The sequence below is a fragment of the Anoplopoma fimbria genome, chromosome 19 (assembly GCF_027596085.1).
Source record: "Anoplopoma fimbria isolate UVic2021 breed Golden Eagle Sablefish chromosome 19, Afim_UVic_2022, whole genome shotgun sequence".
Lineage (NCBI taxonomy): Eukaryota > Metazoa > Chordata > Actinopteri > Perciformes > Anoplopomatidae > Anoplopoma > Anoplopoma fimbria.
The window spans coordinates 8,906,008-9,138,093 of record NC_072467.1 but is presented as its reverse complement, the minus strand read 5'-3'; the positions used below and the strand labels follow the sequence as shown (position 1 = coordinate 9,138,093).

The following is a 232,086-nucleotide window of genomic DNA, read 5'->3' as shown; positions in this document are numbered from 1 at the left end:
AGACATGTTGTCTCCCTGCTACCATCAATCGTGTTATTGGAAGCGGCTAGAGACCTTCCCTTCTATATTTTTGAGATCCCATTCATTTTCTCTGCGCGCCTCACTCTTCCTCTCTCTGTCTGTCAGCTCCGTCCTCTCTCCATTTTTTTTTTTTAAGCCCAATTTTCTTACCACATGTCAGAAAGCAATGAGCTTTATGGTCCATACGTACCCACAATAGCTGACATTCCTGCTCATCACACAGTTACTCTGCTTTGCAACTTCAGATAATCTACGTAAGCTTCCTTTTTTGCAGCAACAGTGGAGGTGGCGGGAGTGTAGGAAGATCAAAGCTGAGACAGATAGGTATGGCAACAAACCCTATAGGACATGTCTGTTTACCGCTGATTTGCTAAAGAGTATGTGCTTGCCATCTTAAGACTGAAAATACACTATATCTTGGGGGGCGTCTTAAAGAAAATGCCCTCCAGTGTGTCTGCTCTCGCCTTCAAAATTTCTGTGACCATGTGGGAAACGGTGGTGTGAAAGACCAGCTTATTGTTAAATAATTATTTCAGTACAGGCCGTCATTTGGTTGTGATTGGTCATCATCTGTGACAGTGAACTCAAGTAAATGCAATACAACATTTCAACAACGAGGCAAGAAACAACCAGTCGGATGATCAAACAGGTTGTGAACAGGCCAATAGTTTAACCACATTAGCTACCATCTTTTTCAGAAAACAGAGATAACCCGGAAAGTCCGTCTGTAAACTCTGATGGATGTTATCAACAGATAGTTTGAATTATAATTTCACTGTTTACCTTTGTTTTCTCTCCAAATAAATTTGGCTAATCAATTTTTTTTTGATCATCTGACTGCTCATGCTCCTTAGGCTGATAATCAGATAACCTATAGGCCATTTTCAAAGAAGACATTTTGACTTGTCATAGTTGGAAACAGCACAGGTGTAAAACATCAAATAAATGATTCCATTTTTTCTGCTCTGATATCAGGTTCCTTGTACTGCTCATGATTGCTCACTGCGACACTTGAATAGAACAGAGCCATCATTAGTGGTGTTTTTTCTCCTACTATGAAAAGTCAAAATGTCTCCTGTGTGAAAGGCCTTTTGCCACGTTGCTTTACCATTTCAATAGTCATCATGACATCATGTTCATATTAGCCGTTCTCTGTATTGAAGGGAGAGATGACTTGCCTATCTGATGTGACAATGTCATTTCCACACAAACGCGGTTGCGAGGAGCTGTTGCCGTCTTTCGCCATGGTCGTCATATGCTGATAAAAAAACAAAACTGCACAGCCACACAGGTGTTTTTCAATTACCTTGGCTGATTAGATCCATCTATTGCGGAAAATTGGAGGGCATTGTGTGGAGCATAACTTCCACACTCAGAATTCGGTTACTGAAATTGTGGGACTGTAAAAAAAAGAATGCACTGTATAGTTTGGGGAGTGATTTCGGACACAGACTGTTTTTCTCACTCCGGCACAGGAAGACGTACCCGTTGCTCTCATTGGCTCATTTGTTCCTCTAACTACCAAAAAACACCCGTCATTAAGTAAAATACTTATTTTTCCCAATTGTTCGAAAAAGTCTGAAATATGGACGGCAATCCAAGAGGCCAGACTTTATGTTTCTTTCCCCATCCGACTTCTTTTTAGAGGCCACATTTCTAGATCTCTGCAAAGAACTTACAGTGCCATTACTGATAGGAATGATGGCCAAATCGACCACAATAAGACCTAGGTCGTATTAAAACTAGAATTATCAGGAGAGGACAGGTGATCGTTGGCTGTTGGAAACCGAGGACAGAAATCCTTGCGACCAGAAGTGTCTGTGCTCTAAATTGCATCCAAGGTCATTTTTGACAGGAGAGTTTTTTGCTTTGGACTAAGCCTTGGAACTTGTTACACCGGCTAAGAAGTGGTACAGCATTACCCACCTAGATTCACTCATAGGACCCTCTTCCAGTCTGTAAGCCTGTATTCCTCCAAGTATCACCTGAAGTAATTCTTTTTTTTTTTACTGGTTTGATAATGACTTTATCTGAGTGACACAGTTTTAGGAAGAGGTCCGTGCTTCAGGAAATAACAGATTTGGGCTGTTATGTGCAGCGACCCTGCTGGCTGTGATTCACTGCCTGCCCCCATATGCTCCAACTCTTCTTGTTGTGTCCACGGGGGAACATGACAGCTGCTGATGTACAGCGCAGGCACGAGTGGTCACATCTCCTCTGCTTGGCTGCCTCCACAAACTCTCCACACATCTCTTATTTACTGCCTGGCTCTGCAGACACCCAGCGCTACATATACAGTAGCTGGCAGCACTGACACTGTGGAAATACAGCTGTGCTCTTAAGACCCCTCGAAGCAGCTGTGAGGTATCCTGCACCCGGGAATGGTTATAGGAGTAATAGCTGCATGTAGTTCTGTAAATCAGACTGCATTGTTACCCTAACCGCAGGCAAGTTAAGAACAAAAAAAACAAGATCAATATTTTGTTGTGGTGCTTCGTCTTGGATTGGGTGGAGAAGTGTTTAAACTCGGATGTCACAGAAAATGTGAGACTGGAGTGAAATAAAGCAAAATCTGACGTAATGCTTCAGAGTGCAAGCTTGCAAACTCTTTGCCCCCAACTGATCCGACTGCTGACATTCTGACATTTTCTCCTCCATGTGAACTCCCCTTCAGCTCTGCCACTGTCACCTAGATTTCATGGTTTCGTCAGAGAAAATGTTCCTTTCGTATTTGTAGAATGCAAGGATGAACGGCGTTTTAACAAAAGCAGATTAATTAGGTTATTTTTGTACATTGGGTGTCGCTGTTTTAATGTTTGTTTTTATACGATATACTGTTGTTTTTTCTTGTTGTAGGCTGTTTTGAATGGATTTTTTTTTTTTTTTCATTCATGACAGAGGCTCCTAGTCTCTCATTGTGAGAACATCGCACCATTAAGCATTTGTTTCTTAGAGGATTAGTCTTTGCGATGTTCCTCCACAAGGTGCAAAAACGCCTTTCTGTCTTAACACTTCTACAGGCAGTTAAAGCAATTAAGTCAGAATTGATAGAGAGGGAAAATTTGGCATATAGTATCGGGTGAAGCCCACAAGAGACATACTGCACGCTTGTCTCCGTTCTCTGTATTAAGACCTAGTAAAATTAAATTAGGACATGCTGGCACAATCTGCAGTATGTCTTTTAAAAACTGCCAGTGTAAGACCCATTATGTATTTCTAGAGCATGATCTATTAGATGACACTGTACAACACAGAGCTCATGTCACTACAGTATATCAGCCCTGTATGTTAGCCCCCGGATGTAAATATGCTAATTTTACAACTGATGTAACTTACTGTTATACTTTACCTCTTGTAATCACATTGACAGTTTAATTGCCATGTGAACTGCCTAACAACCCATAATATTTTGTGCTCATTTACAGACATACCTTCCAGCCATATGATGTTCGTCCTCTCATGTTTGATAGTTTTTCTGCCTCTGTGAAGTGAAGGAGCAGTGTCAATTTGATGTAAATTTGTGTTTTTGTCAGTATGGTTTTCATATTTTATTTGCATCTTGTAGTAAAACACATTTTTCCGTGCGAGCTTTTTATTTTTTTGATTGGAAGGAGTATAAAGTATTCCCTCTTATCCATGGAAGCACTCCCAGTAAGCCACAGCGCTGGTAAAGGAAGAATGCACATGCAGTAATTGGGTTTTGTCTGCTGTGAAGAATTTTGAGACCTAGAAGCTATTTTATTTTTATTTTTATTTTTATTTGCCACCTCCGACATATTATTTCTGTAATCTCTGCCTAATCCTTCTCCTGTGCTACAGCTGAATATTTGAGCTGTGGAAATGTATGCTCTGGAAATGGTGTGTTTGATGTTGTGTTCTGCTGGGTGGCACTATCTGATACCTGCCAGCCTTGTCCTGTGGAGTTTTCTGCTACATGTGAAAGCACTCTGAATATCTATACTAGGTGGTGCACTACCTTCTCTTTATTCTCTAAATCAACTATTTTTTAAATAAAGGAAAGAGTGTCACAAAATCCCACGATACCGTACGCTCATTGCCTTTCATGTTTAATGACTCGATGCTCCTGATGTATTCCCTTTTTATGTCACTGTCAATTATTCAGGCAGCATTTAAACAGTGTTTGATGCTGATTTTGGTGGGGGTTGGAAGACAGGACTTGGCTTGAAGAGCAAAGTGAAGTGGTGTCACAGCAGATCCCATGGTGTATTAAATGAAAGCGAGTGGCATTGCCGCCTTAAAATGGCCTCTTTTTAAAAAAAAGAATGACATAACCTGAGGGACTGTTGTCCTAAAGACACTGAGATGAGCTAATGGTAGTCAGCCAGTTGAGCAGAGTTTTTTTTTTGTCAAGAACAAAAGGGAGATGATGAAAGTGGGAACCCTAGCCAATTTGTCTCTCGCTTCTACAGCACGGAGTGAGCAGCAGAGTATTTTTGTACGGAGCTCTATCCCTTTTTTAACCTAATTGTTATCTGGCCCATGTGTGCTAGTGGAATTTATTGTGCCATTCCATCCTGGCTTTCTGTTTTACATCACTGTTCCTTCTATGCAAAAATATGACCTATTTTAGCCTTTGTACAGATTATTTTGTATGAGTAACATGTACTGAAATAAAGTAAACAGAATCAACCATGGATTTGTTATTACAGCATTTCACTTTTTTTTTTCCCTCACCCTCAGCAGAACTCATTACATTAACCTGAATTGGGAAGGCTTTTGTTTTGATATGACAGTTTAGTCTGTCCCCGCACAGCATTATTCAGGTTGTTAACCTGTAGCGGACCCGATTTCTGCAGGTTGTTTCTGCTGCTATCTGTTCTCAATCTGTCGTGTTTCCCAGAGTGAACATGCTATCTCTTTTAACTGCATGGCAGAAGGCTTTCAGCTTTGACACGACTCCACATGCAAAAACATCATGACTAATGCTGCTGTAGGCTTACTGTAGCTTCAAACTGATTGTTCTTCTTTGAAACTTTAGCTAGCTGAAAATATATAATTGAATGTCCTGTCTGAAGTACAATTTTCCAATATTGTAATAAATGTAATTAAGTTAAATTAATTTTGGAATTAAGGGAAAAAGCTGTGGGTAAATATGTTTATTTGCTTCCTTGTTGAGAGTTTAATAAGAATATTGATTCCACTCCCATGTCTGTAGGGTAAACATGAAGCTACAGCTATCATTCGGTAAGGTTAGCTAAACTTAATATAAAAATATGTTATATTCATTATATTTTTGTGTAACGTTTTGGTTTTACAGGGACGGGGTGTACCAGACTTTCCTTAGCTTGGTGAAGTTAGCCCCCTTTAAAATCCCAATCTGTTATTTTGAGACCTTGACTTCCCATTGTATTTATGCTAAGCTAAGCCAAACAGCTGCTAGCAGTAGCTTAATAGTGTACAAGCATGAGCTTGTAAAAAGCTGTTGTTTTTTTAAAGGTATCATTCAACATTTAGGTAAATAGGCATGTTTGCTTTCTTGCTAAGACGTAAATGTAAAGATTGATACCACTCATATTTTTACGGTAAATATTAAGTTATAGTTTTGCAGGTGGTTAGCTTAGCCCAAAAACTTAAAACAGCTAGCCTGGCTCTGTCCAAAGATTTTAAAAATAATTCTGCCTACTTGCACCTCTGAAGCTCACCAATTAACAGGTTGTATTTATTTTGTTTAATTCATGCAAACATGGTTCTATAATAGAGGCATTCTGTGCTGTCATGTTAACCCTGTAAAACTACAATATGACATTTTTTTACACTTTGCTTTCCACTCAAGATCCTGTCTTTAAGCTGAGCTAAACCAACCAGGTGCTGGCAGTAGCTCCATGTACAGACATGACAGCGGTATCATTCCTAACATCTAACTCTTGGCAAGAAACACTGGAAATGAAGTTGATTAATTCTGTTTAAAAATACAAAAGGTAAAGCAAAATGTAGCATAAGTAAGGGCAAACTTGTGTCTGTGGGACTAAAAACTGAGTTGTATCCAGTCTGAAAAAGAGAGATCAATGTAATTTAGACTTCACGTAGTTCCAGCAATTTACTGAGCTACCTGAGGGACCTCATGTCCTTCAGTCAGTCCACAGGAGACATCTGATGTAATGATTATAAAAAAACGTGATTAGGTATTCACATATTGTATTCCTATTTCCAAGGACAGTTCAGATTACATTTATGAGTTTTGAGCTGTAGTTAGAAGAGAGCCAGTAGCCAGTAGTGTCTCCTTCATACTTTCACATAAACTTTTTATATCTCTGTCCTCAGATAATCTCTCCTCAGTCCGACAGATGATCCATGCCGGTCGATTATCAATTTACTTTTAACATCTAAATCTCATTACAGATGGTGGCATGACATCTTTGCTCATTGATTCATTTGAGTGAGGTTTGGCTGAAATTCAACAGACTCACTCTCAAGCACAAACCGACAAAGCACAGCGGAAACATCAGAACAATCTGCCTAATGTAATTTAACTACATGAGATGTTATTGTCCAGCCTTTGTCAACTCTGATTCTACTCTAGTCTTTGCATAAGAGCATCTGTCTTTGAGGCTGTCATTTCGGAACTAGAACACAAGCCTTTCTGGGGCAGTAAGCAATAATATTGAAACAAGTGGGCATTATGCTTGTAGGCCTTTTATACAGGATCTAAGAACTTTGAATTAACAAAGAAAACAAGACAGATAGAGTGCATGGAGGTGAAAGAAGGTCTAAAATCTAGCAGCAGGCTGGCAATACTCCAACGCTCCTAAACCATTCAGCTGCAGTCAGCCAGAGATATTTTTTGTGTAATCTGATCTTCCTGTCTACATAGACAGTTCTGGGCCCTACCAGCATGGCAGGGCAGCGTCACAACCCCATGCCCCCTTTTTTAGCCAGCATGACACCCCATCAGTCGGCAAACCACCCCTCCCCACAGATTCACATGGTGGCTGAGTCTCTGCAGGGTGGGGCTCGATCTGAGTACAGTTTTGAAGTTAATCTCAATGTAGTGGCTGTAGAAACACCAACAAACAATGGACAGGAAACATAATCTGAACCGAGCCGAGACGTTCTCCTTCGTAAACCCCTGGATTAGATATTTTCTCTTCTTCTTCAGCTTCTTATTTTGGGTGAGTAGAGTTGTGCCGTTGAAGGATTAGTACTGACAAAAACACAGCTGTTATGGGGTCCCGGAACGCCATATATTCTCAATATTTGTGAGCACGCAAATCACCAGCTATCAGGGAGTTGTAGCTTTCCAAAAGAGTCTGTTAGAAAAGGAGGCCAAATTAAAACAGGCAAATGAAAAAGAGTTTGTAAATAATACATGACCTAATGTAATTCAGAAAGTACCCGTAGCTGCAAACAGCAGGAGCACCCAGCCACCCCGCTGCTACCTATTTTAAGTTTACTCCAGTTATATATGGACACTGAGATTGCTCATACATCAGTGTGGCAAATGTTGAGTGGTGTATTCTTGTCAAATCAGATGAGCATTGACTCAAACTGAACTACAAAATATTTGGCAGCTGTGTAAGCCTGGTAGTCTGTATCTGAGTGTTTCTATATAATTGTATTTTCTGTCACATGCTGTTACTTGAAAGCCATTGTTGAATGTAGTGTAGGTTGCATGTCTCGCAACATTACTGCCCACAATTGGAGTCCATTTTATTCAGCATATATACACAACCAAAGGCTCTTGTACCCCAGGGGGTACTTCTGCAGTTGCCAGAGAGTATGTGGAGAGAATGTGGAGTTACTAAAATATATATTTAGCAAGCAAGTGGAATTAAGCTATAAACAGTTAGCTAAAATGAATGGATAACAGGTTGAAATAGATAAATATTTATTTTAAGCATTTTTCCAATACATATTAATACACTGCTTGAAATAAACATAATCCATAATTGCATAAATAGTTGAAATTTAGCCAAAAGTAATGAATCAATTCTAAGAATAGTAAGTTAAAAGCAATGTATACATTATTGAAAAAGAAAGTATAGGACAAATGTTTGAAAAGACTAACGGTAACAGATAAAAAGTAAAAAAATTTAAATGGTTTTCCATTCCTTTTATCTAACAATCAAACTCAAGAGTCGATTAATACAGATGCAGCCAAACAAACCTAATCATTGACGTTTTGAAACATTTTGTGTCCACACAATATCCACTTTCCTGTACTAGACAGTGTTTAATAACTTCCATCTTAAAATAAACTCAAATGAGCACCTTTGGTTCATGTGACAGGGCTTCAGGGTACATCAGATATACAATACAAGTACAAAGTCTCAAGTTATACAAACTCCACTGCTGGTTGTTAGTGTAACTGAGAGGCCAGGAGCCAACTGGGATTGTTAAAAAAAGAGAAATGATTAGAAGACGTTTTGCTGCAGCCATTAAACCTCCCATCAGACCCTTTGCCTCTCAACAGAAGCTGCGTTCCCATAAACAGACACACACTTTAGACTCTATCTGACTCCCTCACTTTCCTACCACATTACTACTTCAAGCGCCCGGATCACATCTGTAGCTCTACGGAGTCCCTACACCTCCGTTATATCCCCATCCAATCCTACACAAACACAGCGAGGGGCTAAACACTGTAGCGCACTCTGACTGTGTTTAGAGCAAATCAGCAGTAACTGCAGCCACACAGCCCGGCCCGCGTTGACTTTGTTTATCAGACACGGGCTCAGAAGTGAACACTGCAGCCCTAATCCATCAGGTCTTTGTCCCCGCATCCTCACGACTCAGTTCAGCTGGCTTTCACCTCCGCACACAATCCACCGGGAGAAGCCTGATTCATCCCTTTGAAAAGCCTAAAAACAGAGCTGGAATACATTCACTGTGTGTGTGTGTGTGTGTGTGTGTGTGTGTGTGTGTGTGTGTGTGTGTGTGTGTGTGTGTGTGTGTGTGTGTGTGTGTGTGTGTGTGTGTGTGTGTGTGTGTGTGTGTGTGTGTGTGTGTGATGTTGCAAATGCATGCTGCCACCCGTATTCACATAAACACACACAGTGGCAAACTGACAAACGAAGCTGCAGGTGCAAACACTCCCACACAAAAGAGGATATACTTTAAAAAAACAAACAGACAAACTGTGCTTTCAAAAATCTTGAAAATACTGCTGAAATGAAAATGTGCATCATCGATGTCTTGTGTTTTGTCAGCTATTGTCTTGTCAAGTCGGATTATTGTTTCAAAAAATTGTGAGGGAGATAAAACAATTTCAAAATAACAATTTACTTCCCCAGAGCACAGAAAAAATAAATAGGACTGGACGTGAAAGGCTGCCAAATAAAGATTGCGCCTCTTTCATAGCAAAAAAAGACGAAAAAAATATGGCATGGCCCATGGATACTCATGACCTCCAGAGATCCAATTCAGGCTTTTCATACAGACACATAACAATCCATGTTTTAACAGGCAGTGTACAAACACTCACGCTGACACATAGACAATCAGTGATCAGGTGACTGTGAATCTGGAGGCTAGAAATAAAAGCCATGCAGATTGTTATTCAAGGTGAGAAAAACAATCAAGGAACAGAAGGAAATAAGTGTTGACAATGCCATCAACCGGAATCTCTAATTCCACCTACTGTCCTTTTTGCTGTTTTATTGTATAGCGTCTGTTCTGGTAAGTCCTCAGCAGCTTTACATCATTCCCTCAAGCAACAACATTACTTACAGGACACTAAAACACACACACGCACACGCACACACAGACACAGACACACAAGGCGGTCTGTGCCTGTATGCTTTCACGGTTGTGAGCCCTCATTAAAAGGCCGTATTCTTCCCCTCATCCAATGCATGCACGTTGTGGACAGCCAAAGTCTCTTTTGTGTTCAATATTTTATAGAGTAGGATCGTTTTAGCTATTTTAATGTTTTCTTCTGTCTTTTTACAAGAGCACAGAGCAGGTCTCAGACGGCCTGGACTCTTTACACACACACAATCTCACGCTTTCTCACCCTATTTCGCCTTTTTTCTACTCTGATGTGTCTCTCTCATGACACTGAATAATGAAATAGTCTATTGTTCACCTACAATGGTTTAAACACTGCTCAGTAAAACGTGGAGGGTTTATAGAAAACATTTTTTAACACAAGTTAAATTCATGCAGAAAGTTTGTTTTTTAAATTCTGAAGGTGGACTGAGTTTGTCAGAAAAAAAATACTTCTCCACTTTGTTGTTCAACATTGTGGTTTTCCAAATTCAGATGATTAAAGCCAAGCTCCATATGTTTTGTTATTTTCCTTCACTGCTGACTTCCATCTGTCTGTCTATGGTAAAGACATAAACTGACGCTGTTGCCATGACTACAGCACTGCACACTCAGCACCTGAGGAAAAGTCTTATCGTTGCTAATCTGATCACACCTGTTCCGGTTCGAAGTGCAAATAAAGTCTGTTCAAAACAAAGACCACTCAATGGAGGCACTATATTTTCCTCGCAAGTTTTCACACGTCAAAATAACCCAGAAGAATTACACGTCAATAACTGGTGCATTTTTCTAGATTTTTCAATGGAAAATTCAGTGAATGATTGATGTGGTTAACTTTTATGTAATAGTGTGAGTTTTAGGGAATTATGTTGATCCCTTTAGTTTTTTCAGAGTTAGCTGAAAAGATTGATTCCACTGTTACGTTTACGTTAAATTTGAATTAAAGCCAGGAGACTGTTAGCTTAGGTTAACATGAAGTCGTAGGGGGAAAGAGAAATTAGAGAAATAGCTTTAGAGGAGTTGGCAAGTATTCGTTGTGACAGAGCCACATAAATTGATAGAGATGAGGGTGGATCTATCTTTTATAATAAGAAGCGTGAATCCAAAGAATGGCCAGGTTAGGTTCTCCAGTAATTGCAGAATTTGGCAGCAAATTTAGAATGACCAGATATTGCAAAATGTGAAGCACAAACAGATCTGGGGAAGATATAAGAGAAAAGAGAAAACAAGTAATCTGCTCAATGTGCAATTTTAAAGTCCTAGTGTGGTTTACATTTTATCTCCTTTTCCCAGGTTTTCTCCTTGCTGATTGTTGCCATAGGGGTCTATGCTCAAGTCCAGAAAGCTACAGGTACATACATGACATACTATTTACATATTAAGGGGCATACAGTAGCATTTCTCCCATTCTACAGAAATAGTCTATTATCATATGTTTCAGCTAAAGAACATTATTTTTAATAAATATTTACTTTATGTCCATTTATTCCTGTGATAAACTGTTCCTTCTCCGTTCATTGCAGTCTCTTGAGCTGTGCTGGTGTGAGATGGTGGCCTCTTTTAGCTGAACTCCTGTTGAGCCAACCTCGACAAAGCAATCGCTTGATAGGCGTAGTGGGTTGCCAAATTTGAGCTTTATCCTCATTTTACCTTGTGTCATTATTTTCCCATTTTAATTGACAATATTCATTAGATGGACAACAAAGAAGGATTTACCTGGGCTCACCCGCGTGATTATGTCTGCATAATCCACAACAGAGCATTAATATTTTAAAAAAATGAAGGCAGCCGCTGTAGGAAGGGAGGATGGGAAAGCTAAAAGGGAGAGGGGAAGGGAATTAATTAGCTAGATTGAATAAAGGTTTGAAAAATAGAAATAAAAACAGTGAGGAAAATAAGTAAATGTTCTAACAGAGTAGGGCAGACTATTAAACAGTGGCTGTTCCTGTCTTTCTGCCAGACACGGTACGGGACACGTTCCTGATCGACCCGGCTGTCATCCTAATTGTGGTGGGGGTGGTCATGTTCTTCATCACTTTCTGTGGTTGCATCGGAGCCCTCCGAGAGAACATTCGCCTCCTCAAGACAGTAATAGACACATTATTAATACTGGCGTTGTGATTTGCTTCCGATATGGTAGCTCAAATTAAATTTAATCCAGAGCCAAGTTTTACATATCATGTGTAACAACAAATCTGACAGTTATGAGTCTGTCCTAGTCAAACTGTGTTTTAATATTTATATGTTTTTTTATCTTACTCTAGTTCTCCTTCAGCCTGTCACTGGTCTTCCTCACTCAGCTGGCCATAGCAGTTCTGGGCTTCTTCTACTCCGATCAGGTACTCATCTGACCACTCTGCACTAGATTAGTGATTCTTATATATTAAGTCTCTATAAGGTCACATCTGGTCTGGAGTTCTCTTCCACAGTGACACCACTATAGACCATGAATACCCCTGAGCCCCAGTGATTTAGTGTACTCTACCCAATGCTTAAGGACATTCTGTGCATTTGTAAACGACAATGTATTAAACTTAACAACGCATAAAATCTGAGCCCACAGATTGGTCCACTGTGGCCACAGGGGGGATGCCTTGTCCATGTCAGAGCCACACAGCATACGGAGAAAGAAAAACACAAAGGCGCTAGTACTACAGTGGAAAAAGTGTGTGTCAGGTTTGTTTTGTAGACAGCCAGAAAGGAGAGGAAAGCATCCCAAGTCTCTCAGAATGCACTCGCTTAAATAAGTATAAAGTATATTCTAAATTCAAAATTGGGCCTTATTTTCATATTTTTGACCATCACTCCTATTTGTAACAAGAAGAGTGACCTTAAGACGAGTCAAGAAACAAAATCAGCCACATAATCAGACAGGAATGGTAGCCTACAATTACTATCTATACTGTCAGTGTTCAACATCATTAACATTTTTGACCTACTGCACTTGCGATAGCTGTGCATGCACATGCATGCTCTGATATTAAGGATTAGCCCATCACAGACTTTTTGGATGCGTTCACTTTTGATTTAACATGTTAAAAGCAATGTCCCGGTAATGTCCAGGCGAGGGGTGCTTTTCTGGATTACATAGAAATAGTGTTTGGGATAGGGGGGCCCCTCTCTCCCAGCAGGGAGGGAGGGGGCCCCTATCCCTTTATTTTAACACGTTGAATGTTAGACATTAGGTAGACATTCTACACTGTGTTCAGACTTAGAGGTGATAAAACAGCTGCGCTGATGCTGAGAGCTGTTGTAAACCTACTTTTTTTTCCATCAAAAAGGGAATGGATAAACAATCTAACGAATAAGCAGAATCGATTATGACACTGGTATCAATAAGATCTTATCACTTCCTATCCCTAGCCCTAACAGCTTGTATATATATTAGTGTCTATATATTATCCATCATGGCCTAAAAACCGCGGCAGCCTCAATCCTGTGTGGTTATCGTTTCCCACTTGTGTATGATGTCAGCTGTACACATAAACAGTACACTGTAGAGATTTGTATACAGTGCATACAGCATGCAATTAGTATAGTAGAGCCTCAAGAGGAACAATTAAACATAATTTACCAAGGAAAAAATAGTTAACAGATAGTTAACAGATAACAAGTGTAACCCCTTGTTCTGATCATTGAATATTAATGCCTGTGCCTGTATGAGAACAGATAATCTACTTAATGACTGCATGAATGAATATGTTTGTGCATTCCTATGTATCCATCTGAGCACCACATTTGACCTGAGCGATTGATTTGGAGGCTACAGGGAAGAGAAGGATCCCCGCTCAACATCAACTTATCTCCTATACAGTAACATCCCATTAGGGCTCCACTCAAATCACAAGAGCCAGCGTTGGCATCGTTCTATGACATCAATGCGTGCCGAGGTGCCTCCTGCCTGATGATACCTCTCCTCTCCCTTGTGTTCCCTGTCAGTGCTCGGACTGCCTGCTGCTAAACAGAGCAGTTAAACAACCCTCCCAGCATCCTTCCTCGCTAAATGATTCAAATGCTTTGGCACTTCAAAGTGGAACCAAATGTTCCATTTCAACAGATCCCTTGAAGGAGACTTTGCCACTAATGACATGGGGAGGTGTGACGGTGGGAACCTAGGCCCACAAGCATTCTGCACCACGTGGTGAGACAGAAAGAGAGGAAGTGCAGGATGAGGGCGGGGGAACGCCATAAAAATACTAACACAATTTACTAAAACTACTTTAGGGTAAAGATTTTGGGCTATTTTGATAGAGCTCAGAGTATTTATCAACATAACCTGTTCTATAGCCGGCTATAACAAGAACAATTCACAGAGCCTTCAGCAAACTGCTTCCAGAAGTTCATTCCAGGCCTAATGAAATTTTAAAGTTCAGTGGCTCATTAGCATACAGTGCTCCTATTAGCATACATTACATCTGAACTCAAGTCTGTATAACAATGGCCCTCCTTTGAATTTTGAGAATTTTAAGGACTGAGATTTGCATTGAATACATTTTCTAACACTATTTATATGTAAGATTATAAAGCTAAATTAAATTTTAATAAAATCATGGGCAATTGAAAGCTAACAAAACAAAGTAACACACAATTTTAATGTCTGAATCAACCACATCTAGTTTGAAATCTCATTAAAGATTATTCAAACAAATCAATGGATTTCATTTATATTTCATCTGTCCTTTGTTTATTCAGCTCAAGTGGATCTGATGACAATTTCCTAACAAATGGGCAAATTCAACAAATTATCTACTGCAGCTGAAACAGTGTAAACCCCGCGTGTGTGCTCTGTATTGGTCTCAAAGGCATGAATGATTTTGATGCTACAATAACGTAAAACTAATCCATAGACTTGTTGCCCACAAGTATGTGGCGGTGTCTGTATCTACAGGGACCCTCCCCTCTGCCTGTATTTTGTCTTTTCTTATTATTTTGCTATGTTAGCGATGTTTCTGGGTGACAGAAAGACCATTTTTATATCCCCATGGGTGTGTAACCCCTAGCCTATAAGCAGGCTGAGCAGCCAGTGCTCATTCACAGGTCAAACACCGCCACTTTGTCACGCCCCATGGCGCACCGAGGCTCAAGGAATTGGGCACTCTTGAGTGGCGGAGAACGGGTTGTTTTTATGTGCCTCTTTGTGTATTTGTTTCCCCTGTCTGTGCTATGTGGTGCTTTATCAGACTGTATGTGACCGAGCAGATACACAGAGAGGCACACAGACAGGCAAAGAGAGAGCAGACAGGCCACAGCAGGAAAAAAAACATGCCTTGGGCTGCATTCATTCAAAATATGGCACTGTCCTGCAGGTTTTTGAGGAGGTCTGGATGTGTTTATTTGTGATTTAGAAAGTAACTGCCGTGAAACAATCAGGAAATAAAGTTTTATTCTTCTGATTCACAGCTTTGTTCTTACTACCGCCATCCCTTTTTTCCCCAGCTTGCTTGAACAACTGTATCCCTCTCTCGCTCGTAAAGCTGGAGAGGAGGGCTGAAGTTTGTACGCTGTGTTTACAAACAGCAAGGGACAAAATGACTTCATGTTGTACCTTTAAAGATTTAATTCTGTGTATTAACTCCCACATATCCCCTCTCTTAGACTCAGGATGCTTTGGGAAAGTTTGTGAAGAAAGCCATCGTGCACTACAGAGATGACCTGGATCTGCAGAACCTGATGGATTACATCCAGAAAGAGGTGCTCTGGTCAAGTCCTCTTACAGAGCCCAGAGTGGCTGTGCTTGTGTGTGTATAGCTAACCACTTCACACTAAAAGTCTTTAAATTGATCACATCTAGTGGTTTATTGAATATGTCTGAGCACTTAACCAGGAAACCACAACAAGAGACCACAGAGCTGTATGACTTATGTTTGTTAATATGGACTTGGTGTGGGATTTCCACATGAGAGGTTACATGTTACATACAGTTCCTGTACTCTACGGGTCTCCTCGTGTGATATTCTTGTTCCATCTGCACACACTGGCACACTTGCGAGCCTGGGTTTTCCCACGGGAGAAGCCCAGACTGGCAGGATGTACAGTTCACAGCAAGACCACAGTTCTAAATATAAACCTGCTGTGCTCTCCTCTCCCTCTTCGTCTCTCTTTTTTTACTCAGTTCAAGTGTTGTGGGTGGAACAACTACACAGACTGGTCTTGGAACCTGTACTTTAATTGTACACATGAGAACCCCAGCTCCGAGCGCTGTGCTGTGCCTTACTCCTGCTGCACTCCTGTTCCTGGAGAGGTCGGTGTTTTTTTCTGTTGCATCATGATATACAATGTGTTGACAAACTAATTAATAACTAAAAGCTTCATTGAAAACCGCTAAGAGTTAAGTAATTTAAACTTTAAAATGCTGACATAAAAAGACTCAGATTAGGTTGAATGCCTGTTAGAAGCATTTTTTTTAGCCGAGGTATCAGAGTAATGTGAAGCAAGGCGCTCTGTCTAAAAACTATATCAAATTATCAAAAGCATGGATGCGGTCGTTGACAGCATGATGAATTGCGCACCATTTGTAACCAAACAATGTTGCTCTAATGATATTACAGTCGATTACAACTGTTGGAATGTTTTTGCAATGAGGCTCATTTGCATAGAAAAGGGCCGATTCTGCACCAAATGTTGCCTATGCATGTTACCTAATTTCAATATAAGCAAATAGCAAAGGAGCAACTTTGCTTTTATTAACTTTGCATTGCCGTTAGGGGTGCATTCTGCCCTTTGGTGGTGCTTTGAGAATTACACGTTTTTTTCTCTTATTAATGCACGTTTAGCAGAAGCAAAAGCTGCTCAATCATTTTATGAATTTGCTCCACAGTGTGTAAGGCTGCACTTGGACCTTTGCCATTTACAGACAATAAAAGTAGGTTACTTTTCCAAATCTCACTTCTTTGAGATTTGGATGCTACTAAGATTTGCTCATGCGCGCCAACTAAAGGGAAGGGGAAGTAATACCTACCTGCAATTTTAACAGGCAAAGAACATTATCCTGCTCCCAGACCTCATATTTTATAATTAATAATAATTCAAATAAGTCTGGTGTAGTGCCCATTGACAGCTGTTAAAGACAGAAGTTGTCAGCAGAAATTATTTTGCAGGATTAAGACTGGGGACATCATCTTTATGCATGGCTACTACATTCATAAAAAATATAGATTGAAAAATGGTGAGAAGCATGGATGAGATCAAGGAAGCTAGACAAGTCGTTGTAAGTGGACTTAAAGAGACAACAACTCTTAAATCATCATATTTCTTTGATTCATGTGAAAAATACAAAACAGTGAATTGCTCCTTGCAGCCACTACCACAGCTTGTGTGAAATGAAAAATGACAAGGCCTGGCATGGGACAGATATGTCACTAACTACTGATTGTTTGTGGCAAAACAAAATAACCTTCCCTCCCAAGAGGTTTAACATGAACTCGAGGCTGAATGAATAAATGCAAAATGACTGCTATGCGTGATTACACCCAATGTTTCTGTATGTTATTAATAATAATTATCAGAATGTCAACGTTATGAATTAAGCTTCAGACTATTCTGTTTAGCCCTAATACTCACGCTTATACTTTTGCATAAACACTTTTAGGTCTTCTTACAGTCATCCAGCTTAATTTGCCTGAAGAAAAAAGATGTAATTTACTTGGGGTTGTTATTCTGTCTGGCACGTGGAGCCATGCCTTCTAGACAAAGTCAAGTGAAATTATTTGGGTCGTGTCCATGGAAACCGTCCCAGTCAACCACATGCAGTGCTCTAGTATCCATGTAGCATATAGCATGAGGCAGAAATAAACGCAATGTAACATTTCGAAAGAACGTGAGAAAAAGTCATAGCATATTATTTTGAACCAAGTCATAAAAAGGTCATAGTATAGCGTGTTGAAAAAAGTCATAATAACATCAATATATAATATGTACAAAAAGGTCATAAAAAAGTCATAGAATAGCATGTTGAAAAAAATCATAGTACAGTTAGTTGAAAAAAGTAATTATATAGTTTGTTGAAAAAGTCATTAAAATGTCATAGTATAGTATGTCGCAATTAGTCACAGTATAGTGTGTCCAAAAGTCATATTATAGTATGTTATGAAACAGTATAGTGTGTCCAAAAGTCATATTATAGTATGTTATGAAAAATGTCCTAAAAAAGTAATACAATAGTATGTCCTTACAATTCTTAAAGTTATTGTATTGTAGCTCATAAAAATTCATTGTATAATGACTCAAAAAATGACGTGAAAAGTTATAGTATGTTATAATATGTCATAGTATAGCATGTCATAAAAAGTCTTAGTATACCATCAAAAGTCATATTATAGTGTGACATTAAAATTTCCAATAAAAATCACTGTATAGCATGACACCATAAAAATATATATTATACATATTCAAAGTCATAATATAGTATTTCATTAAATAAAGGCTTTTAAAAAGTAATAGTATAGTTCAACAAACGATACCATTAGCTGTTTATGAATGTTCAAATGTATCCAGTTTCTTGACAATAAAAAACACACATGACAAGTGTCGATTTATTTCTTGGAGGCGACATCAACATGTGAACATCTTCAGGTCTAAACTACTGTTAGCGCCATTTTCCGTTTCTTTGGTTGAAGTAAGTCGGCACATGTAGAGCTGGTCTGATAATGACCGACCAGCTTCTTTCTTGTGAAGAATCTGCGACTTCATGAATGATTGGTGTTTGACTTTGAGTGATTTAAGATCCAGCTCCATGAGATGAATTGTAACAAAACAAAAGCTCTGAATAATGTAATAATCAGGGGTACATTCTCTAAAATCAAGCCCAAGCTGAAGCTAACCAACTGTTAAATAATGCTCATCTTCAAAATATAGAGTATTGATATGCCGTATGATATGCAGTCTACAGTATCATGACCAACCTTTAAAGCAGTGTCGATTTATTGATTTCAAAATGAAAGCCTATTTTCATAAAGGTTTAATGACATTTTGTCTGCACAGAACTCACGGCCCCCTGCACATGCATAACAGATTAAATGTGTGCAGATAAAGATGCATGCTGGCGCACAAGCAGTATATATGTAAATACTGTTCTCATGAATGCATGAATACATACATTTGCATTCACACAAAGACACGTTTAAAATGCTTGTCTAACCTCTGCAGACATACAGCAGCACAGCTTACAAGACACCAATGACAATTCCTTTTTATTTGAAATGATGATGGTAATAAAAAGAGTTCATGTAGTTCAATAACACAAATATTGATTATACATCATGCTACACGCAAAAGACATCGCAGCAACCTTTTTCTACATGGGTGAAAAATCAATTAATTAAACAGTAGAGGAGCTGATGCAGTGCTGCATCCTGCTGTTCATAGCCTGCAACTGCATGGCTTCTTCAGGGACTGATTAGTCTTTCTTGTCAGATCAAATGGACATGGTTGTATCGGTCTCTTCCTGTTTTGTTTCGCCTTCTTTATTCACAAGTCTCTACAGTCAACAGTCATCTGCAGAACTCTCCCTTGGCTGTCACAATAGTGAATATATTTGTCAATGCAAAGAGATGTGAAATAGCAGCCTATGAGAGTTTCTTCTGAACACTACGGTATTTAAAGTGTTTCAGGTTTAATAAACAAGACATAAAGAGTAAGACTGAAGACTGTCTCTCAAACTTTACGTTTTTCTGTCTCTCTGTCTTTGCCTTTGTCCATCCCGCATACAGACAGTGATCAACACTATGTGCGGTTTCGGGGTTCAAACCATGAGCCATCTGGAGGCCAGCAAGTCAATCTACCCTGTAGGCTGTGTGGACAAAGCAGTGACGTGGATCGAGTCTCATCTTTTGCTGCTGGGGGCTCTCGCCTTGGGCCTGGCCTTGCCTCAGGTAACCCCACATTTACTTGACTTAATTCAGGCTGCACACTAATTGGCAACAGTCATTTCCCATTGGTAACCTCAAACCTCAGACATTTCTGGCTGAGACATGGCCCTAGTCACATCTTAAATAAGCTCAGCCCACACACACACACACACACACACACACACACACACACACACACACACACACACACACACACAAGTCAATATGGGCATCTACTGGAGGCTCACTGGATTGAGCGTGTAGCAATCAACATATTGACGGGCCCTGCTCCCTCACAGGCAGACTTGCATGGTGTATTTGGACGGGGCTAAAAAGAAGTCCATGCAACACTTCATCAGTCAGGACCCTCAACCTTTCTTTAAGTAACACACACACACACACACACACACACACTGCACAAGTGCAGATAGTCTCACATTGAATAACCCTGTGGTTGCACAGAGGGGGAAGAAACACCTAATGATATTCTTATTCTAAAAGAAACCAACAGGGTGTAGGGTTAATGTGAGACCACTGGGATAGAACTGATTTAAAATGGGTTAAACCTAGACAGCAATAACTAGGCACAACGGGACAATGAATTTTTAACTGCACATTATTCATTTATTACACTGTTCTAGACCGAAAGCTCAGGTTAATGTGCAGCCGAGCTAAAAGTCTGTGTGTGATAATGTATGCTAATGTGCCTGAGACAGAAGCATACGGACTATTCCCTCCTACTCACTGAGCATCAGTGCACAGCACACCTCAAACACAACAACATTAAGTACTGTTATTAAGTCAAGTCAAAATGTTAGATTGGCCATGAAATCAAATTAGCGCTTATCAAAAGCTGCCTCGAAATAATTAGTACACTTACTTATCAAAATGATTCAGCTACTGTCACATTGCATTCTATCACAGCATTGCAGCTTTGCCACTGGATCTCTTGCCTGATCTGTGTCGCTTTCATATCCGGCTGATTGGGTCCCCAAAGATTCCGTTAAGAGGGAAGCATGTGAATTACCCATGAGTCCTGTCAAAACAATTGCACTAGTATTCCAGTTTGCTTTAATATTCAGGAAATCTTTATTACGAAGTTCTCCTTTTGGTCTTGAACATCTCAGCTACACACTATTAACTGTATTTGTCTTCATAACATAGCACAATTAAATCTGTTAATTATTGAGCTCTGTTAAAAGCTGTGTTTGCCCCTGAATGTGTGTGTTCTGGCTGTGAGAAACACTTTGTGATCAGCTCTATAGGAAGTGATACATATACAGTGTTATAATCCAGTTAATATGACTATACAGTAAATCCAAGTGACACAATCCAAACTGACTTATCTAATATGTTCCTCCTTGTGCCAAATGAGCAAGAAGGACCTTGAGATGCTCGGCATAGGCTGTACAGTAACAGAGAGTCTGTTCTGTAATCTAAAGTGGCTGCTACTGTCCTCTAGATTGCAGGCATCGTGCTGTCCCAGATCCTGATCTCTCAGATCCAAGATGAGATTACCTCAGTGTTGTGAGAGCGGCCCGCTGCAGGGGGAATAGACGGGAAGAAAAGAACTTACAGTACTCTGCTCAGCTCGTCTGACGTGTGCAAGGGCATCTTTTTTTTACCGCTACTGTATCACTGCGACATCAAATACATTTCTTATTTGCTGTTGCCTACAGGTATAAAAGTGTGGTGCACTTTAATGTGTTACTCAAAGTCATCACATACAAAAATCAAAAGTGTATATTTATTGGTTTTGAACATTGCTTTTTTTATTGATTTTATTCCACAGTATTTATATGTAAATGTGATGTTTGCTAATAAAATTGAAAAGTTACACTGCTCTTTATTGATTAGAAGTATTAATGTGTTCATTAACAAAGCTTCAAAGGTCTGTATCTAATAGAGCACTAAGCAATACATGGAAAAGAGCGCTGTATAAAGTTTTAGATGTCTTGACAACAGTGTCCCATTTCTGCTGGTTAGTAGCAGTTTATAGTCTTATAAAGCCAAACCCCGGCACATTAGCTTATGGTGTTGACGGTTTTTGCATGTCAGCTCCCCTGAGCAGCTTGCAATCAGTCTAGTTGTGAAGAGCCAGTGATCTCTTCATCAGACGACCCGTCAGAGGGGAGTTCGGCCTCAAGGCATCGCGCTCCAACAGAAGGCATCTGCAGGAATTCAGCACAAGACAGAGCAGTATAAAGTTTTAAACACAGATTTACAGAGACAAGCTGAGAGGCTAACCTGATCAATAATAAAAGTCTAACATGGTGTACAGGCCGGGGATGTGGGTTGCATAATGGGAGCATACAGCTTGTGTTCTGGAAAGACAGCAACAGAGGGAAACTTGTTTGGACGGCTTCAGCCCTAACAGAAACTATACTGAATCACGTTGAGATCCAGTGCTTCAAATAGTCCAAGGTCTTTCTTTCTTCAACCATAATCTCTTAGCAGACTCTCCCATAAAAACATGGTTGGGAAAAGATGCCCAGCACTGAAACAGGGGGAGATTGAAGCATTCTGTTTGGCTTGAAATCCCTGATGTGCATTACCTTCCCAGTTTCTGATGGTGCTTGTTCTCCGATTTCATGGCTGCATGGATAAGCAGTTGATTGAAGACATCCCTCTGAGAACAACAGTGGACAATACCATTAGTAAACATAACCCTGCTCCTACACTGTATGTATAGTCTTTCGACCCTTTTGTGTATTGTACTGTATGCAGTATGTACACTTTGGCACCTTGGGGAACAGTTCTTTGAACACAAATAACATAGAATGCATGAAGTCCATCAGCATCCATCTCATATTTATTATTCATATGTTAGTGCACTGTGCTCAGCATTCTCACACTATGTAGTATGTTCATGGACTGAAAGGCTTTGGCTCTTATGCAGAGTGTTCTTCACCTCAACCGCCTATTTCACAACAACAGGGATTTCTGTTTTTCAAGAAAACACAATACGGTTTGATCAATGTTATCTAAAGAGAAAAGAAAGGGAGGCCTCAAGGCTCTACGCTTTTCAACTGTGCATAAGAGAATCACAGTTTGGTTTGGACTTGATTTTGTTCTTGTTTGATTTGAGTTTCCTTGTGACCTTACCTGTGCATCACTGCCACCTATATTTACCACACGGAGGCGTAAAGGGTACAGTAATTCCATGGCTTGATTGTAGTTGCCCTGGTCGTACTCCATCATGGCCTGACACATTGGTACACCTATAGCCTGTGCCATCTGATGCTGTGCGTTTTCCCCTGGCTCTCTGTGGAGTAAAGGAGACAAGACATTTCTTGGTACAGCTGGAAGGTTTAGAAGCTAGTGTAGGGGAAGGAACACGTTTTGGGGGAAAGTTGGGGTGTAGTTCTTTCAAAGTATAATTATAATTTTTTCATCCTTAAATTTTAGAGATTGTAAACAAACTAGGAACTGCTAAAAGACTTTCACAAACTGCTTTTAAACAGGAACTCAGGAGAGAACAGTTAGAATGTGCAGGTAACTTCACACAACTAGGCTCCTGTCATTTTATAGAGGAAACTCTTAAGATTTTAATGAAGTGAAAGCCTTAAATGTTGCTTACCAATGCATGTAATCTCCTACATTGTTTCTTTTACAGACTGACAGGGGTATTAAAGCATTACTCTACTCAACTGTGGAAAAACTGTGAAACTCTGAGTAGGATTCACTTTCTGTAAGGCCAAAGAGTCCATACTGTTTAAGATAATGCTGGATACTGGATTAACTCATGCTTAGAGTCACTGCTTACTGTTTGTAAGAGGAAGGATGTGAAATTACATAATGGCAAAAATATGGATTAAGTTAACCCGGGCATTCCTTCCAAACCAAAGTAATAAGACACGGTATATACGCGAGTGGTGGTATTAAATAGATGCAAAGCTCAAACATCCTCATGTCCTGTCTGATAATTCAAAGGAGAGCTGTGTTGAAGAGAACATTTCTGTTTCTTACTTGGGAATTCACTTTCAAGAAGGTGCATCATTCCCTAACTCTTGTGGCTTCCATTATATTACATAACAGTGAAAAAGAGGACAATTTGAAGAACTGTTTTTTTAAGTGGTAGCTTTTTCTGTGTGCTGTACGCGGGACAAAATGGGGAGCACAGAATGTCCGTGGTCGGGATGCCAAAAACACATTGTAGCCACAACTCCACAGAGGCAGCAGCTGCTGGTACATCTGCTAAAGAGGGAAGACTCCGGTCTCCGAGATGGACCGCAGCTCTGTATTCCCTTTCTGACTGCACAGGCTCTCTATCTCGCCATCCTACGCTCAGCCTTGTTTCTGTCTCCGTTTTACACAAGGCCTGTGTGGCTCTTATGTAAGGCTGACAGAGCGTTGAGGTGTGCAGTGAAGAGAAGGAAATGATGCGGAACTTACTTAGCCAATTCCTGGAGGCCCTCCAGCAGACGCTGAGAAGTCCCGCTCTCCTTGGCTCCCAGCGACGCCATGAGGAAGTGGACGTCGTTAAACAGGGTCACGTGATCATCGGTGTGAGGGCGTGTTACCTGGAGCAGCTCTCGCCAACGGTCCCCAACGCACACACCTGACACAGGCACCAGCACAAACACACAGATATTGCTTAAAGGCTGCATAACATCCACTAAATTACAAGACAAGTTTTGAAATGTCTGCAGGTCATTTAGTATTTGTTTTCGTTTGAATAGATTAAGAAAATGTGGTCAGAGGTTCCGCTAATTACAGCAATTTCCAACACATCCGCCTCAAGTTTAAGATTAATGAAGTATGATAACTGAGATTATCTCACCTCATTAGCAGTTTCATTTAAGACCATTCAATCTTAAATTATCTAAAATTAGACTTGCAGTCGCCCTTAAGCCAATAAGCAACACATTAGCAAATGTTGCAACACCTTCATCAGGCCAATCAGGGCTATTTTGACTTTTTTAGTCATTTTGCAGAATTTTAATGACACCCTGATAAGTGGCGCCCAAGATATCGTATGTGTTAGATGGACAGTCAAATTTAAAACTACCTTTCCAATTTCCTTAATGCAGACAGCGTTTACATTGCCAACGATATCTTGTGAATTCCCACATCAGCCTGTGTCTTACCTTCCATTTCCAGTCTGCAGAGCATCGAACTGGCATCTACAGTGTCCAACATAGATCCTGTAGCTTTGCAACGTCTGAATACCTAATGCAGGACAAACATTTACTATTCACCTTGAACACTGAAGGATGTAACATGTAACTGCTTCTAACCAGAGACATTTTTCTGAGTGATGCATTTTTTAAAAAGTTCATGTCTTGTTGTATTCCCCTGATGTGAGCGGTTAAACATTCATGAAATTCATCTAACTTTATGTAAGAATTTTGGTTGCTTTCAAATTTATGGCAATGTTATTTAAGATTATGAAATGGTCTTTTTTTAAATCTTCAGGGCAGGACAGTAAAGGGCTTGACCTAAAAATGGTCTTCCCTATTTTTAGAGTGAATAAAAAAATAAACAGCTTCGGCAGTTGACACTGAAATGTGTCATCACATGGATTTGACTTCCATTTGCACATACTTAGCTTCTTGACTCACAACAAGCACAACACATTGCTTTTAGTCTGAATCCCTTGTGTGTTGGTACATGCATGGCTCTTGAGAGGACTCAGTGTGTATGCACTCAGACAGATGTACCATTTTGATGCAGGTTTTGATGCAAACTCTAAACACAAACCAACCTGAGAGTCGAATATCTGCAGAGCAGCTTCGTATTCCCCCTGTGGAGGAGGAAGAGGTGAGGAAGATGAATATGAATAACTCCAGACTTGAGCGATATGCAGGGTTGATAGATTGTGTGACACAGATGCAAACACAAAATTAATCCAGCAATATAATCAACTTCAGACTTCAAATTACCCAGGGGTAAGGATATCATAAATTCCACGAACGCAAATTATTCGCTTGGATGAGAAAACTCATTATGATATTTACCTTCTCGATGAAGTAGAGAGCCCAATGCCAATAGTTATGACTGGCCAGCACGTCAGATACCTGAAAATATACAATACAAATTTGAAATATTTATCCTTGGGCCATTTCAGTTTGTCATTTAATTCAGTAGTACAAGCTGTACAGAATTGTACAAGGTTGCTCAAATGATTTCTTCTTCAAAAAAACAGAACAGCACAAGTTGTACCTGCCAGTCTTTCTCTCTACTTTCCATGAATTTCAAGCCCTTGTCCACCTCTGCTTTCATCTCATAGACATGGGCTACAGAGTGAACAGACCAAGCATCATCCGGAGTCAGAGCGAGGCCCTGCAAAGAGTTTAACAGTTTAAAGGAGAATCGATAAAAAATGCAGACAAAATGCTACATTTCTTACATCAGTTGTAACATCAAAAATAATGGCAGGCTCAAGTCTAAATTACTATCTTACATTTTCTCTATGATGTTCCTCAATCTTTTTCTCAAGTGACTGTCATGTCACAGCTACTTTGTATGCATTACGCATCACTATTTATTCGTGTCTCCACAGCAAATTACTTTCCGACTTGAACTGACACAACCGGTGTAGGCACAGACAAGACTGGACCACCCAGCTACAATAATGACAACAGTGTTTAGAACAGACTATAATGGAAAATAAAATCTCACCTCCATGGCTACTTTTTCAGCCTGGTCATAGAAATTAGTCTCCAGGAGACCAAAGGAATACATTCCTTTCAGATAGCTAAGGGAACAAACACAACCAAATAACAATGACGACTAAGGGGCATAAATTGCAGTGAAATGACAACAGTTTGCTCTTTTTTTTAAAGTCATCATGACCATTACATCAGTTTCAATGTTTGATTATTCTGATAACTGCTATGTAGGAACTAGGTTGTTTTTTTAGCCGTTGTGGTAATGTTGTGACAGGATATTGAGGATTTGTCTTGGTAATACAGACATAGCTTGAAGATATAATTGTTGTGAGGCATCAATGGTACCCTTGAATGTTAAAATATGAATTGGATTTTTTCTGGTCCAACTCACCTACAGCCTATACTTCTACTATATGTTGTTCGAGGACAGATGCGGAAGAAAACAATAACTCACTTGCTTCAAGTTTTCACCCACAAAGGTCTGATTGCAGGGTGAAGACCGAGGCCACCCACAGTGTGAGAGATTACCCTCTGTAGGACGGTGTGGTTCAATCACCTCTACAGACTATTCTTGAAACATTCTCTACTTTCTCTGTAAAAAACACTTTTCCAACAAGTTACGGCACTACGCTAAACAGGTACATTAGTGTCCGAACTATCTGTATTTGCATGTGCTTGTTCGACTTTAATCTTTAGCGATCCGATAAAATGGCATATTTTCTTGCATACATCTTGTTTTTTTCTTTCATGCCTTTTTTAGCTCACCTGCGACTGCGTATATAGTTAAGTCATTAAAAAGTCATATTATAGTAAGTCACGACAAATGTCATTAAAATGTCGTTTGAAAAGACATAGTATAGTATGCAATAAAATGTTTTTTAAAAAAGTAATAGTATATACCATCAAGATGTAAAAGAATAGTACATCAACACATCCTATACCATTGATGTTGATATGGAAAACAGATATTTGTCAAAGACACCTTTTATTTGTTACTCCCCCTGCAGTTTTAATGCTACGAGATGATTGACATTACTGATAATTGATAAATATTATGATTTAAAACGACCCCATAGACATTTATCGTATTTATGCATTTTTCAGGTATTGTACATAGTATAAACTCCATTCTTTTTTCAGTCAGTTTATGAGTTAGCCCTGACTTTCATAACGCATTAAAGCCTATGGAGGCCCATTCACTCCAATTGTATTTTTAACTCAGCACCTGAATACAGGACAATCCCCTATGTTTGAAGTGTTGTAAAGCCCACTCTCACTCCCATTACATACATAACTAGGCCAATACTTCTAGTTTTTGTATGATTATAAAGTCATCCAAAATGCTTCTTATGTATGCTGTCATCTGTACCTGAACAAAGGCTGATGTGGTTTCCAGTAGGGCAGCACCCTGGCCACGGAATCCCTCATCTGGTTTTTGGCTCCGATGTAGAAGTAACCATCATGAGCAAACTTGAGAGCCAGCATATCAGTCGGGTGATCCACCATAATGTCTTCCCATATGTTGCAGGCCTTTGTAAACTGTCTGCAAGAAGCATGAGTCACTGTTAAAGACATGAATGGAGGACAAACGGAAAAGGTGTACGATGAGAGTCACTGAGATGTCGATACACTTTGTGCCGAACGGAGGATATTAGAGGCCCTTGAAAAACACAAGTATCCTCTAAGACAATATTGAGAAACAAAATGTCATTTTCAATATTACAGTTTATAATACTATACCATGGGGAAATAAGACACTGCAGATATAATCTGAATATTACTTGCTGCACTGACTGAAATTTACATAAGTCTTTGGCACACAATACAAACAGATGAATGCTGTGTATCTAAAGCAAGTGATTGTATCACAAGGGGACCGAAAAAGAGGAACTTAGGACATTGTTGTAGTCTAAAAAGACTTGTTTTTCCAAATGCAATTTCCTCTGGCGTGATAATAAACAAAACTGATCTCTTCTCAATTTGGACTCGATGTTGACTGAGTGCACTGTAGCCCTCACTTCCAAACAACATTAAATCAGTGAAAATGTCTCTTTTGGTAAGATTATTATACTGCCATTTGTTTGATATAAGGGGTAAAATATTGACTCAAAAGATCATATATTTTCCTAATAAACAATCTTGAAACAATTTCTTTAAACATATTACATATTCAAGCCACTATATCTAGAATTTCTATGTAACTATGATTTATGTTTCTAGAAAAAAAAGAAACATTCAGCCTTGATCAGGAATGAGAATAAGAAATTCAGAATCTGAAACTGTTTATTGCCAAGTATGCTACACATACAAGGAATATGGCTAGGTGATTGGTGCGTAACAGTAAGTAATATAAGACATAATATAAAATCAGAACAAAGAAAACATTTAAATAAAATATGGCAAGGTAAACAAACAACCCAAAAATTCTATCTTCTATCTTGCAAGGACATCAACTTCAGCAAATATGCTGAACTGCGTCAAGTATTACATTTATAAACAAGAGATGGAGAATTTTTTTGATTTAGTATTTATAGCTTTATGGGCCAAGGTGCAAACTGAACAGATGAGTTTTCAGTTTGCGACGTCCTGATGTCAATGGGATTTCTCTAAAATCCACAGAGGGAGGCACCTAGAAATAGCCGTTTGCAGCTGTCTCTCTCGTTCACTGTCTCTTCCAATCCCTGTTGTATAACTTCTGTCTGTGGATTGCTACAATGGGGGAGAAATAGAAATAGATATTTGGGCCAGGAAAAGCGAGCAGCCTAAGAAACCGTGTCTGTCGCTTTTCATTTCGGTAATTTACAAAGTCCACAACAAACAACGCAGTCTATTATTCTGAAACAACAGCTAGGCCAATAATTTAGTTGTTTTTACAATTTTTCTATAAATGTGATGTTACTTTCAATGCAATTAGACTTTATTTTAAGATTTAAACATATCTTATTTTGCAAGATGCTTGCACATCGGTTACATTTTTTGATAAACAATTTAAAATGATGGATAGTTTGCTTTGTTGTTTAAGGTATAATTAGTGATGAATATATAGTTTTAATTAATTTGTATACCATTAACCAATGACAGTTTGATACTTTATATCCAAACCTTTTGATTTTTAAAGATGGGTCATATACAGTATGTTTGTGTGCATTATTCCACATAATACTAAACATAAAATGTTGTCTCTTAGAGATAACTATTGCACTGCATGACTTTTTTTTTAAACATTTCATTAAAAGCCTTTATGTGGAAGACAGCAATGCATGTTGGGATATCCTATTGCAGAGCACTTGGGGTCTTGAGACCCTCTTTAGTAACCACTGGCCCTGGTATGACCAATTTCCTTTTCATCCCTCTGTTTGGAGGGTGGAAACCTGCCTCTGAATCTTACCCATGTGAAAAGTGCTCCATGGCCTGGACATGGAGCCTCTCTCTGGGAGAGATAACCTGGCTGTTGGCCAGCTCCACTGTTCGCCTCACAGCGCTGGCCAGGCGCTCATCCAGACGGGTGGAGCTCCCGGTGGACACCAGGTCCAGCCCCGTACAGATCACGTGGCCCATAACTACAGGGAAAACAGATAAAACTGGTCTTTCTTACTGCAATTTAACAGTTTACATAAAAAAATCTCATGCACTTGTAAACGATTTCCTGTTGACGCAAAGAAACCCCTCTTAAGCAAGATCACTCCATTTCTGTTAATGTTTAATGAGAAAAAGTTAACGTGAAAGGCCCTCAGACTGTTTTGACTAGAGATCGACCAATAGGGGATTTTTAAAGTTTGGAGCAGGAAACCCCTCGATACCCACTCAGCCGCAAAGACATGGAAAAAATAAAACCATAAATCTGAATGAACAATCTTTGACTCTATTAGACTATAAAAAACTGGATCATGAACTGTTGAACTACCTAAATAAATATTTCTGGATCACTGATTATCAAACTCAAAGTAATAAATAGACCTAAATAAAATAGCCTATGAAAATCTGCTAAATCTGGATCACTGAACATCAAACTGTACGTCCTCCTTGACTGTTGGTGGCCACATAGACATCGGCCCCCATCAGAGCCCAGTTCCAACAATAATTATTGTTTATAAAACATCCTATATGCACCGATTAATCGGTCGACATCTAATTTTGACTTGAAATTGGATGTTTTAGTAATGAATTACATGAGGCTGTCCAACATTTTAACAATTCTACAACAACAGCTACGGTAAAGATTTGTGTGTTAACAAAGCTACTAATAATTCCAAATATTGTTTGACAAATGCTTTGTTTTCAATCCAAAGACAACTGTTATTTAATCAGATCTATTGACTGTGATTCATGTTAACAATGTTTTTCAACTTGAACCAAATGACCTCAATTTGTTTTCATTATGCAACCGGAAAATTGGCAACATTTCAATGGTCTGACCCAGTATTTTCAGTTTCAGTCAAATGAGGCATTCAAGTTCACTGCAGCATCAATATTATTGAACCTTCACAACAACAGCCTGATTCATTTGCATGAACAACAATCCAACATTTAAAACACTTGATGAGAGCTCAAGCTCATGGTGATAAACAGCAGCATCTATAACGTTGATTACAAGTCACACGATTGCTTTGTTTGACGGACAGATACTGATCTACCCCTGCTTCTCAAGGTCAACAGCTTCATGCTTTTGCCAAATAAATGACAGCGCAGGAAGTCATTGCTAAATATCTAATGTGTCATAATATCAGAGAGGCATAGCAGATATTTTGACTTGTCATGGCAGTAAAGGCAAAGGTCTTGACTAATAACATTGATAATGCCTCAGTTCCCTTAATTGAGTCATTCCACCGAGCTTGCACGCAAAATACCAGGGTCATTAAACTGGTTCACTCTTAATGTTGACTGCAGTTGTTAGTATTGGTAATATTGCACCTGTGCTTTATGTGCACTATGTTTTATAACATATCCAAATGTCTATTTGGAAAGAGCTTGTTTAGCTGAGGGAATCTTTGCCTTTTACAGGTCATGGTCCCTTCTATTTATGCGCTTAGATTACTCAGTATGTTATGCCAAATGTTTAAAGACCCCAAAGTTTGATAGATGATAAGCTTTTATGATTCTTGCTCCCTCCCACTAGCGATAGGACTTTGAAGATCTGACCTTTTCAATGTTTATTTTAAGCATCTAAGGTCACAGTCGTAGATATATTTAGCACTATTTAGCATCCCTTCCGTGTTTTTTCTTATTCTGAACTTTTAACACTGATGTGCTGTTGTCTCTTTCAAATTTGTATTTTTTTTTAACTCTGCTGCTGTCTGAGTTCCTGTGTCTCATCAGGACTTACCGTGTTATGTAAAAGGTTAAATAAAAATGAATAAACAATGTTTGACCAAATATCTTTATACCAAAGTTAGGGTCAGCTGCCTGGATAGCAGACATGCATCCTTCAAATCCTCCCACGGTTTCATCATTCCGCCATTTCACATACTAACAGGGAAACAAACACAAAATGAGATAGTACAGTACAGTCATTTAGCAGACGCTTTTATCCAAAGCGACTTACAATCAGTAGTATATTACATATCATTCACCCATTCACACACTGATGACAGGCTACCATGCAAGGTGCCACCATCAGACTCTAACTAACATTCATGCAACATCCAGTCCACAACTTGGGGTTAAGTGTCTTGCCCAAGGACACATCGACTGCCGAAGCCGGGTATCGAACCACCGACCCTCTGATTGGAGAACTACCTTGCTCTCCACTACGCCACAGCCGCCCCATATGTTGTTTTTAATTGTAAATGTTGCTTTTACAAATACAGCCTAGTCTGCAGACAATAATAGTGTGTGTGTGTGTGTGTGTGTGTGTGTGTGTGTGTGTGTGTGTGTGTGTGTGTGTGTGTGTGTGTACTGTATGTGTATTACATTACATTACATTACATTACAGTCATTTAGCAGACGCTTTTATCCAAAGCGACTTACAAGAAGTGTATTCAACATGTATGTGTATGTTACCTGAGTGAGTATGGCGTCATATAGTTTACAAGCCTCATTACTGCTGGTGGACAGCGGGAGACCTTCTGCAATCCATGCCTGTAAGGGGAGAACAAGTCACAAGGATGTTAGTTTTGTAACAGTAACGTTTTAATGCAACGTAAGCCTTTTCTTTTTTCAAGTGGGCCTGAGAAAACTCCGCTCACGTCGCCAAAGTCCAATAAAAAAAGATGTAAATTGATTCAGCCCACTCAATAACAGACTGTTCTGACATTACATTTAACTTAATTGTCTGCTCAACCTATTTTTTTTTTTATATAATACTTTAGTTTACTGTAAACACTCCTTAACAGCGAGTTTCCTGCTTTTCCTATCTGACATGTGTAACTTTACCTTTTTATGATGAATTCATTCTTCCTAAAGTCACACCACTAACCTTGCAGTCCCTGTAACTCGAAGCCATCATTTTCTTGAGGTGCGTTGGGTCGTCCAAACTTTCGACAACTACTGTAACTCGAGCTGCTTCAAGCAACTAAAGAGCAATATGACCGGAAGTTAACTTTAGAAGGCTTGCTTTCAAAATAAGGGCATGGCCCAAACGTATAAAAAATGTATCGAGGTAATACAATATGCAACATCAATAATTTAACTTTTTAAAACGTGCGAATTTTATCAATAGTGGTTAGGAGAAGGGACAAAAATCCGCAGTGTTTAAGGGACGATTTCGATTGTCTTTAAGCTGCTATGTTGATGCTCTGGATGTCGTCTTTTGCTCCTTATTTTATTTAGTTAATTCCCTTCCCATTGATTACTACTAAATATATACATTTCCTTTCAAAATCCATGTTGACTCTGTGATTGCGTTAAATAATCGAACTATATATATATATATATATATATATATATATATATATGTGGGTTTACAGTTAATCTCATTGCTATAGTATCTCATGTTCTCTGCAGAAATAAATATAATGTATCCTAACCATAATCCATTAAAAAGTGAGACTCTAGTGGACCGACATTTAAAAGAACTGCATTGTTTTATTGCCGTTTTCAGCATACATCCAACACCCCTATGCATTTAGCTACATGAAGCACTTACATTACAAGTCATGAGTCAACAGAACAGTTTAAAAATTAGGATTCATTTTCTTTACATATAATACAGTTTGCACACATGTTAATAAATATCAATACAATCATGTCAAACTTGTCACACATCATCTAAAGCAACCACCCTTAAAATGACTTTTTAAGAGCCACTTCTTTTTATTCACAAGTCATACCAAGTCATAAATATAGCCACTAGTGTTTCTGTGCTGTAAAACAGTGACCACCTGGATTTTTTACAGTTGTCAAAAAGGCTATTAGATTTGACTGACCACCGGATAAACCATAATGTTCCTGTTTGATACCAGTTGCTCATAAAGCAATTTGCATTTCTTCAGCGGCCCCATTAAAAATCACCCATGTGTTTGTTTGGGGACCTGCTGTATAAAAGTATTTGAAAAAGAAAAGTAAAAATCTTGAGTTCCAGTGGGATACACATATGTGACTACCTCAAAGACAAGTCAACTCAGAAAAATAAAATATAACTTTACTATCGAGAATGAAAATCAAAAAGGCATCTTGTTCAAGGGTAAAGTATTAACACTGCCATATAAGGATGAGAGTGGTGTGTAGTGTGTAAGTCCTTGTGGTGTACTCTTCAGATATTGCAGCATATCTACCAACAGAGACAGTCCTGTGGCACAAAATGAGTAATGTAAGCTATGCTGATCTCCATTAACAGTGAAATCGGCTTTATTAATGATATCCCGATGTTGACACTAACGGTAGGAAACATATTTGAACTTGAGGACACAGTTCCTTCAAAAGGTAAATCCATTCAACAGTTGGTTTACATCGCTACTGTTTACCAGTGTAGGAATCATAAACATCCAATCTCGACTATGTAAACGTCAATTGTCATTGTGATATACAGTGAACAGCATGTCAAGGAGAGGCCCATCATTATCGAGTCATGTGAAATGCTTAAGTGTTCATATATAGTATATGTCTGTATTCTATGCCCTAGCTATAAAGGACAAGGTTAAAGTTCTTATATGTGCCTGCAACCTTCATTCCTGACATGCAATGGCTTATGGGTGCAGGATAATGAGATCATGGGAACTCTCCTGTGAATGCAAAACAAAACAAAAATATGTATCCGTTAAAAGCAAACAAATGTTATAAATACAAAAAAACCATGGCCATATTTTATAGATTTTTAGTGCTGACTCACTAAAAGAATCAGTGAGGGGGGAAAAAAAATAGCATTGTATGGAGTATTTATGGTTCATAAGGATGCAGATGTCCGTTCGTCACTGGACAGAAAGGCAGCTTCAGCAGAGGATGTTCGTCCTACGGTCAGACTGAAACAGGTAATCTGAGATTGAGACTGGTGACCTTACTCCAGCATTTAAACACACCTCTGTAGCAGTCCTGTTCGGAAAAGAGAGGGTCCTCATCCGCCGAAAAATGTGACTTGTTCTACACAACTATACACAAAAACACACATCTTTACAATTCCTTTACATCAGCAGGACCAAACTGCATTCTTCCCTTTAGATGATCGAGAATGGAACAAGTCTTTAAACATTCTCCCAAAGCTCCCACCCCCTCTCCGTTTGAAAGTATCCACTTCAAGGCTGGGATGATAAAGCTGTGAATGTACTCGCCTCTCCAGGGAGACGAAGCAAAACTGCAAAGTGATTAACTGGGACTGCTTTCGGGCAGAGGATACGTAAACGTTGCAGACTGCGTCAATGCCAGAGGCAGTCGTAGTGTTTGTGAGTGTGTGTGTGTGTGTGTGTGAGGGAATCTTTGCACATTCACTGCTGCAGGTGTTCAGCAGACTCTTCTGTCCATGTGAGGCCAAGAACGCCTCTCTCAAGTCTTTTTTTTCCCCAGGACTTGATGGGCAATTATTTCAATCCTCTTAAACCCAGTTGAAGTTGAAGCCTTTGGAGAGCATAACGCCCTCCAGGTCCTTGTCCTCCTCCTTCTCCCGAAGCCTCTGCTCATCCAAGAGGGCCACCAGGGCGTCGCGCTGCTCCACCACCTCCAACATTTCATTCAAGATCTGCTTCTCTTGACTGAGCTCCTTCTCCGTCTTCAGGTGGTCTGAGAGACACACGGGAAAAGGAAGAGTTAAAGAGAGGAAGCTGATTATACGGGTCTAATTATTCAGAGCTAAAGTGACTGGGCTGTTGGTTAATTAACACGCTATATTCACCTTCCACTGCCATGCGCTCCCTGAGTTCCTGCTGCAGTCGGCTCTGTCGGTCCTCCAGCTCCAACTCTCTAGCACTTGGCGACGGAAAGAAAAAAAAAAAAAGGAATGAGCTAAATGTTTCACCCGATGAATCATAGCTTTCAACATTTATGTTTTTGGTTGCATTTCAATTTATCTTGGCAGGATCTTTGTTAATCATTAGTTGTTGTAGAAAGATGAATAGTTAATCTAAAAGCTTTTAGTAACAGATCATGATATGACACTGGATGATTGAATGACTTGTCAGAGAGTAATAAAGTTGTTTCTCTAGTGGATTGCAAATATGATCACATATATTATGATTTTGAAAAATGATTATGACTTCATTAGGGCTAACAACCTTTTTAAACTCATGATGTAATAATAACAATAATAATAATAAAAGGAAGTCAGTATATTACCTTCTGTATAGTGTGTATTAGGTTATAATTGCCTTGTACTTAAATTATGGAATATTATAACATCATCATGCAATTTTCTATTGTTAAACTGGTAAGTTCATTGCTTTGCAGACAATCATGGTCCCAGTAATCAATCCTCATGACTTTGTTGATCTCTTAACATGGAAGGGATAATTGTTAATATCTGAGAAAGTACAGCTTAGTGAGACTTTAGAATGAACAAAATCATCAGTATATGATAAATGATATGAACTTATCATTATATGATAATGAGAATGCTTGGTATTTGGTTTTGATGGCAGAGGCAAAACACTACTTCCGTTGCCAAAATGTATTTTTGATGACTGTCGACTGTAACAAATATAGTTTTTATATTCTCATAAAACACACAAGACATTTCAAACTAGCTGCTTGGTTACTTCAACAGTTGGCATAGCAACCGATAACACACAGCTAAGTTTTGCTACCTGGCAATGAAAAGCCCCCTTTGACGAGTCAGTTCATCGATTCGTTTCTACATCTCCAATAATGTACTTACAATATCATGAGTTCTGACTCATAGCGGACCAGGGCATTTTTCTCCTGCACCAGTTTGAACCACTCTTGCATCAACTTGGGATCGTCCTTCTTGCCCATGCCTGGAGGGAAGGAGGAAGCACAGAGTGGGAGTAAGACACCAGATGGCTAGGAGATGACACTAATGTCACACAGACAAGGACTGACACAGACAACGCAATGACAGCCAAGCCAGGATGTCCTCGCTGAGGGGTGGTGAGGTGGAAGGATGGACTCGACACCATACTTAGAGATGGCGCACAGGAGATGGAGTGGAGCTACAGGTTTCAACTTTGGTAAATGCTTACATACATATAGGCACACACACACACACGCACACACACACACACACACGCACACACGCACAAACCGACAACACCTGTATTTGCAAGGTTGAGAGTTTGTGTCACCCAGTTTGGACTTTGTGTCAGACGTAGCTGCTATTTTTCTGGAGCAACTTCCTCCTCCTAAGAGTTTTTTTTTTTTTTTTTTTTTCTCAGAGTGGGTGGGTAATAAGAGAAAATGCAAACACACCAACAAGTAGCTAAGACATTACAGAGAAGGGAACCCAAGGACGCTATAGAAAATCTTTATCCTCCACTGCCCACATATTGACCCACCAGCAGAAAAAATGCATGAATTATGCTGTTGTCTTAACATATTCAATTATAACGTCAAATGTTCATGGGATGACTTATCATTGAGACCAATAGTGAAGTTCACACTCCTCTATTAACTCTGCCTCAGGGTAAAGCATGTTCAGCGCTGCTGGCATCATGCATTGCGCATTTTTCATAATTGGCACAATCATTCAGAGGGCAGAACAGCTGCAGTCCGGCTGTATGCAGAGGCGACCGTGCTAAGAAAGTTCTGCTGCCGGGAAGTCGCATCCTTTTTATTTATCAGACTGCAGCAGGCGGAGCCAAGCAGTTTCAAAGAAACACTGGAAGGCAAACCTCGATGCAGCGTGAATACTTAGCTAGGGAAGAGGAGGCTTTCGCAAAACGAAAAGGAAAATAATTGTACACACACACAACTCTGGTCCCGGGGGCTGGCTTTCGCTAATTAACAGACAAGGGACAGGGAGAGGTGAAGCTAGAGAAGAGCTGCTCACACTGGAGAGGAATACAACATGTGGGTTTCAGATCCTATTCTTCGAATGGATGTTATTCTTTGTCACTTGTAGTACTTCAACTTGTTCCACCGTTACCACCGCTCAGCCCAAGGCTCCGAACACAAAAGGAGAGCCATCCGGTACAAAGCAGAAACAACAAAAAAGGAACAAAACATCCGATCCCACACAAACACAAAAGCATGTTTCTTGACACGGATTAGAAGCTCGCACAACATTTGCATTGACAGGTGTTAGATACTGGAACAAACCAGATCATCCATTTTTATTTTAAGGACTTTTGTGTAAGACTTTAATATTAATAACAAATCATCACACCAAGCAGATTCTCACTCCTTGAATCACACACTTGCCCGCGAGCTAGCCGTGTCTCATGTGTTCACCGCCAGGGCTTTAGTATCGTTTTATGAGTACATGACACCCGTTAACTTTTATTCAAGGGATGACAATTGCAAAGATGGATACTGCAAAGGACTATGCAGCTTTACAATTAATTGTAGCTAAACAGAAAACAGACCACATGCTGTTGATTAGACACACTGCAGCAGAGTAATTTCCCCTTTGTGTGAATGCTGCCTCTAAGAAAATTGAGGTAGAGAAAATATATTTTTTTCTATTTTTCTGAGACACTATGCTTGTATGTTTAAATGAGAATACCATAACTGATTTACAACTACAACGTAAAGTTTAACAATCAGTCTGAATTGTTGCAAGGCTACAATTGACCCCTCTAAACCCTGCTCATGAACAACAATTGTCGCAAGATTTGACTGAACAAATACCCTAATCAAAGCATAGAGCCCCCAAATCGTCACAAAACTAGCCTCATCTTAATTTCTACTCTGGAGATATTATTTTTTGTTGTTAAAAGTTACAATAATGATACTTTTTTTTCAAACATTAAAATCCCTCAATTATATATGCATCTTTGTCTTTAATCACAGAGCTATGACACATGATGACTCAATTAATAAATATGTTTTCACCAATAAACTGAAATGGCATTTGGTTTTGATGATGATCAGTCATTGTGTGTGATTGCTATCCACCTAATTAAATAAAAAGGCAACATTTGTAATTAACTAGAATGTTTTGTTGGATTTCAGGTTACATAGCCCTAAAAAATAACCTGCTCCGGCCTTGAACATCTACCCTGTAGGAGCCAAGATGCTAGTACTGTAAATTAGAGTTGAAAGTAATGATATATGCTCTATCCTGCTCCGTATTTGGTTAGGGGAAGATGACAATCTACATTAAATAACTGTCATGGTAACCAAGAGTAAATAAACCAACTGGCCCTTAACAGCATACATTCTGAGGCAGTGTGCAAAATTGTGATGACAAATGAGCTTTTTTTCAAGATTTAAAATCAATTCCCTCATCATAAATGCCTCAATACTTCACTGAGTTTTGGGAACATTCTGGGGAAATCTACTGAGTTTGATCACACACAAACCGGGAGGACGGGAAGAGGAGGAGGAGCAGTTGGGGGGAATGATGGGGAGGGGCTCAAGGGGGTAGCCCGGTTCTGGAGATCCTTAAAGGTTGCCATGGTGACCTGCAACAACCGTCAGCAGGGGCGGCGGGGTAATGTTACCTTCATGGGAACAGCAGGGGCAGAAGGACAGAGGTCTTCGGCGTGGCATCCACACAAAGGGCTCAACTTTCACAAGACAGTGGGGAGGGCAAGAGGGAGTGACGTAGATGGGTGCATGGGTGGGTGAGAGATAGAGTGGTGGAAACAATGCAGGAGGGAGAGCAGAGACATTACAGAGAGAAAAAGAGCACACAGAGTGTAGGTGGAGGGGGAAGAAGAAGGGTGGCGAGGGAGAAAGAAAATTGAGGAGAAAATCAAAAGAGGGTAGGAGCACCGTGATAGAGAGAAGACAAATCACCTAGAGAGAGAATGTGGGAGGCATCAGCTGTGTGGTGTGAGGGATGAAAAAAGGGGTAAAAATAGGAAACAGAATAGAGAGAAAACAGAAAACTTGGTGCACAGAAAGGAAAAATAATCCCCCTGTATGATCTATCATCTGTAGTTCTTAATATATTCTTCAGTTTGGCAGAAGATTATAAAATGGGAAAAGCCTACACATATGGCCAGTGGACAGCACACAAAATGATTTAATACCCTTATTAAATCCATTACTATATCTCCTTCACAGACACAGATAATGGCTTCTTCTTTAAAGTAGTTTCAGCCGCTTCTTGTAAACACTACTTGAACATGTTTAGACCACTCGGACCAATGAGATGCTACTGTGGTGACTTTTGAAGTGGAGCTACTGTTGAAGTGCAAATCAGGACTTTTTCTAATATGCACCCGTTAAACTCATTTTCTTGCAAAAGTGTGATCAAAGATAAACCCCCAAAATAAAGTGTAACATGAAAAAGATTCAGGGAGAATGTGAAGTTAACAGGGGGAAGCAGATCTTTGATAGTCACACACATATACAAGGGCTTGTACCACTACGTGACACAAATAGGAGGTAAACATAATGCTCTCAAGCTGGTGGGTAAAGGAGCAAGGAGAGGGAAATGCCAGATGATTACTGAAAGGGACTATCACAGAGAAAATGTACAAATCTTTTGGGAAACCTGCAGTTTAGAAAATCTATTTTGGACAGATTGGAGTCCTAATAATTATTTATGGCTCCGCCAAATCACGCAATTATAACTATGAAATGCATTCTTGAAACTTGACGCTCAGTAAATGCATAATTATATTATCATTAAACTAGAAGATCAAAGTATAAGGTTATTTCAGATTCAGATTAAAGACATGTTGACTTTAGCTTTCGTGCCACCTGCAAGGCTAAAATACAACCAAGCTGATAAAACAACTATGCACCTTACAGCAAATTCAGTATTCAGTCAAAATTCTACAATACCCCAACCTCTGATAAAACACAGTAAGTGAAACTGCTCTTCTCATTACTCTATTTGTGCCTCCTTGCTTCCTCTGTCCTCCATCCTCTTGCATGTGACACGGAAAGGGAATCTCAGCGCATCATCTTGAAGGATGTCTAAATTCTTCAAAAGCAATCTTCAGTAGAGGGGAGCGGGGATGCACTGTTGAATCCTTTGAGGAAGTCTAAAAAAGGCGTTACAAAGCAATGGACAGCGGTGCCACACATCGTTTTTTAACTGACTAAAATTACAACTTGGAAGCACCAATGTCTCATTTTGTTTAACGCCTGTTGCCTTTACTCCTCACCTTACGTCTCTTCCTTGTCTCCTTTGCTCGCATATCAAGTCGGAGGGACTAAGTTGCGAAGAGAGGAGGCAAGGAAAGGAATCGAGGATGTACAAACTGAGAAATGAGAAGAGCCCAAAAGACGAATTGTCCTCCGTAACACATTTAGAAATACTACAAACACTCGTTTTCAGTTGCAAAGACTCAAAGTGAGACACAGCTCAGACACGTAAAGCCAGTTAGAATCCTGGACAACCAGTTAGGTTGGAAAACTCCTTTTGTTTTCCATTGTTCATCTTTGTGTCAAAACTCCTGTCTGATTAGGGAACAACAACCAGCAGGACAAAACCAACAGAGAAGCACAGGCCTTGCTCAAATATGTTGAAATGCAACTTTTTTCCCCCACTCCTGCTGAGTCACACCAACTGAATAACTATTAAACAAACAAAGCCTGCTGACTTTGCTGTACACATGTGGTGGAAAAATGCATTGTACTCATATTCAAACAAGGCATCTGTATAAACAAGAAAACAACAGATACCACAAGACGTCTCATCTAGATACAGTGAACACGGTGTTACTGGCCCATTGCAGCTAAGGGTCCAGGGTTGCAACATTGCCTATTAGCAGACACTACACGCGCACACGCACACACACACACACACACACACACACACACACACACACACACACACACACACACACACACACACACACACACACACACACACACTTGGGGAGTTATGCAACTGAGCAGGTATGAGAAAGTCAGGTGAGCCTTTTCTGGGACTACAGGACAGAAGTTCAGCAGCACTGAGCTCTTAGGGGAAGCAAAGAGCAGAGTCAGCAGATTAGTATGGGGCGGGTTATATAATACTTGTACTTTCACAGTGTGTGTGCGTGTATGTGTTTTGTTATGGGATTCACTGACAATAAGAAAAATATTGAATAGCAGCAGCTTTTAACTTTAAATCAGGTTCAAGCACTTGTCCACACTATTTCAACCCTTGCTCACGAATTTGTAAAAACACTATTTATTAATGAATATACAAAGGAGGTTATCTTTAAAGAGCATGTTCTGTATCTGGTTGGAAAGGCAATACTGATATTGCATTATTTATTTTTTCTGCTCTTATTTTATTTTGTCTGCTGGACTGGTCCCCAGCTCGTGCACAAGTGTTTCTTTGAATGCAAGACGAATCTATATCGCTGTTTGGATTTCTAACTCTGCAATATGTCCTTGTCTCTGCTGCAGCTTGCATTTTAAAGTGTGCGTGCTGAGGAGTCACAAATAAAAGTTACTTATTCATTCATCCATCATTTATGAGTTTAGAGAGATCAAAGACGATCTTAAGAGGACAGCATGAGGCCAAGTGTCTGATCTCTGTTTGATATAAAGAGTGTCTGAACTAGAAACTCATATCAGGTGGAGGAAGGAGGAAGGTGGGGAGTTATAGGAGCAATGAGGCTAAAAGCCTGCCAGTCAGCATATCAAGGTAGATATGAGGGGTTCAAAGCTCCAGTATTTAAAAAAAAAAGGAGGGGAGGAGGACAGATGGGTTAGCCATTTGGTTAGTTTAAAGCGACAGATTTGAAATACATACCGCCCAGATGCAAGTCCAGGATTTCACTGTAATTAGAATCTCCCCAATAGTCTACAATGACAGGGATATATTAGAGATAGGCGTTATTTCACACAGCCACAAACTGGGCACACAAACACACGCACAAAATTCTCCAACAACAGCAAGTCATGCATGTTCTTGCAAATAGTTCTTACACACACGGACACACACATACACATACAAGCTGCGGCAACACTCAGAACAGAGAGTCCATCAGTACTCACCACAGTGCATAATGCAGTCAGGCTGAGCAACACTAATATATGGCATTTAAAAAAATATATATATACTATCAGGCTGCAACATAGATTTGCTGTGTTGCTGTTCACTGGCTCAGTCTGCTTAATATCACACAAAGCCTCTTGTAATGTGTAGAGGAAATTATTATTTTTGTTCAGCGTGCATTTAATTTGACAAAGTTGTAGTTAGTGCAAACAGCGAGAAAAGCTATCATTTCTCAAGTTATGTACTATCTAATCCATGTGCACAAAATTTTGATTACAATAATTTTATGATTTAATACTTGGTCGTTTCAGACTGAAAGAGCAGTTAAGTGTGATCTTTGAGTGCAACAGACAAAGTCACAAACAACTCTGGATTGTTGTTACTCACCACAGTAAAAACTAATTATAATATATGAAATCTCAAAAAAGCATCTGTATCAAGTCACTCAGCCACATTAAACATTTGCTGAAAATATTGGAATAAAGAAGTTGTCGGCCTGAAAACCAATTCATATTTGATTTCTCGCATTCTGATTGCATTTATCAAGTGTAACGTGATCTGAGTGTTGATCAGAGTATAGAAACTGTCCTCATTGAGAGGCAGTGAAGGAGACAAAACACATCCAGAATGAGCAAACACAAATCTATGTCGGGACACACATTCTCCTGATCGCATGCAGCTCGGACTGACGATGGCGGACAAGTTATGAACGAACAACAGATCAACATGTTCAGAGATGGAGAAATGTTGCAGTGTGTCACCACAGATGGGGTCTACATAACAGTGTCACATGTCATTAATAATAATAATAATAAAAAAAGGAAACTACAGTAAATCTAATACCTGATCTTCTTTTGTGCTGTTTGGGTAATGTATAAGTACCTTTATACAATCCTTTAAGAGAGTAGAGTAGTAAACAAGTTAAAACATACTCAAACAACTGGCTGGAGACACAGCTGATGTGAAAAGTAAAGAGTCATTTGGTTGGTAGGAAAATTGGCCGAATTTAAAGAAATGTCCATCTATGTGCATGCATTTGTATGATAAAAGCTTATGTTACCATCATCATTAAGTAAATTAGGATGGAATACACTGTTGGCTCTATAAAGGACAACCTTAGTGCCTTACTCGCATATCAAAACTGACATCATGTAAATTATGTGTTATTACTACTGAGCACTATTCATGCTTCACACTCTTAGAAAACTCTACCAAATAATTAACTGTGCTGCCCTCTAAAACATAAAGCATTCTTCATCTCGGAAATATATTGTCTGTGATAGTCCCTTGTCCAGACCAATTTTGGCTTATTACTTTGGAGAAACTAATGTCTTTCTGCTCCGCACAAACCTACGTACTGGAATATCTGCCTCAGTACGGCCGCATGAATTGTAAATGCAGACTGTGATTTCAACACTGTGTAAATGATCGCAGAGGGACAGCTTTTCTGAGTAAATGCAGTCTATTGGTTACATCATCCTGATCATCAATATTATTATTATTCCCTTTAGAGCTCTAGAGAAGCATCTCGTATCATAAGATAAAACATGGTCTCACTGAGCCAGCGCTGACAGAAAAACAAGATTTTAATTGCGAAACATACAGTAAAAAATCTCTTGTAAAATTGAATATAAAAATTGTTCTATGCATGATGAAACTTAATACATCCTTTGGTTCCCTGAATGTGGGTAATGTTTTCTATCCACAGTCGCACTACTGATACACTACGCCACATGGGACGGCGAGATTGACGAGTGAAGGTATAAGAGGAAAGTTGCATTTCAATTCAATTCAAATTATTTAAATGGCATCAAATGCTACCAGAAACTATCTAGAGACACACTCCATATAGAGCAGGTGTAGACCATACTTTATAAATTGTTACCTGCTTCTCCTCTCAAAGCTTTCTCCACAGCTACGCCCCTCTCTTCCAGCTGCCTCTGCTTCTCCTCCACCTGCTCCAGCTGTCTCTGGATGATCTGAACGGACAGGAGAGTCACGTTATTAATGAAATGCATAAACACAGTACATTACAAACAATCTGAGCTATCTCACATGGCTGCACAGAATGGCTGACTAATTATAACTTAATTGTGCCACAGGTTCCTACGGGAGGCTGCTGCAGAGGTTACCTTTAATACTTTAATATTGCAACAGTTTACCCTCATTAAAAATAAAAGGAATAAAGCACATCGGGAGCACTGCTAATTAAAGTTTACGAGCACATGAGCCTGTTGGGATGGGCAAAATATTTCATGAATTTCACAAAAGAAATTGACATTTCATAGGTCTCCCACCACACTCTCTCGTTATTGGCAGTGAATGGGGGGGGCAATGATAAACGGGATGCAGCCTCTTTGAGAGCCACATTTGAGAGGGGCACGCAGCCTGGTTCCCCCTAACCTGGGACGCCCAATAGTTTTGACACGGACATTTAAATAGAAATTGAATAGAAGTCTCAAAATAGGTGGAGGACCTGAATGGATATCTCTTGTTAAGGGGCTCTGTTATTGGAGGCCAACGCCAGAGAGGCAGGTGAAGCAGCAGGTACAACAAGTCAAGATTCCACTTCCAACACTTCTACTTAAACCTACTTTTGAACTATTAATGCTATGAGAAAAAAGTGAACCAGTATCAATCTTAAGGACATATTTACATTTTCTCTGTATTAGCTTAGCCATTGTATAAAGAATCCTCTCATATTTTCATTATACTTCAGTAACTAAAATGTTGAATTCTTGCAGTAATTCTGTCAAACTCTTCAGATACTTTTGGCTGTTATCTGACAAAAAAAACCTTTGTGGGCTATAGGTGATGTCTTTGAGTGACCCATGTAAAACCAGTTCAGACTAGTTCAAATGGGTTTTGCATGTCCTTAAATACCCTATTGGTAAATTTAGCTCTACATGGGAATTTGTCCAATTGAATGATATTTTAGGTCAATATAATTGAGTATGACTTGATAAATGATTTATTGGTACGATGTGGGTAAAGCGGTGTAAGAGGTAGAATGAGAGATGCAGAAAATGGGCAGAAACAGCTTAATCCAAAAGTTTTCCCCCTCCCTCAGACTCTAACATCCCCTGTCACTGCTGAACTTTATCAGTGCCGTGCAGCAAGAGGAGCTAAACAAGAAGCGTGGTTTGGATTCTGCAAATAGCCACTAAAAGGAAGCAGAATTTAGGCCAGCTAACCACAGCTCCGGGAGCAGGGACTTTAGCTGTAGCTTAGTGCTGCGTCAGTGGACTGGAAGACTGACTGCAGAGTTTCAACATCAATCACAGTGAATTTCCTAACTAAAGTACGAATAGGGCAGCAATCCAAGTCAGGGTTGGAAATTAGCACCAACCATCAACCAAATGCTGGTAAAATATGCAAGTGGCTGCTAGATTTGCATCAGTCACCAACCAAAGAAACAATGGTAATCTAATGAGTGCCTGGTAGATTATGTGAATTCACCATCCACAGAGGAAGTTGAACAAAACAGTTTTCAACTTTCCAACCCTGGTCAAAGTTGTCACATAAGAGTGACCATATGGTACAGAAAAAAATAAATAAATGTGGCCTTTTTCTGGCATGCCACTAAAACTACATAATAAACTTAATCCACTCCATTTTTTGAATAGTTTGACACCAATTCCATGAATACCTGTTCTTCACAAAAGAATGCACTTAACCTACTTTCAACATGGCATCAGAACAAGACTGTAGCCAAGAGCTTACAGCCTTGCTAGTAGCTCAATGAGTACTTTATCACAGTGATGCTTGGAGCTGAGCTTACATCAGCATGCTAACACGCTCACCTGAATGTTAACGATGTTAACAATGATGTTAACTGTCTTCACCACCTTTTAAGCATTATAGCCAGCACTAAACACCCTTAAAACTAATGGGGATTTCAAGTATTTTGACCTGATGATGGTGCTAAATGAAAAGTCAGAGGATCACCAATCATATTATTCATGGAGAGGAGGACATGAATGTCAACCCATCCAATAGTTGCTGAGACATTTCACTCCCGAAAGTCCACCTCACTTTGGCAATAGAGGAAAAGTCACCAAAGGTCACTTACCTGGGCTCTGTGCAGCCTCTTCAGTTCCTCCTGCTTGGCTTGCCGTCGTGCAGCTTTCTGGACCCTTCGTGTCAGCTTGGCATTCAGCTCTTCCTCTGTGTAGGTTTTCTGGTGCAATAACAAAATACATTGGGTCAGAGGAGTCTCACTCACAAGCTGCTTATATGTGGAGTTGACTCCATGGGGCCCTGGCCCTTCAGACAAACTGAACACTGGAGGAGGGGGAAACTCTGATTACATCTTGTAGAAGGCGAGGTACAACATTGACTAGCACAATACAATCTAGCTTGGGATATTTAAACCTTCCCTACACCAAATATATCTACACAGTACACATTATCAGGATATACAGGATTTTCTACGCCTACAAATTGCAATTTTAAGGGAAAGATAAAATAGAACAATTGAGATAAAATGTGACACATAAAATATCAACTTCACTGCAGCTCTCACATTTATAAGCCTTCCCATTAGAAAATCTTCCGTAATAATAGGCAATACAGTATGTGAATAATCTGACTTGTGAGGACATAAAAAGCTGGCATGAATCAAGAGAAAAGAGAGAATAGCACTGGAGGAGAAAGGCCAATGTTATTCCAGTATCCAGACTGGAGTAAAAACAGTGCCGCAGTGACAGATAGGCAGGTTAATATCATACCAGTCAGAGAGGAACAGCCCCCGATATCAAGGGAAGCAGAGGTATCATTGTAACCAGAAAAGTGAGCGCGACTGGAAAAAGTCATGTTTAAACAGAGCGGGCGTCCAGCAGGGAGCGAGTGGGCGCTGCGGTCCGGCTGTCACATGCATCCAAAGAGGACGGTTAGTTTTAGGCCAGATGCACATGAGGGGTTATGACAGTAAACTGGCACATGCGCTGAGGGCTGAGGGTGGAGGTTATCAATGTGAATGTATGTAATACTACCTTTGTGGCGTACGATCTCTTGAACGCCAGTGCGTGAGGGACATAAACAGACTTGGGGAAGACAAAACAAAAAGGGAGGGAACGATGATGATTACATGAGGTTAATGATTATGTTAAATTGGTCAAAATAAAAACAAACAAAATAAAGTAAATAAATTAGCTGGTACCATCAAAACAGGCAATGTTAATATCCCACACCAACACAAATTTTCTATTATCAGCATTTTATACATCTATGTTAATCAAAAATTAGTCGATCAAAACATAATTTTACCATATAGCAGAAGGAAAGGTGTGATATTTTCAGTCTACAATAGTCTCTACGGCAATATATCCAACACACTCACTGACCTAGAGAACTATAAACACAACGACCACTAGAGACTAGTCTACTTGATTTCTGTGGGCTCTTTTTGAATTAACCATGGCCCAGCAGGCATGAGACAGCTTTAACCTCCTGGTACTAGGGCTGTATAAGGGCCAAATTCAGATCAATATTATTGAAAAATACAAAAATGTCAATTCTTCATGTGGGTAGTAAAAAAGGAAAACAAGTTGGAGCGTGTTCAAGTTTTTCAAAATGTGTTTACAATGGTTAATGAATTCATGCCTCTGGCCCTGAACTCAACTGTACCTATCTAAACCACCACACACAAACACATACACATACACAGACTGAGCAGCAGTGGGAACAATCATTTTGAATTTCAGTCCAACATAATAAATGCAAATGGATTCAAATAAAAAAACGTGGGTATTGTGTGCTGAATTTCTGCATAGTCCTAATTTGCCATCTGTATATTTAAAAAAATCCAGTCTTTCGAATAATTCCCTCATTTAGTAATTTTGTTAATGGATATCATTATGATGTTAACATGTCATATGGTGGTGCTGTCATGATTTGTTCTGAGATTACCGGGGGGGAAGGAGGTAAACACTCTTTATTCTAACACTACTTAGAAAAAAAGGATGTATAAACAACTGAAGGGTTATTTGAGGTCAGTATTAAAGTCAGATTCAAGCTTTGTGTAAAAACGTTAGTGAAATATAATACATATATTTGCCTCTTTACAAAATGATGTGTGGATGAAATTCTAAATCATTTAACCCCTTTCTGCACAATACCTCCTCATTGTCTTTCTCCTTTTCTCGATCAACCTCTTTTTCCCGCTTTCTTCTATTATGACTCTCTTTCACCCTCTTTCTTTCTTTTAACTCCCTCCTTCTCTCCTTCTCCAGTTTCTCCTCCTTAAACGCTTCCTTCTGTATGTCTGATACAAGGTCAAAGATGTCCAAGTGCTGCTGGGAGGGGAAGAAATTATATAAAGGAAAATGTTTTCAAATGAAGTAAAACAGGAAAGGATGCAATAGATGGGACGTCTGTCCTCACTATGCAACAAATGTTGTTTCATTCACTAAGGCCTAGATATCTACAACAACAGGACCCAAACTGCTGAAAAAAAATTCAGAATCTTCCAGAGGTGGTGGTGAGTCACGTCCTCCTTCAGACCGCTCCCTGGAGTTTGCTGACTCTGAGCAGCTGGTCTCCACTGATTGTCAGCAGATGTTTTGCAGACTAAAAAATGATTGGTGAGAATGATCTCACGCTGGCTTTGCGAGGCTTTACGTGTCTAAATACCTCATGCTGAAGATGCGACATATTTCTCTGCGTCTATTATTACTCACATCTGCCTTTGACTTCTGGGAGGACCTCTCTAGAACATCATCACAGGACAGGTCGGAGTCCTCAGAGAAACTCAAGTTTCTGCGTGATTTCAAGTCTGTAACAAGCAAACACAGTTGTTTTTTTTCTCCCAGAAAACACTACAAACAAGTATCACATTCAAATACTGCTCTGGATCACTTTTCTTACCTGAAGATTTCCCGGGTGGCGAAGTTTTCTTCTTCCCAGAGTCCTGAGTGGTGGAGCTCGAGGATGGCGTGCTCGGACAAGATTTATCGTCCTTCTTCTTTTTGTCCTTCTTGTACCCTGAAAAGACGGCCTTCCACAGTGACTTGTGTTTGGGCGGTGTCTCTTCTGTGCCGGAGAGCCTGCTGCTGTCGTTCTTGGATTTTTTCTCCTTCTTATTTTTGCGTGGCGAGAAGAGGGAGCTTCGTTTCTTGCTCTTACTCGATGAGGAGCCGTCTGACGAAGCCACCGAGCTGTCCAGACTCTTGTTGCTGCTGAAGAAACGCTCCGGTATAGTCTCTGCTTTCTTCGACTCCAGAGCTTTCATCGCTGATGTCTTCGGAGATCCGGCTGACTTTTTACTTTTCCCGGTAACGTCTGGTGTTACGCTCCAGGCCACTTTAGGTGAAGCACCCCTGTCTACGTCAGACTCTTTCATTTTATTTAGCTGCTTGGCCATGGCGTCTTTCAGAGCCTGGCTCTTGACTGACTTTTCTCTGGCCTTCATTCTCTCCTCTGCGATCTCCTTGGCCTCTGGTGAGAATTGAGTTGCCTTCTGGGTTTTAAGGGCTTGGTTGACAGGGATGTTGGGTTTACCGTTTTCCATTGCTAGAGCCAGATGCAGGGGAGGTCTGTCCCTGCTGGCCTTGCTGGTGGGTGGAGTATAGTACCTGTTCATGCTCTTTTCTGGCGTCCGCTCATCGGAGGAATCCTCCACGTCATCAGCAAACGGGATCTCCTCCACCGTCTCCACGAACGACTTCCTCACCTCCTGCGGCCGCGGCTTCTTCTTCTCCCTCATGACAACCACTGGAGTTGGTTCTGGATGGGCCTGAGGCGAGGACACCTTCCTGGGCGTGGGTTTGGGTGCGGCCACGGGGCTCATCTGGGTCCTCGGTGCAGGAATAGGACTCTTGATTTTCGCCGGCTCTTTGGCGAGCTCAGATGGAGGTTTTTCTGTTTGGTTGCTCCAGGACACCTGATGTCTCTGCTGCCTGAACACGGCTGGAGACTGATTAGCAGGCACAGGTGGTGGCGGGCTGGAGGGTGGGGTGAGCATGGTGGAGTCAGATGTGTTGTAGCCGTCACTGTTTGCTGTCTGGCTCGTGGCCATGCTCCCATTAAGCCCCAAACCGGAGCTGCTGCTGAGGTCCCTCCTATCAGAGCCATTACTCTTGGGCTCCGCGGGAGCAATGGGGGTAATGACCTGACCTTCAAGAGTGATGTTGAGTCTGCGAATGACAGCTCGGCCAGTAAAGGCAGGCTTCTGTTCCTCCGGCACATCTGGAGACTGTGTCTTGACGGGGGTAGAGTCCTGTGCTGGAGTAATAACAATACTCTTATCAAAGATTTTACTACTACGATCCAAAGGAGTGAGACCGAGGCTCTTTCTGATCTCAGCACTCTTCATCCAAAACTCCTCAATGATATCTGTCTTTTTAGATGGAGTTTCCTCTGTTGAAGAATCTATGGTAATTGAGGGTTCAGGCACGCCCTTGTCTGTTTTAGTCATGGGCGTCGATGTGACGCCGGGGACAGGCTGAGTTCTGACGGGAGAGTCGGAGGTGAGGGGTGACGAGGGTTCCTGGCAGGGCAAAGGCTGAGCACAGATTGGGGAGAGGGGGTTGCCCGTGAGAGGGCAAATAGAGCGGTGAGGGTAGACCGGAGATTTGGGTGTGCAAGTCTCTGGTAGGGGGGTGGGCTGAGAGCAGATCGGGGAGCCGACAGGTGAATTGACTGGAGATCTGACGGGTGATCTGACAGGTGACTCGATGGCTGGAGAGCTGATGGCTGATTTGGTGAGTGGACTCAGGGGAGATGAGGCAGGGAGGATGGGAGAGGAAGCAGCCGGAGCAGAAGAAGGAGCAGAGGAAGGATCCTGGACTGGAGCAGGTGAAGAAGGGCACAGTGGTGTCGTGGCGGCTGGAGAAGGAGATGGCGTTGACCTCTCAGCCTTCCTTTCCTCAGGTATGAACGGTTCTGGGAAAAAGCGTGTGCCAGGAGACTTAGCCAGCGTTATCTGGAAAAGAAACAGAGAAGATAAGGATTTAGTATTAACTGACATCACATACCTTCAACTCGATAGGCGTGGAATTATCTCACCTGTGATTCAGGCTCTGGAGACAGTTTGAGTGGGGAAAGAACAATATCTTCTTTCTGCAGAGGGCCGATGCTGGATGGCTCTGAATGGAATAATAACAAAAATGGTACTTACATTTTTTTTAAATAATAATAACAATATTTCTTAATATTCAATTTAGGTTCATTGTTAGGGAAATGTACCAATACTGGAGGCCATTTTCAGACTTTCTGATTTCCTCTCTTCCTCAGGAAGCACTTCAGCATGCTCTGACGGATGCAAACGAGCCTCAGCTTCTGCATCTGAAGGGATGTCATCTAGAATTTAAACATAACAGTATGAAATATTAAATTGTTACACAGCTTTATATTGCTAATCATTTAAATAATTTATCATAATGGTGTTCGTTGTGAACCAAAAATGTTGTGATTGAACATTATTTGTATCTCTGCTCACCCTGATCCATCTCTGTACCGGGCTCAATATCTGGACTGTCTGCCTCTGCTTCCAAATCTTCATCCTCACAGAGCTCTGACATGACAAAGAAATGGCAAAAGTCAGTTGGGTGACACATTATTTTCAGATAATAACACAGTAGGAACCTTTTTCAACTTCCTAACCGTCATTGAACTCTTTTCGGAAGTTTTCCCTTTAGGCAAAATGTTAGGAAAAAAAGAGCAGCAGAGTTCAAAGATTGCTTAATAAAAAGAAATTCCATCAAAACTGGTTTTGAAGAGCGGAGTTCAATTATAGGAAAAAAATGAAAGACTGGAAAAAGGATGAAAAGGCTTCAAAACCAAAGTCCTTTTTGCTCTGAAGGGAGCTTAAAGGAAAGTTCTCTGGCAGGAAAATCATACATTAGTTTTGCGTACAAATGAAATCCTATAAATCAATCAATAAGGATGAACAAAGGTTTTGGCTCAGGGCAGCATTAGTAATAGATACATGCAGTTATCCATTCTTAAATGAGCAGGTTGATGACATTCAAACCAAGCAAAAGCAAAACCAGAATGTTAATGACGAAGTGACGAGCTATAATCACTCATTTAAACAAAATTTGATGGGAAAGACTTTGTTTTTAACAAAAGCTGAAACCAATCTATTCAGTTTTAGAATAATATTTCAACATTATCCATCACAGGAGACAGGCCTTTGTACATGTGAGTCTAAAGGCAAATTCTTAACAAACATCTAATTCTAGCGGGTCTGAGCACAAGGACATCGTTACTTACTTACTAGGCTTTCAGAATTAAAGTGTTGCCTAAAAATCCAAATTTTTATGAAGGACTCTCATTTCATTTAGACAAGCTATTAAAAAGCTGATAAAATACTAGAAAAGCCTCAATATCTGAACTTTGAGCAAGTACAAGTGCCATTTATAAGTTACTCCAAAAAACGAAAAAAACGTAATATACAAAATACTTCACACATTACCCATCAGCACAAGAAACATTTTGGTGGTAAATGTTTTCAAGCCTTGATGGCTCATCTGTATCTAAGCACATTACATCACAGTACAATATACTATGTTACAACGGAGAAAATACATATTTTGTTGTGAGTTAAGTTGGAGGGGTAGGATAAGAGGTGGGGAAGTGAAATGAGACCCCAGGAGTGCAGAACTCTTGACAGCGACAGCCTTGCAGCATGCAAGCTTGTGAGTTTACTGGCATCCGAGCGTGTTTTTCTGCATGCTCCAGGAAAAAAAGGCCAGACAGATAAAGAACGAGTCTAAGATGGGATGTCGTGATCCCTTATAAGTCTGTGCTACCTCCAGACATGGACTCCAACCAGACTCTCACTGCATCGTGTCGGGCGGATGTGTGGGCAGGGGCTACGTTCAAACCAGATGATACAGAACGAAGATGGCAGGGAAATAACAGTAAAGTAATTACACACATGGGAAAGAACATAACAGAACAGAACACAAAAGAACAAAGCGGAACAAAATCAAAAGGAACTGACAAGGGGGTTATGTGGCGCACTGGGATGTGGTTGAACATGACGTTCACCCCAGCGACTATGAGCGACAAATTAATAGACTGAACACAAAATAAGACATTCCAAGAAAGAAATAAATGACAAAAATGTACAAAATCAAAGATGATTATAAACAACAGACGAGTTAGTTGGGGGAGGCGGCTCCTCCTGTCACAGACACAGACATACGAAACAGAACAGCAGCAGCCACACTTATGAAACGAGACACCCTGCACCTTAACCCTGTAAGGCCTAAAGCCTTGGACTCGCCCAGAAAAACCTTCCCAGGTTTTCAGCTCCTCTGGGTGGGTTACCTGTGGAGGAGGGCTGCGTGAGCTCAGAGGGATGGGAGAGTTGGGAGGCTGAGGACAGCTGGCCCTCCTTGTCTCCCTCAGAGTCCAGGTGTGTTCTCACCAAACCTGGAATGGTCTGGGGATCCACAGGCTGCAGGATTTGTTGGATCTGTAGGTTCCTTGCTAAATGTGGGTGTCAGCATACGGTGGAGTGTTGTGTTTATGGTGGTGTGGTAAAGTTGTGTTTGATCAGAGAAATCAGAGACAGATAAAGAGAGATGAAGGCAGTTGTGCCAGAAAGGTAGTGGTAGATGAAAAAAGAGAGGAGGATCAGGACAAAAAATGAAAGAGAAAAGGCAGAGAGACAGTTAGAACACAGTGGTACTATAATAAACCATCAGTGAAGTCAAGTAGAAGAAGGCTGCATGCACTACACTGCAAAAAAAATCAAACCATATACATGAGATTCAAAGATATAAGGTTAAAGAAAAAAATTATAATGCATGTTGAAAACAACAATTCTGCCACTCAATGCCAAAACATAGCTGCAGCGCCTAGGGGGGGAAAACACAAAAATCTCTCATATTAGTGTATTGAAACCATTAAAATAAAAAAGGAGGTATTAAACAGGTTAATGACGGGTTAAAATTGCTTACAGTAAGGCTTTAAAAGAAACCCACATTTGCACACAAAATCTTTTTTAAAACACAACTGCAAACAACAAACCAAAAAACAAAGACAACAAAAAAAAAAAAAAAAGGAAAAGCCACACACTTATTGTAGAAATCCTTTAAAGGAAACCCAAAACCAGCCAGGATTATATTTCACGCTCAAAGTAACTGCAAACGCATCCACAGGCCGATTTGCTGCTACCTTTAAATGTACCAACATCCTCTTCATCTGTGAGGTGCTTCTCCAGCCAAAAGCCTGACTGGAGCTCTCTATCCCAGGGGCAGTAGTCCCCCTCTGCCAGCAGGGGGAGACAGAGGCCCAACGAAAAGAACAAAAAAACACAGATACATACATTCACGCACGCACACAAACACAGTGGACATAGGGGGAAGTAATGAAGAGGAGGGGAATGGAAAGGGAGGAAAGAAGCAGAGAGGATGAGGACAAGAATGTTTGAGACAATGACACTTGACATGTAACAGATTTGGATAAAAGGCAAGTGGAGTTTTGAACATGTCAAATGGAGTTCGGACAGGGTATTAACATACACCAAAGGAAACAAACTACATTTCCAATCATTACAGGAACCATCTTGAAATCGCACCCAAAGAGTGAAAAATAAATATACCATCGCTTGACTCCTCCTCCTCTTCATCCTCCTCCTCCTCCTCGTACTCTTCATCGTCTTCGTCTACTTCTACGTCTCTGCTGACCGCATCGGCCAGAGCCTCCCCCTCGTCCTCTCCCTCGTCGCCTCTCAGTTTGGCGTGGAGCTCTACAGCCTCCCTCCAGGGGACACCGCCAAGGTCTGAAGGGCTGAGAGGATGCTGTTCCACCTCCTCCTGATCCTGATCCTGATCCTCCTGCTCGTCCTCCTCCTCCATGTCTGACTCTGAGCTACTGTTGGAATACAGAGGAGTCCCAGTAAAGTGTTAGAACAAGTGGGAGGGAAACAACAGACAATATGAAAAGGTCAAGTGAAGGAATAAACTTCAACTTATTGTAAAGTACCTGTACAGTATTTAGATCCCAAGCTAACCTTATATTTTCTATAGGATGTTAAGAATGTGTACATTTCCATAGGGTCATCTGCAACTAACAATTATTTCATTATTGATGTTTATTTTGATTTATTTATTAAACTCTTAATCTGACAAAGTCACAAATAGGCTAATGCGACATTTTTTCTTCTATTTGTATTACTTAATGCTTCACTGTCTGATGAAGCGTGCTTAACTGAAAAGTAGCTATCGAATATAAACAGTGTGTAGGAGCTGATTTTTTAATCAGAAATAACTTAACTTAACTTAATAATTTACTTTTATGATATAGTCCTAATGATTTATAGATTAATCAATATCATGATCAGTAGATTAATCAATATTGAAAATGTTTCTATGTTAAATTTTATTAGTTGGCCTACTGGAAGAAGTTATTTATGTCACTGAATGTTAGTTTGTCACTCAACTTGATACCTCGTCACACAGGAATAATTTGAATTTTTGTGACTTTTGCCATATCCATCAAAAGATCAGCTGCAACAATCATCAGAATTTCAGCATTTCAGAAAATCTGAAATCTAAAAAATAAGCATTCAACAAGAGTGCCATATCAAAAGTGCACATCCCAGTTGTTTTTATGCTCTTACCTGGAGCCAAGGTCGGCGTCTGTGGCCTTGTCCAGCACACTGCTGAGGTTGTGTTCTGCCAGCGTCTCCTCAGGCACCTCCTCCAGCTCCTCCTCCCTCTGCATGGACAGACGGTAGTTCTCCAACTCGATGCGCTCTGGAGTTCCCCGCAGACGCTTAGCTAGGCTGGGCTCCTGCAGTCCGTTGACCTCCGGTACTGATGTTGTAGACCGAGAGTAAGGTGGAGGTGAAATGGTGAAATCGGGGGTGGGCAGCAGGTTGGAGGGAAGAGGAAAGAGAGCACAAAAAAAGGCAACTGAGAATCATATGGGTGCAACAGTAGAGAGGAGAGGAGCGGAGGAGAACATAACCCTCTGCAGTGCAGGAGCAATGCAGGGCTGACTGAAGGGCCATGTTGAAGCCTTTTATCTGTCTGTGTAAATGAACTGGACCAAAACAGATCCACTACGACACTTAATGTGAAAAACTCCCGTGATTATGTGTCATGACAGCCTAGTTGCATCAAATCCATCACACTCCCAACAATGTAACTAGTAATTACTTTTTCCCCTTTATACCACTAAACCATAGCAACTTTATTTTAAGAACAAACTGACAAGGACACACCAATTGAAGATCTATAACTGAATTTATTGCAGCAAATATTATTAAAAAAAAACACACATAAGTGTAACATTCTAAAATAATTATGTCATACTAGAGTTATAAGTGCCAGGTTGGTGCATTGCCTTTTTCCCATCCTGAAAAGCAAATCTTAAAACTGTATTTTTATTTGTCTAAAGTTGTATTTTGAATTTATTGAAATTTGTCTTTTGAATTTACTTGGTTATTGGTTAATATTAATGAAATGGATCAAAATAATTATTTTTAATATATTATACTAAACTTTTCATCCCTCCACCTACTTAAACAGACATTAAATGCTCTTGAATTTGGACTAAATGTCAATGATCCCCAACTTGAAAAGGGATAGGTGTGACAATGAATGTTTTATATATGACACTGTAGCACATGTTATTCTGTGTAGCAAAAGGAATGTGTTCAAACAGCTGCAACGGTTTATCATTTTTTCCATCTAAATAAGGCAGCATGCAGGTAAGCGCAAGACAGCTGTGAAGAAAACTCACCAAAACCGAACCTTTCGATTAAAATTAAACCTGAAATAAAGTTTAAAGCGACCCATGACCTTACAAATGCTATATGCCCCTTTTTGGGCTTTCCAAAATATATATATACACACACAGGTGCATCTCAATAAATTAGAATATCATGGAAAAGTTCGTTTATTTCGATAATTCAATTCATAAAAGTGAAACTCATATTATATAGATTCATTACACACAGAGTGAAATATTTCAAGCTTTTATTTCTTTTAATTTTGATGATTATGGCTTACAGCTAATGAAAACCCAAAATTCAGTATCTCAGAAAATTAGAATATTACATAAGACCAATAATACAAAGGATTTTTAAAACAGAAATGTCAGCCTACTGAAAAGTATGTTCATATATATATGCACTCAATACTTGGTCGGGGTTCCTTTTGCATGAATTACTGCATCAATGCGGCGTGGCATGGAGGCGATCAGCCTGTGGCACTGCTGAGGTGTTATGGAAGCCCAGGTTGCTTTGATAGCGGCCTTCAGCTCGTCTGCATTGTTGGGTCTGGTGTCTCTCATCTTCCTCTTGACAATACCCAATAGATTCTCTATGGGGTTCAGGTCAAGCGAGTTTGCTGGCCAATCAAGCACAGTGATACCATGGTCATTAAACCAGGTATTGGTACTTTTGGCAGTGTGGGCAGGTGCCAAGTCCTGCTGGAAAATGAAATCAGCATCTCCATAAAGCTTGTCAGCGGAAGGAAGCATGAAGTGCTCTAAAATTTCCTGGTAGACGGCTGCGTTGACTTTGGACTTGATAAAACACAGTGGACCAACACCAGCAGATGACATGGCTCCCCAAATCATCACTGACTGTGGAAACTTCACACTGGACTTCAAGCAACTTGGATTATGTGCCTCTCCACTCTTCCTCCAGACTCTGGGACCTTGATTTCCAAATGAAATGCAAAATTTACTTTCATCTGAAAAGAGGACCACTTTGGACCACCGAGCAACAGTCCAGTCCTTTTTCTCCTTAGCCCAGGTAAGACGCTTCTGACGTTGTCTCTGGTTCAGGAGTGGCTTGACACGAGGAATGCGACAGTTGTAGCCCATGTCCTGGATACGTCTGTGCGTGGTGGCTCTTGATGCACTGACTCCAGCCTCAGTCCACTCCTTGTGAATCTCCCCCAAATTCTTGAATGGCCGTTGCTTCACAATCCTCTCAAGGCTGCAGTTATCCCTGTTGCTTGTGCACCTTTTTCTACCAAACTTTTTCCTTCCACTCAACTTTCTATGAATATGCTTGGATACAGCACTCTGTGAACAGCCAGCGTCTTTAGCAATGACCTTTTGTGGCTTACCCTCCTTGTGGAGGGTGTCAATGACTGTCAAGTCAGCAGTCTTCCCCATGATTGTGTAGCCTACTGAACCAGCCTTAGAGACCATTTAAAGGTTCAGGAAACCTTTGCAGGTGTTAATTAGCTGATTAGAGTGGGACATCGTGAGTCTACAATATTGAACTTTTTCACAATATTCTAATTTTCTGAGATACTGAATTTTGGGTTTTCATTAGCTGTAAGCCATAATCATCAAAATTAAAAGAAATAAACGCTTGAAATATTTCACTCTGTGTGTAATGAATCTATATAATATATGAGTTTCACTTTTTGAATTGAATTATCGAAATAAACGAACTTTTCCATGATATTCTAATTTATTGAGATGCACCTGTATATATATGTATATATATATATATATATATACCTTAAATATTTAAAATAATGAATATTATTAACCGTATTTAGGGAATTATTAAAAAATAAGGAATAATGGAAAATAATTGTTGCTTAATGCATATTACTATGTAGTCTAAACTTCATCCAAACAATATGCCATGATTTTACCTAAACACATATAATGTGTATTAATAAAGGATTATCTTATCTTGTCTTTTGGTTACCATAACACTTTTTTTTTTTCAATACGCCTATTGTTAATAATAAATGTAATTATTTAAACCTGTTATTATCTTAAATTAATGTAACATATCTTTATAGTATCAGTAAATGATTTCAATTTATAATACTACACTTGCCGCACGATGCAGCAGGCCTACACGTAACTTAGTTAAATTCATACAGTTCTTTTTCTGTTAATCTTACAAGCCTTTTCTGTTCAGCTCTTTCTAGTCTTGTTGATTATACTTAACAGTAATATGCAATCCAAATAATGTAGCAAAGATGCACTATATTAGGCAAACTCAAGAAGGTCTTAGCAGCAATTGGTCGAGGGGGAGAGGCTGAGGGATGCAGGAGGACAGGGCAGCCAGGAAGGTCGAACAGAGGAGGGAAAATCACAAGAGAACCAATCACAGGCACTAATTCAAGCACTTGTAGAGCTTTCAGTTTTAGGCTGCTCTGATAGGAGGGGGAAAGGTAAAGCTCACAAAATCACTAATACAGGCACTTCATCACAGTTTGGGGAGTTTCAGTAAAAGGGATACTTTAGGTGCAAAACAGCTTACAGAGAAAGAAACACATCACAAAGCAGGCTCTAAAAGAAACACATAACACAAGAGGAGGTAGAGCTTTAAGAAAGCAGTCACAGGCCACTAGAGGTTACAATCACAACAGAATAAAGCTTGGCTCTTCATTAAAACACCGGCAGGCAGAAATCATGTTTATGCTATTAACTTAGATTATATGAATATATTGCAATAAATAAGTTCTAACTGGTATTTTGGGTAAAACAGCTGGCACATTACTGCCACATCTGATGATAAAATCAGTACAGGAAGAGAGTTACAAAAAGCTAATATTGCTGCCTGGAGAGCTGACCAGAAGGAACTCTGTCAAGCTCTTTTTTAATCACGAAGCCAAGAAAAATAAATAAAAAGAAAAATTTAAGATGCACCATTCAATTCTGAAATGACGCTGCCATAGAGCTGCTTAACTGCCTCGACCAACTATAGGTCATAAAATGTCTGAGACAGAAAGAATGGTGCATCTTCAAGAGACAAAACAATCACTGTGATAAAGAATCACAAGATTTACATGAACAGGCTGCAGGCTCAGTGAGTCCATACAATCAGCTAAATCTATACAATCCCACTGACATTAGTTGGTAAAGGAAGTAAGGAAGGGAAAAAAAGGAGGGACAAGAGTCATGCTAGAGGAGGTTGAGCAGGACATTGATGGTGAAACAGCAGAAAAGGTAGATGCAGTAGGTACACAGAAAGGGAGAGCCTAAGGGGTTGTGTGCCACCTGGTGGCAGGTCCAGGAGAGCGCGCGGCGGAGGGAACGCAGCGGGACTCCCACACCCTTGACCAGGCGGTAGGGCGCAGCCACCACAGCAAGAGAGGAAAGTAGGGTACCTGAGGGCTGGAGCTCGGCCGAGGGCGTTGTCGCTGCCGTCGCCCTTCCTGGGGCATCCACTGTCGTCGTAGGGGTTTGGGGCGACTGGTTCTCCTGCAAAGACATAAAACGTCAACCATGGCAAAGTCCCCTACGCAATAGCTACTCTGCTTCCCATATGTTAGCTCTTTTGCACCTACACTTGAGCAGTGCTTTTCCTAAAATAAACAAAACAATTAATTTCTTGATTATTGTGCCAGTGAATCCTAATTTTCACCAGGATTTCAACTAGTAAACAGGAACAGGTACCTTAGCAGTGATGGGAGTAGGGGAGGGAGCAGGCCTCTTTCTCTGAGCGTAGCCAGACAGACGGTAGCAATAGTGGGGCTTGCAGTAGAATTTCCCTGCAGGATAGAGGAGACACATAGCACATAGGCAAACAAATTCAATACAAAAATAAATGTAAACCATGCATATTCTGCAAATTTCACCAGACAGACTCCGTAGGCTTCATCCTTTCTGCAGAAGTACACTGTGTGTGTTTGTCATTTAGAATAAAAAGATCTTCAATTCTGTCTCGTCTCAGACCATCAGTGGGTTTCAATTCCCACGGCTGACTCTGAAAAACAGTTTCTCTGTCTCAATAAACAATCTGTTGCCTGTCCTCGAGCACCTCCCCAAGAGGAAAAATGATTCCATAACTATGAGACTGGAGGTCAATGTAACGTAAGTTGAGAATTAAATGTTAAAAGCCAGAAGATGTTTAAATGTAATATGGTAAAGTGGTTTCAAATTGACTGGCAGCATACGTGTTTGTACAAAAATGAGACAAGCCTGGTAAAACTTGGTAAAAAGTCTATGTGTTGCTTTCAGCTCATTTTTCTTAGTGTCTCCGGTAAATATCCATGGGTGGGGTGGGAGATTGTGGTGTTCATTGTTCATTGCCAAAGTCTCTTATTGAACCACTGGAGAGCGCGAGAGTCCCACATTCTCAAATTGTACAGATAGTATCCTAGAATGAAATCAACTGAGCATCGATTTGTTTTTTTCCATATATTGTTTTGTTTTTATTCTGCTTCCGTGACAAGTTTGGTTAATTTTGACTGCAGGTGATCAATCACAAAGATAAGAAAGAGAAGTTATCTTAACAGAAATCTTACCGTCCTCCACATCGAAGGCGTAGGATGACAGTCGTAGTGTGGTGTTACAGTATTCACACTTGAAGCAGCTGCGATGGAAGAACTTCCCCTCTGCACTCAGCCTCTCCATCACGTACACACGCTTTCGGCAGAAGAAGCACACGTCACTGCCACCGATGTTGACGGGGAACTCTTTTCTCAGTGAGCCCTGTGGAAGGATAACGCATTGATCAGTTTTTAGGGAGAGGAGAGGAGAGGATACGCTTAAATACATCAAATATTTAGTGGACGTCACACACCAGCCCACTTTTGGATATATATTGGGTATTGAGCTACTTTACATCCCAAGGAAAAGACCACAACAGAGCAAGTCAATGGTTATTCGTCATTGGGAATAGGGATCTCTTATCATTATGAAAATGACCAACAAACACAACAGAATCCCATACAGCACTTACTTGTGGATCAAACACACACACACACACACACTACAGCTACAGAGGGATGGATTCATGTTAAACCTTGACAGAAAACTAACACATCAATGTACCAACAACATATCAGTGTCTGAAACAACACGCTGATCAACACTCGTGATCTACGCAGCCACATGCCCTCTACCACTGGGGCAGCATGCTTACCAAATCCCTCTTTTCAGGTAGAGGCTTAGTGTCTTCCTGAGATTGAAGCTGATTGGCTATCTGCTCAGCCAATGAGCTAACTCCGCCTGTGTACATCCTTACATAGCGCTATCAACAGCATTGAGGAGAGGAAAAAGAAAATGCAGGTGGACAAACATTAGACAATGATGGATGAAAAAGAAAGATAATGTTAGAGATGGTAGAAGTGGGAAGAGGAGAGCTTAAACACAGAAGGCGTTCACAAACAAAAGTGTCTGAAAGGATATTTAGACATGACAAAACAATGTTTCCATGCTTGATTGATCACTCGTTAAGATGTTCTTGCAGCCACGCCTAACCACAAAACCACACATAGCTCCAATATCTTAGAGTCACTGCATATTTACTTGCCAACACAGGGCATTATTGGATTTGGGACATCAGAAAAAAAGAGAGATCATTAATGCATTTTCGAAAGACGATGGTGCTACTAAGTGGACCTGAGCTTCTGTTACATCAGTGTTTATGAAGAACACTGTACGGGCTTGCACACTCACGTAAAGCAGTCCTGCGTTTTTTCATTCACATGCACACGCACACACGCACACGCACATGCACACACACACACACACACTACACACACACACTGCACTGTTGCATTATTAATTGAACAATAAATATGAACAGAAGAACATTTAGGAAGGGACTAATCAATCTGGTTTGTTATTACCCGTCATTTGTTTAAATCCAGAATCAAGCTATAGCAGGAATAAGATAAGATCTTTAAAATCTTAAATAAAAGCTATGGATCCCCTGTAGGGGAAGAATTGAGGTCACTTTGTAGTATGAGGCAATCCTAAACCATGCAAACTATTACTGTGGATTAGATTCTGGCACGCTTTGCAGTCCCACTGCATTGCAAAGTTGTTACCCTGCCACAATTGGAACTGTGCTTGTCATCATGGGAATTATATTAGATGAGATTTTTTGCAGCCAAGCTGCTCCTCCAAATCCAAAACAACTACTACAGACTCCCTTGGCAAAATAACTGTGGGAATTATAATTAAGTTCAAGCGCGTGCCAGCTGAGAACATTTGATATCTGTCCAGATAGTCACAGTCACAAGGACAGATTACTCACCCACATTCTAATCACAACAACAACAGAAAACAATTAACAGGTTGCAAATGAGTTTCCTAATATTTCACAACAAGCAGACAGCTTTCAAAGCAAGTCTCAAGTGAGCTCAAGTCATGTTAAGCAACATATGTAATTAAGTGAGATGATGCAGTTTCATGAAAGACCGAGTGCAGTGAATTAGTGTCACCACACATCATTCCTTGCAGACGTGAAGCGACTACCTGTCTCAAGGTGTCAGAGGTGGAGGGGGGAGAACCGGGGGGAGACTGGGCTCGGGCCAGGTGCCATTGTTCCATTAAAAAACGTGAGGGTTTTTTCTTAGGCTCCACAAACAGGAGGGAGAGAAGAGAGTAGTTTCAAAATAGTAATTAAACCATTTAGAAACTTAATATTAACTATTTTGCAGCATTTTCTGAATTCAAACTATCAAACCAAATTTTGTTTGGAGAGCACTCTGTTGGTCAGCTTTCTCACCTTGGGGGTTCAATGCTAACATGCTAGCAAACACGAGTTTAGATCGGTTGCTGAGTTTAGCTATCTCTAATCAATGTAACCTCCATGTTCTTTAAATGTATTCTTTTTAGTACTATTACTTTCTCAGCACAAATGACAGATGAAGTCACTTGAACTTAATTTAAACATCAAAATGTGTGTATTTTTACTGTTAGCTGGTAGGTCGTTCCTGCACGTGTTCAATGCTAATGCATTAGCATAACTAGGCTAGCACTGTTGAGATTTCTTAGTTTTCTTATGTTTTGACAAACTGTCCTTTCGTACAGTTCACATATAATATGTCACATTAACCCTACAGTTGTTAAGAGTTTATATTTAGGAAATACATAAACAGAGAAACGTATACCGTTTTGTATCAAATCTTATCCATCAGACATTTTTTCATGGTATTGCTATTATGAATTGTTATTAACATACTGACATTTTATAATCACTAGTTTAGCCAAATAATGACAGTTGACTACTGTAGCAGCACCAACAATCTACTGGGGATACATCAATGATTTTGGTGTCTACAAAAGTTGAGGTAAAGTTGACCAAAAGAGCAAGTCAAAAAAACTTGTTTTCCTTTATCAAATGTATGAATATTAATATCCATCATATTTCTGAGTTAATAGGGAAATTTCACCTGTGGTCCAACTGGCTTGCCCTCAAACTGAGAGGCAAGTAGCTCAGCCCTCTCCTGAATACTAAGCACATACAAGGGCATTTCATCGTCAGAGTGCAGAGGCCTTGCTGGCTCCTGCAGTGAAATAGATGATTCACAAATCACAAAAGGGATGTACAAAGCAGAAAATGTAACCCTTCTTTGCCTTTTTAGTAGCTTACTAAAACACACTCCTTTTCAAAAAGCTTGTCATTGCGGTAAAAAACACATCATGTAAGCCATTGTTTTCTTAATTCCAGTTGTCAGCCTTTAATTCAAGCAGTAATGTAAGCCGGTGTGGGTAACCGATTATAGCAAAAACAATGCATAAGTTAGGCTATCTAACAGAGATACCTCGCAAAACAACAGAGTACACTTGAGATAAATGAACCACACTGAACATGCTTTAGAGAGCCTTAAAGTAAGGTCATATTCTCAAAAGTAAAAACTTCCATGAGAGGTTATTTAGAGTGATGTGTTAGAGTATCAGTCCACGACACTAAAACCTAACCTTTCTAGAAGAGTCAGGAGAGGACAGTAGTGAACCAGGACTCTCAGTCAGGTCCCGGGACAATTGCCACCGCTCTAAAAAGAAACGGGACGGCTTTTTCTTAGGCTCCAGAGGGAAAAGAGGAATTGTTGAAAGACGGAATTAGACTTATGATGATGTTCATATGTGCATCAATAACATGTCCTTTACATACAGTGCAGGTTAAGAAATGTAACTAATAAAAAGTCTGAATATCGAAAACCATGCTCTCTTAAAGTGTCCATGCATGGTGTTCACCTTTGGTGGCTTGTCTGGTTTGCCCTTAAACCTTGAGATTAGGCGCTCAGCCCTCTCTTGTATACCAGGTATGTGAATGGGTCTTGGCTCTGTCAGGTGCGGCAGCTTCGAGTCCTGCCAAAGAAGCACTATTGTGACTTGATGGTGATTTGTGCGTAGCTAAAGAGCTCATGCTTTTAACAGCACATCTTTTACAATAAGAAAACCCTGATTTGTTCCATAAAGCAGTCTGTATACAGCTACTAAACCATTATATCATTTAAAAATGCCAACCACAAACAACAGCAGTGATATGATGAACACGTATCCATGCAATCACTCATTTACTCTACCCCGTAATTCAGAGGCATCTCGTAGTATTCAAGCTCCTCTTCCTCCGGACTTTTACGCAAATGCTTGAAGGCAGAAATGAGCAGACACACATTCTGTATGAACACGTTGGTTCGCATCGAGCATAAACAGATTGTTACAAAAGGAGGTATTTTGTTAGAGAACAGCTTGTTATGCTGAATATCTAACAGTGCCCGGCAATAAGTTAAAACTACACAAGATCCCCCGAGTCTTACATTTATTCACAAGCTGTCACATCCAAACAGCATTACCTTCAGCATGAAAACAAGCAGCTCCTCTGATAATGACACACACTACCCACTCACAGGGCACGGGGAAGTAAACATGACTGTTATCTCTCTAGGTAGTGCATTTGAAAATGCATCGTTTAGTTTTCTTATTTACGCCACACACTGCAGAGGCTGAATCTGAGGTACCGCAGACATAATTAGAGAGGATGCTTTTGGAGAACAACAAAGGGGAAGTAGGGCTAAGGGGCCACTAGATGGGTTTGCTATGGATTTGTGGTAGAGTTAGACACAGAGAGACAGACAGATACAGCAGACTGTGTGTCACCTCTGAGTGAAGAGAGAGCGAGGAAGTGGAGGAGGAAGAAGGGAGCAGAATGGTTTTCTTTGGGCAGCTCCGAGAGCCCGAGCTGGACAGATGGCCTGCACCACTTCTGGCCTTCAGAGATGAGGGACAGGAACAGCAGATTCAGCAGAAGATGATGAGAATGATGATGAAAAATGATATTGCTAAGAGTGAATAGGCTTCATACTCCTAATTGTTGAAATTCGCAGCCTGATCATGAATATTAATCCCTTGAAAACCTTGCAAAACATAGTTAAAATTATAGCTTAAGATATTTGCAACAGCATAAATTCAGTTATCCATTTGGTTAATAGAATTAGTGTGGGGTACCACTTCACTCACTTAGGTTCACTAACTCTACAAGCACTGTTATCCTGACACACACATTTCCATACACATAACCCTAAAAACAGACCCCCCACAAAGTGTATATGGCAAAAATAAAACAGTTTATAAATACAGTCCAATGGACGAAAAGGGGAAACAATTCACTGGTGCTGTAATCAACCTTGAAATATATCAAGGTCCCTTATAATGGTACCAAAACATAAATTAAAGCAAAGACAAATATATCAGTATGACTACTGAATGTAAGAGTGGCTTTAAAAACTATATCCTAAACGGCTTGTGTAGAGAAGTGCTGAGGATTATCAAGATAATTTCCAGTCTTTACAATAGACTTTAAGTTAATTAATTTTGCAGCTAGAGACTTACTGTGCAGTGAGAGGACATTTAAGAACAGCAGTGAATTAAATCCCTTTAACGAGGGGTGTTTGGAGTTTAAATCCATCTCTGTGAGGGGAATGTTTAATCAAGTGACAAGACAAAAAAAAAAAAAAAAAAAAAGACAGCTTTCTAAGCATCAGCAGGGGAAAACCGCTGCTGGCACTTCACTGTGCTGACTCTGATTATTTGCATGAGAGAACAGTAAAGCAGGACGACAACCAGGCAGGACAGCTGGCTACTGCAGGTTTTCTACTGAGGCCGGAGGAGTGGATGTAGCAACATTTGGACACACCTAAGAGTCGGGTTGGTGGCTAACAAAATAGTACCGGTAAGCTTAATTGTATCTACTTTCACATTGAGGGCAGAAGCTCAGCAGAGAAGCTTGAACTGGAGCTCTCAGGTCAAAGAAAGGTAGCTGACAGGGCAACAAGGAAAAGGGGGAAGGTATATATCATAGAAAGTGACTACCCATTCTGTCACTTTATCTGGTTTTAATACTTTTTTTTATACTTTTCCACTGATTGACAGGTGGCCCTAATATGCCAAGCAAAGTATCAATGCACCAGCAAAATGTAGGGCTGAAGACAACTCCAGGGATGCAAACATTGATGTAAACAATGCAGACTGCAAATTGAAAAGTAAACCCCCAAATTGCTTTGCCAATGTTTTATCTGAAAGAAAATGAATTCAAACAGCTTTGTTAGTGCTGAAGGATACACACAAAGCTTTTTGGTGGGGAAAACTGAGTGAACAGAGTTTTAAGAAACCTTTAACTCCTGCTAACAAAAGTTGACTGTGCGTTATAATGTTCATACAGAAGAGTTCAAAATGCAAACAAAATAATAGTAATAAAATAATAAATCTTCCCTCCTCTGATTTATGTTTCTCATGCCTAAACTCCAATACTAATCCATATGTTTATGTAAACTCAATTCTTCTAAGCTTTTCTTTTGTTTTAAACATCACAACTAAGTTACATTTCCTGTCCTGTTGGCATTATATGAGCATGCATTATATCATTTTTACCATGATTCCTTCCTACACCAAACCCACCATTCAATGCGCTGTCACTACTCTTTGTCTTCAAATTGGAACTGGTTTCAATGCATTTACATTTTCATTTTAGATTTGCAACACATACAGTCCATTGTATAACCATCTGAACATTGATGACATGATTGATCTGCTTGGAGCTTATTTAGCCCTCAGTGGAGATGTTGTCTGGCTTGGTGAGGCTACCTTCCCATCCCCTTGCTTCCTGATGGGATGGCTAATCCATTTCCATCTTTAGGAGGGGTGTATCTGGACTTAAAGGGATGTGAAAGGAGTTGGAAGACTACCAGGCCAGCGGAGCTAACCATACCTGCTCCCCTCTGTTGGGCAGTGTCTGACCCTTGATCATTTCTTTGTAGCGAATGCTCAGCTGCTCCTGCTGCTGTGTTCGTCTCTGAACCAGGACAGGAGAAGCAAGGAGGAGAGACCATGAAGGTGTTGCACTCTTATGTGTCTCACACTAACACACACACACACACAAGTACACACAAACACAGCTATTTGACCGAGGAGTTAAAAGCACTCACACTGTTTTGTTAACCACACAACAAGAGCTATTAAGTTAATTCCTCCAAATCTCAACACAACAGATCTGTGAATGGTCTACAAAGAAGGGGAGGCTCGGACTAGTACAGGTCAGCACAAAGCAGCTTTCCCCACTATGACACACCACGGGGACATAAGGTTAGAAGGTCAGCCTAGCTGTAAGTCTCTATGGGGATGAGGTGGGGCGGTTCCACTCTTTACCTTTCTCCATGCTGGGACAGGTGCCAGGCGCACTGGCTCTTTCACAGGGGTTTGAGGCGGGGGAAGGGAAAAAAGGCGATCCAGATTGGGCAGAGATTCCCCCTTTTGTGGTCAGACAAAGATGAGTGACAGCGAGCAAGGCCAGTGAGAGGGCCAGGTAACCATGCAAGGAGGTACCATGGAATAGTCCATGATGAGAGGTGGAAACAAGGAGAGAGAGGAAAAACAGGAAGAAGGAAGTGAATCATGGGAGGATGGAGTCACAGTGGATGGAAGAATCATGTGTTCAAAACTAATAAGGAAACAACATGAAGTCATACTCATAAAGAAGACATTGCTGAGAGTTGTGTTGTATTTGTAATAGCACTTAGAGGTATTTAAAAGGAAATGTCATGCTGATGGAACATCAACAATAGATGGAAAGAGAGAAAATACAAGAATGTGTGCATAAAGTATCTTTAGTCTAACAATTTCTCTGATATTCAGTCTTTATAAATCATCTAAGACTTCCCATAAACCTTAAAGTCAAGTTTTGTCTCAACATAAATCATATGATCAGCAATTTTCATTGACTTTAAAAGGACAAAGAAATACACCAGCAAACTCAAACATTAAAATCAGTAGCAGCTATCCCAAGACACACAATAACAAGACCTTTTCTCAGCAAAAGCAACAGTTGAGAGTTGTCTTTTCTCCGTCAACAATACTGTCTAGTGTTCCCAAAGCCCACTACTCCCTCCCACTCTCAGTGGCAAGCGAACCAGAGCTCTGCGAACCAATTCACCTCCAAGCTCGGTCCGCGCTGTGAGGCCGCCCACATGACCCAGGAACAATACCCAGCCTGACCAATATTAGCATTCTGGACCTCGGCTCATTAATACAGTGGCCTACAGCTCTACAACCATGAGACCAGAGGCCCTGTCACACAGCGTTAAATCTTAATGTTCATCAAATTATTCATCGAAGGGAAAAACAAACCACAATGAGTTTTTAAAAATAATCTGAACTCCATCAAAATACAGAAAGTCCGACCATCTTTTCCTTGTTGCTTAATCTTCCCTTAGTGGAAAGCCTTTTTTTCCCCCCCATCACCCCAGCTGTTATTCCAAAAAATGAAACATCTCGACTTCCTCCATACCTGTCGTTTGAGTCCCGTAGGCTGGGGAGCGTTCTCCTCAAACTTGGCAATCAGCTGGGTGGCCATGACTTTGACTTTGTTGTGGTTCCCCACAGCGCAGGAGTCCATTTTTCTCTCCGAGAGGATAGCTGGGACGGACGGCCTGTCGTCACGGCCGGTCCTGGATACCTCCTCCTGTGAGAAAGGAGAAAAAACAGTAAAAGCGGTTTTCCTGTTGCTGTCGGTCTAGTGGGATTAATCAGTCTGTTCTGGTAGGATAGGTTGCTCGAACAATAATCACAAACTCAACATCTGAGAGGCTTTGCTGTCAGAACTACTCACATCTTCAGACTGGCTGGTTTTCCTTCTCTTCCCCAAACCGTCCACATCCTTCTCCTTTTTGTCCTGTTGATGATACGTCATGAGATATTTTTACCCCCACTATAACAATGAAGTGATAAAGTACAACATTTGACATTTAAAAGCAAATAAGGAGGTGCTAACAGGCATTTCTCAAACACTGACCTTTGGATTTCGTTTCCTGGATATTGCTATGCTCTGACCAAGTTTGCTGAGGAAGGAGATGGGTGATTTGGTGCTGGATATCAGTGCCGCCTTCTCCTCAGGACTCAAATTGTGATTATCTGTATAGAAATAATCATAGAACAAAATTGATAAGTTAGAAGCAGAAAAAAACTGTTTAAATCTCAGTATGAAGGGTAATTATGTTTCAAAGCATCTGTGGCACTTTTTATAGCCACCTCCAAACACCAGATTACAGAAGCAGCAGCCCCACTGTATCACCCACTCTCACCTCCGGGTGGCACTGTGTCCTTAAACATCTCATAGAACTGGCTGAGGTACATGACCATGGAGAGTTTGTCTGGCTCTACCACAGAAGACATCTCCTTGCCAGTCATGCAGGGCGAGATGCCAAATTCCCTCTCTGCCACGTCGAAACCCAACTGGTTGTTCTTCTCCTGGTCTCGCTCATCCAGGGAATCAAAGTCACTGAGGGCAGTAGGAAGAAAGAATGAGATAGGACAGTAAAGGTGCAGTGAATGCCACGACCAAGATAAGGGACAAATAGACAAAGATAATCATAAAGCAATAAGCACTTAATAATCTTAAATCACGGCTGCTCCTGTCAATCTAACACAAATACACACATACATGTTACACAATCATTGACTACGAAAGTAAGCAGATTTTTTACAATAAATTAAGTTGTGATTCTTTAGTTCTATTAATGAAATCTTAATGACAGTCATATTATTATTGTCTGTGTACAAAATAATAGTGGATGAAAAAAATGTGACTTTGAATTTGAATTCTCCATCGACTGCCATACTGAAACCTGTCTCAAATTGTGTATTGTCATTGAGAGGTGATTATATTTAATTTAACCCCCGACCAGTATTACACCACAGCCATTAAGGTTTACTTTAGGTGTACTAAAGTGGGATTCTTTTTTCCGCCACTTGGGGGCAACAGAAACTAGCTGTGGACCTAATATTGACAGGGTGTAACCAAATTAATATTGCACATTTTTTAGCAAACAGCTGCTTATTTACAAATCCAACAAATACCGAGCAACACTATCATTCACTTTTCATTTGGAGTCATGTTTCTGACCACCTGACGAATGTAAGTCCAATATCAGTTGGCCTGTTATTCTCTCAACCACCTCCTGATGGAAATATCTGGATCTTTAACTGTTAAATGCTTCACTATGTTCACCAGTTAATTGCTATCACTGTCTGTCTGCTAGCATATGGTTGGTTTTTAGAGTTGTTTCTTTAAAAAACAGCGTTGTTTCCCTGGAAACAACACTATGAGAGAGAGAGGGAGAGTCAGTCAACAAAACAGATGCGGGCTGAAATACAAAAACAATGAGCCGACAGACTGCAGAGTCGGGATGGTAACTATGTGGGCTAGGCACTATGAGCGACCCCTTCACATTACACATTGTCATTTGATTTTTTTTTATTTAAAAGTATTATTGCAGCTTTTAAATTCTTTAATACAATCTAAATATTGTCTCCTAATGTACAACGTGATTTAAAAAGATTTGCACAACAAATATGATTATTCTTATCTTGCACACCGAATCAATAAAGAAGGTGCCGAATATAGGTCTAATTTTGTGATGAATCAGCAAAGAGAGAGAGTGTTAATCTATATTTTCCAAACAAAACTATCAAGCAGCTTTTGATATAATGGATAAGAACACTAATGAAGAAGCATTTCTGTACAGCAGGCTACTTTACATGTTGTGGAAAGCTTTACAGTGAATGCAATTATACTGCAGCTGAAAATACCATTAAGATGAGTCATCAATACATCGCAACTGCATTTAAAAGCATTACAACTAGAACATCACATCAGGCACAGAGTGAACTCTCCATTCGATCCCTCTTTACCGCCCGTCTTGTACATGAGTACACATGAACGCAGTTTCCCCAAGGTACCGCTACGCATCACTCCCCCCTCCCTTCCTCCCATCAACTGGCCTATCAAAGGCAGCGGAGCACAACTGCTGCACTACTTGGTAAAGGTCAGGCAGGACACAGACACTTATAGCTTATAATGCTGATTGCCACATTGCCTCCAGAGGGTAACAAAGTACATTAGGCAATGCGGCTGGAGACTGTGTTGTTTATAGTGCGTGTAAGGGTAAAGAGAGAGATTATGTGTGTGTGCGTGTGTGTTTTTTGTGTGTGTTTGGGAGGGAAAGCCAGGACATGAGGAGGGCTCCCTTAAGGGACCCAAGAGGCCATTATGCCTGGTAGCTGTCAACTCATTTACAGTGATGTACGATTCAATACCAAGGTCCCAACCAGACAATAAACATCATTTGCAACCAACAACACTCACATAAACACAGCGGGTCCGTCATTACAGGCACGGTAGGACTTTTAGCCCTTTTCACTCTGACCATAAAGGGATATGCTTGGCAGAGTTTGCAAATGTATTCTTGGAAAACAAAATCGGCCATCTATGTTAATTTGGGCTCCTTGTGATGCATGTTCTGCATGGGGAGGCACCGATCCGACTTTTTCAGTCCCGATAGCGATACCTCTGCTTTTGGTATCAACTGAAACGGAGTACCAATCCAATACCAGTGTTTAATTAATAAGCTGTATGCCTCACTGTGTGGAAGGGACTGGGATCTTTATTTTATGTGTAAGGCCACATCAGGCTTGACCTTAACATTGCTGTATTACTTTGTAAAATATACAAAATATTTAGATATAAATGTACTGAATTGTTATTTATTTCTAAAATAATCAATTGTACACCAGGAAATTTTGTAAAAAAAGATATATTCTAAATTAACAGGAATTACAATACAAGTGTATATAATTAGAAATGGTGCAACAAATTGTTCAAAACTTAAACCAGGAATTAAAATACCAGTAAGTAATTCACATAGTATATAAACTGAATTATTGAACTGAATATATTGGACCCATATATATGTCACCGAAAACTGATCAGGCTATATCGGTCATTACAGGCCCATCCTTAGTTCTGCATGTATGTCTTTTCTGATACTCACATGAGGTCGGGTCGGTATCGGTCAATGAGGGCGCACAGGGCCAGACCGCTCTTCCAAGACATCGTAAGGTCGGTTACATTTACATTCCTGTATCCCTCCGTTTGTCTCTGGCACCAGTTCAGCAGCTTACTGGATCGAGCTACGGATTCTGGAGAGGCAGAAAGAGAAAATTAAAGGCTTGACGGTATAGCAGCAGGATGAACAGAATCTGGATTAAACATAGAAAGAAATATACTGTTATACTGTTTCCGAGCAGCACTACGCATCTCTTGCTGGGCAATCCCATGGGCTTGGTCAGGGAAGGCTGAGCATAGTATCATTAAGTTTTGTCATCCATAGCGTCATCATCCATGTTAGTACTAGTTTTTAAACCAGCCATGAGGAAGTATTATGAACTGTGAGAACTTTTTAAAAGAGGAAAATGGTGCAAATGAGAGGTTAGGAGACGATGCAGAACCCACAGGAAACCTTAAAAACAGCTGGAACGGACATTAAATAAAAACGCTGAATAAAACAAGGGGGCTTGAATGAGGGTATCAATGACTGAGTTAGTACACGCAGAAATAAATTCAGAGGCAGGCCATCCACAAGTTCCATCATTCCACTACTCGTTTTGCATTATTCATTCATGGCAGGTAGACTTTCCGACTGTTAAAACTATTAGGAATCCCTGAAAAGCAACACCATGCATGTGGACTTTGTGTTACCTTGCAACTGCTTGTCTAGCAGACAATTGTCTAGAGTGAAAATAGTTCAATATTACATTTCAGCAACAGTGATTGCAGGAAAAGAGAATGTATTTTCCACTACTTCTTACTACTACTACTACTTTTCCAATACAGTTTATAGTCTTTTGAAGCATGTAAAATATACAAACCATTCCTGGCCAACTTCGGTGTTGACGAGTTGATCACATTCTCGATTTCAATGCGCATTTCCTTTGACTCCCCTGTGTCGCAGAGGTGCCTCACCTGCAACATACATATAATCATTACATATCTGAAATACTGTATTTCATGAACAAAACATGCGTTTCCTGACTATTAAAGATGGCAGCTGAGATGTGTTGGCTCTCACACTCACCTGGCTGGGCTTGAGGAAGTTAAGGCAAATGTTGGGGTAACGTGTGGTTGGATCCACGCTGTAATGACTGAAGTTCTTACTGACGTTTTCTGTCGTGGTTTGGGGCAGTAGGCGGTAAATGCTCTCCCTAAGGCACAGAGGAAAACATTAAATATATTCCAGTGTGATATATAAGTAGTCTTATTGTTATGAGGAAAATTATAGGGAGGTACTAAGGCAAGAGATTACGAAAACTCATTAACATTGTTTTTTAAAAAGCACAGAGAGTTATTGCAAAACAGAGGAGTCACATTCCATTCAGTCCTTATGTAATCTTATTTTCCCATTAGTACTAGCAGAGGTGGGACTGGTGCTTGATATCACATTCAGGCACATTTCCTAGTAAAGCACTTAGAGATAAACAGGTGTGTTTGAAGAGAGAGTACATGCATGTGTGTATGTGTCACTGTGTGTGTGTGTGTGTGTGTGAAGTACAAGAGTAGGGCGAGTCTTTGTGTTTCAGTGTTTCCACATCCTCACCTCTCAGCTAGAACCTCAAGAGAGGTTTTTCCCTGCGCCCAGCTCCTCACCATCCAGCCTGAGTCAATGGCTGCCAGGAAACCGCGGGCGATGCCAGTGCCCATGGGCCAGAAGGGCTGGAGATAACAGCGAACACCACATTCAACAACCAAATATGGCCTCAGAAGAACCAAGGATTTATGAAAACAAAAAGGGGAAGCAGCTATGACGCAAACTTGAACTTCCCAAGTGTAGAACGGTAAAACTGTCTCGTGGAAAGCTTTAAAAACCTTCGCCGTCTCTCTCTCACCTCCAACAGGCTGTCGCCCACGAGCGCCACCAGCAGATCGTGTCCGCTGCGTTGGCGCACCATGGCGGCGTTCTCCGAAGCGTACATGCAGGTGAAGTCGAACATGGCTACGTCGGGCTGGCCGTAGTGGTTGATGGCGAAGTCCAGTGTGGGCAGCTGGTGGTTGGTGGAGAAGTCCGCAGCCTCACAGGCGTAAGACAGCAGGGCAGCCTGGTCCACGTTAGCCCTGGACAGCAGCATCTCTGTGTCTGCATAGTCCTACAGCAGAGATAAGAGATGTGATTAGATGAAGTGACATTTAGATGATAACTAATGCTAGTGCTCCAGAGAAGTGTAATGAAACAGTTACAACTTGCACAATCAGCAGTTCAGGGAGTAAAAAAAGAGTCTTCAAACTAAAGATAGCCCTGATGCAAGACTTACTCAGCATATAAAGAAATTTGGTGGCAGCAACATCCCAAAATTACAGACAAGGTGCAGCCAAGTCTGTTACTGCACTATGGCCATTACTACATTGGTCATAAAAAGAACCCATTTAAACCTCGTAACAGCCAATCTGGATATAGATTTCTTATCTGGATAAGGAAAAACATGTTATTATAAGGTGTTAAAGCATTCAGTATATTTGTAATCGGATCGACCAGACCCCAACTGGAAATTTTCTGGCTCATAACTGCCAGGTGTATATTAGAAGTGACATTAAGAAAGGCAGAGCAATTTTTGTGACAGGGTTATAGGACATTAAGCAACAGTGACATTGTGTAAAGTTTACATTTCAAATTGTACCTTAATTATCAGTGTAAACTCAGCCTACACTGTAAACTAAGGAACATTTTGAAGTTTACAGCCCCTTTAAGACTTCACTGTGCTATTAGGCATGTGCAGTGGAATAAACCGAGTAGTTCACAAGTCTCTCCAACATGTAGCATCAAATCACTGCATTCTTTCAAAGTGACATGTTTTCACAGAGGGCATAAGAGGCACATTCTTCCATCTTTAAGCTCCTTGGTTGTCTAATGCCAGGTCGGTGGTGGTGGTGATGGTGGGTGAGGGGAAGGCCGGAGTAGTGGAAGATATGAATGCGTGTGGTTTTCTGAGTTGCTGCCTTGAACTGTGTGGACCCGCCGCCCCTCAGCCATTCCTTCCACCCTTCCTCTATCCCTTTCCAAGGGGCAGGCCAGAGTCAATTTCATTGCTATAAAAGGATCTGTCTTGGACTTTGAATCAAAAGGGAACTTCCAGGAGGTACTACACCAGAAAATTATGACATTTCATTTACACATGCCTGCATACTCTAAATCCACTCAGGGCTCAGACTTCAGTGTGCACCAAAACCTCATTAATGTCATCAGCTCACCATGAAAACACACAGACTTGCACGCTCGTCTAAAATTATCAGGAGAAAAACAATGGCTGTGACTAAGACTGCAAAAATGCTAATTCAAGAGACTTTTTGGGCAATTTAGAATCTAAAAACCACCGCTCAAACATATCACACAAACGTATCACACCTTCAGTTATGTTTGATCATAAAAAAAAATTACATAAAAAGGTCTTTCCTGTTTCCTGTGGAAAGTGGCCAGGGAAAGGAAGCTACCATGTAAAGTGAGGACACAAACACTCAGTAAGTGTGCTTGAGTCTGCAGTTTGTTCCTGAACACTGTTGGCTTGGTTAGACCATTAGGGACGATACTGGGCAAAAACAGAAAGAGAATAAAAGGCTGAAAGAATGGAACCGAGAGAGACAAAAAGGCAAGAGAGGAAAGACTTTGGATTTTGTCAGCCTGCGCGTGCATATAGCCTTTATGTCTACCACACACACACACACACACACACACACACACACACACACACACACACACACACACACACACACACACGATCTGGGCTTTGATCACTCACACGCAGAATGACCCCTTTCTCCAACAGGCTCTGTTTTTTGGCAGTCATCACAAAGTAGTGCGTGTCATCCTTGTAGTAGACGATGTTTTCCAGGTCAACACCTAAAAGGAACCAAGAGAGAGACGTACTGTTATACGCCAAACACAATCGTTTTCCTTATTGCCGATGCTGGCTGTCATGTCGTCATTAGAGGAGCAATTACCCGATTCAGAGCACATAACCAAGGCCCCGGGGACATTGTCGTGTCAGCAATAATCTGTGGCAGACTTGGCATCAGAATGACGAGCTGACAAATTCAGAACTGTGATCCAAGGACAGATTTTTTTTTTTATCCTGTTTACTTTTATTTTACCAAAAAACTGATACCAGGAACTAGTTTGAGATCTTACAATTGAAAAAAAATATTTCTTATGCTGTATCCTGAGTGGTTGCATCTTAGAGTTGCCTGAAGAAAACAACATAAAGTCCCTAAATCAATGCAGTAGAACACAGCTGTGACAGACCTGTTGCTTCTCTGAGGTCTTGAAAGAACTTCTGGTTGAAGATGAAGGCCACCCCGCTGATCTCCTCAACCTTTGCCTCCGCTGATGTGTGCCTGTTGATGAAGTTAGCGGTGATGGCAATGGCGAGCTTGCCCCTGAACTCCTTACGCCGAAACCCTGTGGGAGGAAATTACAAGAGGATGAGGAAGCAGACCTCAAGGTCAGGAATCAGTGGGCACAGACCTGAACTGTGATGCCATACATTCAAAAACAGAGAGTAATCTCAAACACTCAAGTGCTCAAGTTTGCTTGTATGTCACATCAAACCCTGCAAATGCACACTGTACACTATAAGTGAAACCAGATGTTCTGTATCATGACTACGTAAACAGTTTTTCTCTGTGTGATTGCAGTTCATGGTTATTCCAGAGGGAGCCTGCTGCTTCCCTTCACTGATGCCGCCGGTCAGTAGTACAGAGAGGGGTCATGGTACTCTACTCCACAGGGGTGTGGCTGTGTGTGTGTGTGTAAGGCCCCAACACTCATAGAGGAAACAGACAGCCAATTCAACAATTCCTATTCTGCTCTGCTCGGAAAGCCGTCAGAAATACTGTTTGGAAGTAGCAGCCAGACAAAAACAAACACACTCATACACAGATGTGCACAAATAAGGTTCATTCATACGTGAGGAACGGAGTGAGGTCAGGAACCCGACCACAGCTGTGCACAAGTGAGATCATAATCATTCTGATTGACGTCCATGTACGCTTAGAGAAAAAAAAGTAGTGGTGTTTGTGCTTTGTCTTGTTTAGTCAAGGAAAACAAACAGCATTGCTGATTCCTTTCACCCTGTCAGTACATAAAGGACTTGCCTGGTAGCGTGTTTCTCCTTCCATCTGCTCCAATGATGACATCAAACTCCAGCTCGTTGACAGGGTGTGTCCTGGGGTGGACCTCAGCCCTCCAGCCTATCCCTGAGAAAACACACAGCATGTGTAATCATTATATTCCTTTATTGATCCCCATGGGGGAAATTCGAGTGTAATCTGACAAAAAGTGCATCATCGCAGCCAGTATAATGCCTCTGACAGACAGATTTTTTTTCACTCGTCTTTCAGCAGTTTGACTCACTTACTTTCAGTTTCTTGATCTTCTGGGGGCTCAATAAGACCCTTGAACTCAACGTTGACATGGATCTCAATGCCCAGCAGGAGAGCCACTTTGAGCAGAATCAACTGAAGCTGACGAATACCTGCAACACAATACAGAGAAGGAAAGGAAATTTAAATGAACCTCAATCCCACAAATGCATCTTTGCTTCCAAACACATCAAATCTTGCCCTACAAGCAAATATGTCATAAAGCGTATATTAGCAGTGGAAGCTCAGGGGAGCAAAGACGTGTCGAGTACACTCACTGATATGATCGATAGCACCGGCACAGAACTTTCCATAGAACTTCTTGGCCCCGAGACCCCTGAGGTCCTGGATTGTGAAGGGCCAGAGGTGCAGCACATTGTTCCTAGAGAAGGCATCTCTCTTTTCCAGCAGCACCACTTTGGCCCCTAGGAAACCCAGCTCGATAGCTGTACGTAAGCCGCATGGTCCAGCACCAATTATCAGACACTAAATGGAGAGAGGCAGATGTAACAAGCTGAAAATCCATTTATTCAGAGTGCACCATGACACCCCAAGCTAGCACTATAATCTCACTTTTTAAAAAAAGAATTAACTAGCTTTTAGTTGTTAACTGCATTTGGGAGGGTTGCACTTCCAACCCTCGCTCTTTTGTAGGCAGTGTGCACTTAGTAACACTGATTGTAACAAAAGCCTATGAACAAAATAAGCGACAGTTGATAAGCATAGCTTACCTCAGAGACAAGTCAAGCTCAAATAGCTAACAAAGCTAATTATCTTGGCTGTGTTAGCGCATTTTAGCTCTACTTATCCAAGATATGACAAGACAACATAAGAAAACATAAGCTAAGATTACATAAACTAAGGTAAGATAAAATAGCATAGGTTGAGCTGACATAGGCTAAGCTAAGCTAAGCTAAGTCTATTATTTGGTTGACTTAAGTAAACTTTATCAGTAAACCACAGTTCAAAGCTGCACTAGTCTTTCACTTCATTAGCAGTCAATTCTTCTTTTCAACAGAAATAACACAGCCGGTTTATCAGCCTCAACCTCTATTTTGGGGTTGGAAACACTGGAAACCAGAGGTGACGAATCAAATTCCCCAGACTGAACTGAAGTTAATAGTCTCCTCAACTAAATGAAAAGGTGTCTCTGCAGAGTACTTTCAAATAAAGCCATCACACACACCGGTCTTGCTGGTAAATACCAGCATCACATTACATGATTCCTTAACATCGGGGATGAAATTTTAGCTCTCACTGAACTTAAGCCACCTAGAAGCAAAGCCGCCCTTAAATGAACCGTACAGTCCGTAAAGATCAAAGCTTACCTTTGAGTTGGCACAGACACGGCCCTTCTTGTACTCCTTCTGGCATGCCCGCTTATCTAACTTTGCCCAGAGCGCCTTGGCCTTCCAGTAGTTGAGTCTGGACTTGAGCTTGTGATAGAAGACCCTGTACTCGCAGGGTTTAAGTTCCAGGTGGTCACACAGCTCCTGGAAGGCCTTGAGCGTCCCCTTACATGTGGTCCCCTGGACGAATCTGTCGAACAGGACATGGGACTTGTTCACCCCATCTCCTCCAGTTGCACAGGCGCCTCCATCCCCCATAGTCCAGACTCACACGGGGCTGTGAGGGTCCTTCGCCCCCCAGGTAGGGGTCTCTGGGTCCAGCCCCAGTCTTGGTAAAGCTCTCTCTGGTAGAGGGCTCTAACTCCCGGCCTCAGGCATCTTCATTCTGTCCGCAAGAGGGATAGAAATAAAACTCAGTGAATCATGGAAGATAATGCAGAAAGGCAAACTTACAAGATGACAGCTTTCGAATGCTCTATTGATATCAATAGTTTCTGTTTCCTATCCAACAGAAACAGTTGAGATTGCCTGCGACTTTTGGCGCCTTCTTAATGAAATTCGCCCAAGGAAATCACATGTATGACAACTGGTCGGACAAGCAATTAAAGCAGCAATTGAGGATAAAGTACATATCATTTATGGTCCTTTCTTCTGCAGCAACATGACCTCAAACAACCCCTTATCCGTCTAGGAATGAGGCTGCCGGACACATGAAGTTGCACTGAACTCACAGAAAGCCAAACAGGAAAGCCTCGGGGTACAAGTGTGCAGATATGCCTGTGTGGCACAAATCACTCCAGACAGACTCCAGATGCTAGAAATAGCCAGTTCATCCAGAAAACACTATGAAAAAAACAAAATCCTAGTAATTCAAGAAAATTATTTGGCAACAGAACGATGTTTCAAGAAGCCATAAAGCTGCCTGTGAGACTTTTGCAGTTTTTTTTAACTGCTATGACTTGCAGCACTGCAACTTTATGTGTTGCATTGTTATGTGTGCATTTTCACCCGAAAAAGAACCTAGCTTGGTCAGCCAAGTAGTATCTCTGGTTTGCTTAAGCTCCCCAGGGCAACGGTGCAGAAACTCGCTTTACTTGTTAGAGGTTCAGAATGGCTCAGCAAATAGGAAACATAACTCTCTGCCATTCAACATATCACAAGAATTAGTGTCAAGTAGGAAACAAGACAATATATGAAATGTATAGTTCGACATTTTGGTTTAGATTCTTATATCGTAATACCCAGACTGTCAGTTTAGACTACCTTAAAGACTAAAAACAAGTAATCTGCCTATCAGCACCCCTTGAGCTCGATAATAAACATGTTATTATCTCAGTTTTTGTACGGACTACTCAAACAAGATATAACATGTTAATTTATGAGCTTTGTGAGCTCCTAGTACACAGATTGTATTACCTTTAGAGAAAGCCAGGCTAGCTGTTTCCCCGTTTCCAGTCTTTAAATTAAACTAAGCTAAGCTAACTGGCTGCTAGCTCTAGCTTTATGTTTACAGTACAGACATAAGAGCGATACTATTTGCATGAAAGGAAATGTGTCTATTTGCAGAAAAAGTCAAACGATTCCTTCAAGGCTATACATTATGTGTGTGAGGAAAAAAATGTATCCGCTAAGTCAGAGTCAAGACATATTTAACAGATCATTAATGGAGAGGTTCAAAATTCATGTTTTGAGTCACCAATCAGGTGAAGACAGGACTCAAGTTACTGAAATCCAGAGGAACACACATGAGCATGTACACAGCTTTGTCCTTCACTGTCCAGGATGTTGAGCTGGTTCATGTAGACCAATGTAGTCCCAGTTCCAGTGGAAACACATGAAAAGCGAGGCAGGTACAGAGGTCAGCTGGCCTCCCTTTCACACACTGCCAACTCCTCACTGCCGTGAAAACAGCAGGCTCTTGGTTTGGCTCTGCCTCAGTCAGCCAGAATTGCGGCTGAAGGGTGCAGTGCCAGCACAAATGGAACGGGCCTCCTCCAACACAAGCATTTAGATTACCTACTACATCATTTCCTCTATGAAACAGGCTGTGAGGTCCATCTGCACCTGTAGCGGTTGTGGTCTGTGGTTGTGTGTGTGTGCGTAGGATCATTTTAAAACCTATATGCAAAATACTGTCTAACACTGGGCACTCTGTTTGCCGTCAGGATCAGACTGCATCAACACTGATCACTAAACATAATAGGGTTTGATTTGGTGTCATGGAAACAGCCAATGTTTATTACAAATGACTGAATCTATGGCCCTTAATTCGCTAGTCAATAATAATGACTGGGTGAATATAGGCAGGGCAAATACATAACCGTCACTCAAACAGCTATCGGCTATCTTAAGCCTGTTTCTGTTCATCTCCACAAGGACTTGAGATGCTGCGGTTGATTGCAGTTCCGACTGAGATTCAGTCAGGCTTGCAGTTTCTTTAGTGTGCAGAGAGTGCTGGGGGGGCCGATGATAAAACGCTGCATACAAACGGAGATGAAAGACAGTTTCAGGGTTATTTTCGACACAAAAATAGGCCACTGTATTAGTGTCGCAGTAGCAATGTAAATCTGAATCTTATCAACCACAAAAAGCAAAACAAATCTGAAACACCTCCGCTGATTTCTTATACTCCGCTCTACGACTCCGCTGATGGTTTTAAACTTGCTGACAGAAAAAAAAGAGAGATCGCAATTCATCAGCATTGTGACTGTTTTGGGAGGCAGAGTAGAAGCATCTCAAACGCAAAGCCTCATGAAGCCATAGTTGAAAAAGAAGACACATCAAACAGAACAGGAACCTGGGAAGACAGTCTCAGAGGGGCAATAATTCACTTCATGGTGAAATTACATCTTTTTTGTGAGTCAGTCTCTTGCTATAATTCTCTCCACATTCATAGCAGGGGACCAAAGTGATTCCCTCTGTGGGCTTTCATTTTACTGCAAGGACACACAGTTTATGGCAGTGCATCAAAAGCCAAGCAGGGGAAATGAGTGAATACTGTCTACAACCTTTATGACACACACCTGAGAAAGCTAACAGTAAACATCTAACAGCTCTTTGAAGGAAAGGCAACTGCTGGCCGACATGCTGTGACAGTGTTTGTGTGTGACGACATTAGATAGTGCAGCTCAGGTAGGTCCGCTGTAACATGCTACACCCTGACCCAGCTTAATACCAACAATAAACCTGGCCTATGATTGAAATAATAGCAGCCTCCTGCAGAGACCCATACGGATTAGCATGTTGACATTGCTGGCCAGTAGCAACGTGACATTAAAAGTATCAAGTAAGGGGGGGTTATGAAATTAGAAATGACGTCCTGTGTTTTTCTACAATACTAGAATTCCAACAAAACCAAGTAGATAATAGAAAGAAGAAAAATCAAAGCCGCTTTGGCTCAGCACACTCTCAAAATCTCCTGACATCAGGATGAGCTGCAGGATTTCTCACATACGTAGGATTCACACAAGAATTTACACTCATGCATGCAGAGCTTTACACACACAGCATCCCCCCCAACGCCAGGAATGTGCGCACGCACACACACAGCATGCCTCTGCTTTTTACTCAGAGTATTACATCATCCTCGATTCTAAAAATAGAGCCAGAGATTAGGCCACTAGGCTACATGTTGACAGCACTGCTTTAACGCATAGTGAATGCTGTTACTACCAATCGCACAATAAACAACAAATTGATTTCAAAGCCTGGATAAATAAGTTTGTTAATTGATATTATTTAAAACTTATAGTGGCTGTTTTGCGTTGTGGTTTTTTCCAAGTTTGTTTACTGTCGGAAAAAGAAATCTGGGATGCCACATTATTCATTTTTTGTTTAATTTGCCTGCATCTGATTTTACTTTAATTCCAGACTTTAAGCCACAGACTGAGAGAATTGAAAATGATATGTTGTTCAAACACATGTAATTTCTCTGTCAATATGACAGAAAACAGAAAACCAAGGACAATCAGACGCGTTTGGTGTGGTGCTCTCTTTTTGCAGACATGGTCAGTAAAAAAATACAACACAGAAGCTTTGAGGTAAACAAGTTAAGTAAAGTGCTTAACCGCCATAGCGGCACTAAATAACTGGGATGACTGGGCTGACTGTAAGCTTGTGTCTGAGTCAGTGTGTGCCCTGAAATAGAATTTTGTCCTCAGTCAGTCTCCAGCTCACTAATGACTGATAGATTGAGTCGACACCCTGGCAATTAAAGTAATATACCAACATGTCATCCAACAGGAGACTTGGCAGAGAGCAGGAGAGAGAGCAGGATGCAATGAGATCATTCTCCCTGAGCAGTGGATGTCTCTCAATAATGGATGTACAAGCTGAACATTTAGTCCATCAAACTTGTAGCAGACCACGCCTTATTTACCAGGTCTAAAACCCTGTAATAATAGCTGGATCATTCCGTTTTCTCTCTCTGTTTATGTCTTCCTGTTTGCCTTAAGACAGCTGCCGGTTTGTCTTTATTCCCAACAGTTAATCATCACCTCCACATCCCATTTGTACTCACTATGATAAGTCCCTGGGGATGGCGTTGGCTACCTTATGGTTTGACTATTATGCTAATGACAGAGAAATGCAGCAGCAGGTGTGGTCTATTCATGTGCTGCCTGCAGGCTCTGAGGGTAACAACAAGTTCACAACCGTCATCATGTAACTGAAACCACAGAGAAATGCGGGGCTAATTTTTAAAAGAAAAGCTCTCTGTTTTAGGAAAAACGCTCTCAGCTTTCTTTCCAAGATATATATGCACGCTTTTGTACTAGATGTCTGGTTATTGAGTGTTAACAATAAAGCAAGCCCATTTCTCCAAACATGTTCGATGTCATTATTTGTATTATTGTTGTTAATATTACTATTGTCGTTTTATATATTTTTTTTTATTATTTTTTTTTTATGTCTGAGGAGATTAAAAGTTTGTGGGAAAAGTAATAAGTGAAGTTTAAAAATTGTAGTCAAACAGCTTAACATCTTAAAAAAACGTGATATATCACTCTTAACATTTTCACCATACATGCTTCTTTGTCCTCCTAGTTCACTTTAAACACTACGGCTGTCTGTTATATGTGCAAATATGTCTATTCTGAAATATTAACACCCCAAAACACAAACATTCAAATGTTATGAATATGTGAGTAAATCAATTATTATGTTGTTTGTAATTATTAGTAATTAGTATGTAATTATTATGTATAAAGTCTGAACCCTAAACAGTAATCCCATAATCCCACATTGATTTGGTACTGTAGTCACACAGTGATGCCTCCAACTACAATTTCCTCATTGAAGGAGTTTGAGAGTGTGTGTGTGTGTGTGTGTGTGTGTGTGTGTGTGTGTGTGTGTGTGTGTGTGTGTGTGTGTGTGTGTGTGTGTGTGTGTGTGTGTGTGTGTGTGTGTGTGTGTGTGTGTACACAGCAGTGCATAACAACTAAGCTGCAAGCAGGATGCAAAAAAACAAGTTCATTGATAAAATTGGGATGATTTCCCACGTACTTCAAAGCATCAGACTTTAATGTGTTCAGGTGTATTCTTTTATTCATATTTCAAAAGGACTGAAGCTTTGTAAGGGATGTCATCATTATTGTGTCTGCCTGTAAACCGCCGCTGTAAACAATAGAAGGGAATTCAGAGCCCCAAGTCAAACGCTGCAAGCCAAGTCAGAGAGGAATTATCCATATTCAAGTCTTTAAACACCAGTGTAGGAAGTGTGTTTGTCTAAAGATCAAAAACTAGTTGAAATATAATTACCTAAAATGACAGTAATAATGGATCTTCACTCCAAACACCATCACTGCGTGTCAACAGAAAGATTATACACATGAAGCTTAAATCAACAAGGTGAATGAATAGCTGTGTTATGTTCCTTTGATATCTGTTATTGTCCAAATATATTCATTATGCCTCTATGCAAACCACTGAGCTTAGTCCTGTTATTCATATACACAGGTTCAGCCTACAGGAGAACAGACAGTTGTCTGTCTGTTCCCATCAGAGCTCAAAGAGCACATAAACATTTGTTGACTGAGACTCAACGTGCTTCTGGTGGAGGCCGTATCCAAATCATCTGGCTATTCTGTTATTTCTAGCTCCCACAACGGATGCAGATTTTCACCGACTCCAGCAACGGATCAGCCACTGAGTCGATAAACAGATGAATTCCATGTTGTTGTTCCTTAATCGCTACACAGACTGACACATTAATACTCCGTGCACTGAAAAAACATCATGTTCGAGGTCAAATTCATCACGCCTGATGTTGTGGGCCTCAAAGGACAACGTGTGCATCCTCTGTCTGTGCCGGCCTCGTCTTCTCTCTTTCCTGATAAACTACTGACTGTGTGCTTCACTCTTCTTTATCCAGTTAAGGCAAATTAAAAATGCAGTGCAAGTCTTTGATGCCCATTTCATCGACCAAGAAAAGTACCACCCCTCAAAACCTTCCGGGTGTTTGGGAAAATATAGTGATTCTGGAAAGTAAGTGCTCTAGTGTGCAGTGCTTAATACTAGGTAGGTAGAGCGGCTGTGGCGTAGTGGAGAGCAAGGTAGTTCTCCAATCAGAGGATCGGTGGTTCGATACCCGGCTTCAGCAGTCGATGTGTCCTTGGGCAAGATACTTAACCCCAAGTTGCTCCCGAAGGCTTGCCATCGGTGTGGACTGGATGTTGCATGAATGTTAGTTAGAGTCTGATGGTGGCACCTTGCATGGTAGCCTGTCATCAGTGTGTGAATGGGTGAATGATATGTAATATACTACTGATTGTAAGTCGCTTTGGATAAAAGCGTCTGCTAAATGACTGTAATGTAATGTAATGTAGAGAAAACTTTTTTTACCTCCCGTGTCTAGAGTTAAACTGAAATAGAACAGCTTAGAAGCCATGACTGTCTTGAATTATGTCATTTAAAAGATTAAAGTGATAGCAGGTCAGAGGTCGTACTCGAATACTAACACTGGTCCCAGTCCTAAACTGTATTTAATAAGTGGACGTAGTCACTATGAAATCACCCATTGGTTTGTGGACTTTACAATTTTGAAGCCTCTAGTTCGGCATTTTGTCCTCCGCCATCTTAGATTTTGGCCGGCACCTACAAGTGACACAAGAGGGTGAAAAAAACGACCAAACACTTTTTGCAGATTTTTTCTTTTTTAAATAAATGTGAAGCTGTGAAAGAGTTCAAGCTTATAAAACAAAAACACAAAGCTGTTAAAGCTACCTGTCAATTACAAGGTAGCCACTCCTTTAAGCATACCCTGCCTTATTGTGTATCTAACTCAAAATGGGACCATCATTTACAAAATTAACATCATGCTGTATTCAAGACAGCTAGAAACAAGCAATTGAGACCAAAATCTCAAGCTTACAATGTTTACTAAGGTAATAAATCAAGTGAGAAGTAGGGTCATACAATCAGACTTATTTTTGCAGTCAGAGGAGTCGCCCCCTGATGGCCAGTAGAGAGAATGCACATTTAAAGCACTTGGCTTCACTTTTCAGACCCAGAGGATCTCTGCATGTACCCAGTCTGCACAGATGTGCCGCACAACAACCCGCAACTCTGCGCAAAAAAGGAGAGCGAGGGCTTAACTGACTCTGAGCACCAATAAGTTTCTGTACCCGACATTACACCCAATCCTACCATGACAGGGGATTTTAAATTGATTGCTTTCAAAGCTCAAAATAGCACAGCCAATAAAAAAAAATTAACATCAAATCTCTGTCTGAGGGATATTTACTTACTTATGAAATTCCCATTAGTAACAGCTCCAGAGTCTGAGCCAGTGCTTGCTTATGGGTGTCAAACACAGTCGATTAGAGCTGCCTGCCAGAACTTGCCGCAGCTATTTGATTTGGGTAACCTCTACAATCCCAATTTTGAATGCCACTTCTCCCAACTTCCATAAGAAGAGTGGAGCAGGCACCGCAGCTATGCAGCCATAAACATAGTGAACCACAAGAAAGGGGCTGGAGGGGAGAAATGCAAAAACACAGGAAAGCACCGCTATTAAGAGGATGGCTCGTAAAAATCCTTATTTTAACATTTGGTTATCTGTTCTTGATTTGCATATTTCACACCAGAGTGTGTAGTGGGATGGAGGCATGTATGTTGGTTACTCATATACTCAGATCAATCTTTCCCTGTGAACTAGGAAGTGTTATCTGAGCCCCGTAGGCAAACACAGTCAACACAGACTAGTCTCCAAGGCTTAGTCATGACCGTTGTGGAATGGAGAGAAGGAAAGTATTCCTATGACTGGATACAGGCCCTGTTTAACTTCAGGAGAATGTTTTAAAAGATTAAGATCAACGGAGTCAAAAGCTGGATACAAATTTGGCCTTTAGTACATTTAACGATATCTAACAAGTCAATCAGAGACTGAATTTTTTTTTTTTCCCCTGACAAACCAAACATCTCAAATTCATTCCTTTGTCTCCGTGTGTGTTCAGACTTGAAGGATGATGGACAGGAATATAAACAGCCGGGCCAAGAAATAAAAACTAACCTTCGAAAGGCCTCATAACTAGATCACACATTTAATACACAAAGGGCTTACCAATGGTATGTTTCTTATTCTGGCAGACCATGGGAAACTACAGTACAAATCTGCAGCTCTCCTTTCATCCCTGTATTAATTACAAAGCTAATAGTTAAACTTCCAAGAGGCTCAGCTCAGTATGTGTAGATGGCGGCTCGATGTAACGACAGGCGGCTGGAAACTAAGAAAGATTTGAAAAATGAACGTATTTCCCCGCTACTGACATTCTGTGTTTATTTTTCAGGGTTCACTTAACTGAGAGGGTGAAATTGTACTAAAAATACTATGAATAGTTTTTATATAGGGGAGTTTTGTCAGAAATTGTCAGGGAAGAAATATCATGAATGAAAAGCAACAGGGTTTTTTTTAGTTTTAAAAATGTATTTACAGGTGCTGGATTTACACACACGTACCTGTTGACAACATGTAGACAACGAAAAAGCTGCAATATTCTGATGTTAAACATTAATCCAAATAAGCAGTGTAAGAGCAAGAAAATCACATCATAAAAACTGGAGATGTGGATCTTCACTGGCCTCAGAAAATATTTTCGATTGGGATTGTGATCCAACTCAGTGCATAAACAATACAAAATCTTAATATGAATCCTTAAAGTGTGCTGTAATCTACAAAAATAAGATTTTCACATAGCAGCTCAAAGATGGCACAATCCCAATGCCCCAAGGCATTTCATGACTAAGCCTAGTGGCTAGCAAAGCTATTCTTACTAGGTTTACGTCATTGCATCTCCCAACAGAGCAACACCAGGGTTTAATTTCTGCACGTTTTGCACGTTTTTGCAGCCAAATATTGTTGAGGCAGAGCAGCCAATATTGGAAGCGAGGGCAAGAAGTGAGAAGAATGCCGAGTGTTCGAATGCCAGCTCTCTTCTGATGCATCTTAGAATCAAGAAACTTCTTCACAACGTCCCAGGAATAGTCTACAATGTGGACCTGGACCTTCATTGTCCAACGTTCTGAGATTCATTCTTTCGAGGTTTACCAAAATCAGTGCCTCATTTGAAATAAGTTAATGATCAATATCATCTGGCAAGACCAGAGGCTGCCATTCAGAGCCTTGATGGGACATGCAACAGTGACACACAGCAAACACAAATCATAATCCCGTCATATCCACACGTGATTTCTCTAATCTCAATGCGTGGGTGCGGCTGTGAGCACTTCAGATGGTAAACAAGATGATGTGGAGGGATTGCTAAAATGGAAGAGGCGGCAGACTGACCTACCTGCATTGTTCTCTTCATCAACAATGACTCTCTAACGACCCCCCCTATCTAGACCTGCAGAAGCCTTGGCCTTTCTAAGGGACTCAAGCGTCCTCAGTTTTGGACTTGTGACAGCCTGTCAGAGTGCAGTAAAGCAGCTGCAGGGACCTAGTAACCCTTAAGGCTCCAGTTGCAGTTAAGAATGAGGGTATATTCTCACTGAAGCAACTACTAGAGTGAAGATCAGGATACCTAATAGGTCGACTGTAAACTGAGGACTGTGGAGAGCTGGTATACAAATATCAGCTATCCTCGTTGGAATGAGGTTTAGCGCGAGAGTGCTTACTCACCTCACTGTTACATTACAGCTGCAATCAACTCTTAGCTTCACTGTTTAGTTGCATAGCTAAGCAATGCCATAAAGAGTATATAGTATGTATTTTGACAGGGAGAAAAAAAAACTGGGTATGACTCTATAAGTCATACCCACCAAGAAAACCTCTAAATGTGTCCCAAAGTGAAGGAGCAAAATAAAGTGTAAATTGCACACGTATGCACATCAAACGCAGAAACCCAATCATGCCGGTGCCACTAAATAGTTCAGCACACCCAGGACCCAGAGGAAAGTCGGCCTTCCTGTGCAAAACTGTGCAGACCTGCAGGCTGATCCAGTAGGAAGGTAACTGAACACCCACACAGAGCCATGAAGCATGATGCTGACAGTTGTACAGAAGAGAGCATGAAAACAGATTCCTTTACACTTTAATCCCTGACTCACATATTACTAGAAGCAAATCAGGTGTAAACACTAGATGACGAGTGCTTGGCTATAAATCATGTTTCAATAAATAAACAGAATAAGGGAGGGGGATGGATTAACAAGAAAGTAGGTGGAGTAGATTCACCATGGAGGCAGAGCCAGTTAATTCATTTTAATGTGAGAAGTTACACAAGTCTATTTAAGCTTAAATAAATGCCCCGCAGGAAATCCTTTTTGTAGTATTAGAACCAAGAGGAGAACAAAGTTGAGGTTAATTGATGAAATCAGGGCTAATTTCTTTTTCTTTTTCTAATGCCAGGCCTAATTTTATATTTTCTTACTTTTAATCTGCAAAGAGAAGTGTAAGCCTACCTTGCCTACATTTTGCCCATTTTTGGCCATAACAGCATCATGTGTATCATTAAATACCATTTTGTGTCACTTTGTAGGTCTTGTTTACCCATTCAAAGCCACTTTATGGATACTGTAGCAACAATCTTAAATTAGGTCAAGCATGAGCAGAGATCTACCAAAATTGTAAGTTTAAGTATTGATATTTTGAAGGAATAGTTTAACACAAATGCAAACATGACTACATGTGATTTAAGGGGGAACCCTGCATTATGAAGACAGACATTCAGCCATTGGGTTTGGCACAATTGTTCCTGTAAAAAGGCCAAGACTAACACCTGTGTTCACAGAACATATCTGGCAACCTCCCCATCTGAGACGTTGCACAGAAATAATAATAGGCACACACCAGGCAGATGAAATGTAGTTTGGCAAGAAACCATTTCTGGTTATGTACAGGTTACACAAACACAATACGATAAAATTAGTAGATAAATGAGCTCTAGAGGTATATCTTGTTAAGTTTGGACAGAGCCATGCTAGCTGTTCTTACCCCTGTCTCCAGTAGGGATGCACTGTTTTGACTTTTTCAGTCCTGATACTGATGCCGATAACTGGGCTTTGGGTATAAGCGGATTTCCCAAAATATTGAACTATTCCTTTAAATACTACATTAACCAAGCTCTCGTTGTGTTTGTAGGTCAGACTGCTGCTGTACGAGACAGGTGTAAGCTAAGCATCTTTCTGTATAATTAAGCAGGTATGGCCTCATGGGGGCACAAACCCAAGCCCTCCAGTTACCACCCATACTAATATTACAGTGATAAGACTCAGACCCACAGGGTGTTTCAGTCATGGGGGTAAAGGAGAAGCTTTGGTCGATGCTGGCAACCCACAGACAGATATCCAGCCCCACTTTGGTGAAAAAGAAGACAAAGAGAGACTAGGCCTGTATAGGTTTGTTTACTTTCTTTTGGCAAAGAACGTTTAGAGGGCTTGTTTCTCCATCAGGCCTGCCAGAGAAGAATTCATCTCTTGTCCAGATAGGCAGATAACAAGGCCCCGGGGCTCCTCCACACACAGAGAGAGTGAACGTGAAATATGATGTGGTCTCTGGAGGGGTGGACGGTTTACTGGAGTGAAAGGCTCTGACATAAGAGGAAGGTTCAGGGCTATAGGCTGAGCAGCTGTTAGATGCTTCCTGAAGCCTGATAGCTGAGAAGGACAAGCTGTTAAGTAGGTTTCAGAATATAACTTTGTGTCAGAATAAGATCTGACTAGATACAGTAAATTAATCAGGCTACACGAGCCTGATGCTTGGTAACACCTGTGGGGTTAGTGCTCTCTGTTGTCTACTGGAGTAAAGAGACATGGTTTATTTATTGGGGCTGCCCCCTCTTACTTAGTAGTCAACTAATCGGTTGGTTTGGTCTCCGTCAACTACGATTTCTTTAGCCAATGAGTCATTTTTTAAATGCTTTTTTCACATTGAATGACTTATTCCAAGAAATTTATGACCACATATCTGATAAACACAATATTCAAAGTGCTGTTTTTGTTTGATTCATTGAGGAGAAACTCAAATCATTTGATTAAATCGACTTATCTATATGTCGATAAAATTGTATGAGTTCTAGTGGACTAAGAAATAATTTGGTCAAGGACAGCCCTATTACTCATCATGCGGGACCCAGAGTTCAGACTTCAAAAGTGGTGGTGGTTAATGGTCTCCACTAACTCCTAAAATACCGACAAAGGTAGCAGAGCTGTCTGTTGTGATAATATTCATAATATTCGAATGTGAAAAAACACTCCCATTTGCTTTACTGGGCTGTTTATAGGATATATATATATCCCACTAATTTGAACCATGGTTTTGTCGCATTATTGACATATTGACGGCAACTTAAAATAGGCAACCAGATATTCGAATAGTTCAGACTGACACTTTGAAACAAGCGAAAACCACCACCAGTTAAATATACAGTTTAATATTAAACAAACTTCTCAGAAGAATATAATGTTGACATCAAGCTTAAGTGCAGAGGGCCGAAGAAACAAAAAGCTATTCAGCAGACACCAGGCATGATTGTCAGCAGTCAGCAAACACAAAGAAAGCCAATACAAATATGACAAAGTCACGTGACCAATGGTTATATTTGAATAAGCAAGTCTTTGTCAGTGGCTCCCTGCTTGCAAGGACTAATCATTATGTTTAGATATTACTTTTAAGCTGATGTATGGAGTAAAAGGGTTGTATTTTTAAGTAACAAAAGGTTTAGACCTAGATATGCTTACAACATGTTTAGTCGGACATGGGTTTGATGTGATAAACGTTAGAATAAGGACCAGAGGGAAAAAAGCACAGTTATGTTATTTAGTTATGCGTTCAGATCTCAACATGGTTTAGAGCTAAAATAAAAAGGACTGAAAACATCTGTAGAGTCGAGGGATATTGAAGGGCTATTTAAGTTCCATTTAACAAGACCATTGGCCTGCAATCATTTGTTCACTGGAGCTTTCAATTGGAATGATGTGCGACATGACAGATATCACGTACAGGATGCAATTAATGAGTCACCTTTAGTAGGAGCTGTGTTTTTCTACAACACAGTTTTACAGCCAGACTAGAACAACTGCGATAACTTTATGCAAGTCCTCTGTATACCTGCTTTTTGAATACAATTAGTCCTTCAATCAGCTCCATTTATCACACACACAGAGGGGAAAGTTAGATTGAGTGGCTCTTCTATAAGGTCAGCAGACTAGCGTAACGTACACAGTCTCACTGGCCTGAGGCATGCGTCTGTTACAGTGGCCTACGTCTGACCTGCAAGGTACAAGAAGAAAGTAAGTCTTTAATCTGGAGTTGTGGGAAAATCGCCAAAGCAAATGGACTGGGGACTTGTAAGTCATACACAAAAAAAAAAAAAATCAACCAGTGGCTTTGCTGTAAATCCTCCCAATCTAATCTGCATAAAGCAAAGTTTAGAAATGTTCTGTAGAAGGAAGGAAGGGAAACGGTGATGGAAACCAATTCATCAATCACCTGTCTTTAGAAAGTGTGATGGATTTATATCCTGACAGAGGCTTTCTCCTGAAAACTGTAACCTACTAACCTTAATGGTATCCTAATGGCTTCTACCAGGGCATTTGGTTTTAAAATGTCTGTCCGACTCAACACTCAGCAATACGCTAATTGTCACATGACCTCATTCAGTTGAAGGGGGGACGACGACATGGAAATTGTCCTTCTACATGCTGATTTCCTTCCAGTAAGTGCTTGCTGCAGAACACAGACCTGAAACAGTTAACAACGTGGCATTATCATCCAGTTACAGACTCCTTTTAAGGACTCACTGGCTGCAGACTACAATATGCACGTTGGCTCGACAGCAGCAGGCTTCTGATGAGTCAACCATAGCAACAGACCTCTGGGCTAAACCTGACAGTTTGGGTACATCCAGCAGCTCATGGCACAGCAGGAGCTGCCTTCGGAGGACTTCCTTCCTTCTGTCCTTTCATCTAGCAGTGTTTCCAAACCTGTGGTACTTTGTAGGGTCGTGGGGGGTCAGAGCTAGACAGGAACTCACTCTCTCCCTCTGAGAGACAGTCAGCGAGGGGTCAGGGTGACCCAGCTTCACTTTTACCTCCACATTTCCACACCGCCTTCCACAGATGCAGCAGATAGCATTGATGGTTTTGAAAAATCATGCTCTAAAGTCAAACTAGTGACTGCTTTTTAATGATGTTCTGTCTCCAAACAAGATAAAAGTGAGACATAGCAGGGATGTGTTGGTCTTCACTGAACATAGACTAATAAAGAAGGAGACCTGACTCTTCATTATGAATGAATTGCAGCATGAAGAAATGCATCTATGTCTGTTTTTCTAGAGGAAAAAACCTCGGACAAAATAAATAGGCTGTGACAGTTAGTAAATCTAATTCATCACCACAATATCAATGAATAAAAAATGAAGATGCTTGGTTACATAAAAATTGACATAAAAATCCTTTAAAACCAACAGTTTCATAAAGCAGTCCTTCTTATTGATTTGCAACATTGCTCACAGTTGCTTCATTACAAACAGTATGGAAAGATCTCTGATGGTAGACACATTTCTATGATCTCAGGATATACAGTCTTGTCATATCACCCAAACCAATGCTATATTATGTGTGACCATCACATTTTGAATATCATATTCATTTCATATAGCGACAGGAGACGTGAAAGGTTTTCCTCTTGTATGCATTTCATTGGTTTTGAAGGATATCAACATTTAATACCTAGGTAATGTAATTTTTAAATATTTCACAAAGTTGAAAGGATTCAATGAAAGTCTAAACAAGTCCACAAAACTGCAGATCTGATTGACACAAAACGTTTACATCCAAGTTAACAACTAGACCACAGCCTTCTCCAGTTCTTCCTTGTGCTGAGTCAGCCAACAAACAAACATCCTCCTCCTTCTCCGCGCCACATCCTGATCTCTTAAGGAGGAAACGGTGAGTTATGAAAACACTTGCATGCGGATTAACAAAAGGTAGCACATCCCAATTAACATCTTGCTGAACTGCAACACCCTGTGACCTAAGAGAAGATGGCCAAAGTCTTGCATTGAAGCTGCTCCGGCCAAAAAAAGGAGGTGGATGAAATGCAACGAAGGTCAATATCACAGATCAATAGAACAAATGCTCCATCACTCAGCTGAGACAAGATAAGAGTCTCTGTCCTGTCAGGTCAGGACCTTAGCGCTCCACTAAGCCACAGACTCTCTCTTGTTCATAAGGGTTGATGTACGGTCCAATCTAGGTCAGCTGGTATAATATCTGTTGCTGGTGTTGAAGTCAGTGTGTCGTCACTCAACAAGACCAAAAACAGATGCATCAAATAAAAGCATGAATCAGAAAAGAGAATTTAAGTGACTTCACATGAGATGATGCCAAATGTTTGGAGAACAATATGAGATACCTCTGGGCACGAATCAGGTGCATCAAAACATCATCTCTCGCACTCTTAAAGCAGCAACATCATCACAGCTTGTCTAGTTCCTTGCCTTGAACATTATGCATGATTCAGCTTGAGGCTTAGATAACAGTATGAAAACAAGCTGCTAAATTAAAAAAATATCCAGTTTCTGCTCTTCAATGAACACACCTGAGAGAGAAGACAGTACAAAACTGACACGGTTTGGCTTAATCTGGAACCTTTTCTACATTGCCTCCAATAGATACAGACATCTATTGTACTTGAAGGGTTGTTAATACAACCTTGAAGCAACTTATGTTGTTCTATAGTATTATGCAACATATGTGTTTAAAATATGATGGTAAAGGTGATGTATGGGGTTGAAGAAATGTTCCTTACTAAGAGTAAACACTACCATACCAATGTTTTCTTCCCTAAGAGTCAAGTCAAGGACATATCATTTACATGTTTGGTTGTTTTTTCAGTTTAGTTATCACTGTGCAATAAAGAACATGTTTTCAAAAGTAATCTTCATAAATCTAGAATTATTTGAGTTGGGCATATCTGAATTAGAAACTGTATCTGCTCCTGTCCTTTCAATAATACGCATCTGATTATTTGTCAATAATATAAAGACAAGCTTCCAGGGGGAAAAGGCTTTTCAAATACATAACTGTGTCCAAGATGAGGATATAATTCAATATGACTGACTGACTGACTGACTGACTGACTGGGGTAAATATTGCCACCATTCAACACATTCCACAGGCTATCCCTTCCCATGTGCACCGGACTGTAGTTGCTCTATTAAAACCAGCCGACCGTGACATTCCCAAACACGCTGAGGTGCAGCCCGCGGATCCCCGGGTTACGTTACAAAAGGCTCCGTGTTTGTCAGGCGGTCGGGAGGAACATCTCTTCTTACCTCTGAATGCAGCGTGTCTGTGATTTACTCGCACGTGGCGGGAATCAATCCATGTCTTTGTTTGGATCCAGATATGTCCGTAAAATCCACAGTAGCGGTGCGTTATCTAAGTGGGGTAATTCTCGTTGAGGCCGGAGCGAGGAGCCACACGGCGGAGGAGAAGGCGCGACTTGAAACTGACAGAGAGGGATCGGTCGAAACCATAACCACGACAAGGAGGGGGGGGCGGGCAAGTCTATAAATAACAACACGTTACCAAAACATCGCAATCTTAACCATTTAACTGTAAATCATGCTAAACAACAGTACTAATACACAACTTATGGTATAGAGAAAATACACTGTTTTATGTTAGAATGCGTCCGGATTTATTTTAAAAAGGAAGGTAGAAACCCCCGCTCCTCCTTGGAATGAGCCTGCGTCTTTTAACTCAGTTTAATCCGATTGGTCCCTTCCAACGTGACGTAGCAGTACGGCTGCCTTCACATGGGGTTAGAAATATTAGTTTTACACAACATGGAAAGGCGGGCGGCATTTTATATGATAGCCGAATTGCAGAGATTGTATGACAAATCTAATTTACAGCAAAGTATTCTTTGATACCTTGTGTGTGATTGTGCACCCTAAATAAATAATCACTCGATTTGACATGACATGACACGCTTAGACAGGTTAGTGTCAACATTGGTTCCTGAAGAGAGCTTTATGATGAATTATTAATAGTAATAATAATAAAATATCGAGCGATAACCGTCAATAAGATTTTAAAAAGATCAATTGATATGCCATTTGTGTGTTTACTTAAACGTATGTCCCATATCTTTAGTCTTGTTGCGATTGAAATTAAATCTAATGCATGGACCTCTGTTTAGGCAGCACTGAAGGAAGAGATAAGTTATTTAATTGGTTGCATGAGTCACGAATGGAATGCCTGATTCTCAATGAGTTTTTTGTGTCTGTGTGTCTTTTCCATTGTATAGAATCTTGAAAAATAAAATTCCCACTGAATTCCAAGGCCCTTTTGTTTGTTTTCTAACAAAGCATAGACATGGATTGTGCTGTGGTTTTTGAGCGGCTGAAGTTTGCCTTAGTGGAAAAACCACTCAAGATTACAACTTGGGATAATAATAAGTTTCAAACAATCGCTTTCAAATGGCAAGACATCACATGGTAAACAGTAGAGCAAGTCTGGTTACTTCCCACGGACAGAAATATGCATCACTGATGCGCTGCTTTGTTCTGTCTCAAACAAGACACAATCCAAGGCTTATATTCATCTTACAGAAACATATTTTAGCCTACACAACAACGACAGAGCAAGTCAGACAGCAAATGCAAAGAACCTATTAAAAGCCGTAATGATTATCCTTATTGTCTTGGCTGATTCAAAGTAAAGGTCAACGACATGCAGGCCCTTTGTTATAAACACTTAGCTATCAAAGTCACTGCTGCTTCAGTTGTGCTACTGCCAACATCTGGTTCACAGGCAAAAACAGAGGAATCTAAATATATGACTATATGACTACTTAAGACAGGGTTCATCCACTTTGATCTGAAGGTTTTTATCTGTGTTCTCTACAAAGCTGGAAGGAGAAACCTTTCTATCAGCTCTCTGCACATTACAGAGATGGTCTCTCCCTCTCAAGCATCCATCAAGGCGGACACCTTCCTGTCCCCTCGTGTCTCTGGACAGATAGGCCTGTGTGGCTGGTTTTTTTGAGGGTAAACAGTGACGCGTGACATTTGTTATCTCTCACAAAGATGTTGTGTTAACTTCAACCTGAAGATAGCCATATGGAAGGATCAGTGCTATATTATTTTTGGGCATTCAACAGACCGTTTCACTTGGCAAGAGATTTAAAAAGTCCTCTGTGCATAACATATGTCTTGACTACATATTAGAAGGAAAAAGTACAGGGAAATCTAAAGGAATTACAGATAAGAGAAGATATTGGGATATGTATTGAATAAGGCACAATATAATGCTAGATACTAACCATATTATTATGGATAGATCATGCAAGATTGGTTCAGCAGGGAAATGTATCAAATAAATACCGTGCTGCTAGTTCACAGGCAATGTCTGCCTATTTGAGAAAATAAAATTATCATTAGTGTAGCTCCAAACTTGCTTATTCCGAGGGTTATGTAATGCTTTCTTTTAGGATGGTAAAAAACATTCAACTTCTCACTTCCTCTTGTAGCATATGGTGAATTGGACTCGGTGCTGCTGCATACCTGTGTAAGTGTATACTAGCTCTATAATTTCCTGCAGCTCAAAACAAGGATTTCTTAACGTTATCATTAAAAAAAATCGACAGTTAGTGACAGATTTGAAAGATGAAGAAAACTAACTGCAGTTAAGGTAATGTGCATAGTAAAAATGTAGCTCTATCTCATGTAATGAAAACATTTACATTGCATCAAATCTCTCACATGTTATTGCGATACTGATATGATGTTCAAACCTATGCTAATTATAAACAGCAGCATTTTGACTGTGAGAGGGCTCGCAGCCAGGAAAGCTTGCCGTCTCCACCACCACAAGGACGTTCCACATATGAAGTCTCCAATCAGAACAAGCTGTCCTAGTTGGATTTGCACGGATTTGCTAATTAAACAAACCTCAGCGGACACAGGATGTCAACCGGGTCTGCTTGTGTGAGAATGAGAGAGATAGAGAGATAGAAAGGAAGACAGACTTGGAAGAGTAGCAATAAAGAAAAAGAAAATGACTTGGCGGGGAAAAAAAGGAGTGGGATCAGGAGTCAGGAGCAGGATGGCTCGCTGCCGGCTCACAATACATCACAGAGAGTTTCGCCACATTATGAAACTGCTTCCAATTGAGCTGAGCACCGGTCTCCACCACGCCTCTGTTCCTTAACAGAGGTTTGTCATCAGCCATTCACTGAGGATCAGTGGACTCTGGGTGAAAAATGTAGACAAAGGGCTGTCTACCTAAGGAGAGGCAGGCTGCACACATTTCCAACATAACAAAGGAATTGTACATGTCATCCTTGAAAACTTCAAAGGCATCTGCCATATCACATTATCAAATACAGATGACAATGGACTGCATCAAATCTCCGTTCATTTACCTATGATGAAGCGGTTGAAAGAGGACAATGAGGCCAAAACACTTACTGTACAGAGGGAAGACAGACACAAGGTATTCCTCTGGCTGGGATTTGTTCTCTTTCTATTTTCCTCCCTCCCTGTCCTCGTCTCTGTCTGTCTCTCCTCCCGCCTTCTCTCCCCCTTTCTTCTCACCACAGCAAGATGCTGCCTGGACCAGTGCTCGTTGTCATGGTAACCGAGACTTGGGGGGATTCTCACGTGACGTATCTCTCCGGGCGGTGATTGGTCTGATGCATTAGAGGAAGGAGGGAGGGATGGGGAGGGGGTGGGGGCGGGGCGGGTGATGTCACGAGTCCGCCGGTTCACAAATGGGAGGGATCCTCACTCAGGCCGGCCTGCGAGCACACGCAGACACAATGGGCGTCTCTTTAAGGTGGGGTTGAGCTAAAGTGGAGCTATTAGATGGTCAAAGATGATCCTTCTTGACTCATGGGACTTCTGGCTGGCTGATCTGAGATGTCTGGCTCGGCTCTGGCTCAGCTGTCCCTGCTCTGTTTGCTCTCATCTGGGATGCTGCCACTTAAAATGCGCTCCAGGATCTCCAAACTGCCAGGGGGCCAGAATGCAGAAATAACACACAAGTGTTACAAGACATACGAGAGCACCCATATGTGGCAGCTTGACCTGCTGGCCTACCACACTTCAAACTCTCCTACAGGGGTTGCAGGGGACTATTTATAGCACTGCAGAAACCAGACCGAAGCATAACTGCCACTATTCACACAGCGACATGCATACTGCATGCAAGGACAAAGAGCAAAACAATGGAAGCGTCGGTCACTGAAACATACAATCCAGAGCAGACTGCTGTTTCTGTTCACTCTGATAACAAGCAAATGGCCTGAATGTATTTCCTGAATTAAGAGATTACACAAATAATACACACTAAACGTTATGTGTAGCTTTAACAGTTATAAAAATACAAAAACTAACACAGCACCATGGGCATGTGCTGAGCAGCCGAGGTGCCATAATTGTATAACGATAAGCGTTTTACAGAGTTGAAAGCTGAGGAAATACTTGGCACAAGAACTGCAGCAATGAGAGCTGTTGAGTGAAACTTTCCATGTACATCGAAGCAATAAAATATTTTTAGAAAGAGAGAGCTTGGGTGTTTTACATCCCTTTGACGGAAAGTAGGTCTCTTTCAATTTCACGCTCATTCCCAACGATGACATGAGTAATAATGGTCCCAGCTTGTTGTCCAGACTGTTGTGTAACGATCTGGGTTTGGTCCAGCTCTGCCAGAGATGAGAAATGATCATGTTCTAGGAGAATCCGATGTTGGTTTATTCCAAGTTGATGTCATGTGTTGCCTTTGCAAGATATTGAGCATTGCAAAATATGTCTCACTAATCCCGATGAGACGCAGTTCTTAAAGCTGGTGGCGGCTTGTTTGTAGTCTTTTTTCTTTGTTTCTGCCCATTTTGTTTCACAGTGAAAATGTAGAGAGGCATTTTTGTCTAATTAACTGTTTTCATTTTTGGTTTTGATTATTCCCTCATCCCCATCTACCGTAGTACAGAGGCTGTCAGAATCAATCAGAAAGGCAGCTCAACCATCATGCTCCAGAGGAAACCAGAGCTGTGCTTTATGCAGACATTTTTCTTCTAATGCTATAACTGGCCAGAGAGCTTCATTAATAAAACATGCATGGCTGTCTCCAAAGTCATCTGTTCCTCTACACCCAGCAGGCACTGCGCATATAAATGTGTTATTTCACTTTAATAAAAAAACAAAATATTTCATAGAATTCAGGAACTTCAGACTTTATGAGGTTACACATTGCTTTCCCAATGCTTCCGTCTATCTCATTATGGAATACTTTATAGTATATTTGTTTTTTGCTCAGTTTGATAAAAAACAGACTAAGATTTGTATATAAGTATAATCAAAGGAATATGTCAAATTACAGGTATTAAACATCAGTGAAGCCTTCATATCTATAAATACAAATGTAGGTCTTGGTGGTACAGAACTGTGTCTATTGCTACATGTTAGTACCTGCATGTGTGCAAGTCGGTCTGAGTTATGACAGACTGTATATTCGAGCAGGTTAAAGCAAGTTCCCTGAAAGGACTGACACGACATGACAGTACATATGCCACAGAGAATGAACCTGAGTTAGTCAGTTATTATCACATATTGAGGTTGTAACTGGCTTTTCCCCACCCAGTTCCATTAAGACTTACTCCCTCTGACCTCTCACTAAGAGCATTAATGGTGAAGGGAATGATGAGAGCATTGAAACTAATAGACGGTATGATCATGTTCATGGCCTGCCATCAGGAGCTGTTACGGGTCAGTGAGCACTGGGCTGCAGAGGAGGAGGAGAAGGAGGAGGAGGAGGAGGAGAGAGAGACAGAGAAGAGGCACTACTGCAGAGCGATGGCACTCCTAGGCATTAGACACTTTCCATTATTCTTCTTTCCTTTTATTCTAAAGCACATAAAAACAGAAATCTGACATTGAGATCATATTTGAGTAAAGAATTGTATGACTCAGCAATGTATCAACTTCATGTCAGATATAACCACACATTTTGAAAGAAATTAGTGAAGTAAAACTAGGCTATGGGACAAATTTCCCCGCCCTGTGACGTATGATGTCAGCAACATGCTCACAATGAAATTGCATGCTGATGTTTAGCAAGTACATGATTCTCGACCATTCTATAGAGTGTTAGCATGATATCATTTGCGAATTAGCACTAAACACAAAGAACAACTGAGGCTGATGGATATTTCACAGGTTAAGAACAAAATTTTACCTGTTGGTGGCGCTGGAGAAAAAGTCAGGAGATCACCATTATTTTCTGGTGACTAAAATTCTGTACAATATAACCCATACAATAGTTGTTAGTAATAGTAATATTTCATTCTGGAGCGAAGCCATTTTTTTGCTGCTTAGTCATTAATGTAAGAAACAGGATTAGTGGATGATGCAATGTGGCCATCTAGCACTGTAACACATGCATACTGGCACACACAAACTGTAGCACTAACTGCATAAAAAATAAATGCTCACAAATGTATGAATATATTATCTGAATTCCCAGTGAGCACAGAGCAAAGACAAATCACTGAGGCAGGCAGAATGTGTCCACGGAATTGTTTAAACCCACAGATGAACGCAGTATAAAAACGCTGGGCCAAAACAAGTTATATTTGAAAAAAAAGTTCTTCCAAGAGTCACATCCTTATTTAGGTAGCATGAAAGAAGCAAGTGCTGTTACTTGAACATTTAATTTCCTCCAGAACATTGAGTGCTAACCTTGTGCATACACAACGTAAATCAGCTCCAGCAGGCTGCCCCTGAGCATGATGGGTAGACCGAGAAGTGAGGAGAAAGAGAGGTGTTGTTAGTGTGCTGGTAGGGAGTCCGAGAGAGGAACCAAAGCCAGTGGACAAAAGCTACTGAGTGGAAACACAAGGCAGGAGAGAGAGTAAAGACAAATGAGGTCAGATTTCAGCGGGTCTGGCTGTGTCTGTGGTCAGTCTGAGTCTAAATTCGACTGTATGTGTTTAGGAGACCTCAAACCAGGGCTGTGTGAGGACTGAAACAGCAGTGGTCAGGGTGTGCTACACTGGGTACATTTCTCACACTGTCCGTGCACTGCTTGAATGGTAGGCTTTAAACCCTTCCTAGAAGTTAAAAGAGTCAAAAGTCAAGGCTGTGACCCTTTGTCCCCAACCTCTTTGTGACCCTCAGCAACACAGGAGCTACCGGCCTAAGTATGGCTGTGACCTTAATGACTCCGGGTCTTTAAGGGTTAAAGGTAAACTGCTGTAGATGTCTGAATTGGATTGGCTCTGAGTGGTTCCCATGCTGAGCAGTGAAGGTGTCCAAATAAAATATTCTTTATCCCTTTCCTTTACATAGAACACCATTTAAGACGCTAGTTGCTTATTAATAGAAACAACAGAGGAAGAAAAATAATATCTTAAAGGACCAGTTTACCCAAATAACAAAACAAATCTCACTTGGTAAATATCCATCAAGTTAGTTTTTTTGATTTAACTTGCTAGAGGTTTGCAATTTTGTTTTTTTGCTATCCAGCAATACAATAGGAGAGAATAAAATCTTGTTTTATCTGAAAACTTATTTTAAAGAGGACTAAGACTTTAGTGGCCCTGTGTTTGTGGAGTAGTTATTTGGCATGCTAACATGCTTACAATGAAAATGTTAACCTTCTGATTTTTTGCAGGTGATTGTTCACTCTAGTCACCTTTCTGGTTTAGTGTGTGAACATGCTGACCTTTTCTATAGCACTAAACAAAAGGTGCAGCTGAAGCTGATGGGGATGTCATTAGTGAGGTATTTAGACAAAAATCAAAGCATTGGACAAAGGAATGTTGACCTGATATGATGCTGCTGGATGAAAAGTTAAAGGGGACATATAATGATAAACTCACTTTTTCAGTGCTTGTGCACAGAGCCTATATTTAGGTATTTGGAGTAACTACCAAGCCAAATAAGCATCATATGTCCCCTTTAAGGGATCACCAAAGTTATAGCAAGGAGGAGAGGTAATGCATGTACACATTTTCATGGCAACACATCTTATAGTGTAGTTGAGGTATTTCAGACTCTCAACAACTACAGTATTACTGTACATCAACCAATCCACTCTTAGAACCAAAGCACTAGTGTGGCTTAGCAATTAACAGAAACCTATCCGTAAAGGAATCTGTGTCCCTTATACCCTGGATTATCCAGACTTCCCTGTGAACAGCTTAAAAGGTGATGCGTCTCTAGTTGCACCACAAATGACAGAAATCTCAAAAAAAACATATATATTAAAACAGCCACAAATAAAATAATCTGCATGTCAAGATACCCCTAGGGGTTAATTAAAAGATGTGTTTTTAGCTGTACCAACCCATTAATATATTCTATTCAGTTTGGTGTTTATACAGGATTCGTTTTTGCTAAGAGACTTTCCTAAAAGCTGTATTCTCTGCTATCACAGTCACTATTGTGTACTCAGCAGGAGAATGGATCTTTACATAGTTCATCTGGAAGACAAATAGGATGTACAGAATAGTAATTAAATTAGTAAATCTCTCTCTCACAGTGAACATAATAAGAGCAGGACAGCCTTGAGTGGTCTGATGCTCTCCCACAGTACACCTAACAAGAGTCAGCACAACAATGCTAAACGGCAGTTTAAAACCACTCAGTGTATAAGATACTAAATAGTACTCCATTTTCAAATTCAATAAAACAATGCATGCCTGTCGGCTGCGACTTTGTCTCATGAACATTTAAGCCACTTTCACAGCGGCGTTCCAAAGACTCACCTCAACTAACCAATCCCTGACTGGCACCCTTCTTCAGATCACTGCACTTACCCTTGGGCTGGCACAAACAAGGCTTTAAACATGATATGTTACCATGGCAACCAGCTTTTCTTCCTTCCCTGGCCAAAATGAGAATTCAGAGCCCTGTCAACTTAGATATTGCCAAACATAACACATTTTAGGTGGGAGAACGAAACATCTTCGTGGGATAATATACTATATTAAACATTCAAGAACGTCTGGGCTTCTTCTGTCTATTTGGAAAACCATCTAGAATTTTCAGTTTATTTCTGTGTTTATATATACACCCATGAAAATACAGACCGTAAACACCTTTTCTGGTTCCGTGGGCCCAGCAGCCCATAATGTGTTCCCACACATGCACAGGAAAAAGCAGTTACAGTGAAGGTGTTAGCTCTGCTCATTTAGGCCCTCATTAAAGATTAAACACATACTGTTCCATTCACTCTAATGGCTGGTAAAGTATGCTGGATTCTTCTTTTTCTCATACTGTTCTCCCTTTCAACAGACAGTAATCTTAATGTTACCTAATCATAACTTAATAAGATCAACCATCAAGCCTGTCTTACTGAAGTTAATAAGCTGGCAGAGTAGAAACATGGCAGACACAAGAGAGCATGGAAATGGGTAATTGCATCTAAATCCAAGGAATAAGACGGTTTAATAAGGTGAATTACGTCGTACCACAAGGTAATACTGTACCCAGGCATGACTGTTTACTTGATGGTTCAGTTGACGTCCAACAGCAGAGCAACAGAGAAACAGTCAACATGAAGCATATGTTGCATGTTAAACTCATTACAAAACTTAATTAGTTATGAAAATGGACTTGTTTTAGACACGTCATGGTTCCAGTTATGTCATAGTAATACTCAGCTGACTAAACTCAAGCTCTCGTGCTTTCCTTAAGGCACATTTTTACCATATCATATTCATGAGTAAGATGCACTTCATTACGGCACATTTGTCTGGCTGACACACTCAATGAAGCTCTCTGCTCAATGATAAAGTCTATTCTAGAGATTTATTTCTCAATAATTTTGGTTAAAAAATAAAAAGCCAATATTTGATGAAAAGAAATGAGGGGCATGTTTGTGTCATGTTGATTGAAAAAATAAATGTCTGCAGATTACACCCTCGCCCTGCGACTGTGATAAAAAACTGTGATCATTTTCTTATCATTAAGTCCAGCAATCATTCACTTAATATTTTAAACTGAGTCATATACTTTAACAACAATGGCTAATATGCAATAATACAAACACATACAGTATCTTTGAATGTAAATTCTGCACATTAAAAAGATAAGTGCCATCAGTGTTATCTGCCAGGCATGGTGAAGAGGGTGCAGTTAAGCATTCCCCTTATCATAACAAACACTGAGTCCAAACAGAGTGTGCTTGTGACAGGAGCAGAATTTTAATTGTAGTCTCCTCTGCACTGCCAAGGTGCCCTCGCTGTGTTACACTCTCTCATTTCCCCCCTTTTCCATGCACTTAATCTTTCCCGTCGCAGCCACTATGAAGCTGCTGTGTACTTACTAGCCTGAGCAGACCATCAGTAGTCAGTAAACACAGCCCTGAGCAAAGCTTTCTCATTACAGCCGGAGACAATGCAGAGCTCAGCTGCAGTTTACACAATAACCTCAGGGATCAGTAAGAATCACTACATATATACAGCACGGCCCTCAAAGCAGAGAGGTCTGCAGAGGCATTGTGTCCATCTGTAATCAAAAACTTGAGCTGATCACATTAAACTACATAAGCTGGACTGAAGCGCTGTTTTTCTCATTCTGCATCAGTGCTGAAAAGTTCTTGACCCGCAAAATGACCTTGACTCATAATGTGAAAACAGATCCGACCGGTGCTGTTTATCCAGCGTAAAGTTTTGGGCTTTTTTAAGTTCCCACTTTGCATTTTAATTGCAACACACATGGGCAGATGTTGACTCAGTAATTCAACGACAGGCTGAGGTCATGGTTCCAGTCGATTCTTCAACTTGATACAAAGTGGCCATGATTGGTCATGTTCACAGTGAGACTATGCACAATCACAGCCCAAGGACAGAAACTAAATCTGTCCTTACAATGACACTGTAAACACACACACGAGGACACATATGCACACACACACACACACACACACACACATATTCATGCACAACCAATACCTCAGCATATGCTGTACACACAAACACACACACACACACACAAACACATACACACACACACACAGACACACAGATCACTGTTGTTGCTGGAGGCCAACTATCACAACAATAGCAGCTCTTGTCTTGTAGCTTTTTAGAAACGGACACAGTAATTTAGCTTCTTTAGCTTGTATCAGCAGTTCTTTTTGAGTCTTCAATATTGAGCCATTGAGGATTGTGCCAGTATTAGTTCCTGTTATGATGATATTCTTTCTCAGATTCCTGTGGGCTGCAAGTTTCAGGAGCAGATCAGGCTCTGAGTCAGTTTCTGGGACTTAATAACACAACAGGATAGTAAGACAGAGGCGGCTGCAGGGTTCAAGTTATTTGAAAGTTTATGCACAGGTGGAGGCAAAAACTGGCAAATTCTTTCTGCCTTGGATAAATTGTAGACATTACACTGAATATCCTGTGACCACAAATACACTGATGCTCTCTACAGCACATTCAGAGCACTGCTTATATTAGTATTGAACATTTAAGTGTTTTTACTGATTTGTGCAATTACTCAAGTATTGTGCTTAAGTACAAATTGGAGTTACTTGTTTTTTACTTAAGTATTTCCATTTCATGCACGTTTATACTTCTACTGCACTATATCTCAGAGGTAAATATTGTACTTTATACTCCATTAGATTTGTCTGACAGCTTTTAATACTTTTCATATCGCAAATACCCTTCCTTTTTCATTGAAACCATGTCCAAATTTGCTGACTTTGAACTTGAATATATTTCTCCTACTTCTTAAGCTTAAGAAATATATTTTAAAAGCCTCTTGGATCAGCTGGAAAATGCATTGTCACAGAGCTGAAAACAGGGCTGTATTTTTACCGAGAGACACAGAGTATTATATTGTGTACATGGTTCAGAACAGTGACGCATCAATACCCAACAGACATGCAGGCGAGATGCAGATGTCATGTTCTCAGCTCTTGTATTGACAGGTTTAGGTTAGTGGAGCGGTTAAGTGAGAAGTGACAGCATGAATGGAGCTGTCAATGACTCTCCTAACCGGGTTTCTAACACAATGCATTACTGGTGTCTTATAGCAACAAATTGATCTTGGTCCATTCAGACATGAGATCACCCTGGGACAGATTCTCAGATGCCACTCTTTTTGATGGTCCGCATTTCAATCTTGTATTTGATCATAATGGTTCTGTGTGTGGTAGTGATGCTGTAATGTACCAGTCTGTGGCGTAATGTATTGTAAACTATATTAATATATATTGATATCAAACTGACTTTTAAGACGGTAACAAAGTAAAGGAAGAGAAGACAGTCATCAGTCCCAAACTATATTATCTCGTTCTCTTTTTCTCACTGCTCAGCCCTCCTGATTCTCACTCTCCATCTTATCAAACCAGATATCTGCCCTCTGTGTCGACGGAAAAGAGCAAACACGCAACTATCGTCTGCAGCTGTTTAAATATTGTGACATGTGATCTCTGGGCTGGCACAAAGAGCACTTGTAATAAGGGAGACTGGGACACAAAGACTGGGAGAACGGGGAGCTCATCTCTGTGCGGCCTGTCCCAACCTCTCAACCAAAACAGGCACACAAACACACAGCATTGTGTTTGTTGTGCATTTTTGCTACACGTCGTGCACTCTGAAAAAATAGCCACACATGCAGGAACTTTGCACACACTAAGCGTCTGCTATAAAGTTCTGTCGCCACTTTACCGCCCACAATCAGGCAAAGCAAACATGGAAATCATGACATCTGAGGAGAAGTATTATCTACATAAACCATGTGTTGAATAAACATGACATTGAGCGCTGGATTTAAAAAGGAATCTTATCAAAGGAAGAACAAGCATTTGCATTCCTTATCTCATGAAAGAACAAAACTGCTTTTGTTCAGCTGTTTGCTCTGCTTTGTCGCTCCTTGATGAGACGTTCACAGCCATTCGTTCATCCCACTGCCAACACTTGTGTTTTTGTGTGCTTTGTAGCTTCTATCACAAGCATAGTTGGGATCAAACGAACAAAGCCTTGGTTTCTAAGCTCTCTTGACATTAAGTCCTTCCTCCCAAGACCTACAGCTGATACTACTACTGAGATCTGATGGGATTATCTGAGGCTAAATGAGAGAAAACATTTAACCAGTGCTTCTGTGATGCTGCACTTAGGACCATCTGTGCTTTGGGCTAAATGCTCAATCTAACATGCTCTCAATGACAATGGCTGAGGTTAAGCATCCTAGTTTAGCGTGTTGACAGGATAACTAATTAACACTAAAAACGTAGTATACTTGAGGTTGATGGAAATGTCATAAATTTTGCAGGTGTTATGGTCATAAAACAAATTAGAATTTTGACTTGATGATGGTAATTCATGAAAAGCTAAGGGATCATCCAAGGTTCGTACCAATTCGCTAATCTCTCCAATCGTCAAAACCTTTTTACTCACAAAGCTCATATGTCAACCTCATGGTGACGCAAGATGTCAAGTCAGGAGATAATCAAAGTCATTAAGATTCATCCTCTGGGAACCTCGAATGTCCGTACAAAATGATTTAAATTTCAAATTTGGTCATGGAAAAATGCTAGCATCTCAAAATTCTATGCTAGCATTTCTTTCTCTATTTTAAGCACTGAAGAAAAAAACATGCTCCAAATGAAGATAAATGCTTTTCACACGTCTACATTTCAGATGTAACCCTTTTGGTAGGATTACAACATAAATAGCTTTGTTGGGAGTTAAGACATCCTATAAACTTGAAATAATTAGTCATGCTGCCTATAGAAGCACAATGCAAACACCATGGCATCCAAATGTATCTATTCGTGAAATGAAAAGCAGATTGGCAGAGAATGCAGCCTTTCAAGTACAGTTAAAGGAGAAGAGAGGGAATTACGTCAGAGTCCAGCTATTCTGATAATTCCAGGGTTGAGGCATGAGCTCACTGAAGAGGCCTTTTATTGTGTATGTCATGTACGCTTTTCTTCTTGGCCTGATGAGGCTCTACAGACTTGGCTCCTCATGAGGCACGACGGTATGAAATAATACTTTGATCTCAGGGGCCTCTGGCACATTTGGGTTGCTGCAGTGTGCCGGGATACATTCATACGGAACATGGCTCAGTGAGACTATAAAACAAGCCTGTTTCAAGTGAGAGAAGGCCATTAAACACACCTAGGGATTACATTTTCTTTTATCTATTGAAAAAATGTTACGATCATATTCATACATAAAAGATGACAGTTCGGAACTATCAAAACTATAAATATTTTGCATTGCTATAAACTTTTAATATAGGGATACACACCCCTTTCAAACTGCATATCTGTAGCTATGTGTCTGAAACAGGATACTCTCTAGACAGTGGACAAATAACACGAAACAAAATAACTTTCATCCAAAAATGAGGTATTCCTAATTATAGATGATTTCATTTTTTTAATATATGATGCCTTCCCTTGTGACATGATTGCTCGCATGAACGTCAAGCGAACGATGAGTCATAATTATGGTTATTGTATATTGCTTTTGAAATAATGACAAATCCACAGTTCAGTGATCCACACTTTGTGCTAGTTTTGAGTCAAACTCAAATCTAGCAAAAATTAAGCAAAATCTGGTTCTGCGATCAGAATCAAATGAACAACTATATTTTCGGCCAACTGATGGAATGCCATCACTTAGTAGGTGGACAGTACGGAATGAAAGCCCCTGACGATATGCTTGTGTGTGTGTATGTGTGTGAATCACATTTGGTTTGCAGCTCTCATTCTGACATCAGCTCTGATTTATAACCTCAAGTATTTGTTTTCTCTCCCTCACCCCGTCGTCCCAATAAACCACAGAACGTATCATCAAGAGAGTAAAGGAAAAATTGCTATTATCAGCGCTTAAAAAAGTCACATCTAAACATTCAGTGTGCGTGTCAGTCTGTGGAGAAACCCAAGTTACATAACGGTAACAGTTTTCCAGTTCTTACGCTTCACCTATAAAACAGAGACTGTACTTGCACTCAGCTAGATTGAAGGTTGAACATAATTGCAGAGCATAAGTCACGTATACAAGCTGGATGTCACCCATAAGAACAACACTCATCTCAGCTGGAGCAGGCATGCCTCAATTTGGTCATCCAGTCAGGGTGTGGAGCAGAAAGTTGGGTAACTCTAAATCCCGAAGTCAGCCTTACTGTGGTGTAGGATACCGTGGTAACCATGTCCTCTCGGAGAGTGGGCCCTGTCAGCAGCTCGTCTCCGTGTGACTGTTTTTACAAGAGCTGTGGCTTCATGGATCTCACTATAATGTGTGAAATGTTCTGCTCTTCTTCTCAAACCTTTAGAAAGACAAGGGAGTAGTCTAAGACAGACAGGTTTCAGTGAAGTAGTGTGACACCCTGTTATAACTTGAAGGCCAATATGGGACAAGCAGATACATGGTTGTAGCAGACAGCTAAGTATGCCTGAAGTGAACCCATTGTCCCCTTGCAGAGGAAAAAATCCACTGAAGCCAAGAATAAAACGTAACCCAACCACACCCAGAGTATCCGACCACACTCAACAGGACTTTACACAGAACACATCTGGGGAAAAGAAGATTCCCACAATCCATGTGGCAGGTTGGCAGGAGCTCAACCAATTCAAGGAAGTACAAGTACAGAGATGTGGATTATGAAAATGGGATGAACATTATTCTCTGTACAATCCCTGCCGTTCTACCGCTTAGGGCTGCTCGCTCTCAGCTCTCAGCCTGACTGTCCCTCGGATGTTGAACCTGCATGAGTGCCCAGCTGGAATCCCGGCCATGTCAGACAGGCTTTCTTTAATCCAGTATTCGTTTGGGATTCTCTCATCACTACAGCCATTTTCACAACAGCACTGTCCCCTGCCAAGCGCATGCACAAGTCCACCAGAGAGTTGAGTCATTGTGGTGGGTTACTAGGTTACATACAGTGTTTGTTTAGTTCTGTTGTGATAAAGAAGCCCAGTCCAAGATGAGAAAAGTGAGGTTCTCAGCTAGCGAATGACACGTAAGTCATTGTGAAAATAATGATTTATTTATTTGGATAAAAAAACATTCTTTGGTTGCTTTTCAAAAGTCACTGAAACACTCCGGACTTTAAACTGTTTTTTGATAAAAAAATATATAATTTCCCCCAAAATACCACCTCACCAGTTGCAACTAAAGCAGCTTCAGGGAAATTCATCACACAACCATCAAATGCGAATGTATCAATACATAGTATTATTGCTATAGTTTTGTCAAAACCACTGATATTCGCACAGTAGTGATATTTAATAAAATAATTTTTACTACAGTGTTACGACTGAAAGTTTGTTTCATAACTTGGTGATTCTGGTTGTTGTGTGACTGACACACCGCCTGTCTGAAAGTTGATCCCGGTGGGATTGGGAAGAAGAACCAGGGAGACAGCTGCAGTGAAGACTGAAGTCCAGTTGGGACTCACTCCCCTCTCTGTTGTGTGGACATGAATCAAATGTCCAAATGTGTCTATTTATGAACATCTGACCCTGTGTCTGACCTCATGCCAACACCCCCTGGTCTGTGTATTAGTTGAGGCGTGTAACCCGCTCCTTCTCGCTCTTCTCAAAGTTTCAGCGCTGCCATATCCGTCTTTTTCTGCCTCTCTGCCCTATAAGAGTATCTAACCATTACTCCCTGCTGATAAACTTCAGACGTAAGCACAATCACACACTTACACAATTTCACCTGCACTCACATAATGATGCAACACACACACACACACACACACACACACACACCAATGTTAACACACAGTCATACGTAACTAGGAAACAAATAGCTTATAGTAAAAAGCTGCATTGCTTTTTTGGTATTTTTTTTACTTCTTGGGGGCAGTGGGGCAAGCTAAAACACATTGACGTTTCATCGTCTTATGAAGTCGGTATGGTTAACGTGCGAGCAATCAGGTTCAAGTTTACCCATCCAGCAGACATGAAGCAACTAGCATTGAAATGAATTCCCCTTTTAGCTTTGTTTTTGGTCTCCTCCCTCTCCTGTAAGATAAATGCTCCACTATGTTCACCAGCTAGTCGCTAACTTCTATTTGTTACTAGACAGATGATTTTTTCCTGAAAATAGCTGCCTTCTGCAACCGAAACGCAATAAGCTGAATTACATTAAATGTGCATAATATGATATTTGGAGCATTTTGCGACACCTGAGCCAGTGGTTTATAGCTTACCTGCTAACAGCTAACGGGACAGCTAACGGGATGACAGCTCTGACAGTGTTTACCTGAGGGGGATCTGTCAAACTGACGCTAGCAATTAGCACTGCATTTTCAGCTAAACGCCCATGAGAGCAGTGCAGATTAGCAGCCATGAGTTAGCCAGTAGGGCCCGCTCAAATGCACTAACCTGCACCAAAAGCACGGACCGCCCGGCTAGGTCAACAAGGCAAAGAGAAGCTAGAATAAAAGACAAACAGAGGGAGCGCGACTTTATTCACTGCTCAGGTAGATATCACTCCATTATGTCTTTTCATTGGCAGTAGTTGTTTGCTGCTATATTATTGCTCTGAATGTTAGTGCTCCTTTAAAATGCTCCGTACAGCCACAGGAAACTGCTTAGTTGGTTAATAATTATCTGTGGGTTTGTTGCTATGAGCGATGTCTTTCATGTTACAGATAGTCACTGGTCCATTGTTGACATAAGAATATTGAGTAGTTCAACTAACTTATTGTAGCCTTATTTTAATTTGGCTATGATACTAAGTAACTATTTATTCAGCTCACAATGATTAAAAGTCTCATGATTGCAAACCAAATGTAAAAGAAAAGCTACAGAAATTCAAAACAAAACTTTTCACACCAAAATCAGTGTAACCCAGGTGGCTGACTTGGTCCAACTGCAGCTGAATGTTGGTGTAGCATGCTGTGTTTTAGCACCAAAGGACCAAATTTGAACCGGTTTTGTGCCGTAATCTTTCTGCTCTCCTGTAGCGCTTTCCTTTGTGCCGAGGTTAGGTTATGGTTAAGGGTCACAGCCACAACTGAGTGTGGTTAGGGTAAAGTTACGTTGAGGGTAAGAATCTGAGAACTCAACAGATGAAGTTTTGGGCTCTTGTTAAGGTAAGGGGGAAAACCAATGGTGACACAGACTTTAAAACACCGTGGCTCTGGTCCCATATCTGCCAGATTTGGAAGTGTGGCTGATTTCGGTAAAGAATGAACCCCAGTTATCAAAACTTGGACTGACTTTGGACTACAGGTGGCCCTTGGCTTGTCTTTCATGGAGAGTCCTGCCAAAGGTGTGAATGATTTAGGCTGCTGCTGAGCAGAGGAATTTCAGACAGCTGAGAAATTTTCCCAGTATCTGGTCAGATTTAGGCTATCTATAACTAAAGGCTGCTTGTTCTCATTTTACACTGCCTAACCTAGTTTAATGTTACAGAGCTAGAATGGAGGTCAGATTAAATGATCCATAACTTTGTCAATGTTTTCATTACCTAATGAATATGCAGAGAAACTTGCCCAAACCGGCCACACTCTTCCAGCCAGACTGCCCTCTGACCTCTTTCTTGCCTTAAGTCACCCACATCTGACACAGGTTAGTGTAATCATGTGTAAACAAAGGAAATGCGAGCAGCAGACAACACATCTGACAAGTAGATCTATTGGAAATGCGTCTTTCCAACTGACTGCAATCTAAACTTCAACAGATTTGTCTTTGTCTATTAGAAACACCAAAAACTGTGAGGGAAATGTTTTTTTTGTCTTGTTTACTGACATGCACAATCAATTACACATGAGGCATTGTATAGTAACAATCATGATTAATGTTTTTAGCTTGCGTGTGTCATTGTTCTATATCAAAAGTGTTATTAAAGTGTCATTATCAACAATGTTTCTGTGGATGTTGCATGTGGGTTTTAAATGAAATCTGATACAGAAGTCAGCAGCGTAGTCACATATGGTGTCCATATGTTTCCCGTGTAATCCAATGAGCACACAGCTCATAATTATTACATACATAATTAAACATCAGACCACCATTTTATCTTAATAGCAAGCTGTTATTTTTGAGAATGATGGAAATTGTCGGTTTCTTAAAGGAAAACGACAATTGGGTAGCGAGTTTCAGGAGGAACATGAAGGCCATTAACAAGCTGTTAAAGTGGATGGATTCTTCATTAACCCTGCACTGACCCAAGATAATCTGCTTCAAATGAGAATAAAATACTTAAATTTGAATTCAAGGTGTGACAGGCGCGTTGTTCATGATGGGTAGCGAGTTGTAGGATGAACTAAAAAAAAGATGGAAGGAGATGATCTACAATGGAACAGTCAGATCAGTCCAAATACACCCCTGCAGTGTCCATCTGCTGTCCAAAACAAAGCTATTAAAGAGATAATAGTTTAACAGGATTATCTGCTGATTATCGTGCGGACAGACAAAAAAAAAAATACTGTAGCTCTTTGAGGATCTGCATGTGTTGTGCAAGCAAAAAATGAATGGGAATGCCCTCACATTCTTACTTTGTCAGTCCTTTCCTCATTCACTCCATGTTAATGTTTGACAAACTTTCTAACTTGCCTCTATCCGCACAGCTGCTGCATTTGTGTACACTTCCTCTAAGAACAATCAATTAAAAATGTACAGTTCTGGTGCAGCAAATAGGTCAAATGCACTTAGTGGAATGGTTTCACTGTTCATCCTGCAGAAGTCTCCTCTCCCGTACACACTGGCACTAGCATAGCCCCCCCACTTATCCTGCCAGAGCTGCATTCTGCTGCTGCTGCTGACTGTTCTGAAAAAAACATCCAGAGGCTGTGGTCTGCAGGATAGCAGTGCAGAGAGATCCAGTGTCTGCCAGCAGGGATTAACGCTGTCAGATGATCAGCAGTAGCATACCGGACAGCTTTATAAAGTTAAACAAAATACTTCTGCCACTTAACTGCGTAAAGTGAACCATTTTTCTATAAAAGTGTGCGTTTTGTACACCTAATTACCATAGTTTTTTTGTAGTTTTAATAGGACATCCTACTAAATGAAAAAGGTAAAATGATTCTACTGGCTGCATTGAATTTCAATAACATTTGCTGATATCCAGAGTATAGTAGTACAGTATAATATCTCCCCCCATATATCTGTACTGATGACATGTCCTTTTAAAACAACAAAAACTTTTCTTTATGTTTGCTGAAAAATAAAGGCTAAAAACAATGACAAAGCTCTGTAATCTACTCAATGTCATTTTGAATTGTAACACTGTCAGAGCACTCCACCACACCACTTATCACGGCACAATCAACATGTTTAATGTATCAACCCTGTGGTCGGGGGGACAACTGTGTGGCTGTGGAACGAGGCCGGCAGCAGCTGACTGGCAGGATCAGTGTCTGAAGTCAGAGCGGAGGGCAGCTGCCGAGCAAACGTGCGCTCTCTTATGAATGACAGCTATTCACCTCCCCCTTGAACATCACATGAGCGCTGCCTCCTACTCAGCACAGTGCAGCACAATATCACATTGTGTCTTCTGATACAGCAGAGCCTGGTGGGGAGGGAGACGGAGATAACCCGCATCGCGACCTTGAGGACAGAGATGGTCCACTGGAGACAGGAGGCAAAAAAAAAGAGTTTGTGTCAGCGAGAGTTACTTGATCTGACCCACCACAGTGTGATGCTGCAACACAAGCAACTACTTGCTAGCTGGCTGGTTCCAACCTCAGAGAAAATACAGTTCTGCGTCATGCAGCAGCAAGCAGGGCAGCTCTAGCCACTGGCAAAAAAAACAACACACCATCATATTCTTTGTTTACCCTTATCCTTCCCTCCTGCCTCCCACAGCTGCTTGGTCATCTGTTATGAAAACAGACAACGCTGGGGGTCCACGCCTCCTCTCTGGTACGTCAGAAGTGTTTGCTCATGGCACACACACACACGTGTTACAAAATATAACCTTTACCTCACAACCTTTTGTTTCTGCACCACCAGCTCCGGAAATCGAGCTCTCACAACCCTGCCTCCCCCTTTTCTCTGTGTTTCCTGACACCAACGTCAGACAGAGAAATGAGAAAAATGACCCAATTACGACTCAAAGATAACCTGCACTGGGGAGAGAGCAGGGGAGATGGTGATGGGAGAGAGGAGAGAGAGTCCGGGGGGGTCGGCGTTTAGACAGTAAGGGGAGCTGCAGTGACATCATCATCACTGGACTTGTGGTCATAAAAAGAGAAGAAAAAGATGGTGGAAAAATCAGATATTTGTTGATGGATGTGTTGAGTTTGGATAAACTGCCTCCGCTCCACTCCCCCTTAAAATTCACACACACAAGTGAGACTCTGAAAGTGGGAACAGTGACATCCCTCGGTGACAGCGGTGCCAGTTGGCACATAGCTGGATGCTGCAGAAGATGCCTGGCTGCTGCAGTGTCTCTGTTAGCCAACCCGTCCTGCTGCCATCGATTCATAAGCAGCAGCTCTGATGCTGTGTAACGACGCCGCATGCAGAGGGGTTGCATAATAACAACCAAGCCACACTGGTAAACAAGGAGGGCTATGACCCTTTTCTCCCACTGAAAATAAGGGTTTCGGCTGAAATGGAAGCCATCGCATGTTGCTAAAATACTTCTCATTCATCGTCATTAAACCAAAGGAATGTCTGTTTCTGACAGGCAGCTGGAAGAACATGTGCTATGGTGGCTAAGTGTACACACACACACACACACACACACACACACACACACACACACACACACACACACACACACACACACACACACACACACACACAGATACTGTACATACAGCAAACAAATGTTTGCAACTAGATTGCATCAAGCTCAGTCACCCCACCGTAGAAAACAAACATACACCTTGGTAACACTGTGGACAAACAGCCCCGTCTGCTCCAGTTGAGAAACTCTTCCTATTGCATCAGTAAATTCCTGAGATGTAACACAGACAGTGAATGGCAAGCTGATAGCAGTGTACTCACAAGTGCTTCTGAATCTGTGCTGGGATCAGTAAGAAGGCAGATATCCTCTTTTCTCATGTGTCAAAGGATTTGCTTCACACTTGTCCTCCTCCCTGCTCTACTTGTCTTTCTGTCTTTCACCGGCAGACTTAAACTAAAAACGAGAGCGGCTGAAGACGGAGAGAGATCTGCAGTGCTGGAACTCTGTCAGTATGCTAATGCCTGAGTCTGCCTCCCTCTCTGTTTCTCCCCTCCCTCCCTCCCTTCTTCCCTCATAGTTTTCTCCAAGGTCAGTGGGAAGAACTGACTCTTTGACTCCTCCCTTAGTGGACAAGTGCTCCCTTCCCTTCAACCTCCTACAGGCTGGACACCCGGGCAGTAATTACCGTCATGATCCAGATTAACTCCTGGGTGTGCTCTTGTTGTGCTACGCTGGGTCGGGGCTGGACTCAGCTAGCAGAGCTGGGACGGGACAACACACACAGAGAGGATTACTGTGTGTGTGTGTGTGTGTGTGTGTGTGTGTGTGTGTGTGTGTGTGTGTGTGTGTGTGTGTGTGTGTGTGTGTGTGGTGTGGGAGGGGGTATTAGACCCCACAAGGAGGGCCAGAGGCAACCAGACAGAGCGGGACGGGACACTCTTAAGCCCTGCAGGAGACAAGACAGCCTCAGAATAGAAAAAGACACTGAGCTAACAGCATGGATATACCAACAACAATGCATCCACAAGGACACAAACAAACAGGCATGTCAAATCTGACACAAGTTTTGTAATGCAGAGTGTGATGAATCAATAACCCATGGATAAAAGTACAGTGGTATAATTTAAATGAGTGGATAATAAATACTGACATTAAAGATGGTCACTTTGAATTGACACTGATCTGCCACAGGCTTTAACGTGTTAAAGCCACGTTGAATTGAATCTCATCTCCTCTGTGCATTGACATAAGTGCTGGACTCTCACAGAGTCATGGTGGAGACCAGAGGTAAATATCTGAGGACTGGAAGGAGATCAGACCCAAGGACACACAGCTGCAGCAGCAAATGATCACCCGAATAGTCGTCAATTCTTGCTGTTTAAACGGATAGCAGATTAAATTCTCTAATTAGGGGATATATAGATATATATATACATATATATAATAATATACATATACATATATATATATATATATATATATATATACATATATATATATATATATATATATATATATATATATATATGTATCAGATTGTGAAACGATCAATGCAGTGACTATTCGAGTATGTGCACTGTCTAATACTGTCTAATGCGGAGTTGTGTGCTGTCCAACCCCTGCAGTGATTTCAGGAGCTTTGCTGACCATTTAGCCGCTTCACTCGGTGGCTTTGGATCCTGTGATAGGATTAGAGGGGAGAAGCGTCTGATGAGATGAGACAGAACTCAATAAATGCGCAGGAAGTACTCCTTCAGCACAAGCGGAAGTACAGTATTAAACCCACAACAGGACTCGCAGATAATCACATTGATTGACACAAAAGTTCCGTTAGTTTAGGGAAAACACTGCATTGTTGACAGTGATAGAGCATATTTTACCACTGTACACATGCTGGTCTCCATTTATATTCTATGATATTGCCAGCTATTGCTTGTACTGTGATATAAAGACCAAACCTCTCCTTTTGTATATCAGAATCGTCATTGATCAACATGGAACCATTCATCCTCCACAAACGCCACTTCCACAATTTAAATGTTCAAAATTCCTCTAATAATTATGAAGAGTACATATAATAAGCTCTTTCCAGACTCACAGAAACATCCTCAGGAATGACATCATCCGCAGCCAGGGGAGCAGTCTTTGTTGTGAATAGAGTGGATTTAGTTTTCTTGTAACATACTGACACCCTCTGGTGATTTGAGGCAAGTACAACACCTGCAGAGGACTTTGATATCGTATGAATGACACGAGATATGATGATGCGTGCGTGGTGTGTTCCAGCTATTGAACTCCAAATCAGAAGATATCTCACCTTCAGGATGGAATATAATTAGAATATTCTGGTTCCACTATCGAGTCTACTAATGTAATGATGATAATGTGCGAGAACTCATAAGACAATCGTGTCGACACATCAAATCAACTTGTGGTTATGAGCTTAAAATTTGAGGACACATCGAGTGACAGTTTTCTTTTGTATTTCAAGAATTTTGGAACAGCATGCTCAAAAAAAAAAAAGAAATACAATAATTAAACATGCAAGATCAATCAAACATGAAGTTGGGCCAGCCAACAGATCATTTTAACAAAATACAAGATGTAGAAATAGATGAAAAAAAACCACAACACCAAAAAAACAACAACCCATATTTCTTATAAAAAGGAACTGAAGATGAACACAGGTGGATGGGCTGTTGTTACAGTACAGAAACAGCAGATGGAGGCATACAGTGTGAGATTGGTAAAACAAAACATGATCATAAGAGGTAAGATGGAAAACCAGACACTGAACCATTTCCCCGCATATCGAAAGGAAACCCCATACAATGACAATATTTGTTGTTGTTTGTTTGTTTCCTGAATGAGATTTCATCCTGGTGCTCCCGAATACACAGACAGATCTTCAGCCTTAATGTATTATTTACGTCTGTTATATAACTGATTGCTGTTGTAATTTAGGCTGCATCATAACCATCGATACTATCACAGTATGACGGTTAAATGGGACACACAGAGAAACTCTATCATCCCAAGTACTTAATCTGTTCAGGTGAGTCCAAAAGGCACTACACATTGCAAACTAAAAAGACTTGGAACGGTTGGGTAACATCTGTAGAATGTTCCAACTCGCTGCCAAAAGGTTTATGATCTACTGAAACATATTCCCAAGCCCTGCTTTACAATCCATCATTTTCTCTTTTATTTCATTTAAATAAAATATCACTTCAGGCCCCAAAACATCACAACATATCAGGGGAGGGGCAAGTAAAAAAAAAAAAAAAGGTAACCTAGAATGATTTCCAACCAGTACGATGACTAAGATTAATTTAAGTGGAACAAAATGACATGAGGCAAGGTAAATCGAAAGACATTTCAAAAAACACAAACATGACTGGTTGAAGTAAAAACCATAAATGACAACAAATACAGTACACTTTTTTCCTTCTTGTGCAAACAAAAAGGCCAAGAAAATGTTGAATACTGTATGAAACAGAGATGGTGGTTCAGTACATAGTAAATACAGGTTAATGTTAAAAAAACAATACTGGTCTTTGTGACTTTCCCTCATTAACAGTTCTTCCACATCACCCTTCAAACTGTCTTATCACTGATTTGTCCGGAACGAATCTCTTTTGAACGACCTGAGCTGTACCAAGTAGTATGCATACAGTGCATCAAACTACAACCAAATACATACACCCTTATTGTCAAGTATATACTGAAAGTCTTCACTTGTTATTCGTGACACATCTGTGCCTGTATCTCAATACCCTGTCTCACAAGTCATGTCTGAACATTAATACGATTTCAAGGCCGTTTTTGTCATGTTTGTCTAGCCGTCTGTTAGCTACTAAACATAAATAAAAACACACGGCATGAATGCAAGTTGTCCACAGAAAACAAGTATGTACTGTAAGTCAAGATATCAAAAAATATAAACATCAGACTAACTCTCTGCTACTGCAGAGAGTACGGAAAGACTAGGTAGTGTTAATGAGTGTTATTAGCCTCTAGTGCTGCCTACTGTCTGAACTGGCTCGCTGTGAACTTTGACCTTACTGTTGGCTTGTTCAATAGATTGGGTCGGGTGAACTACATCACAGTGTCAAGGCGTAGCATGGCTCATCATGGCAGGAAACATGAAGTAGCACCTGATGGTGATAAAGAGGTTAAGGGCCTGCATTGGAAAACAACAAAGTACCTGTATGGTAGTTTAAGAAGAAAAAAAGAAATCCTTAAAATGACATGTGTCTGAGGGGGTATTCCTGTTTGGTGAAGGCAGCATGAGAATGAAACTGTTACACAGAACACTGAGTCTGAATATATGCAGCAAAATCTCAAATAAGTCCAGGACCACAGTGGCCAGGAAATGTCATGATCATTCCCTGACCCACAGTGGGGAACAGGACAGACACATGCCACGTCATCTTAAAGGTCCAGCATACACTGTTCATATTGTTCTTCACTTCTTAACACTGTCTCTGATTTTACATACTGCAGTTGATCTGATTCTGTACTCTGAATAGTCTAGGAGCTGTATCAACCATCTTGTCCTTCAGTTCTTCAGTTAGAAAATCTCTATTAACCAACTGTTCACTTCAGTTTAGCAGGACTATCTCTCTGCTGTACACCCTCGGGGACTTCCACGGGAAGCAGTTTCTGATTAGGCGAAGCAGGCAGGCAGGGTCAGTGGCATGACTGGTAAGAGCTACGGACTGGAGGCCCGGGGCTTCAGCTGTGGTAGCTGGGCACAGCTGCCTGTTTCTGGGAGAGTCGCAACAGCTCCTCCCTGATGGCCTTGATCAGGGAAGCAGAGGAGTGGGTAGGAGGAGACGTATCCAGGGGAGGTGGGGCTGACAGATATCCTGTGGTGTCCAGGTGGACAGGGGGCGCAGAAGGCTCCCTGATACCACTTCTGGGCGTCTGGAAGACAGAGGAGGACGTGTAGTCAGGACAGTCCAGGAACTGAAGGCAGAAAGGAAGGGCAAAGAGAAGGATAGGGAGAAGTGAAGGAAAACAAATGAGAGGAAAATAGAGGAAACATTTCAAGTGACAGAACTAGAGATTGTGAGAGAAGGGCGATAAATAAAATATAAGCATAACCATACACACACGTTAAAAAAAAGGAGAGAGCATAGGGGATAAGGTTGGCATTACTCTATACTCATGAGAGAAGATCGAAACAAAACATGTCTCTTTTTTTTTTTAAATCTGTTGCTCTCAGTCCCAAGCCCTGTTCGTTTTTACTGAAAATGTTTATTTTTAAGATGGGGTCGCAAATACATAATTTACATTTTTATAAAAAGCTTGGCAATTTCCTTTAACTGATGGGCACTGTTGTTTTTAGCAAACATTACTCAAACCGTATCAAATAGTGCATTTGTCGGGGACTATTTTCAGCCATGGATTGATATACATTTGGTGCAGCAGGGCGGTGTATGTGCTTTTGACTCAGTGCCCATTTTCATAGTAATTAAAGGAAATGTAACCCAGTGCAACAGTGTAGCTAACGGATGTGTTTGTGATGGTTTCTGAACAAACATGGAGCTCTATGGCACAGAGGATTAAGCTACAGCATATCAGGGTTAAGATGCAGCGACAATATTTGTTCTTAGGATCAGTTTGTTGTTAGTTTTTGGTCTTCCCACTGGATTTGTTGACGTGAAGCATACATTTTCTGATTTAATTTCAGGTCAAATTGAACGTAAAACAAGACCTTGGTCTTTACAGAATTAAATCTGTGATTCACTCACTGCATCTTTTTCAGGCTCCGTCCTGGAGAAGTGGTCACCATGGTAGTGGTTCCAGCCGATGCCTCCGTTCTGCCCTGGAGCCGCCCTGACCCCTGCTGGGTAACCATTCATCCGGCTGGACAATCCCACCTGTGTAAGATGATGGAGCTGGGCGCCTACACACACACACACACACACACACACACCAAATCAGAGCTACAGTAACTGACACTCAATCCTCAGCAGCCCCTTTATTATACTTTAATGCAATCACTGCAGTCTGAGAAGCACTATGTCTCTGCTGTGCTGCATTCTGTATAGTAAATGCCAGAATCCATTTCTATTAGAGTAAGTCACATGATGGCAGCAGAATCCCGCCAGCTCCTTCAATATTTTAAGAGAGAGACAAGGCCCTTTCAGTTTGACAGGTTTATGGGTGGATGTGTGTGTCTATTGAGGAGCAGCGCTGTGGCCTACATCCAGAGGTTAACCTAAATAAACTGTGTCTGCAGATGAACACTCTGTATAAGACAACACATTTATCAACCTTCATGTTGTCTTACAATATGAAAAAATATGTTGTACTTAAATGAAGTAGCAAGAAGTGGAAATGAGATTAAGACATATGTTCACATCTGAAACCAGCAGTATTATGAGTCATGAAAACAACTTTGCTGTTTGTGTCTGCCTGTTTGCAAATTTCCACTTGTACCTGTAGTTCCCCCTACTGGTCGCGGTCTGGCAGATGAGGGCAGCTCATCAGCGTAGAGGCCCCTGCTGGAGTACAGGCTGTCTGGCTGGAACTGCTCACTCTGCCCTGCAGTTTCTCCTGGTGGCAGATAGCTCGAGCCAAGGCCCTGCCTGAAACACAAAGAAATGTATTTTTCATTCACTTTGATTTAACGAAACATGTATTTTGACAAATGTTTTGGAATTCTTCTCAGTTGCAGTCTCTACACCATCATATCAACAGTGCTTTAAAAAAGAAAAAAAGGGTAGAAGTGTGTCCAACTTGACAAAAGCAGTGACAACATCAGTGACAGGAGGTGCAGAGGCTCAGAAGATTTCACTGTGAAGACCGATCACCTACACTATGATTAAGTAAACTAATTAAACTAATAAACTGATGTTGCACAATGCGGCATTTAGTATGTGCAAGATGACAGAGCTAGTGGACCGTTCATAATGCGGATTTGTGTGTTTGCATGCATGACCATGCCAACGACCTGATTCAACAGTGTGTTCTACTGTATGTGGTACAAAACTTCAAATTGGTCTCATGCTGTTCACATACTCCTCACTGTTTCACAATTATAAACCATGAGTAGTTGACAGCTGCTGATGATAGATTGGTCTTTTGGTAGCCAGTACAGTGACCACTCCTTGGACCTGATCCATTAATGCAATAAAATAAAGATAACGCCTCCTTTGTTTTCATGAGGTCCAACACACTGGGTGCACCTAAAGTAAAACATTCACACTGGCAAAGTGGTGGAAATCAGGCTGTACTGATCAATAAGAAATCCCTTTGGTGTGGGAACAGGTGAACATCGAAGAGGCATATTATTTATTAATTTATACGTGAATACTCAATTTTCATCGACCTGTCTACTAACCTTGGCGTCAGGCCTTGGACAGGAGGAGGGGACAAGTTCAGATCAGTGAACCTCTGGGGAAGACAAAGAAAGACACACAGTGCTTAGGAGGAAGTGAGCAACAATGGTAATGACAAAGACTGAAAAAAGGCAGATAATCGGTTTTCATTTGTAAAATACTGCAATTAATGCAAAGACAGCTCACAGCGGATGTTGATATTTCTTATAAATGTAAAGCAGTGCTGTGTCTTTTGCTATGTGCAGTACATTTGGGTAGTGGGGCTCACTTCATACACTGTAGTAAACAGTGTTGTTTTTACCAAGCATGGTTTGGTTTGATAGCCTTCTTTTTTACAGCTGACATTTTGCAGCACATTAAAGCACCCGACCTGCAAAAGCAGAACCAGCAAATAGCTTTTTTTATGGCTCCTCCACTCCCCTGTTAAGTTTCTCTGCATATTTGTCACCTTGGTGAACACTGGAGTTGGACTCTATGAGAAAGAGTAATGGAATGATTAATGGATTATTATAGCTGTGAAATGCATTTAAGTACTCATTTTAAGAACGCAAGGGACAAGTTCAGTTACCATAGTGATAATTAAACTATAGGCAAGATAGGAATGTGTGAAGTGTTACTACCATAAAACATTATATCATAACCATTGAACATGATACTTATATTTTTCCATTGAGAGTATGGACAGTAAAATACTGATGAAGTTTTTTTCAACAATCATAATGCTGATGCCTTATTGCTAATCTAATGGACTATAATCTTAATTTAATTTGAGCTCTGTCTGTTCTACCTTTCAGTGTGAATTTCAAAGAAGGTGATATGCAATAGATAACTACTAGAAACTTTGTCTCATGGCAGTTGCACCCAAAACTTGAAACACTATGAGCAGTGTTTGGTACATGCACAGTATTATAGGTTAAATGCAACATTGCATAAAAAGGTCTTTGTATGGTGATGATTTGCAAAGACTTATCTTCCAAAAACAGACAAAATATAGTACAAGTGCAAAAACAAATACAAACAATCATCTTATTATTCCAGCAGCCTTCAGGGTAGGTATATGACTGTACCGTCTTTGAAACCAGCCGACACTAACAGGAGCTGATGCAGATCATGCATATGCGGGATATATTCCTGTAGAGTCTTAGGAGTTGTAGATAGCTGACGGGGGTTGTAAGGTCGCAGCTTCGTGGGGGCGACAGATGGAGGAATACTTAACTGATTAGTGTGCTAAGAGGACACGATTAAACATGAAGCTATAGGCCTCACACTGAGAATGAGCTGTAAAAACCTTTAGAAAGGGAGGATATAGTGAATACAAAGGATTTTACATGTGTATCTCTACTGTTTTGCTGTTCTGTTATTACACGTTTTAACAGGGAGCTGATCACGCAATACATTTTATAGGAACTTATACTAGTAAAAGCGTAGATTCAAAGGCAAACCATTTTCTGCTAACACATATTTTTGTTCAGTGTAACGTGAAAGCAGCATGATTTGACGTTGACTGAATGTTTAATTCTCTATCAAAGATATCCTGTAGATTTAAGAGCCAGCGATGGCTACTTACACCAGGGAAAGGACCGAGACCCTGGTAAGAGGGACCCCAGGGTCTGGAGCCACGGCCTGGAGGGCTGGAGACAGGCGGGTTGGTGTTGACCCCGGGGAGAGTGATCCCTGCTGTGCTGCCCTGAGAGGTGGGCGACACTAGGGCAAAGGCATCGTCCAGCAGGGAGTGCATCTGCTGCCGCGCCTCCTCAATGGACGGCTGTGGAGGCATGTAGGGGGGTGGGGGAGGGGCATGGCCTGGAGGAGAGGAAGCGGGACCCATGAAGACGTCATCGGTGGGGGAGGGGCTCCCGTGAGGGGATCCTGGACCTTGGTCAGGGTCCGACTGGAATAAACACGACACATTTACAGGCGGTTAGAGGATAAACTGTATTTGTAAGAGTGTACACATGTCATTATTCTCCTGTACTACTCACTACGTAGGCCACGTTGTTGACTCCGGGACACTTTCTGTAAACAGCATCAGTGTCTTCGGTGATGAGGTGGTCTTTGTCTGCCTCCATTAGGCCTCCATTTAGCTGGCCCTTCATTCTCTGTTTGGGAGAGCGCCTACCACGACCGCTGAGGAACAAGTGAAGAAATGTTAATGAATCCATATATTTGTACTTTTTGTAACGTTAGCTAGATCAGTGGTGCTAGGAAAGCAATAAGTATGGGTAAGCTTCCTTCTGCACAGTGATACGGTTGGCGGTTTTACTTCGTAAGGAAGACAATAGTTCCTACATGAACCTGCTCACAACAAGGTCTGTGGATAATCTTGAGTTACCGGGTCATTATTTCTTCCCCAAGCCAAGTGCCACGTAGTCCCATTATATTTGAGAGAAGGCAGACATATTTACAATCAATATCTCCCAAACTAGGCCATATATTGTAAACTCACACCAAAACAATATAGATTGATAAATCCTATAGCATATAAGAATAAACGTAAGCGTAAAAATAAGCCAGGCTAGATGTAAAATGTAGTCAGCCCTACAAACCCATATACACATATCAACTTGTCCAGCACAAAAACCAAACAAGTGCAATGACCCAAACCTTTTCTTGGATTCCATGTAGATGGGGGGCATCTGGGCATCCGGGTCCAGGATCTTATCGATCTGTAACTGTGCTTTCTGATAGATGCGATCCGGGTCCTTCGCATCTCCGGGGCCATTCGTCATGTCATCCATAGTGGGGAAGTCGTAGTGGCCCTTCCTCTTGGCACGCAGACGTATCTTGTTACGGTGGTGCTCGATCTCTGACTTGTGCCTCAATGCTACCTGGATCTGAGGAGACAAATAACTCATTAGACACAAGAAGACTTCAACAAGCATGATATTTATCTACGTAGAGTACACACCTTTAGTGACGAATCACAAGAACTACAGCAGCATCAGAAAATGAATAATCTAATGTGTATTTTAACCAGTATATTATATATTCTGAAGGACATGAAATGCTGTCTTCTACTCCTGTTAGATCTTCTGTATCAAACTAATAAAAGTAATTAAAATCTTTGATTTCTCTGTACCTCACAAGGAGCCAATTTGGGCTTGAAATATTGTAATTTGCCTTTGTATTAAAGAAGAATATTAAACAGGAGCAGATGATAGTGTTGCCAGTCCTTTGGGGGATGATTCACAATGAGTGTTCTGCATTGTTCCAATGTGGTTGCACTAGTTTGATGAATTTTCTAGAAATACATTTCCAAATGCGCTAATGTTATTGTTTTGTTTGTAATTTTCTTTTTGTGTTACAAATGGGCTACATATGCATTTCGCTGTGCATCCTTGTGTTGCATTATGACAATAAATGATCATTGAATAATGCCCCAGCACTATCAATACAAAGCCACTCGACTCAAGAACATTCTTAAATCGTCCCTCCACATTAGTAGATTGACTTTTGAATTACTCTATTTGCTAAAAAAAAGATCAGTTTTTGCCAGCAAGGAAGTCAGAAGAGCAAAACCTCTTTGTTGATTTGGTTGGTGTCAGACAGTTTTCCGTTGATGGGTGGGCTGTACAGCGGTGGGACAGGCATGGGCTGCATGGCGATAAGCTGGATTTTATTGGGGAGTCTCCTGCTTGCATCTGTGGCACGAGACATCCGATCAACATGTTCAAAGATGGAGGCTGAGGACAGCTGCTCATTTGTACCATTCATAGGAGGAGGACCTGAGGAAGGAAGAAAGAAAGTAGAAAAAAAATGGAGGTCATAACTCAGTCAGCTCAGTGTCGTCATTGCAAGTCTAAATGCTATGACGGCTAAGATCTGTACCAAAACTTGAACCTTTTATCTAACTGACATGACTATATTTGAAATATGGCTTGTAACAAAAATGTGGAGTTAATGTTTCCGCCGGTGACATGAAATGAACACTGATTTCTATTTCCAAAAGCTAAACTTCATTTCAAACAATGGCGTTGCCTTTGTTTGTGAAGTTGATTCTCTCTTCACTGTGACTGACAGCTCAGCAGGCAGTGATGGATGATGAGAGCAAGCCGAGCACAAAACTACCACAGAAACAAACAGACAACACACAGACACAGCTACTGGAGGTCAAGCCTGAGGTCTATGGAGACACAGAGGGAAGGAGGACAAACTCTTACCAATTCTATTCTTGCCTGCAGACCGAAATAGAAAGGGAAAATAGTTTTATTGAAGAGAAGGAGATCAAATAAAAGCACCAAAGATAGAAGTGGTCACTGTATACTGACAATACAAATGAAAAAGAGCCTAGTGGATTTAGGTCTGATCACCCAGAGAAGAAGGGAATCAGCTGCCTCTGATGAGCACAGGCTGGATGAGCAGAAAGAAAGACGGTACATTACATAGTACAGAGTGTCTTATATACAACCCACTTCTAAACATTGTAGCAGAGCATATACAGTCTCAGGCAGAGATTTATCAATAACAAAACAGACCATTCCTCTGTGGGTGAGTCAGGCTACAGTCTGTGTGCCTGAATGCCTCTGGCTCTAGCACGTAGACTCTGACTGGCATTGCAGGCTTGAATCTATCAACAGGCTGTCAGATAGAGTAAGTTCAGCTATTTTTCCCCTCCTATTCCTCTCTCTCTCTCTCTCTCTCTCTCTCTCTCTCTCTCTCTGGACTTCTTTCGACCTTCAGATAGAGTTCCTACCAGGTGTTTCTTTTACCTTCACTGTTCCTCTCTGTAATCTTTATGTCACTGCTTGGGTTGAAGCTGCACTTTTCCTCGGTCTTACTCTGCTTCCCCTTTTTTCACCCTTTTAAAGTCTCCCCTGCCCTTAATGTGGCCCTCTTGTCAATCAAACCATGCCGGCTGGAGTTGGCCTCTTTTTTTGTCCCTTTATGTCTGCCCCAATCCCTCCGCATTCCCCTCCCCCCCCTCGTGTTCGCTCTCTGTGTTTGGAGGAGTGTTGTGAGTGTTGCTAAGGCTACTTGCCATTTAAAACATTGATGGGGACCTTACGGGTCTGCTTGCTGTCGTTGGGCGTGGCGTGGGCTCTCGAGTTCTCCTCAGTTGATTCACGCTCGCTGGAACGGTCACTTACCACAGAGTCACCGTCAGACGGCGAGATCCTACCAGGAACACACACACACACACACACACACACACACACACACACACACACACACACTTCTTACATAAATAATAGAAGCCCAAGAGCACACTAACATGTTGAAATGCCATGCATAATCGAAAATAACGCTTTTCCAGAAAGATAAAAGCTGAGGAGACTTCTAAGAAATGCTAATATGATTTGAAGTTTGTAGTGCCACATGCTAGAAAGTACTTCCACTGACGGAATTATTAAATTCTTGATGAATTTGTCGTGGCCGGCTATGAAGTGAGGAGAAACAAAGAATATCAATCCCCCACTCAAAAACCATGCCATTGAAATGGACATTATTAATGAAGACAGAAGTTAATGCATCATGTCTGTTATATATAACCACAGCAGTTACCGTTCTGGGAGATGCTGGTAATGATGCACATACTGATTTACGTTATCATTACAATTATCACAAGAACTGTAAACATCATGTAAATATAATAAGTGTATATCAATTTAAAATTCTTGAAATAGGGCAAAATTAAATCTGCAAACAACAGAAAGAGGTTTATACCTAAAATTGATATACTGTAAGTAATATAGACAGTCTGTCAGAGGGAATGCAGACCACTAGATGTCTAGAGCATCAATAATTGATCGGACGATCTGTCAAAAGCTTTTTGTCAGGTTGAATGACTGACTGAGGTGGGTGGAAAATCAGAGCGATGGGGTAAAAACACAAAAACATCCTGTTAAATGTCTAAATAAATATCTCAGTATATTCATAGTGTAGAGGATTTAACAAAGAAAACACATTTCTCTGATTAAAACAAGTGTTTTGATGAGGTGAGAAAAACTATTAGTAATCTGGTGACTATTAGGGAAAAAACACCACACAAAAATGGACTAGTAATGCTAATCTGTTTACTGTTGTTGTGTACTTTATGACAGCATAACTAATGCAGACATAACCTAATGTCATTTAATGTTCTAATTTCTTCATATTCATTTTAACTGAATATTAACTGTTTTTGGAGTCTAAGTTGCTCCTCCTTCCCTGTACCACGAGCAGCACTGACCTTTCTCGTCTTCGACCACTGCGGGACGCCTTGGTGGAGGTTTTGGACATGGGTGTGGGGATCTCCCCGTTCTCAGATGGACTGAGGCCATCTTTAAGGGACAGGGGGAGGGGCCCAGGGCCCGGCCCCGACGGGACAGACTCCTGGATCACCATGACATCATCCTTACTGTGCTGGCCAAGGTGCAGCTTGGCAAAGTCAAATCCTTTCACACTGGGAGCCTGCAGCTGAGGACAGAGGCAGAGGAGGAGGAGAGAGAGGAGGAATATTCAGTTTCAGGACATAGGAAAAGGAAATAAAGTCGAAGAGCCATATAGTAGAAGTTACATAGGACAGAGAGCGTGTCATCATCTTTAAGTGGAATCATTTCAATATGACACTTTGGCATCATGACACTAACCTGGAAATCCAATCAATCCATCCATCAGATAAAAAGAATCGCATTGGTCAAATCAAATTATACAGCTTGAATTGTCACCCACTCCTATTTCCATTAAAAATGTGCAGCAAATATAAGACACAAATACACATTTTGAGCACATCATTTAACTGAATGATGAATAAATGTTCAGAAAGAAGACTCAGACAGACATTAATGAATAAAAGAAAGAATATTAAAAAGAGGGACAGGGAGAGATGTGGGGAAACACTGAGCTGCTTGCTTTCCTTCGAGGCGGTGGGGGATGGAGGCAGAAGATTGAAGCAGTGAGACTATTTGAGTCTAAAGCCCTCGGTACTATCCAACAGCAAAAGAGTAAACAGAGGATGTCAGACCTTAGAATCTGTGCTTGCAGTATGTGAACCTTTTTTATTTTTTTGCCCCAACACATAGAGAAGAGTGACATGACATATTCCTGTTAATTCTCTGAAATATATGTACACTCCCTGACTTTTTTGATGCAAAATGCCTGCCTCAGAAGAGGCTTGTTGGTATAAAACTGCTAATCTAGTGTGATGCTTGCCAGTATGAAACTGCTAATCCTGAGAGAGAGAATATGTTTGTGTGTGCAGCTCTCCGCAGCATATAAACAAGGCCACTCTTTGAGGGGGAAAGGATTCAGAAAGCTGCAGCTGACGTAGTTAAAGCTGTTTCATTAAAATTAACACTGAGACTGAATTAGAAAAAAACCACAGCTAGTGACATCCCCCATCTATTCACTAATTAACACTCAGTCTGGTCTGATGGAAAAGTGGGTAATCACTTACAACAAACAGTTGAAACATGTAAAACAACGTTAATTAATCTACTACTTCTCAACACAGTGATCTGGTCTTTTTAATCAGGATCTATAGACTATAAAGACAGCCAAATCCACCATAATCTGTAATACTGGATTTTCTGTGTCTGGACATGATAACCGGGTAAAGCAGGATCCTAATGTCTATTAGCGCAAACAAGCACGAGTATCTATGACTACTGAACAATATACCTCGTCCTTGGCTCTCCTCCCTTTAGTTGATACTTTCATTTTGTCTTCTTTCTTCGTCACCCCAGTTTTCATTATCATTGCTTTGCTCTCTTGTCTTTTTTGTTCTTCTTGTTCAACTCCTTTCTTTTGAAATTTCTCCTTTTCCTCATCTTTGTCTTCTTCCTCCTCCTCCTCCTCCTCCTCTAATTCTTCTTCCTCTTCTTCTTCTTCCTCTTCCTCCTCTTCTTCTTCCTCCTCACTGCTCATTGTCCCTTTGCTCTTTGGAAGAGCTACTGGTGTCTAAGCAGAAGCAATGGTGGATAGCATAAATATTTCTAGTGATGCTATTTTATCTGTGTCTGACATGTCCAAAATTCAAAACCAAGACTATGAACTATAGATTTCTGTGTTGTTCTTCATATAAATCTGCACTACTTAAACAACTACAAACACACATCAACTAGGTCCCTTCTACATCTTCTAGAAACCACCAGACACTGCTATGTACCTTCCCTCTTTTAACCTCCTCCTCCTCCTCCTCCTCTTCTTCATACTCCTCTTCTTCTTCCTCATACTCCCCCTCTTCCTCCTCACTAAAATCTATATTCTTTTTAGTGGGAGGAAGAGTCTGCTGAAGAGAGGTCCTTGATTCTCTGAAGGAGGTAGTAGGCTGAGAGAAGGGGAATGGTGTTGAGTGACAGATGATTGTGTTAAGCAGAGAGGGACGGCTAAGTGATAGTTACTTCAGCACATCAGATTCGGCGCATTAACTCAATTTGGAGGGTTAAGTTCACAGCTCAACCCAATATTAAAAAAATTTAAGTGGAGGGAAATGAAAGCCAGACACAGACAGAACGATCAGTCAGGAAGCTGAAATATACATAAGCAAACCTCCACAACAGGCCAGTTGTAACTCTGCATACAAAAATATCTATTTGAGTCGACGACATCTGATTCAATGATGAAGGAGAGTTGGACTTGACTGCAAAGCGTATGCTGAGAAAACGCTGCAGGTGTGCGCTAAACAGACTGAGATCCAGTAACCCCTGTTCTCCGTCACATTAATGTTACTATCAAAACTAAAAGCCACTTTTAAACTCTATCGCAAATTAAGAATTTAGATTATAAAACAAACACTTCATGACAGCTTGGCTTTTAAAGCTTTGGGCTAGCTTTAGGCATTCGTATTGCCTTCAAGTATCACAATAAATTAGCATTGTTTTTTTGTATACAGTTCGTTGAATGCAAACCAGAACATAATTCAGTGTCACATAACCCTTTCTTGGTTTTTGATTCTCTGGTACACTTGAGCCTGTTTCTCTCAAAGTGAACTGATATGTTCTCATCAAAGACTATTTTGCCCATCATTTCATTGTTGTATAAAAACATTTTGTTCATAAGGATGTTCTGTATGAGGGACCTCAAAGTGCAGAGGAAATCTCTTGTGTCTATTAACTTTAGGGCAAAAGGGTCGTGTACTTTTAAGTACCAGAGAGGCAATACTAAGACAGAAAAACAGCCTCTTCAAGTCAAGGCAGAAAGGAAAGAGAAGTTTTTCAACTGTCACAATTGAAAATAAATTGGGACAAGAGGGAACTGAAGGGCAGGGTTGTTGGTGCTTTAAGTAAAAGAGTATGTAAGAAAATATCAAAAAAGATTCGAATAAAATAAAAGAGCAGCCAAGGCCCATTAAATGCACTAACAGCATCAGGACTTCTAATCCAGTCTCTCTCATAAATTTTTTAATCATCCTATCCAAAAGAAGAAATGATGAGGTCCATGGTCTGCACAGTCCTACAGCACATTCATGGCAATGACTGATACACCTAATTAATTAGAAGTTAATTTGAATTTAACTTTCTGCCTTGAATCTTTCTATGCAGAACACAGTAATGTTTGGAAAACTGGTTTTGTCCATTGACATAACACAACCTAATAGTGTGTTATCTGTTATCTGTACCCGGTCAGACCCACAAACTCCCAAATTTATGCATTATGGTAGCACAATGTCAAGACTGAGGTTTGAGACAAGAAGACTTAAGCGCAGCGGCTTGCAGTGTGTTTGTGTTTGAGAGAGAGAGAGAGAGAGAGAGAGAGAGAGAGACATGGAGAAATTGGACTTTTGCATGCAATGTTTCTTTAAGTAAGTAAGTAATATATATTAATTGTATATATGTATATGTAACTTACTTGCTTTGTCACTTTTCGACCTGCCCACCCTAACCCGTGATATTTACTAGTAAGCTCCGCCAGAACCACCGTGGTTGACCCGTGCATCACTACAACCTAATATATCACCTTTAATACATATATCAGCAGTGTATATGCAGCCAGGTAACTTCAAGGGTGACTGTGGTGACAAATACTGTCAACTTAAATATGTCAAATATGGAATTTAAAAGAATGAACTGTAGATCTGAAAAGACTTTGAAATACAGACACGATGAATTCAGACGTGAAGTAGCTCTACCTTCTGTCTCTGCTGGATGGAGGTCATGGCGTCTGGCTGGAACTCCAGCTTGTCTGTTCGACACAGTTTCCAGTACAGGATGGAAATAATGATGATGACAACGATGAGTGGAATCACAACCCCAATGACGATCCACGTGTTGGTGTTCTCAGCGTCAGAAGGTGCTGACGCCACCTTCTCTACAGCTATAGAAAAAGACATGGAGAGAGTAAGAGAGAGGTTTGAGTTCTAAGCTCAGGCTTCAGACACAAACATGCAGCATATTGAGTCATTTCATTTGTGTATGTGGTTCAATATCTCAAGCATATCCCTTTGTTGCCCTGAGAAGGCAAAGCTAAACATGCAGTATGGTTGGCTCTTCTCTCAGTGCTGTAATCTTTAACGCACACCTTCATTAGTTTTAATTAACACTCATTGCGTCCCTTGGGAAAGTACCGTAAGAGAACACAGTCAGCACAGAGACAGAACTCCCTTGAGGGGCTTGCATTAGGCCTTCTTCCTTTGTTTAGATTCTTAATGAGGAAGACAGGCTTTTGCTACAGCGTGTAGAAAGGAAGGTAATTAGCTCAAATGTTACTATAAACATACAAAGGAACACACGGAGCCAGCAGCTAGCTTGTGTTCGTTTTAATTACTCATAAGGAGCTTGTGAACAATCCAGTCCGTTCTCTTTCTCTTTGTATCCCTCTGTTCCAACTCTGTTAGGTGCAACTAGACCGCGAAAAGTAACTTTGCCGAGTTCAATTCACATCAAAACGAAGCAAAAACAATCCCTGCAGTATAGCGTATGTAAAGACATAAAACAACAAAACAACAATTGCAATCTTTTTTGTTTATAATAACAGGTAAAAAACATGATTTGAATTCCATACCAGCACTCAGGACTCAGTGTCTTGCTCTAGGACACTTTGACAACATGGATACTTGCAGACATGGGAGCTCAAATTGAATTTGTCCATGTCAAGGACCATCTTTTTAATCACTACATCACTCTGCTGCCCTTGGTAGTCAGTTATCTAATATACAAGTGGTACTCACGCTGTGCCAAAATGCCCTGGACACGATATCCCAAGACGATGGCAGCCCTTTGAACGTCCAGGCTGTTGAGTAGGTTGGCTGTTTGAGCTGCAGGCATCCTCTGACCACTAGGATCCTCCACGAAATACACTACCTCCAAGGGATGGTCCGCACCCTCCAGCCGGCTCGCACTTACAACCTGGGAGGAGGAAAAAGGGAGAAAAGCACAGTGTGTTTCATACGTCCATCCATTGTTTTCAACTGTTCAGATGAAGTGAGAGTCAGAGAGATTTAAAAAATACCTTTAAACAAATGGACATTTATAAAATCACAGGTTTTTTTTAACAAATTTTCCAATACCTAATAAGAAGTGAGGTCACCATTGTCTATAGAGCAACTTTAATCCAAGTTTCAATACTGTTACGCAAGTCCTGAGCTGTTTGTTGTTTCTGTTGCGGTTTTTACCATGTAAAGTGCTTTTGAGTACCTTTTAGGGCGCTTAACAAATAAAATGTATCATTATTATTATTTATGTCATTATTATTGTTATTATTATTATTATTATTATTATTAGTGTTGAGCTTATGGAGTATTAATACTTTGTGGTTAGAGTGATAGAGATCAGTTTCCCAAAAATTTCAGGATGCTTGAATCTGACAATCGGTTTGTTAATTAATTTGTTTGGGGGCATTAGTACCTTGGATTCATAAAGACAATTCCCTTGTTTGACAGGACACATTGTCTTGTATGTGGAAAGGATGCAAAAGCCCGGTATACCTGTTGGCTGTCTTACAATTATAAAAAAAAACAATCACCAGGCCTACGAGATGGCTGCCGGTACTGTCCACAAATCTTTTTAAACAGTTGGCAGACATCATGACATCTTATCACTTTTTCCAAACATTAACATGTCCAGATGTAGAATAAACGCTGAAGGCACTCAATAAACCTAACTACTTATACACATTGCTCAGGGACACAAGTTTGAATTCCTCTTTGTTTGTGGTTTTTGAGGGGTTTTATTATTAGATATTTGTTATCACTTACTTCTAACTTAAAGAACACACACACAGCAAGGTGCAGCTAGTTCCCGTTTGTTGTCATAAAATAAATATAAAATACTTTTTTTCCCTCTGCAGAATTTGTAGCTAATAAACAGTGCTCAAGCAGCTGGAAATAGTGGTTCCAAAAATGAACAAAGGGTTCATAGAAGATGAGGCACTGCACTGTCGACATTAAAAATGTAAACTCTGATGAAGACCATAATGAGCGAAGTGTCCCACTTTTAATAAAAAAGATGACTTTTTAGAGAGCGTGGTGCTTCATTTTCTATAGCATTCTGTGACGTTAATCACTTTTAGAATTTTTGTGACTGCAGAAACCAAAATTCAGACACCAACTATTTGGCTACCTTAGCTGCCATATGATGTAGTGAAACGTGTTATATAATCCGCTGATAAAACATCAAAGTGAAACTACATATTCAAGAATTCTCTCACATGTCTTCAGGAACAGAAATAACTATTTTAATTATATTGGATGTATTTGTATGTATTGTAGACCCCTTTAACTTAACTTGCCTGTGTAGCTGTTATTACAATTGCTGCATGGCATTTTACATGAGGTGTTTCCATTATTTTGTCTATTGTCTCTATGTACAAAAAGAATCTGCAATCTTTGACAAAAACACACGTGAAATATTGGCTCTCTTTCTGTTTCCACATTAGAGTATTCATTGTTTGAATATTTTTCCATGTTGTTTAATATGTCTGTGTGTGTGTGTGTGTGTGTGTGTGTGTGTGTGTGTGTGTGTGTGTGTGTGTGTGTGTGTGTGTGTGTGTGTGTGTGTGTGTGTGTGTGTGTGTGTGTGAGGTCTCCCTCCGGGTGCCCTGAGGCGCAGCACAGTCTGCTGTCTGCATTACTGGAAAGAGTAAAGCGCAGGTCATGCCTGGCCTGACACAGAAAAGCGGCGGGGCAGGCTCTCTAATCCAGTCCATGCATGGTTATTAGAGTGGAAAGACGGCAGGGTGAATGGGCGTTATTGCACGACCCCAATTCAACCTCCTCTTTTATCCCTCTAGGCAGACTCATAAGGTATTCTCAAAGGTGACAACACCACACTGATTCTGTCAAATCCTGTCTAGGGCATCTATTTGAGATAGTGTGTGTGTGTGTGTGTGTGTGTGTGTGTGTGTGTGTGTGTGTGTGTGTGTGTGTGTGTGTGTTGTGTGTGCGTGTGTGTGTGTTTGTGCAAGAGAGCGAGATAAAGGATTCTTCTGAAGTTTAGACGCTCAGTCTGAGTCACTTCACTCTCATTATGTTCAACAGACACTAAAAGATGAGTGTCTTTGAGATGCAAAATAAAAGGCTACAAAGAACACAAACACATAAGGCTTCTATGTATAATATATTCATATTTGAAAGATAGAAGGGATGCCAAAGTCTAAAATTAGAGACCCTATCTTAGCACAGAGACAGGTATGAAAGTTTCGTCACCAATATCGGCTTCTGTTTAAATAAATTGCTCTGTGGGTTTTATGGAGACAAAGATGCAGGAGGCAAAAAACTCAGCCAAAAATGATACTTATCACTCTGACAGCCCCCCTGTTTAAAGACCACCGTATGAGCTTAGACTTTATGAGGTCAGCTCAAATATGCATCTTTCGTCTCCCATAACAAGTCTCTTTTATCTGAGCTTTTAGCTCTCCCTGTTCCTCTGATTTCTAAATATTTTACCTACCCATGTCTCCGTATCTCTACCTCCATAATGTCTAACCTCTCAACAACAGAGACACACTCTTAATCATCCCAACTGCAGGATACCGACAGAGAAAGGGAAACAATTAATAATTGATCTGCTCTTAGCAACTCTGTGGCTCACAGGAGACATCAAGTAACAGGACTGGAGAAATGAGGAAGAGGAGAAAAAAAACAAGGACTCATGAGGTTGTGGTCTTTGAGTGGCTTGCCCCTGGGCTGAATTGGATGCTGTTGCCATGGAGACAGAGCACCATCCTGTCCCCTCAGAGATGAGCTAAGCAGGTGCGGAGCGAACCCACAAAAGAAAGTGCCTGATTAGTAAAGCAGTAGAGCTTTCACTGGTTACAAACACTGCAGCGCTCACATAATGAGCCCTCAGTACTGAAGGCAAGTTAGTTTGAGAGAGCTTGCATCAGGGAATAATGATATAAAAAGTTCAAGGAAGGAAGCTTTTACAAGATTTAGTGAGTAATCCTTTAACAAACCTCCTGTTAAAGAGTTTTGAAAGTTTTGGGTCATAAACAAGAAATTCAACTAGTTTTTCTTTTGTATACTTTGAAGAGAAAGGACACAACCATAATCATAAACGGTCTAATGAGTTTTTCGAATTTGTTGTCTTCTCCAAAGGCCATCCAGCTGTGAAAACAACCACTGAGTACAGTATTGAATAAATATATAGAAAGATGCAGTACCTGAACACTGCTGTTGCCTATAAGGGTAGCTCTCCTAACACGTCTGATTAATCCAGTTGCCTCCCCGAGTAACATGGCCACCCGGCGCTCCATGTTGGCCTGGAAGGTCCTCTCACCCACTTTCTGGTCCAGCACACCCAGGAGCACTGTGTAAACACACAGCAAGAACAATCATTTAGAGAATCAGCACAAATGGTCTCACATTTAAGTAGCTGTAGCAGCTTTTCACCATGAAATGAACTGAAACCAGGTACCTGTTCTAACCCAGGAGGAGCGAAGCAACTGGCTGGTATTCAACTCTGGATAATGGAAAGCTGTGAAAAGAAGTACAAAATGAGGTAAGGGCAGATTAAGGTTTTTACAAAAGATCAGTGTTGTTGATCAGAATCAGAAAACAATCAAAAAACATCAGTTATAACAGTAAAGGTCACATAGTGGAAATAGTTCAAATATAGAGAAGACAACTCTGTGGTACTCACGCTCAGCAATCTGCAGTACAGGAAAGCCCATGTAATAGCTGAATTCCACCATTGTGAGCTTCATCAGAGCATTGCTGACCTCTGACCCCACCAGATAACCCCTTGAACCGTGCACTGTGAAGGTCAAGTCCACTGGTTGTCTCACCAGTCTTTGTTCCTGATATTTAGGAGCAGCCATGGTGATGTTCACAATCTAAAACACAATTAGACAGAGATGTACTGCTCAGCGGCCGGACGATTACACAACAGAACGTAAGAAATATTTTCCAATCTGATGCTGAAGTAGTTCCTGGAAAAGCTTGTTTGCCTCTTTAAGAGTTAAAATGAAGTTCTCAATCTGAAAACCATTAGATTCAGTGATTGGAAAGTCAAACACAAAATTGAGCAGTGTGGCCAGGGGCACAGTATGCTAGTTGTCCATAAAACATTTCCATGCTGTAAAAAAAATAAATGCTTGATTTCATACTTAAATTCATTCCAAATTAAAGGCTATAATACAGGCATCAGTGTAATAGGATTACACAAAACTCACCGAAGCCAAAGTAACTACATAGCCAAATAAGCTCTTTATTAACAAACAGTAAGCTTCTTTAAAGTACAAGGATTCAAGTGAAGTGTCCTGGAGTTTTGTTCATCAGTGATGGGTTAGATGGACTTTGAGGTTGGAAGGATTATTGGTGTGGACAGTCGGAGTACAAAAAGAGCTGAGTTTCAAGGTGCCTAAGGTCATAACATCTGTGTAGTGACCTGAAAGACTAAGATTGTGGATATAGCTGGCAAAAATAAGCTTCCTTTGAAAAGTGTCTGTGCCCGCAGGGTGCTAGGACATCCAAAGGAACCTTGTAGTAGAATAGACTCTCTTTTGTGTTGGGAGGAGCAGAATGAGGTTTTCTGGGCATCTTATCAGGATTAAATCCAACAAAAAATAAAGAATATGGATGGTGAGAGGGATGTCTGGGCTACTATGCTTTCCATGCTGATATCGCCAACCAGACCCTTAATGAATCATTGAAAATCGATAGATTGATATATTGAGCATGAATCTAATTTTGTCAGAGCAAACTAGTAATTTCTTTTGCAGCAATCCAAGTCATTAACTGGTGAAGTGACTGGAGGCGGTCTGGAGTGAGCTCAGTCAGCAAATCTTGCCCAAATAACTAGATTTGCTGACTGAGCTCACAGATGCTGACTGAGCTCACAGATGTTTTTCTTTTTTTTATGACAAAACAACAGCTTTGAAAATCATTTTTCAGACAGACTGATAAAACAATATGTTCCGTAAAGCTACACCTCCCACTGGAGGGCTAATATTCAGAGGGCTCAAGATTATGGTCACGCATCCTCATGAAAACATCTCAGTGAAATGCAACAGCGAGGCTAATCATGCTAACCTGCTTGCTGGTCCCACTCACCTGCACTGTGAAGTTGGTTGACTCCTTTGAGCGCCTACGCACTTCTGCAAAGGCCATGGTCAAACCTTTCTCCATGCTCTCACTAAAGTTGCAGAACCGCACGTCTATGTGACCGGGAACAAACTGCAGCACTGTACGGAGTAAAGACACGGGGGGTTTTAGATCAGGTTTAAAAACGAAAGGTTTTCACATAAAATTAAAAATCTTGACAGCTTGTTGAAAGGTCATTTACCTGTGTGGACTTGATATTTACGGTCTGGTGTTATCCAGTTGGGAGACAGAGACAGGAAGCGGCGTCCAGACCTTCGCAGAGCATTGATGACAGATATGGCTGTGTACACCACTGGACCAGACACCACCCGAAACACAAACTTTGGTGGGGGATCCACAACCTTCAGAGACAAAGCAAGAATATATGACATAGTCAAAGCCCTCATTGGAGTAAATCAGCTAGTGTTTTTGAAAGGTCATGGTGGTCTTGTGGATTTTGATGTGACTACTCCTGCGGTTTGTTTATCACAGAACCGCTGATAAAATACTCAGGAAGTAGTCTGGCCTTCACGGTTCATCTGCACCGCTGTAACATACACACACTCACAAATACAGTAGATCTATATTCACACAACATTCACACAGGAAAACAACATACACGCATATTGTATGCGAAGACCTTTACACGACCATCCACCTCAGAATCACTGTAATACTAATAGGATCTCTTTTACATAAAACTGTGCCTATGTTGCCCCTAAATGTCCTTCTTAATTGCCAAAAGAAGGGTAACATCTTGCCTAATTTACCTAAAATGAACCGAATATCTTAAATGTACCTGCAGCTCCATAGATTTGTTGTATTCCCCTTTCAGTATGTCTCTCACTTGAGATTTGGCATATCCAACAGTGGCCCCCGAAGGAAAACCTTAAGAAGAAAGCATAAGCATGTTATCTTGGCTTATTCTATTATAGTTCTCATAAAAATCAATTTTAAATTCAAATTATAGTTTTCCGTCACAATTTGCAGACATCATACATTGCTGTTGATAACATTTTGGAATATAACACAAAGCATAATACAATGTCAAACGTACCAATTTTGACTAAATAAGCAGGCCTGTCAAGGTTGCAGAGGTACGGTCTTGACGTTGGTGCTGTTGTTGTGGTCCTTCCACTGGTGGTGGACTTGATGTTGACACTAGTTGAGGCTTCAGTGGCGGCAGTAGTTCCAGTTGTGGCTTGATGAGAAGTAGTGGTGGCAGCTTTGGTTTTGGGTACAGCAGAGTCTGTATTAGCTTCACTGCTAGTTGGAATCAAGGTCACTGTGGCTGTGATGTCAACTCGATCTTCAGTCACCCCCTGATCACCCAACACGGCCGGAGGGCCCAAAGTGATGTTAGATGCGGGTTCAGTTGAAACTAAAGTTACATTGAGAGTTTGTTCAGTTGTGAAAGTAGAGTCTTGGGGAGTTAATTCTGTCATACCAACCGTGGTGTTGGCAGCAGGTTCGGTGGGAACAGGGGAGAAGGCTATGGTTGGAGTTAAGAAAGGAGTGGTGTGTATGGTAGTTGATGGGAATGACTCTGTAATAAACCAATGGACATCTGTCAGAGAGGAGGCAAATAGGACATCATCTGGCAGCAAAGGTGTTGCACTGGGTAGCATAGCTTCTGTTAACACAGTGCTGTCCAGGCCAATAGTTACAGTATGCCCAGACCAATCTGTGGTGGACACTCGACCATCCCAGACAATAGAAGATGGATCAAAGAAGTGGGTTGGGACTATGGACGGATCCAGAAAAGGCTCAGAGGCACTGACCAGCTGAGGACTTTCCTCTGTGGTTCCTACTGGGGTTGGTTCATCTTTAGGCTCAAACCCTGACAGATCACCAGAGGACCCATCCTCAGTCAATTTGGTATCATTCCTGACGCTGCCTGTGGGTGTGATGTCTGTAGCACCAATGGATACCACGGTAACGTTCCCTCTGTGTTCAGCTCCGGTGTCTGAACGGTTGTTCTCCTTGGTCAACTGAGTGACGTAATACTCCATGCTGTTCATGTCAGGTAAGAGAACATCTGTCGGTTGAATCGTGAAAGCATCGGGCCAATCTATGTCTGATGCGTCGGGTATATCGATGTTAGCTGTGGGAGTAGGGTCGAGCATATAATGAATTGTAGAAGACAAAGAGGAAGGATCAATGGTTTTAAGTGGAACAATGGTTCTGTAGGCTGTGGTGAGGCCGGGAGAACGTGAGACATCAAGATGATGCATAGACGAAGGGGAAATGCCTACTCTGGGTGGGAAGGATGTGTCATAGCTTTCTGTATAGTCCTCCATATCATACGAGTCAGATGGCACCTTTGTGACCAGAGAGTAGTCCTCTCCTTCTGCATTTAAGAATGACATCGTCTCCAAGTAGTCTCCAGACCCCCAGTCCACGTCCATGGTGTTGGTGGGGTAGAAGTCCTCTGGAGGGACCTCAGTGGGTTCAGATGAAGGTGATGTAGGGTGGGGGTCGATGAAAGGCACATTGTAGCCAGGGGCCAGAATATCATCTGGGTTCGGTATCATGTTTATGTCACGTGTTGGTTTGTTGTTCTTCAAAGGGGCGCTGCTGGGGCTCAGCTGGTTCACATCCATGATTTTACTAAAAGATTCATCTGCCGCAAAGTCAGCGTAAGACAGTTTATGGGGCTCAAGAGGCTGAGCAGGAAATGAGGTCATGATTTCCTTTGTTTGCTCTGATGCATCACCCTGCTGCTTGTTGATTGTTTTCTGCTCAGAGTTAGGATCTAGCTGAGGTGACGTTGACCTTGTAAAAGCAAAGGGGCTTAATGATGCCTTGGATGTATTTGACTGAGGCTGCAGCTGGAAACCTGTAGGAGTTGGGGAGAGAGAGAAAGATTGCGTAGCCGGCTTTGCCCTGGCCAGCTTCCAGTCCGTGAAGAACTTAGCTGCCTCAGATTGTGGTCTAGACCCCATTATAGGTTCAGAGGGGCTTAATGATAGACTGGCCAGAGGTTGTGGTTCTTCTGCGAGGGCTTCACTTGCTGTGGAGGATTTGGAGTTTTCAAAAGCGACACGTCCCGACTGATAATGTGTGATGTCGGCAGTCCTAACTTCATGGTTTGGTTCAGAAATGGATGGCAGGGCACCAGGTGAGTCTGGGCTCTCAAAGGCAGCATAATACGAGGCTGGTGAGGCTGATGGTTTGAACCCAGTTGAACTTTGACCGTGTCCAGGTAATCCCATGGGCTGGTTTGTGGAGGCCAGCAGCGACTCATCTGCAGAGGAACAAATAGAATGCTTCAGGTTAGTATTGAATTAAAGAAAGATTCATGACTGATTTCAAACAAAGTAATTTACGGGGATGAGGGATAAAGACTGTGATTGAAATGCTGCTTCTATTAACTGTTATCACTCACCCACTCAAGTTAATTTATTTTAATCACCAATATGGGGACCAACTTCATTATTACTGACAGTGAGTTTAAATATCTCTTTTCTCCACAATATCTCGATGTGAATGATTTTGAAAGGTAGTGGCTTTTACACACATGAATACCCGTCAACGTGGTATGATCTGATATCAGCCTTAAGATTCAATCAACCATTATGTCATCACTTTTAAGAAAAAGAGTGTGAAGCAGGATGAGACTAAACATGACTATGCATGGCAGACAAGCGGGCACCCAACTGTAAGCTTTGTGGTATAACTGGACATTAAACAACAATGGCATTTCTTCAACGGTCAAAAAAATGAATGGTTGTCTGCCTCTGCCAACCAATCATGTTGCAGTTTACTTCCATATCTGTCAAAAATGTCATAACTTCATCATTTTATCATTTTAGATAAAAACTGTGTTAAGCTCTCTGTGCCTTGAATGACCAAAATTTAAAATTGATATGTGGGAAAATAAAAAAAAGTTCGGACTTGTTTACAAGGACGTTTTAAAGGATTACCATTCATCACTAAATGAGTCATTCTAAGACTGGTCACCTCTGGAGCAGAGGTCACAGAGTGATGAATAGACTGTATAGTACAGTAAGACACTTCTTTCAATCTGTACGAGGAACCTGCGGTGGGTTTAGAATGTGATATGTAACCTTGGCCTATATTTAGATCAAATCAATACCATATCGACAAATGATTTACAAACAACAACTATTGGTCCAAATTGAAATTTGAGATCTTTAAAAAAGCTAGGTTGGTTTACCAGTAAACACTCGTTATTCAGCGTTGCTCATTTTACCGTACTTCAACTGACATTTTCCACTTTACATTTGCTAAAGTGGATACAAAATGTTAGTGTAAAACATTAACCCTGAGAATGATGTCAATGACGGAGTAGGAAGATACACTGAATACACTGCCAGTGATAAAAAGATGATGCTAGGCTATAATGTGGAATCATAATAAAAGCTGACAATGACTGTGTTCTAGTTTTGAACTAAGGGCATATGCTGTCCATGCACTGACCATATGCTCCAAAACAAATGAGTGGTCGTTCTGGCTGAGCACCTCAATGACCTGAGCTTTTTAGCTATGCACTCTAGGGAGAACATCTATCCTTTTTTGTGGTACCTGACCTTGGAGTGATGGATGGGGCAGTTCGTTTTCAGCTCATCAGGAAGGAACTCGACTTCTTACTCACAACACTAAGATCTTTAAGGGTCACATTAGATCAACCAAAATGTGAAAATGGAAAATGTGGCTTACGCAATACATTTCCAACTTATAATTTGAGAGCCAAAAGCCTCTCTCTCTCAATATTGCATAACAAAGTGTATCATGCATAATTTAATTTGGGAAGTGCCTTCCATGATTACACTACATGGATCTAACACATAGTATTCAAGGAATGCTAGGTAAGCTGAAGGGAAAGGAACAGAATAGTTCTTAAATAATTCATGGTAATAGACTTTTTAACAGTTCCATGTAGGTTGTAGCAGCAGAGGTTAGCCTCTTTATATGCCTTAACATGTTTAATATTCAAAGCCCAAACAGAAATGTTATGGTTCTGATGAGAGAAACCTTAACCTGACGTAAAAGGAGAAGCTATCTTGTGGTTCTTGGGGTTCGAGATAATCAGAATGTACCATAGAGATGTATTCATAGAGAGTGTACAAGCCTAAACAGACCACATCAAGGCAAAAAAACAACAATTCTGTCAGGCAAGCTCAACGTAGATCGCTAGTCTTGAAAGTAGGTCTTCAGCGGTGCAGGACTTTAAAGACGCCATTCTTTCCATTGCCAGAAGCAAGCCACCAAAACACTCTACATGGTGACTCAGCAGCTCCTGGTAAAGTTGCTGCTCTTTGTTGAGGCCCTGCAGAATCATACGCACTTGAAAATAGACGCAGAATCAGCTGAGGGAGAAGATTATTTTTAGTGCTGGGAGCACAGAACAGATGATTTATAAAAAGCATCAACAAAAAAAAAAATGTTCTTCTGTAGAGTCATCTTCAATTTACTGCATCGCTTCATACAACAAGCCTGCATCTGGCTTGGCCCAGAAGAAAACTCCCAACTTAATTATAACCTACACTAGTACCTTAATTGAGTCAGCATGCTATTATAACAGAGCCCACTGCTAAGGAAAGCCAAGACTTTCTTCTCTGAAGGCTGGTCTGCGCTGCACATCCTCCAAACTGCCACAAAGCTCTTTGTCTGCTGTGCCAAGTGTTTGAACGCCCAGGGATGTATCACGCAGCTGTGCAGATACACACAAGCACATACTTACTCTTAGCTAACTCTGAGCAGACCCAATGCGGATCTTAACTATCAACTAGTTGTCTGTTTTACACAGGCTTCTTTATTGATGGCCTGATTCCTCAGTTTTGTGAGAAAGTTATAAATAAACACAAGTAGAGAGCACGGGAAAAAAGAAGCCACAACATCGGGTGTGCTGTGCTCTGCAAAGTCTTCTACAGATAAACATACATACATTTTATATATAAAACTTTCCACTCGGCTGTAAATAAACATTTTAAGTGCTGCAGATGTATAAAGGAAAAGACAAAGACTCTGCAGACAAGCTCTGTAGGAGACCATGTTTGTCTGAAGAACATGCTGATGTTTGAGGTCATACTGTGGTACATGACCCCAAAATGTCACCTCATCTCAGCACACCCCTACAGTGACAAACTAATTCATTTCTAGTCACATGTGGGACAATTTAACATGCATGAATGGCCGACAAAACATCTAGCTAATTAAGGCAAACACTATTATTAGCAGGAGATGAATAATAACCCTGATAATTGGAATGATCATGACTAAGGTGAAAATGATGGTGGTAGTTAAAGACAAGGACAAGAAATACTGACAGAGAAAATATAGTGGAACGAAAAAAATCAATGGTCTCTTTAACAATGAAGCAGTGCTTGGAATAATTGCTGTAGTTAAAACCACAGTTTTGTGAGTTTAATAAAATCGTTATGGTATTAATTTTAAGTAAAATTAAAACAAAAGACAGTAAAATTAAATCCCAAGCCTTGCTAAACCTATGCTGAATTTTTATTAAAGAAAGTATAGTCATCCTCCGCTGCTGCGAAATGAAGCCAATGTGGAAGTGCCAAAAACTACAGTTCTGGAAGGGCCTCTTGAGGCTGGCTTCTAAATGAGTCGATCTGTATAGACCCCCCTGATAAAAAGAAACTTTACAGCAGAAATAAACATGTTCACAACCTCGTAAAGAAAACTTTTTTGTTCTCACAAGCTAATTTCCTCGTTTATGACAACTGTATGGAGTTTGAACTCTTACATAACTCACCCGTTTAAATTATATTAAGGCTTAAAGTTAGGCATAATTGAGGGCGTGAAAGCGAGAAAGAACTCCATTCTAGAGTTAGACTGCGTTGTTACTGCCAAAATGGTGACGTTTGGAGCCAACCACTTCGAAAAGGGCCCTTCAGAAACCAATGTCTGATGTGACAGAGACTACGTCCGTATTTTATACAGTAAATGGTTATTCTCAATAATTAAGCAGGCATGGTCTTATAACTTGGAAGGCTAATCTTAGGTAATGACAGTCAAAGCTCAGCCTGACAGGCAGCAGCCAGGCACAGACCGGACTGCATTGGGGTTGACATTACAGTAAAAAGAAATTGACAAAGGCCTTCAAGACTAAGCAGCGCTACCACCTGTCAAATGAAACCCAAGTGTGTCACACTTGGTTGGCCGCTCATTGTTGGGCCTGTCTGTGAGACTAAGCAATGAGACCCCTGCAGAGAGACACCTTTAAATATCAGGTCACAAGAGAATTAATGTCAAGTGCTCAGCTCACGTAAATTGCACAGTTTTTCTTCTCTCGTTCTCTCGTTCGTCTAATCTCACTTTCCCAGTCAGTCACCTTTTCTCTCTCTGGAATATGTGAATAATTTCTCCAATAGATCCTCATTTCACTGATCATAAAAATTCATTACAGAAACACGGTAAGGCTGTTATTGGATAAGCAGATATTAAAAAGGGAGAAATAAACAATACGTGTGGTTTATAAAAGACCAATTAAAGCAGCTTAAATAAAAAACATTATCCTTCGTCCTTGAATAAAAAGTTATAATACCCTGTGTCGTCTCCTCGTAAAACACATGAAAAAATATGGCACAGTCTCATTGCCCTGACGACATTGACGAATTAATGCAGTGAGTTTTCATTTATTCATTACATGAAACATCTCAGGCTAATGAGATTCTGTTTCCATTCATCAGGACCTCGATGTGTCTTTTAGGCTCGACTTGGTCTAATGAATAGCTGCCTTGTACATGCGCTGAACTAAATTTGCATTCGGCCAAATTGACAAGTTAAGAATCCTACAAGTCTCTAGTCATTTTACTCTGGGCCTTCTACTACATGTGGCTTATAAACAGGTGGTTATCTTATTGTGTTATTACATCTATTAATTGATCAGTCACATGATGCACAGCCGTATCTGGCATGTCATTGAAGCATTAAATATTGTTCTTACCTTTGCTGTTTTCTACAATATGGTAGATTTTTTTCTGTAAACTTCTTAACACATTTACGTCTATACCAATGTTTCAGTGGAAACCCATTTATCCATATGTAAGCAGATGATATCCTACTTGGAGCTTGTTGGTATATTCTGTTTCCGTCATACATTTGGTTGCAGGCTCTGATCACTGCCAGCAATCATGTAAAAAGGATTCTAACAAGAGAAGGATTATTACTGCTGTTGGCTGATCTAATGTTTAAAGTGTTTACAAAATCCCCGTCATAAAATAAAAAAAGAAAAGAACGGGGTAGACCGACTGTAGAAAGACTGTGTTGAAGGCAGACACAGCGTCAGGCATCTGAAAAAGCCCTAACCCACTTACCCAGGATTGATATTGGCTAAATCTTATGAGGTCATATATTGGATCATCACATCTCCGCACTAACCTATATATGTGTCTGACTTTTAAGAATAGCTCTGCAGAGGCACAGTGAGTCTGATTCAACCTGCTTTTGCCAATTCAGATGGCAAAATAAGTGCTTTGAGGCTTGCATGGATATGAATATCGATGTTTGGATTGGTTATGTATTTAAGTTTACGCAAGATTAGCAAATAATGTTCCCAGAAGTTTTTCCATGAAATTTTTCATATAGTTTTAAATATAGTTATAAACAGAGAATGGTTAATACCGCACAAGAATTCTGCTTCGTGAATATAAATGGCGACTTTACGATGTGACTTTTTTTGTTACTAGTTACAATGCATATCCTGAATGTCAAACAAACCTTTGATCCCCAAAAAGGTGTCTTGAACAAAGCCTGCAACAATGAACACAAACAAAACGTAAATCCTTAAAGTAAGATACAATGTGATGTCGGCTTTGCTGTCCTCTCATGACCAATGTACTTATCCCAAGTATGGAAAATCAAAGTTAACCTGATAATGCCGGTCTGCAGACAGCACTTTGCTGATGTCTGGAATTGAATCATAGAAAATACCTTTCCCTGGTCTCCTTTACTCAACTGGACAACATAGAAAAAGAGAAACCTATATATCCTAAGCTGAATCGATGACCTTTAACATAATGACATATATTTGGGCATGTGATGGGTTGACAGACAAAACTTCTATTTTCACAGCAGCATTTGCTGAACTTGAAAAGGACAACAAACGCATTTCTGTCTCCATCTGCTTTATTGCAAGGGGCTGGGTGAAGCCAAAATATGAGTTTCCTGGTGAATGGATGAGTATGCTATTCTTTTAATGCTTCTAAGCAAAAGCCATGCGGTATGGATCCCAGTACAAGCAAATTGCACATGAACAGAGAAACACACACATGTGGTTAAACTGAATTGTTGTTTTTTTTTGGGGGCAAAACAACCTACCTTCAATTATCAGAATAAGGTTTCTATAGCAGGCGAATAAAAGGCACCAGCCAAGCAGCTGTGAAACATAGACATATGCTCGTGTGTGCAGTGCACATGCACTAGCCACACAGAATAATGCAAACGAGCACACAGACTTTCCTGTGTGTCGGGAAACCTGAGATAGCAATTACAGAGCCCTCTAATGATATCATTTCCTATGTTTGCCAGACTTCTTATTGCTAGAAAAGAAGTTATTTAATGGTTGTGAAATTTGAAAAAAAGAGGAGAGAGAAGAAAGGGTATTTTGGTATTAATGCTAGCCAACTACAACCCCACACATGGTTCTGTTTTCAGCTAAGCCCCTTGCGTGACTGGCTCTTTTCAGTTGGCAGGCGCTGCGTATGCTGAGTGCAGTCGAACAATCAAGATATGGCTGTGTTGACATTTGGTTTATCAGGGAAGCTTTTAAGATGGGAAAGATTCCATTGTTTTTATCAGTGCAGTTCAATTAGATCAAGCTCTCCGCCAAAGCTGAAGCAGCCCCCCCCCCCCCCCCCAGGAAAAAACGTTATAAAGGGTGCATTTATTACAAATCAACACTAGTTGCTTTCAAATGCACCTACTTGTCGAATTCATCCGACATCAAAAATAAAAGTGAATGCTATAAAAATAATCTAAATTTGAAAGCTAATCCAAAACTTGTCCAAGATCTAAAAGGTCAATAAAGGTAAAGCACAACATAAACCTTGTTTTGTTTTCCTGAGGGAATACTTTTTAAGATAAGAGAAAGGGGAGAGTAAAAAAGGGGGGAGGGGGGATGGGAGTAGTACAAGGGTACAATTGAGAAAGAGGAAGAGAGGTAACAGAGGGAGAATGAATGAGGGAAACTGAGTTAAAGGTACAGTTAGCTACAAGGTTAGCTGACTTTCCATAACAATTTCAGTGAGTCTTCATGGATTTGTAGTATGTCAAGCTTACAGTATAACAGGTTTAGGGACTTAAGTTCATTAAAGCGCTGCAACAGACTAACCAGAGTTTTTCCCCAGAATGCAATGCTATGATGGTATGACCAATTTCAAATAGTGGATTTGGAAGGTGCAATGCCGATGTGTCCGTCTTTCAGAAAAGCCCTGCACTACTATCAGCATAGGTAAAGCACACATACATACGCACACTATTTGGGTTCACTCCGTCACTTTCTACAGTCCTGATTTTCTTCCAGATACAGGAAGGCAAAGACTTGTAACCAGAGAGGCCCAGAGGACTGTGTCACTCAGCACCCTCCTCTACTTTTCCTGAATCCTCCCAGCAAAGGCCACTCTCAGGCTTTAGGTCCTTGGAGAACAAACACGTGAGCAGAAAAGAGAGATATCCGTGGAGGGGTTAGCGAAAAACTTAGTGTTAGGTTTCTAAGTAGTTGCTGTCCAAAACAAAATGATTTAGCCCTGGAGTTGCTCAAAAGAGGCCGTGCTGAACCGCACCATCTGCTCTGATAAATATATAAATAATCAGCTGCAGTTCATCAGAGCACAGCGATTTGGGCCCCGGCACAGTACGACCTCGATGCTGCTCCCAACACCGACACAAACTGTAGGCACGGTCAGGATCATTTAGTCAGAATAAAAAAAAGTTTAACTGTGGTTTGTTATTTGTATCAACAACTTCTGGCACCTTAAAATGCTATGCAATGGATGAAAAATGTAAAGCAAATACATACAAAACAACATAATAAATAACATACGTACATATTAATATGTATCCTAAATGCAACAATTGGTTATTTACACTTTAATCATAATCAAGTGCAAAAATGTAAATTTAATAAACCCAAATATCATGGTTCAAGCAGTTAAAAGATAATAACTTTAAACTTATAAATAACTTGTAATTATGTATCGCAAAAAAATATAAAAAACCACACACATTAAAAAAAGCACTGGTAAGTTGTTTAAGTACTTGACTAAATAAGATTGTTGTCCACACAATTCATGCAACGTTTGAACACTTGTAGGATGCTTAAGCTTCAGTGGAAAATTGCCTCGGTTAAAACACTACAAAGGGTACACAAAATCACTACCAGATGTATATTCACCCCCCCCACTACGGTACGTTCACATCGGCAATCTACCAGTATGATTCAGGTAATGGCGGGCAACTGGGAAAAAATGAAGGCGAATGAGACTACAGACATCCTTAGAATAGCCGACAGTGGGGAAAAAGATAATTATAGACACTGATTATGATGTGGAGGAATAACGTGAGGCCTTTTTTTTTGTCTGCTTTCATTGACCCATCCTTGACCAGACAGCCAAATAATGCTGGGAGAGGCCAGTGAAAAGAAAAGCCGGGTCAGCCTCTGAACTGCTTTCCAAAAGATCTTTGTGGTCAAGCTGCAGGCCTGGCGAGAGCAGAAGAACCCACTGTTTGACTTTTGGTTCTTCTACCTATTGATCTGCAACTGGCTTCCAGCCCTAATGAATAATGAATGGCCATATTGTCATCCCACACAGATCAAATTTCACATGGCAACCGACTGCACTGGTAATTAGCCAGGACTTGGCTGGGCCTGCAGCTTGCTGTGTTGAACTTGTCAGGCACTGCAGTGCAGAGAGAGAGACTATTTAAGCGAAACTGCAAGGGAACTTTATGGTGCCTCATATAAAGCTTTTAATAATATCCTAAATGTTTGTAAAGATCTTTCATCTTAGATCTAGGGTATAGATGTGGAATTTTTTTTTTTTTTTAATTACACAGAAATCGAGCAGACGATCAGAACGCCCAAGAGAAGTAGAGCAGTATGAAAGTGGAAAATGACTATGATGTTGAACCTGGAGGAACAATTATACGTAGGTCGTCTATTTGACCTAGAAACTACAACGTGTGCTTTTACGATTCTGGAAGAGGAAAGCTGTATGACTGGTGATTTCACTGTTGAATTACACCATGGAAATACATTTTCATTACGTGCATTTGTTAATTATAAGCACCTCCTGTCATACAATAACTAATATTCCCTTTTGGGGCATAACTAGTTAGATCTTTCACTTTGACGTACAAGTTGCACACATAACTATAATTATAAATCTGTAGTTTTCTCAAACAGGAGAGGGCTATCTTGTCTAAGATGAAACAGTGTTCGGTCTTTGCATTATTAATCCTCTCTCTCTCCCTCTGATTCAACAGAAAGAACAGTTCCCACTTATTGGCAGTATTTCACTTCACATTGTGAGATATAAAGCCATATTAAACTTGATATCACTACATTAAGTACCTAAAACGACATTGGTTTATGTGTAGCTGAGAGTAAAAAGCCAAGAATCTTAAATATGAATATGACTGCACGTTCAAAGAAACAGGCAGTAGTTACAGGCAAAATTACAACCAGAGCAGTGATGTTTTAACACCAAGGACCAAAGATGGCCTCGTCAATCCTACAGTGAAGCTCTTGTAATGATCAGTTAATGACAACAAATGGCAATTTCACCTCATCCCCTTGTTACCTACACTTTTTAGCGAAAGGCGCATTCATCATAAAATAAAAGTCTATCAACCAACCGGCTGTAACAGCACTGATCTTAGTGCTTTCATTTAGTGAAGTAAGCTAAGCCAGCGCCTTTTGTTGATGTTAAAGATGTTTAAAAAATATTTGAAAATGGACGTTAAACAAGCTTGAAAAAAAAAAATTCTGTTCACTTGGCTTGTAAAAGTGTAATCTTTAAGTCCTAATGTGTTGAACAAACTCTTACAAATAATGCAAACATGTATTACAGCACACATTTGAAACTGTAAGACTTTACAAAAGACAGACTCTTATTGTAAAGTGTTTATTTTAGTGTATTTTTTTTTTTTACTTACAATTCTTCTTATTAAATTGATGTTCCTATTGAGCAGCAATAATTTAAAGTGATTAAAAAGGCACACAGTCCAAACCGTGTCTGATAAATGTATGCTCTTGTGATGCAATGGTTTGCAGTCTGACACAGGAAAACTGTCTGTTACATGATCATAAAAGTGGTGCATTAATCTTATTATGATCAGCAAAATGATGTGGAAATATCAATAAGACCAGCTTCTCTTCTTTCGCAGAAGACATGTTCTCATAAGAGATGAAACATAAATCCAACAAAAATGCCAGAGCAAAATGGGTGCCCATTCAACTACGCAGTTTGAGACATTTTGTGATTACAAAAATCATCAGCAAAGTATGTGACAGCAGGCCGCGTCTTAGTCACCGACTCAATGAGCAAGACACCAGGAAAATAATGACAAATGCAAAGTCAATATCCTACATTCCATGGAAAACAATTGTCTGCAAGCTTTGTTGTACAACTGTCTTCGACAGATAGAGACGAAACTTGGGAAATAAAATCATATTTCAAATGATAGGAAAAGGCAAAATGGCAGAAACAGGAGGCAATATACCTTTTACAAAATAATCAAAACGTTCTTATTATGCAACAGTTCAAACTATGGCTTAGCTGTATTTTGTCTACACCAGGTTGCTGGTCAAACAAAATCTGAAATTTGACTTGGGGTCTTTTATGAGGGCCAGACAAATGCATCAGCGGTCAACTGCAGACAGTTGGTAGCCCACATTAATGGCTGTCAAATTAGAAAAAGCTTTTGGTGTTCTTTGTAAGATTTACTAATTCCTGATTTTCTGCACAAAGCTTCCACCCTGGCATTTACTTCATAATCCTATTTCATGTACTAACATGAGTTTTTGGTTGCTCTTAAATGTTTTCTTTTCATTGGGCAATGTGTAGGGGGATGGGTGTGTGGATCATGTCACTATCTATAAAAGTAAGCCCGGGGAAAACACCCATCAAGTGGAAGGATTTAGACCCTTTCTCTTTCCCTAATTACTGGAAAGTGGTTTAACGCTACTGACGGTGTACTGTGGGGATCGAGCCACTTCACCTCCTGTGAAAATCCAGAATCAAACACGAGTGCGTTCATAATGAATGTCACCTATCCAAGATGACGCAGCAGCCCTGACTTTGTTCCCATTAAAATCGAGACATTAGTTAGTTCATTCTGAGGTAAATTATCAGACATAGACTTTTCTGTTTCAAACAACATGCGCAACTAAACTTAAGGCAAAACAAACTGCAGGCCGTATGTCATCTATTATGTCTTTGTATTAAGGAGATGACCAGCTTTAAGCAGAAGAGTTGGTAACAGTGGCCCTGAATACAGCAATCTTATGACTGGAGGTCGCTGGTTAGACAGAACAAACCCATCTCTTCCAGTGCAGCTGCTCAGAAGCCCCCAAACAAGACTGCGGTTGTTCCAAGCATCTCTTAGATGTGGATGTGTGTTAACATGTCAATTAGCATTCATTCTTAGCTAACCTACCGGGGGTAAATAAAGGTTCAAGAAAAAAATAAAATATATATATATATAGGAAGATGGTTGAATTTTGTTATTTGCTGCTACTCTGCATTGGACAAGCAGTATAGAGAATAGAGGGATGGCTGTAAGCTTCTGATGTTTCTCTAACCCAATTCTCAAGGCCAAGAGAAACCAGAAACTAATCCATAAAGACAAAGATTTTACTTATGCCTTTGTTGGATTGATCCTGGACGCCATTAACACATTCGACCAAACACACACACACACACACACACACACACACACACACACACACACACACACACACACACACACACACACACAAACACAAACACTCAGCAGGTTTACGTAACATTCATGTTTACTTTCAATCGAGTGCAATCTATGTAGCTATTCAGTTAGATTAAGTGGTATATACACACCGTAAAATACTGGGTGGTTTTACAATATGTGGGCCTTACTGTACCGCAAATATTCACTATATTAACTATTTTTAACATTTGTTAATTTGCACCTCTTATACTAAAATGTAAAACACTAATGGTTTTTTTTGTCCTTCAAAATGATCTCTACCACGCCACCAGTTCAAATTGAAATGAACTCCGTGTCTATTACTGGTCAATGCTCAAAGAAATGTAGCTCAAAGCTAAATGAATACTGTACAAGATGCTTTGACAGTTATGCAACATAAGGTACAAATGAGTGGATCATGTTGTGTGAGTCAGCAAAAGGTGTTCTCTTACCTGCAACAGGTGAGTCAGCCGCGATCACTGTTACCAACACCGTCATCCCCAGAAACACTGCATGCTGGCCATGGGCAAGCATAAGAGCCTTGAGCATCACCACTAAACCCACAGAGGAGACTAAACCTGCCATGGTACGGTGGGGGGTACGGTCAAGGCATTTCATCCAGTTAAGAAGAGAAGATTCATTCCGAAGAGACAATAAAGGTTTTGGCTTATTTCAGGCTGCCTGGTTTGGTCTCCTTTAGTCCAAGGCCCCTCCTTCCATAACATGTGCTCGCAATGAAGAATGGCTGTTGGAAAAAAAAACCAAAAGAGCAACAGTGTGACACTCAAAACAAAGCAACCATGTTTTCTTTTACTACTTGAGCATCACTTCATTAATCAGCCATTAACTGGGAACAACCACTGAAGTACACATAAGCACACACTCTATTTATGGTGACTTTCTCAAAGCACACAATAATGGCAACCGGTAAATCCCATAATAACAACAGGGAAAAATGGGTCAGCTGCAAGGTCATTCTTCTGGAATTGAAAATGAATGTTTCAGAGTCAAATAGCCATTGATATTTTTATCTTATTATCTACATGTTAACGTAATATATGCACTGGGCCTTTCATAAACAAATAATACAGTGGTACTTTGGATTTTAAAGTTAAATATGTTTGTTATGGATTTAAAACACACATATCTATCGTATATTACTGCTTATAATCAGAACAGAACATGCATATTTCCACAGAGATAGAATGGCATAAAAAAAATAAAAAATAAAATATGGTTAAATAAATAACAAAAATTTGGGGGGGGGTTTGTTTTTACATTGTGAAAGAAACCTAGCACATATTAGGCACATGATCAGTCACTATAAACTAACGTTAATAACATTAGTCAAATAAACTCAAACCACCTAACTGGCTCTAAATAAACAACATTACAACGTGGTGAGTGAGGCTAAAGAGGACCAGCTCAGGCTTCATCCCCCGGCTGCATGGCTAGCTTCCAGTCTCTCTCTCATCATGACACAGTACCGTCTCTTGTCCTGCATCCCGTCTCCTTTACATGCAGGTTTAACGCTCATGTGGCCGCTAATCTTTCTCATCAATGCTACAAACGGGTCAGCTAACATGCTTTGGTCGTATTTCCCATAGCTAGCTTTCAGTGCAAAGATAACAGGATTTTTTTTTTCTCTCCCCCTTTCTCCCCCCCCCCCCAGCCATTCCTGTCAGCCTGCTCATAGCTGCGCATTCAGACTTACCAAAAAAAAAAAGGGGAAGCTCCAACTCTGTTAATGTCCTTTGTCTGGGTTGCGTAAATGATCCTTGGAAGAAATCAAATTCGGTTTTAACCAGCTGCCTGCGTGTGAAGTTATTTCAGTGTAAACGTACTGTGCATGGGCTCCTAGCTTGCATTCATCTGACACTCTTTTGGTAACAGTTACCTTCTCTGGTCCCGAGGATTGGGTTAGTCCCGCCCCCCGGCTGATCTGATTGGTTCATGCATTTACCGAACCGGCTCTCATTGGCTGCAGCTCGTTTCGGTCAAAGTGGGCTTTTAAAATTAGGTTGGTCCTGGTCGACTGGCGTCTGCGGCTTCCACGGCAACGTTGCCTCATGCGATGATGCACTTAAACAAGGTATAGCCACGGATGGACATATCAATGGCAGCTTTTTTTACTGGCTGAAAAGAGTTTACCCATTGACTAGTCATGCTGAAAGAAATCATAATGCAAGTCATCAAAGTGGCACCGTTTACTGTTCTGCAATTATTCATTTTTTTTGGTGCAGCCGAGTCTCCTGTGCTTATTCATTTACAATGACATTAGCATTTTAAAATCTATTTAAAAACCTTTCTGACAGGACACAACAATGATGCACACTTCCTCAGTCAGGCAGTATATGCCCCAAATGTCCAGCACGGTTTGAGTATATGATGTAAACATCGTGTTTAGCAAGGTTTTGTGGTTGAAAATAAATCTTGATGATCAGCATAACCTAATCACGTCAGGTCCAGGATGATGGACGTCAGCATTTTGGTTGCACACCGCCACCTGGTGGTAGAATAGCGTGACCTACGATGTTATTTTGGCTTTCAAATATGTGATCGTTACAATCTGAACATTTAGCTGGTATTGTGTGAACCATGGTATAATGCAAAATAAAATCCTAAAATGTCTCTTTTCAAAACATGGAAAAAACCCAATAATCTTATATAAACGAATATAAGATTATTAAAATAAGATTATAAACGAAGCTGACAGCCTATGATGGAATGTAACTAACCTAACCACTGTATTTAGTTTTGAGGTACTTCTACCTTTATCAGGTTATGCTACTTTATTCCTAGTCCCCTACATTCCAGAGGCAAATATTGCATTGTACTTTTTACCCGACGACATTCATTTGACAGTAACAGTGACTTTCGAGATTAAGATTTGACATTAAAAAATACAGTATGATGTGTTTATGATAAATATTGTAGCTACCCAACAGCATAAAAAAGTAAATAAAGGAGCTCTACCTCGACCAGCTATTAGAATATAATTCAACTTAATAATTAATGCATCAGTATTAACAATCCTCTAATACAATATACAACACTCACATTAGCCATGTGTCTCTGTCATGAGCGCCTTTAAGTATTTGACACACACAGTATTTGTACATGATTTTTGGACTTTTCCTGGTAATTTAGTATTTCTACATAGTATTTTTTTAAGTAGTGCTACTTCTATAATGACTTACGCCAGAGAACAGAACCTTCTTCCAATGCTGGATTCAGTCTCTTGCTTGGGTCCACTTCAACAGGGTGTATAAGTTAAATAAGTGCAAACACCTGTGTGCATAGCCTTTAAATGTCTTTAAAAAACCTAAACATTTTGGTGGTATAATGTGTAGTATGTTTGCATTATTGTATATTTTTATTTCCTTTCTGATGTATTAAAATTGGTGCTAAGGCACTCTCAACAAACCTCACACACACACACACACACACACACACACACACACACACACACACACACACACACACACACACACACACACACACACACACAGTAGAAACAGGAGACTGGTGCCGTGACTTAACAGTTTAATGTAAATCCAAGACAAAGTGTGATTACATTTCTACACATATACAATATGCATATGTGAGCATACAAATTCTCATTAATAACTCGATTCACCTCGGAGACCGAAAAAATGATCAAAAGTAACAGTGAATAACAAGCTATAACATAGTTCACCACAACGCGAGCCCCTTCTCACCCTACAGTTAGTAAAGAGGACAATTAAAATAACTATATTCTTCTATTTGACGAAGCTGTTTGTCTGTTAAAATCCTCCTGTTAAATTTACAATGCTATCATTAGTTTTTTCGAAGCCTAATATAAATTCACTCCATTTTTCTACAACGAAAATGATTAAGAGAAGCACACAACATCATAATGGTAACACAAGCGCTTAGTAGCAAGTACTCAACTTCTTAGGAGGTTTAATTAATCCTTCTTCTTATTGTCATTATTATATTTATTTAAACATTCTATAAAGCCAGTAAAATATCCATTCTCATAACATACTTAATAATATTAGGCTAAGGAACAGGGTATACATAGAATGCTACAGCTCAACAGATTGAAATAATGAGACATCACACCCCAATAAACAAAAAGTAAATAAAAAGCAAAGACAATTAACAGAGAAGTATACTAGGAAATACTGCAGCACACATTAGCTTTATCAACAAAGAATGAGATTTTACACCATTGAGAAACCATACAGCAATGGACAAAAAAGGGGGTCAGGGTTTGATGCACTCTTAGGTCTTTAGAAAATGCAAATAAACTGATAAATAACTTGCATGAGTATTTTTGGGCAGAAATTGAGCTACACTAATTTACAATTTTGAGAATGAACCAAACAGGAATTGTGACTTTGACATGACCTCTAGCTTTAGATGAATATTTTTGTAGTGTTAACAGGCAAATCTGTCTTTGAATGTATCTTTCGTCTACTACTTCTAGATTCCGTTTATTAACACCACAAAAATAACTATCTTTGGCTCAAAATCTCTCTGAAAGTAAGATGGGAAAAGCTAAATTTTTCATTTATTTAAAGTAGGACCAAATATCTTACAACACAGCAATTTGGGTTTTTTAAAGTGGTAGAAACGGATCCAAATCCTTGCCTGGTTTTACATAAATTAGAATAAATTAAGATAGTAAGAAAACAATCGTATTTCAATCAGTTTTGGTTCTTAATTTCATTCATTTTGATCACCTGACACCCTCTATCAGTGACGGCATCAAACCATGACCACCTCACCCTGAATTCCCCCAAGGAATAGCCAGCAAAAGGAGCAGATCTCCTCAACGAAAAGTAAAAAAAAAACATATACTCTCATCCAAAAGGGCTTTAAGAATGCTTGTGTGGCTAGATTACAAATTTCCTGGTGACAGAGAGTACATCAGCTCATGATTAATACACCTAACACCTCTTCCTGACTCCTGTAGTTTGGGAGGCAGCTGCAACTTTGCCAAACAGTTTATACTGAAGCTTGTGTGGGTTGATGCTGTGGGTTGATATTGCGGGTTGTCTGCTCTCCAAGTCACCTTTGAGGAGTTTGTCTGAAGAATAATGTAGCACTGTGCGACCTCAACGCTCTCAGGAATGTTTCTTAGTGTTTCCAAAGCTCCAGGAGGAGGACTATTCACGATAACACCATGAGCAAAGCTGGAAGTTTGAGTGTATTTTATGGGAGAACGCCAGGCTTCATAGAGAGTGAGACACTGCCTTATTTAACTTTTAAATGTCACCATGAACCTTTGGAGGTATTGCTGGCTATTTGGAAGGCAGTGCTCTAACAGTAAAGACGCAATCTGGGAAGGCTATGCTCACCTCAACAACACAAAAAAATGTTTACACTCTACTTAAGCACATTTTGGTAATTGTAAGGTCACTCAATCTACGTTAATGCTCACATTTCTGATTCCCCCATTTTTAGAAAACACAAAACACTGGTTATGTGAAACAGAGTAATAGACAAAGGTATCATACACATCAAGTCATTTTCAGCAATGCTGCGCATACAGGGCCTCTCTTCATTGGATCTTTCATTTGCGAAAATAGCAATTATTTGACATCCTCGAATCATGAGGAAAGTAGAAGTTTTACATTACGCCTCTAATATGGGATTTTGCTGGAGATCAGATCTATAATTATTGCATCATGCATGGCCACAAACGGTGTTGAAATGAAATGAATGGTCACCCACTGAGAAAGATCTAAAGCCATTTCAGATGTTGCGGGTCACACATTACATTCATTTTGTGTGGGTGACCGTGGTTTTTAAAGGTATAGTTGGTACGTTTTTGATTAATTCATTTTTACAGGTCATTCTATTCCATGGCACGCTAATGTAAAACAAACTTTTTAGTTCACAAATTCAGTTTCATACAACACCGATAAAGCTACAACATCAACAACGTAAAAAAAAACAACTGGCTTGTCAATTAGGAGAGATATATGATAATTATTGATCATTCAACCTAGATAGGTAGGTGTGAAGAGTAATGCAAGTGAAACAAAACAAGCTTTAAAACAGACTGCAGCTCTTCTCAAAGTTAAACGTCCAGATTCTCAACAACTTGATTACTGTGCTGTATGCATTAAATACGTTAAATCGTCCTTGTGAACATGCACTTGTTTGGGGGTAAAACAACATGTCCTCAAAATGACTCATCAAGTTAAAATATGAGACCAAAAGTTATTGCCTGTCTGCTGCTCTGGCAACGCTGTGGAGGTTTGCTTGTACTGAACTGTGCTGTGCTGTACATGATCGGTCTGTTTAACTCTTTGGTGGGAGAAGCAAAAAAATGACCTAGTGTGACAATGCTATCCCCATGCTGACAGGAGAGGGGACAGGACAGCAGTGTAGCATGGGTAACGCCAGAAATCCCTCAAACAGTGGAATGTTTCAGTAGTCTGTCTCATAACAGAGGAGCCAACAGATTTCAATGGATAATCATCTCCCTTATACGCGTGTGTGTGTGTGTGCTTAGGCCCCAATGACCTAGAGGAAATTAAGTAGATAAAATAATATAAAAAGACAACAACAGAACAGAGAAGAATGATGTAACCAGCGATGTACTGTGTCATCACATCTTTACCTACCCGGACCTCAGGCCTGCATGCTGGAGCTGACGGGGAGTGGAGAGTTGAGGGGGAAAAGTACCAGGATGACAAACCACTATGGGGTTTAAGGGATTGTTGTATTTCAAACCTGGCTGTGGCCCCCTCAAGCCAAAGCATCTATCTATAAGGGCCCCACTGGATTATCATCAACTCAACACTTACTATCACCAGCAGTGTTGCACCACTTCACACAGGTGCACCCACCTCCACGGAATACTAAACATTACTGTACATCAACCTCCAGGTTACAAAATAGAAATGAGCCTGACATATCATAAAAAGACACATCCACAAGAATTATTGCAACAATCTCTAAAAATAAACACAACATGTACTACAGCCATGTCAAAAAGTTCAAGATAATGTTAAGTTAAAAATAAAAAATAAAAATCACTTCAAATGCAAGTACTATGGCATACCATGAAGGAGAGGGGAAGGCTTTCACTAAACCACCAGCAGAGCTGATGCGTCTACGTTCAAGAGGACAAATGAACAGAGGAGATTATTTGTATCATTGGCTACAAGAAAAAAAAAAAAGATGTCTGTTAAATGAAGCAGCAAACACACAAAGTGACAGCCCTATTGGTTCTCTAAGTGTTCAGGTATCCCGTTCGGCTGGCGTGGCGATGTCTGTGGTGTACCTGGCTAGAAGACAAATGGACAGTGGCAACAAATCGTCCACAAGGTGCCCTTCCAGGTGTATGCTGTGGCATTTCCCTTCTGTTCTGTTCTGTTCTGTTCTTGTAGCTCTGAGATGCTACCCAAACCTCAAGCGCGACAAATAACTTGCAATTATCTTTGCTGGAGAAACGAACAACGTTAGCAATAAATGACAACAACAAAAGGATTCATGTCAGAATTATACGTGTGCATTCAGGTAGTTACCTCCTTCGGCTCCTACCAACCACCAGGGCTCAGTGTTACTATCAACCTGCTCAGTGCCAACTTGCTACCATTTTAGTCCCATTTAAGATAGAGAGCTTCACCCTGACCTCCACAGTCCCTACCTAAACTGACCCTTCGCCTTCAAACAGCCCCTTCCCTCGTGCCTACACAGTATCTCTCTCGAACAACCCTCGATACTCTGCCTCTCCACCGCAGCCTGGCTATCCCTAGCCCAACAGAACCATCCTCATGGCAACAATAACTTTCTGTTAGGCCCTTCTCTCCGACTAGCTTTTAACCTTAAAAAGACGACCTCTACTGTGTCTCAAACATTGTACTGTAACTCATTCCCTGTACATGATAACTGAGCTAATGTTGTCACGATGCATTAATTCCCTTGTGTGATTATAAAAAAACAAATATATTCCAAACTAAAGCCATAATTTGGGTGCCACTGTGATAGAGGTTTACAGCTACAGCTATACTGTACATTTTCATATTTACATTAATATCCAGAGCAAAATGTAACAAGGATTTATCTATGACTTTGGTAAGTACCCCAGGCAAGTTATCTCATGCACACATAATAAAATAGCTCAGCATGAATTCAACTCTGACATTAATCTTCAACACCTATAGTACGCTGTCATTAAGGACAAGAAACAGCAAGGGCTAAGCCTACACCTGGAAGAGAGCTACAACTGCCCCGACTAGGATGGCAAACCAGGGAAACATGTCTCTCTACGTATCGCTATAGTCTCTTGTGGCTTTCAGGATCCAAGCCAAGTAAACTGTGTCGTTTTATCTGTAAGGCACTACGAGGGAACAATGGTCAAAACCTAAAGACTGAAGGGAGTTTTAAGGAGGTGGACTACACACGCATGGCTGACAGTAGCACACACAGACAATCACGTTGTACATGCCTATGTTATTATAACCACTTTGTGCAATCACATTGAAAAAAGAGGAACAAATAAATCTATTGGTATCAGGAAAACAAAAGAAGGTATTCTTCTTAAAACAAACAGGTGCAGACTGCTACATTCTAAGAACGGGGCCCAACTAAGACACCTATCTAAAACTGAAGTATCATCATAAAGGTGAAACATAAAGGAACAGAATATCTATAAATACATTAAAAGTTTGTTGTCTTCTGTTGGTTATATTTCCAGAAGCCTCCTCGGCTGGAGAAGGTGGAGTGGGGGGGAGATGCCTCTCTTTTCTCCCCACACCATGAATGATTTGGAAATAGTAAGACAGTTCAAGGCCATCAATATTTTTTTTTTCTTTGAAGAGCAGCAGGTTTTTGTATTTCACCTTCTCCCAAATGTCTTGGGATTCAAAAACTTCCAGTCAGTAACCCCTGTTCAACAGTCTCTTCCCAAATTTAAGAGGGGAAAATAAAAGAAAACAAACCAGAAAGCCTCTACTGTCCCAAAAGGCCTGTTTCAAACTTCCCTGTAAAACTAATGAGACATTACTTTTCTCATAAAGTAAAGCGAAGAATAAACAAATAAACGCATAAACTGGCCCTTTCAGGAGAAAACAAAAGTGAAACAAAACATCTTGAACTGTACCCCTCTGAAATTCAACCCCATCTTTCCCTTCTCGAGAGGCTGTGAATTCTTTTTCTTCTTCTTTTCTCTCTGTCCTTATATCTTCAAGTTATTGGTGACAGTTTCATGAGGATTGCATGTTCCTCTGTCTCTGTTTATGTCTGAGGTCGAGGAGAGGATGTTTAGGATGTTGACGGGGGCTCAGGGCGAGAGGGTTCGGGGGCAGCAGCAGCGCTGGGCCGGGCTCTCCAGTGTCAGTCAGTGTCTTCTCTAGAGGTAAGGGTACTGGTTGACCTTGGTGGGGCTCAGAGGGTATCCAGTGTAGACAGTGGAGGCGGGCGAAGCACTGATGTAGGCCTGGTGGGCAAACTGGGCCTGGTACTGGCTGTGGTGCATGGTGGGCGAGGGCAGCACGCCGTGGCCCATGCTGACCGGGACCTGGTGGACGATGCTTGGTGGGTAGCTTCCGTGCTGGACCGCGTGGCGCGCCGAGCCCTGTGACGCCACCAGGTGGGCCACGGTGCCGGTGGAGCCCAGAGCAGCAGGGGTCGTGTAGGCGTAGAGGTGGGGCTGGCTGGGTAAGTGTGTGGCAGCCAGGTGTGGGTGGACATTGCCCGTGTGGGAGGGGCTATTGTGATGGAAAGAGTACGGGGCCTGAGTGGCTATGGTGGGGGTGATGTAGGCCTGCTGGCGCCGATGACCGTTTCGCTCAGCTACCATGTGCTGCTGGGCCTGGAAGAGGAGATGATAGACGGGCTGAATGTCAGTTTAAGCCTCAAATATGAGGACTTTTCAAAATGTATTGGATACATTTCCAAATTATGTTTTATCATAGTTTGATATTTTGGGAAATAAGCTTATTTGGACATAGCCAGGCTACCTGTTGATTTCAAGCTAACTAACCAATGTTTACCAAACACACACGAGGGTGGTGTTGATCTTCTCATCAAACAGAACATGAAAAAGCTTATTCCCCAAAATAAGCTATACATTCTGTACATACTATAGACAATAAACATTATTTCTTTAAACATGTCATACACACTTATTCACACGCTGACCCTCATCATACCTGGCTGAGATTGAGAGGCTGCTGCTGGAGGAGGTGTGGCCCAGAGCGCTGCTGTCGGTAGGATCCGTTCAAGCCCCCGGGTAGGTGATTATTGCCAGACAACACACCATTGGAGGATTTGAACTTGTAAGCTGCATTCTGATGGTTCATTGCTTCTGAATAGGAGAGGATACAAGTTTGGCTTTTTGGGAAACAGTAACCCCAATACATAAAAACGTAATAGATACTAGCTAAGGTATGAGGCTGTGTTTCAGGTTTGGGAAGAATCCGTTACAATCCCTTACCTGGCATCAGGCGCTCGCACTCATTTGGGACCTCACTGCTCTGGGTTTTGAGAGGTGGAATGATGATGGTGCGGGGGTTCCCATTGTTGTAGTTGTCCAGGATGGTGGTCTTTGTGTCGTAGCTGTTGTTGTTAGGGTGCCTGGACTCCACAGTGTAGGGGCTGTTGTTGCTGGAACAGTCGGAGTTGGGTGAATCGTGGACCGTCACGCAACTGATGACATTCTTCCGCTGTTTTGAAGATGAACTGGAGGACACAGAATAAAGGGAAAGTTACTTAGACATCAACTCCAGTGGCAAACAAAACTCAAGGTAATCATTATTATATCATATGTGCTTCTTTAATGGTAAAATGTTTTCACTGTATTTTTCATTATCAAATTATGAGTACTCTCTTTAATTGTATACTGTATGCAGCTAAAAAGTACTGAACCTTACTATAGTCAAAATGCACTTTTTTTAGTTATTTTTGCATTTTATAAATCTATTGTTACAATTGCCAGCTGCTTGGCTTTTGTTTTCTTCCTTCTCTGTCCCTGCTTAGTTTGTGTTTTAGTACTGCATATCATACAGGACTCATCTTAGGCACATCTTTTCTTTTCTGTTGTCAAATGACTGCATGGTTATAAAATTGATTTGATCAATGGTCACAAAGTACCACTGCTACAGTAATGACCACTGGCCTTGCATGGCCCCATTAGCATTCTATGATTTCAGATCAAATTACTTTTATAGTCATCTGATACTACATACACAGAGATAAGTCATTTAAATTTATATCAAACACATGTTTAAAACCAAAATATTTGATCACAGAAACATACTTAAGATGGCAGAATGTTGGCTTATTAGTTTTGGTAATGGTTAAAACATGTCTCTTTCCTGATAAGTCAAAGCAGACGCATGACATGGTTCAAAAGAGGTCTCTTTTTTCTGTCTTGGCCCTCTGTGATGTGTTGTTGTGAAAGTTAATATAGTAATAAAAAGCCTGCAAACCTTTTACCTCAGTGGCAATTAACCGTACCAGGATAATCAATGATAAACAAACTTCTTAACTGCTATCAACTAAGCAAAACAGAACTACATGAATCCAGAACTGACCTCTTGTTTTGTTTGTGGTCATCTTCCTCATCCGTGTCACTGCTGATGGTGATGATGCTGACGGCAGGGCTGGGCGTGTCGGGGATGATGATGGTCTGTCTGGGGACGTGGTGCTGGTGCTGGTGGTCGCGGGTGGTGCTGGAAGCCTGCTCTGCTTCGCTAGCCCCCCAACCACCACCCCCACAGCCCTGCAGGGGTGGGCAGTTGGAGGCCGAGCCATTCTGTAGCACGGCGCAGCGTGGAGGCGTGTTCTCCTTCACCCGCTTGGAGCGCTGCGGGGATAGCACCGCCTGAGAGGACGACACCTCGTAGGCTGACATGTTCCTTATTGAAAGACAGAATAGAGCGGTGAGTGTCACATAGAGGGAAAATACACAGACGCTGTGGATCAAAAGCTGTGAGATATCATGATCTTTTTTGTGATTATCTTTAGTTGCCATAAGAATGATGTACAATAAGTCTAGAGTCATCTGTGTGAGAGTACCTGGCAGACATCTGGTGCTGTTTGTTCTTTTTGGAAGTGGAATTGTTATTGGTAGAGGGCTGCCTCATAACGTGTGCCACTCCCACATTGAGCGTCTGGTTGGATGGGAGCGTGACGTGGCCAGCCAACAAGGCTGGCTGCTGCATGATGGGATTGTAATGGCTGCCATGTGGATGGGAATTCCTGTAACATAACACAGTTTTATGTGACCCCAACAATAAGACACCCGCAAGTGGAGTTGCAAAGCATCATACGCTGAAAAATACATTGATATATTAGGAGTATCAAACCCAACATTGGTGAGGAAAAAAGACAGACAGGGGCAAGTGTTTCTCACAGAAGCCAGCGGGTGGCAGCAGCTAACTTTTCAAAAGAGAACGAAAGCAGGAGAGGGAACAAGTGAGGGAGAGAGCGGAGAGGGAGGGCAGAGGAGCTGACACCAGCAGCTGTGGAGCGATAGCTCTGCAGAGGAAGTGCGACACTTTCCCAATCGTCTCTCTGAGGACAACAGAGCTGCCACTGGACGGGAAGGGAGGGGAGAGACGGGGAGGTGAGTGTCTGGTCGCAGATGGACAGCTCAGAATGAATTTGTGCATACATGGCCCCGGCAGAACCTCCGCATACACATTATATACCTGCATCCTCCTTATCTCCCTGCAGATCGGCTAGTGCCATCTATCCATCCATTTATCGAGTCATCGCAGTGACAGGCTATATGTCTCTACATGTACATATATCCCATCTCCCTGAGGTAAATCTGCTCTTATGAAAGCACCCGTGTTCACGTGCGGACTGTGATTCATTGATGATAAAGGACAAGCTGTCAGGGTGATACCGGCTCCTCGGTCAATCAGTCTTATGCTATACCATCTTCCTATAGCACATTTTGACCTATAAAAGCTATAAAACCACTGCTGGCCTTTGAAATCAATTTATTTGCCCTGACCTACAGTGTTGCCCCGAATGTTATGTGTATAAACTTAATTCAACAAAAGTGCTTTGTTCTTGAAGCTTTAAAGTGACACATGTCAACCTGTTAGATTTAGTTATCCAGCTAAATCCTTGGGAGAAGATAGATGGATTCGGAAAACGGTAGGCCACAATATTCAGACATCAATAAACGGGTAAGACTAGCTGGGAGCAGTTACAAGAGAGAAAAGCTGTGTTGTTCACCTCCAGTTGGCAAGAGGCTGTGTGCTGCTCATGGAGTCGGGGATGACTGTGGCATGCTGGACTGAGGTGTGGGTGAGCTGCTGCCAGGCTGGAGGCAGCAGGATCTGCTGGGTGCCGCTGGGCCAGGCCTGCTGGGAGGAGAACACAGAGAGGGGGGAAAAACAAAGAGGGGGGGGGAAGATGGGAAGAGTTGAAAGGACAGAGAGAGGAGATAGAGAAAAACAGTAAGCAGCCATGTAACAAAACAACCAAGCAATGAATTCTCTTTAATTTATTTTCCAAAGTCTGTCAGGGGACTGCAAAGTCACCCATGATTGACTCTTTTCATTTAAGCATAATAAATGAAGGAACAAAGGGAACTCATTGAACTCATTGATTAGTTTTGAGGGTGTTGTGATAAATTACAGTATCTTTTCCAAAGTGCATAACAGCTGGGCTAAACCAGCGACTGGGCATGTAAAATGAACTCTGCCAGCTTCAAGGAGACATCCATCGACAAAGGAGATAAGACCAGGACTTAATAAAGATGAACAGCAGCTCCTTTCTTTGTCTGCATGCGTGAGTGAGAGTGTGTGTGTGTGTGTGTGTGTGTGTGTGTGTGTGTGTGTGTGTGTGTGTGTGTGTGTGTGTGTGTGTGTGTGTGTGTGTGTGTGTGTGTGTGTGTGTGATTATGTGTTTGACTTGAGTCAAATCAACCTATGTTCTAATTAAATTCGTGGGGCCTATTCAAGCTGCTGTGAATGAGGCTACTTTGTATTTCTGATGCAGAACAGGAGGAGTATCCGGCTTTATGTGCCCCAAGATGTGCCAAGATGAGTGTGTGTGCATGCATGCCTGAACATGTTTGTGTGTTACTGCATGTGTAACTCTAATAGTTTAATGCAGTTCTATTGATTAGTACTTTAATGTCAGGGCTAATGAATTGTTCCTTTAATACCATTTGCACATCTATTTACAACGGCATCAGTATGTGCTGCGGCACACACGCGTTTAAATAGAGGGAGAGAGAGACACACAAACAGACAGGCTGAGAGAGAGAGAGAGACAGAGAGGTACCATACAAAATGCAAAGCAGATAATCTGTGTATTTGCTACGGTAACTTTATTTTTACCTTCATCTTTTAACTTTATCTTAACCTTTATCTTTCTATTCACATATTTGTGTCTGTTTCCATTATAATCTGACACAAAGTAACTGTTCTGTTCTGTATTCTGGCTGCAGGCTTGTGGAAGTAGAATTGTTTTTGTCTGAGGCTGGTTGCAAAGTCCAAACCAACAAGCCTGTGGTTGAAGTGCTGCAGGGGGCATCTGCAGGCCAACGTTGCTGCCTTGTCTGCGCACTGCAGACTGACATCTCTAATGGAACATTCTGGAGCTGGAGATGGTCTTTACATCTAAGACCACATCCAATGCCTTTTATCAACATGCCATTAAGAGACTGTAATACATCCATCCATCTCTCTCTCCTCCTGCACGCTCTATCTCCATTCCCGGCACTCTACGTGTCTCTCTCACCGGGCGTCTGCGTTGTGTAACAAGCCTGTCTGCCCTGAAATGGTAACCCAGTTAAGAGGCCGTTTTCTTTTCTTCTCAGAGTACACCATCACTATCAGCGGCCCACCGCCTCCCACCTCGACCTACACTCCCCGGGTGAAAACCCTTTGTCACCTCGGGGCTTTGAAAGCCCAAGCTCTCACTCCCCAATTGTTTCCACATTTTCTGCATTCCTGCTCCAGATAAAGGTCCTGCTGGTTTCCCTGCCTCCCTGCTTAGAGCCTCCTTCACTCTACCCCCTTCTCTGCGTGCCCAGGGAGCTCAGAGCTAAACTTGCATGGGTCTGAGGTGGGCAAAGGGTGCATGGGTAGCAGTGAGCAGTGGGTGGGTGAAGGCGCAGGTGGGGAGAATGCGACCGACAACTCAGCCAAGCCTGTGAGACATCCAACCGTAAAGGAAAAAATACACCACACACCCAGTTATTAGGTGTGCTGCTCACTGGCCTATTTAAACCATCTGCTTGCGTTAACTATTACATGTCTTTGTTCTTTCACATGTGTGCGGACAGTGGTGAATACCTGCAGAGCAGGGCAGCAATGTGTGATCCACACTCAATATAACAGGTCATGAAATTTAGTTTCCCCTTAACGACACATAGATGCTTTAATTCGTTTTGCCTCTGACGGATCCATCGTATCCATGGATCTGGTGAATTCTCTGGTCATGCAGAGTCTCATCCAAGCTTCGCCTGACCTCCCAAGATCCTCCGAGGCCTGTAATTTGGAGCGCCTGACTTGGAAGCAGCCCTGGAGCTAATCACCATTTGGTATCTGACAGATTAACCCACCATGGAAACAAAGGGGCACGCACACACATACACACACACACACATAGACAGAGCTGCGCTGCCTGTCTGCCTGCCTACTGCATGATTAACTGGAGATAAGGGAGTGCTTCAAACTCCCTGGATTCACAGGGATATTTAAAGCCTGCATGGAAATTTCCATAGGGAAAGAGGTGGTGTGGTGATGGAAGTGGTCTATAGTGTGTGTGTGTGTGCGTGTGTGTGCGAGCAGAGAGAGTGATGCACAGTCACTCCCTGTTACTTCCAACAACTGTATATTAGCAGCTAAAGCTTCGGCCCCACTGTGCAGGCTCCAGTGAAGGCCTTCTCTGTGTGAAAGGCTCCTGCCTTTGTGTGCATCAGACCATGTCAGCCTCAGCCTCCAGGAGAGCGGGACAGCAGAGAGAGCGAGTGAGGGGGGAGAGAGTAAGAGGAAGGAGAGAGAGCGAGAGAGAGAGAGAGAGAGGCAGGGAGCAATGCACAGGAGAGCTTGGCCTGAATGCGCTCAGGAAAAAAACAGCTGCCAGCAGGGGCAGGGTCAGGAACATTGAGTGATTTCCAGCCTCCATCGATGGATACTATTCTTAGTGAAGGCTTAAAAAAACAAAAAAACAGGATGCAGAGAGCTTTGTTTGAATGCAAGCAGGTCCAAGTCTGACAGGCATGGTTAGTCTTCAGAGCCAAAAAACTCTATTAGTTCATTCTCTGTGATACTTTACCTGTGTAAGCAGGCCAGGTTGGATCTGCAGAGGCTGGGCACCAGGGGCCTGCGTCACTATGGGAACAGCATTCTCCATCCGCACAGAGTAACTGGTGTGCTTGGAAGGGGACGCCTGCAGCCCTGTGCAAAAATAAAAACACATGTACAGAGGATGTCAACAAAACACAGTCACTGATTTAAAAAAAACATAATTTATACCTGCAGAAGTAAGAGCTATAGATCACACTGATTTATGTGCATTCAACAGATGTCAAAACCCCTCTGCTGTGTTCGAATATAGAAACAGCACTTAGAAAAATGCCAACAGTAGTCATGGCAATAGTATAAAACAGCCTCTAATAATGGATTTTTTATCACCCATTCCATAAAAAGAATAAGTAAACAAACAGAATAATGCCTTAGAGCTCTTCTGCCCTCCCAGCGCAAACACAGAGGAGACAAACAGGGGGATGAGTAAGCCTTACACAAACATATTACATTTTCCTTTCAAATGATTCATTGCCTCATCAAGTTATCGTGGAATGACAGTTTGTATGGAACGAGTGACACTACCTGTTCAAAAAACAAAACGACAAAAAGCTGCTGTCTGAGCACAGAGATAGAACTCAAACTGACTCCAGAGCTGTATGTATTGTACTAGATAAATGTGTAGTCGTGTTTTAGCCTCATATCATGTTCTAGTGCAGGCGCTCATGGCTGGGATTTTGTTTTTTGTACAGATGACCACAAATCCCACTCTATTTCCTCACACTAATGCACACTGTCTGGTCAAACCTCCTTACCTTGGAAGCCAGATGGGCAGACGATGAGCGCCTGCTGGAAGGGGTCGGGCCGGGCAGCGCAGAGCTGAGGAGCCCCCGGCTGCAGGGGCATGCTCCTCTGGGCCACGGCTGCCATGGAGGCAGCGGAGGGCTGGTAGAGTGCAGATTGGTAGTTTAGTATGGAGACATCAGGACTTGTAAAGGAAAGGGTGGCATTGTTGGTGGAGGAGGGAACCAGGTTGGTGGCCTAAAGGAATGATGGGACCAAAATAAAAATCATGAGAGTGGAGGTACTGATGGGAACAACGGGGAAGTGGAAGTGCTCCAGGGAGGGAGGGTTGAACAGCAGGCACTTTAAAATAAAAACAGAAAGATAACAGTATTCTAAAAAAAAACAATGCACACACAAAGATGCAAAACAACCACCAGATCAAGATAAGATGAAAGCCGATGGAAGAAATAAGGAAATTGGACGACTGATTTGAAAGTGTTTTAAAATATGCGGACTGTTGATTTGATTAATTAGAGGGAATGAATGTGAAGAGAGATGCAATCAACGCTACAATTCTTAGAATAATCAACCATCAATGAGCAAAATGCCACCAGAGCACTTTTAGACTAGATTTTAATAATTGTGTATCATTTACTGGCAAAGAAACTTCTGGACTCTACTGGTGACAATATACTGAACATGAATTTATTATTATACGTCTCACTACACAATTTAGCAGCAACAAACCAGACAGCATCTCCTATATTATACCGCTATAATGATGGCTAAAGGCATAAGTACATGATATTACAAGACTGTTCAAATGTAAATGTAACAAAATTATAATGAGCTGATATAATGAGCTGCAGCAAAACTTGACATTTCATGTCACAGCTTCACTATCTAGCCCGCAAATCAATATGCCTGACAGGAGTAATATTTCACAGCCAGCAGTCATTCTATAATTGTGTAAGCTTAGGTAACTCCAGCATGTCTTGACCATTAATAAGACATGTGGAATACTCAAGACTGCCTGGGAACATCCCGGATACAAACAAATGCTTTTAAGAGACACTGTTTGCTCAGCTCATCAGTAGTATTTGCTCCACGAGACACTGTCTAATTTTAGCCCTTTCATTAAGCGCACATAGGGGCGGAGGGAAATAGAGAGACAGCGCTTTCATCTTTCATTTGCTCTCTTTAGCGTGTTCGATGAACACCAGGGGAGGGAACATAATCAATATGGCACTGTGGCATTCATCATAAACAAGCACGGAAGCAGCAAAATACAAGCCAAAGATGCATTCCAGCCTTTCAAATGAATCGAGCTGAATAAATCACTAACTTAAGTCTGTCTATATGCCCCGAGAGCCAGGCGCAGAAAAGACAAGCTGAGGGAATGTTAATCCATTTAAATCACAGCAAGATGGGGTTTTTGTCGCATGCTACACAGTGTGAGCTGGCTCGATATAGTTGGTGATAAAGAACTCTGTTTACTAAAGAGAGGGGTGGGGGAGAGAGAGAGAGAGTGGGAGTTGTAACTAAGCACAATCTGGAAAACCTTGCAACACGAAGCTCCGTGATTCCGGCATAAGCCGAAAGTCAGCAGTTTCAATTCACACACCGTACGGGAACGAAGCGGTAAAGCACCACAGGCTCAACCCCGGGAAATGGGAGGAAAGAGGAGAAGACAGAGGAGGACAGGAGTGAGAGGAGGGAAAGGGAGAGGAAGCCTGGTAAAGGGATTCTTAAGGCCCTGAAAGCCCCAGAATGCAAGGCAAGCAGGAAGTGGGGCTTGTCATGTGTGTAATCAGCACTTTGTGACAATCCCACAGGACCTGGGGCACGGACAGAAATGCAGGCAGACAGATATACATGCACCAAGGCAGAAAGGCAGGCAAGTAAGAATTGAAACGTGCAGACAGACAGGAAGAACGGACAGAGAAAAATAGAACAAAGGGACAAACAGCCTGTTATGGGCTGCTGAGCTGTTAAACTACTGACAGTTGGGCGTTTAAAAATACGATTATTTGGTGAAGACAGCATTTGACTGCGTATGTAAGCAGGATGCATCATTAGTGTTGTTGCTTGAGGCTGCTCGGCTTTAATTATCCATTGTGATATATATATATACATTTACTTGTTATTTATTTCACATTGCATTTCTTCAATGGTAATGCCGTAAACCACAGCTAAAATAATTTACATACTTGCATCTGACAGCATAAAAGTTATCTATCAGTGGTCGCCAGACATACTGATGAGTGAGGTTTTACCTGGCTGTGCACAGTGTTCAGCTGGTTGTTGAAGGTCATGGTGAGGTTGGTGGAGGTGCTGGGGGCCACGTGGGTGATAAAGGGCGTCTTGCTCTGGTTGACTGTGTCGTACATGTTGACACGACGCTTACAGATCTCCATGTTTTGGAAGCACGACTTCACACTGCACAGACAGAGAGGGGGGTAGAAGGAGTGAGTGCTGCGTCTCGTGACAGCGGCAGATGTTATTTCACTGTTTGAATGATAATTATACCAACAACAACAGGGCCTGTTTGGCACGTACTGTGTGCTGTGCGGGAAATCGAGGAGATGTGACATAGTAACAAAGGGGTGGTTGAGCGTTTCAATGGGGGTGATCCTCTTGTCTGCGTCAATGGTCAGCATCTTGGTCAACAAGTCGATGAACTCCCTCCTGTCAGCTTTCTCCGCCAGCATTTCGCTCCCCTCCAGATCCGACGTCATGTTCACCTGGAGGCAGTGGAAAAAAACAGACATGCATCTTAGCATAAAGCCTGATTGAGTATTCAAGGACTCATGTTTTTGCGGACGACATAGGAAAAAAACTCTCCCACAACTTATTCCCATAGAGAGCCCTATTAATACTCCCAAGGCCTCATCGGTTAGGGTGTCAGTGTGAGTGTCACAGAGCCCGGTGATAACCTTGCACCTTAGTGACATAAACATTTGCACTGGTATTTCTAGCCCCACTTGAAATATCTCCTGGCGCCTTCGCTGAGATTTTTATCTATTCCTGAGATGTGAAAACAAACAAAAACATGAACCCAATAAATGTTGCCATTGGCTGGTTCTTAAAAAAATAAAAAAAAACCTTTCACAAAGGACACCATTTTGTGAGAGCCTCTTAGAGAGCTGACATGAGACAACTTCACTTAAATGTGTTTTGAAGCAATTCTGGGAAGCTGCCTTGGAACATTTTGCTGCTTCATCTGTGTTGCAGCTTGGGTTGTGGATAAACACTGGTCAAAGCAGCAGCTTTCTGCAGTTTTTTTGCTCTGATGAAAAGCTACATAACTAGCAGGGATTAATTTGTTAGACAGGAGACTAATTCTGGGGACTGGGTTTACTTTTACATGTGGGATGAGCAATGAAGGAAGTTCGACAGGGCTGTGATATAGCTAGTCTGGGTTTAAGCGAACAAGCAGATTGTCAGGCAGTGCAAGGACAGAGACGGGGACAGAGGCAACAGACCGACAGTGTTGTTTATTGTGACTGCCATGCAGAGGTAGCAGGGCTGTTTTTAATAAAGACGCAGCGCTTATCTGTAGGCCTGCTCCAGGGGCTATCAGATGTGCTGCCAGTCAACACCGCAAATCTGATTCAATTCTCTTTCTCTATGCAGGTTATTCAGGCTCTGTAACCATTCCTCTCTGCTTGCCACCTCCGCCGGCTGTGATAAAGGAATAATCTGCAGAATGAGGTGAGACATAATCACGTCGTCCTCTGCCAGTGGAAGAGATGACTTTGGGAAATGTACACAGTTTGGTTGCGCATGGATAGCAGGTGGGAGTTGGCTGAGGTTTGCCACAATAATCAGACTGGATAAGAAGAATCCCAAAGAGGAAAAATGATTTTCCTATCATCCATTAAAATATGTGAATTTACTAGATAGAAAAGGTATTTTCATGCTTCATTTCCTTTCAATAACACCAAAAGGCAACATTTGACAGTTTCTGATCTAAAATGAAAATTAAAAATGGCCACTAAAAAAAACATAAAGACCAGGGGCTTTAACTCATATGGTCAGCCTTGAGTGCTTTGAATGTCAACGGCTCTTTATGGAGCCACATCTGTGCCGTGGGGAGCACTGACATGCCACTCCGGAGTAAGGGCAGGGATGGCAGATGTCGAGCAGTGAGACAGATCGGGCTACGCCTCAGGAGGTGTTGAGCTCGGCACAGCACTAGGACGTGTGCAGATTTACCCATAAACTTTATTTCTCAGCGGGAAGAGTAGCAGAAGAGAGTGAAAGTGTATTTGAAAGTGTATGTAGTAAAAAAAAACATGGTAAAGGCCAAGCTGCCATAGCCTCGCTCCTATCAACAGAGATATTGAAGGATTGCAGATCAAAGTGAATGTGTTTTCGAGCAAGCCGTCCTTCCTTCTACATCAGTCCTCAAGCAGGATCCTGCATTTGCTCTAAGTTGGTCTCTGATTTACTCAAATTAGATATACTTGTGACTAAAGCCTCCCCACATTTCCCACGACGGAGAGGAGGTTCATTATCTCTTCCTGGCACCCAGCCTCTCTGTCTTTCAGGGCCTTCAGCTACATCATCCATTATACACGCGGAGACAGATGTCCACAATGCTGACTTGTTTATACGGTCGGGATAGTGAGATTGGGCAAAATAGGCAGTTTTCTCCCACATTAAGCTTGTGCAGCTCTGCTGTATCTCCTTTGTAGTAAGCGGAATCAGGCTGCTGCAGTGAGAGAAAGATGGGACACAGAGCTCGAAGCGTAGGAGACAGAGATGACCCAGGGGATATCATACCAGTGCAGGTTGGTTTCATTAAACTGTGTGTGTGTGTGTATGTGTGTGTGTGTGTGTGTGTGTGTGTGTGTGTGTGTGTGTGTGTGTGTGTGTGTGTGTGTGTGTGTGTGTGTGTGTGTGTGTGTGTGTGTGCTGTAAACTCAACAAGCCCGGGCAGCGATACTATCTTGTCCCAGCCGACAGCATGTTATTCCAGACAGGCCTGACAACGGCCCTGGGCGCTACTGGACAACCATAATTGTCTCCATCACTTAAGTCACTACTTATCCACATGGACAGACTCCAGAAGCTGCTCCTGGTTGGGCAACGAGTCCACCATTTTCAAAAAGAAATATTTCACCTGCTTAACTCTTATCTCTTGGCTCGTCATTATCAGAGGAACGATCAAGGTGCATGATGACATGAGAGTACTGTCTCAGATTCGAGGAGCCCTGGGAAAAACAGTGTAATTTTCCATCACGCTGGCAGAACCAGTATTTGGCCAAGTAAGGGTGAACAAAACAACACTTAATATCATCTTCCTGTCAGTTTTGTCCTATCAAAATGTAATGGCTACGTGTGAACTTTCTCACCATGGAGAGACCAATTCACTCTGAGTCATAGAGGAAAAGTGACATTAGATGTACCCGCATTCAGTAGCAGCGCTTTTTCCATATAGAAGTCTTGTTTTAATATAAGTCACTTCCTGGGGGTTAAGCAAGAGCTTCTTAACAAGCAGATTCCCACAGGTGACATGCAGGGCTGCAGGGAGAGAGGGGCTAACCTGCTGAGTCATGAAGACACAACATGGTGCGGGTCCCACTGAGCTTGTCTGAAAACCTGGTGGGGAAACTCTGGAATGTGTGTGTGTGTGTGTGTGTGTGTGTGTGTGTGTGTGTGTGTGTGTGTGTGTGTGTGTGTGTGTGTGTGTGTGTGTGTGTGTGTGTGTGTGTGTGTGTGTGTGCTTAGAAAGAGGGGGAGAGAGTAAAACATTTTGTTCCTTGTCCTCTACATGCTTACTGTACATGTACTATAGACGTACAAAGTGAAGACATAGCCACAACACTCACTCCAGCTTAAATAAGAAAGCAAACTGTATATATATACATTAACCAACCTCACCACATGCTCAGCTTAGATGTCTGTAACTTATTAGATAGTGGTTAAGCAAAATGAAGAGCAGAGGCAGAGTTGATGAGCAGTTCCAGTGAACAGCTGCTTTCATTTCACTTTCTAAACTTCGATATAGAAGCAGAGCTACCCTGCACCTGGAGATCAGGCCTTGGCAGCATAAATATTTTAAAGGATTTCAAATATTTGATGGATAATTCTTGGGATGTGATGGATCAAACTGACCCGGGACCTGAGTAGACCAATCAGTTGAAGCTTCAAATGCGAGACAGGTGGGTGTGATTCAAGCAAAAGGCAGAGCGAAGGCGAATAATATATCTATCGTACGATCCGTTGGGGAAAGAGTCATGCTTTTGTGTTACCGAAATATCATACCTGCGCCATATCATCCAAGCAGTTGAAGATGTACTTGCGAGCCTCCTTGGACTTGATCCCTGTTTCACCCTCGTGGTCCTCTTGAGTCTGCAGGAGACAAGAAGCAGATGTTTCTCTCAAATCCCATCACACTTCCCCTCTGGAAACGCACTATTTACATTTGGCTCATTACAGCCTCTTGTTGTTGATGTGCAGCAGGACTCAGCTTGCCCTCCGAGCAACCCTGGAGTAGCACACAAACACTCATCTAACAGCCAGGGAAGACGGGGGGAGACAGGGGGAGACGGCATGTGGAGGCACACGCTATATCACTGAGATGACATGCAGAATGTAAACCGCACACGTGTTTCACACAAGTACTCATGTACACACACACACACACACTTTAAACACTTGAACACATGTGATCACTCTTTTTCAAAGGTTTTAAAAATGTACACAAAACTAATCTGAGTTGACTTTAGAAGCCTCCTCACTGAACACACAATATTTTAATTGCAGTTAGCAAAGCGCTGCAGTTGCTGTTACGTGGAAACACATGGCAAAGACAAATTAAAGCTGAGGTAATCACTCTTCAGAGTGGAAAACAATTGGTAAGGATGCCTTGACGTTTGATTTTCCACAAAGCTGAGAGACTACTAACAGCAATGGTGTCAGGTCGGTGTCTTCCCTACAATGCTGCTGTCATCTGTTATCTTCAGGAACTCTAAGACCCCCTTATTCAACAACAACGTGTTCAGAGAGGAAAATTCTGACATTTTCAAAAACATGAAAAAGGTTGGGCAACTTTTACCTGACAACTGCTAAAAGCCCATGGAGAACTAACTCAAGAGCATGTACATTATGTACTCTATGTTGCTATTTGACTAAAATTAAAGGCAATTATCATGGTGTGTTACTTGATTCATAAGAAGAAAATACACTGGGCTCTTAGAGAAAAAAGGTCGATCCTAGGCTCAGGCAGAGCAGACATGGTAAAAACGCCATACCTTGCAGAACAAAAGTTCAACTTAAGTTAATGAGGGGAAAAAAGAAAGGAGTGGACCTTGCCTACATAGAGGGACAGTGGGAGGGGTTTGAGCAGACAATCTCTGAGCTGGATTCATCAGGCTGGGCTTCCATTTGCCAAATCCTCTCACAGAGATCCACTTTGCTCTCATTACCCTCTGACTTTCTTTATAGCCGGGGTCGTCAATGCCTCATATAGAGTGTGCCAGAGTGTCGTAGAATATAATGTCGTAGATATTGCCGGCAAAAATATCACCAGCTCTCTGAAAGTTGTTCTTTATGATACAGCAAGGTATTTGTATGTTTTGTGGGTATGCATCTCTATGATTCCAGCTGTACCTTAAGTCTCCAGAGAGGATAGGTGGAGTCCGGGTCCCTGTTGAAGAACCTGGTGGTTTTTGTCCCAGCACTCAAAAGATACTCTGCAGGCAGACCCTGCGTCTGTGAGATGTACCGGATCTGCAAGACAAGATAAAAAATGCATGTTAGACTTTTCAATATCATATGCATGCTTTTGGCAGATGGAAAATCTATGCTGAAATTAACTACTGCAGTCTTATCTGGCTGCAATATGCATAGCACCCAAACATGACCTCAGCTCAAGAGTCTACGATTGATTTGAGACGTGTAAATGAGACACTTTGCAAAGTTTTCGGGCTTGTTCACTGATGGAGCACAACTCGCTCAAGGTTTTCCCACTGAGACTCGTCTGACTGATGGAGAAGGGGGAACGCGGCAATGTCTTGCTCTGGAGCACAGGGGCTGCGCTAATTGGACAAGTGGCTCTGTGGCATCTGTTCAGATAAACAGGGAGGCTGCGCAAGAATCATCAGGGGCTGTCAGGGGGATTGGAGATGCATCCCACCCTTCCATACACACTCAAGAGCACACACACAGGCAAATGCATACACATAAACATAAGTGCACATGAAGTCAGAGTCATGATTATGTGACACGCACAATTATGTGCTGCACAGAGGTCAGGAGACAGTTTGGAGGTTCAGGCAATCATTATATGTTACCTGATCGTACTCTGAGGCTCCGGGGTAGAGGGGCCATCCCAGGAAGAGCTCGGCAATCACACAGCCCAGGGACCACATGTCTATGGCCTCACAGAACGGCAGGCCCAGGATGATTTCTGGTGCCCTGTGGATGGAGAACACACACAGTATTGTTAGAAATCAGACATAAATGTACAAGAACCCACTGATCGGTGCTGTGCTGTGTCTGACAAAGACTCAGACAAATGAGACAACCTATCATAACTGTGACATGACTACATTTCCATTTTTAAAAAAGTCATATCTGCAAATGCATGGTGAGGAGCTTCTGTTTCACACTTCCTATGAGCTCATGGTGAGCAGCCAAAGAAAAGAAAGAAGAGGAAAATAATCTAATGTTGAAGTGAACTGGAGAGTTTCCGAAGTCAAAGTGATCTAATTGGACAACATGCACACAGATGACTTCATTTTGTAACACTCTTTTCCACACCAAGACAGACAATCAATGAATCCATTTATCTTCAATGTCTAAAGGTTGTCATGTTGTCATATCTTAACATTGATCACTCAATGTAGCCTTGTGCAGTAGATGGTCATTTTTTCACTTGTTTAGGCAGTTTTTTTCAAGGTGCCGCAGATAATTGATTGATAAACATGCAGGAGCACTGGGTAGAGGTAGAAAGGTATGTTTACAGAGCTCCACGGTCCACAGCCATAAAGCAATGTGGAAGCAATTATGCCATAAAAAAAACAACATAAAGATTCTGTAGAGCATGCAATGAGCTTCATCCGGGCTTTTAGTGTGCTGCATTTGAGTTAATAAAGCCAGTGCTTAATTCCTAGACACCGGCTTTTTCCTAGACACATATACACTCATGGAGCGATGCACAAAGAGACCATTTCAGTGGAAGAGGAGATAAATATCTATAATTTGATAAAAGAAGAAGAAATATTGCTTCAGTTATTTAAGCAGCACTGAAGTCCGAAACAATTGCCAACATGTTTTGTATCCTGTCAGAAAGACTAATACACTTCTTGTGAGCTCACATCTCTGATGGGGCTTAAAATAACCAAGAACACAGTGACTCTGCTCTTTAACAATCCAAAGCCCTTTCAAGAGGGTTTCTGGCTGTCATCAACATATGTGGGACATTTTTGGTCTTACATGTTACCTATTGGTGAATGTGAGCAACTCTATAACTTCAATCTAGACTGAGCTGCTGAAACTGAAATCCTTCCCTATCTATTAATAACATATTAACAGCATAACACAGATCACAGGATCTTAAGGCTAGCGCTCCCCCCTAAGCCAAGGAGGGCTCTGGCAGGGTCGCAGGGAGAGAGACGGTCCCGATGGAACTGTAGGTACCAGGGAAACAGAGAATATGGAAAACAGCATGGGGTCCACTGTAGGACTTTATACGCCTGTTCAGGAGGGGAGCGGTCGGAGGGCAGCAGGGGGGAGTTAGAGGAAAATGAGTGAACATACCTCACATACTTAAAAGCTAATTTCCAACTGTAGCTCCCTGCCCTCTATTCATTGCTCTCTGACAAAAAAAAGCTAAATAAAGAGGGCACAGGCGGTTCATTGTATAATGAGATGGTTCTAATATAGAAAGGCCGAAGACGCAACAAGGATAGACGATGAGATGCTGGATAAGAAAAATAAAACCGGAACAAGACGAATAGTGTTCCAGCGAGGCAGAGGCACAAATAAAGCAAATGAGGGTGAAGTGAAGAGCTCCTGTCACAAAAGGTGGTTATTGGGGTCTGGAAGGCAGCCGTGGAACAGAGACCAAGACAACACGCTAGCAACAGTATCTTAGGGCACCATTACACACCAATACAAAGACACCTTCACACACAATGAGCCGAGACGTCTATCAAGGGGCTGCCAAAGACGCATAAAGGAGCCTGCTAGGCAATAGCACAGTGGGAAGAGCGAGGTCTGCTGAAGGTAGGAAAGAGATGGAGACCAGGACCGGGATCAGCATGATCCTCCTCTAACAGCCTGTTAGAATGGCTAGACTTTCAGTGTGGACATAAGGGTGTGTGAACAGTAACAGCTGAACGCACATGTGGACAGGTAGACCAACACCGAGAGAGGCAAACATACGTATGAGTAAACTATAGTAGTGGTCTTCAAGGATGCATGAGAGTCCATCTACATTCAGCGGGAGATGTGCTCAATCAAACTTGAGGAATCCACATGCACATGCTAATAAACACACTTAACCATCTTGTTATCTCGAATGCCTTTGGAGTTGGTCAATTTAAAGTCTTCAGAGACTGAAGCCAAATCACTTTAACAGTTGAATGACAACATCTTCTTTACATAGACAGAACAATGCGAACGTTTGTGAAGATTATGTTCTATTTATATATTCAAATATCACTGTTGGTACTTTCAACTCATGGCTTGTTACGCTGTCTGAGCAGAAGTTGATAATAAAAACAAGCAGCATTTCATCATCTTCAAATATATTGTGTTTTCTACCTATGCAATATTTAAACGATATAATGAAACCAATGCACTGCAGCAGCCCAGTAGTTCTGTGCTGCATTTGTCATCTAAATAGGACTCATTCCTTCACAAAAAACTCCAAACATATATCGCTTTATTTGTTCTCTTGACTTTGAGAAAAACGAAATGTGTGTGAGCCATTGTGAGCTGCTAAAAGCAGAGGCTGTTCTCACAACATGAAGCTTTTTTTCGACTCAGCTGCGAGAAAATTCTCCCCATCAAAACACATTGTGGAGATGAAAGCCACAGGAAACCCTTTCATCAGATGGTCCTCCAGATCACTGTGGCTCCAGCGGACACATGCAGACCCCAGGACCTTCAACTTTTCCCTTATTTTATTACCAAGACACTGAACTAAGTCACTTCAAACGCCAGTCACCATCATGGTATGTAATTCACACAAGACGTCAAAGAAAGGTGGCTTTTATAACAGCCAACTTCAACAGAATGTACTTTCATTAGAGCAGAATTAGGTATTCAGCTTTACTGCAATGCTTCTATTCATGTGTGTATAGCTGTGTAGCATGAACACATGGACTTTGCCCTTGAGTGTGATGGTAAGATTTGCTAGTGTTGATGTTATGCTTGGATCCATTTCAGCCTGAACCTTCCTGGGTTATGCTCCAGTGCTCCACTTAGGCTGTTCTCATGGCTCCTCTGCCTCTCACAGAAAGCTCCTCCCGTTCAGCGAAAGTCAGACAGAGAGAGAGAGAGAGAGAGAGAGAGAGAGAGAGAGAGAGAGAGAGAGAGACAGAGATAGCAAAGGAAGGGAGGAAGGAAGAGAGAGGGAGTAACATCGTTGCTCATGATATGAAACCACAAATGCAAATCTTCCCCTACCAATGCACCGCTGCCATCGCATGCAAAGCGCTGCACAGCTGCTGCTGATGCAGGCCTTTCACTGGCACTGATAAACAGCACACACATCTGCGCAGCTCACAAACCTTGCTCCTTTCCTGTCCCCCTTTCCTTTGTGAAGTAGCAGAGTACATGCGAATGACAATTTATGCAGATAGGGCCATTTCAGTTTTGATGCTAGAGGGGATGACATAGTTAATCTCTATTGAAAGTTAAAAAAAACAGCACACAAGCAGCCAGATGTTAAGTGGCCCCCTTTTATTTTGTATTTGGTTAAAGGAATTCTGGGGTATATCAAGACTTAACTTAAACCCTTAAAAACAAAAAAGGACACCAGAAGAGTAATGTTTTATAGGAAATTACTGTTTTTGTCAGTCAGTGATTTCTGTGGGTCAAAGACGGAAAAAACATTATGAGTCTAAAGCCATGCTAGTGCCTCTGTGAGGCTGAACTTAAGGCAACATGTTTTAGCATGCTAACATGCTCTTTAGGGCAAGGCTACCATGCTGATGTCTAGCAGGTAAAATCTTAGTCATCTTAATCATCTTAGTTTAGCATGTTAGCATGCTAACATTTGCTAATTAGCACTAAACACAAAGTACAGCTGGGAATGCCATTAGTTTTTAAAGCATTTGGTTAAAAATAACCAATGAAAAATGTGATCAAATCCCATGGCAATCCATATAATAGTTATTGAGACATGTGAATCTGAGCCACAAATGTGATCCTCATGGTGGTGCTGGAGGAAAATTGGGGAAGCACATTGCCATCCATAGAGCCACATCACTAGCATGGCTATAAACTACCTCCTTGCCACCTGGTAATCTCCATAATCAAGGTGCTTGGATAAACCATCTGAGCATGCTACATTCAGCTGACACTGCCAATTTATCACCCTTTAAGCTGCACCCCACCTAGCTCATCTCCAGTTGGCATGGCTACCACAGACAGTGCCCCTCAGAGGATGGCGGTGAGCTTCCCGCTGCAGTCCATAGATGTCAAATAGAGCACAGACGGTGTGCAAACCAACCGACTAGCCAGAGGCTTTCTCTGGATCTCAATGGGGGCCCAACTGCATGAGAGGCCTCAGTGTTCGGGCTAGTGGCTCTGACAGCACTGGCCCCTGACAAAAGGAAGAGGGAGGGTGAGATGGGTGAGGGTGAGGGAGGCAGAGAGAGAGAGGGAGGGAGGGAGAGAGTCTGCATGCTGACATCCTCCCAGCTGGCCTGGTCATTGATGAGCCCCAGTCCCCCTTGGGAGCCAGAGATGGCACGACTCATGAATGGAGCCTTTCTTCTGCCACCCCAGCCCACCCCTACACCTCAGCCCCTTCACCCGTCCCCCCTCTGCCATCGCAGCCAACCTCTACAGCTCACCCAGCCCCACCATCCACCCCCTCCTTACAGCCCCCTCTGCCAGCAGAACCACCTTCAAACCCCTCAAACTAGGGCACCGAGGCCAGGCTAGCGCTCCCTCCCGTGCTCGCCTGTCCGCCCTCTGCTCTGTTAAACCGTGCCTGCGCTTGGCTGCCCTGCCAGCCCACACACACATAAACACAGAAGCAGACACACACACACAGACACACACACACACACACACACACACACACACACACACACACACACACACACACACACACACACACACACACACTGACATCACAGGCTGTGTGCATGTCAGTATGTATCCATCAGGCTGACCTTCCCTTAGCTTGGCTCCAGACGGGAGACTGATGGATCCCTGGACCCCCGCAGCATTTTGAAACACACACACACACAAACACACACACAAACACACAGGGGTCAGCCAGTCAGAGGTTATGGGTTTGATCTATTTCCTTTCTGTTTCGAAGACTTCATCATGCATCTATGTTTTATTCAACAGCCAGGCAGGAAGTTATAAGTAAAGAGCAGCATGTATACTGAAGGTAAATACAATCTTATACTGGGTATTTTGAAAGCAGTGTTGGGACATAGTGCTGGTTGGAGAGAGAGACAGTCATCCAGTGCTAAAAGGAAAAAGTACTTCATGAGAAATGAGCCTGCCATTAACTTTTTGTCTCCTCTTTCTGCTTCTCCACTGTCCCATTCCTCCCTTCTCTTTGCCTCTTTCCCTCTCTCCATCCCACGCTTTGCCCTTCCTTGTCTAATGTAAAAGGTTCCGGGTTGGTGCTGTGAATGACTCCCTTCCTCCCGCGGGCAACTCATCTACATATTCATGCCCTCAAAAGTTCCTCCGCAACCTCTTTGAAGACGCACCGTAGAGAAACACTTTTCTAGATATATTGCATGGAGGTCGCCGACTGTGAAATCAATGTGCACAGCTACATCCCCTACCGTGCAACTGTGGCTTTGCAGGAGCCCGCCTCCAACCTAAGGTCACACACATACGTTATACACTATACCTCCCCAACCGCTCCACCTGCCCCCATCACATCAGAAAGTGCCGCACTGCACACAAAGCGTGGCAGTACTCATGTAAATGCACATTAATCTAGGCAGGGGCTGTAGACTGGATTTAAATTTAGGGGACTGTGTGGTCCAGGTGGTTCAGGGGCGGAAAGGAGGAGGGCTGTATCTGGACAAGGTAAACTTTTTTTCACAGGGTCCTTGAGAAATGTTGTCTCACTCTCTTAGCAGGGGCGACATTCCTGTTGCTCAAGGTCCTGAAAACAGACCTCCCTCTCTCCTTTTTTTTTTCTCTCGCTCTCAGAAAAAGGCACAGCGAAAGCGCTGACGAGGCTGTCACTGCTTTACTTGTTAAAGTATCCCTGTTGCTTCAGCAATGCATTACAACAAGGCACAAGAAGGCATATGGAAGGAAAGAAGGAGAGAAGGAGCGGTCCCCAAAAACTGGTCAATGGGACTGTTAATGCAGACACTTTGAGCAACAGAAGCTGTGATTGCAGCACCTCAAAATGCATCATAGCAGGCTAATGAAATACTAGTAACAGCTGCGTATATGCTTGTGCTGATTCAACGAAACCTGAAGTACAGTTCAGCTGAGCAGCTTTAGAGGGAGTAAACTGTAACTGAGAGCTAACATAGATAGCATTTGTATGCCCAAAGGTTGTCTATGTTCCCTCTCCCAGTCTCACCATCGCACATTTGACTCCCTCGGTGGGCAGAGGGCCACCCCTGTCACCCTGGCACACATGGCAAATAGAGCCCTGTCGTCAATGCGTGGCGTCAGTCAATATTAGCACACGGGATATGCCACATTCTCTCACATGGCATCACCCTACGTTATTACACACAACCTGTTTTTTTTTCTCCAAATGGGGCTGTGTTCATAGCAGTGTTAGATAACGTATCAGATTTACTGTTAGGTAACACAGAACATCAAACACATGTATTATTTGCCCGGCCATACATTCGCTGCTATGGAGACTTACTCCCCCTTTGGAGAAGCAGTGTTGTACCCTTTTTTTTCACCCGACTTCTCTCTCTATTCTCCCTCCTCTCGCAAAAGCTTCCATTAGCAACACTAACAAAAAAAAACAATGAGCTCAGCTACAGCGCAGCTACAGCGCAGCTCAGTTGTAAGTTTAGACGTCTATGCAGCGGTTCATCGCTCCTGGTTGGTAATCACCTCTTTCCTGTGGTTATTATTATTTTCCAGCAGGCGGCTGATCCTATAAGTTATACATCTCATTTCCACCTGCAGCCGGCGGGCTGTCCACAGCTCCCTGCAGAACCCTCTGTACCCCCAACCCCCCATCGCCTGGTGCAGGGGTCAAAGGGACAAACCTCTTTCAACGGAGTGGAGGTGGAAGGAGACAGAGAAACGACAGAAAGGAGATGAGGCAGGGAAAGACGGAGAGGGTGGGGTGGGCACAACAATGGAAGATGGATGCTCTCTCCATCAACACCCAGCCACCAACCTACACACACACACACACACACACATTATGTCCCCTCTGCCTTTCTTGTCAAAGGAAAGGGTGCCGGGAAGGATTTGCGGTCGGTAAATGATGGGTATCTGTCATACAGTGATGCTCTCTGCTAAGCAGACAGCCTGGAGAGAAGATGTAGGGGGACGCAGAGAGGGAGCCTCAAGTCTCTCTAGCCCTATTAGGGTATTAGACTGACAGTCAGACAGTATTAGGCCAGTCTACCAGCCACTGGCCAGACACTGACCCAACCCTCAGGCATGTGAAGCCCCGCTCCATGAAAATCAGACTTAAGTGAAATCTCAAAAAAATGGGCAATTAATAACACATCCTTGCAAAAAAATTATTAGTCGTTATCATGGAAAATATAAAATCTCGAGCTGACCCCTTCAGAATGACGCCATCATCCTCGCCCTCATCCTCTGTTAGTCTCTGCTCCCCACTGTCAACAAGCCCAGAGGAAATATGTGGGTCACACAGAGAGCCGGCTGCGAGTGGGTGAAGCCAAACTAAAGGCAGAAATGCAGGCAGACGATAACACATTCTAACACGCAGTCACTCAGTCAACCAGCTGGCAAGCCCGTCACCTCGGCTGAGACGTTCACCAAAACAGACAGGAAAGCAGCATAGCGGGCAGCGAGACGCACTCCGCAGATGACTCCGCCAGTCAGGCAGATGAGATTGTGTCCGCTTGTGGCAAGCGGGATGCTAAAACCAAAGCCTTGATCACTTCAGCCGATTAGAGTGTACAAGGGATTCAGTGAGCTAGACTTAAATCTTCCATCCAGCACAGTGCAGGCCGCAGCAGGGCAGCCCACAGCCCAGGCCCAAACTGCAAAATAGACTAGGCAAAATAGACATGCCCAGCATGACAGTTAAGTAAACTGCTGGCCAAACCAATCACAATCTCATCTGCTTGGTTGACTGACTGTCTGTCTGTCTCCCTCTCTTGCGGTTTGTCTGTATTTTCTGCTGTCTGGTTGATGGGCATTATTGTCGTTTTATTGTCTGGCTTCCTCCAGCAAGTTGCTTTAGTCCAATACAGTCCAGAGCAAATAAATTGCAAGGCTCTGCATTGATATGTCCCATTCTGTTGATTTAAAGGGACTGAGACAGAGATCAAGTGTTAGTGGGGGAGAGAAGGGGGGGGGAGAATCAATGTGGTTGGCTGGCATACTGTGTATGTGGTAGGACAACAGACGGCGAAAATCCATTTGAAATGTGGCGCCTGAGAACATATAGCGAGGAGCCACGGGGGCGCCGTCCTACCGTAATGACATACGTCTTCCCGCCATTCAAGACACGCAAACACACGCACAATACACACACACACACACACACACACACACACACACACACACACACACACACACACACACACACACACACACACACACACACACACACACACACACACACACACACACACACACACACACACACCAGAACAGTTTCAATCATAAATGCTGCTCTGGTTGACTAGTTCCTTATTTCTGGGGCAAGTGAAAGAGCACATGGGGGAGAGATTTGCAAGGCGGACCTGCAAAAAATTTACCTCCATCACACCCCCACCCCGGCATGAGCTGACATACAGTAAGGCATGCGCTACACTTCTCTACCTCCACCCATCCCCCCCTTCACCGATCCCACTCTCTATCACCATCCCTTGTTTGACTACCGTCTTCCTTCCTCCCACCCAGTCGGGCAGTAATACCATCTCCTGCCTAATCAAATTCTACTGTGTGTGACATGAATTCTCGGTGCCCAAGGCTGCGCTGCCTCACGACAAGCTACAGGGCCGCAGAGAGCTGTAAGTAAAGCTCACACAGGTCCTATAGAGCGGCTCCCCATCTCTCTCTAAAATTTAACACAGGGAGAGTCCTCCAGGATGAGATTCCCAAGCCTTACCCCTTCTTTATCTGCTTCCCTCTGTGTCTGTCGGTCTGTCTGTGCTGCTTTGTTCTTTGTGGTGTATGTGTGTTTGAGTCCCTGGAGTGCAGAAGGCTCATGGTTAATTGAAGGGGATAGGACAGACTGACAGAGGCTGATCCAGACACCCAGATGTGGTCGGATCAAAATGACTGACCCACCCTGTTACTTTCGTCACAATTAACATCATAGAGGCATGGCATTGATCACATAAGCATACAGGAAAATAAGCAGATCCCTAAACAGATTAACGTCCTCCTTCCCTTCTCAGACTCGTGTCCCTCTATCTGCCCCAGCATACCGCCTGCTTGCTGAGCCTTCAGACACACTCAATGCCGTTTGTCACGCTGCATTCTTTCCTGACAAGAATTAGAAATGTCATCACGTAGACAAACAACAGCAGGACTATTAAGGCTTTTGGGAGGAATTTGGACGAATAGGCCATTCCCTCATAGACTCGTCAGAAGACTTCTCATAAAGACAAACAAAGACAGATAGAGCTGTGAGTGGTGTGTTTTATTGGACTTGCAAGAGAGAGCAGCAGTTGCTGATGTCAGAATCAGTCTTGGACGAGACAAAGTCATGTCATGAAGGGGACAAGTGTGTGCATCTGTTTCAGCCACATACATAATAAACAGGGCTTGTGCTAAGGAAAAAGTGCAGGTAATTTACTGTTTTCACACTCATTCATGGAAATGTTCAAGCATGGATTTATAAATCAACAAATGGTGTCTTCATGTTTTGTTCAATGTACTGCTTTTAAGACAGCAATTCAAAACTTAAAGCAATTCTCTATCTGAGCCCCATATGAACCAGACACAGGTGCACAATATGTTATTTGGCTTCTAACTCTGCTATGTGTGTGTATGCTTCCAATGCATGGTGAAATGCAGTTTGAACCTAATTTTTAGAGCAGTCAATAATAATAAGAGATATCTCCGATTCAAAAACAATCAGTCACAATGACAGGTAATTCATTTGGCCAAGCATCAGTGCCCTGCAGTCATTTGTAAGTAGAGTCACAGTTAATCACCTCTCAATGCATTGTTTTTCCTTGCCTCTGTTTTATAAAGAGTGATCATATTCGCCCATCCCTTATATGGTCTAACATGACAAACAATGAAGGTATGCTTGGCGTTTAATATGCCATGCATTGTCTACTGAGGGAAGACAATTACTGTACATCAATACGGCATTATCCTTTTCATGTAGCCTTACTTGAAGATTCAATTATAATGGACAAAATGGCATTGTTATTTCTGCTGCTATAGCCGAACTCAAGGAGAAAGCAGACAGCTTTGACTCCATCTAAAAAGTAATTTGACTCGGATTGATCTATATAGGCTATCACATTGCTATGTCCACCGTGTAGGTACAGAGGGGAGGAAATTAGATACATTGATGTGTCTGATTAAGGAAGGGAGTGACATCAATTTATTGTTATGGCTTTGCTTTTTAAGTATCTCTGTGAATGACTTATCAAGTTTCAATGTGCAATTGTAAAGACAAGTGAGGGTTAATATTTTACCTCTAATCAACAGGTTAACACTGGAAATTAACAGGTTTTGCTTGCTCTGCTCAGCGTGATAAGAATTAGAACTGAAATTAGAAATAATTTCCATTGTAAATGAATCAGTTTTTTTATTAACTCAATAATTGCATAGTTTATAAAATATATGCGCATCATAATTTCCAACAGCTCAGGGTGATGTCTTGATTATTTCTCAATAAAAAAAACGTCCATGAAACACACCCAGCCGAAAACATGAAGAGAAACGTTCACGTGAGACGTAATGAATGGAATGCACCCTGTGTTTTTGTGAAGGCTTGGCTAGTCAAATTGCTCTTAGTCATTGGTTTCTATTTTGCCTTCAAGTTAAAAACCTATAAACAAAGAAAAAGACAGGGAGAAAGGTCATGTTTACGAGACAAACGATAAAGTCTGAACAGAAGCGATAGCACCACCTGAGATTGGAGATTGTTGCTGTTAGGACTCTAATGACAGACATGAAAGTTCAGCTCTCTCATGAATTCTGGGATATTTTTTCCATGACAAGACATACCTGGGAGCGGATGACAAATATGCTTTCATCATGGTCTGCATGCGACAAAAACATTCCACACAGATATGCATGTCCTGTGACAGTTCTGTAACTGATGGTTGCCTTCCTTAACCAGCCAGGTGTTTTCCTGTCTAGGCTTACCTTGCCCAGAGGGAAGACCATCCCCTCTCACTGAACACACACACACACACACACACACACACACACACACACACACACACACACACACACACACACACACACACACACACACACACACACACACACACACACACACACACAACAAAGGCATTCTGGCTCTGAATATTTCTTTTTGTTGTCGAGTTGGAGGCAACAGACAGTTTTAGCGCAGACTGTGGAGCGGCAGCACTAGAGGAGCCCGCTGGAGTCAATGTGAATTTCAAACCAGTGCTAAACATGACACTTTTACGATTTCTTGGGCAAGAAATCATATCGCACTGAAGGCTGTGTACAGAGGAATTCTCTCTTTCTCGTCTATTTGTCTCCCTCCTTCCTCCTTTTCCTCCCCTTTCTCCACTTTCCTTTTTTCTGCTGTCTGTGTGAGCGCTCTGAGGGTGCTGCTGGAGGGAGTCCAAAAGGGACACAGTGTGAAACGAACACAGCTCTGACCTCCCAGACACCCCCGACACAGCCAATCAGATCACTTCTCCCGGACACATAGGGCACTGTAATTGGTCGGTGGGTGGGAAATATGACCGGTGGGGATTCGAGTGGCGGGAAAAAAACGGAGGGTGTGAGGAGGAGATGGGGGGGGGGGGGGTCGGTCTATGCACTTTAACCGACCCTTTGCCCAGGACAGGACAGGAAATCTCCAGAACAAAAGCTAGCTGTCATCTCCGCCTGACAGGCTCGCTCTGAACAAAGCTGCTCTCAGCTGACTGGCAAACCGAACGATCCTTGAGGGAGGTAGCTTGTTGTAATCCGGTTCTGTCTCACATTCCAGACGTCTCTGGTGAGCGGGGTGAAAAAGCGTGCCCTGAACCCTCAAACAGGAAATGAGTCCGAATGTCGTTCCTGTCCCTGAGATGAGGCCTCAGCTGTGGCCGATAGAGGGTTACATACAACATTGCATTTGTGAATACAAACATGCCCAAAAGCTGGTGTACACACAAATGCAAAAACACAAAACTGCAACAACAAATTATCTCTCTGTGTCCTCTCTTCTCCTTCTTTGAACATGTAGGTATGGATGCACACACACATCCTTCTCCCAGACATCACTGCTCACAGCTGTATGCCCCGGGCCTTCACTATCTCCAGCCCAAACCCAGACTCACATCAGCCACATTCCAGAGCCTCCCAAAGCCCCCAGGGGCAGCTTCACAGCTGGGCACCGAGGCTGGGCTGCTCCCTGGCTCCACTTCACCATCACCATCACCATCCCCTCCTCCCTCCTTCTGCTCACCATCTTATGCACCCATAAACAGGACATATCTTGCTTTCAACACTGCATCAGTGGTTCAAATGGACGAGAAAGGACAACTAGTCCTGCCATCGCTCCCATCGGCTCATACACAGTTTACATGATGAGGTTATACAGGAGTGGCTGAGGCCGCAAAACACAGGTGGATCAAGACGACAAAGAGCTGCCGGAATGCTAATGAGGTCTTCCGAATTCTGCTGCTATAGAATATTGTTTTAGTCTCCTGTTGCGGTTTGTTTTAAGGTTTGCAAAGTTGACAGGGGTTAAAAAATATATGTCAGCAGACAGACCACATGATCTAATAAACTCATCGGTGACTGTGAGTGTGATCTCATTGCCAGCGAACAGCAACAGCAGTCGATATTTGAAACAGACCTCTCAATGCAATAAATAAAGGTATGAGACACGCTGTCTCTATCAGTTCCTCCTCTTTTGGTTCATGTTCAGCGCTGACGTATGAGGGTGAATGTCATTTAACTATCAATTAAAGGTGAGAATGAGATGACTAATAGTTGAGTCATGTCTAATTCGATATCAGCATCAGAATGTACTATAAAAAGTTATTTCCTCTAAGAAGAGCTAAGAAGCACATTTCCCACATGTGCAAAGCTTCATTTAGGAGATAAAAACTAATGAATAAGTCTCAGCGTCATGTGCTTGTCAATCCTTCGAATGAGTTTCTCAATGACTCAATGACAAACAAAATGATATACAGCAGGACAAAAAAGGCAGAATACACACACCTGACAAGCACAGCAAAATACCCCCAACCAGCAGTGCATGTCTCTTATTGTGCGCACATGTGGGTGTATAAGCATGGATATGTGTGTGTCTGTAAATAGTTAAGCCCAGGCTCTGTCTCATCATTTCAGTAAATGCCACGCAGTATATCAGTCTAACTGCATATGTCTCGGGCCATTTCCACATCTGTAATAGAGAAAGCCCATCTCCCATCAGAGCCGCTCCTCCACTGCGCTCAGAGAGCCCAAATAACACACACGTGTCTGCACAAATGCACACACACACACACACACACACACACACACACACACACACACACACACACACACACACACACACACACACACACACACACACACACACACACCGTATCTCTGATGAGCTGACACAGAAAACTAGATTTATTAAAGGGGAGGGGGGGAAGGAGAGATGCTGAATGTGTGTGGGGGTGTAATTTCAGCAATGGACACAGGTTGCTGTAGACAAAAAAACACAGTCACACACACACACACAAAAACACAAAAACAAACCAAAAAACAACGCCCACCACAATGGCAGCCGTAAAGTGCATCACTCTCCTCAAAGAGACCTGTTTATTTCAGACCTGTGATATAAAAGCCACAGAGGCGTGCAGGCTTATCTCTCCACATCCCTTGAAACGTGGCGCAGCCCCCAAAGAGCTCCCCGGCGCTCCACATGCCACTTTCAATTAGTTCCACAAAGAAAGTCTTCCTCTACCAAAAGGAAGATGGGAGCTCATTACTGAATTCCTCTCTACTCTCCGCTTTGAAATATAGATCAGGAGGCTATGTCTGACTGCTGGGGCCCGGGATGTGCCACTCGACGACCATGCCACACCAGTCCAGAGCAGATGAGCTCGGAGCGCCGTCTCATGGATTAGCCACTCCTCAGGTTTAACAGCCCCCACAGCTTACCCTCTATCTAGCCATTAGCTCCTTGCCTACCATTTGCTTTCTCTCATCTCCTTTCTCTCTCTCTCTCTCTCTCCACTAAACAGTCTCCCTGAAGCCACAGCTCTCAGCACTAAAACCCACAAATGGGAAAATACCAGTTCTAATAATCTGATGAGAGCGTAAGAGAGAAGCAGCGGAGCAAATGTGGCTATCATACCCCACAGTGGTACTATTATAGTAAGTAGACACGGAGGCAGGTGCTGATAAGGCGATGCAAATTCATTCAGGTATTCTAATGAAACTAAAGCTTAGCGAAGCTGCAAAGATGGACTGTTGTGTAGGAGTTAATTAAGGTTAGGAAAATCCAGAGACTCAAAAGTACTCAGCGATAACTAATATGACATGTGTGCTAATAAAATAAAGCATTCCAATTGTGAATTATTTGGAAAGGTGACACGCGGTATATCGATGCTGTCATAGAAAGATGGCAGCTCCATTCACTCTGAGATTAAACAGTTGGTGGGAATATGTTTCTTATCTGGACAGAACAGAGAACACAATAGCCACTGTGATGCAGCGATGCTAGTTAAGGGTTTCCCCTTAGGATCAAAAACAGCACGTTCACCAACAGCTACTGTTTACTTTTTGACTGATAATCTCATTAACTACACATGGGCCTCCATGCTGCTGCAACACATTCAAAACACTGCATGCATGTGTGTGTGAGTGTCCAGTATGCACGAAGCTGGCGTGACATCTTTATCTACACACAGTGTGTTTACACCTTCAATTAACAACTTCCATTAGCCGCGTCCTCTGCGAATTGCTACCAGCTTGGTTTACGAACAGGCAGTTGATAAGGAGCTCTCGGCTAAAACTAAAGATGACCATTAGGGATCGAGCAGGGAAGAGACAGAGGACCCTCTGACCCTTTTCGTCTTGAAAAAAAAAAAGGATTAAATCATTGTTTAGCCCCCTCCTCTGCTCTGTCAATCAGCCACAATGTACGGAGGTATCAGACACAGGGGTTGAAGTTTTGGTTGCTAGGCCACTGATGGGGATTCAGAGTAGCAAGGGGGATAGAGGGAGGGGCGAAAGTGAAAGTGGTAGGAAAGGAGGAGTGGGTGGCTGTAATGGCAGTGAGAGAAGAGGGGTATAGGGTCTTGATACTCTCTCTGATTCGCTCTCTATGCAAATCACAACAATCACAGGAAATGCCTGGGCCCTGGCTCCAGCTAATTGCCACAGCAATAACAAAGGAGGGCTTCCTTTGAGCGCAGAGGCAAATTAAACATTAGTTTGGAGTTTTCTTGGAGACCGAGGGATGTTATAATTACCCAGAAACCAACACATCAGCACTTTGCACGCCACACGTCCCACTCTCGTTGCCTGGCGGAGGAAAAACAAATGTATCTCATATTCTGGGAGAGAGGCGTTCGGTGGAGGGGAGGTGGGAGGTTTGAGGGGAGGGGAACCAGGAGGGAGATGGAGCAAAGGGGGTGGAAATGGAGGAGAGAAGATAGTGAAGGGCATGGAGAGAGACGAGAGCAGAAAAGCAGGGGATGGGGGAGGACAGAGATGGAGAGAGATGTGGGGGGGATAATGAGGGGAAAGGAGGTGGAGAATGATAGCCTGTCTCTCCAAACCACTCCACGCTGGTAGTGAGGCATCAAAATGTACACCCACTATTAGCATATTGACCCCACCCCTCTCTTCTGGCCTTCTCCCCCTCATTATCATCAGGCATGGTGCAGGGGACACAGGAAACACAAACCAAGCTTATTCCCCATCAAATGTTAGCCTAAATGTCACGCCGGCGATGAAATGAGAACACGGAACAAATGGCGCCGTCTGTGCCATGCAAATGTGTGCTAGTTTGGTCGTCTAACTGGCCACCCAGGGGTTAAGTCTGCGAGCGCTTCATTAATGTGGGTCGGTGCAGTGGAGCATGTTGCAGGGCGAAAACAAACAAGGCTGAATCTAGCTGAGATATGCAACCATGGAAACTTCAGGAGACGTCCTTGGCTCTCCTCCCCTCCAGGGGGGCGGGAGTCAGAGTCCATGCCCCAGTCAGCAGGGCCGACATTGGGCCTTGAGCGATGTTATGTGTCCTGGATGGCTGGTTCCATGTTTGATCTATGTCTGACGGCAGTTGCAGAACCTGACACATTCACCCAGTCTGTCTAACCTAAATGTTCATTGGAAGGGCCTGTCTCCCTGCAGCCAGACCCTGTCCTCTATCTGTCTGTAAGTCTGTTTGTCTGCTTCTTACCAATCTGCTACATCGCCAGCCTGTCTCCCCCATCTTCCTGGTGGGCTATCTGGCTCAAGCGTCTTTCTATACGTCTGTCTGACTGTTTGTAGGTCAGGTCTGCTTGCTTGCCAGAGCGTCTGCCTTCCCTCACACTGTAAAGATGCATGAGCTCATACGAGCCACTGACCATGCCCTGGAAATCTAATCATCCAGCACAGTTGGATGTTTGTTTGAGCTTGTACACACAGATGTGCATACAGGAGTGCAAACAGCCGGCCATGTACACAAACAAAAGGAGTACCACCCAGCTATGATCGGAACATTTTTGTTTTGTTTTTTGTTTTTGTAAGGCAGAGCCTGGCTGTTATTGGCTCTTGTTAGTGTCTGTGCTCTAAAAGCACAGGTTGTGTCTTATATTACTCACACAATGCTAAACCCTTTCTCACTCTATGCACCCATTTACACAAACACACAAACACACACGCACACACACACACACACACACACACACACACACACACACACACACACACACACACACACACACACACACACACACACACACACACACACACAAATCCCTCTTCTTCAGCAAGCCAAACTCATAAAGCACTCACCCTCTAATTGGCATATAGTAATTTTGCTAGTTCTTACAATAAATGAAACCTTTTTTTCTACCCGAATTACTTCTCCATGTTTATGAAATGGGGCTTGTTATTTTCTGCCTTTTATTACCCCCCTCATATAACTGTAAGCTATGTGAATAACAGCCTTAATAGGCCACAGGTCCTCAAGGATTTGTTACTTTTAGGGAAAACGGGGCTGCAGTGATACTGTGTTTGCTAGCGATCCAGAGCAGTGACATCAGTTAATTACATAAATTGGAGCGGGATCAGGCCAGGCATGAGAGAGATTATGACACAGGGCAGACTGAACGGCTGGAGGGACACAGCGCAGTGTTTTTGACACCAGCATTCAGGGGGAGAAGGAATTACATCACTATTTTGGGGTTATGTAAAAACACTAGACCTGCTGTAAGACTCCAACCCCCTCTGAGACAAACATTTAGAAGGAAATAACTCCTCAGGAGAGTGAAAGATGAGCTCTTTAGCTTAACCGGAATGTTTCTCTTTGACGACCAAGAAAAGCAGAGTCGGTGAACATCACTCTATATGTATGCGTGTGAATAAAGGGAATTGCAAACAAAACCACCGGTACTCCCAAGAAAAAATATCACACTGACACCCAGTGCTAAAGATATGCTCAGTGTGGTTAAAAAAAAAAGGGAGACCTGCTAGCGAGTCGGCACTAGAGGGGGTATGTGATCTCCACCTCCTCATCAGTAGGCCTAAAGTCTATCCCATAGATGCTCAGGAACCCAGAGGGGAGATCAAAGCCTGTGTGATCCAGTGGCTGTTATATCACCCCCGGACTGCTCTCCCACTGCGGGGCCTCCTGTTACGGCGCTGGCAACAGGGAGGAGAGGGAATACAAAACACTGACCTGGTCCCGTCAATGCATGCAACCTTCTAGGATCTTTAGCCAGGATTTAATCCCCCCCACCCCCCTTTCTGCAGCTACATTTATATTCCACTTTGCATTCCATTCATTTCCATTTGACCACACTTGCATGTTTTTGCAGGCAACATGAATAGTCATGAGTTGCACATGCAAAATGATATGCAAGAATCTCAAGTGTCTTTTCTCAGTCATTGTTCACACTTAAGGGTGTGTTTTAATTCAAACTTTTATCTCAAAATGTTCGTTAATTATGATCAAAAAGCAGCCTGCTGCTTCCTGATGTCACTACTCCTTGTTATAAACTACAATTTAAAATCAGTGCCGCCTCCCTCCAAATTTCCTGTGTGCTTCAAGATGAGGCACTGAGACCGGCCTGATTGGACCCTGTTTTTCTTCCCTCAGTGGAAAGGCATCTCAACAGGCCCGCTATTGACCACATCCACCAGGGGAGGGAGTGGGTCAATGTAAAAGAGAGCAGGGGACCATTTTGGACCACTTAACTATAATCAGTAAATGCACCCCAGTTGCAATTAGTGCGGGGCCACCCTGAGAGTGTTCGCTTTGCTCACAGCTCTGTCTGTGTTTTATTCTGCTCCACAGGAACCTTGTAATGCAAATAGCACTCCTCTCTCCCGGCTTAACCACGGGAGAGGAGGCGGGAGGTGTGTCGGAGCATGCTGCTGTACTAACTTGGAGGGTGTTTCAACGAACACGGTCTCTTCACTGTCTTTCGAGCAGATATAACCTATGAATCTTTATATCTTCTTAAAGCACATTGTTCTGCTCCAGCCATCGTGCTGTAAAATAAACCTTTCAAAAACTGGGCTCATGTGCTGGGAGCAGACTGAGGGGTCATCGTCTATTTGAGTAGGCCTCAACATTCATGACCGATGATTTGCTCTGTTCCAGGGTCTGCCCTGCTTCAGCTGTCACAGTATATCTAAAAGGGCCGTTATGACTTCTCCTGAGACGCTTCAGCAGCCGGCTTTATGCAATTAGACCCACAAAATGGCTTCTTTACATAAATCATGACTTGGTAGGGCATGCAAAGGAGAAAGAGAAGCTTTTCATGCTGAAAACAAAGAGGAGACTGAGATGTGACAGGTAGCTGGTCGCTATCACACTGAGCCTCTCCACTGCACCAACACTCTCCTCGACTCATTTATGATTCACTGCACTTTGTCATCCATTCTCCTCCTTTTCCCACCCTGCTCAGGTGAAGAAAGAGTAAACAAAACAAGAGCCCGGACAAACAAACAAACAAAGAAGGCAATTTTTTTTTTTTAACTGATGCCGGCATTTCTGAAGAACAGGTGCTGTTATGATTGATTTAAGCTGCAATGTGCGTCAATGTTTCAAAGAGAGATAGAGACCCGAGCACATAGACGTGCACGTGAGTTCAAGGAGTCTGTTAAACTCTTTACTCCTGCGGCAACGCTTGCCTTTGACTGATTCAAGAGCAGCAACCTTAACTCTGTCACAGCAACGGTGTCTGTGATGCTTGTGGGTATAGATACTCGACTGTAGGACACCTGTTAGCACACACTGACACACACATACACACACACACACACACACACACACACACACACACACACACACACACACACACACACACACACACAAAGGAGGGCACAATAAGTACCTGACCTCCTTTCCCTTAACCACCTGTTTACTCAAGAACTCTATTCACCCACATTCACAGTTTTTTCACAACTGCTCTGTGCAACATAACATGCACATATTCTGTGTAAATGAAAAGATTTCAGTTATATATGTTTTTTTTATCCTTTATTTTCAAAGCATCTCACTAGTCCAGGATCTGTTGAATGTTCATAAACATGCTCCTGCAAAACCCCTGCTCAAACACCCAACAACTATAGGAAGAAATACAATACCGGCACATACAGTGTATGGGAGCTCTCTGCCCTTATGGCCAGCTAAGAGGGATGAGGCTTTGTGATCCCATATGTCCTCTGGATGTGATGATTGAAATGCCAGGCAGATATGCGTGAGGGACAGAGGTCAGGATAAAGGAAATGGAGAGAGGAAGGGAGGGATGGACCAAAACAGGAGGGGAGAGGGAGGCAGGGAGGTTAAGGGAGGATGACAACGAACGGAAAGATGTAAAAAGAAGCAAAAGGGGGAAAGGGGGACAAGGGGCAGGGATCACTAATGAAAGTTCCCTGCTGTTTTCTCAGCTGTTCTTCTCGGGGCCCTGGGCAGTACTGTGTACAAGGCCAGAAATGTCTTGCTATGCCAAATAGGCCATCTCTCTCCCCCATGCTTACTCTATCTAACTATCTAACACACACTCGGCAGGAATGGCGAATGAGCACACCTAAAAAACCACATCTTTGTGTCTTATTGTCACCATGGTGACACTGAACAACAAGGCCGGTGTGGGACTTTGGGCCTTTGGGGTTTTTTTTGTGCTCCTCCAGCACCTACGTGTGTTATGTCAAGAGCTTGGCGCACATATTGACCAAGGATGGAAGTGGAGAATGGGCTTCTGGGGGCATATTTAACAGCAAAGTCACACCAAAGACTTTAATAACATATTAGAAATCTACTTTGGAGTTGTTAGACAAGAAAACCTTACTGCAAGAAGAGCAATGACTCAAAGCCAATGATAATAACATTGTCATGGGTAAAAATCTATACCTTTTTTTTCTGCGCTGAGAGGTAGCACAAACGCACAATGCACACAGCTGGTAACAGGCTGCAGATGAAAGCCAATTTTCTTTGTGTAACCGAGAGCTTCAGTTGGACCACAGGTCCCTGTGGAACAAAGACAGAGAGAAGAGAGGGAGAAAGAGGAAGAGATCGAGAATGAGAGAGGGAACGAGCAAGGCAGGGAAGAGAGAGAGGGGTGGGGGGGGGGAAGACGGGGCTCCCTGGCCCACCTGGGCAAACAATAGCAGCAAGATGAGAGTGTGGCTCAAGGGCCCTCCCTGTCCCTAAAGCACACAGCTGTTGGTTGGGGCAGGCAGGCAGATCAAAACAGCCCCGGTCTAATTCAGGTGTTGCACCTTCAGAAGCACATGGACATTTTTGGAACAAGAGCGTTGGTCGCTATGCCGACGGCCCACAACAGAGAGAGACTCTTTTTTAGAACTCATGTGAGATGATATGTGTTAATGTTCTGCATTCATTTTCAAAAAGGGAAGCTATAGAAGGTTGTATACATTTTTAAAAGGTGCAAGGACGTTTCTTTTCTGTCATTAATGTAAAATGCACTCACTGCTCAAATGAGAGTATTATGCTCTAGTTTATCTGCGTGTTGAAAGGATCTGGGGTTAATGGATTTGTGTAAGATATCTATAGTGAACCTTGATTTATGCATATGCTATTCAAGCCTTCAATGTAACACATACAAAAAACATTCTGTACCCACTTTCATGTAAGCCTTAGTTGCTGTTGATTAGGCGAAGTGTAGTGTTGGTGAATAAACAATGAAATTCTGCTTCAAAGATGGAATGAATGTCGAGGGCAAATAGAGACTGCTTGAAGCCAGTATGTATATGTAAATGCCATCATAAATAGAACCACAGATGGGGGGGAAGCATGTAATTCCCTTTCGCTGGGTACAAGGGCAACACTGTGTCAGGATCTGGAAAGATGAGACCTGGAGCACACAGTTATAGTATGAGTTTTTAATAAGGTGCAGCCAGATCTCATCTTTCCAGTCCCTCGGTTGTCCTGTCTGTAGAGGCACCAGTTTGTGCATAGACAACAACGCTGTCCTTGTTTAAAGAGAAGCCATCTGTTTGATGATATATAGATTCTGGCTGTAATGAAAGGCTGTGTGGCGCTGATGCTGGCTACCTGACGTCACTGCTGGGTTTAAAGGGGTGATGTGAGTTATGTCCAGTCCATGCTGATTACACACGCCGTGTTCTTTCAACTCAGTGATAGCCAGCTGGGGGGTAAACCCTGAGCCACATTGCATGTGTTTACTGCATATATATATATATATATATATATATATATATATATATATATATATATATATATATATATATATATATGTGTGTGTGTATTGCACAAATACCTTCCCAACATGCTGTAAATGAGTGTATCCTTTGGGGCCATTTGGTGGATTGAGGATGTGACCAGGTTGTGTGTATCGGGACAGGACATAACCTCTGTGTGTAATCAGCCAGTCACACACACACACACACACACACACACACACACACACACACACACACACACACACACACACACACACACACACACACACACACACACACACACACACACACACATGCTCGCCAATTTTCCTGGCATGAGAAGCTACTCTACACATTTAAAGTGATTAATTTGCCTATTCTTATTTTGTTTCCTTTTCTGTTCTATTTTTATTATAGTGTTTCTGCTTTTTCTTCTTTTGTAATCTAAAATCTCCCACAAACATTTTTTTTCGGCTTCCTCTGTGGGCTGATATATAGCGTCTTAATGCTCTTTGGTGCCTCCCAGCTTGTGCACTCAATAACCAGCTGAACTCAACAGACAATCCGACGCTCCCCGCTCATAAAACACTGGGATTAGTCTTCAAAGCTTGGTGGCAAAGCACACAGGAGAAGTTCATTAGTTTGCGTTTCTCTTTCTTGGGTAATTTAGCAATGTAGAAGTTTGAATATAAAAGTAAATATAGCACTTATTCCCCATTTTGTGGCAGCCTGTCTGCAACCAGGATGTCTAAAGCAACGGGTTTGCACAGAAGTCCACTGAAACACCCTTGGATGCTGCCCCATTCCTAATACTAACCCTTTTAAATATTTAACCAGGATCCAATACAGGAGTAATTATTTTTCCAAACAAATTACGCCTCAGGCCAAAACCGCCGCAATCTGATACACCACAGCGATACATTCTCTGTCACAAGGCACTATTAGTCATTTTAAATTATTTATCAAGCTTGGGTGAAATAGGATTTGCTTCAGACCTGTTTTATGACTAGCATACTGCTTGAACAGAATCTTGAGTGGCCTTAATATTCCAAAAAAGCAATTTCTATGAAAAGCTTCTTAGGCTCATCCTCAGAAAACCCTGGAGACTTCCATATGTGAGGAGTTCACTGAGACACAAGGTCAATAAAAGAATCACGTTTTCTGTGGAAACAGCCTTTTCTTATGACATCTAAACAAGATTGCTATGAAAGACTTTACCCCAGACGATGATGATGATGCACAATGATAACAGATAGCTACATCAGGTCCTTTGTGTTGATAAATGTCATTGCATACACCTTACTCTTTTGTTGAGCCATGGATTTCTTAAACGGTTTAAAAACTTCCAGGGCTGTGTTTTGTATGTTGAAACCTGAGGTACTATTTTGTTGTGGCCTTGACTTAGACTATAGTTTCATTTAATACATTTATCTTTTTCATAATCCCCTCTTTACGAAAGCAAAATATATCCTCTAAAACATTTCTGATCCTATCTGAAAAACCATAAATGTGAACAAAGTCAGGCGTTGATAATTGGAATCTAAAAGTCACATGGCGATGTTGCTTTATGACTTTTTGAGTAGTGTGCTGAAAATAGCCTGCGTGGTAAGAAACAGAGCCTCATTTAATTCAGCCTTCTTCTGCAATGAAAAATAGCAACATTTTTATAGACCGACAACTGTCACCATGAATATGAGCTATGTTTAACTGGGATGTTGAACTACTTCTATCAAACACAATCAACACATTCAAAAGGGGAGGGAGAGGCGGGACATAAAAGCAGGCGGATAAAATCGTTAAAATGGCACTAAGAGGAAAATCAAGTTATTGTGTTGAGCCAGGGATGATACTAAATGAAGAGCGAGAGAGAGAGAGAGAGAGAGAGATGGGATGGGGGGGGGGGGGGTCATCAAAGCCTCTTTTTTCTCTCTACACAGCTGGTTGGCTGAGCGATGGAGAGCACTGCCCACTTGCCTGCTGCAAATTAGCCAAACTATTTACCCTTGTATATGCACATTAGCAAATTCCTCCAATTGAGAAAACAAATGCATCTGTTTTGTTCTGTTGAAAACTTCATGGGATCCTGCATGGGCCTCTGCACACCAGGCATTCTCTGTCAAAGTGGCAGTCAGTCCGAACACACACACACACACACACACACACACACACACACACACACACACACACACACACACACACACACACACACACACACACACACAAACACACACAAACACACACAAACACACGCACACACAGCCAGCATGGAGCCAATTGCAGGTCCCTGCCGGGCCTCCCCAATCCCCCCGAATCCTCTCCCCAGCTGGACAGCTACAGCTCGGATCAGTTTCTCTCAGTGTCTCTCCTGCCCTCTGTCTAATTCTCTTTCGGACAATCGCTGTTTTTCTCTGTCTTTATAACTCTTTCTCCCTCTGTGATTGGACAACTCTGTTTTTCATCAATACTCTCATGTCTTCATTGCCCCTGTTGCATATTTTCCATCCTGCTGCTAGCTTTTAAATATTCATGCAAGTGGATGGAAGAGGTGAGGGGGGTTGAAGGGAAGGTGAGGGGAGGGGAGGTGGGAAAGAAGAGAAAGGGAAGGAGGGCGGGAAGGAGCCGAGGCAGCACGCAGCGGTGGGGGCTCCCCCCCCTTTCAGGAGCTCCCTGCGGAGGGATGGCGGGCATACAGGAATGGTGGAAGGGGGGGATCAGCGGGGGGCCTCATGATTTATTTAGACCTGGGGGCACCTGTGCCAGTCAGCCACTGATGGCAGCCATCACCCTACCATCCCACTGGTGCTTGACTCCGGAAAAGAAAGACAAATCTATGGCAAGCAGGAAAATTAATATACGAGAAAAAAAGAGAAAAGAGAAGAAAAAAAATGTCCATTGTTCTGCGGTCGTAACCCCACAGTTGAGACTGGACATTTTAATGACCTTCCACATTTTCTCCGTTAGCCTGCGCTGTTATGCAGCGACTCTACAAACACCTATAAGGTTGAGCAAGTTCCCCCGTGTGTGCTGCCAACATTTGCTAACCACCCCAAAAGCTTAGGTGAGGAAAAATCTTATGTTTCAAATGAGCCAATCAATATAGAGCAGCCTCCCTGAGCTTAAGTGGGCGGCTCACTGTGTTTTATCAAGGCAGCTTAATTTCCGTCAGTTTAATATCCTGGGAAATGTATGGAAATTGAACTGCGAGGGAGAACAAAGACAAGTAGCCAGGATCAAACAATGTAGTGAAACTCAAAAAGCTCTGTCTTATCTTAAGAGCACACAGTAGCACACTAGCAGGGGTGCACAAACACACACACATGCACCACACACGCGCCACACACAACAGGGCAGCCAGAGTGTATTGATTGATTGTTCTATGAGCTAGGTGGCCAAGTTCACTTTTTCCTTCAGAGTTAAATAATTCTCATTCGTTTTTTGCCAAAATGACTGTGAGCCTACTGTATATGTTCCGATGCATATGCTTGACTACTCGTAGTTAATTAGCTTAGCTGCTACATGTCTCCTGCTCTGCTGAGACACATGGAGGAGCTGCCCAGAGGCAAATTATAAATGAGAAACAGGTTATTAGGATTCTGTCATGCATACCAAGGTGTTACAACTGTCATAAAGAGCACAGTAGTGAATACAGCGAGCAATAATTATAATTTTAGGGGTTCATTTCATTTATATTCATTTTTTCCATTTATATAGCAGATGATTTCGGCAATTACTGTCAACAACAACAGGATGGTCATACGCCGGAAATATAAAGCTAAATTACAGAAAAAACGAAACCAACCAGAAAGTCAGCAGAAAAAAGTCACAACACGCCACAGCAGACACCCAGTCAGGCTGAACTTAATGAAAGCTCATCTGCATTAGTAATAACCTGCCAAGGCTTGGGGGAAAAGAGCACTGTTCCAGGTGCTGGTGAGGAATGCAAAGCAACGGCCTTCTCCACCCTCCCCCCCACCTCCATCCCTCATCCCTCTTCTCCCCCATTTCTCTTTCAATGGAAGATCCTTTCTCGAGGTTCTTCACATAAACAACTCCTGCACTACTAACAGCGCTGCTTCCGCTGAGCGTATCTTCCTTTTCTAATCCCCCTTTCCTCTGTGGCAACTCGATCCTGCCGTTTACCTACCTTTCTCTCCATCTGTGGCACACACACTTTAACACACGCTTCACAGAACAGTAACTAATAGCAACCTCATTCATTAAAACACCCCTTGATGTTTCGCACGGAGGCAGGGTAAATGTGCTGGAACGCCTGCCCTGTCTGTCTGGTTGTGCAACGCTAACAACAGATAGAGAGACAGATAGACAGGTGGGGCAGGGGCTCGTCTTACACTCAGCCGCCTCAGCCCGAGCAGTGACTGCACCACCCCTGATGGGGACAGATACATATTTCATCAGTTATTAAGGCTTCGACATAAGCCCCGCGTTGTCGGAGACCCTACTGTAGCATCAGCTGCACCCATTTTTACTGCCAACATGAATAAAAAAGAAACAGGCTCTAAAAGTAAAGTGCGGGGAGTTCTATAATCTGAGCTTTTTTCGAAGTTTCCATCTCAATGCATTAAGATTTCTACTGCTAGAGGCCTTTTGCTGCACACTGATAAGCATCGAGAGTACACAGACACTGGCCCCTTCAGATGGCTGGTGACATCAACAAGCCCTTTCCTCCCTTTCAGACACTGTTGACTCATTTTCCTTTCACCCACGATGTCTAATAGGCTAATTCCTCAGCCTCTACTGCCGTAGTGTATGTACCATTTAGGTTTCTCACACATGAGTAAGTATGAAGTCTGTGACGTGTGCAGGTACAGGCTGGTAGGTGCTGACATGTGTGCATTATGTGCATTACAGCTTCAAGCTTCCAGTTTGTTAATATCAACATGTTTAATTATTATAGCAAATTGCTCTTCCCCTCTATCTTTTCGCAATTAGGCAAGACTCTCTAAAAATGCCACACTGTGAGAGAAAGCCTTTCTGTAAGGTGGGGTGAAAAGAGAGGGGCTAGACGCGATAATGAATTATTTAAATATGGGGATAATGGTGCACGCTTTCAGACAGTCTCTCCGGGAAGATGTTCATAGTGTTGCACAATTCGTACACACAAATAGCAAGAATGAAAAGAGTGCTGCATAATTTCTCACCTCTACACACTTTGGCCAGTAGCTGTGTGAAGTGTGTTAGATGGATTGTCGGTTTCCCAAAATTTCTGAAATTGTCAGTCGCAACCCACCCCAAATTTTCGATGTTGAGAAGGCGTGTGTGGAGGGGGTTTCAGACACTGTTTGATCACTGTCAGGTGTATGTTTAGGTGTCCTCTAATGAGTATTTTGTGATTTGCATGAACCGACATTTTAAGTATAATATTGGTATGGGAACCCCAGTTAGGCTCAGCTTGTACTCGTGTCTGAAAGTCACAGGTAGCAGACCAGACACCAGCTTCAGTTCCGCAACCATGCAGAGCTCTACTGGATACACATAAAGTCCCTTTACAATGAAGACAAGGCCTCTGTACGGTCCAGCAGACAGTCACATAGGGTGAAAGCGAGTTCTTCTTACATCCCTGCCTCTATCTGAACGTTGCACCTCCTTTTCTCTACCGACACAACCACGGCTCCTTCCAGCTGCACTGCTTCAGGAAACTTAACATAAACTTAAATTATGTCTTGTTGCATATCACCCATCTCATGTCCTTTACCTGATGAGATAAATAGGACAAACATGCCCAACTGGGACAAGACAATAATCCCTTCCTCTGGCACAGAGTAGGCTTGACTAGCCAGCTTACCTGTTACATCATTAGCTATAGGCAAGGGGCAAGAAGGGTGGCAGTAAAGGAGAGAAGGATAAAATAAGTGGGACCATGGTTGGGTTATACGTTTATGTAATTAGGACGTAAACGCCTCACAATGATTAAGAACAGGATAATGAGACTAGGTAACAGAACACAGAGTTAGGTAAGGTAGAAATCATTTTAAAGTATATGGGGAAGGCTGTTTTTGAGTACATTGCCAGTGAGTGTAGAAGTGCTACGGACAGGCCTATTTGACAAGGATAGATGAGCTCAGCTACATGAGCCAGTATTCGCTAAGCACTGAAGCGAACAAAGTTGAAACTCTAAGCGCCCTGAGAGCTGTTCTTGCAAATAGCACATCACTTGTTTACCTTGAATCCTGGTGTTTAATTTGCATGAGTCAACCTTGTGGAAAATCCATAAGTCATTTGCAAGGCCCTTACAGCACATGCGACGCTATCTATGGGAATCAAAATGCAAACAGCCATGTGTGAGGGATATGAAATTCCCACCAAATGGATGTAAGCAAAAGCGAGTGATAATGGCTTTGTATGTGTAATGTCTGCAATAGGCCTCGAATTATCGTTATATGAAAAGACCTCACAATTCCTCCTTACCATATCTCATGTCATTTTGAAAAACAAGGCTTGTTGAGAAAAACTTAAGCGCACCGAGACAAGAATCAAGTATTTCTTTTAACAAGAATCAAAGAAGCCAATGGGGGATGTTTTTGCTATTGTGGAGGATATAGAGTAACACAAAGCCAGCAGGTTGGAGCTGGCAAATCCCACCTGTATGTAATCGCTACCCTGTAAACGTACCGTCTGCAGAAACAGAAACTATCCTGCAATCTTCTCATCCGAAAATCATCAAAGATGGTTTGATGTTCTCCTCTTAGCTTTTGAACTCACCATGAACTCTACCCGCAGCCCGAGTTTGTTTGCTGCCCAAACGGCATGCAGCGCTGAGACACCCGTAGTGCTCATCTCCCATGAGCTCATTCTTTGAATTGAATTGTAAGGCTTGCCTCATTCCTTACAATGAGACCCGGTAAAGCAAACACACTCTTGTTGTTGACATGCTGTACGTGAATGACATTGTGCTGTGCAGAAAACCTTGTGACACACAGACTTACACACAAACACACACACACCACTCCCACTCCCACAAACTGGTTTTGGTGGCTGGTGGGTAATGTTCTGATCAATGTCAGCCTTTCTTTCCCCTCCTCCGTTGCCAAGAGGAAATTAAGGGATGATCTCTCCACTCTCCTCCACTCGACACTCCCAGAGAAAACAAACAGGAACACTTTATAGCATGTTGACCTGCAGCCCAGGAGCAACAACAGGCTACTAGTGGTGTTTACTTCAGGATGAGCTACTTAAATGGATGTAAAAGCACTGCCCTGTTGACACAAACAATCCCATTCCCATGCAGGGACCTTAATACATTGTATTTTTAAGAGACAGTTGGGAAGAAATGTATATAAAATACAGTTCAATAAACACTATAGCAGAGCCACCACCTGGCATTCGTCTAAGGGTGTATCTGTGTGTTTACGTGTGTGGTACGCTGCCTTACACACACACCTGTTCTCCCTCGGCCCTGGCCCTGGCCCCGGCACGAGGCCTGAGCCCCAAACAAAGCTTCTCTCAGTACGGACATGGACACTGTTTGTTTCCGTACAATCTTCCCCTCAATGCTGCCTCCGCTGGAGCCTAAACACTGTTTGGTATAGGCAAAAATAGGCTGTTTGAGAAGTACTGGGACAAGAAAGAAAGGCCTTCCCAGAGACTCATCTGGTTCTAATGCAGGGCCCGCTGGTGTGGATTACAGGAACATATTACAGGAGAACTCAGGCTGACCCCTCATCTCTATCCCGGGGGGAAATGGGAGCCAGCTATGGTGATGAGGGGCTGAGGGTCCACGGGCCTGGGGAGCAGGAGGGTGAATAGAGGCCTGTGGGCAGGCTGCCACCCATTACATTACATTACATTACAGTCATTTAGCAGACGCTTTTATCCAAAGCGACTTATAGGAAGTGTATTCAACATAGGTATTCAAGAGAACTACTAGTCACCAGAAGTCATAAGTGCATCTCCTTTCTTAAACAAGCATCTTAAAGCATAAGCCAGAGCAAAAGTATAGTGCAGAGGCAAATTACTACGAAAACAATAATTGCAACAGACTAATACGAATATAATAAGTGCTACAAACTACTACGAATAGGATAAGTGCAGTAAACAAATACAAATTCAATAAGTGCAGCGAACTGATACGAATACAGTAAGTGCAACAACTAATACGAATGCAATAAGTGCTACCCCACACGATTGGTACCCTTCTTCAATGTGGGAGTTTTTCAAAAACCCACTATTGAAAATCAGGAAAAAGCACTTTCTTCCCCAGAAACTCCCCATGACACTAAAACATGTCATTGCTTCAAATATTTCCTGCGGTCTGTCACGTCTTTACTAGAGTTTCACCAAGTTCTGGATGAACTAAACAGGCCTTTGATAATCTTCAAAGTAACACCACAACATGCTTGTTTTAGCACACTGAACACAATAAGCAGCTGGCTACTCAGCAAGCCTTTGAGTTTTTACTGTTCCATCCCACAGTGGAAGGGGGGTTAACTAGGGGGTAAATAAGCTAACAGGAAAGGCAGAATCAGCAGCAGCTCATAAGGCTGGCAGCAAATATGGGTGTTTGGCCAAATAATCAGCTCAACCAGGAAAACATTCCTATTAAAGCTGGGATAAATCAAACAAGATGCAGAAAGCACAATGATCATCCAAACAAAATGAACAGGAACAAACAGAGGGATCTATCTCTTTCTCTTTGTGCCATTTCCTCTTTTCATCAACAATGTTACGGAAAATGCCTAAATTAAGCCTTTCATATTCATTTCCCAACAATATAATTAGCATTTAGAAGCTGCAGCTCTTACCTGTAGTATCTGGACTGTAGATAAGTGGAGCAGACTGCTTTTGACACATGGCTGGCTGAGCCAAAGTCAATGACTTTGACCCTGTAGGGCTGTCGAGACGGGTCCACGAGCATGATGTTCTCTGGCTTCAGGTCAGCGTGGATCAGCCCCAGGCTCTTCAGTTTCATTAGCGCCGTGGCCACCTGCTGTAGCACTGGTCTGATGTATTTGAGCGGCAGGGGGCTGAACTTGTTCTGCTTGAGGAAGTCGTACAGGTTCTGCTCCAGCATCTCAAATACCAGGCACGTGTGGTTCTTGTGCTGGAAGCACTCGTAGGCCCTCACAAAGTTGTAGTCGTCTGCACTCTCCGTGCTGAGACGTGCCAGGATGCTGACCTCGATCTGACCCTGCCGTGCATACGACGGGTGGTTTTTCAAGATCTTGATGGCCACGATCTCGTTGGTGCCCCTCTTCCAGCACTTGACCACCTGTCCAAAGGTTCCCCGTCCCAAGAACTCCAGCACTTCGTAGGTGTTGGTCATGGAGCAGAGCACCTCATGCTGCACCAGCTGGTAGTCACCCTCACTGTTGGAGCCGCTGTTCTTGGATGTCGCGGTGGAGGTGGCAGTGGCCACCGTGGCCACCGTGGCCCCACTGGCTGCACCGTTCTGGATCATCGGTGGGCCGTGCTCCTCAATGATCTGCACACTGCTGTTGTTGTCAAGCTCCTCACTCTTGCGTTTAAGCCCGCATCGCTGGTAGGTGTCAAGGAGACTGACCGTGCTGCGACGCGTCAGGTTGTGAACGCCGACCACGCCACCCACACCGCCGCCGCCTCCACCACCGCTGCTGTTGCTGCTGCTGCCTCCACCCCCGCTGCCCAGCAGAGACCCCACGGCCCCCGAAGTGCTGCTGGCTGAGGCGACCACAATGTGGCCCACGCTGGCTGGGAAGATGAGTGCCTGCTCGTAGGGCAGTGTGGAGCTGGCGACCTGCAGGGAGCTGTTGATGCCGAGGGGGCCGGTGGCGGCCGACAAGTTCTTGCTGCTGTTGTGGCTGTAGACTTTGCTGTGTGTGCCGTACCCTGTCATATCCCAGTTACAGCTCTGCTCCACCTTCAGTTTCTTCACGCTAAAGAAGGCACTTGATTGGAGAGTGTGAGGGGAGAACACTTGCACTTGCGAGGCCATACCTGTGTGGAAAGGGGGGAGGGGGGCAGAGGGGAGGAGCAAAGAGGACAGGAGGGGGATGAAAGTGAGAGGTTAGGAAATTGAGAGTGTTTGAAACACGAGTGGTAGCCAGAAGCTTTAAATAAAGACAGCTAGGGTCAGAGCAGGTCGTTAAAACACCAAGCGTAAATGTCGATGAGTCAGCATGTTGAATCTTGAACTCTTTAATATCATGGTAAAGTAAAAAGCAATAAATTACCATAAACACCATAAAACAATGTTGTTTTTGACATTGTTATGTAACATAAATATAAGCCAGAATGTTTTGCAGAAAGATAAGTAGGTTTAGATTGAGCAGTGCTTATGCAAACCACTGGTTCATGCTGAGGAAATGCCATTTCCCCACTATTCCCATCTGCAGCACAGTAAATAGGCTAAGTGAATACTAAAAGAGCACCCTTTCATGGGTCACTCCACAGAGACAGCGGAGCAACACAAAACCGTACACAAAAACAGGCGCACAAAAGCGTCTCAAAGACTGATTGCAATTTCCTTACCCTCTATGCAACCCAGCACTTTTTACTCACTTTAGGGAAGGTGGAGGATAAAAAATTTTGTTCAAGTAACTATGAGAACAGGAGAGGGGCACTGAACTCCCTCTCAACTACAGATCCCGAAGACAACAAAACAATAGCAAAACTGCAGTGAGGCTGTGCTCTGAACTCCTGGGAACAAGCTGCCTCAGAATAAGCAAAAGCTTCTCCAAGCAAACAACTGGCCAAAAATAGTCCCTTTCTTTATCTCTCGCTTTGCAAACAGACTTGTTTGTTACATTGAAATGATTATTACAGCACAAGGAAGATTAGACGAGACTTGTAGTTATGCTATGTTTAAACAGTTTCCAGTCAACCCAAAATGAGTTTACTGCTAACAAACTAAGAGCTTCCACCTGGCCGGGCCAACGCCCACACAATTAGGCCTCGCTGTTGATCAACTGAAGCAGGAATCAAATAACGCCACAGTCTCAACTCGCACACAAACACTAACAAAATCCATGCATGCAAACCGTTTGCTGCTCAGAGAAAAAGGCTGCTTTTGTGTGTTTAATAGACATCTTGAAAGCTGTGAAGTTTTGTTCTGTTTAAAGATAATTAGAGAAGAATTTCCCTCCAAGACGGGAGGACTTCTATAATTGTGGGCTCTCTTCTGCGGAGTGGAGGGGACATGCCTGGTCACTTTGTCATTGTTAGCCCTTTGAGTGGTGATGGTGATTAATTCAGTAGGAAGTTGGCAGCCCTCCACTATACTTTGCCTCAATTGTTTTACTTTAACCCTCCTAACCTCTCTTCCGTCTCTTTTTCTTAGATTTTTTTTTTTTGTTGCTCTGTGGCCTTGCCTCGACTTACTAGTTATCTACGTGGTCATCTGGTCTTAGCCTTAATGCTGCAGGATTGAAGATGCAATGCACATTATGAGGGCTCACTGTAAGCTTGGTTGGGGTTGTGCAGTAGCTGACGTAGCATAGCACCTCCATGCTTCCTGAAAGACTTATTTAAGCCTCAACTATGACATCTGCACATATGTAATCCGAACAATCATCAAGTTTCACGAGTTTCAGTCAAGTGCCCACGCCCAGACACTTCATGACCAGTCCTGTAGGCCGGTCCAGAGAGGTAATGAAGATCGTCTGCTAGGCTATTAGGGGCAAGGCTCTCTGCTAATCGCATAAACCCTGAAGGCCAGATGTCACTCCTTGGATTACCAATTCCTGTGCCTGGAATTTACTCTAAAAATAATTTGAATGATGGGTTGCGTCACAGAGCAGCATCAACAGTGTGTGACGGAGAGCCTGACAGGATAATCAGAGGCACAGACTGATGGACACAAAGATGGATGGACAGACACAGAGCTGGCTTGTTCCTTTCATGGAAAATTCCAGCATTACATATCTGCCAGCATGATTATGGATATCTCCGGGTTGTACAAGGCCAGATCCAGGCGTGCTGCTCTTTGCATTAGCATCACACGAATTCCTCCCCAACCCTGATCTTAGTCACTCATTGACTCTCTGTCAGTTTTAACACTGTGGTCAAAGAGTTCACTTGACATTGCCTACACGGTGCAATGAACTGAAGGCCACACATGTTCCCCTTAAAACTGGGGAAGCCTCTATAATAAAGCTGAACAAAAAATATTTAGAAAAGGAATAGGACATTCTTGAAATTCAGCTTTGACTTGTAAAGAAATTCTGCACAGCTGGTTTTTGACACAAAACTCAAGCCTGCACAGACAGCGTCGCAGTTTAGAGCCCTGTGCGGAACCCAGATAAGTAATTAAATGGACCAAAAGTAAGAGGTCAAACGGCTGGAATGTTATCTCATGACAACATACACAGGCAACAATGTGACCAATTATACTTCATTGGGAAAGCAGCTCCAGTCCTCATGAATCACTCTTCACATATTTATGATGTAGAATCTAAACAACCAAACCCTCTTTACCATTGTCAGAAACAACACGGCGCTGAAGGCCTTCCCTTGAAAATGTCCTCTTGAAGTTTATTTGAATTTCTGAACCTGCCAAGTACAAAATTGTAAGGGTCCATTGTTGCACATTTACAATGTTGGAATGCCTTCAGTAGCCAAGGCTTTCCATTTAGCATACCTAAAGGCACACTGTGTGTCCCACATACTGCAATTAAGCATACCAGCAAGGCATTTTCCAATGTTTAGAGGCAGCATGTTGAAATGGTAGGAGTCAATGTTTTCAGAGAGATTACTTCTCTGTCAGGGCTTTGTTAATCTTCTTTTTGGGAGGATCAGGGCCGTTCTGCATGCCATCCGAGGGCGAGAGATGGACTGAAAAGGGAGGGAAGGAGAACAGAGCGTGGAGAGAGGGGCCACGAGTGGCCCTCACATTCTAGCCTGTGACCTGCTTCTGTTTGCTCTCTTTTATTAAACCCGTCATTTATACTCCGCTGACAACATGACAGAGAGTATTGATGAGGACGCCTTTAGAGACCACCAAACCTGCCAAAGAGTCCTTTGTAATTACAAGTAGTCTTTTAATACAAAACCTGCTTGTCATTCAACTCAACCATGCCTCTGCTCAAAGCTCTGTGCATTTTTACAAATCATTATATAAAACGATTATAGGTTGAGGTAAAAAATAAATACAAAAAATCTGGCTTATAAGTCTAAATATATTACCCAGCCATCGCCTAGTCAGGTCTGTCTGGTCGATGATCCTTGGCCTGGATATATTTGGACTACATCCTGAGGCCTAATGGCTACCGACACAGACCGAGACGCTCTGATGACCCTGTCTCTTTACTGGATATCCCAGTGTCTGCAGGACTGGAAGGTGAGGCCCAAATCGCTGGCTAATGAAATGACTTCTGACTGTCTAGACAAAGCATTATCTCACCCTTCGCTGATGCTTGTGTGTTGTAGCACTACTTGCCAAACCTCCATCTCTTTTATGAACACCCTGACACATACAGATGGAAGACAAAGACAACGTAATATGGCTTGGTCAAGTGTTGGGCCACCATAACAGCTTCAATTCGCCCTGTTACTGATTCTCCAAGGAACTTCTTTGGAGGAACATGATTCTTCCAAAAGATATTCCCACTTTTGGAAGTTTGATACACATATCAATCCAAACTCTAATAGGTAAACAGCTGGGTTGACTGCAAAGGCCATAGCACATGAGTCAAATCTATTTAGTACTCAAACTATTCAGTGAGCCCCTTTATTCTGTATAAAAGCATCTGCATTTGTTACTAAACAGATTTATCCAGGACTTTTTTTTAATTGTCACCTATCTGTTTATGCATCTACATGTTTACATGGGCTTTATGGCCAACAGAACCACTGGTGGACAAACTGGGACAGTGTCTTTGGGGTTAAACACAACAGTGACCTCACCACTGAAGGAGAACGTGTTATCCACACAGGGCAGCCTAGCCTTGAGTTGCTGCCTCCTGCCAGAGTTCTGCCCCCAGTAGGGGAGCTGGAGCTTGACACTGTGTATTCTCTCTCGCTCTCTCTCTCTCACCCCCAGCACTATTGACCATCCTGTCTGCCTTTTTAGCTCTCTCATCTCTGCTTATTTATAGAATAATGCATCAGGCGAGCTCACAGGGAGATACTGTCATGCAGGCTGCTGTTCCATCAGCCTTTATGCTCTTCCTGACCACAGTATTTGCCCAGTTGGAATGGGCACGCCATGTCTCTCTGCTCTCTTAGAAACACACAAAAGAGGGCGAAATATCCATCTAGCATATTGACAACGTAAGAGGAAAATGTGAATGCGGTTTGACAGACACATACAGGACTTCTCAGCTCGTAAATCTGCAACATGCCTGCTGTAAACGTGACACTCCCTCAACTCTCCCCTTCCTGGAAGCAAACAGCCAAAGATACAACGTGTTGTGTTAGCTGTGAGATAACATGTTCAGCCAGCACTTGTATAAATGCACATGCAAAGATACATACAACGCCAATACAAAGAGTCGCATGCGGCCACACACATTCACATCCGTTGTGGTTGTGGTTAAAAACTTTTTTTTATAAACTAAGCAATGATAACTTGAGTAGTTTGAGTTGAAATATTAACATTTCTAATCTAAAGTAAAGCTGCAAAAGCTGGCTTCCCTGGGTAACTGCCGGTAGATAAGGAGGCTTACATTAACGCTGTAAGGGTGGTCATAAAACGGCTGGAGTGAGAAAAACATTTGCCTTGTTTATACTGCCAGGTCAGCTAACCAGGCGGTGAACCAAGGCACAGGGTGGAGGAGAGGAGCGGGAGATGAAGAGGAGCACGGGGGAGGAGGAGGAGGAGGAGGAATAAGAGGCAGCAGAGTGGCTGTGCTGGAGCTGGATTTCTTATTAATCAAATCACGAGTGTAGCAAGTATACAAAGCACAGCACCCAACTTCCTCCCCACCGCGAAAGAAAGAAAGAAAGAAAGAAAGAAAGAAAGAAAGAAAGAAAGAAAGAAAGATAGACAGACCGACAGAAAGAGGCCTTGTAATAAATGCCCTTGCAGCAGCAGAATGTGGAATAGAAAAACTATTTGTTCTGTGCAGAATTCTTGTGTGTGGTGGCATAAAATGAGAACAAGGTGGCCGAAAACGTGACCAACCATAAACTAACCGCATCTGTTAACCTCGCGGCTCGACTGCACTACCATTGACATCCACTGTACGCATGGTGCCGCGCTGCTTTGACTTCGGTTGCAACCACAGTGCAGCGCCGTGCAGGGACACACACCTGATAAGCAGCCGTTCTCCAGAATGCTTATCATGTACACACAGCGAAAAAACGCCCCGCCACACCACACTTCCTCTTATATCATTAGGAGCAACAATGACAGCTGGACACAATGTACTATAATGAGATCAACATATGAGAACTGCAGGCAAGAAACAGTAACCCAACACAGACAGAGATGGGGGAGGACACACAGATGAGCACAATGTGGGAAGAAAACACTGTACAATGGCAAATTGATTTGAGAGGGCCCTGTGCAGTATGGATTTAGTTGCGTGCCGACTGTGTTGCGCTACAGTGTACAGACAAAGTATGAGGTTTTTAGTGTGAATCTGAATGGGGGCCTTGTTTGCTGCCGTCGCAACGCACTGACAACCTGAGGTTTTGAAAGGATAGCGCTTCAGCAAGAGAAGGACGAAAGCCAAATTGCAAAATGAAATACAATGAGGCCGATTTCACACTGGGACACACATGCCTGCAAACACAAACACTGGGAGCTAGGTTACTGTTAGCTACAGGAGTAGAATGAGGTTTGCAGATATTTTCTGAGATTTTATTTCCTAACCTCTTCCTGGACACACAAATTTGATTATAGTCTCTGACAAAAACAATCAACTGTCAGAGAAAAAAACAAAACAAAGGAATTATAAAATGAAAAAATGAAATAATCCACCATGATTTCAATTTAACATGATCCCAAGTGACTTGCACGTGTTAGATTTGTATAAACCCCACTAATATGATTATCAAATTACAAAGTGTTGAGTGAGTTAATAGTCTTCTCTCTCGACTACATTTTTGGAGCAGTATTTGCAGTTGGTAAACTATTGATTTGGAGTGCAAAGTAAGAAAAGTCAAACAGCAGCAGACATGAAAAAACTAAAGGCAAAGACTGAGACAGTTGCAGGGAAAGGTGCCAGTTGGAGGGAGCACTGCCTTAGAAAGGGTTTAAAGCAGAAGGCCTCATTGCCCCCCACCCCTGCCCTGCCCCCTGCCTCGTTCCATGGAGCAGCATACTTTTGGGTGTGTTCTTGAGCTAGGGGGTCATAGGGGGTCTTCTTCTGCATTAATATCCAGAAAGAGATACAGCTGCAATAACGGCTGTCCTACTCCACCAGGCAGGCCTCTAACACCGCACACACAGCTCTCTGCATGTGTGCAGTCTTGGCACTCGCCATTTCTGAGACTCCACATGTGTGTGTAACTTAATGACTTTTAGTGCTTCTCAGGACTTCCTCAACTATTTGTCAAAGCTCTTAAACTCTAGCTGTGTTGTAACAACATGCATAAAACCACCACCCCAAAACACAAACACACACACCCGGAGGGATGAAACAGATGCCCACCCCTTGGAAACTGCAACAGAGGAACCAGTCCAACCTGACAAGGCACCTGGGGACCAATCACACACAGGCAGGGCCACCACTTCCTGTAATTCCAAAATACAGTTGTACTAAAGCAACAAACTGATAGGGATGTCTACTTTAGTCTAGAGTTGCTAGGAAAAGATATTCATGAAAGAAAAATGCTTTGCAGATTTCTTATTGTTTCCTTGTTTGTTTTATGCACAGCTGGTAAAAAGCTACCAATGCCTGGCTGTTACTTTCAGCTATCAGTTACTTGCAAGTTGTCAGCTTGAAACCAGGATGGCTCAGGGTGTTTTTGAATGACAAGTTGTGGCACACGGGCCAGTCAGTTGTGTTTGATAATGATTAGTGCTGACGCTGGTGCACGAAGCCCACTTTTTACTGCCTCAAAGACGGCAGACAGAGGAGGATACCGGCAACTTCTATCCATTTCACATCAGAGCTCTTTATAACCCCCACATGCGGCTGACCTTCCGCTCCCCTGTCTCCCCCTGTATACTACACCTCCCAATGCTATCAAATACAAACTGGAGATGGTGCGCATGCCTCCCCAGGCGACAGGACTGTGTGGTATTTCAGTGGGGTGTGTGAAGCTGCTGCTCGGGGCCTATTAAGGCTACAGATCAGACTAATTTAGACTACATACGCTTTTTTTCTTCCCCTAAAATGCCTCAACACGCACTCCTCCCTTTATACTGCAGGTGACTCATTTATGTACACGCTTGACAAATTGTTCTAATCTCCTAATCTCTCTTCATCATCTTCTTTCTAACCCTCTCTCCTTCTGCAGCTCCTCTGGTTCTGTCTTTGACAAAGTAAGGAGGCCCACCATGCTATATATTCAAACAGCTTTTAAAAGATCACAGCACACAAACACAAACACATGCTCATATACCAATTTAGCAAAGCATATGTGTCCTTAATCCAACTGACAGTGTGTCGTAAACATGGCTGTTGAGTCTTTTTGGCCATGAAGCTGAGGTAATAAATATGGCGAGCCAACTCAGCCCTCTGCGTATGATTCAGCGTGAAAATCATGGCTTTAGCCGATTATATTTACAGTGTCCTCGCAGTCGCAAATAGCAGCCAAAACCAGGCAGGAAATGGCTATTCTGACCATCCGTTAAACACCCACACACTGAGAGTATGAGGAGCACACATTTGAATTGGCTTGCATAAAAGGTAAACACCTTCAGGAGGGGAGGAAGAGTTGTTGGTTTTACAATTATAATCATAATGATAGGACAAACCTTGTTGAGTTAATAACATGAAACAAGATCCGTCTACCATAAGAACTTGCCGGTTCGGGTTTGTTCCTGTGGTCGGAGCTGTTTCTAAACTCCCAGCTGAGTAGCAGCTGAGAGGGATTTTAACAGATGGAAAGGATGACCTGTGGGAAGCCAGTAAATAATGATTCATCATCCTTAAGGATGCTTTACTGTGAATAAAGATAGAAATGCTAGTGGTGCAGTAGCCTAGCCAGGGTATGTTTTTTTTGTCCAGGTTATACAAATGTTGAATAGTTCTAAATGAGGTTCGTGTTACTGACATGGATGCCACTTAACGCTGCCATGTTTGTGTAAAAGATGTCTTCATGTTGAATGCTTATGAATATATAACTCTTCCTCACACGCTGTCTCTGTCTCACAGAGACCTAATGAGGTAAAAAACAACTTTCCAGGCCTGGACCCCTCTGGAGCAGTAAAGGAAGAGAAAAAGGTCCACATAGCTAAAGGTCAACTTTTGGCCTTTTTCTGGACCAACTTCTCTAAAAGTGATGGAGGGGTGATAGCATGTCTGTGTGTGTTAGCAGCTGCTGGCCTCCGTCAGAGGAGCTAAGGGGCGGGCGCCTCGCCGGACGCCGCTGATCACAGATGTAAGGAGGAGACAGGTTAAAGGAGACAAGCTTAAAGGAAATCCCTCTTAGACCACTGACCCCCACACCTCCTAACCATCCCGCCCCCCAAGCTCCCCTGACCTCTTGCTGTGCCCCTGAGGCCCATGGGCCCCCACAAGAGGGTATTCATCTCCCCACACCAGCTCCACTGCCTCCCTCCCTTACTTTTTCAATCTCTGTCACTCCTTGTCTCTCTGCCATTCTCACTATCTGGCCGAATCCCAAACCCCACACTCATGGACTCAAAGACTTTTGAGTTCCTGCAAAGTCCATTAGGGTTTAGGGCCATCCCACTGTCAAATTGTTGAATGTGCAAGTTCTCTTGAAGACATTTTGAGCCCTTTATGCACACGTTCTATAACTTTTCATTTCTGCAGACTTTGCCTGATGGAATTACCCACAATTCGCAGCGTTGTGACATTGAACACGGGGTTACCAGGGGAGGTAGGGAGACTTAGATAAAAAGAGGTAAACAAAGAGGACGGCATATGGGTGTTTGGCCTTGCATATTGAATTGACACAGAAACAATAACATTAGGAATTTCAGGCAGGATTCAGAGGAATACAAGCAAAGACTATTAAAAACCTAGTTTATTCATCAACATTTTCTTTTAACTTTGCTTATTGAAGCAGTTTTGACAAACCCGAGTAAATAGATTATTTGACAAATACTTCTCGTCTTGTAAGGCAAGAGCCTGGAAGATGTTCAATCAGGGAGTAAAAACGTAAAATAAAAACACACAATTCTACATAAGATGTTTTAGTATTGTCACGGTAACGTGATATATTGCTGCAAAGTGCTGCCCCATTCGTATTAATAACATTTCAAACCATTGGAGCCTCTCTATCTCAACCATTTATTAGTTGATGTCAGTTAGGTCCCTGAGGGTTCAGGGCTTAAGGCTTTAGGGGGGACATTGGGATCGGGCGTCTGTCTCTCAGGCTGATTTGAGGGGTCGGTTCAAAAGGCTTCCAGGCTGAGCTGCTGGTTGGCCATGATGGTGCCTGAGGCTTTGAAGTGAGGAGTGGATCTAAAAGGTGTGCTGTCTGTTTTTTAATGCTGCAACGCACTAATGCACAGAAATATAAACAGGTACCTTTATTTATACAAATAATAATATGCTATTTATAATAATAATAATTCTGTTTAGTTAAGTTTACCATGAATACATGCTTAAACTTTATAATAGAACTTTCTTACACGAGGAGTTTATGAGGAACATTTTCAGTAATAGGGCTAATTATCACAATTGTTTTCTCGGTTTGTGAGCACTAAAGTTCTTCAAAGCTAACCAAACAGTGCATGATTCAACTTTAAGTGCACTAAAATACAATGGCTGAAAAAAAGCCCTTAGTTGGAATTTCAGGATAAAATAATAGGCATGACAGTTTCTTCAAATCTTTCTTAATATTGCATTTTCTAATAAAAAGGTCCAAACTGCCATTAAACAACCATAATCATTCCCCTTTGCTTCAACCAAATGTTACTAAATGTCTTCAGAGATGTTCATGCAGCTGTGAGGAAATATTTCTTTCAGTGAGCACATTCCGTATTTCCTCATGCCGGTACTGGAGTGGTATTAGAAGAGCCACAAGATAGTGTAATTGAATCAACGACTTTTTAACATCTCTCTCCCTCACTCTCTCTCTCTCTCTCTACTTTATCCTTTAAAAGCTCGGCTCATAAAAGCACGGTATCCAGCCTTCAGTGATAACCAAGAAATCATTTTCTCTACATATGTGAATATCAAATAGATATAGAGACCATTCTATTTCATTTCATGACTCTGATTCTTAAAACCTCTCAGAGATTTCTATCAACACATTTAGTCACTTCCACCTTCTGCTCCTCTTGATGCGTGACTTGTTAGTTTACTGTATCATGAAGCAGATTTTTCACAGAGAATATGGGATTCCTAAGAGAATGTCCGCTGTGAACCAAATTAAGAAGAAAAAAGACATCACTTGAGAGGGAGGGGCGGCTTTCTGTAACAGTGACCGCCACTTTTTAATTCCATTTCTGGCTAGCATGAGGATGGCACAACTGCTTTGATGGAAACAGAATAATGAGAATCCCACAGCATTTAGAGAAAGAGAAAATACAATGATGAGATTGAGCAAGTAGGTGAGAAGAGCTAGACGACTGTAGGTGAGAAAGAGCACGAGAGCAAATACTGCATAGAAAGTAAGCGGAGGAAAAGGAGGGGGCTAATCCTGCTCATTTCCATGCCTGTTGACTCTTTTGACCACCCCGGTCCTTCTCTATTGCCGCCTCTTTTTCTCTGTTCTGTGCCTTTTGCCTCCTGGCTCTGGAAAGAAAATGGGCCTGAGCGCTAGTCGAGCTTTGAAGTCCTTTGGTTATCAGCCAAGCGTAGCGCTGTACCTGCAGCCATCTGTGAAGGGGCCGCCAGCAGCCACCCATCGCTCGACTTTCCTTCCATGACCGAGAGGGGCCAAAGCCAGGAGTGGTGATGGGGCTGGCATCAGTGCTTAGTCCACGTTGGCTGGACATGGCAGAGCTGTGTCTGTGTCCATGTATACGAGAGCATATACCCTAAAAAAACGGCAACCTCTGTGCCCTAATCTTAATGATTCAATCCTTCACAGCTTATTTCAATATCTGCCTGTAAACACTCTCCATCATCAGCCTCCCTCCCTGTCTCCTTCATATGGAAGACGAGTGTGGACGTTATGAAAGGCTTGATTAAAAACTGCAAATCATTTTTCACTCCGAGCTCTGTGTAATTTGTAGAGATGGTTAAGATCTTTTGTTTAAATGAAGTGGCTGTGAGTGTTGTATTTGCCCTCACCATCCAGATGTAGTGCCTCACATCATCTGTTGTCTTTACACCACATTCAAGGCTTTGTTCAACTTTTTTTACCAGCTTGGCAAGTGCTTGTGCAATGTGACATGTCAAGTTGAAAGGCCAAAATAGCCCGTGATAAATACAGCCAGCAGCGGCAGCTCTCTTCCAGAGGGTGCGATGTCAAACAGACTGGTATCGGGGGGGACACTATCACAAACAAAAGGATTAAGACCTGGGACAATGTGCGCCACAGACAAGCTGGTGGTTTGGTTTGGGGGTTTAGTGATGGCAATAAGACAACCAGGGGGGAGTGAGGCAGGAAGAGGTGGGGGTGTTTTGGGGTGATGGTGGGTCATGATTAGGGAGAACAAAAAAGCTACAGTAGTTAGACATCTTCTCAAACCAGCCTCTAATTACACACACACACACACACACACACACACACACACACACACACACACACACACACACACACACACACACACACACACACACACACACACACACACACACACACACACACACACACACATACACATTCATGGGGCTTCCAATCTGGCCATCAGGCTGTTGCTGAAGTGTCACATGGGCACCATGTGTGCTGGCCAATGGCCTCTCGGCTTATCAACAAACAGAGCGGGATGGAAGGACAGATAAGAGCTGGATGTGGGGGTGGGGCGGGGAAACGCGATGGGGGTGGGGGTGGAAATTGGAAGGGTCATCGGCGAATGATGATTGCAAAGTGAGCAAGCGATACATGGCATGCGAGTTAAATGCAGATCATGCTCCTGCTGCACTGTGCAAAATTACTCACTTAAATATACTGTATATTTAAAAAAAAAAAGTGACACTCTCAGCATATAAAGTGCCGTATGCTAAAGATTTCCCGCTGTAATTATTGCTTAGAAGGCCCAAGTTAACAAAAGGCCTCATTCACTCCGTGCTGTGTTGAGAAGCAGTAAAAGTGAACCTTTGTTTGAGCCGTGGCTCTCATAGCAGATCAAAGCAAGGGATGTGTCATAAGGTGCAGAGACTATCAGCACATTTTCACAGATGCTACTCTCATCCTTGCTGTAGAGCGCTTATTACATTACTTTTAGCAAGAAGAGGTTATCAAGATTTGAGAGGGACGTTCATCTGTTTTTGTCTCTTACGCTGATCCCCGAATACAAGAAGCTGGACATTTCTTGGGGGGTTTAGGTATGGGGCACCCCACTGAGAACAAGGTTTCCAAAATGCTACAAATCGGAAACCTTTATCATATACATGAAATGTTACCTCTGTATTTAACCCATCCTAAGCATTCAGGAGATGTGAAGCGCCCGGGGAGCAACTTTGCTTTCAGTGTAAACATGCGGAGCCGGGCATCGAACGACCAACCTTGTGATTAAAGGACAACCCGCTCTACCGTTTCACAAAGTTGCTTGCTATCACTTGAAATGCAGATTTCACATATTTGCAGCTTAAATCTATATACATTTTATATCACAAGCCAGAGAGCAAAGCAACTTTAAGATGCCTGCCACACTAGTTTCCTCCTTGACAGAGCCTGGAGTTGTTACACTGCTAGTCAGAGCCAGAGGCAGCTGTTCCACACAAGCCGACACCAAACACAGTGTGAAACAACAGTGCAGGGAGAAGAAGGGGCCTTCACACATGCATGACAACCAACACGGAAATGCCTTGTGTAAGCAGTCGACAGGGTTGAGGCTCCATCCCGGCCAACCTTCCCACTTCGATAAAAAACAACTAATGTCAGCAACTGATGTGGTCTCCCGCTTCAAGGACTGCGGAGCCCGGCTTTCAGAGTTGTTTCCGAGAGAAGTCTGAAACATATGGCAGAAGCACTAAAACAGGAGGCTTACTGACTGAAGAGAAAATGAGAATTGCAAAGTCCCCTTGCATCTCAATTGAATTTCCTCCAAGCTCAAGGAAAAAAAAAAAAAAAGAGCCAGAAGAATGATGTGCTGGAGTACTAGAGGCAGTTTCACTCCAGAGAAATGTACTGAAAAGAGTATATGAAAAGTTGAGCCTGCTGAAATAGCCAGAAGTATTGTGCTCATATTCAAGGCCGGGCCTCCTATGTCGGACTGGCCTCTACTAACCTGTCATTTCAGTTCATGCTGACGTTCCCCCCCCTCCCCCCCCTCATCTGTTTCCAAAAATCCTCAGATCACACCTGTGAACTATTTCAGCACATCAGAGAGCTCACATATTCCCTTGTCTTCAACTGAGAGCTACGCACACACATACATACACCTCATCTCGCACAGAACTCACATTCTATCTTCCTCCAAAGCCTCAACTTCTTCTACTAAATGCTTCAACAAATCAATAGCACAAAGAATCCCTGAACACTGGATTTCTCTTCCTTTTCGGAAAGGAAGCTTTGAATAATGCAAAAGCGATACTTGTAAAGACAGCTTATCCATTTTCATAACCCTTTCTGAGCAAACCGCCTTCCAAACAAGTCATGGGGTGATGCATCAGGTCAACAAACAGATCAAAAACGGCCGCTGAGTGACAGTGGAAGACAAGAGATAAACACTCTCAATGGCACCTACAAGGATTTGCACCTTCGGAACAGGATTTGAGTGATGACCGTTCTTTCCTTTGAGCTATTTACAATACTGCCCCGTCTCTTTCCAACTGTTTAGCTAACCTTCCTCTCCGGGCCTTTCTCCTTCTCCGCTGTGGACAGAGAAGAGCTAAACACACCAACCTGCTTGTCATAACAGTCAGGAAGAGAGACCCTCCTCGGTTCCCCTGACTCTGCCACGGGGCGCGGCCCCCAAAGGCCCCCAGGGTTCTTCCTGCAATTCTAATCAGAGTTTTAAAAAAGCTGCAACCTTGGAGTTTAAGCCTGGGTCGTAGCCTGTGAGGAAGATATCAATCAAGCAGGTCCAAACAAGCATGAGGGGGAAGAGGAAGGGAGAGAGAGAGAGAGAGAGAGAGAGAGAGAGAGAGAGAGTTGAGGGCAGTTTGTGAGAAAGTTCATCCTTCTGTCCTCAGAGGAGTAACTTCCCCTCAAACAAGGCAAGGTACATTCCCCAAACCTGGAAACCACGAGGTCATTCAAAGCCGCATTAACGCATAATAGCCGTGTAGATGGATAAAACATTAATCTGCCTGTGATGCTGTAGCGCCTGTCACCACTATCATCATCAGCAGCAGCCTCTGAGTCATACTCTGTCCGTTTTTTCTGGGCTACAATGAGCGGGTCCTCTCTGGAATAGTACTGGTTGACCTGTGAGAGGCAGCCCAGCTTCGCAGCTGTCTAATCCTCTCGCAGGCCTGCCATACAAATGGGTGAAGCCACATGTGTGCGGACGCATATGCAGATAGAGACAAATGCTCACACAGGCATGAGCACACCGCAGCACCAATATGTAGCCAGGGAAGAGGGCAGGCAGGGTTTGGCGGTGTGTGAATATTAGCTTTTCCACAGCTGGGGGCTGCTGGACCTGCTCTGTTCGGCAGACATCCATCAAGGTGTCAGTTTGGGTTATGAGACCAGGCTCCCAGGGTGATCGGGCCGCTGCCCTGCCTGCCAGCAGGCCCATTTGATGGCTTTCTGTCTGGGCCAAGAAGGGCCAAAGGCAAACACGTTAAAAAAAAAAAGAAGGAAAAAGGACACAACAATGACCACTACAAGCTTCATAAACATTCCTGAAGATCTCCACCGTGTTTAAACAAATAAGTCCTAATAAATGATTACGCATGTGATATCAGGTACAGCAAACACAAACAACTGTCAACTTTAAACTATCAAAGGAAATAGTTAATCATAAAGATTTGAGTGATTAGTCGGCCTGTGCCAAAGGGTGAGTGATCACCATAATTGCCGGTCTCGGTCCACGTGAAGGGCCCCCCCAAACCTATTTTCCAACCGGAGACTTCGGTCATTTCCATGAGTGCTCCACATAACAGGCCCATCCAACACTGAGGAGGACAGGCAAGGTAATTAATTCTCCCTGCCGCCTCTTTCTCTCCCCTTCTCCTCCTCTCCGTGGCGAGGGGGAAAAGCCGGGGAATGTAATTTACACTAATTACCTTTTGCATAGGAGTCTCATTTCAACTTTCCTTTTCATGTTGAAACGCCGTCGTCTCGGGCTCAGCCTGTGAGCTTCAACACCCCTAATGAAAAATCTCTACAATATTGTCGTGACATGACAACACAAACTGGGGAGTTTGTAGCTACCTTATTGTTGTTCATGATAGTGTATCTTCTATAGCAGCCTATTATTTAACCTAAATATCCACATTATGGTTTACTTTTGCATGTGGTCTTTCTATAATGTCACTTAAAAATGTGTAGTACTACTTTTCAATAGTTCTTTTTCTCAATGGTAGTTTTGAACAGAGGAAGAGGGGTTCCCTTTAACACCAGCAGAGGGACTATTGAGAAGACAAGAAGATATCAAACATGAGGCTGCTCGAAAAATAAATATTGGAAACATCAAGGGTCATCATTTGCTTTGTGCTGCAATTCAATTTGCATAAGCTCCTGATCAGCATTTAAACCTCTGCTTCCTTTGGAAATACTGTTAAAGGTGATCTGCCTTATTGTGTGACAGAAAAGCATCTCTACAGGCTACAGTAACTTAGTACATTACTACAGAGAAATCAAGGCAAAATCTCACATAAATGACATAAAATCGTTTTATAATAACGCCTCTGATTAATCATAGTATTTAATCTATTGATATTATTAGTGTAGTTGCAGTTTTACCATACCTTCAGACCCCCCGATCCTGCAATGATCATAATGGGCGCTTGCACTGTTTAACATTTATAACCCACCTTGCAACGACATTGCAAAGCAAACACATTTGTTTATCTGTGAATAACTCTCTTAGATTAAAAAAGAAAAACCTGTCTGACAGCAAAAAAAAAAAAAAAAAAAAATGAGAGAAGCATGCGGTAGCATTCTCTCAATTGGATTAGTCACAGCTATACAATGCTGCAGCGATAGCGAATGTACGATGTTTATAAGCTTGCCTTTGGTTTCCGGAGAGGAAAATAAAAAAACATTTGAATGAATTCATAGAGGCACTGGATGATCTAAAGTCTGTCGGTGTTAAGACTGGTGTGAAATAATTGTACATAGGAGAAGGAGAGCGATTAGATCGGTCTCCGCCGACCTTCTTTAATTCCTTCTTTAAGCAGAGCGATTATTTGTACCAGGAACAAACACGAGGACAAAACACAACATTTACAACATGTAGACCAGGTTGTATGTGAAACATACGTTTGTCTTTGACCTCATTCAGGAGGGTTTGCTGCTTTATCAGCGCTATTTTAACGGACACAGCTCAGACTGGCAGCTCAATCTGACTGAGTATTTACTCTTTAACTGGGACCAGCAGCACCAATGCACAGAGCTGATGGCAATCTGACAGCCTACTTCTGCTTTAGATCATATGATTTAAATAGCCTATGTTTAATGTGTTGTACAGAAAGAGGAGAAGGTGCAACGCATCTCTTTCCGTATCACCCGCAATTCAATCGTATCACAATTGATACAGTAGGCTCAGTGACAGAGCTCCGCACAGGAGGAAAGGGGGGGGGAGAAAAAAGCATCTTACCTTCGTATACAGGGGCCATCGGTGCAAGGGTTTCTGTTATTCATGGCAAAAAAATAAAGCGAGATTTCTGTTCAAAACTCAGTGAAAATCTGCCATCTTGAAACAGTGATGAGAGAGTCGCGGCGGTCTCCTGCATTACTGGCCCAGTTCATTAGTGAGGAAAATGCTCATAATTCATATCCAGGCGTTTTTTCTTCTTCTTTTTTTTTTTTTTTTTTTTCAAACGTAGGTCCCGATGCGATGCGATGGGGGGGTGGTGGGAGCGACCAGAGGAGAGGCTGTGCAAAAAAAAAATCCAAATCCCACCTGCGGGTGTGTTTGTGGAGGCTCAAATGATGAGCCGCGGTGACAGGTTTACTTCAGCTATTGTGCGACATGTCTGTGGAGTGAGGAGTCTCTGCAAAAGTTGCAGTGGTCAGAGCGCAGCGAGTTTGGTGTACAGTGAGCGAGTCGAGCGACGAGCGGGTCGATGGAGGCGGAGAGGAGACGCATCACTCCAAAACAAATAAATAAATACTACGAGAAGAATCATGTCATCATGTTTACCATAAGAATCATGTCATCATCTTTACCATAAGACTCATGTCATCATCTTTACCATAAGAATCATATCATCATCTTTACCATAAGACTCATATCATCATCTTTACCATA

The 232,086-nt window shown here is 41.9% G+C and overlaps 5 protein-coding genes across 13 annotated transcripts; 1 reads left to right on the top strand and 4 right to left on the bottom strand.

Annotated features, from left to right (window-relative positions):
• Positions 1–7,055: 7,055 nt before the first annotated feature.
• On the top strand, positions 7,056–21,140 carry tspan33b (tetraspanin 33b). Its single transcript, XM_054620023.1, has 8 exons — positions 7,056–7,151; positions 11,041–11,098; positions 11,708–11,835; positions 12,012–12,086; positions 15,343–15,438; positions 15,860–15,988; positions 19,455–19,616; positions 21,055–21,140. Exons 1-8 carry the CDS (start codon positions 7,056–7,058, stop codon positions 21,121–21,123), a joined length of 813 nt encoding a protein of 270 aa, XP_054475998.1. The 3' UTR covers positions 21,124–21,140.
• A 209-nt stretch (positions 21,141–21,349) lies between these two features.
• ttc38 (tetratricopeptide repeat domain 38) lies at positions 21,350–32,706 on the bottom strand. Its single transcript, XM_054620022.1, has 14 exons — positions 32,622–32,706; positions 32,207–32,284; positions 31,591–31,672; positions 29,595–29,766; positions 27,576–27,749; positions 26,217–26,292; positions 25,758–25,877; positions 25,553–25,612; positions 25,300–25,338; positions 24,683–24,764; positions 23,988–24,153; positions 22,698–22,857; positions 22,148–22,221; positions 21,350–21,763 (listed from the first exon to the last, which is right to left on the bottom strand). The coding sequence occupies exons 1-14, from the start codon at positions 32,649–32,651 to the stop codon at positions 21,676–21,678; spliced, it is 1,401 nt and encodes a 466-aa protein (XP_054475997.1). The 5' UTR covers positions 32,652–32,706; the 3' UTR covers positions 21,350–21,675.
• A 519-nt stretch (positions 32,707–33,225) lies between these two features.
• On the bottom strand, positions 33,226–118,954 carry mical3a (microtubule associated monooxygenase, calponin and LIM domain containing 3a). Of its 7 annotated transcripts, XM_054619180.1 has the most exons (36): positions 97,184–97,319; positions 80,388–80,793; positions 79,338–79,545; positions 79,056–79,172; positions 78,793–78,894; positions 77,942–78,097; positions 77,439–77,539; positions 75,537–75,794; positions 75,248–75,363; positions 74,729–74,855; positions 74,523–74,616; positions 73,646–73,793; positions 70,898–71,094; positions 70,609–70,727; positions 70,426–70,488; positions 70,105–70,278; positions 61,832–62,018; positions 60,981–61,075; positions 60,692–60,785; positions 56,215–56,410; positions 55,195–55,466; positions 54,768–54,860; positions 53,916–54,077; positions 53,393–53,455; positions 52,078–52,152; positions 51,825–51,938; positions 51,645–51,724; positions 49,506–51,561; positions 49,319–49,413; positions 47,633–47,683; positions 46,711–46,818; positions 44,524–44,617; positions 42,393–42,443; positions 36,444–36,543; positions 35,466–35,539; positions 33,226–35,353 (listed from the first exon to the last, which is right to left on the bottom strand). In XM_054619180.1, the coding sequence occupies exons 2-36, from the start codon at positions 80,664–80,666 to the stop codon at positions 35,169–35,171; spliced, it is 6,504 nt and encodes a 2,167-aa protein (XP_054475155.1). In that variant the 5' UTR covers positions 80,667–80,793; positions 97,184–97,319; the 3' UTR covers positions 33,226–35,168. The 7 variants fall into 7 exon arrangements, with proteins under 7 accessions (XP_054475155.1, XP_054475150.1, XP_054475149.1 ...); XM_054619175.1 differs by lacking the exons at positions 53,916–54,077; positions 54,768–54,860; positions 97,184–97,319 and adding an exon at positions 118,797–118,954; XM_054619174.1 differs by lacking the exons at positions 53,916–54,077; positions 54,768–54,860.
• Positions 118,955–123,213: 4,259 nt separating this feature from the next.
• Positions 123,214–157,785, bottom strand: si:ch211-1e14.1 (UPF0606 protein KIAA1549). The gene is made up of 23 exons (XM_054620690.1): positions 157,653–157,785; positions 143,324–145,513; positions 143,066–143,154; positions 142,469–142,628; positions 142,237–142,367; positions 140,825–141,017; positions 140,600–140,659; positions 140,346–140,491; positions 136,915–137,092; positions 135,877–136,061; positions 133,915–134,076; positions 133,428–133,706; positions 131,998–132,224; positions 130,807–130,943; positions 129,989–130,003; positions 129,348–129,553; positions 128,433–128,662; positions 127,811–127,955; positions 127,396–127,719; positions 125,831–125,883; positions 124,927–125,075; positions 124,236–124,390; positions 123,214–123,447 (listed from the first exon to the last, which is right to left on the bottom strand). The coding sequence occupies exons 1-23, from the start codon at positions 157,783–157,785 to the stop codon at positions 123,214–123,216; spliced, it is 5,781 nt and encodes a 1,926-aa protein (XP_054476665.1).
• A 2,950-nt stretch (positions 157,786–160,735) lies between these two features.
• Positions 160,736–231,847, bottom strand: hipk2 (homeodomain interacting protein kinase 2). Of its 3 annotated transcripts, none has more exons than XM_054619464.1 (15): positions 231,433–231,847; positions 213,350–214,520; positions 182,516–182,639; positions 181,833–181,952; positions 180,486–180,572; positions 176,772–176,956; positions 176,489–176,651; positions 174,242–174,467; positions 173,458–173,579; positions 170,401–170,531; positions 169,228–169,410; positions 168,744–169,067; positions 167,645–167,889; positions 167,361–167,515; positions 160,736–167,020 (listed from the first exon to the last, which is right to left on the bottom strand). In XM_054619464.1, the coding sequence occupies exons 1-15, from the start codon at positions 231,449–231,451 to the stop codon at positions 166,559–166,561; spliced, it is 3,717 nt and encodes a 1,238-aa protein (XP_054475439.1). In that variant the 5' UTR covers positions 231,452–231,847; the 3' UTR covers positions 160,736–166,558. The 3 variants fall into 3 exon arrangements, with proteins under 3 accessions (XP_054475439.1, XP_054475440.1, XP_054475441.1); XM_054619465.1 differs by having other exon boundaries at positions 167,361–167,512; XM_054619466.1 differs by having other exon boundaries at positions 170,401–170,528.
• Positions 231,848–232,086: the final 239 nt, after the last annotated feature.

What these genes read in the sequence shown, in the direction of transcription:
- tspan33b (XM_054620023.1), top strand. Translation starts at nt 7,056, where the DNA reads ATGGACAGGAAACATAATCTGAACCGAGCCGAGACGTTCTCCTTCGTA. An exon ending in TCAAGTCCAGAAAGCTACAG is followed by an intron (nt 11,099 to 11,707) that starts GTACATACATGA and finishes TCTTTCTGCCAG; the next exon opens with ACACGGTACGGGACACGTTC. An exon ending in TGGGCCTGGCCTTGCCTCAG is followed by an intron (nt 19,617 to 21,054) that starts GTAACCCCACAT and finishes ACTGTCCTCTAG; the next exon opens with ATTGCAGGCATCGTGCTGTC.
- ttc38 (XM_054620022.1), bottom strand. Translation starts at nt 32,651, where the DNA reads ATGATGGCTTCGAGTTACAGGGACTGCAAG. An exon ending in ATGACGCCATACTCACTCAG is followed by an intron (nt 31,673 to 32,206) that starts GTAACATACACA and finishes TTTCCCTGTTAG; the next exon opens with TATGTGAAATGGCGGAATGA. An exon ending in CTCTCTACTTCATCGAGAAG is followed by an intron (nt 25,339 to 25,552) that starts GTAAATATCATA and finishes CCTCCTCCACAG; the next exon opens with GGGGAATACGAAGCTGCTCT.
- mical3a (XM_054619180.1), bottom strand. Translation starts at nt 80,666, where the DNA reads ATGGGGGATGGAGGCGCCTGTGCAACTGGAGGAGATGGGGTGAACAAG. An exon ending in GAAAATGGCCTCCAGTATTG is followed by an intron (nt 51,725 to 51,824) that starts GTACATTTCCCT and finishes TATTCCATTCAG; the next exon opens with AGCCATCCAGCATCGGCCCT. An exon ending in CTCCAGAGCCTGAATCACAG is followed by an intron (nt 51,562 to 51,644) that starts GTGAGATAATTC and finishes TTTCTTTTCCAG; the next exon opens with ATAACGCTGGCTAAGTCTCC.
- si:ch211-1e14.1 (XM_054620690.1), bottom strand. Translation starts at nt 157,785, where the DNA reads ATGGCAGGTTTAGTCTCCTCTGTGGGTTTAGTGGTGATGCTCAAGGCT. An exon ending in ACAAATCTATGGAGCTGCAG is followed by an intron (nt 142,629 to 143,065) that starts GTACATTTAAGA and finishes TTGTCTCTGAAG; the next exon opens with GTTGTGGATCCCCCACCAAA. An exon ending in AGTGGTCGAAGACGAGAAAG is followed by an intron (nt 130,944 to 131,997) that starts GTCAGTGCTGCT and finishes TGTTCCTGGTAG; the next exon opens with GATCTCGCCGTCTGACGGTG.
- hipk2 (XM_054619464.1), bottom strand. An exon ending in AACCTGGCCTGCTTACACAG is followed by an intron (nt 170,532 to 173,457) that starts GTAAAGTATCAC and finishes TTCTCCTCCCAG; the next exon opens with CAGGCCTGGCCCAGCGGCAC. An exon ending in CAGCACCAGATGTCTGCCAG is followed by an intron (nt 169,068 to 169,227) that starts GTACTCTCACAC and finishes TCTTTCAATAAG; the next exon opens with GAACATGTCAGCCTACGAGG.